Below are 288358 nucleotides of genomic sequence, written 5' to 3' on the forward strand. Positions count from 1 at the left end.
CCCTGACGAAAACGCAGGAACTGTGTCTAGTAATACGCAGATATTCGAAAAACTAACTACTGAAGCACTCAGGTGAAACTAAATAATTTGCCCCTGATTAGGAACTTGTAATATGTCACAAAATCGGTTTACTTTCCGACACAAACGAAAACGCGAGAACTGTGGCTATTAGATATTAAATTTACACACAGAAACTCGAGAAACTAAACTATTAAAGCACACAGATGATATAATAAAATTCCCTCCTGGTTAGCAACTCGTAATTGTCATACAAACGGTTACTTCCCTGTTGCTGCGTATGTCTCGGTCGGCTACTACTTATATCATTAATATCCGTATTCATTAAAAAAAATACATGTGGAATTATCAGTTTCCTGTATTTTCAAATTTTCAAGTAAAAATCCTCACGGACGAGATAAGTTTCTAGCTACTCAATGTTTTATAGCATGTCCCATGCTACAGTTTCGGCTCCTTAAAGACATAATCACCACTCTTTATCTTCAGAATTATACTGCGCAGGCGATCGGTAGAATATTGCTATGCGTTGATATTGAGAACAGACGCGTAAATGGTATGATAGCCCGGCATACCATGTGAAAATACATGAATTTCTGGAATTTTTCATATGCTACTCGATGATTTCAGCATAAAAGTGTAGCAAACATCATCGTTTTTTGGGGTGTAATATCGGATATTACTACTGATATCGGTAAATTAATTCGCGACTGTCGAGGTATTTCTCATCGACAGAGCTCAGAAAGTAAATGTTCTTGTAATCACTGAGTCTCGAGATGGTTGAAACTTGTTGCAGAAACAATGGCTGCAAACGGGCGTGGCCGGAAACAATACTGTTAGTAGACGCCTTTGTGCTGGAGGAACGAGCCCAGACCTTGTACACCAATTCGGAGAGTGGCTGCTGTCTGTGGAGGGCACCCCGATCGCCCTTCAGACCAGCGCATGTAGGGGGGGGGGGGGGGGGGGGCAGTTTCCTTGTGACCGTTGGCTGCGGTGGATCACAGACTGACCTCACGAGCAATATCTGGCACGGTGACTATATATGGCCATTTGGTTCTGTTTTTGGGATAGTGAGTCTTTGCGATACGTGTAGGAGTGCCTGGCAGTCCATAGCTTTTTGCAGGAAGCGGAAGTGATGAATTTGTATGGTGCAGCATATGAACTGCATTTACGACAGTGACAATGCAATATGGCATTGTGGTAGAATCGTTTGTGGCTATAGTTCTTGTAATTTGTCCAAGTGTAGAAACTGGTGGACCGCACTCCCACAGCAGTAGAAGCATTTTAGCGGGTAAATTCAGTAAAAACCATTCTGGGTGCTCCATCCACAGCAACTCGTAAATTGTCAAAATAGCGCGTGAATAACGCTCTGCAAATAAGCTCAGTAATTGCAAACTATCGAAATAACGCAATGCACAGCCTACAGACCTGCAAACTACTCGTAAAATCACCGAAATGATGCAGTACACTGATGCACAGACAAGCAAACAACTCGTAAATCGTCAAAATAATGCATGTATAACGCTCTGCAAACACCCTCACAAATTTTAAACTGTAGAAATAGTGCACTACACAGTCTACACACCTGTTCACAAAATAATTTAGTACACTGACGTTCAGACACGGAAAAAACTCGTAAATTGTCAAAATAATGCCTGTAAAACGCTCTGCAAACACACTGGCTAGTTATAAACTGTCGAAATAATGCATTGCACAGCCTACAGACATGTTCACGAAATAATGCAACAGACACTTTACTACACATAAAATTGGCAAAAAATAATGCTTGTATGATTCTATGCAAAGACACAACGCTTAAACAGCCGACAATAATGCTGGGCACAAACACTCATTGCACATAAAAAATGCTTTCGATCTATCGGTTAAGAAATTCGACAACAACGTATCAGCAAACTGTTCCCTACAGAGGCCCCAAGGCGCGAACGCCAGGACGGTGCAAGCACTTTGGTCCAGCCTGCGAGATGCCTCCAGCTGCAGACGTAACCACCATTGCTGGTGCGATGATGCATAGCCTTTGCACTTGTGGTCCAGTGAAGATCCAATTGCCGATTGACTCACCATCGCAAGTGCAGCGAAAAGGTCGTCAGTCGTATACTGGCGTCACACGTCTATGTAAATAACAGCCAAGTCTCCCTCTGGACGTGCTATAGGAATCTGTTGGCATGCTTCCCACAATAACACAGGCTGCGTTGTTCCCAGCGATCCTAACAGGACAAACTGTCTCACATGTGAGACACCTCTGCCTGTGCATACCTGCCAGTCCAGCACAGGTGTAGTTGCCAAGCGAGAGATCTCTGCGTAGTGACTCACCCCTCAAGTGCAGCTAAAGTTTGTCAGTGTTATACTGATGTCTCGTGGCTATGTAAATAACAGCCAAGTCTCCCTCTGGGTACTATAGAAATGTTTTGCAATACTTCCAGAAACTGTTAACGAGAATAGAATAACACCAAGTTCATTCTTCCTGATGCTCCTAACAGCAGAGCTCATCCATCACATATCACCCCATTGGGCCGTGCGCATGCGTTTACCTGCCCAGTGTGGCTAACACATAGACATGAGATGTTTGCATAGAGTGCTTGGAATTTTCGGTGTCCTACACCTACTGGTCTGGAAATGTCCTAATGCCACAATGGCGGATGAGGGACAGCATCGAGCCAAATATGGATGGTCTGCTTCAATTTGTCTTTGAATACTTGAACAAAGAATACATCACCTTACTCTCAAAACTTTCCACACATACCTTGTCCCCATTTTGTTCGAACCAGTCTGTAGAGGCTCCTATGTCCCAGCACAAAGGATGTCTTGTGAATGAAAGGCGCATTCTGATTTTCTCTTACTGAATTTACCCGCCTAACTGCTGCTGCTACCGGTGTGGGGGTACTGTCCGCCATTTTTTCAGCAGTAAAACTACTTTGTACAGATCTCCATATTTCACTGACAGTTAAACCCTGCAAAAGTGATCTACAGATCGTCTGATATGGAAGACACTTCCTCAATTACACTGCTCTGCCACTGGCGACTTGCAGCTTGAATATTTCGGGGTGAAACCGAACTCTACGTACCATATCGATGTAGTAAACACACAATTCATATCCTGCGCCATACAAAATCGCCACTTCTGCATCCTGCATGTTGCTAGCGACCACCAGACACTCGTACATAGACCATAAAGACAGATAGCATAAGCACCTGCACTGTATGTACTCCTCACAGCACTAGATCTTTCCTGTGAGGACGGGTGGTCATCCTTCACGGCCAACGGTCACAGTCGTTTGCCCCTGCACATACACCGGCCAGATGCATGACCAGAGGGCCCTCAGTGGACCAAGCTCACTCTCCAAACTGTTGTACAAATGCTGGGTTGGTTCCCCTCGGCACAAAGGCGTTTCTGTTTCCAGCGCCTGCCTACTTGTTCGCTTACTTTCTACACACATCTCCAGATTTTGCGATTACAAGAACGTATGTATTTCCTCTTGGTTTGCCAGAATATCATACCATCATCACGATACTTGTCGATATCAAGCACTTACGGAGAACACACGCGATCACGAAGGCTGCCCAACACATACTGAGTACCAGTTCGTTATTCGGCCATCTACAGAATGACACAGTTACGTCAGATACATTCCTGTATCCCATCAGGCCTTTCGATTCAGATAGCTCCTGCTGTCAGCCAGAAACGTGAATTTCCCGCCAAAGGCCACCGCCGCTGCGCGCCACGCATCCCCAGACAGAATCGTCCTAGGAAACCGGCCACATACATATTTGATCACTACACTTGCAATTAAATATTACGATTGCAGTCTCAATTGGACGATATTCGACAATGAGCGGAGTATTGGAAATACCCCTTGCTGACAGCTGTCGCTCTAGAAATAGAAATATCTCTACCATTCTTGTGACTTGACATACTTTTCAAACTAAAAAAAGTCTTTCGTTCCTTTTGTGGCTATCGTAGTATTCCACGTCAAATCCATACCTTCCCACACGATAGGACATAATCATTTTCTTTGCACATTTCAGAACACACACACACACACACACACACGTATAATTTATAATCCTGATGCTCACGGCGAACCTATCACGCACCCCCGACTACTAATTATAATACGTCTCCAATAACTGATTGCTGGCGATACGAAAAAATACTGAGCGAAAATGAGCGACGGATAGACACGTCTCATAAGTTTTTCTTGCAAGTGGTACCACAGTGTCTTAGAAAGAGAGACATAATAGTCCTACAAGCCAGCAGATGTTAAAAACCCGATCTCAACGACTATGTTACTGCCACAAGCGGTCTTGGTTCTACGGGTGCTCACAAGTATCGCTAACGATATCCATGTTACAAAACTGTACAAGTCTTATAAATTGTGGTATATGTTCCCTCCAAATGAAGTGCCTTTTTCCACACAAATACGCCAACACTGAATATAGACGGTGATCGCCAGAGTGTATATTATCAGGTGTTCTCTCTTACTAACGATCATTTTATAAAGTACTGATGCGATCATAGTATAATTTCTGAACCGTGATCGGATGTGAACAGTGGACGCTATAAAGCTCTGGAAAGCTATATTGTGCATGTATCACACATCATCGATATTTTAAGGAAGTAGTTTTTTTTTCATTGTACAGTTTGTTACCATAGTTTATCGTAGACAAACCTGCAAGGCGGATGTATGTCATGCATTGGAAATATGTTTCTTACATTGTTATACTAACAGCGTTGAATTCTGCACAACTTATAGGTCGGAAACTGCAGTGATATAACATTATAGCCTGTTTTAAGTGCAGAAACGGGTAGCTTTAGGAGTGCATGTGTTTATGCTCTCTCTTACAAATACAGGGCTATTACAAATGATTGAAGCGATTTCATAAATTCACTGTAGCTCCATTCATTGACATATGGTCACGACACACTACAGATACGTAGAAAAACTCATAAAGTTTCGGTCGGCTGAAGCCGCACTTCAGGTTTCTGCCGCCAGAGCGCTCGAGAGCGCAGTGAGACAAAATGGCGACAAGAGCCGAGAAAGCGTATGTCGTGCTTGAAATGCACTCACATCAGTCAGTCATAACAGTGCAACGATACTTCAGGACGAAGTTCAACAAAGATCCACCAACTGCTAACTCCATTCGGCGATGGTATGCGCAGTTTAAAGCTTCTGGATGCCTCTGTAAGGGGAAATCAACGGGTCGGCCTGCAGTGAGCGAAGAAACAGTTGAACGCGTGCGGGCAAGTTTCACGCGTAGCCCGCGGAAGTCGACGAATAAAGCAAGCAGGGAGCTAAACGTACCACAGCCGACGGTTTGGAAAATCTTACGGAAAAGACTAAAGCAGAAGCCTTACCGTTTACAATTGCTACAAGCCCTGACACACGATGACAAAGTCAAACGCTTTGAATTTTCGGCGTGGTTGCAACAGCTCATGGAAGAGGATGCGTTCAGTGCGAAACTTGTTTTCAATGATGAAGCAACATTTTTTCTTAATGGTGAAGTGAACAGACACAATGTGCGAATCTGGGCGGCAGAGAATCCTCATGCATTCGTGCAGCAAATTCGCAATTCACCAAAAGTTAACGTATTTTGTGCACTCTCACAGTTTAAAGTTTACAGCCCCTTTTTCTTCTGCGAAAAAAACGTTACAGGACACGTGTATCTGGACATGCTGGGAAATTGGCTCATGCCACAACTGGAGACCGACAGCGCCGACTTCATCTTTCAACAGGATGGTGCTCCATCGCACTTCCATCATGATGTTCAGCGTTTCTTAAACAGGAGAGTGGAAAACCGATGGATCAGTCGTGGTGGAGATCATGATCAGCAATTCATGTCATGGCCTCCACGCTCTCCCGACTTAACCCCATGTGATTTCTTTCTGTGGGGTTATGTGAAAAAAATGGTTCAAATGGCTCTGAGCACTATGGGACTTAACTACTGTGGTCATCAGTCCCCTAGAACTTAGAGCTACTTAAACCTAACTAACCTAAGGACATCACACACATCCATGCCTGAGGCAGGATTCGAACCTGCGACCGCAGCAGTCGCGCGGTTCCGGACTGCGCGCCTAGAACCGCTAGACCACCGCGGCCGGCTGGTTATGTGAAAGATTCAGTGTTTAAACCTCCTCTACCAAGAAACGTGCCAGAACTGCGAGCTCGCATCAACGATGCTTTCGAACTCATTGATGGGGACATGCTGCGCCGAGTGTGGGAGGAACTTGATTATCGGCTTGATGTCTGCCGAATCACTAAAGGGGCACATATCGAACATTTGTGAATGCCTAAAAAAAAACTTTTTGAGTTTTTGTATGTGTGTGCTAAGCATTGTGAAAATATCTCAAATAATAAAGTTATTGTAGAGCTGTGAAATCGCTTCAATCATTTGTAATAACCCTGTACTTCCTAGTACTGATGTCAGACACTAGAACAATACTTTAGAGTTGATAGCATAGTTGATTTACGTAAAATGCTTCGAACTCCATCTTTCTGGAGCTCCATCGTGCATAAAACCACCCTTATCTCGTTCTTCTTAACCATCTGCTATTACATCACAACACTTTCAAATCTACTGCTATACACCAGCAAGGGGTGCTAACCTCCTCAACATGCGCGCATCTGGAGGAATCTTGTGTACTTGGATGGATGCGGAAAGCTCCATTCATTCACGAGATGCAGAATGTAGTGGTCTGCTCCGTTCGGCTGCAGATTAAATCTGTAACGGTGCTGCAGGGCAGGTTGGTCAAGGACAGTCTCTATCCTAAGAATACGAGACTGCCCTGTGACTCCCACCTACGTAGAGAAAGATCATAAATTATGCACTGTGCTCGAAGTGCTAGAAATATGCAGAGCGCTGTCTGGTGTACTTTGATGATGTATATGTTCGAGAATTAACAATGAATGGACGTACTGCACAGTCATTTATCTATAGTCGCGATGGTACTCGCGAAGTAGAGGAGGGGTGGTTTAGTGATGATACTGAAACTGAGAAGCAGGCTGTTGCATCATTGGTTGCTGTTGAAATTACTGTAAAATTGCTAAAATGGATCACACTATCAACTGTGGTTCTTATTATTGCAGTACATCGACGGTGTTTTTTCCATCCCATCCATCCACTGGTATGCTGTTGATTACCACATAATGATTGACTGGCATCGCTTGTTTGAGATGGACAAAGAGTCTTGGTGGAGGGTAACACCTTCTGGGGATAGCTAGCACCGAAACTGTGATCGTGTACATGACTGCAATATGAGGAATCAGTCGAAATGGCACACTGAGCCATCAGCTGTCCTGTCACTGTGACAGATGAGTTGAAGTGTAGAGGCTGTCAATCACCTTCAGACAGCAGTTTGTAAACGCTCCACCATGCCGCAAAACTCTTCCAGTTTCCTTATGTTGTGACTATCTTTTATTTAAAATCATCGTGTGTGTGTATGTGTGTGTGTGTGTGTGTGTGTGTGTGTGTTACGGTAGCAGCAGCGACAACATGATTTACACCGTGTGACATCTAGCTTTCTGTGAGAGGCAATGGATCAGAACGTGTTAATATCAGTTTGCAACCTGACACAAACCTCGAAGTCGTGGCGGAAAAGAAACAAAATGTGTGGCAGTTATAACGATATGTTTACGTAATGTGTATACATAAACATACAGTTATAAATGTCCCCGTTCGTAGTCTCTAATTATAACAATATGTTACTTTTGTGCTGTAACATATAGCTATAATCAACGGTGGAAACATATTTGCGAACGCCGACCGTGTGCGGCAGTTTCTTGTTGGATCGTTTGATCAGTCGGAAGTTGCATTGCATAGGAGAGTAAATGCCTATTCAAAATATAATTATTTTGGATAGCTCAACATGAATTTCCTAAGAGACCGTAGTTTATCATGCATTTACCAGTAGAATATGGCGCGGAGAAAATATTTCGCCGCATGCAACTTCCGTCCTAACTCGACGAAAGAATTCGTGACTGTGAACTCTCTATTTGGCAGAAACATATAGAAAATTAAATAATTTCATGAAGAAGTGCGACATAGATTCTATAGTAAATGAATAGTCCATACACCAGTTCCATTTAACTCTGAATTTATGGCAAGTAATAGACAAACTTACATTGCAGTGACGGATTTAACATGGATGCCGTTTTGACTGGCACTTCTCTTAATGAAAACAATTCCTTTGACGTTTTCACACACACGTCGCACAATAAATCTACTGCTAGGCACTTTTAGTATTACACATTTACTTTACACTAGAACAATATTAATTTTAACAATAATAATACGGCGGCAAGACATGCGCGTCCGACACAAGTTACAGGAGACAAGAGAAGAATGAGTAACTGTTCATCGAGAATATCTCGTACCTCAAAAAAAAAAAAAAATGTGTAAAAGTGTTCTTCTTCTGTCCGTGTTTCGCGCCGCGGTTTTCAAAGTCAATAACTCACTGCATCTCTGACGGCGCTTCGACAATAAACAAGTTACGTCACAGGTCGTTCACCTTTTACATTCTCGCAACATTATTTGCTAACTGTAGCTGTTGCCGAGCGAATGCTCGATTAGTGAATGATTTAAAATGATAAGACAATCACATAATGTTACACAGTGTACAACGCATGTTACAGCAGAAAAAGAAACAATGACAGAGGGTCACAGGGAGCCTCTCTTGCGACTGGTAGTATAATCTGTGGGATACAGTCATTCACCTACGGTACAGGTGATGAAACTTTACAATGGTCTGTGCACTGGATCAATACCTGTATATTTAATAGGATCGACACATGCGCTCGATGCCAGTATGCAGACAGTTATTTGTTTTCGATATATGGGAAGAGGGAGATGTGGTAAGAATCTTATTGAGTCCTCTATTGGATGAAGTTGGCAGAGCTTTTATAATTCGTAATTTTTCTCTGATGGATGGTACAGAATAATGGCCGTAGAATGTTGGAATGATAGACATGCATGGAGCCTGAGGGACGCGGATCGGCTTTGGACTGCAATACCTCTATGATGTTGAGTCTTCCTAATTTTCCCGATAAGAAACACCACCATAACTGTTCGTACTGTCAATATAGTACCTCGTGTTGCAGGAGCAGGCTTCGTTTGTCGCCAACCTTACACATCGTGCATCATTGGTGGAGCTACGACAATATGTTCCTATTTCCATCGAATGGTCAAAACACGGTCCTGTTGCACTAACTCAGGTTAGACAGACTGCATATTGTGGTAGATATAGCTTTCTCCGACTTCTACTCAGTTCTGACTGAAACTGGAACAATCACATGTGCAAAGCTCCAGGGATGATAGCGCACCGTCTGAGGGGCAGTTGCAAGATGCATAGGGACTACCTAAAACGACGTTGGAACTTCGAAAAAGGGACTCGTTTCGAGATATGAGAGTGCCAGAAACATGATTTATTAATAGATGTAATCATTAAAAGACTTCTCCATAGGATCCAGTGCAGGCTGTGGTTGAATGGAAAGACTTGATTCTACCAGAAAGCGTAGCACTAGTGATCTGAAAAGCCTGTGTACATTTGTTGCTCTTCAATTAGCACAAAATCTGCTGCTTGTGATCATTCTCAATCAGCCTTCACCTATAACCCAGAGGATATATCGCAGAATCTCTGACGTGGCATTGACACAGAATGCATTACAAATGCTGGAAGAACATCTAGCGGTGGCATGAGGGAGCTTCAAACACCCACTTCATAACACGTTCCTTAGCCGAATCACTTTCTAAATTTGGTGATTTTATTACGAGCTTACACCATCGGCGACGTGTAACCGCACTTTTGGTCTCTTAATATACACTCCGGCGACCACCATCTATATTCAGTGTTGTGGTATATGTGTGGAAAAACCACTTTGTTCAGAAGTAATATCATACCACGATTTATAAGGCTTGTACAGTTTATAACATGGATATCATTAGCAATACTTGTAAGCACCTGTAGAACCAAGACCAGTTGTGACAGTAACATATTCGGTGCTATCGTGTTTTTAACATCTGGTGGCTTGTAAAAAGATTACGTCTCCCTTTCTAAGACACTGTGGTACCACTTGCAAGAGAAACTTATGAGATATGACCACCTGTCGCTGATCTTCGCACAGTATTTTTTCGTATCGGCAACCATCAGTTATTGGCGACGTATTATAAATACTAGTTAGGGGTGCGTAATAGGTTCGCCATGAGCATCAGGATTATAAAGTTTGTATGTGTGTGTGTGTGTGTGTATGTGTGTGTGTGTGTGTGTGTGTGTGTGTCTTCTGACATGTGCAAAGAAAATGATTATGTCCTGTCATAAGGGAAGGTATGGATTTGATGTGGAATGCTGCGATGGCCGCAGAAGGAGTGAAAGACTTTTTTTTTCACTTTGAAAAGTATGTCAAGTCATAAGAATGGGAGAGATTTTCTATTTCCAGAGCCACAGCTGCCAGCAAGGGGTATTTCCAATACTCCTCTCGTTGTCGAATGTCATCCAATTGAGACCATAATAGTAATATTTAATTGTAAGTGTAGTGATCAAATATGTAAGTGGCTGGTTTCCTAGGACGATTCTGTCTGGGGTTGTATGGCGTGCAGCGACAGTGGTCTGTGCCAGGAATGATTCACGTTTCTGGCTAAAGGCAGCAGGTATTTGAATGTAAAGACTTGATGGGGTACAGGAAGGTACTGGACCTAACTAGACGGCTGAATAACGAACTAATACTCAGTATGTGTTGGGCAGCCTTTGTCACTGATATCGAGAAGTATGGCAAAAGGGATTTAATATTCTGGCGAACCTTGTGAAAATATATACACTCCTGGAAATGGAAAAAAGAACACATTGACACCGGTGTGTCAGACGCACCATATTTGCTCCGGACACTGCGAGAGGGCTGTACAAGCAATGATCACACGCACGGCACAGCGGACACACCAGGAACCGCGGTGTTGGCCGTCGAATGGCGCTAGCTGCGCAGCATTTGTGCACCGCCGCCGTCAGTGTCAGCCAGTTTGCCGTGGCATACGGAGCTCCATCGCAGTCTTTAACACTGGTAGCATGCCGCGACAGCGTGGACGTGAACCGTATGTGCAGTTGACGGACTTTGAGCGAGGGCGTATAGTGGGCATGCGGGAGGCAGGGTGGACGTACCGCCGAATTGCTCAACACGTGGGGCGTGAGGTCTCCACAGTACATCGATGTTGTCGCCAGTGGTCGGCGGAAGGTGCACGTGCCCGTCGACCTGGGACCGGACCGCAGCGACGCACGGATGCACGCCAAGACCGTAGGATCCTACGCAGTGCCGTAGGGGACCGCACCGCCACTTCCCAGCAAATCAGGGACACTGTTGCTCCTGGGGTATCGGCGAGGACCATTCGCAACCGTCTCCATGAAGCTGGGCTACGGTCCCGCACACCGTTAGGCCGTCTTCCGCTCACGCCCCAACATCGTGCAGCCCGCCTCCAGTGGTGTCGCGACAGGCGTGAATGGAGGGACGAATGGAGACGTGTCGTCTCCAGCGATGAGAGTCGCTTCTGCCTTGGTGCCAATGATGGTCGTATGCGTGTTTGGCGCCGTGCAGGTGAGCGCCACAATCAGGACTGCATACGACCGAGGCACACAGGGCCAACACCCGGCATCATGGTGTGGGGAGCGATCTCCTACACTGGCCGTACACCACTGGTGATCGTCGAGGGGACACTGAATAGTGCACGGTACATCCAAACCGTCATCGAACCCATCGTTCTACCATTCCTAGACCGGCAAGGGAACTTGCTGTTCCAACAGGACAATGCACGTCCGCATGTATCCCGTGCCACCCAACGTGCTCTAGAAGGTGTAAGTCAACTACCCTGGCCAGCAAGATCTCCGGATCTGTCCCCCATTGAGCATGTTTGGGACTGGATGAAGCGTCGTCTCACGCGGTCTGCACGTCCAGCACGAACCCTGGTCCAACTGAGGCGCCAGGTGGAAATGGCATGGCAAGCCGTTCCACAGGACTACATCCAGCATCTCTACGATCGTCTCCATGGGAGAATAGCAGCCTGCATTGCTGCGAAAGGTGGATATACACTGTACTAGTGCCGACATTGTGCATGCTCTGTTGCCTGTGTCTATGTGCCTGTGGTTCTGTCAGTGTGATCATGTGATGTATCTGACCCCAGGAATGTGTCAATAAAGTTTCCCCTTCCTGGGACAATGAATTCACGGTGTTCTTATTTCAATTTCCAGGAGTGTATGTTCTTGTAATCCCAAAATCTGGAGATGGGTGTAGCAAGCAGGCAAGAGCCAGAAACAGTAAAGCCTTTTTGACGAGGGGAACCGACCCAGACTTTCTACAACAGTTTGGAAAGTGACTTAGGTCCAGTGATGGCCCTCTGGTCATGTATCTGGCAAGTGTATGTGCAGGGGTAAATGACTAGCGACCGTTGGCTGTGTAGGATGACCACCCGCCCTCACGAGAAAAATCTAGTGCTGTGAGGAGTATATATGGTGCAGGTGCTTATGCTATCGGTCTTCTCAGTATATATACGAGTGGCTGGTGGTCGATATCTATATTCAGGACGCAGAAGTGGCGATTTTGTATAGCGTAGAATACAAATTGCGTGTTTACTACATCGATATGATACGTGGAGATCTGTTTCACGCTTAAATATTGATGCTTTCATTGTCAGTTGCTGAACAGTGTAATTGAGGAAGCGTCTTTCCGTACTTGGCGATCTGTAGAACACTTTTGCATGGTTTAATTGTCAGTGCAATATTGCGATCTATACCAAATAGTTCAGCTGCTGAAAGTCTCATCTGCAGAAAAAAATGGTAGACATGCTCCCACAGCGGCAGCAGCAGCAGTTTGGCAGGTAAATTCAGTAAGAGCCAATCAGAATGCACCATTCATTCACAAGACATCCTTTGCGCTGGAACATAGGAATCTCTGCAGACTGGTCTGAACAAGATGGGGGCAAGGTATGTATGGAAAGTTTTGAAAGAATGAAACTGGAAATTTGTGATAAGGTCTTATGGAACCAAACAGCTGAGGTCATTGGTCCCTAAGCTTACGCACTACTTAATCTAACTTAAACTAAGTTACACTCAGGACAAGACACACACCCATGCCCGAGGGAGGACTCAGACCTCCGACGGGGAAGCCACAAGGATCATGACAATATGCCTCAGACCGTGTGACTACCCTGTGCAGCTCTCAGAGTTAGGTGATGTATTCTGTTCTCAAGTGTTCAAAGACTATTTGCAGCAGACCATCCACCTCTGGCATTCTGCTGTCCCTCATCTGCCATTGTGGCATTAGAACATCTCGAGACCAGTAGCGGTAGAACACCAAAACTTCCAGCCACACTGCGCAAACATCTCATGTCTATGTGTCTGCCACACTGCACAGGTAACCATGAGTGCGGGGCCAGACAGGCTGATATGTGATGGTTGGTCTCTGCCATTAGGAGAATCAGGAGGAATATAGTTGGTGTTATTCTATTTTCGTTAACAGTCTCTGAAAGCATTGCAAAACATTTCTGTAGCGCAGCCAGAGGGAGACTTGGCTATTATTTACATAGACATGAGACATCAGTATAACATTGATAACCTTTTAGCTGCACTTGGAGGCTGAGTGGCTATGCACACATCTCTCGCTTGTCAATTAGGCCTGTGCTGGACCAGCAGGTACATGTGGGTATAGGCATCTCACATGTGGGATAGGCTGTCCTGTTAGGATCGCTAGGAACAATACAGCCTGTGTTATTCTGGGAAGCATTGCAATAGATTTCTGTAGTGCATCCAGAGGGAGACTTGGTTGTTATTTACCTAAACATGTGATGTCATTATACCACTGACAACCTTTTAGCTGCGCTTGCGATGGTGAGTCACTCGGCAATTAGGTCTTTGCTGGACAACAGGTACAAAGGCTATGCATCATTGTGTCAGCAATGGTGGTTAGGTAAACTTGTGCATGGCTGGAGGCATCTCACAGGCTGGACTGACGTGCTTCACCTGCCCCAGCATGTGCACCTTTGGGCCTCTGTAGGGATTTCACTGATATGTTATAGCCGTTTCTTACCGATAGTTCGAAAGCTTTTTCTATGTGCAATGAGTGTGTGTTCTGCATTATTTTCATGTTTTACCATTGTGAGTGTGTTTGCATAGTGTCATACAAGCATTTTTTTCCCCAGTTTTACGTATAGTGAACATGTCTGTAGGCTGTGCAGTGCACTACTTCTACAGTTTACAATTAGTGAGCATGTTTGGAGAGCATTATGCATGCATTATTTTGACGATTTACGAGTTGTTTGCCTGTCTGTACATCAGTGTACTGTATTATTTCGGTGATTTGCGAGTAGTTTGCAGGTCTGTAGGCTGTTCAATGCGTTATTTCGAGAGTTTACAATTAATGAGCTTGTTTACAGAGAATTATACAAGCATTATTTTGACATTTACGAGTTGTTTTCTTGTCTGCACATCAGTGTACTGCATTATTTCGGTGATTTACGAGTAGTTCGTAGGTCTGTAGGTTATGGGGGTAGTGCGACCCCAGGCACAACAAGGCAAGTGTAATAAACAAATAAACTACGTGAAATCTATCCCTAAACAAATTGTTCCAAAATAAATAAAGTACACTCCTTCCTCTCACCAGCAGCTGGACACAGATTGAGTCCTTTACTCGCCATTTTTCCCCAGACCACCATGGGACGATAGTGCCCTCTAGTGGTGGTACTGTGTACTAGGCCAGTTGGACTCCATACCTCATGGTGAACACACTGGATGGAACCAGTGCCTATGGCAACTCAAATTGTTTAAATAAACAATGCATACAAAATAAAGACTTACGTCCATCCTATCCGGCACAGATAGAGTGCTTTTCCTGCCAATTCCAAGGAAGAGGTGGTGGTCAGATGACTTAGGTAAGTGGAGGTAGCCCAGTTGACCTATTTTCCCGCCAAAATTTTCCTGCTATTTTCTTAGGTTAGTGGAGGTACCCCAAGTGCCTTTTTTTCCACCAAAATTTGTACTTCCCACAATTTTCTTTGGGAGGGGAGGGGAGGGGTGGGGAGGGGGGATGGGAGGGCATTAGATTAGTGGAGATATACCAACTGAGTTATTTTCCTGCCAAAATTTGAACTTACCACCATATCATTGCGACGTTGCCTCATCTAGCATCGCTGTCTTGGATCCGCCATCTTGAATAAATTTGGCAACAATGCAATGTGGATTGACGCCAGCCTTGTCTCCCTACTCATGTAGAGAATGTTGTGGGGAAGGCTAACCAGAGATTCCATTTTATTACCAGGACACTTAGAAAACGTAACAAATCTTGGCTACACTACACTTGTCTGTCCTCTTTTATGTAGAATACTGCTGTGCAGTGTGGGATCCTTACCAGATAGGATAGATGGAGTACATAAAGGAAGTTCAAAGATGGTCTGCAGGTTTTGTATTATCTCGAAATAGGTGAGAGATTCTCACTGAAATGATACAGGATTTTGGGTGGACATTATTAAAACAAAGGCTTTTCTGACTGTGGCGGAATCTTCTCACAAAATTTCAATCACCAACTTTCTCTTCTGAATGCGAATATGTTTGGTTGACGTCGGCCTACATATGGAGAAACGATCATCATAATAAAATAAGGGAAATCAGAGCTCGCACAGAAAGAAATATGTGTTCGTTTTTTCCACATGCTGTTCCAAATTGGAATAATAGACAATTATTGTGAAGGTGGTTCGATGAACCCTCTGCCAGGCATTTAAATGTGATTTGCAGAGTATCCATGTAGATGTTAATATAGAGGCCTGGTTCACATACTTACTTAAGTTTGGGGGCCACCTTGTTGCTTCATTCCTAGGGCATATAGTAAACTATAGCATCTGTAAAGTTAATGATTATGGAGTGTAGCATCCATATGAATTGCACCCTTTTTCCGAAACGACACGCCAATAAATTATTACCAAAACACACGTTTTTTAGAGTACGTTCATTTTGCGTACACTCCATCATGTTTACATCTATTTATGCATCATCATCATTGTTTTGTTACTTATCACATTTCAATATAACTGCCTTAAAAACTTCAGTTTTAAAATACTGCACCACAGTTAGTAAAGAAACAATGTTCCTTTTAATGGCTGTAATGCTAGTAAATCTTCTATTATCTTGAACTCCACATCTACACAATGAACAAAAATTGCTGACTGTCCTGTGTCTGACAAATCAGTGCTTCGTCTTAAGTTATCACTAATGCTTTGAGTGTGGCAACACATTTACGCAAACTGTCTTTAACGTCATCAGCCATCATAAAAATTCGGCGAACAACTGGTCGACTCGATAAACTTATTTGCTCGAAGTTGCTTTTTGTAGGGACATCTACACTGACAAAAAGTCATGCCTTTACCAATTCGCCTTCAGCAAAGGACTTTAACGATCTAGCAAGTTTTCTGCTCGCTATAAAACTAGCTTTGAACTAGTTGTTGCATTGTGACCTCGCATTGGCAAACATATTCTCTGGCTTGTCCAAATGGGAAAGTAATATTTTTGGCTGTGCGGTTCTAGGCGCTACAGTCTGGAGCCGAGAGCCCGCTACGGTCGCAGGTTCGAATCCTGCCTCGGGCATTGATATTTGTGATGTCCTTAGGTTAGTTAGGTTTAATTACTTCTACGTTCTAGGCGACTGATGACCTCAGAAGTTAAGTCGCATAGTGCTCAGAGCCATTTGAACCACCAAATTAATATTTTAATTTTGTCTTGCCCTGTAAGTTGTTGTTGGTCAATGTGTTCCATACGAAAATAGCCTTTCATGTTATATTCTTTTGCAGCAGCTAGCGAGTTACTACACAAAAAGCAGATGGTAATAAAATAATCCTCAAACCATTTCTCCTGGAATTGGCCATATCCAGCATCTACTTTTCTGTTCTTAATGCCAGACTTTTCGTAAATAAAATTACTAGAGACCAAGGGAACACTTGCATGAAATTAACAAAATAATTAGCACAGATCCATACGCGTGAACCGACAATCGTAAACTACTTTGTTCACCAAGTTAATGCTCATGGTGTCGCTGTTGAAATCGGCTCGTTTCGCGAATAGTCCGTAATGTTCACGACATTGTCGCCTACTAAAAACATTTGCGATTGATCAATGTGTAGTACAAATATAAGCAGTAAGCAACAAAAACCGTGTGTTTGTGTTTACGCTGATGCACAGGCGAAAATACTTCAACCCGCATCCCTTCAAGGTGGTCAACTGTTTTCCCTCACCCTCGGCACGCACATGACCACATAGGCCATGCTTCATACTCAGGAAACGTGTCTCTCTTCTTTCTTCAAATCCGGTGGCGGTGAAATGGCACTGCCGATGCGCAGATTGAGCAAAACTTTCAACGCCTATATCATGAGCCGCAAGCCTGAGGCGACCCAAGCGTTGTCGGACATATCGGAAAATGTGTCTTAGGCGAAGTGTCTCACGAATTTCTTCCATGGGCCACATTGAAATCGATCGCGAGTCGGATCCAGGCTGTGGACCACCAGTTGCCAACTCGTAGTCTATACTATAATACACTCCTGGAAATGGAAAAAAGAACACATTGACACCGGTGTGTCAGACCCACCATACTTGCTCCGGACACTGCGAGAGGGCTGTACAAGCAATGATCACACCCACGGCACAGCGGACACACCAGGAACCGCGGTGTTGGCCGTCGAATGGCGCTAGCTGCGCAGCATTTGTGCACCGCCGCCGTCAGTGTCAGCCAGTTTGCCGTGGCATACGGAGCTCCATCGCAGTCTTTAACACTGGTAGCATGCCGCGACAGCGTGGACGTGAACCGTATGTGCAGTTGACGGACTTTGAGCGAGGGCGCATAGTGGGCATGCGGGAGGCCGGGTGGACGTACCGCCGAATTGCTCAACACGTGGGGCGTGAGGTCTCCACAGTACAGCGATGTTGTCGCCAGTGGTCGGCGGAAGGTGCACGTGCCCGTCGACCTGGGACCGGACCGCAGCGACGCACGGATGCACGCCAAGACCGTAGGATCCTACGCAGTGCCGTAGGGGACCGCACCGCCACTTCCCAGCAAATTAGGGACACTGTTGCTCCTGGGGTATCGGCGAGGACCATTCGCAACCGTCTCCATGAAGCTGGGCTACGGTCCCGCACACCGTTAGGCCGTCTTCCGCTCACGCCCCAACATCGTGCAGCCCGCCTCCAGTGGTGTCGCGACAGGCGTGAATGGAGGGACGAATGGAGACGTGTCGTCTTCAGCGATGAGAGTCGCTTCTGCCTTGGTGCCAATGATGGTCGTATGCGTGTTTGGCGCCGTGCAGGTGAGCGCCACAATCAGGACTGCATACGACCGAGGCACACAGGGCCAACACCCGGCATCATGGTGTGGGGAGCGATCTCCTACACTGGCCGTACACCACTGGTGATCGTCGAGGGGACACTGAATAGTGCACGGTACATCCAAACCGTAATCGAACCCATCGCTCTACCATTCCTAGACCGGCAAGGGAACTTGCTGTTCCAACAGTACAATGCACGTCCGCATGTATCCCGTGCCACCCAACGTGCTCTAGAAGGTGTAAGTCAACTACCCTGGCCAGCAAGATCTCCGGATCTGTCCCCCATTGAGCATGTTTGGGACTGGATGAAGCGTCGTCTCACGCGGTCTGCACGTCCAGCACGAACGCTGGTCCAACTGAGGCGCCAGGTGGAAATGGCATGGCAAGCCGTTCCACAGGACTACATCCAGCATCTCTACGATCGTCTCCATGGGAGAATAGCAGCCTGCATTGCTGCGAAAGGTGGATATACACTGTACTAGTGCCGACATTGTGCATGCTCTGTAGCCTGTGTCTATGTGCCTGTGGTTCTGTCAGTGTGATCATGTGATGTATCTGACCCCAGGAATGTGTCAATAAAGTTTCCCCTTCCTGGGACAATGAATTCACGGTGTTCTTATTTCAATTTCCAGGAGTGTATTTTACAATCTTCTACTATAACATTATATTTGAATAATTCCATACTGTCTTATTGCAGTCTCCTTGCTTAACTTCTTACCTATATAACAGAGAACGTGACATTGACCTAACAGGTGTATCCATTAAAAATATTTTCAGGTTGGAATAATGTTAAATATTTACACCTCCTTAAGTCCGTGCCCACTAGTTATCTTCTTTCATATTACTAACTTGTTAATGTCGGTCTAAAACAAAGAAAAAAGCAATACATGCTAATGATAGAATTCCCTTGATGAAGGGCACAATTTGGGCGCTGATGACTTTGCATGAAATCAACAAAAAAAAATAGCACATATCCATGCGTGTGAACTGACAATCGTTAACTACTGTTAAGTGCCCTATATACAGGGTGGTGCTGTAATAGTCACAAACGTATAAGTACGCGATGCCACGTAACATTCCTCCGGTGCGGACGGTATTTGCTTCCTGATACATTACCTGTGTGAAAATGGATCGTTTACCATTTGCGGAAAAGATCGATATCGTGTTGATGTATGGCTATTGTGATCAAAATGCCCAACGGGCGTGTGCTATGTATGCTGCTCGATATCCTGGACGACATCATCCGAGTGTCCGGACCGTTCGCCCGATAGTTACGTTATTTAAGGTAAAAGGAAGTGTTCAGCCACATGTGAAACGTCAACCACGGCCTGCAACAAATGATGATGCCCAAGTAGGTGTTTCAGCTGCAGTCGCGGCTAATCCGCACACCAGTCGCAGACACATTTCGCGAGAATCGGGAATCCCAAAAACGTCGGTGTTGAGAATGCTACATCAACATCGATTGCACCCGTACCATATTTCTATGCACCAGAAATTGCATGGCGACGACTTTGAACGTCATGTACAGTTCTGCCACTGGGCACAAGAGAAATTACGGGACGATGCCAGACTTTTTGCACGCGTTCTATTTAGCGACGAAGCGTCATTCACCAACAGCGGTAACGTAAACCGGCATATATGCACTATGGGGCAAAGGAATATCCACGATAGCTGCGACAAGTGGAACATCAGCGACCTTGGCGGGTCAATGTATGATGTGGCATTATGGGAGGAAGGATAATTGGCCCCCATTTTACCGATGGCAATCTAAATGGTTCAAATGGCTCTGAGCACTATGGGACTTAACTTCTGAGGTCATCAGTCCCCCAGAACTTCGAAATACTTAAACCTAACTAACCTAAGGACATCACACACATCCATGACCGAGACAAGATTCGAACCTGCGACCGTAGCGGTCGCGCGGTTCCAGACTGTAGCGCCTAGAACCGCTTGGCCACCGCGGCCGGCAATCTAAATGGTGCAAGGTATGCGGATTTCGTATGTAATGTTCTACCGATGTTACTACAAGATGTTTCACTGCATGACAGAATGGCGATGTACTTCCAGCAATGATGGATGTCCGGCACATAGCTCACGTGCGGTTGAAGCGGTATTGAATAGCATATTTTATGACAGGTGGATTGGTCGTCGAAGCACCATACCATTGCCCGCACGTTCACCGGATCTGACGTCCCCGGACTTCTTTCTGTGGGGAAAGTTGAAGGATATTTGCTAGCGTGATCCACCGAGAACGCCTGACAACATGCGTCAGCACATTGTCAATGCATGTGCGACATTCCTCTCAGCAGTGAGTAGTTCACCTTCCGTAATCCAACAAACAAGCATTGTTGCCACATTGATGCAAATTACACAGAATATATTTTGTAGCCAATAGTAAATAGCCCTCAATACTTTGGGAAGTGGGGCAGCTGTGCGGAGAAAACTGAGGTTGTTAGAAAAAAACTGATATCATTTTTATGTTGAGAGGTGCCAAACTAGTATAGCAGGTCACTTACTTTCCAAGCCTCAGAACCCATGTCGACCTGAGTTGTGATTTGTTTCCTTTTTCTGCTAGATGTCATAATTATGTCTCAAGTATTTGTAAGAATATGTGAAAGTTTCCTAGTGGAGATGTATATTCTGTGACAATTACAAATGACATTTCCAGTGGCAGCAGTTCACAAGCATGGGCTTCCAGTTGCTGATCTAAGTAAAACTACTGATGTGGATATATATGAAGTTGATTTTATTTTTTATGTACAATGTAATCCCCCTTTCTTCATTTTTCCCTGCAGAGATTATGCATTCTTATAGTTTGTTACTGCATTTTAATATTTTCATATGTTTTATAATATGTGTGTTGATTGGTAGGAGAAAATATTTAGTTTGTTCTAACTCTGCCATTGCCAATCCCAAGTTCAGGTCTCATATTAGAAGTAATGAAGAAGGAGGGGAGAGAGGAACAACAATTTCATTTTAAAAAACCTGACATCATCTGTCTCTGGATGGTAGCACTCTGTGAGGACCCATGCCTAGTGTTACAGGTGAAACTCCCAAATCCAGATATGTCTGTGTGGTGGCCAACAGTACTCTGGTCAACGCCTGTTGGCTCCATGTGCTCAGCTGTGATAGACTATTCTGGAACTCAAGACTCTAGTCGAAATTACATGAGAACCTTTGTGATTTCACCATCAAAACCTCAACAGAAACTAATAATCACGACAGAACAACTGGAAAGAATCCACTATCCTGGGCCACAGTCAGTAAGTCTGGGTAATACACCTGCTGATCATTGGATTCCAGGGGATCGGGCATGTCATGACAGTTGAAGCTTCCCAAAATCCTTTAAGAGTAAGAGAATATTTTACGTGAGAACACTCGACAGGAACACACTACTGAAACTAGGTAAATTGAAACAACTGACAAACACCATGGAGAAATTCAATATCAAAATTCTGGCAATAAAAGAAACACTATTCTCAGATGACAACCACTTTGATTCGGAAAACTACAGAATATACAAGGGTAAACCAGCCATAACCATTCCAAGAAGAAATCTTAAACTCTACAGAATGGGATTTGTAGTACACAAATCGATACTGGATTCTTTAGTAGATTTCGCTTCGAAATCAGAGGAAATTTAAACACTCGCGATACCATCTGGAAACAAAATCAATGCACATACCCCACAAATAACTACAATAAGAAAAACCCCTAGATGACAGATTCCTGGGAAGATCTGGAAGAAACCACCAACAAAATCCCCACGAAGCACATGAAAATGTTACTAGGAGATTTTAATGCGTAATTAGGCAGGGAAAGGAAATTAACAGACACAACAAAAAACACACAGCCTACAAGCTGACAAGCAAGAATGGAAGAACTTGATAAACTTCTACAGCAATTTCGGCATTCAGATCATATCTAAGCAATTCCAGAAACCACGCGAGAAACTACAAACTTGTAAATCACCCAGCAAAGCCATAGGAGAAATTCGGATAGCCCACATAGCGATATCGACGAAAACCACTGGATAAATTACGAATGTAAGAACGAAGAAAGGATCCTTCAAATCCGATCGTCACTTACTCCAAATTAAAGCGAACTTTATGCCTAACAGACAAATCAAGAGAACCAATAAAACTTTCAAAACAGACCCAGTATACCTACAATTAAACAAAGAAGAAATAACAGAAAGTATTAAGAAAATCGACAGTAATGACTGGACCGAACTGTCAGACAAAAGAAGGAGCTCATAAAACAGGGGCAACCACCGAGAAAAAAGGAAACACTGATGGGCAAACATGACATGCAATAGAGCTACAGAAGACAGAACACAAGCCTGAAAAAATTTAACAATCACAGAACATCTGAAAAACGGAAATAATCCAACAGGATACAGAAGGTCACTTCAAAAATAATTCTCAGGAAAAAAGAGGTTACGAAAACAGCAGATTGAAAGAGACAAGACTTCAACAAAAACAACACTCGAAATTTTTAAGAATATTCAGAGGAAAATTGACAGGATATCAACCAACGAGCTTATTCTTCAAAAAGCAAGATGGAACACTGTGGATAAATCCGAAAAAGTACTGTGAAATATTAGTGCAATACCTCAACACACTACCAGTACTGATCTGTGATAAACTGATGCATATTCTGCAGTTCGAGAAGCCAGAACCTAACCTCGATTCCAAACCACCAACACCAGAAGAGATGGAGAAAATGATAAAATCATTGAAAAATAACAGAGCACCTGAAGAAGATGGACTGATTGTGGAAATGTGGAAATCAGACCACTAAAACATCACACCCAAAATACACAGAATCATGAAAAACCTCTGGGAAACAAAAAAGACACTAGAAGAATTGAAATCAGTGTTAATGCACTCCCTCTACGATAAAGGAGACACGACAGACACTAACTATAGAGGAACTTCACTTCTGCCTGTGACATACAAACTTCTATCCAACGTCCTGTTAAATCGACTAGAGCCTGAAATAGAACCACCGCTTGGAAAATACGAAAGAGGGTTTAGAAAGGAACAAACGTGCAGTGAGTAGATCTGGTGCCTGAGAACCATATTAACAGCCAGGAGTTCCAGGAACATCATAGTAACATTCGTCGGAATCAAAACTACAACTGCAAAGATAAAGAAACACTCTTCAACACACTGGAAGAAATGAAGGTGGACAACAAGATCAGAAAGCTAATCCAGGAACAATTAACAAATACAATATCCAGAGTGTAGTTTATGGGCGTGATCTAGGAACCATTCAAAATCAAAACAGGAGTGAGTCAGGCAAATGGCCTGTCACCCATTCTACACTCCTGGAAATGGAAAAAAGAACACATTGACACCGGTGTGTCAGACCCACCATACTTGCTCCGGACACTGCGAGAGGGCTGTACAAGCAATGATCACACGCACGGCACAGCGGACACACCAGGAACTGCGGTGTTGGCCGTCGAATGGCGCTAGCTGCGCAGCATTTGTGCACCGCCGCCGTCAGTGTCAGCCAGTTTGCCGTGGCATACGGAGCTCCATCGCAGTCTTTAACACTGGTAGCATGCCGCGACAGCGTGGACGTGAACCGTATGTGCAGTTGACGGACTTTGAGCGAGGGCGTATAGTGGGCATGCGGGAGGCCGGGTGGACGTACCGCCGAATTGCTCAACACGTGGGGCGTGAGATCTCCACAGTACATCGATGTTGTCGCCAGTGGTCGGCGGAAGGTGCACGTGCCCGTCGACCTGGGACCGGACCGCAGCGACGCACGGATGCACGCCAAGACCGTAGGATCCTACGAGGTGACGTAGGGGACCGCACCGCCACTTCCCAGCAAATTAGGGACACTGTTGCTCCTGGGGTATCGGCGAGGACCATTCGCAACCGTCTCCATGAAGCTGGGCTACGGTCCCGCACATCGTTAGGCCGTCTTCCGCTCACGCCCCAACATCGTGCAGCCCGCCTCCAGTGGTGTCGCGACAGGCGTGAATGGAGGGACGAATGGAGACGTGTCGTCTTCAGCGATGAGAGTCGCTTCTGCCTTGGTGCCAATGATGGTCGTATGCGTGTTTGTCGCCGTGCAGGTGAGCGCCACAATCAGGACTGCATACGACCGAGGCACACAGGGCCAACACCCGGCATCATGGTGTGGGGAGCGATCTCCTACACTGGCCGTACACCACTGGTGATCGTCGAGGGGACACTGAATAGTGCACGGTACATCCAAACCGTCATCGAACCCATCGTTCTACCATTCCTAGACCGGCAAGGGAACTTGCTGTTCCAACAGGACAATGCACGTCCGCATGTATCCCGTGCCACCCAACGTGCTCTAGAAGGTGTAAGTCAACTACCCTGGCCAGCAAGATCTCCGGATCTGTCCCCCATTGAGCATGTTTGGGACTGGATGAAGCGTCGTCTCACGCGGTCTGCACGTCCAGCACGAACGCTGGTCCAACTGAGGCGCCAGGTGGAAATGGCATGGCAAGCCGTTCCACAGGACTACATCCAGCATCTCTACGATCGTCTGCATGGGAGAATAGCAGCCTGCATTGCTGCGAAAGGTGGATATACACTGTACTAGTGCCGACATTGTGCATGCTCTGTTGCCTGTGTCTATGTGCCTGTGGTTCTGTCAGTGTGATCATGTGATGTATCTGACCCCAGGAATGTGTCAATAAAGTTTCCCCTTCCTGGGACAATGAATTCACGGTGTTCTTATTTCAATTTCCAGGAGTGTATTTAACTCGGTTTTGGAGAGAATGATCAAGACAAGCGACAAAGGTGTCAAGAGGATAAAGATGGGGTGACTCAAGAATAGTACCGTGTACATAAAAGTCCGGTCTTTGTTGTTGATATAGCTATCATAACAAATAACGGAAAAGAAGCCAAAGAAGCTCAAGGGACACTACACGAAATCTCAGTCGAGAGAAGACTACAAATCGCATACGAAAAAATGAAATACATGGACATAATATCCAGACAGACACCTACTGGTAACGAATTATAGAAAGATAACACAAGTGGAAAGTTTCAGCTATCTGAGAGAGACTGTACAGAAAACAGGACTGAACTCGACATTCAATGAAGAAAGGATCAGAAAACTACAAAAAGCATATACAATCATTACAGCCAAAGAAGTATTTTCGTCAGTGCCAAATTAAGACACTATAGCACAGTAGTCTTACCAGAGGCCTTGTATGCCTCAGAAACAACAGTAATCAACGGAAGAACGAAAATCAAGGAGAAGGAAAAACAAGAGAGGAAAATACTGAGAAAGATCTACAAACCAGTTCAGAAAGAGGCCGACAAAAGAAGTGTGTGAACTAACAGAGACGATTACAAACAACAGCAAGAAAAGAAGGGCTGTGTTTTATGGACACATACATAGGATGAACGAAAATAGATTGACAAAAAAGATTTTTAACATAGTGACAAATAATGAAGTGAAAACCACTTTGGTAAAGGAAACCGTGGAAGACCTCAAGAAACTGAATGTCTCCGCAGAAGATATGACAGACAGGGAAAACTACAGAGAAAAATCGGGAACTGAAAGTTCAGCAGATATCAAAAGAGAACAAAACACGAAAGAAATAGAGAGAAGAGAGGAAGGAGAAACGGAGTGCCGGTGAAAGTATGAGAGATTTTTGGGAGGAAGAAAGAAAGAGACAGGGAAAATTCCATTAAAATTGATTGAGTTTCAGCACGTATGGGGGAAATAACGATTGTTATTATTACTATTATGTGCGGTTAGATCCTGCTGGATCACAAAAAGCTTCTTGGGTCTTTTTCTTTTTTTCCACACTGCTCTCATTTTTTCTACATGGGTCCTCTTCCTTTCCTCTGTCCATTTTGTTCCTGCTTTCTTCAGAGCTTCTTTCTCTGACTTAACTTCCCATCTGTCAACTTTCTTCTTCAATACCTCTATGTCCAAAATATCTGAATAATTTATCTGAGATTTTTGTAGTCCCTTTTGGACCTCTTGTATCCAGGGTACAGTTTTAAGTCCTTTTATGTATTTAAGAATTTTGTGCATAAGTCTTGTTTTGGGAAGCCTAGAGACGCGCCAATAAAATTTTAATCGCCTTTTCTAATGTCTGCTGCAAGATTGGACAATTTCTGTTGTTTGACGAGACTGTAGTCTACAGCCCTCTTCTGTTTTCTTTGTCTCTAGTATCTTTCTGATGATTGTACATTCTTCTTCTAGGTTAACTTTTATGTGGGCTGTCAGGGTTTCGCTGGCATACTGTATATAGTCTTTAATACTGCATTATAGTGCCTAATTTTAGTGTTTTTGGACAAGCATTTCTTATTGTACACCTTGTAAGTTCTTGCATAGGCTCTCTTTACTTTTTGGGGGCGAATATTTTGTTCTCTTTTCTCTCGCCCCGTTGGTTCGAGGACTTCACCTAAGCATTTAAAATATGGGAATCTATTGATATGACCCCATTTTGTAGTCAAGTTTTGGGTGTCAGTTTTTGTGGCGGTGAACTCAGACTTTAGGAAAGATATTTGCAGACCAACTTTCTCTGCACATTCTTTAAGGGGTTCAACCTGTTTGATTGCTGATATCTCATCATCTGCTAGTCAGGCTAAGTCGTCAGCAAAAGCTAAACATGAAATTTTTATGTCATCCTTGACTTGCCCCATTGTATAGGTTTGCAGCAGTTTTTATTCTTCAATTACTATTTACATTCGCAGATGACCTTGTCCAACACAAGGTTGAATTGACAGACCATCATATACATATACATATACATATACATATATATATATATATATATAACGCCACATCATACATTAACCCACCAAGGTCACTGATGTTCCACTTGTTGCAGCCATCGTGGATTTTCCGTTGACCAATAGTGCTTATTATGCCGGCTTACGTTACCACTGTTGGTGAATGATGCTTTGGCACTAAATATGCAAAAAAATCTGTCATCATCCCGTAATTTCTCTTGTGCCCAGTGGCAGAACTGTACACGACGTTCAAAGTTGTCGCCATGCAATTCCTGGAGCATAGAAATATGGTACGGGTGCAATCGATGTTGATGTAGCATTCTCAACACCGACGTTTCTGAGACTCCCGATTCTCGCGCAATTTGTCTGCGACTGATGTGCGGATTAGCCGCGACAGCAGCTAAAACACCTATTTGGGCATCATCATTTGTTGCAGGTCGTGGTTGACGTTTCACATGTGGCTGAACACTTCCTTTTACCTTAAATAACGTAACTATCCGGCGAACGGTCTGGACACTTAGATGATGTCGTCCAGGATACCGAGCAGCATACATAGCACATGCCCGTTGGGAATTTTGATCACAATAGCTATACATCAACACGACATCGACCTTTTCCGCAGATGGTAAACGGTCCATTTTAACACGGGTATTGTATCACGAAGCAAATACCGTCAGCACTGGCGGAATGTTACGTGATACCACATACTTATACGTTTGTGACTATTACAGCGCCATCTATCACAAAAAGAAAAAAGTGGTCCAACTAAAACATTCATATTTCTTTACACACTACACGAATATGTAATAAAAAATGGGCGTTCCTATTTAAAAAAAACGCAGTTTATAGCCGCTTGACTTATGGCAGCGCCATCTAGCAGACCAACCATAGTGCCATCTGGTATCCCCCTTCAAGCTAGGCGAGTTTCGTTCTTTGTAGTTCTTTATTTTGATGCTTATTTCTTGAGATATTTGGCCCACTCACTATCAATGGACCGCCCTAGATATATATATATATATAATATGTGAATTCATTCTACATTAAGTTATGGTACAATTTTGTGGGGAAGTACTTCCAAAACAAATACTAAGAGATTACTCAAAATGCAGAAATGAGCAATGAGAATGATAGCCATCATTAAATGGAAGGAATCATGTAGGCTAGCACTTAAAGCACTTAAGACTTTAAAACTACCAAGAACATATCTAAATGAACTTCTATGCAGGACAAAGTTCAAATATACTCTAAATATAATGTGTATAATAAAAAGATATGGTGAGAATTTCGGTGAAACAGTCCTCACATGAAGAGGGATAAAAGGTGTTGTATGACAAAGGTCTGGAAACACTTTATTTCTGTATTAGAACTCATTTTATATGTCTCTTCATCATCACATTAGTCATAGGAAACACAACAGATTTGAATCATACTTCACAAACAGAATGCAAAAAATTTTGCCGCATAATTCAAACAACACTGGAAGGAGAAAAACATCTTGTAATGGAGAAATCACAAAGAGAGTTCCACAAGGTTCAATGCTGGAACCACTCCTACCCCTTATTATGGGCTGTTGAGAATCGCCACAAAACTGCACAATCACATCATCAACAAAGAATTTCTGTCAATATCTGGGTCAGCATTGTTGGTGACTGTTTGTTAGGGTGTCATGTTCTTCCATTTGACATTCTATCTTAGAGAATACTCTGCTTGTTATGCTAGAACATTGACCTTTACAAATGCGTACTTCATGACCAACAGAGATACTGCTCATTTCACCACACGTAGTGGCCCCATGGTTTGAGGCGTCATGTTACAGATTGCGGGGCCCCTCCCACTGGTGGTTTGAGTCTTCCCTCAGGCATGGGTGTGTGTGTTGTTCTTAGCATAAATTAGTGTAAATAGTGTGTAAGTCTAGGCATCGATGATCTCAGCAGTTTGGTCCCTTAAGAATTCACACACACCCACATCACTGTTCCAGGGCAATGCAAAATATAGTCTAAGAATGCAATGCGGGAGGGTAGACGGTGTCAGATTATTGAATTTTGCCATTTAATGATGGCTATCATTCTTACTGCTCATCTCTGCATTTCGAGTAATCTCTTAGTATTTGTTTTGGAAGTACTTCCCCACAAAATTGTATCATAACTTAATGTAGAATGAATTCATACATAATATGCCATTTTCACAATATTTGTGCCTTTTTGGTAGCTGAGTTTGTGTATGCCATATAGGTTACAGTGGAGTTTTCCACTTATATATTCTATGCACTTATCTCAAGTTACATTTTCATCAATTATCAATCATGAATTTTGTGTATATGGAGTTTTCTACTTTGCACTGTTGTCGTCTTCATTGTGTTGGTTTTTTTTTTTTTTTTGCCTGAAATTCAAATGAAGTGTTTAGGCACTGTCATTATGCTAATTCATTTCAACAACCATTGAGATATCAGTATTTACCTCCAAATCGGTTTTTATTTCCAGACTTTCTGTTTCGTTATCCTTGTAGAGTGAAATTGCATCAACTGTGTTACAAACTATATTGCCATAATTGACACAATTTTAGATGTGATTTTCTTGTTGTCAGGCAGAGCTGTGTAGAATGCTTGGTTTACATTTTATTCTCTTTTGTGAAATTTTTGTGCTTTCTTTATTTGGTCCCTGCTTTTCAGATATGATAGGATCGAAACTCCTGCCTTCCCTCTTATACAATATGTGCCTAATATTTATACTTGATTACCCCATATTTCATCATAGATACAACAAGACTCATGTATAAACTGGTTCAAATATTTATTATATGACTCGTAGAAGAGTTACATGTCTATTATTTTCTGGTTCATATTCATTTGCTTTTTTATGTGCTGTTTTCATCAGTGTTGCTTTCAAATAATTTGGAAACATTTCTTCCAAGAACTTTGCATTGATTACTTATGTAAGATGTTTTTTGAGCTCTATAATACAATATTTAATTCGTACAGATGATATTATTTCAGTTCCACATGTTGATATTTGTTTTAGGTTTTTTGTTATATGTAGCATTTTTTCTTCTGTCACTAAGAGTAGAGCCCTTGTTTTTTCATAAGGACTAATATATCATTTCTGTGTATTATTTTATTTTTAATTTTTTTCTCCTAGTTCTTGGTCTACTATGACAAAATAGTCGTTTAAGAGATGTATTATATTATTGGGTTCTGTGACACTTATCTTGCTGATCATAAACTGTATTTTGCTATGTTCCTGTAGGTCTGATGCTGTAAAATTTGCTTTTATAATAGGTCATCAAGCACTTTGCAATTCATTTAGTATTGTAAAACTTAATTCATTTCTTTATTTATGTGGAAATGGATATTTTGCTGGTTGGCTTTTTACATAAAAAATATAATTTTCTTAATTATTACTGGACATGTCTACAGTACCATTACTTTAAATGTTGAAGATCCTAAGACGTCATTTCTTCATAGTGGAACAGTTCATATTGATAACAGTTTGTCCTCATGGATATGTCTTTGCCTCATCACTTAGCCCTTTAGGCTAAGGGTAGGACCATATAACAGAAAATCAAGAAAACCATTTTGAATGAAAGAAATGTAGAAAATTTGAAGAAAAAAAATCGAACATAGCATAAGGAGTTCTTCTAGAAGAGATTTTTGCTGTCATTAATGGACTGCACATAAACTATGAGCAGTTCCTCTCTATTACTATCGCTAAGACTAATCTAACTCCATTGCTGTATCCAACAGAAAATGAATGGACGAACACTCGATATATCTGTCAATTTATTTGAGAAACTTCATTGTTTGATTACACAGCTGCATTTATCCTTCATTTTAACGACCGAGTTTTGTCAGTGAAAAACAGTTATTCTGATATAGAGGTAGCCCCCCAATAACACATGGAATGAAAATTCTTATTTTAATAATTTTTTTCATCAAAGACGAAACCCCAGTTCACACTGGCCATCACGTCATGGCACCATCACCTCAGGGCATACTCACCATGTCCATCACATCACGTTACATCACTTCCTTTACTCCAGTATCGAACAGTGAAACTGAGGATACGAGTTACCAACTGTGATACAAAAATTTGGAGTATAGTATCAAAATTGAGGAACATGTTATCATAGTGAGGCATGTGGTGCTAAAGATAAATAACGATTACATTGCTGATATTACTTGTGTTCATAGAAAACGTGTTACATAACACATAGACAAAAAGGATCTATTACACAAAGACAGACCACACCTTGTAGGTGGCAGTGGCAAAGATGAAACAAGGCACCAGGTTACCTAAACAACAACACCACCAATTAAGCTGGCAATAGTATTAACTTATGAACAAGATAAATGTGTTGGTCTCTAGCAAGTGGTTTACTTAATACACCAGCAGACATTTCTTTTGAATGCAAGTACTTAACAGCAGTCTCATTTCTTTTTACACATTGTCTAATAAAATTTCCTTTAGCACAAACATGCAAACATCTTTCAATGAATGCAACACAAGCACAAGATTTTGTGACAATCTAAGAGAACTCCAATTGTCAGGGAAAGTGATTACAGGATTTGGATTCTAATAATTTAACAATTCTTCTATCTGCTGTCTTGGATAAACTGTCTATTTGGCTTCAGAATTTAAAACTGCGTTTGCGTCAGTAATTGCGTTTGCAACATCCTTTATTTTACAGAAAGAAAATTTCTTTCTGAAAAATTTCATCCTTTATTTTCTCGCTCTCCCAGCCAACATAAAAACATTTCCATATTGTGACAACCCTGTAGTTAAATCACCTACAAAATCTGATTAAAAAACAGTTATATGCAGATCTCTGAGATCTCCTAGGTCACTTCTGAATGATGTCTGTAGACCAAGGAGTGCAGTAGGTACTGCCCCCACCCAATTCTGTGTCGTATAGCATCGTAGAGCTGCTTTTAGTTGTCGATGCAGCCACTCGACTACGCCGTTTTACGCAGGATGATAGGCTACTACGCTACATGCCTTATAACACAGCTAAATTGCCACCTCTGGTCAGTGGTTATTCACAGTGGTACGCCGAATTGGGCGACCCAACCACGAAGAACTGTTTGTGCTACTGTTTCAGCTGTGATATCTTTAGTGGAGAATGCTTCAGGCCACCTGGAAAATCGGTCCATAACCTTGAGACAGTAACTATAGCCTTCTGAGACTGTGAGTGGGCCTACGATATTGGAATACACGTGTTCGAAACGTCGATTTTGCAGTGGAAAATCCGTAACAAGCTGTGTGATCTCGTTCCTCTGACACGTTATGCCTTGCTTTACAAATGTTTTTCAATCTGCACGCATTCCAGGCCAGATGAAACTTTGCTTGACCAATCTAAGAGTACCTCATAGTCCTGGATGCGCCAGATTGTATACTAATGCAATTGCTTGGCTTCGAAATTGTTGTGGCCCAAATGGATGCGCTTTCACTCCGGATAGGTCACAATGTAATTCAATTCTCGCTTCTGGTGTCGAGATATGTTGCGACTTTAGTCCTCCAGTTGTTTCAAGAAACCACATGACTCCTCATCACGTTGTTGCGCCTGTACGAGGGCATCAAAATCAATGTCAGTTGTTATAGCTTCGACATGGACCATGGTCCTGCTGCCATGTACACAAACTCTACACACGAGAGTGTGTCCGCTGGCTCATTTAGCTTCCCTTGTACATAGACAATACAGGTAATGGATTGGTTAATGTAATCTAATCGGCGTAGTTGCTTGAGCAATGCTTTCCCTGGTTTTACAGTAAAAGCATAAGTTGACATCTTGTGATCTGTGTAAATAGGGAACCAGCGGCCCTCTAGTGAATGCCTAACTTTCTTGATTGCAACATAGGTGGCATATAATTCGCGACTATCTGTTGCCCAACGTTGCTGTGAAGGTGACAACTTATGACTGAAGAAAGCAATGAGCTGCCAACATGCTCGACCCATTGTTGCAGTACAGTATCAACCATAAACTGTAAGTGGAGCCTGTGCCACTGATGCCAAATGTGCAATCTCTGCATTTTCTGGTTTTACAGCTTGAAAAACATCGTCTTCCTCGTTTTTCCAATGTACCCTATCGTTTGTCTTTGGTGTGCCCCTAAGAAGTTCGCTCAGGGGAGCAGTTACCAATGCATGATTATTTATGAATATTTGATAAAAATGTACGACACCTAGAAAACAACTTAGATCTCTGATTCTAACGGTGCGAGGGTACTTGCTTATGGCTTCTTCTTTACCCTGTCCTGATAGAATACCATGCGTGTCTACAATGTATCCAAGAAATTTTACCTCTCTCGCTCCAAAAGTACACTTTGAAGGATTAATTACCTAACCTTGCTCGCATAAGCGATGAAATAGCTGGGCCAGATACTGTAAATGTTCTCCTTCTGATGCAGCCATGACCAATATCTCGTCTCTGTAGACATAACAGAAGTCAAAGTCACGAATGATCTCAACTATGAAACGAAGAACGTCTGTGGTGCCTTGCACATATTGAAGGCATTAGTGAACTCGAATAGGCCGAATGGGGTTGTAACCGCTGTTTTGGCTATCTTCTGTAACAACAGGGATCTGATAGTACACCTGGACTAGATCGTTGGTGGAAAATCTAGTCTTACCAGGAACAAATGGTTCAAATGGCTCTGAGCACTATGGGACTTAACTTCTGAGGTCATGAGTCCCCTAGAACTTAGAACTACTTAAACCTAACTAATCTAATGGAATCACACACATCCAGGCCCGAGGCAGGATTCGAACCTGCGACCGTAGCGGTCGCGTGGTTCCAGACTGTTGCGCCCAGAACCACTCGGCCACTCCAGCCGGCTACCATGAACACTGAAAGAAAAGTTTTCTCTGTGTGGCACAGCATACGGATCCTGTATGGTCCTAGCATTTAACTAATGGTAATCGTCACATGAGTGCCAATTGTTCTTCTTCTTCTTAGGTACCACATGGATCGGGGCTGCCTAGCTGCTACTCGAAACTCTACAAATGCCCTGTAACGCATGCTGCAGAATTCCTGCTTTACAACTTTCAACTTCTATTGTGTAAAACATCTAGGCAGAGCGTGAGTTTTTGTGCCTGGGGTGGTCAAGTGTGATTCAACATTGTGCATTTAACTGGTGAGAGAATAGGTGACTGCTGCATGATTTTAAGAAATGCTTTTAGTAGTCGAGTGTACAGCATATTTCCTGTGACAGTACATACCATCATCAGGTTGACACAACACACCTTCCAAAGAGTATTTAGATTTGTAGTCGAATCGACCACCTGCTAGCATCGAAGGTCAAGTATCAAATCATAAAATGATAAGAAATCGGCCTATGATACGTTGCGATCCATCAGCAACTGCAAACTGCCACTCAGAAGGATGGCATAGTTAAGCAACAATGTGACCCGACCGAATGGTATAGTTTTAGAGTTGTTAGCGGCAAATAGATAACAGTCGTTGTAGATCCAACATGGTAGACTAGTTGCCAGGTATACTGGCACTTCTGCCCCCATGTCCACTAGTTATTATAATTTCGTGTTGTGGTCTATGACACAAAGCAATATCTGTGAGTCAGCAACTTCTGTTAATTAGTACTATGAAAAACCAGTCCAAAACTGCAAATTTCATTTTTTTTATTCGCCCATTGACTAGGTCTTGACTCGAAACTAGTCATCGAGTGAACAAAAAAAAGTGAAATATGCAGCTTTTGACTGGTTGTGCTGGAAAAAGTATTTACCATATAGGTGACATAACATGAGTACTCCTTGGGTTTGAGTACACAGACTGACTTTCTGACTGGCTGGTCCTCTTCTGGAGCATCCGTGTCTGTCAGGTGCATCTCAGTCTCTTCTATGTCTACCACTGACTGAGCATCTGGGATGTAGTGTAGGTCTTGATCAGTGTTGGCTCTGTTCTTGATTGCTGTCAGCTTGTCACTCTCAGCATTGCTGATTTCCACTACTTCCTCTTCCTCTCCCCATTCAGCACACTGTTTATTTCGTCAGAACATACAGTAATCTTCATTATTTACAACTGGCGTCCTGTTATTGTCAGTCATGCACTCATAATCCAGAAAATAAACACCCCGTCTTTCACAATTTTCTTGGGGTTCAGTGGCTCCGTTAGTCTTTAACCATTGCACAGTTCATTGTAACTTACAAAAACAAGTTAGATTCGGCATACCACTTTCTTCTATTTTTGTCTGGTATGTAGAGAAGGGTTTGGCAACCACACATTTAAATGATTAATACAAGATTCTTTTCACTTCCATAACTCCTGTGGAGTCTTACCATTAAGTGCTCTGTGAGGAAAATGTTTCTTTATGTAAATAGCTGTACTGCATGTCTCTGCCTGATATTGCTTAGGCAGACCAAATCCATATAACATCCAATGTGCCATCTCACAAATTGATCTCTTAGTCCCCTCCACTACACCATTTCCTCCCGGACTATAGGGAACACTAATCTGATGCTCTATTCTACTCTCTCTGAGAAGTGAATCAAACTCAGGGTTCATAAATTCACTGCCATTGTCTGGTCTAAGTGCTTTGATCTTTGCACCAACTATATTTTCTGCCCAAGTTTTAAACTCATGAACAAACTCAAATGTTTGATCTTTACTCTCGAGAAGATAACAGAATGTCCTTCTGCAACAACCATCCACTAGTATATACATGTAGCCTGCTTACCATACCATGTGACATTTGCTCCATGGGGCTACATAGATCCATATGCTCAAGGTCAAGCAACCTGCAGTTGCATGTTGTCCTCCAGCCTTAGGAAATGGGTAGTTAGACATCCTACCAAATATACAAAATTTACACTTGTCAACAGGTTCAGATTCACAACATTCCAACATGATGTAAAGACTCTGCAAATATAACTTAAGTCCAGTGTCAGCTTAACATGACCAACTCAATGGTGTCATTAGTCTTCCTTATAACTAAATTTTTTGATAATGAGAACATGCTCTGACTGACAATAAATGTTCAACATTTTTTAATTTATAAATGTTATTTGACTCTGATCCATAACAAGATGGCTCACCACTTTTGAGCATCTTACATCCAGGTATTTCAAAAACATTTATGCCTTTGTTAACCAAAGCAGAAACTGACAAAAAATTAGTGGACAAGCCAGGGACAAGAGCAACATTCCTGATTGAGGATTTATCTGATGAATTGACAATAACATCTCTTTTCCCTTTACTTACTAAATCGACATTATCAGCACATGTTACAATTTTTTGTTTGCAGTTTTCTGGTACAAAATCTTAAAGCCATTCCTTTCTTGAAATCATGTTTGGGGATGTTCCATCATCAATAATCCACTCATTCTGGTTATAATGGTACATTCTAAAATGCACAAAACAATGAACTGTCTGGTCCCTTGGAACCCATATTTGGCGATTCTTGCTTCTGAGGACACTTGGACTTAAAGTGACCATACTTCCAGCAACTGAAACATTTTCTTTTCTTTTTTTCTTGGTTATCTTTGGAGAAACCCTGCTGTGATTTCTTACAATGCCTTGTGAATAAGGCACTGTCACCTCATTCGTCTGATATGAGCTATTCTACCACACTTTCATTTAGTAACTTTGCTTGGATATATTCTGATGTGAAATTTGTACTGAACTCTATACCCATCTTGTAAGGCAGACAAGATTTTGGTAAATCTTTAAGCATATGAGTACAATTAGTCCATCATCTACTTGTTTCCCATATTCTGTAGTTTGTTCACTACATTCAGAATATGATTACACAATTCAATTTTTTTGTCGAATCTGGATAATGCAGTGTTCAACACAGCAGCCCAGAGGTTCAGGCAACTAATTTTATTCTTACCAGCAAACAGGTTTTCCAGGGTTCCCAAGCCTCCTTTGCCTTTGTTGTGATTTCCATATGTGCATACAAATACTTACTCACATGCAAAACAATAAGTGTCCACACTACTGTAACACTCTATGTATTCATAGCAATACTCGCACCTATGGCATAAGGTTAAATTTTCTGTGCATTAGAATGAGTTTCATTCAAAACTTCCAGGTGCTGTAGTAATCCTTGTTTCTCATTTGTCTACCACTGGAGTGGTGGTTTTGATCAAACTTACGTTTGAAAATATTTTGCAAACCAGAATTTACAGGCACTAAATCATGTAATCGATTTATTTCTAAAATGGAGAGCAAACATTGCTGAATTTGACGAAACACAGATCGAAACAACTATTTAGAATGTGGTCACATATTCTAATAGACTGTTCAATTATTTATCTTCCTGCCTGCACAACATACACAGTTCACTGCACATATTTACAATTCTGGGAACATAACCTGTTAGCAAGGGATTTGTAGTAGTAAAGGTAAATAACGATTACATTGTTCACAACACTTATATTCACAAAAAATGTGTTACATGGTACACACACAAAAAGGAACTACTACACAAAGATAGTTCACACCTCATAGACAGCATTGACAAACTTGAAACAAGGAGCCAGATTACCAATATAACAACAGAATTAAGGACGATAAAGTTTATTTAAGGCCAAAGCAAACCTCACAACGTATGTTCTAGATCAGTTTTATGTGGTAAAGTGCTGAGAAGTGAAACAACATTTCAAATCATCGACATTTATCTTCTAGCAAATATATGTACATACAAAGACATCAAACAATACTTGTAAAGAAATAAAGCCTGTTCACCTTAAAAATTAGGATTTTTTCTTGCATAACTAATAATGTCATAAACAACTGTATTTTCCTTCTTTTTTTTTTTTTTTGACCTGACTTTTCACTTAAAATGTTATTTGATGAATATTACTTCATCAGCTAATGATCTTATATATATAAGCCATGTCATTCAAAAAGAAAGAACAGATTTCAATTATATATTACAGACTAAGTACAAAAATAAAAACACATGTTGCATGCCACTCGATAGAGGAAGGTTCAAAGTTTTGACACAGTTGCGCTGTTGATGTTTGTAGCTACATGGCGACTACACCACAAGAGAAAATATTTGCGTGAAGTCAGTCTATTGTTGAAGTACAACATGCATTCCGCCATTGGTTCATCAAGAAGCTACCTCTGCACAAGCAGATTTATGACTGGCATACAAAATCGTTGGAAGTTAGTTGCATATGTAAGAGTAAGAGCACTGTTTGGCTACACAGGTCTGATAAAAAGTCGAACATATCAGAGATAAGTCCACACAGAGCCCTCAGAAGCCCACAAGATGGACAAGCCAGGAACTGCAACTTTCTCAAACAATGATGTGGTTTGTTCTGAAATGACAACTGCATATGAAGCCTTACAACTTGCAGTTACTGCAGTGATTGGCTCCCAGTGATGATAACAGAAGGTCTAAATTTTACCTTTCAATTCTCTGGGATACGGCAGAGGACACATTTTCCAAATGACTCATCTGTTCAGACGAATCGACGTTTCATCTATGGGGTAAAATAAACAACCATAATGTAAGAATTTAGGGGTCAAAAATAGTCGTCGAACATGAAGGAGACTCGCCGAAACTGAATGCGTTTTGTGCGATTTCTGTTCACAAAGTGAGTGTACCTTTCTTTTTTGTGGAGTAAACTGTGACAGGAGTGTTACACCTCGACATACAGCAAAATCAGTTATTTTCTCAACTTCACGAAGATTCCAATGATTTCATTTTTATGCGTGATGGTACCCTGCCTCACTTTCACCTTGAGGTGTGACGTTACCTAAACAGCAGCATCCCACAACGTTGGTTTGGAAGATTTGGACAACAAGAGCTTGTTCATTACTATTGGCCTCCCAGATCCACAGACCTCACATATTGCCATTTCTTTTCTGTGGGGGGGTTCATAAAAGGCAGAGTCTTTGTCTCACCTATGGTAGCTACTCTTCAAGAGCTAAGAAATCGAACTGTTGAAGCTGTCGATTCAAAAAACAGGGGCATCTTGATTCGTGTTTGGAATGAAGTGGACCACCATTTTGATGTTTTTCGATCAATGCATGGTGCTCAGTTTGAGTGTGTGGTATAGAGTCTTCGTGAATATAAAACTTTGAACCTTTCTCAATCCAGTGACATATGCACTGTGTTTCTATATTTCATAATTTCTCTGCAATGAACAACTGAAGTCTGTTTTTTCTTTCTTTTTGGATTACATTGTGCAATTTGGTCGCTTGCTTTTAGATATCTGTCTTTGCTTATGAAAGAACATTCGATGGCAAAAACATCCAAGTCATCATGGAGCATTTTCAATTTGCCACGAATATAAATCACTATCCTAAGATGCAGATTAAGAAGAAACGAAAGCACAAAAACCACTATTACACTACCAGTGAGAGTGGCGAAAATAGGTTAACTTCCGATGTTACCAGAAAACGACGCCATCAAAACTTCCTCCCCAAGAAGCCTTGATGTGACGGTCCATTGACTGTCTGCGTGAATGCAGCCATTCAAAATGCACTGTGAAATGTTTTCATGTGGTGTAATAGCCAGTGTGAACTGACCTTGATTCTGCAACCTGTATTTACATAACATTAGCGTAGTAATTGTTTGAAAATGGAATATTGCATTATTTACATTGCTGTGATTTTTCTATGTCAGGCTAGTGAAACTTTGACACAGTCCAGTCACTTTAATGTGACCACCTGTCAATACACTGAATAACCAGTTCTGCAGCATGGATCACTGTGAGATATTGGAAGGTACTGATAAAGTTATTGAGCCATGCTGTCTCCAGTGCCATGGCTAGCTGTGCTAGATTTCCCTGTTGAGGATACAAGGCACGAGTAACCCAGTCAGGTCGGTCACACAAATTCTCAATTTATTTTAAATCTGGGAAGTTTAGTTGCCAGGGGAATACAGTAAACTCATCCAGGTGTTTTTAGAACCGCACAAGTACTTTGTGAGCTGTGTGACACATTGCATTGTCCTGCTGGTAGACGACGTTGTGCGAAGGAAAAACAAATATTTCCCAGAATATAACACTCCTCCTCAAGCCTGGACACTTCCAATGAATGTTCCACAATGTCAGCCATCTGTCTGATGAGCAAAAAACGTGATTCATCTGAAATGGTCACTTGTCACTCAGTGGATGTGAAGTTGCTGGATTTGTGTGCAAATTCCAGCCTTTGTTGCTGTTGAACAGCAGTCAGCGTGGGTGCATGAAACAGGCCTGTGCTACAGGGGCCCATACCAGGAACATTCGCTGAACGATTGTTGAGGAGACACTATCTTTAGCCATATGGTTCGTCTCTGTGGTCAGTTGCTCAACAGTTGCACATCTGTTCGTCTGTGGACATCTCTGCTGACATCGTTCACTCCTGTTATGTATGGCCTGTTGTGCACCACAGTTTCCTCAGAGCTGGTTTTAGATAGCGCCATCTTGCCATGCACAGTATGCTTTAGCCGCGGCGCCACACAAACTGTTTACAAACTTAGCGATTTTGGAAACGCTTCCACCCTTGGCTCAAAGACCAATGATCATGCTGTTTTCGGCGGCCGATAAATCGCTCCGTTTCCACATTACAACAATGATTGCGCTGTATTCCGCTTTCTACGGACATGCTTTGTATTCCCTCCACAACTAGCGCTGCCACCTGCGTCTTTGAGTGGTTGTTGCATATTGACGTCAAACACAGGCGGTTGTTACATTAAATATAACTGGACTTGGTAACACCATGGTGTAAGGGGTTAGTTGATGCAATGCACATACAGAGGAAGAAAAACTTCCTGGCAAATTAAAAGTATGTGTCAGACCAGGAATAGTTTTGGATAACAGTGTGTTTCATGCTGGCAAATACTTTTCATCTGCCAGGAAGTCACAAAACCGCTCACTCTCCACTACAGAGTAAAATATTTATTCTGGAAGATATATCTATTTAGTACTTTATTTTTAATGGATCTAAATGACTGACATCATAGTGGCAAATGAAGAGCCTTTGAAAGTACGTTTCAAGAATGTAACACGAAATGTGACCTGTTTCGCATGGAAGTCTATTCACACGGACGTCATGAAGTGAAACGGAACGTCCAAACAATCCATAATACATTTTAAATGCCACTGGTTACAGACACCATCAATGGATCTGACGGAACGTCAACAATTCTAGGGAAGGAAGTTTTGACGTTTATTTTATTTTAATTATTCGTCCTTAGAATATTTATTCTAATAATATCGGAGATGTCAGAAAAATTACAGAAATAATACATACATTAACAAGATAGGGTAGGATCAGGTGAGGATGGGGCGGGATGTTGATGTAGAGAGATTACCATTGTCTGCTAAGATTGGCAGTTATACTGCACTCACTCATATTGTATCGGTAGCTTTGTGGTGCTGTACCTTTTTAATTTTTATTTTGTTTTCATGAAATTGGATTCCAAGAGGATTTGGATATTTGTTCTATGAGTGGTCTATTTACAGTGGACGTCAACAGAACGGAATTCCTCGGCAGGCGACGTCAGCGTGGTATGTTTACGCCAGCCAGAACTTAACGAAACGTCACTACGCTTAGCCTAGTGCTGAAGGATGGAATTAAAGTTCTACATATGCCATCTGGAATCACTGTGTATTATTGCAATGAAGGAACTAGCTACAATGTAGTATATTAATGGCCAAAGCCGATTTTGTAACGTATATTCTCTATAAATTTTTATGGTAAACTACAAATTAGTGAAGAATAGGGAAACTGCCTTAGAAATATTTCTGAACATTTACATTATTTATTGTAGAATGCAATACATACAGCCTTTTTACGTTATCCATTTTTGAAGTACCAAATAACGTCAAAACTACTGTATTTTTCTTTTCCAATAAAGCTTACTTTTTCATTGATAGAAAAAGGTTATTTAATAAAAACTACTATCTCAATCTACGTTCATATTTATATACAAGATGGTCACCAATAATCTCACTTTCTCCGTTCGGTGTTAGGCTAAAGCGAAGTGGCATTATGACGAAGGTCCATCTCCATTAGTGAGAACAGACCCCCTTTTGACGGCGACGTTATTTCCGTTCCGTTCCGTTGACGTCCTGGATAATGATAGAGTGTATACCAACGGAACAGTAACTAAAGTACATGCTCTTATTACAGTTTATTTATTCCGTTATATTGTCAAGTGTGAACGAATGTATTGCGGCGATACAATCTCTTTAGCCATCAGCTTGCGCTGCCACCGGAGATTCTGTCATCTTACTTTGATCATCTTTGGAACGCGAAGTGTAGATTAGGGTTTCTGTTTCCCCCGGAAATTTGAACCAAGTAATGTAACTAACGACTTGTGATTATGTTCTTTGTAGTGTTAGCTTATGAGTGATCTTTCAGTGATGAGTCTCCTCGGAAAACTGAATTCATCAACAGAAATTATTCCTATCGAGGGTCCAAGTGAAGGAAGGAAAGATATGAAAATGAAGAAGCAAGGACTGAATCCATACTTTTCTGATCCACACATAATTGGACGTGTAAAACAGGTAAATGTTCATATTTAATGATTTGTATGCTCTTATTCCACCCATTGTTCATATTAGTAGAACAGTAGGAACACATAGATAAGTTTCAGGTATGTGTCTTCCCTTGCCCTGCATGCCTCAGTGTTTGTTTATTTACCATTGTATGTAGACTGATTATTGGTCTCACAGAATAAAGATCATTGTTTTCACTGGTTACATTCGTTGTGGTAATTGCCTCAGGCGTTATTGTTTATTTATAAAGTTGCTTAAAAGTTCATAGCTGGAGCTGTTTGAGGAAATATGGTCGTAAACGATTCTGTGAAGTAATTAAACTGTAAACATGTTCCATTTTACTTAAAAGATGTATAGTCCACACCTATTTCAGTCGTGTTGATCCTAGGCTTGTGTTTGTAAATATTGTTCCCTTATTGTAAGAGCTGTCGTTGTTTGAGATCAAATCAGTAGTGCTTATGAGACAGTAAAATAAGCTTACAGAGGTTTATGTGGTCGTGTAAGAGTTTCACATTAAGTCATATTCCGGATCCTGCTACGTGTGGTCTCTCAGATTTGAGAAGACTTCAAAGATATCATTAAGTGCAATAAATTACAATAAAATGGCTTCGTATTGCAGAGGACTAAAGTATTACGGTGCTAATTATAAAGTTGTCTGAAACAAATTTTAAGATCTTAAGTGCAGACACTCTTCAGTGTTGTAGGAGCTGCACTACAAATTTATTGGGTCTTTATTGCTTGTACTTTATCTATATGACAGTTAGTTGCAAGGCCTCTGAAAGATGTTAATTCGGTAACGTGTTTCTGTTTTCTGAAAATATTATTTTAATTTGTAGAGGACTAGTTTCTTCATTTTTGGATCATATACAGCAATAATGATGCATACTGCCAATGAAGCTGTGCCAAGGCACTTCGTTAATTCTAGGCCATAGGTGTTTCATCAGTTATGGCTATGTTCTATCTCTACTTCTAAAATCTTCGTTGTTTCTACTTTTTGTATCTCATTGTTTGAGTAGATAATTTTTAGACCTTGTGGTGTTCTAAGAGATACTGAATTATATGTGTATGTTCTGCATTTTGCCAAAATTAAATGATAATCTGTTTATCTTGAACCTTCTCATAATCCCGTCTCCTTAAATATTTTGTTACCTACCTGTTCAGTATAGTAAGAGCATTCATACAGCTTGTTGTTCCTGTAGTACTTGTATTGTCTCCAAGAACAACAAAATTTTAATCTTCTGAAGTACTGCTCATAAGTCTGAGATAACCTATCAGGTGAGACTGATAGAAGAGGAAAGCCGCATACTTTGTCCTGGGATTGTTTAGTTCATCCAAGAATTTTACTGAGATGGTTAACAAATTCCTGTGGCAGATGCTACCAGAGAAGCGTTATGCGTTACAGAGAGGTTTGATATTAAAATTTCAAGATAATACTTTCCAGCAAGAGTCAGCCAACATATTACTTCCTCCACATAGGCCTAGTGGGATAACCACAAGAAGAAAATTCAAGTAATTACAGATAATACAGTCACTTACTGACAGCCATTCTTCCCACATGCAATTCATGGCTGGAACAGGGAAGGGGGATCAGTTAGTGGTAACAGAAGAACCCTCCGCCACATACCCTCTGGTGGCTTGTGGAGTATTGATGCAGATGTTATAGGATGTTAAGTAACTGAGTTATTATTATTTACTAAAACATTTGTTCACTTTATACTTTGGTAAAGAATGCAATTTAACATTATCTCAGTCTATGCTGGGACAGCAAACAACTTTCATTGAAAAATATTTAGTGGCCTAACATTTTTCTAACTCGGTGACATCAACATATTGTATAAATGTTTATCATGTAAAATAGTCAGTTATTATTGATCACATAAATGGCTAAAAGGTTCGTCACAATTTCTTGTTGGACACATTTTGTCAATTGATCTGTCTACACTAAAAATTATCACCAGAGTGGACAAGTATGGAAACGGTCACAGAGTAGTGAGAAATGATGAACAGTTTGAAGACTGGGCTGTATTTTTTCCACCTTGGCCATTATGAAGCAAGAAGTTACGGAACACCCCAATAAGAGGATTAAAAATGCAAGTCCAGATGATCAGTAACCGCAGGGTTAAAAAGACCAAGAAGATCCTTTACTGCCATGGGAGAGGAATGCCAGAACTAGGGCAAAATTTAAGATTGTGGTACCACCCATCACCATTGAACTGTGACATAATGATTTCAAGCTATACAGTGTGACAAGTGACATTGCTCATTACACACATGAATACAAAAACTGAAGGGACATGCACGAGTTTAGGGCTAGGACCAACAGTATATTTAAAAGAGCTAATTATAAAGACATATCAGAACAAAGACAAACGCTAAAAAGCAGCAAATGAAATCCTCTGCAGGTGACAAAACCACAATCAAAACCAGAAACAAATGTGGTATCAGGAATTTCACTTTATCTTTATGCCCAGGAAGTCCATGATACCACTAACTCACACACAGATCCAAACCCCAGAACTGCAAATTTCACATGAGCAATACAGGATGTCCCAGGAGGAATGGTCAGTTCGAGGATATGAAAGGGACAGTTATTTGAAGCAAAAAATAGTAAATATTAGTTCTAAAACGCATACTTTAAGAGCTACAAGCACTTGTTAATCTTCTCTATTATATAACATTTATTCTGATAAAGTGCTCATAACTCTTAAGGTATGCATTTTAGAACCCATGTGTACTGTAAATTTTGGCTTCGATTGATCTTTCGTGTCATAGCCCTGAATATTGACCATTCCTCCTGGGACACCCTGTATAGCTCAAACACAGTCCACACTATCACAAAACCCAACTCTCCCATGTAACTAATATTGAAAACCTAACCTCATGAATGAAGGTAACACAAACCCACACTTCCTACCAGTCACAAAACAGTATAATTATCAGCACCTCACAACAACAGAAGTTTATAAGAATTTGCAGTTACACTACTTTCGACTCATAGGAAACATGCATACCATACATACTGAAATAAAAACAGGCTTACCCCATCCTAGTCAGCTGACACACAAGTGTAGCTATAGCAGAAATGTCATCAACATTCTCTCTAATGGCCAGCTTAGACTTCTCACACCAAGAAACCCTCAGGATAGAAAGCCATGAGGCGTCCTGCAGCTAGCACCACATATACCGGTCTGTGTTACAAGATGCAGCAACTTTGATCACTCTCATACCTTCTCTACAAACCCAACACCTCGCAAACTTCAACATGATATCCTTATTGTGCCATGCAGGCACCTGCACTTGAACTTCACTGTAATATCCATAAGCAACAATAAATTGAACATAGAATTAAATCTCCAGCTATAAACAACACATCACACTAATAAATTCCAAATCCAAAAATAAATCTATTGTCCATAACTGCCAACGTCAAAATAATTCACTAAAAATCTGTCACAAGCTCTTCCAAAATATTTCTCACAAATATTTACATCCACATTTGTACTCTGCAAACCACGGTGAGGTTCAGGGCAGAGGGCACATAACATTGTTCCAGTTATTATGGTTTCTTCCTTTTCCATTCACGTGTGGAGTGTGGGAAGAATGATTGATTGAATGCCACTGTGCATGCAGTAATCATTCTAATCTTATTCCCATGATCCCTCTGTGAGTGATATGTGGGAGGTTGTTGTATGTCCCTAAAATAATCATTTAAAGCTTGTTTTTTTGAAACTTTGACTTTCTCGGGATAGTTTACTACTGTCTTCAAGAGTCTGCCAGTTCAGTTCCTTCAATATCTCTGACACTCTCTTACGGATTAAACAAAACTGTGACCATTCATGCTGCCCTTCTCTGTATATCTTCAATATCTCATGTTAGTCCTATCGAGTACGGGTCCCACAGACTTGAGCAGTATTCTAGGATGGGTCGCATGACTGACTTGTAAGCAATCTCTCTTGTAGATTGTTTGCACTTCCCCAGTACTCTACCAATAAACTGAAGTATGCAATCTGCTTTATCCACGACGGAACGTACGTGATAATTCTATTTCATATCCATACAAAGTGCTACACCCAGGTATTTGATTTGGCCAATTCCAACAGTGGGTGGTTGATATAATAGTCACAGAATACTATGTTTTTTTCATTTAGTGAAGTGCAAAATTTTACATTTCTGAACTTTTAAAGCAAGTTGCCAATCTCTACACCATGTTGAAATCTTATCAAGATGTGACTGAATATTTGTGCAGCTTCCCTCAGATAGTACTTCATTATAGATAACTGCATCATCTGCAAAAAGCCCAATTTTACTATTAATATTGTCTGCAAGGTCATTAATATATAATATGAACAGCAAGGGTCCCAACATTCTTCCCTGGGGCACACCTGAAGTTACTTCTACATCTGACGATGACTCTCCTCCAAGATAACATGCTGAGTCCTCCCCAAACAGGCTATGCGGAAGCCGCTGCTGGAGATGGAGTATATCTAAAACTGACCAGCATTGTGTCTTAAGCCGCAAGGTTTTTCAGCTTTGGGAGACGGAGTGGTGTAACAGTATGCACAACAAAGTGTGTGTCATTCAGGAGACTGCAAATGTGTGGAAGTCTTCACTGTGGGCGTCTCGCAGGGAATTAGTTGTCCTTTGTTGGCTCTGCATTGGCCATACGTGGTTCACACATGGTTACGTCCTCCATTGTGAGGACCCACCTCAGTGTCACTATGGCTTTCAAATGACAGTTGTCCACCTCTTGCTGGACTGCCCACTTTTAGCCACTTTGTGGTGGACTTTTAACTTTCCCAGCACCCTACCTTCGGTGTGGGTGACAATGCCTCAGCAGCAGCTTTAGTTTTATTTGTGAGGGTGGGTTTTCTCATTTGATCTGAGTTTTAGAACATTTCCTTTGTCCCTTTGCGTTGTCCACCCTAGGGCTTTCAGGGTGGAGGTTTTAATGTGGATGGCTTTTCCTTTTTTATTCTCATGGTCAGCCAGTCATTGTAATCTTTCATGTTTTTAGTTTCTTCTCATTGTTTCTTGCGTGTGTCTGTGGTTTTCTTGTCCTGTTTTGTCCACTGTAGTGTTTGTTGTCCTTCTGTCGTTCTTCTGGTTCTTCCTTACTCCTGTTATTGTGCTGTACATCGTCTTTGTTTTCTTCTTTCTACTGGAAACAAGGGACCGATGACCTCACAGTTTGGTCCCTTACCCCTCCTCCTCCCCACCACCAACCAACCAACCAACATGTTGTGTCCTCCCTACCACAAATTTCTCTTGATACCCCCTTGTGATTGTACTTTTTCAGTGTTTTCGAAATCCCTTCTTGTTGGCATTGAGGTCATTCTGTTCACAATACCTCATTGTGTTTCAGCTCAGAATATGTTCTAAGATTCTACAACAAATCGATGTCAAGGGTATTGGACAGTAGTTTTGTGGGTCACTTTCACTACCTTTCTTGTGGATGGATGCAGCCTAAGGCTTTCTCTAAGAACTGGGCACGATGTTTTGTTAGAGGAATCTACAAAAGTTTATAGTTAGAAGAGGGCCTAACTCAGTCGCAGATTTGTATGGAATCTGACTGGGATTCCATCAGGGCCTGGAGCTTTATTCAGTTTTAATGATTTCAGTTGTTTCGCAACACCACTGACCTGGAATACTTATTTCATTCATCTTTTCAGTGGTACGAGGATTAAGTTGGTACAGTTCTCCAAGGTTTTGCTTTGTAAAGGAACATTTGAAAATGGAGTTAAGCATTTTAGATTTTGCTGAGGATGTCTAATGAAACACTAACAGCACTCACTATCTAGTTAAAAAGATAAACGTAACACACTAGTGGCCCGTAACACACTAGGGGGTGCCACTGTGTACTCCAACACACCCACTGCAAACATGGTCCACTTCAAACACACATTGTCACCATGGCATCACACAACACAACATACTTACATTATAGGTCAAAGCAGACAGGTGGTACATCAAACCTTGATTGACTGCCATATCAGGGAATACTGGGTAACTAGCATTTTTAAGCCAAGTGCAGGACTCTGCAAGTTCACTTATGCCTTAGAATCTGTATGGAAAGAGCTTGGTAAAGAAGACTCTAAAGAAAACTTAGTAGTCATCATTAGGGGTACTGGCGATAGCTTTGGACCATAACCTCAACCACACAATTGAGAATGACTGGGATCCACCCTAACACTTAAAGTAATAGTCTGGTAAAAAGAAACTTCTTCCCTAATTAATCAATTGGTCTCAAATTTTAAACATACAATTTCAGCATGTTGCTAAATATAACTATAAAGTTACAATTTGATCCATCCAAAAGTGTTTTAGAAATTATTATTTGCTTTTATTCTGAAGGTTTTTTGAAAATTGTTTTTATAGGCTATAGTAAATTTACTATAATGTGATTGAAAGATTGAAGACTGTATTTAATAATATAGACAAACAGTTCTGTGTAAGGTTATTTGGATATCTTTTACAGTGACCTTAGAATTAATTTTCAAATTTCTGAATCTTTTTATTGAAATATCAGAACAGTCATGTATCTATATTTTCTTTTTTCCCCAAAAATTATACTCTATACTGTTAGTTTTGACAGTAAGAGTTTTTTTTGTAAAAACACATCAAATGTAGGGAATATTTACTATGAAAAAATTATATTTGAAGTTCAGTTTCACAAAATAGAGATAATTGCTGACAAAAGTTACACAACAGTCACTCCCCAGTCCTTGTCCTAAAATCAACCTGGGTGGTAAGTTGTTCTTCCTGTTCTCTTCTGAGCTTCCTCAGCTTGTGTGGCTGTTGGTCTGGATGCATGTTGTCTTCTCTCTCTCTCTCTCTCTCTCTTCAGGCACTGTTTGGCCTTTTGCTTCCTTCTGGGCTCATCTTTAACTTTTCTCCTTTGCATCCTCATTGCTGGCAGTGGAGTGGTCTTTGTTCTTGTTGCTTCTCGTAGATAGCACCCTTGATTGAACTGTGAAATGACTTCTGTCACTGCTATTTCTACTTTTCTTTTGGATACAGATACATTCTTTGGGCACTTTGATCATGTTATACTATTTAACACTCATTTGCATTTTGAATCTTTCCAGCAGTGCATCTGGAGAGAATTGTATCAGGTGCTAGCCTCTGATAAATAGATATTCTAACAACAGATGGTCGCAGAGCAGCATGGATAGAAGTTTTATATGGTTCTGCATATTCTTCTTTGGTCAGGGCACGATTAAAGAAATGCCAAAAATTCTCACATGTTGGACACTTCATGTGTTGTGCTTTCTCATCAGTGTTCATGCAGTGGTACAGTGGTGCATAGATTGCACTCTTCAATGCCGTAGTATCTGCAGTTTCGTAAACCATGGCTGTTCTGTAATAATGAGTCAGCTTTACAATTACTTATTCTTTCAAACTTCCATGCGCTTTCCCGCTGAGTGTCACGTTTTGTGCCCGACTTTTCTTCGCCACATTTCTCAATCCTGTTCTACGTTGTTTTGGAATACGATTCACACACTCTTCCTTTGCAATTTCAGTTGAACTAATTATACTTTTTTTCCCACATTTCTCTTTCGAATTTCACAAAATCCTTTTGTATTATAACAGTACTCATACAAATGAAAATATTTAAGGAAAAAAATTTTTACGAAAAATTCCGTATTTTCTTAACAGTCTATACCCTTAAATGAAGATTGTGTCACTGTTTGGTGATCTGATATGTCCTGGATGAAACATTGTGTCAGACATGTAAATGTAGAGCTTCAGCATTTGCTCATAAAAATACACACACACACACACACACACACACACACACGGCATGACAGTGTGCTCTAAATCGGAATTGTTCTGATATGTACTTGCATAGCTAATTTCCAGGAGAAGTGCAATTAGACCATTGTCTGACTGGCCCCTATGATTTCCAGTATTTTTATTTGGCCTTTGTTAGTGTAATTTATTCTGAAGGAACTAAAGACTTGCAACAATCTCTGGAGAAACAAAAAAACTGCAGCTTGGACAGCACAGTTGTAATGCATTTGGACTTTACCATCAGAGGATAAGGAGCTTGTTAAATAACAGTGATGAATTGATATATCACTACAGGAAAAATATATAACAAAACTATAACGATGTAGAAAAAGATAGATTGCTACTTACTATAAAGAAGACACATTAAGTTGCAGATGGGCCCAACTAAGGACTTACACAAAACTTTTGGCCACAGCCTTCATCAGCAAAAGAGAAACAAAGAAACACACACCATTCATACATGCAAGCAAGCACACCTCATGCACACATAACTGCTAGCCCCAATAGCTCAGGCCTCTCAACTCCACACTTACCATTCCGTACCCAACTCCACACTTACCATGATAGTTGCATTCTGGCCTGAGTTGCCAGAGTTAGCCGTCAAGTGTGTGGGTGTGTGTGGGGTGTGATTGCTTGTGTGTATGAATGCCGTGTATTTCTCTTTTCCTGATGAAGGCTGTGGCCAAAAGCTTTGTGTAAGTGTGTTTTAATTGTGTCTGTCCACAAGTTAACATGTCTTCTTAATGGTAAGTAGCAGTCTATCTTTTCGTACATTGTTGATATTCCAGTGTGGAGTTTCCATTGTTTGATAACAAACTTTTCCCTTGTTTGATAACAAAACTCCAGTTGGTAGTCACAGAAACTGAACAGGTGCACCAAGATGGAGACAAGTTAGTAACCCATTACAGTACACACAGTTATTGGAAAGTCAAGTGATGTTCAACTCTATAATGACAGTAGCAGTGAGATGGACGTTAAATTCAACAAATTCTTCCTAACAGTAGCTGAAGACACAAGGGAAAATAATAGGCACTTTTCAGCAGATCCGTTAGTTACTGAAAAAGGCATTGCATATGCCATCGACACATCTAATTTGTCAAATCAGCTGCTTGAGAGATTATAAAAATTATAAGGTAACTTGAAAGCAGTAACTCTTCTATGACATTATTTGCTCCAAAGTATAAAAATATTCTATTAACCTCTCAGTGCCCCACTTGAGTTACCTTTGTAACCAGCTGATAAACCAAGGTTTATTTCCTGAAATACTGAAGTATACAGTTCTAACACCCATTTAGAATGTAAAAGTAGAGAATCAAGAGACCTATAGTTGTAAATCCAGCTTCCTCCTTCCCGTGTTTTAAAAACCATTTGAGAGGATAGCTTACAACATAGTATTGAATAATCTTCGTGAGAATAACCTTTTAAGAGCAGCTCAGTTCAGCTGTCATAAAGACTTCCCTAATGAGAAAGCAGTAAATGTCATGTTGAAAACACACTTCTGGTAGAACTAAACAAGAAATTGGCATTTTATCATTTTGCGACTGCTTCCAGTTGTGTAATCCATAAAACTCCTCTAGGAAAACTTTGAAGTCAGGTTCATGGTTTTAAAGGCATTCCACTTGCATAGGTGGGATTGTATCTTAACAATAGAAAACACGATGTCAGTAACAAAAGATACAATAGGAATAAGACAGAATTTGGGATGATGGAAAATTAAAAACGGGAGTCCCACAACTCACATGGGGCATTGGAGGACTCTTCAGAAACTTGCAGATATTCATTTTATGCGGTTCCAAACAAATAAAAAGTATTTTTAAGTACCAGAAATAGGTATCATTGGGAATGCACTGGTTGAACATCTTTGTGAGAGTTCCTGGGCTTCTAGAAGATAGTGGACTGAGGCATCGGCCACACAAATCTTTAACTAAAAAAGGCATTCAAAAAGTTTGGTACAGTCGCCTCTCTTCTTTTATTTTTTGCAGGAGGAGAACGAAAATTTTTGTGAACATACTTGGAACGTTTAGCTATTCTTTGTAGCCTCCATCAGCTGTGATGCAGCTGGCCCTACGTTCTTTCCATGACATAAATGCACTTTGGTAAAATTCTGGGGATTGACTTTTAAACCAGTGCTTGTCACAGGAAATAAGGTCTTTCTCACTATCAAATGTTTTACCGCACAGGTGGGCCTTCAGATGACCAAAGAGGTAAAAATCAGACAGAGCCAAGTCCGGACTGTTGGGAGGGTGAGGAACAATTTTTCCAACCCATTTTCCTGATTTTCTCCTGCGTCGTAAGGGCTGTATGGGGTTTAGCATTGTCATGGTGTAGTCTGATGAGCTGATCCTGAAACTGTGGTTTGTGGGTCTTGATGGCATGTCGCACCTTGTCCAATGACAAACAGTAATGGTCCCGGTTGATTGTGGAGCCAGGTTCCAAAAAGTCAACGAAAGTGACACCACACTGATCCCAGAAGGAGGCCATCACCTTTTGGCCTGCTGTTTTTGAGTCTTGGTTTCTTCTTCCAAGGGGAAACCGGATGCCACCATTCCATGGATTGGGTTTTGCTCTCAGGTTCGGACAAAAACAACCATGTTTCATCCTGGGTGATGATGGCATCAAAACACTGTTTCCACTCTTCAGTAAAGGTCTTCACAAGACCCTCACACACGTTCTTCCTCATCGTTTTCATTTCTCTTGTTAGTGATCTAGACACCCAACATGCACAGATTTTTCTGTACCCTAGTGACTGTACCAGTGATACAACACTACCCAATGACAAACGAATCATTTCAGCAAGCTGTCATGTCGTTACACATTGTCATTTTGGACGATTTGATCAATGGTCTCCTTATTCACATCACTCAATGTCCTCGATGGTTTACCGCATCGTGGATTGTCCAGTAGACAGAAATAAATCACCTTCCTTAAACCTCCTGCAAAAAATAAAAAAAAATAGAGACAACTGTGCAAAACTTTTTGAATGCCCTTTGTGCTTACCCAGTAATCTAACGGCTGTTTTCTTCCCATCAGTCTTAAGGCAAATTGATGTGGCCCACCACAATTTCCTCTTCTGTACCAATCTCTTTATCCCAGAAACACGTGCCCCGATATCCTCTGCTGTTTCTCACCGGACCCTCAGACACCATGGATACAGACTGCTCAGGAAATAAATCGGTGGCAGCAGGTGATCCTGAGGCTTAAACTGCCTCATTGAATGTTCCATGCCTTCCCAGCCTCACGATCATGTCATCTTCCAGTGGAATTGCGGCAGTTTTTTCCACCACCTGGCTGAACTACAGCTACTTTTAAGCTTTACACCTGCTTTCCGCATTGCCCTCCAGGAAACCTGGTTTCCGGCAATGCAGAACCCTGCCCTCCTAGGCCATAAGGGATATTACAGGAACAGTTTGTGTCTATGTCCTGAACTCAAAACCCCTCTTGAAGCTGTGACTGTCAGAATAAAGAAATAACTGTCTGCGACGTATATCTTCCTCCAGATGGTGCAGTACCTCTGAACGCACTGATTGATCAACTCCCTAAACCTTTCCTACTTGTGGGATGGCACCATGCTTACTGGCCAAGGCAGAGATGTCGAAAATTTACTGTCACAACTCTTCTTAAATACAGGTGCCCCCACACATTTCAGTGTGGCACATGGCACATATTTGGCCATTGATCTCTCTGTTTGCAGTCCTGGCCTCCTCCCATCTATCCACCGGAGAGCACATGATAACCTGTGTGGTAGTGACCACTTCCCCACCTTCCTGTCACTGCCAGACATCAAGCCCATGGACGCCTGCCCAGATGAGCTTTAAACACGGCGGACTGGGAAACTTTCACCTATGCTGTCACCATTGAATCTCCCCCATATGGTAACATCGATGTGATGATTGAGCAGATGACTACAACTATCATTTCTGTGGCATAAAAGACGATCTCTCGCTCTTTAGCGTGCGCGGTGAAAGGCGGTACCTTGGTGGTCGCCAGAAGCCGCTGAAGCAATTAAGGAGTGTCAGCAAGCTGTACAGTGGCATAAGCAGCACCCTTCCCTGGAGCACCTCATAGCCTTTAAACGGCTCTGTGCCTGCATTCGCCATCTTATCAAACGACGGAAGCAGGAGTGTTGAGAGAGATACGCCTCAACCATTGGGTACCATACATCACTTTCCCAAGTCTGGGCAAAGATCAAATGTGTTTTCGGGTACCAGTCCCCAAAAGGTGTTCCCGGTGTTAACGTAAATGGCATGATATTGCTGAGCACTATGCTCAAGGCTCTGCGTCCGGAGAATTACCCTCAGCCTTTCGCACTTTCAAACGGTGGCTGGAAGGGAAAGTGATTTCATTCACGACACGCCACTGTGAAGCCTATAACACCCCATTTGCAGAGTGGGAGCTCCTCAGTGCCCTGGCACATTGCCCTGACACAGCTCCTGGACCACATCAGATCCACAATCAGATGATTAAACATCTCACATCTGACTACAAGCAACATCTCCTCGTCATCCTCAACTGGATCAGGTGCGATGGCATCTTTACATCATGATGGCAGGAGAGTACCATCATTCCTATGCTCAAACCCAGTAAAAACCCAATTGATGTGGATAGCTATCGGCCCATCAGCCTCGCCAATGTTCTCTGTAAGCTGCTGGAATGTATGGTGTCTTGGTAGTTGGGTTGGGTTGGGTCGGGTCGGGTCCTGGGTTCACATGGCCGCCAGGTTCGCTCTACCACTGATAATAATCTTGTGTCCCTCGAGTGTTCCATCCACACAGCCTTTTCCAGACGCCAACACCTGGTTTCCGTCTTTTTTGATTTACGTAAAGCGTTTAATACATTTATGTAAAGCGATTAATATGACCTGGCTACATCAGGCTCTCTCCTGATTTTTATCCAAAATTTCCTGTCACTTTGTATTTTCCATGTGCAAGTTGGTGCCTCCCACAGTTCCATCTATATCCCGGAGAATGGAGTCCTGCAGGGCTCTGTATTGAGTGTCTGTCTACTTTTAGTGACCATTAATGGTCTAACGGCAGCTGTAGGGCCATCCGTCTCACCTTCTCTGTATGTGGATGATTTCTGCATTTCTTACTGCTCCTCCAGTACTGGTGTTGCTGAGCGGTGCTTACTGAGAGCCATTCACAAGGCTAGAGTCATGGGCTCTAGCTCACAGCTTCCAGTTTTCAGCCACAAAGTTGTGTGTCACTCACTTCTGTCAGCGTCATACCGTTCATCAAGAACAAGAACTTTATCTTACTGACGAGACACTCACTGTAGTGGAGGCATATCGATTCTTAGGACTGGTTTTCGTTGCCCGATTGACTTGGCTATATCACCTTCGTCAGCTTAAACCGGAAATGCTGGCAGCACCTCAATGCCCTCCGCTGCGTGAGCAACAGCACCTAGGGTGCAGATCACTCTACGCTGCAGCAGCTCTACGGAGCCCTTGTTCAATCCTGCCTTGACTGGAATGTGGTTTGTGGTTTGGCGGTGCCCTCAGCTTTGCATTTACCCAACCCAGTGCACCACTGTGGCGTTCGCCTAGTGACAGGTTTATCCAACCCAGCGCACCACTGTAGCGTTTGCCTGGTGACAGGTTTGTTTGGAACGAGTCTGGTGACCAGTGTCCTGGTGGAGGCCGGAGTCCCTCCATTGGAGGTTAGGCATGCACAACTGTTCGCCAATTATGTTGCGCATGGTTGTAGTTCTCCTGCACATCCAAATTACCGTCTCTTTTTCCCACTCGCAGCAGCCCGTCTCTCACATCGGCGGCCCAGATCAAGCCTAACAATTGCATTTCGCGTGGGATCCCTTCTGTCTGAACTGGAGTCCTTCCCTTTACCACCTATACTTGAAGTCCATTCATGTACCCCTCCATGGCGTACACCTAGGCCGCGGCTTCGCCTGGACCTTTCACATGGCCCTAAGGACTCGGTTAACCCTGCGACTCTCCACTGACACTTCCTCTCGATTCTCAACATGTACCAGAGCCTTGAAATGGTTTACACTGGTGGCTTGATGGCTGATGGTTGGCTTTGCCTACGTTCATGGAGGAAATAATAGAACAGCACTCCTTGCCTGATGGCTGCAGTGTTTTCACTGCACAGCTGGCGGCCATATTTCGTGCTCTTGAGCCCATCTGCTCATGCCCAGATGAGCAATTCCTCCTGTGTACTGTGACTCCTTGAGCAGCGTACAAGCTATCGACCAGTGCCACCCTTGACATCCTTTGGTAGCGACCATTCAGGAGTCCATCTATGCCCTCGAGCGGTCTAGCTGTTCAATGGTGTTTGTCTGGACCCCAGGTCACATCGAAATCCCAGGCAGTAAACTTGCCGACAGGCTGGCCAAACAGGCTATGCGGAAACCACTTCTATAGATGGCTCTCCCTCCTCTCCCCCCCTCATTTACCCCCTCATCTACCCCCTTCCTCCTCTCCCGCCCTCTCCCCCCCCCCCCCCCCCCCCTACACACAGACAGACAGAGATTCACACTGTGTCAAATGGCTCTGAGCATTATGGGACTTAACTTCTGAGGTCATCAGTCCCCTAGAACTTAGAACTACTTAAACCTTACTAACCTAAGGATATCACACAGATCCATGCCCGGGGGAGCATGAACCGCTCGGCCACCAGTGGCCAGCACATTGTGTCAAGATGTGGGTTGAACAAAGTGCTGTCCCATCACTAAGTAGTGACAGGATAAAAAGTTGCATTATATCTTGATTTTACTCATAAGAAATGTATTAGCATCTCAACCTGAACAAATCCTTACACATTCTAACTACCTAAACTTATGTTGTAAGAGATGACCAGAGTCATGACCTTCAGACATTCTAACGAACAGTGCTTTTACACACTGCCAGGCAAAGGTCCCCAAGTAGGAGCAGAAATGGACAGATAGTATGTTCTGGCTACCTGTAAGAACTTATACACACTAGACTCTCGCTAATCTGGCCCTCAGTAGTCCAGCCTTTCAGTAATCCAGCGCACATCCAAAAACACGTGCACAATGAATTATCGTGTGCAACAGTGCTTAGTTAAACAATACTTTACGCACTGTATTTGAAATTGTAGCTTTCTTTACAGTTTTGAATCGCGTCTTCTAAAAAGAAACACATTACGCTAGACCTGAAGCGCAAACTAGAAATTTTAGAGAAGTTAGAACAAAGTTCTTTGCATAAAGCCATTGCTACTGAGTTCAATGTTGGACAAGCAACTATTTATGACATCAAAAAGAAGGATGATGTTATTCGACAGTACTCAACACAAATGGATAGTGTGTTGGGAAATCGGAAGTTTATGCGAAAGAATGAGAATGAAGCACTGGACATATCTGTTTATAGATGGTTCACACAACAATGCAACAAAGGAATTCCAGTCAGTGGCCTGATTATAAAGGAAAAAGCAGCTGCATTTAAAACAACTTGGCGATAGTAACTTGTCTGCAGCAAGCGAAGGTTGGCTATCAACCTGGAAAAAACGACATGGTATTCGGCAGCTGGGAGTCATCAGGGAAAGTTGCTCAGCTAATGATAAGGATGCTGAGGAGTTATGAGCAACGGAAACAATGCGTAATATTAATGGTGTGTTGTGATGCAAATGGGAGTCTTAAACTACTGCTTATGGTGATTGGAAAATCCCAACATCCATGTTGTTTTCAACACACTGACATAAATACTCTACCAGTGCAGTATTGCGCTCAGAAGAAAGTGTGGATGGACAGACAGATACTCTCTCAGTGGTTTCATGAAAAGTTTATATCAGCAGTGGGGAAAGAGTTAAAGAAGATAAAGCTTCCATTGAAAGCTGTCCTTATTATTGACAATGCTCCAGCCATCCTTCTGATGTTTCTCTAAAGTCCGATGTTGTACATGTACAAGCACTCTATCTCCCACCCAGTGTGACAGCCCTAATTCAGCCCATGGACCAGGAAATTTTTGAATCTATTAAATGTCATTATCTACATTCACTTCTCGTCTCCTTGCTAAACAAGAGTGATAACGATTCTATCGAGACTGTGCTGAAGGCATGGAAAGCAGTCAACATACATGGTTTTCCAAGCAGCTGAAGCAAGGGATAAATAAGGTGGAGAGCACTACCATAATGAAGAGCTGGAGAAAATTGTGGTCATCCATTGATGCCAAGTTGGATCCAGTAGTGACTGATAGCGATGAACCAGTCAGTTCAGAATTATCAGTTACTTTGTATACTGATATGCTCCACAACCTTCCAGGAGGAGAAGAAATTGATTATGAAGATGTTACTAAGTGGCTGAATGAGGAAAATTGTGATATGGACCAAGCTGTAACAGACGAAGAAATAATAAAAGCGTGCAAGAAAGTAATGATGGAAGTGATGAAGAAGAGGACACAGGAGGAGAGAGTATGAAGATTTCTCACACTGCTGGTGTTGAAGCTGCAGAGGTCTCCCTGGGGTACGTATGCTACAACCAGGTACATGCAGTACCGATGTAATGCCTGTAAAGCAGTTGCATGATAAAGCACGCCACCATCGAGTATCATCATTGCAACAGTTAAATTAGGGACATGTTTCATAGTGCATCATATGACTATAATTATGTACAGTATACACTCAAGGACTAAATTTTTTTTTAATTAATGTATTTTTTGGACTTAATAAAGTATATCCTCTGTTTTAAAATTGTGTCCTTCACTTTAATAAGGTACAGTAAATATATCCCCTGCGTTTTCAAAACAAATAAAAAACAAAATAAATGAATAAAATAAATTTCAGACACTCAATCTGGCACCCACATATGCCAGGAATGGCCAGATTAGTGAGAGTCTAGTGTAACAGCTGCCAACCAGTCTCCCCTAAAGTCTCTTTGGCCTAGCAGAAGCTACTTTGTCTCTACACAACAGTTGGCTAAACTGCCAGTACACTCAAAGAATCCCTGCCAAAGATCCAAAGTACGTGCAAGTACCTCTCTCTCTCTCTCTCTCTCTCTCTCTCTCTCTCTCTCTCTCTCTCTCTCTCTAACAGCAGATGCGACAAAGAATGGAAACGCAGGACTACAATATACCCTTCATATACCTATAGATGTATGAAGATACAGTTCATCACTAATTTGTATTACTGTTTGGGTGTGCCATCAACACAAGGTTGCACAGCACTGCGGCAAGCGTGTGCGGCAGTGTAATTGGTGGCAGCACTGGTGCCTGCGGACAGCCATTCACACTGTCAGTCTTCAAAAACCTTTGAAGAAAAACTGTAAGTAAAATGACAGCGGCCAACAGAGTAAATACCGTACAGTCTTATCTTTGATAGGAATGCAGTTAGACCGTCACCAATTGAAATTCGTGAGTGGCTCTTTAAAGAACTTGGAATTGTAGAGTATGATATATTAGGTATTCAGTTGGATTTCATTCAGAATTCTGTGTTCATCAAATTTAAAAATGCTGAAAATTGTGACAAACTCATGACCGCAGGAGGCAACTCCAAGAAATTCAAGCATCTTGGTGGATCTATTAGTAATGTCGCTGTAGTACGTGCAGGCTATGGAATCCGGAAAATAAAGGTTTATAATGTATGTTTTGAATGTCAAAATGAGGTGATAGCATGGTATCTTAAATGGTACGGCACTGTTTTGAAAATTGAAAATGTCAATTGGTCTGGCAAGTTCCAATATCAAATAGACAGTGGTATACGAAATGTTCAGACGGAATTAAATACATACATTTAGTCTTGCGCATTAATTGAGCATTTATAACATATAGTGGGCAACGGTAGGCATGTTCCATTTGTCATTCTACTGACCACGTACATGCTAATTGTACTAAAAGAGTACTGGTGTAACTCCCCTTGGAAAGAAATGATACTCAGGTCCTCCCAATGCCCAAAAAAAGGGAGGGGGGAGGCTATACAGCAAGCGATACACTGGATTATACAGAGGGGTGAAATTGTAAGGTTTCTCTGCCAACCTGCACCCTCAGCGTAAATGAGGATGGACTGGGACTAATGGTTTTGCACATAAAATGTGTAGGACTACTCGTCAACGGAACTAAGCGTGTAATAGAAAAGGGACCGCACTCTCCATCTGCTGAATTGTTTCACAGATATCGCCCAACATCAGAGCTAGTGCTACTTTACATTGTCAGTACCCCACACTTCTTAAATGTTATCCTAAATTATTATCTCAAAAAGTTATGTACCAACAGACATCCTAAAAAAAGGAAAAGTTCATAACACGGCCATAGCTCTCAAAGGAATACTAATTCGTAATAAATGGGAGCTGTGGCTACCCCAGCAAAATAGGAAAATCATATGGGGAAAATTTAGCAATGAAAATAATACCAGAAGGCGCCAAATCAACTTGGTACAAAGTGATAAACAAGACAGTAGTGACCAACTCCAAGCTGTACTCCATCCAGTTAAAACTGAGAGCTGCATGTAGAAATTGTAAGTCAGAGGACACAATCGAACATCATTTTGAGTGCCTGAAATTTGTCAAGATATGGCACACTGCAAGGGACATGAGACTCCTCAACAGAACGAACATGCACTATATACAGGTTTCTAACGTCATGATACCCAAATGGAAACCTTTTCCCAAAGCAGTGACATGCAACAATGTAGATCAAGGCACACAGTTCATATAATTTTTTAACTTAAATTAATGGACAACTTATAGTACCTGGCATATTTATGGGATGAATACAAGAAAGTAACTCGTCATACTAAATACAGAGTTACATACACAAATTTTCTTAAGATTCCGATATGTAAAGTTTGTGACAGTATTTTGACATGAAGCCTCTCAGAAGAAAAAAGGAAGTGTAGGGTATATTCTACAAAAGCTTCATCTAAGATATAACTCAACGGATAATTTCCTGCAGATTTCTGCACAAGACTGAAATGTGAAAGTGTCATAATTTATGTAATTACTTTTCAGATGAGTTTGTTTTCTATTATTGTTTGAAATTGTCAAATGCTGAATAAATACTATGTTAAAAAAAGTGAAGCAAATATTTTATTTTAAAATTTTTATAGAAAGGACTGATCATTATTTTTATTCAGTTAATTGGTTTAATTGTAATTTTTATTTACATATTGGAATCTTAAGAAAATTCGTGTATAAGCCTATATTTAGAATGAAGAGTTACTTTCCTGTATTGATCCCATAAGTATGCCAGGTACTATAAGTTGTCCATTAATTTAAGTCCAAAATTTTTTATTTCCTTTGTCACATTATTTTGATCACCATGTGAACTTTTTTCTTTTGTTTCATTCTTTCTTTATATAATTATTTTTCCATTGGTATTTTTGTGAATATGGACTTAATTATATTTAACTATTATAATATTCAATTATTTGAAAAATTCTAATCTTCCAGTTAAAAATACAAAGAATCAAATCAATTTATAATGACTATGCAGTTGTGTTAAAAATGTATTTTTTGTTACCAAATGTGCAAACTAACATTTAAAACAGAACCTAAACACCAATTGCACTACGGACAAAATAATGGGCTTATAAGTATAATGAAATTCAAACAAAATGAGAAATCAATATAATGAACGCAGTAATGTAGACGAAAAAACGAGTCGATAAAACAAAAGAAATTAGATTGAAATAATACATAAAATTATTTAAAAACGCATGAACAGAGATTTCAAGTGGAAAAAGAATGATAGGAAGAAAAATAAGAACAAATTAAGAAGATATGATTAAAATGATGACAAAGGAATGGAAATAAAAAATTACATGTAACTCAGTTAATTGAATAAAAATTGGTGATCAAAGTCATTTTGATAAACATTGAAATAAATAAATAAAAATTACTGCACCTGACAAGAATTGAATCCACAACCTCCTGCGTATAAAGCTACTACCCTAACCATTATAATTCAGACCAGACTATTTAATGTAACTTGTTTAATGTTGTAAAGTGCCAGTTACTTGCAAATGAGGCCCGTCTAGAAGATTTTAAAAATTGGATCCCACTGCTGGGGGCCCCTCTGTGCTAGAATTTATTAATTTTTTTGATTGGATTTCATTTCAGTGTCTCAATGTGAACACTGTTTCAGAGAAGGTAGACAGAAAGATTTCGATATGCCCCTAAGTAAAGGGGAGAAAAATACCAGTTTGCTGCTTGTGACTTTGTTATTTGAATGTGTAAAGAAAACAGTCGATGAAAGGGGGGAGGGGATTCTAGAGTGGTTATAAAGTTGCAGAAACAAGTACTATTCTCCTGTTAACTGCTGACAGTACATCTGTAACTAGAGGGAAGTAATACTTGATATGAATGTTAGCCGCTGTATATATAATGTGCACAAAGAAAGAGAATTTCGCTGTGTAAAATGCAAGCTCATAAAAAGTATATGAAAGAAGGAAAACTGGTAACCATTAATAAAATTTGCTTGAATGAGAGAGATGTTAGCCTACTAGCTGAGAAACCTGGCATTGCCTGGACTGTGCCCAAGAGTTCATATGTGTGCAATTTATTTTTTGATAATTGTTAAGCTTCTTTGTATACAACAGTTGAAATAGTATGATTAGGGACATGAACAAAGAGTTTTATTTGCTTCACAAACTGGGAGAGAGCTGGCCATGCGAAAAGTATCTGGCGCTAAGGTCCACAACCGCAACACGCAGTGTCTGGACTTTTGCTTTGTTTATGGTCATAACACAACTTGAGCTCCGCAGGAATTGTACATATTTCGAGCAAAGTGGGAAATTGTTAGGAATAAATGGGATTTGGGGTGCAATAACGTGCTCATCTGTGCCACTTTCTGTCTAAATTTTCGCTGCTGTGATTTGAGTTGGATTGAAGTAACTTTAAGCCTCGTAACACACAGATTTGGTGAGCTTTCATTTTGCAACAGAATAATTGGGATGCCATTTTTCAAATTTAATTTTGTGTGATCTAAAACTTAAGAGTTCAGAATTAGGCTTGATAATTGGTAGTTGTCTTGCTCCGTAACTCTGTTAAAAGAGATGCAATCTACATTTTCTCCGTCAACATGAGTAATTATGTGAGAGTTAATTTTTGCAGTTTGATCATTGTGAGGTGTCAATCTAGCCCTTTCACAAAACCAATAGTTTTCATGGATGGTGGTTGTTGTTGTTGTTGTTGTTGTTGTTGTTGTTTGCATTTGATCACCATAAATGGAAGAAATGAAGTCCTGAAGTGAAAGTACTGTACAGCACAAATTGCCAGGCACCAATATATCTCAAGAGACTTGGGCTCATTTTCAGGCAGCAAAGCACTGAAAAGGCGCTGAACCTTAAATGTAGTCTTGAATTGTCCTTCCGTTCTTTGTCCATGCCAAAAGATATCATTTGAAACATATTATACGCATAAACATTATCAAAAAAGTGTTTAGATCCTCGATGGTCAACATTCAGCAGATTTTAAAATCTCAGGTGTTCCTGAAAAATTTTAGCTCAAGCAACACATTCCAGCTGTTTCTCTTTGCCATTTCAGAGCCTCACAAAATGTACAGCTTATGACCTTTCCACTGGTTGCAGCAAATGTGGCTACTAGCCACAGGATTATATGTAAATACACTTTTGTCTTTATCGACCCAAGGAGATTTGGCATGCTCTGCAACAATTTCCTTAGATTCTTATGAATCCAAAGACAAAATTGGCGTTCTACTTACGGAATGCCGAAATCGATCAGTGTCTAGGCGAGCTTTGCACTGTTCTTCAGTCTGCGCTTGCCATATTCCATCTATTCTTTACCTTTCACTCACTATAAAATTCTCATGATCTTGATGCATGCATTTGTAATTCTTTGCATGTATCTAATTCCTCCCCGTGGCTGAGGAGTTCTAGGCGCTTCAGTCCTCTCTCGTAGGTTGGCCAGTACAGTGACTTGTCCAAAGTTGTACTCTCCATTTCTTAACCTCGTGCCACTGCAGTATCTATTCACAACCTGTCCACTTGCTTTCATAGACAGCTTTATGCATTAAAACTGCCTAAAAATTCTTTAACATGCCAAAATAAGATATAATGGCTCCAACAAACAGTAATTCAGGTACCGTGGGTGGACAAACATACTACTCGAAGTGTCTTGATACATTTATCTGTTCATATCTATTTCTTAAAAACTTTGGTATAAGAATATCATATCACAAAATCACACAATGATGTGTACACACTTGACATCAACATTTTAGATTACACAATGTTGCTTTCAGTATTCAAGACTATTTACTATACAAACTCCTGGTATTTATAAACTGAAGAGCAGTTCATCAGTTTTAAAAATTCAAAGAATCAGAAATAAAAATATTTTTCTTGAAGTCGGTTTGCTATATTTTTGTTTCTTGTAAGAAAAGATCTTACCTTCACAGTCTCGGATCTCATTGAATTTAACATACATTTAATTTCATGACAGTAATTAAAGAGTAATTGACTCCTTTAAAGAAAAAGTCATGGCCCGAGATATGCGCTGCCTAAAAGTGGCTGCTCAGGCAACTTTGGTAACACACAAAATATTGAAGCAATGTGTTTCTGGAATATTTATATATTTTGTTCCTTTTGTTAGTAATTATGTTACGATTAGAGTGAAAACCTCATTTTGTAAAGGCATGAAGATTCTTTTGTTGTAGGTCTGATGGTGACTTTCTCTCCCTCCCCCCTCCCCTCCCCCGCCACCCCCCCCCCCCCCCCCAAAAAAAAAAAAAAAAAAAAAAAAAAAAAAAAAAAAAAAAAACAGAAAAAAAAGGCATATCAGAAATGTTAGTTTCATGTTACTTAGGATCAGTATTACACAGTACAACATTCCCTGGAAAAGGAGAAAAACTGTTTTGTTTAACAGGTTTTATAGAGCTGAATTTTTTCCCTTTAACTAGGTTCCATTAACATATTGTCAAATATTAATCTCATAAATGAAAACAGCATTATTTAATATAGTACTTTAATTAATTTGAGTAATATATAATAGACGCAACTTTCTAACATTCTAAAAGATTGATTATGTAAATGCAAATACCAACCATACAGCTTAGAAACAGTAGCTCTCTTTTGCATGAAGCTTAACTGAAGACACCAGTTTAGTGAACTAAATGTGTGTTTACCTGAGTCAGTAACTTCCTTTTGATACTGGTAACGCTTTCGTGTTGAACCAATAGGAGCTGGGTTAGCCACAGTTCTCAAAACATTGTGAATTGGAAGTGATTACTTATAGTGATATTGCTGTCTTGCAGCTGGAAATTTATAACCAGCAGCCAGTTCATCTGGTAGCATAGCTTTCTTTAAAACTGTGAATCACCCAATGGAAAATCGACGATGGAATGTAACAGTATTATGAGAAGGAAAGTTACTACTCACCATATAGCGGAGATGCTGAATCACAGTTATGCACAACAAAAGACTCTCTTTTTGTTGTGATTATCTATGACTCAGCATCTCTGCTATTTGTTGTTTGTGACTGTGATTATTCTCCTGGGTTTTCTGAGATTGTGATTGGGTAAATTAAAATTCTACTTTCTAGCTCCTTAAAGTTTGCACAGTAAAATTACTTTGTATCCAGATATATCTTCTGTTTTCTGCTGACAATTCTTGAAATTCCTCTTTGGGCAATAGGGTGGGACTGTTGATGTATGTGACATCACCACTCTTGTAAAATCCTGAGCAATCTGAATTGTTGGGTACAGTGGCTGGTGGATAAATTGTTTTATAGAGTGGTTCTCAAGTACGTCTCCTACCCCACCACAAGGCCCCTCTATCCATGATCAGTAGCACTGTATACCCACAACACTGGCAGAAAATACTTTGTAAACTTAAACAGTTTGAGGCGATTTTTAAAGTGGCTGTGAGCACCGTCACTAACATTCTTTTCTGCCCATGAATCCATCTGCTAAGAACTGCTGTGCAGTGACAACAGTAAATGTGCTGAGACATTTCCTGTGATGACATAATAGCAGCACTTGTGGTCTTGGCTTGAAAATTCAGTACTGTAGAAATTGAAATTTGGTCATTACTCCAATGGTACACTTCCAATTCTTGTGGCAGAAAAACATACCAGCTCTCAGCAAAATTGCTGTAAAGCAATTAACACAATGGTCCAGCTCTACACACCCCATTGCTTCTGCATTATGTTGTTGCAATTTCTGCGGTGTTGGTGTGTAACTATTTTCACTGCTGGTTTTTTTTTCCCCACGTTAATTAGTGAAGGTATATTAATGGCAACAGTTTTCTTAATGCATTCACTCTCCTGCTATGTTGTACATGAAACATCAGAAGAGTTATCTGTTAGATTTTCCAGAGCAAGTATCAGTGAGGTGACCCATCATCTCCCCCCCCCCTCCCCCCTCTGTGCCACAGTCCCCCCCCCCCCCCCCCCACACACACACACACATACACCAAAAACTCATCAGAATTTTCACAAAAAACTTGGTCTGTTGTTGACAATTCAATTGCCAAGTTGATGTGAAGTATACCTAATTGGAAAAAAACTGGCATCTCTTCATATTGTGTTAGTTTATAAATATACCGTAGTTTTGAATGCATGAGTAGGTTAGGCCAGGAAAACTGACAGCCATATTCATAGTTTGGTAATTTCATCATGGCAAAATGTTCGTGATGATGTCAAATGTGTCAATTCACTAGCATGATTACAAAAAAAATTTCAGGCTGTGTAATGTTTGAACAATGCAGTAATCAAGTCCAGAATGTAAAATGTTGAAATTGCATAGTCAACACCTGCGTAACCAAAATGTCTTATCCGCAGCTCCAGTATTTTTCATTTTCAACATGATCATTGTACAGCCAAAACTGTATGAAGTTACTTGGTAATTGTATTGATAACTAGTCATCACAACAGTTCCCATTATAATTTTGTTGTAGTTTGCACAATAAATGTTTAGCTTTTTAGGTAGATACATATAAAAAGTACTAGCTTCTAGGGCTTTCTTATCAAACTTCACTGAAATAAATGTATGTATTTTGTGTTAGAGAGGTTTAATTGTGTCCTAAAAACAAAGTAAATTAGCATGTTTCTATTGCAGAATATATTGAAGTAATTACCCATTTTTCCTTCTAGTACCTGGATGAACACAATGATACAAGCTATATTGATATTGAAACAATGGCAGATGCTCTGCAGAAGCGGTACCGTGAATATGGAAAAAGAAAGAGATCAGCTTTTAGAGGATTGGTTGAAAAAGGTATTGGTTTTATTTTCTTAATTTTATCAGCTTTTACTGAAGCTAAAATGCAAGTTAGAACTGTAAATTTTAGTTCGCAGGAAAGTGTAAATTGTGCCTTTTTCCATATTACCAACTTGTCATTGCGTATTGTAACTTTATCTTCAAATTTGTAAAATAGTTATATAAGGGCCTTCAGGGTTTCAGATGATGACTGCACGAAAACTGGCGTGTAGAAAAACCAGAGAAGTGCAAGGACAACTCGCACTCTTGAGGGTTCTGTACGAACTTTACAAACTTAATTATGTACATACATTATTATTATCTTTTTTCCTTTCTCAGACCTTAGGTCTGGTTAAAAACGGATAGTGACGCGGACCTTGATCAAGCGTGACTTCCTTTTAACTGTATGGTATATGTTACATTGGATTTAGGAACTTTCGAGTAATTGAACATGTATCAATTATTACATATTTCTGTAGTTGTGTATATACCTTTGGATGTAGCTGTATTGCGTTGATGTACTGGTGGATATTGTGTGGTATGACTCCTGTAGTTGATAGTATAATTGGTATAATGTCAACTTTATCCTGATGCCACATGTCCTTGACTTCCTCAGCCAGTTGGATGTATTTTTCATTTTTTTCTCCTTTTTTCTTCTGTATATTTGTTGTATTGGGTATGGATATTTCGATTAGTTGTGTTAATTTCTTCTTTTTATTGGTGAGTATGATGTCAGGTTTGTTATTTGGTGGTGTTTTATCTGTTATAATGGTTCTGTTCCAGTATAATTTGTATTCATCATTCTCCAGTACATTTTGTGGTGCATTCTTGCATGTGGGAACGTGTTGTTTTATTAGTTTATGTTGTATGGCAAGTTGTTGATATATTATTTTTTGCTACATTGTCATGTACTCTGGGGTATTCTGTGTTTGCTAGTATTGTACATCCACTTGTGATGTGATCTACTGTTTCTATTTGTTGTTTGCAAAGTCTGCATTTATCTATGTGGTATTGGGATCTTTAATAATATGCTTGCTGTAATATCTGGTGTTTATTGTTTGATCCTGTATTGCAATCATGAATCCTTCCATCTCACTGTATATATTGCCTTTTTTCATCCATGTGTTAGATGCGTCTTGATCGATGTGTGGCTGTGTTAGATGATACGGGTGCTTGCCATGTAGTGTTTTCCCCTTCCAATTCACTTTCTTCGTATCTGTTGATGTTATGTGATCTAAAGGGTTGTAGAAGTGGTTATGAAATTGCAATGGTGTAGCCTATGTATTTATAAGAGTGATTGCTTTGTGTATTTTCCTAGTTTCTGCTCGTTCTATAAAGAATTTTCTTAAATTGTCTACCTGTCCATAATGTAGGTTTTTTATGTCAATAAATCCCCTTCCTCCTTCCTTTCTGCTTAATGTGAATCTTTCTGTTGCTGAATGTATGTGATGTATTCTATGTTTGTGGCATTGTGATCGTGTAAGTGTATTGAGTGCTTCTAGGTCTGTGTTACTCCATTTCACTACTCCAAATAAGTAGGTCAATATTGGTATAGCATAAGTATTTATAGCTTTTGTCTTGTTTCTTGCTGTCAATTCTGTTTTCAGTATTTTTGTTAGTCTTTGTCTATATTTTTCTTTTAGTTCTTCTTTAATATTTGTATTATCTATTCCTATTTTTTGTCTGTATCCAAGATATTTATAGGCATCTGTTTTTTTCCATCGCTTCTGTGGAGCTGCTGTGGTTATCCAATATGTAATCTTCTTGTTTAGTGTGTTTTCCCTTGACAATGCTATTTTTCTTACATTTGTCTGTTCCAAAAGCCATATTTATATCATTGCTGAATACTTCTGTTATCTTTAGTAATTGGTTGAGTTGTTGATTTGTTGCTGCCAGTAGTTTTAGATCATCCATGTACAGCAGATGTGTGATTTTGTGTGGGTATGTTCCAGTAATATTGTATCCATAATTTGTATTATTTAGCATGTTGGATAGTGGGTTTAGAGCAAGACAGAACCAGAAAGGACTAAATGAGTCTCCTTGGTATATTCCACGCTTAATCTGTATTGGCTGTGATGTGATATTATTTGAATTTGTTTGGATATTAAGTGTGGTTTTCCAATTTTTCATTACTATGTTTAGGAACTGTATCAATTTAGGATCTACTTTGTATATTTCCAATATTTGTAGTAACCATGAGTGGAGTACACTATCAAAAGCTTTTTGGTAATCAATGTATGCGTAGTGTAGTGACCTTTGTTTGGTTTTAGCTTGATATGTAACCTCTGCATCTATTATCAGTTGCTCTTTACATCCTCGTGTTCCTTTGCAACAGCCTTTTTGTTCATATTTAGCTGGGTTTGCTGTGTCTGCTTGATCTTTAGGTTTCAGATAAGTTATTCCATGTGTAAGTGTATCAGGAAATGTGTATGGGTCTGCAATGTAACTGTTAACTTCCTCAAATCCTGCCCTGAAATGAGATCCATCCCTCATGAAATCCTCCCCACTCCACCTAGAGTGGCTTTCCGCCGTCCACCTAACCTTCGTAACCTCTTAGTTCATCCCTATGAAATCCCCAAACCACCTTCCCTACCCTCTGGCTCCTACCCTTGTAACCGCCCCCGGTGTAAAACGTGTCCCATGCACCCTCCCACCACCACCTATTCCAGTCCTGTAACCCGGAAGGTGTACATGATCAAAGGCAGAGCCACGTGTGAAAGCACCCACGTGATTTACCAACTGACCTGCCTACACTGTGAAGCGTTCTATGTGGGAATGACCAGCAACAAACTGTCCATTCGCATGAATGGACACAGCCAGACAGTGTTTGTTGGTAATGAGGATCACCCTGTGGCTAAACATGCCTTGGTGCACGGCCAGCACATCTTGGCACAGTGTTAAACCATCCGGGTTATCTGGATACTTCCCACTAACACCAACCTGTCAGAACTCCAGAGATGGGAACTTGCCCTTCAGCATATCCTCTCTTCTCGCTATCCGCCAGGCCTCAATCTCCGCTAATTTCTAATTTCAATTTGCCGCTGCTCATACCTCACCTGTCTTTCAACAACATCTTTGCTTCTGTACTTCCACCTCGACTGACATCTCTGCCCAAACTCTTTGCCTTTACAAATGTCTGCTTGTGTCTGTGTATATGCGGATGGATATGTGTGTGTGTGTGTGTGTGTGTGTGTGTGTGTGTGTGTGTGTGTGTGCGTGCGCGCGTGGGGGTGCGGGTGCGCGTGCGGGTGCATGTGCGAGTATATGCCTGTCCTTTTTTCCCCCTAAGGTAAGTCTTTCCGCTCCCGGGATTGGAATGACTCCTTACCCTCTCCCTTAAAACCCAAATCCTTTCGTCTTTCCCTCTCCTTCCCTCTTTCCTGACGAGGCAACCGTTGGTTGTGAAAGCTAGAATTTTGCGTGTATGTTTGTGCTTGTTTGTGTGTCTATCGACCTGCCAACGCTTTTGTTTGGTAAGTCTCATCATCTTTCTTTTAGATATGTTAAATAATTTAGTTAGATGTGAATGTGTTGAGGTGAACTTCTTTAGCCAGAAATTTGCTGTTTTATCATTTCCAGGGGCTTCCCAATTGTGCGTAGAATTAATTGCTCGGGTGACTTCATTTTGTACAATAATAATAATAATTGTTATTGTTATTATTATTGTTATTGTTATTATTTCATATGGGTCAGTGGCCTAGTGCAAGTATTTCTATTGAATGTCATTTCAGTGACTTGCATGTTCATAACCTATTCCAGTTGTCCAACTGGATTAAGGGGACCCAAGTTTAATGTGGAATCTGACCCACTCATTGTTTCTGGCAACTCCTCGCATCATTGAGAGATGAAAGCTAAGTGTGGTGTGCGTACTGTAAGACCTTCAGTACACACACCATCAGATTATTTGACTTGTCGCTCTAACGAAGTAGGCGAGTATCAGCAGTATGTCTCGTGGTCTTATCGTGGCGTATTTATCTTCTGCCTTTAGGTCAGACGATAGAAATGCCACTTGCACGCTTAGAGTAGCAGATTGATGGTGACCAACTTTAAACAGAACTTGATTAATTTTCACACACATTTATTAAAATAATAACTAGCATAGAATTACTTAACTTGATTCTGGATGCTATTTACAATTGACAATCTGAAGTTCCTTTGGTCTTGGTACGTTAATCTTATTCTCACATATCTCGGATACTTGACAGTGTCTATACATTTCTCTTCATGGCTATGTACAGGACAAGACTGAAACTTGACTATAGACAAATGCAGACTGACTAATCGGAGGTCTGTACACTCGTTATAATACCTCGCGCGTTCAGGTATCACTGCACGAGTGTGATCTGCAAGGAGAAAAGGTTCTACGTTAGCAGCAATCTCATTGGCTGCATTACATATTAATACGCGGATCGGCGGAAGCAGAATTTGGTCCATCTCGTAGTGCGAAGACAGACGAGCACTGCGCCTGCGCTATTGTTCTTAGCGGCGCACGGTCTAGTGGGAAAGTTGTGTACGCGCTGACTATGCGGAACTATGTACACAACACTAAGTTAAAATGAATAAATCTGTGGTCTGACCGACATTCGAACCTTCAATCTCTCTGTTTCCAAGAATGTGCTGTATGTTAGACCACCAGTTCACCCATAGGTTTTGATGAGTGAGTTTGTAAGTATTAAAATGTGTGACATAAATGGCCATATGTTTTCACTACGTGTACTTAGATACTTAACTTTTTTAGACTGCTCTGAGAGAATGTGGACCTTAGTACATGACATAAATTTCAGCTTGATAGCTATATCTGATCCTGAGACATAGGGGTCATAATAGCGGGTGGATTTCCTTCTCATTCCATCTGGTAACACTCTCCTGACGCAGGGTCTGGATGTCTTTTCTGAAGTGTACCACTTTCCCTAAACCCCTCCAGTCCTTTACCTTCATCCCACTTCCTTCCCCTTTAACTCTTCTGCCAGAAGCAGGAGCCACTGGCTCCGAAAGCTTGTAAAAGTTAAACAACTTTGTGTCTGTATTCTCCTGCCACTGCTTGGTGAGTACATTTTTTTATCTATCCATTACAAATGAACAATTTTCAGATGCAACTAAAGCTGTTGTACCCAGAAAATAGGTATGGAAACAGTAACACAATTCGACAAACAGCATATAAGAAGATTGATATTGTCATTTAATTTTAACTACAAAACAATTATTTTAGTGGATATCTGCATTTGTGCAAACCTCTGTTATGGACTTTCATGAATGTGAGGAGGCTTCTGGTTGCTTTAAAAAAAAGATGCTGAAGTGTTGGCACTGGATGATTAACAGCTACCACAGTTGTTGTTGCAAAAACCACTCACTACTTTTGATGTGTCCATTTCTAATCTAATTCCCTCATTGCTCGATTCACTTTTTGCGGTGATCATCTTACTTACTGCATTCAACTGCACTTCAGTTCTGTTCTGTCTGAGACAGAATTACAAAGTCATCAGCAAATCTCATAGTTTTTATTTCTTCTCCCTGATGAGAATTTTAATCCCTTTTCCAAACTTCTCCTTTGTTTCCGTGCCAGCTTGCTCAGTTTACATGTAGAATAATGTGATGGATAGGCTACAACCCAGTATCGCTTCCTTCTCAATTACTGCTTCCCTTTCACATCCTAAGATACCTGTAACAGCAGTCTGGTTTCTGTGTAAGTTGTGAATAGCTTTTGACTCCCTCTATTTAAACCCTGCTACCTTTGGAATTTTGAAGAGTGTGGTTGAGTCAGTATTGTCAAACATTTCTGTAAGTCTACAAATGTTGTAAACATATGTTTCCCTTTCTTAAACCAGTTTACTAAATAAGCTGTCGGCATTGCCTTGCATATTTCTACGTTATCTCAGAGATCTTCCTTGAGGTCAGCTTCTACCAGTCTTTCCATTCTCCTGTAAATAATTTGTGTCAGTACTTAGCATCACTGATTTATTAAACTGATGGCCATGCCTGCTTACCTTTTCTTTTCCCCTCTGCACTTCGCCAATTCACTAATATTGTATACTCATCCAATTCCATTTTTTAATTTCCTAGCAAATAAATAATGGTGAGGGGAGTGTGATTTTGAGGGTTCTGTTATGAGGATGTATTTACTAGTAATGCTGTGGATTTTTTCAGTAGTGATGTTAAAGTCAGTGACTGGTATACTAGTTGGTGGTTGTGGTGAAACATACATGTGCTACCTGATATAACTAAAACCTGTCTCACACAGCAAGGTTCTCAGCAAGTTTGCTAGATGTCACACTAGCAGGTGGGGGTGACGACTACCTCACGTGATGAAACTCTCACACAGTATATGATTGTGTGGAAGATAGCTGACTAGCTTGACTCAATGAATAGCAGGGCACATGAGCCAGTTGAAGTGCAGTCATTCTCAAATCATTGGGTAAAGAAACTATTAAGTAAAAAAATTTTGTTTTCACTTGTCTGACAGCTTCATTTGTCAGCTTCATGGTGAACTGCATATCATTTCGTTAACTGTCATATTTACAGTGATATTTTAGGGTTAGGTAAACTTTGGTTAGAATTTTGGAAAGTTTGCAGTGAAAATTAGAGGTTGCTGTGGATTTGCGTATGGTACTTGTTAGGTCAATTGTAACTGCTTATGAAATGTAACTACCATACAGAATTTTCCTTTAAACCTTGAAGGATATTAATATTGTTCCCAGTCTCAAGAAAATGGATTGTAAATAAAGCGCACCAGTGAAAGAGCCAGAATGAATTATTCATAGAATTCCTTGTATCTCCTCAACGGTTTCAGATATCGTAACAAGATTTTGGCAAATGGCAATACACAAAGAAGAGAGTATTTCGCCATATGATTTATATGCGAAACTTTCATATCTAGCATACTATTCAAGCGACTACAGGTCTTTCCAGTGAAATTATGTAATATTTAAGTGCCGTCAATAGGTGGTGAAACGAGAATTAATGTGGGTTTGGAACAACATGTGTGAGAATATTTGACTATATTTCTTTTTTTATGATTCTGTTACAATTTCAACTGCATGAGAATGTTAGTGACATTAAATTTTTACAAACTCTGCTGTGTTTTGCTGAAAGAAGCAGATTTGAAAATAGCAACAAGAGAATTTAATGTGTTACTGAAAACTAGCCACTTATAACAGGGTCGCCGCAGGTTCTGGAAGTCAGGGAATTTCAAACACAACAGGGAAATTAGGGGAATTTCAAAAAACACTGGAAAAACCTCGTTTTTGTCTCAGTAGATAAAATGGTTTGTTTACTGATGTGTCATGCATTGCCTCTGGCTGGGTGCAGCTGTGTACATGCACTACTTCCATACTCAGTCATTCGTACTGCCTCTCCCCTCAGCTTGCAGTCAGTGCTCCCACCTCTTCTTGTCACTAGGCTGTAAGCTGCCAACGAGAGGCTGGGAGGTGTAAGGACTGGTTTGTTTGGATATGATTCTGAGAGAGTGTAGACGCATTGGCTGGAAACAGCGGTCGTGTGTGCATGAGTTGTGTCTGAGGGTTGTGTGAATGTGTGTGTGTGTGTGTGTGTGTGTGTGTGTGTGTGTGTGTGCTTACATTTTCTGACAAAAGCTATGGTCGAAAATGTAATTGTGAGAGTGTGATTGTCTTTTCTACGTGCCTGTCTGTGGCTCAGCAATCATCTGTATGGTGAGTTGCTACCTATCCTCATTATAATTGATTCTCGAGAGTATTTGAACAAGTTATCTGTTGCATGGATTGATCACTGTGGTCTCATTTCATCAACATGCTGTCTTTGACATGTGAATGGTTGACCACATGGGTGGATTTCCATGACTGGCCAAAACCAGAGGCTGTTTCTGCGGGTACCTATGATGGATCAGGCCTGCCAGTGTGAAGCCATTCAGTTCCCACTAACATGCACCAATCTTCCCATAGGTCAGGTCTGTTTTGTGACGTAATGCAGTGGATTTTCATGGTTTGCCTATGGACCCAGGACTGCGGTGCTCCTCAGCAGGCCAGAGACCATGGGCAGTGGACTTCAGGAATTGTTACTGTCTCACTACAAGTACATTGTACAGTGTGGTGTTTTATAGACATTTTATTTGCTCTAGTACAATTTGGTGCTTCAAAAGTAGTTTATATTTTAGAAAGTATGGGCGATAAGAAGAAGAAAATTGTGTCAGTTGCTGGCGGTTTGTACACTATGTACTTGTATATTTTTCAAAGAAAAATCACACATTAGTTGTAAAATAGATATAACATAGTGATTAATAACAGACAATAACGAACATAGAACCAGCATTTTATTGGCGGTCACCTACAGTGTTGGTTAACAAAATTCTTCTCTACCTTATACACTTTTTTCAAGAGGCCTACTTTTTTTTCTAAGGTTGTTTCTGAAGTCAGTGAAGGTGTTTCAAATCCGTCTTGCAACTCCAAGAAAATGTGTATTTCTGCTACCAAATGTGTTTCGTTTTATTGAAATAAAATAACATCAGTGGTTGAAATGGAACACACATACCACTTGGCTTGCTTTCTCCATCTAAAAACAGTTCATTACAAAAGATGTTGATGTTAGTACTTGCAAGCTTTTTTAGCTATTTCCACATTTGCACTATTTTTTCTGGTACCATAGCTGCAAAGACAGATTGTCAACTTACATCTTAACTTGCCCTTGCGCTCTCAAAACTTGTCAGGGAAAAATGCTAAAACTTGTCTGGATATCAGGGAAATATGGGGAAATTTTCCTACCCCCATGAACCATGGACCTTGCCGTTGGTGGGGAGGCTTGCGTGCCTCAGCGATACAGATGGTCGTGCCAAAGGTGCAACCACAACGGAGGGGTATCTGTTGAGAGGCCAGACAAATGTGTGGTTCCTGAAGAGGGGCAGCAGCCTTTTCAGTAGTTGCAGGGGCAGTCTGGATGATTGACTGATCTGGCCTTACAACATTAACCAAAACGGCCTTGCTGTGCTGGTACTGCGAACGGCTGAAAGCAAGGGGAAACTACAGCCGTAATTTATCCCGAGAGCATGCAGCTTTACTGTATGGTTAAATGATGATGGCGTCCTCTTGGGTAAAATATTCCGGAGGTAAAATAGTCCCCCATTGGGATCTCCGGGCGGGTACTACTCAGGAGGACGTCGTTACCAGGAGAAAGAAAACTGGCATTCTACGGATTGGAGCATGGAATGTCAGATCCCGCAATCAGGCAGGTAGGTTAGAAAATTTAAGAAGGGAAATGGATAGGTTAAAGTTAGATATAGTGGGAATTACTGAAGTTCGGTGGCAGGGGCAACAAGACTTTTGGTCAGGTGAATACAGGGTTATAAATACAAAATCGAATAGGGATAATGCAGGAGTAGGTTTAATAATGAATAAAAAAAATAGGAGTGCGGGTAAGCTAGTACAAACTGCATAGTGGACGCATTATTGTGGCCAAGATAGACACGAAGCCCATGCCTACTACAGTAGTACAAGTTTATATGCCTACTGGCTCTGCAGATGATTAAGAAATTGATGAAATGTATGATCAGATAAAAGAAATTATTCAGGTAGTGAAGGGAGATGAAAATTTAATAGTCATGGGTGACTGGAATTCAAGAGTAGGAAAAGGGAGAGAAGGAAACATAGTGGGTGAATATGGATTGGGGGAGAGAAATGAAAGAGCAAGCCGTCTGAACCAGGTTTTAAATTGTAAGACAATTCCAGGGGCAGATGTGGACTCTGACCACAATCTATTGGTTATGAACTGTAGATTAAAACTGAAGAAACTGCAAAAAGGTGGGAATTTAAGGAGATGGGACCTGGATAAACTGACTAAACCAGAGGTTGTACAGAGTTTCAGGGAGAGCATAAGGGAACAATTGACAGGAATGGGGGAAAGAAATACAGTACAAGAAGAATGGGTAGCTCTGAGGGATGAAGTAGTGAAGGCGGCAGAGGATCAAGTAGGTAAAAAGACAAGGGCTAGTAGAAATCCTTAGGTAACAGAAGAAATATTGAATTTCATTGATGAAAGGAGAAAATATAAAAATGCAGTAAATGAAGCAGGCAAAAAGGAATACAAACGTCTCAAAAATGAGATTTACAGGAAATGCAAAATGGCTAAGCAGGGATGGCTAGAGGACAAATGTAAGGATGTAGAGGCTTATCTCACTAGGGGTAAGATAGATACTGCCTACAGGAAAATTAAAGAGACCTTTGGAGATAAGAGAACCACTTGTATGAACATCAAGAGCTCAGATGGAAACCCAGTTCTAAGCAAAGAAGGGAAAGCAGAAAGGTGGAAGGAGTATATAGAGGGTCTATACAAGGACGATGTACTTGAGGACAATATTATGGAAATTGAAGAGGATGTAGATGAAGAAGAAATGGGAGATACGATATTGCGTGAAGAGTTTGACAGAGCACTGAAAGACCTGAGTCGAAACAAGGCCCCAGGAGTAGACAACATTCCATTGGAACTACTGACGGCCTTGGGAGAGCCAGTCCTGACAAAACTCTACCATCTGGTGAGCAAGATGTATGAGGCAGGTGAAATACCCTCAGACTTCTAGAAGAATATAATAATTCCAATCCCAAAGAAAGCAGGTGTTGACAGATGTGAAAATTGCCGAACTATCAGTTTAATAAGTCACTGCTGCAAAATACTAACGCGAATTCTTTACAGACGAATGGAAAAACTGGTAGAAGCCGACCTCGGGGAAGATCAGTTTGGATTCTGCAGAAATGTTGGAACACGTAAGGCAATACTGACCCTATGACTTATCTTAGAAAATAGATTAAGGAAAGGCAAGCCTACGTTTCTAGCATTTGTAGACTTAGAGAAAGGTTTTGACAATGTTGACTGGAGTACTCGCTTTCAAATTCTAAAGATGGCAGGGGTAAAATACAGGGAGCGAAAGGCTATTTACTATTTGTACAGAAACCAGATGGCAGTTATAAGAGTCAAGGGGCATGAAAGGGAAGCAGCGGTTGGGAAGGGAGTGAGACAGGGTTGTAGCTTGTCCCCGATGTTATTCAATCTGTATATTGAGCAAGCAGTAAAGGAAACAAAAGAAAAATTCGGAGTAGGTATTAAAATCCATGGAGAAGAAATAAAAATGTTGAGGTTCGCCGATGACATTGTAATTCTGTCAGAGACAGCAAAGGACTTGGAAGAGCAGCTGAACGGAATGGACAGTGTCTTGAAAGGAGGGTATAAGATGAACATCAACAAAAGCAAAACGAGGATAATGGAATGTAGGTGAATTAAGTCGGGTGATGCTGAGGGAATTAGATTAGGAAACGAGTCACTTAAAGTAGTAAAGGAGTTTTGCTATTTGGGGAGCAAAATAACTGATGATGGTCGAAGTAGAGGAGATATAAAATGTAGACTGGCAATGGCAAGGAAAGCGTTTCTGAAAAAGAGAAATTTGTTAACATGGAGTATAGATTTAAGTGTCAGGAAGTCGTTTCTGAAAGTATTTGTATGGAGTGTAGCCATGTATGGAAGTGAAACATGGATGATAAATAATTTGGACAAGAAGAGAATAGAAGCTTTTGAAATGTGGTGCTACAGAAGAATGCTGAAGATTAGATGGGTAGATCACGTAACTAATGAGGAAGTATTGAATAGAATTGGGGAGAAGAGTAAGTTTGTGGCACAACTTGACTAGAAGAAGGGACTGGTTGGTAGGACATGTTCTGAGGCATCAAGGGATCACAAATTTAGCATTGGAGGGCAGCGTGGTGGGTAAAAATTGTAGAGGGAGACCAAGAGATGAATACACTAAGCAGATTCAGAAGGATGTAGGTTGCAGTAAGTACTGGGAGATGAAGAAGCTTGCACAGGATAGAGTAGCATGGAGAGCTGCATCAAACCAGTCTCAGGACTGAAGACAACAACAACAACAACATAGGGAATTTCACGTGGTGAAACTTGTGGCAACCCTGTACAACATCTCTCTGACGATAGTTAAAGGGAATAAGAAGTCTGGCAAAAATAAATGTATACTTAACATTGAAATTTTAGTGGAATCCTGTATCCCAATGTGGTTCTAATAGTGAATAATGTGGACTGACGCTGGCCAAAGAATTTCATTTATTTATCTCATTGAGTTGAGATCTATGAAAACATATGAATTTTCAAAATCCAGTCAGCTTCCCATGAAGGCATAAAGAGGTAATCAGTAACTTGACACACTAAAATATGTTTGTAGTGAAAAAGTACAGTTCCTCTTTCTGTACAGGGATAGGAAAGAAAAGATAACATGCTGTGTACTGTTAGCTGTTTTCATATTTCTTAGATATTGCGATGTAGAAATAAAATCCATTGCCCAATTGCAGTCCATATCATTCATTATTAAAATATATAACTGGACTATAGGGTTTCACCAAAATTTCAACAGGAGTAACAATTCATTTCCCCCAGTCTTACCATCACATTTATTTTTCTTCAGAGGAGTGTTATCAGTGATGAATTTTGAGTAATATCTAAGACTACTTGTTGCTATATTGATTTCTTTTGACAAAATACAGCTGAGTTTATAAATATTCATCTCACTAACATTCAAATGCAGTTGAAATTGTGACAGAATCACAAAACAGCTTATCTGAAGACATACATTTATGTGATCAAAAGTACGTGTACACTGCCAAAAACATACATTTTTCATATTAGGTGCATTGTGCTGCCACCTACTGCTAGGTACTCCATGTCAGCGACCTCAGTAGTCATTAGACATCGGGACAGAGCAAAATGGGGTGCTTCGTGGAACTCACGGACTTCTAAAGTGGTCAAGTGATTGAGTGTCACTTGTGTCATACATCTGCATCCCAGATTTCCACACTACTAAACATCCCTAGGTCCGCTGTTTCTGATATGATAGTGAAGTGGAAATGTGAAGTGATACGTACAGCACAGAAGCGTACAGGCCAACCTCATCCGTTGATTGGCAGAGACCGCCGACAGCTGAAGAGGGTTGTAATGTGTAATAGGCAGACATCTATCCAGACCATCACACAGTAATTCCAAACTGCATCAGGTTCCACTGCAGTTACTATGACAGGTGGGAGGTGAGAGAACTTCGATTTCATGATCGAGCAGGTTCTCATAAGCCACACAATTACACTGGTAAATGCCAAACAACACCTCGCCTGGTGTAAGAAGCGTAAACACTGGACGATTGAACAGTGGAAAAATGTTGTGTGGAATGACGAATCATGGCACACAGTGTGGCGATCAGATGGCAGGGTGTGGGCATGGCGAATGCCCGGTGAGCATCATCTGCTAGCGTGTATAGTGCCAACAGTAAAATTTGGAGGCGATGGTGGTGTGGTGTGGTCGTGTTTTTCGTGGAGGGAGCTTGCACCCCCTTTTTGTTTTGCGTGGCACTATCACAGCTGAGGCGTACATTGATGTTTTAAGCACCTTCTTGCTTCCCACTGTTGAAGAGCAATTCAGGGATGACGGTTGCATCTTTCAGCACGATCAAGCACCTGTTCCTAATGCAAAGCCTGTGGCGGAGTGGTTACTTGACAATAATGTCCTGTAATGGACTGGCCTGCATGTAATCCTGACCTGAATCCTACAGAAAACCTTTGGGATGTTTTGGAATGCCGACTTCGTGCCAGGCCTCACTGACCAACATCAATACCTCTCCTCAGTGCAGCACTCCATGAAGAATGGGCTGCAAATCCCCAAGAAACCTTCCAGCATCTGATTGAACGTATGCCTGCGAGAGTGGAAGCTGCCATCAAGGCTAAGGGTGGGCCAGCACCATATTGAATTCCAGCATTACCGAAGGAGGGCTCCACGAATTTGTCATTTTCAGCCAGGTGTCCGGATAATTTTGATCACTTAGTGTGTCAATAGTTTATGAAAATGCCTATTCTTGATGTAAAAATAAACTAAGTTCTTCACCCACAGTAACACCCGTTTCACCAGCTATTGATGGCACTTCAGTATTACATCATTTCATTGAAAAAAAAAATCTGTAATTGCTTGAATATCATGGTAGATGTGGAAGTTTTGCCCGTCAATCATATAGCAAAATACTCTCCTCTCTGCGTACTGTAATTTGCCAAAATCTTGTTTCAATATCTGAAATCATTTATGAGATACAGGAATTTTGTGAATATTACAAACTGTCTTTTTCGTTGGCACGCGAGCTCGAGGCGAAGAGTTTAAATACAACCAATTTTCTCGAGATTGGTGATAGGTAGCAGTATCCCTCAAAGTTTAAAGAAAAGTTCAATATGTTAGTTACATTTCAAATTCATAGTGACCTCTATTTTTCATTGCAAACTTTCAAAATTCTTGCAGTAGTTTGCTTAATCCTAAATAACAGTAAATGTGACCATTAATGAAATGATAGGCAGTTTGTCATGAAGCTAGGAGATCTGTGAGTATCAAATTTTTTTTATAGAATAGTTTCTTTACAATAGTTTGAGAAGGATCGCAGGTGGGCTGGCTGATGCGTGATGTTCTGTTTGGTCTCAAGAGTTAACTGTTTTTCAGAGTTCCCTTCCTGTAGGCTGTGACGTCAGTCGCCAAACAGGACTCCTGAATCGCCAGTGCAAGTAGGGTGTGGGGAACCCAAGTAGGCCTCACAAGAAAAATAGTAGTGGATCTATCACAGGAAATGTCTAGAGCTCCTTGCAGGACAGCCAGCTATTAGATGACAGAGCCCTCAAGAGAGCCGTCGTATGAGGTGGCGAGTTAGATTGCAGCAAATCTTACATCATGTGAGATGAGCTTAAGAAATGCCTGAAGTAGCACGTGGATAGTGCATATAAATAATATAAACACACACAAATAAGCACTTAATCTGTGGCTGTGTGGTTGAACCATTCTGGGAAGTAAATGTATCATTGTGAGGTGCACTCTGGCGACGTGTGTGTGTGTGTGTGTGTGTGTGTGTGTGTGTGTGTGTGTGTGTCCACTGTTGCTGGATAAAGAGTTAGCGCTTGAAAGCAAGTGTGAATGTTATTGTCTGTTACTGTGCACGTGTCCCGCGCGCGCGCGCGCGCGCACACACACACACACACACACACACACACACACACACACACACACACACACACACAGTGTGCTCTGGTAGCACCTGTTTATTAACTAGGAAACCTTCTGCAAATTTATAGAAGCAGTTCCACAATTGTTTCTTCCTGTGTCCATCAAATGGTACATACTAACAACCATAGAGGAAAGAAAATTACATAGATGTTCCAAGTTTGATAGTTGCAAATTATTTGACAGGTCCCTACAACCTTGAGCGTTAGATGAAACTGGTAATCTGTCATGTTGTAAGAAATTGTTAGACAACTCTTTTTTAAAAAAAGAAAGTTGGGTTTCATTTTTGTTACTCAGGCCTCAGCATGATGTACCCTCCTGCAAGCTAAATGTCAAAAGTTTATTTGGTATGCCTTTAGAGCCATGTAATTCTTTTTAGTTTTTGCAGTAAATGTAGCAGTCACATTAAAAACTGACTTGACAGTAGACTTTAATAAAAGAAATTTTTTTTAAAAAATCACTTTGCCCATATATGTAACCCAGCACCTCTGCATCACAGGCACACACTGACACTTAGCTGTAGAGATGGCCTTAAAAGTCTGTACTTTAAAAAACACTGACCTTTTTTAAACCTTTGAAATGGTGCTACAGAAATATCCAATGAATCAGTATTTTTTCGAGAAAGAAAATGATGATATGCTTCCTCAAGAAACTTTGCAGATGCTTAGTTCTGTTTATTGTCCAGTCCCTAAATGTATTTTTATAGTTAGTTTTTTTCTTTTGTGAAAATGATGCTGATAATTCAGAAAATATAAATTGTTTTACACTGATCATATAACTGTAAGTACTGTACTGTGAAATCTTTAATAAAAATTTGTCGTAAACTCAAATAAAAGGAAATGCAACTTTGTGAAATCACACGGCTGTGGGAAGTTGAAGAACCACAAATTTTTTATTGTCATTCATGACAGGATCTTATATGTAACTTTTAATTCAAATTATGTTGAAAATTGTTTCACACTTGTGTAATATTTGTTTTACTGAGTGTCAAGCAGGTTTCAAAATAGGCCAATGGCAGAAGTGAGGACAGACAATTTTAGTGTTAAAATTTCATTTCGGCAACATAATCTGTACTATTTTCTTCCAGCTTTTGCTCACATCCTAAGAAGTTACAATATAAGTCCAAGCAATCAGATGATGACTTCAAGTGAAGAAGAATTTGATTTTGGTGAAGATGAGGAACCGGTGAGAATCTAATTTTATGAGTCAGTTTCCACTTACATTGTTCTTCTGTGGTGTGAGATATAATTTTGTCTTTCTTTTCCTCAAAATTCAGGATGTTAACAGAGTAAATGAAAGATTGTTGTCACTATACATGCGGCCTGATCTTCTCAAGTAAGTTTTGGTCTTAATGACTAAATTTATTCTTAGCAGTAAATTTTTGAAATATTTGTGGACATATTGCACTGTTGTGTGCAACTCTCTGATAACAGCTTTTTGTGTATGCTTTGTCATAGGATTAAGTATTTGATAACTAGTGATGAATATTTCATGTCTATAATGAATGCAAAGTACAGTTCTGTTGAAGCAGCACCCTTATAGAGGATGATCCAAAGCTATTCATTCAAATTAATATGGGAGGTAGAGGACACAAAAAAAACATATTTAGTTACTGTACAGATGGTCCCTGGTGGCAATTTCTAATGCTAGGAACAGTTTGCACAGAAAGTAGTTTAGAATGTAAAATAGAACATGGACATTCACACGGACTGCTAGAATGCGTGACCATTGGCCTGTATATGCTCAGTATGTCAGACCATGGACTGCTTGTCCATTTGGAGATTTCTAGCATTGACTGGGGTTCTCTGATGGTTCCTCACAGCAGTGCTGGAATGAGCTGGTGCCCCATGGTGCTGGAAGTACATCCTTCGTCTAAAATTCAGAGGTACACCCTCCAGCAATTCTGCCAACACACATTCCATGAAGATGCGATATCTCTGCCAGTTGAGATGGAAAGGAAGACAGTATGGTCCAGTGAGCCTATCACTGAGAATGCTGCCCCACATGTTAACGCCGAATTGCAATTGATGGCACAGGGTTGAGTACCTTGTGGATCCATATGTGCCCAAACCAGCAAATTATGGGTATTAAACAGCTTTCATAAGTAAGAAAAACCTCGTCGATGTGCAGGACTTCGACCAGAAATAAGGGATGCAGGACAGTCTGTTGTAAAAACCATTAGGCAAACTTCATGCATTGAGAGAAAATATTAAGGTGCTAGTGCTGCCACATCTTGAATATGGAAAGGATGGAGCTGCTAGTCTTGAAACACAATGCACTGAAGTCTGTCTGACACCAAGGATGTATGCAATAAAGGGAGTACTTCAGTATGTCACAGAATATAGTCTTCCATTTTGGGAGTTTGCACTGTAGAGTCCAACCTATATCATGCATACTCAACCTACATCATGCATACTTGCATGGAAAATGCTTGTTTCATGTAACAGGCAATGCAGACTTCTGAATGTTTCTTGTTGTGGAACCTGTCAGTTTGGAAAAGACTTTCGGTGCTCTCTCCATTCACAAACCGATATACCAGATGTATGTTGGCCATTTCTACACACATAAAACACTCCATGTTCACTGTTGTCACAGGTCAGTAACAGTTGCTACTGAATCAGTATATTCCAAAGGAGTCACCTTTGTTGTCAAAATACGGTGATACTAGTGAATGAATCAGTGTGTTTCCAAACAGACCTTGGAGCCAACTGTCCATACACAGAGTAGTTTTGAATGTACACATTCCCAGTCAGCTTACTTCAGCTCCACTAACTAAATGATTACAAGTTGACTTGGAGACCATATGTTCCTTATGAAAAGGTATTTGTTTAGTTGTTCTCTACCTCCAATATTAAGTCGGATGACTAGTTATGGAACACCCTTTACTTATTCATAAGATGTGCGCTGTTGAGTATTTATAGAATCAAGTATCCGACCTCTTTTCTTCAGATGCTGAAGGATATGGTTTTATATAGACTAGTTTTAGAGCCTAGTGGGAACACACTGACTGTCCTGAAATAAATTCTTTTTTAGTATTTTTCGGCATTGAGTTACCCAAATATTATCATTATGGTAAAGTATTCATATCATTTGATTAAAACTTGGTAAGGAGTCAAAACTGGTAATAATACAATTTGTGCGGCCTTAGACTGAAAAGACTATAAATGAATATACGTAGTTGTATTGTTACAGAAAATATCAGCTAAAATCAGTACAGATACTTCCTCCTCCATATTCCAGTTTAACTGTTTGGCATTGAGAAACTTTGCATTGTACTTGCATTACATGCACCATAGAAAAATGTTTGTTGAGAATCCACCTGAGGAGCAGACTCGTAAAACCATGGAGATGATGATGCCGTGTGCATATTAGTGACATATCCCTTTCTCCTTTGGAAAGCATGATTATGGCTTCATATGCAATAATTGCGACATCACACATCCAAACAGTTCATGACATGATGGGAACATCACATCATGATGCAAAGTTTCTGTTTCTCTGGCATCTGTGGCACTTATAGTTGTGGCATTGACAACATAATTCTTCCCAAATGTGCTCTGACACTGATGGAACACATGCTATGAATACATACTATTCACTTAACACTTCCAGTCAGCTTGGTCATTGTACACAGTCACAAGAAATAGTGTCGAAAAAGTACTGCTAACAGCATGTGGTGGTCAGGCTTGAGTGTGTGGGTGCTTCAGATATTAGAGGTTATCCATCTTTCATTGTCTGTATTCTGCAAACTCACACCTCTTCCTTAAAACTGAACTTGCTTATTAGTGAACTTGAGGATGTAGAAGTAAATGCACAATCAGTTTTTATAAATTTTAGACCTTTTTGTCTAGATGTGATTGTACATTGTTGCAAAGTAGCTATAATAGATTGTAAAGTTGACCGCAGAATGTGAACTGCATTAATTTATCAAATTATGGTGTGAGTGACTGTGAATGACTATTACTTGACAACTGGGGCTAAACTTGAACTCGATTTTTTTTATTAATCAAGCACTTACGTATTATAGCTATGTTACCTGACCACAATATTATTTCACTTGGCCTCCTGTGGCTATTATCAGAAATATGTGGTGATGTTACCGTAAACAAGTACAGTGGCATGTAAGAAAAATGCACCACATTGTGAGTGATTTCAAAACACTTTTGCATATACTATCAAGCAGTTCACTGTGTCATCGTGAAACGAAGTTGATTGAAGTGCACTCACTCCTAGGAGCAAAATTGTGGTTGACTAATACAGAAGAAGAAGAGAGTGCGCACACACACACACACACACACACTTGTACTGACATGTTGACATTACTCCTCCACCACCAAAATTCAAATTTTTGTCATACCGCGACACCAGCATCTTTACACCTTCATTAAAAAATGGTGCATCAGCCAGTTTTTGGCAGTGTCCTTGAGCTCATCGTCAGTTGTGAATGCTGAGTTGCTGAGCTGGCCTTCATCTTGTAGTAAAGAGGAAAGTTGGTTGATGCTAAGTCTGGACTGTAGGGATTGTCTTGAAAAATCTCCCAGCCAAAAGCCTTGAGTTTTTTCTTCGTTTAATTTGCAGTGTGGGGTCAAACATTGTCATGAAGGAGAATGATCGAAGGAAAATCACTTGCCATTTGTTTTGAATTGACCTTTGGAATTTTGTAAGTCTCACAATAAAACCTGTGATGTCGCAGTGTTCTCACACATTAGTTTCATGAAATCTGTCGTCAAAATTCTTTTGCAATCACAAAAAATTGTGATTCATTTAGTAGTTTGCCAGTATTTACTGGAATTTTTTGAGCTTATTGAGACAATGAATGTTAATCCATGTACGTCTCATCCCTGGTCATGATTCTGTTTAGAAATTCCTCCTGCTCTTCATGATAGTCCTGAACGAATGTCAAAGCCGAACACATTGTTTCAGTTTCGTGAACATGAGTTAAGCACTTCGGTACCAACCATGTGCTAAACTCAGGATGACCTAAACTCTCTGTGACAGTTTTAATATGGGTTGTCCTCAAAATCTGAACCAGGTATCAGAAATTGAGAATGGATATCTCACGTGTACAATTTCGTCAACATGTTACACAAGTTCATAAGTCACATCTGAATGTCTTCCTCGCGCTTTCATTGTGCACATCCGTGCATCCATCCTTGAATTTTCTACAACCCTCCATCACACCTTCACTTCTAACCCCATATCACACAGTGACACAATCAATGATGAATCTCAGCAGTAGTGACTCCTGCTAGCAGGAAGTGAATGACAGAACATATAATACACAATAGCAGGAGGCACAATAACACCATATATTTCAATCCCATGATGTTGACTCACTGACGAATACAACAGTGTTGATTGATGCAACGTGACCTTCAAAGACTCCTTGCCTCTTTCAGTGGTCCAGACATGTAGCAATCACTTGTATTGAGGTCTGTGAAGTATGGCTGATGTGGTGGAGTATCAAAGTGCAGGTCATTGATGGTTGCAAGTGTTGCACTAACATTATGTCATGTTGCAAAGTGACACCTGTTGTCAGAAGTCCACATTGCTTTAATCTTACTGCAGCCTGAAGCTGATTGTTTAACATACTGGAATATGGCACACTGGTGAGTGTTTCCCCTAGTCGTGTAGTAAGCCTATACAACACTTCATTCATCCTGAAAGTGTGTCAGCCAAACCTTCCCTGCAGATGGCTGCATCCAGAATGTCTTGGGTTATGGCACCATGACTTGCTTGTTCTCTTTGTTTTGGGTTTGTGGTAGTGTACCCAGGTTTTGTCTCCTGTAATGACTTGTGAAGAAGCCATCACCTCCTGCCTCAAAGCGCCTCAAAAGTTGTTCTCAGAAATCAGTATGTCGCTCCTGCAATTCTTTAGTTAGCTGCTGTGGCACCCATGTTGCATACACGTTGCAAAATCATGACTGCAAATCATGAATGATGTAATGTGCTGAGCTATGACTAGTGTTAAGATTTGCAGCTGTTTCATTCCCTGTCACATGACAATTTTCGATCACAATGGCTTCAACTGCTGCTAGTTCACAATGTGGTTTGCCTGACCTGGACACTAAATGTTTGTCACAGAAGTCACATAATTTCCAAACTTTCTACTCCACTGATACAATTGCTGCAGTGATAGATATGCATCACCATACTGGACTTTCATTTGCCCAATGATTTCAATACGTATCATAGCTTCACTGCTCAGAAAGTGTATGAAGGAACGCTGTTCTAACTTGGTCCATGTAGCAGGTGTGGTTGTCATTGTGAATTGGTATTGTAGCTACATTTCGCTTGTCAGTAGTATGTTGCTGCATGTAGGACATTCCTACATCATTCGTAACAATTCTGCCAATGCACAGAACAATTGTGCAAAGTGTCAGTTTTTAATTACAATTTTAAGATTTTCATTTGACTTCCTCTTGTATCTAGTGGCGAATAGATAGTGAGTTTTTGCATGCATGCACGACCAATATCTCTGGCTGCTGATGCTGGACTGCAGACTGCAGTTGCACCTGATGGGAGAAGCTACCTGAAATGTGTGGTGGTGGTAATGATGAGGCTGTGGCAGGGAAGAGGAGGGATAGCAGGGTAGGGGTGGGGGAAGGTGGTGTGCTGCTGGAAGTGCACAGGGACATGGTGGAGACTTGGTAGAGCTGTTAGGTGGTTTGCAGTTTGGGGGGGGGGGGGGGGGAAGGAGGGAGGGGGGGGGGGAGAGAAGCTGAGAAGGGAGAAAAAAATTTGTTGGGTGTGTTGGTGGAATAGAAGGCTGTGTAGTGATAGAGTGGGGGCAAGAAAAGGGATATGTAGTTGAAGGTCAGGGACTACTGAAGGTTGAGGCCAGGAGGGGCTACAGGAATATTGTATTTATTCCAGGAAGAGTTCCCACCTGTGCAACTCAGAACAGTTACTTTTGGTAGGAAAGACCCAGATGGTGCAGGCTGTGAAGCAGTCTTTGAAGTGAAACACATTGTGTTGGGCAGTCCAGCTGCCTCTTGGCCATACGTTATTGGTGGCCATATGTGCAGACAGACAGCTTATTAGTTGTCATGCCCACGCAGAAAGCTGCACAGTGGTTGTAGCTTAGTTTTGTAGATCAGACAACAGATTTCACTGGTACCTCTACCCCTGATGGGATAGGAGATACCTGTGATCAGACTGGGAGGTTGTATGGTACAGTTTTTGCATCTAGGTCTGAGCCATGAGCCAAAAGAGGTTGAGAGCAGGTGTGGATTAGGGATGGTCAAGGATGTTGCGGAGGTTTGGTGGGCTGCAAAATGCCACTGTTGAAGGTGTGGGAAGCATGGTATGGTGGGTAATGTATTCCTCATTTCGGGGCATGATGAGAGGTAGACTGAACCCTGGCGGAGAATGTTATTCAGTTGCTCCAGTCGTGGGTGATACTGAGTCACTAGCGGAGTGCCGTTTTGTGGCTGGATGGTGGGTTTGTGGGCGTGGTAGGTGTCTGGATAGGTATGTTTCTTTACAAGGTTGGGGGGAGGTTAATTTCGGTCTTCCAAACTTCATTATCTACTGTATTATTCCAGTAACTACAGAATTTGTCAAGAAAAGAATGTAATTTTTAGGGAACATCAATAGTTGGAACACTATAAGTGAGACATTACATATTTATTTTCGTACATAGGTGCACTTTTTCGTAAGCTGTTGACTTAACTTTTCCTTGGTATATTTGGAGAAGGACTGCTCATCACCTCAGTGGGAGTATGCTGATGGTTGGTGAGCTTGATATGAACAGAGCTAAAGTCCACACAGAATATGGGGCCAATATGCAATGACCCTTTTTTTTTCCAAAGTTCTGGGCCTATTAAATCCTTTGTTTGGGAGGGGAAGCGTACACGGCTTGCCTGCTTTCGCCCAGTTGGCAGAGGCAGAATTGAGGCACATTTCCTGCTGTCTTTCTCAAAACAATGTTACAGAAACTATTCAATAAAAGAGATTCATTTCTGTATTACTTATAGCTTCATATGTCAGCTTCTCAATGACATGCCCATCATTTCATTAATAGTCACAGGCATTGTGATATTTGTATTTAAGTAATACACTAAGCGAAATTCAAAAAAGTTTACAGTGAAAATCGATATCGCTAAGATTTTAAGTTTTATGCATATTGCATAATATGTTGCTGAGTGTGAAATTTAGCTAATATATTAAATTTTTCTTTAGACTTGGGTGGAGGTATCTGTCACCAGTCTCAAGAAAATTGATCTGATATAGCACACTTGTTTGCGATCGCCTGTGCCAGCAATAAAGTCAGAATGGAATATTCCCAACATTGCTCATATTTCATAAATGGTTTGAAGTATTGAAATGAGTTTTTGGCAAATGGTAGCATGCAAAGAGGAGAGTATTTTGCCATATGGTTATTATTCCAAACTTCATTATCTACAGTATTATTCCAGTAACTACAGAATTTGTCAAGAAAAGAATGTAATTTTTAGGGGCCATCAATAGTTGGAACAGTATAAGTGAAGACATTACATATTTATTTCCGCACATAGGTTGCACTTTTTCATAAGCTGTTGACTTAACTTTTCCTCAATTCCTCACTTAATAAACAAATGTTTCAGAATTCTCTTGTAAATGCATCTGCACAAAATAAGTGAAGTGACATTGTGTAAGCTGCCCTGCATTATAAATCATCACTTCTGTTGCATTTTTCAGTGGAATTGTCTTTAGATACTAATCAAAGCAGAGGTGACAATAGATCCTTTCAATGGTCACCTTGCAAGTGTAGCTGTGCAGAGGCTCCACTTAATATTTATGAAAAATGTGAGCATAGGCTTTAGCTTAGAACAGCACTTTCTCTCCAGCACTCGGCATTCCGTCTGCAGCACCTGTCTGCAACTCCCACCATTACTGCTTTCCCCCCACGCATGCCTTGCCAAGTGTGCATCTACTGGCCATATTATTCTTCCATATCCTACCAATTTAGCCATTCTTGAGGCAAAGGTCAACATAAAGGAGGGTTCCTTGTTGTGTTGTAGAGGACCAGATGAAACGAATGGGAGGAGAGGTGTTGGGGTTCTTGAGGAATGCAGATATGGTGTCCTTGTCTTTGGTCCAGAACATATGTCATCAGTGCATCTGAACCAGGGGCCCTTTCTGTATCATACATACCAATCAGTGCAATATGTTAGCCTCAATAGTGAAGTCATTTTCGGCTCTTTATGCGAATTTGTTATTCTGTAAGCTTCTGAAACCTGTTACTGATCAATCCTTCCGCCAATTTGCTGACAACTGTACAGAGAGGTGGTTAGGTTTTGCTATGACCACTTGTTCAATTCATTGTGATTTGTTTACAGCCAGAATTTGTTAGTTTAGAATTATTGAGTGGTTTTAGTTTCGGATTTAGTGATTGTTTCACTGAAGAATCACCAGGATGCATCTGAGTGGAAAGTGAGTTCATAATAGACTGTTTTTCTGTGTTAGAATTATGGTTTGTGTTGTTACACTGAGTGATTATAACATATTATCACATAATACCTGTTATTTTTATGTAATTAAGAGTTTAAAAATTGTTAAATTTAAAGACATTGGCTCTGCTTATGTATATTACATGAGCCTTAGCTGAATTTACTAGTGACTTTGCATACTTTCCCGCAAATGGTTTAGTTATGCATTATGGAAACACATTCATAACTTTCAAGTAACAACAGAAAGATATTTTGTGAAGCATGATAGTGGAAATCATCCAAAATTTCATGCGTTTATGGCTTGCACTTGCATCATTCAGCAACAAAGTTAAGCCTGCAGCCCTGTCCATTAGAATGACCAGGAATAAAGTGCTTTGTATGTACTAGTTGTAGCAGTCAAGTGGTTAAGGCAACAAACTGCAGTGTCGAAAGTCATTGTTTTGCACCCCACTGGGTATGAAAGATTTTTTTTTCCCTCCTGTTCATGTTTGTTACACGTTCTTAGACTTTGTTATTAGTGAAAGTTAAGTATTTTTTCTGCAGTATTCATTGTTGTTTACTTGTAAGAGCATGCATTCTCCATAGTGAGTATCTTCGATTTCATGACTTCCATATGTTTAAGAAATGAAAGATGAAATTGCTGTGCGTGAAACAACATTTATATTTTTTCTTGTCACAAGTAATTCACTGTTTCTTCCCCAATACGTAGTTATCTTCAAGTGTGTGGTAACACAGGAGTCCAAGAGCACGACTTAAATTACTGCAAATGAAACTAGCAGCGATCATCTTTATACTCTGTGATAGAATCCGTAACAACAGGAGACAGAGATGAAAGATCCTCGCCATAATATTTTTAGAATACACCACCATATATGAAAGAATTTTGATTGATCAGTTGCATGTTATAAACTATGACGAACTTCAATAGCTGCACTCGCCACATGCTCTCAAAAAGGCGTTTCTTAAATTTTGTTTTAAGCCCCAAATCATTGATGTATCATATAGCAGGCTGCTTCATCATTGGATCTCTAGGAGTGAGTTACAACCACATTCTATGGATCATCTCATTCTTTGATACACAGTTAAACAATTTTTTTGGTGTTTTTATAGATGTATTTGTATGGTGTGGTACTACACACCATTCCTAACTGATACTCTGAAATGTTAAATCCAAAACAAGATGTCAGTCTAATGAGAATAATATAACATAATATGGCATCTGTGACAATTTCGAGAACGTAGTAAAATACCCTATAGTTATTATGCTGGCATAATGTAGTCAGCGAAATTTTAGCAGTACTGTGTACTCCGTACACACTTTTCGGTATTGTGTTGGCTACTAGCTGCTTCATGTTTTTTGGCACTATGCACATTGCAGTGTTCACGTATAGCTTTCGGCCGATTGCTTTTGGTTGGTTGGCATTTGGAGAACTGACAAAGTGCCTCGGTTCATTATAACCATGCAGTATCAGTTCCAAATGACTTAAGGAATGGAATAATGTGGGGCTCTTTGGAAACAAGGCCACTCGGTGCACCTACCTACCAATCAGATTGCAGTATGGCTGAAAGATATAGAATAGGCCCCCAGATGAGGGGTTTGGGATTCTGGTTGGTCAGAAAGGATTCTTCTGGATGACCCATGAATAAGTTGGCATAGTACTGCGCCATGTGGCTGTCCATTCCTGTACTATGGAATTGTCTGTAGGTGATGTCTTCAAAGGAAATGCAATTGTGAGTGTGAATATAGGTTCTCATGGTACCAGAAAGGAGGTTATAGAATTGGGAGTCTGTTGGGCATTAGGGAAAGTAACACTCAGTGAGGGCAAGGTCACGGGCATTTGGAACGTAAGTGTAGAGGGAGGTGACACTAATAGTGATGACAACAGTGCTGTGTAATAAAGGAATAGGAACTCTGGAGAGTCAGTGTCTTTTATATGGGAGGGTAAATTACCTATATTAGGCTGAAGGTGTCAGTCCACAAGAGCAGAGATTCTCTCACCTTTTTTTTTTCCCCCTAAGGATTTGAGGAGTGACTGAAGAACATTTATGATTTCTGGAATTGTGTCACTGTAGTAGGATGGTAAATGGAAGCTGGTGGAGCCCCTGTGGCAGGTAAACCCTGCGATTCAAAACCAGTGTTGGAAACTTAGGTGGGAGGTAGGATTAAATTTGTCATGATCAGTTTTTAGGTGATAGATTGCGATTCTGCTGTGTATGTAAGGTTGGTTTCCATGTTGAGGGATTTGGGGAATGATGGTGAGGCAAGGTTTGAGGTTGAGAAATTCTGGAATGTTAACAGAGTGATTTGGTGGGATCACATTTGGATGGAGAAGTTAAGAATCAAGCAGTGTTCAGTACTGGTTTTAGATTGAGTCCGACTGGTAGGGTTGATGGCGAAAAAGTGTTTTTCACTGTTGGGACCAGGAGGAGGAGGAGGAGAGGAGAGGTCTTTGACAAGTCCAGCACAGTTGAATTTGGGAGCAGGGCAAAAGGTAAGGCCTTTGGTAAGAATTGATACTTTCTGTAGACTAAGGCTTTTGCTGAGAAATTTAATGATGGTGTCTTAGACTTGTTTAAGTTCTAGATTCTGCAAAGTGGTGAGAGGGAGTTTCAGAGGGTGTGATAAATGTACAAGGCCCGACAGGCAGAGGTATGGTTTGTTGGCTATGAGGGAGTTGCGTGATGCAGAAAGGGGGGGGGGGGTTGGAGGCTCTTGTAGAAGTGGTGGATAGTGGGAGTCCAATGTATGAGTAGGAGGTGAACAGGTTGGGGACTTTTTTGAGATGGTGGTGTGCATGGAAGGCAAAAGTTTCAATGTGAGAGATGGGTTTGCAGGTATTTGAGATTGCAGAGCAAGATAATTTTACAGATGGAGAGTGATTGCAAGGTGGTTTGGGCCTGTTTTGCAGCATTAGGTTGGTGAGGGCTACATACTGGCGAAATTTGGACAGATAGAGGTCACTGTGGAAGATTGGGTTGTAGTCAGAGATGGGCAGTTCGATGGTCAGGCCATTGGGGTGGGGGTTTCCATGAGCTATGTAAGAACACAGGAACAGTATGTGGGATTGGGATCTGGATAGGGATAGGGAAACTTCTCTAAACTGGCGCAAGTGGAGGGAGCAAGAATCCATGGTTGAGGATAAAAATAGGTGGGAAAAAATCATGGAGGATGGGATGTATGATGCGTGGAGAAAAAAGAAATCCTCAAAACCTAGCCCAATCACAAAACCTCTCCCCTGGGCCTGTTTCTTTCTTCGCCTCTTTCACTCCCTGCACTCTCTCCTTCTGAAAGTTTCCTAAAGTCTGTAAACCCAACCACCAGGCACACACCCTTGTGGCTGGTTACTGTGTCCCCACTGATAGAAGATCTTCTCTTGTGAATCAACACCTTCAGCCTATTACCCCCAACCTACCCTTCTATATAAAAGACACCGTCTACTTCCTTTACAGACTCTACAGATTCTGTTCCTGTACCACTTTCTGCCCTGCTTGTCACTGTTGATGCCACGTCCACATATACTACCATCCCCATTGCTCATGGCCTTGGTGTTATTGAACACTACCTTTCGCAATGTCTGACTTACTCCAGACTTATTGTCTCCTTCCTGGTCACCATGACCAACTGTAGCCTCACCCACAATTACTGCTCCTTTGAAGTCATCACCTACAAACAAATCGATGGTACAGCAATGGGCACCACCGTGAGACTGTCCTATGTCAACATATTCAGGCCCATCTAGAGGAATCCTTCCTAACCACACAGAATCCCAAATGCCTCTCCTAGTTCAGATTCACTAATGTTATATCCTGGACTGAAGGTGAGGACACCCTATCTGCATTCCTCTAGATCTTCAACACCTATTCCCCATTCACTTCACCTGGTCCTCCTCATTACAACAAGCAAACGTCCTTGATGTTGACATCCACCCCAAGGATGGCTACATCAGTACCTCCGTCTGTATCAAACCTGCCAACCACCAACAATACCTCCACTTCGACAGCTGCCACACATTCCATACTAAGGAGCCCCTTCCATATACTCTAGCCACCCTCGGTTGTCGCATCTGTAGTGACGAACAGTCCCTCTCCAAATATCCAAGGGTTACACTGATGCATTTAGAGACTGAATGACCCTTCCAACATTGTACAGAAACAGACTGCCCTTGCCTTCTCACCAATCACCTGCCACTTCTCACATACCCACCATCCGGCTACAGAGGGGCACTCGCTTGTGACTCAGTACCACCAAAGACTGAAGCAACTGAATAACATTTGTTACCAGGGTTTTAACTACCTCTCACCACACCCTGAAATGAGGAATATCCTACCCACTATCCTTCACACACCTTCCACAGTGGTATTCTGCCATCCACTGAACTTACACAATATTCTTTCTAACCCTGCTCTCAACCCCTTGCCTCACGGCTCATACCTCGTCAGTAGACCTAGATGCAAGAACTGTACCATACATCCTCCCAATCTGATCACAGGCATCTCCTATCACATCAGAGCTAGGGCTACCAGTGAAGGCTATCTGTTATCTACAAACTAAGGTGCAGCCATTGTGCTACTTTCTATGTGGGAATGACAACTAATAAGCTGTCCATCTGCACAAACGGCCACTAACAAGGTACGCCTAAGAGGCAGCTGGGACACCCAGTAGCTGAACATGCTGTCCAACACAATGAGCTTCACCTCAGTTACTGCTTCACAGCCTGAGCCATCTGGATCCTTTCTACCAACATCAGCTTTTCTGAATTGTGTGGATGGGAACTCTCCCTGCAATATGTTCTATGTAACTATAATCCCTCTGATCTCAACCTTCATTAGTCTCTGTCCTTCAGCTACATGTTCCTTTCTCTGCTCCCACTCCACACTACTCGCCTTCTATTCCACCAACGCACCCACTAATATTTTTCCCCTTCTCAGCTTCTCTCCTTTCTCACTCTTCACCCCCTCCTGCTTTTTAACCTCCTAGACTGCACCTAGCATCCCTATCCCATCCTCACCACGTCCCTGGGTACTCCCACAAGCAGCACTACTACTCCCCCCCCCCCCCATACCCTATTATCCCTCCTCCTCCCTGCTGCAGCCTCCTCATTACTGCCACCACCCATGCCGGATAGCTTCTCCCATTATGTGCAGTTGCAGTGTGCAGTCCAGCTTCAGTAGCCAGAGGCAGTTGTTTTGTGTGTGTGTGTGTGTGTGTGTGTGTGTGTGTGTGTGTGTGTGTGTGTTGTGAATTTCCCTTTCTCACTGCTGCAAAGTGCATATGAAATGCCTTGAAAAATGTTCACGTGAATTAGGTCCTCTCCAAGTATTCTTACAAGAACAATCATTATCTGCACCCATTCCTTACATTGTCAGTGATTTTCTTAACCTAAGCATACACACAAAATTATTTGAACTTCAGCAGGGTGGAAATAGTACAATGCAGTAAAGCAAACTGCTTACCTTGCCAAGTCAGTACTCATACTAGTGGAGCCCTGCCTGCTGCGTGTCTGCAGGCACCATTGAGTGAAGTGCTGCTCACAATTCTTTGCCGGTAGTATCCATAAAAGTATCTTTCCCAATAATATCGCTATCTTACAGAGTTGTCTCTCTTCATTCATTACCTGCTGTTTGTCACATATTATAACACAGATTCTTTGTTTGAGTCAATGCCCACTGATTTTATTGTATTATCAGTTTCTTAACCTGTCAAAGTATGTCTTCCAGTAGTCATCACACACTTTTTTGCATGATACACTAATGGAAAGCCGAATGTGTGTTCCAGTGATTATCAACTTTTGGCTCGGAATGCCGAGGTACCAGGTTCGATTCCTGGACACTACCTCACATTTTTCTCTGGCAGAAAGGTTGAATAGGAGATCCATTCAGTGTTTTAAGGCCAACTGAAAGCAGCTTGGATATTAAAACAGTGAAATGATGTACAGGTCGGCAGAGTAGAATTGCCTTGAAAGGCTTGCGGAAGGTAAAGTCACACATCACGTTTGTCTATTGACAGCGAAATCATCACCCAGTATTTTTTCAGGTTAGACAATGAGATGCTTAGCATACAGCTCTTCAGGCTCTGCATGATCAGTTATGTATTGGGGGTCTTGCTCACTTTATTTCTTTGTGATTCACACTATGGAGTTCAGGCCAGCACTGCATAATCATGGTTGGTGCGTATATAAGTTTGGATTAGAACTGTTACATGGCATAAATCTACTTTAAATATATTGTCTTATGTAAATAACTCATAAACTGTTTGTTTATTTGAGAAACAATGAATTGTGCATGTTGGGCCTAATGTCAGATTTTTAAGACAATGGTATGTTGACAAAGTGTTGATATCTACATTTGTTTCAATGTCTGTAGCTATCATTTCTAACAGCCAGGTAATTTTATACGCTCCTGTGACATTATTTTATCATTCGTTTGAAAAGATCGCGCTGATATTATAAATCAAAAAGAAAATTAAATTATTGGTGCAGTTTCAGCATCTTTGAGTGATTCTGTGATCGCTGCTTTGGTAAAATGTCAGATGTAGAGGATTTAAGCAGTGATAATGATACCTTGATTGTACTTGGCTCCCAGCTCCAGAGAGTAATGCTGGAAAGTTCATCTGGGCCATCCTCTTTGGAAGAATCATCCACTTCATAGGACAATTAAGGTCACATGTAACAGTACTAGAATGAACACTCGGACAATGTAAACCAACAGAAACACAAGCAACAATGCTGCAGCAAAAGGAACATAACATACTTGTTCTGGCTACAACTGTACCAGCAAATGGTGAAAAATCTAGTTGTAGATACATTTGAAGGAAGAGGCCTTTTCCTAAGTGGCACCACCTTCTGAAGCTCAGATACAACAGCACCTTATTTATATTAAAGCAGGGATTTTATTTGTATAGAATGTTTTCAAGAAAAGTTTCATTTCTTTTGTTTCAGGATATTGTCAAAAAACTCCAGCAACTTACTTGCTAAATTATTTCAATGAGAAATTCTTCCAAGAAGTTGAAGCATGTGCAAACATTTATTACATGACTAAAATAGGACACAACTTGCAACAAGCTCATGGGCAATAAATAAATTATTCGGTGTGCATATTATAAAGGAATGTGTAAAGTACTCTTTAGCAAAAATGTATTGGCAATGTGCTTTTCAGAGTCCATTTGTGGCTAATTCTGTGGCAAGAAATTATTTATTTTTTCATGTTGCAAAAGGGTCTTAATCTTATTGATATAAATAATGTTTCTGAAGAACAAAGTAAAAAACTGTGAAAGTTCAATGAGCTGTTGATGCTGTAAAGAGCCATGTGCTTCATGCTGCTGCGAGCTTATGAGCATAACTTTCGCATTGACGAACAGATAATACCATTTTGTGGTTGCTCACTGAAGGAGTACGTTCCAAACAAGCCAGACCAATGGGACATAAAATTTGTCAAGGCGAGTCTACTCCTTTGCCATAAATAGCTCTAGCACATAAATGTTTTGCGGGTAGCAGAAATACTTCCAAAAGGAGCACACATTTATTTTGATTGGTATTTCACCACATTGGTTTTCCTGGATATACTGAAATCAAAAGAGCAATAAGATGAGACGTAAAGATGAAGATCAGAGCAACAGAATAGAACACACTGAAGCAAAACTGTTTGCATATGGAACAAAACTGATTGAAAGTATTTCATGGCCCATCGATTATACGCAAATACAGTGGAAGGAGCTGACTTTTGTGATCAGCAGATGGAGGCATATTGTACACACCTGAAACAAAAAAGTGGACCCTGAAGATAATATTACATCTGATGGACATGGTATGTGTGAATTCATGACTTCAGTACAGGAAAGACAATAAGTTCCACAAAAAGACATACATGCTCCTCTTGTATTCTGGATGGCTGTGTGATGATTACCTCATCACACCACCAAGTGGAATGACGTACAGGGATGCTGATCATGATGAAAAAGGAGGCACATGATATTTTGTTGAATGGTTCGCACACTGATACTTGATGGTCCAGCATTGAAATCTGCAACAATTTGCAGAATGGTTGCACTTCTGTTACGTTGAGTGATGCTCTCCTGTCGTTGTTGGTCCCTTTCTTGCAGGATCTTCTTTCAGCCGTAGCAATGTGAGACATTTGATGTTTTACTGGATTCCTGATATTCGTGATACACTTGTGAAATGGTCAAACGTGATAATCCCCACTTCACCGCTGTCTCCAATCGCTCATGCACCGACTATAACACCACATTCAAACTCAAACCTTGATAACCTCCCATTGTAGCAACAGTAACCAATCTAACAACTGTGCCGGACACTTGTTGGTGACCAAAGCGCTGTATTCTGCCTGTTTACATATCTTTGTATTTGAATGTGGATGCCTGTACCAGTTTCTTTGGTGTTTCAGTGTAGATTAAGAAATAGTAAATGGAAATCATTTGGCTGTCACAATGTAAATTCGAGAAGTCTTCACAGACTACCGTAACAGAATTGCATCAAAAGTAGGATATGATATTGCAGTGCCTGCATTATTCCGAATTACGATGCAATGTTCCTTTGGATGCACATGCATGCTCGAAGGAACAGGCAGTGCGACAACTGTAGCCATTGTGAAATACATGAAATGTATTTGCAATTGTGAATATGGTCAACCATCAGCTGTATAATGGAACGACGACAGTGAAAATCTGTGCTGGACAGGGACTGGAACTCGGATTTCCCGCTTACTGTGAGCAGTTGCCTTACCATTAGGCTATCCGAGCACAACTTTCATCCAGACCCAGGCTTCTGTATGTCGTCAACCAATGTGCCTGAAACCAGTACTCATACATCCATTTGTATATTCCCGTATAGGCAAGACATTTTACTTGAATGTTGCTCGCCCAGTGTCGATGGATAAGTACGATATTGCAGTGCCTGTGTTATTCCAAATTACGATGTGATGTTCCTTTGGAAATGTGTGCATGCCCAAAGGAACATTGCACCATAATTTGGAGTAACACAGGCTCTGCAATACCATATTTATCCACTGACACTGGGCAAGTGACTTTTAAGTAAAATCTCTCTCCTGTACGGGCGTAGACATAATGGATGTAGCTTATCGAAAGAGCTGTCACAAAATGCAAAGAATAGGCTGTTACCGACACCAAATTAGTTCCCATACAGTCATGAATGACACACGAACTGAAAGTGAGGGTTGAAACGTCAATGCAGGAATACTGAACTCTGGTTTCAAATGTTCGTTTACAAAGGAAAATCCAAGAAAACTGCCCCATTTTAAATCTCAGTGGCATCGAGGAATATCTGAAATTACTAAAATATAACAAACCTCGAGGACCCGATTGAATTCCCATAAGATTATCTACAGAAAAACCATCATACATTGTGAATCCCTCTAACTAAAACCTTTCCCCAGTAGTTGGGAGAAAGCACAGGTAGTCCACAAAACAACTAGGAATGTGCTTTGCCTCCGATTGATGGCCTTCAGTAGCTAGTCATTGATCATCCGTCATCTTACTCTAATTTGGTTTTGTAACAAGTCTCTAAATGATGGACGCAACACTGCTTTTAGTTAATTTGACACTCTTCCATATTTATTAACACTCATAATTTTGTTTACAACCAGCTTGTTTATAAGAATTCATACATAGTGTAGGTGCCCCGGTGGTTCTAGTCGCCCACGGTGGACTGGATGGCCGAGCGGGGACCTCTCCAGTTGTCAGGATGCTAGGAAATGGCTGTAGAAGCGTCAGAGACACCAAAGAAACATTATTAATTCATAACACCTTTATTCCTGCCGAGTACAATGTGGCTTGGTGATATCAACGACCTTCCCCGAGTCCTCGCTGACTCGTAGCAATGACACCAGATCCGCGCCGCACAGTCTTGCTAGCGCAGCGCCGCGTGCTGTGACTGACGTAGCGGAGGAATGTCCTTATTTCGGCCATGCGTGGCTGGCGGCGCCTGGTTGAGCGGCGGCTCGGCTGCGGACAGCAAGCTGCTGCACGTGGAGGTTCTTGGTTGGAGTCCCGACGCTGTCGGCACGAGAGGCGTTCTCGTAGTACGGAGTGTACTCTACCCCACCCCGTCTTCTTCCCTGCTCCTCCTGGTGGCTCGTCCGCCGTGGACAGGCGGAACGGGCTGCATTCCCCCAGCGTCGTCGGCTCACCCGGTTGTGACGGCGGATGCACAGGGCCTAGGCCCCGCACGATCTGGACGGCGGCTCACTGATGTGGTCAGCATTGACAGCGAGCGAGTCTGCCGCGATGTCTGCTAATCCTGGGTTGATGATTGACAGCGGCAGCCGAGAGGACCAGAGCTGGTACTGTCCCCTCACGTCTGCTGCTGGATGGGCCGTCCTTACTGCAACATCTCCTTAATAAAGATTAACATGTCAATCGCCGAGCTGAGCGCTACGCAGCGTCCCAGTACACATCTAACTGCAAGTATAAGTGCGAGTGCCTTGTTGCTATCAAAGCTGGCGTATTTAAAGGAGGCACGAGCGATGTCCTGACGTCATGCTCGTTTGTAATGACCACATCCGTTCCACTTATACTGCTGATTCATCTGTCATACTTGCCACTTAGGTGTTCTTGTGACTGAGTTATGTGTTGTTGCGGCAGACTTACGCGAAGTTGTGAAATGCAGTACAGCTGACGCTGTACCTCTCTCTTGCACTCTGCGAAAGTCTCCGTCTAACACAAACCCGCGGGCTAAGCAATTCTCTCTCGCCTGTTGTGTGTAACCAGGCCATTGCCCCTGCGTGACGACACATTCCGATATATGCGCAATCCTCTTAGCTCTTGGCTAACCTACTGCCTCTGGCTCTCGGCATAGGCAACGAAACTTTGAGAATATTCCACATTTCCAGCTCTTTACTATTCCACGACACTACAATAGGATTAATTGCAGGTTAGTAATTCTGCCATGCCACAGATAATCTTGACAGTGGCCATGTGTTTTTGGTACAGTTTCATTCTCCATTTCTGTTTAATAAAGGACATAACATTATGTATGTTTAAACAGTCATGCCATATATGAAGAGCCCACTTTCTATCATTACTACTGTGCAGTGTCTGAGACATTGTGTTGAAGATCAACAGATGCATTTAATTAAGAATGAACTTGCAATTTACAATTATGGTTTCACATCAGCTGTAGAATATTTCAGATCAAATGAAAATTTCTCCTGGACCGGGATGCTAACTCGTATTTCCCACTTCTCGTGAACAGTTGTCTTACTCACTTGGCTGTCCGAGCACACTTCCAGGAGCAGCCCATATCTTTCACTCGTCATTGTTTCTGAAATATTCTACAGCTGATGTGGAACCATAATCACAACTTGCGAGTTTATTCTTCATTGAATGCAGCTATTGATCATCAACGCAGTGTCATAGACACAGCACTGCATTATTTCATGCCATAGCTAGGCAGTGATGAGAGAAAACAGTGTCTCAAACTGTGTGGAAATCATGGTAATATAGTGTGAGAGTAAAAACCAAATCATGATTTGGGCTGCACCGGGAAGTGTACTTGGACAGCCGAAGTGGTTAAGGCGACTGCTAGCGATCGGAGGGAAAATTGGGTTCAAGTCACAGTCTGGCACAAATTTTCATTTGTTCTGAAATATTCTATAGCCGATCGCAATTTGCGAGGTCTTTCTTTTTCATCGTTAGTCAGTTGTAGTTGTACACTATTAATAAAATAGCTGAAGCGTTGCTCTTCATTTTCTTGTAGAGACATAATAAGACACACAGATGTTTGTAAGTTGGTGACTAAATTAAGGGTGACTCAAAGAAATTTCACAAAGATTATGCACACTGGCACTGGCAGGCGTATAGGTGTTAACAATTTAGCTGGTAGGTTCTGACTTTGATAGAGGTATATTGTGACCATAATGTTTACTTCCACAGGTAACTACCAAGCGTCATGTAAATTTCAAGGGTTTTTAAGTCTTGTAATTGCTTAATTTCTTAATTAACACATTCTGGTAATCAAAGGTATTTCCTAGTTCAGAAAAATTTTGATGACAGAATTGTGACATTGGTTCTTGGAATCAAGGAAGAGTCGAAACAAAGAAGTATTTTCTGGTAGATGGTAACTTTAATTATGAATAACTTCTTAAATAGGAAGTTTTGGGGGGGGGGGGGGGGGGGGAGAACAAAGATACTTACTGATAGAGGACCATGAGGTTCCTTGTTTCATAAACAACTAGCTATTTGCTCATTGAAAATATCAGTTCTACATGTTCTGTAGGTATTTAAAATTCTAAATATCTCTTCAAATAAATTGTTTTCAGATAAACCAATTATTATGTTGTCAAAAATCATAAAGTTAGCGAACAATAAGGTTTTATGAATAAGAAATGGAATGAGAAATTAGTCCTCTCCATACAGATGGAATATGTATTATGTACATTATGAGGGGAAAAAATTTCATTTTTTGAGGTACAGATATTGACAAAATCTGACAGAACTTAAAGGCATCAATTTCACAGAAAGCACTCTTCCACAGGAAGATATCTTAACAGAAGTTGCAGTTGCCATCCCAGCCAAAAAAAGATTAGCTCTCAAAACATTGGTAGACCACACTAAAAGAATCTCTAAGTTACAGTACTTGAAGGACGAGCTCGGTCATTTAAGAATTGACTTTAAAAAAAGGCTACTCTGACATAGATAAATACAGCACTGCACCCTGAAAGGTCTAAGAGATTTTAATGAAAAAGCACCAACTAAAGGGAAATTTTTCCTTCCATTTGTAAAAGCCCTCACAGATTGCATCAGCTGAGTATTCAAAAAATGTGGTATTAATAAAGTGTTTAAACCAAATAGAAAGGTCCGTGAGTATCGGAGAACTGCTTGCCACAGCAGTAGTTTATAAAATCCCTTGCACGTACAGTCATGTATACATACGAACTTCGAAAAGAAGCATTAACAGCCACCATAAGCAACACAAGAGCAGTTGTCACCTGGGCATGATTGATAAATCAGCAGCAGCAGATGATGCCCTGGGGCCAGGGAACCATAAAATTCATTTCTCTGACTACGGATTTAGTAAGATCTAAAATTACTTCACTAGGATGTACCATGTGGTGTAGAAATTCAAATGCACAAAACAGCATTAACAGAAAAGAAGAAAGATCGAAATTAGGCAGGTAGTGTGCCTTAGTGCTAAATAAAACAAACAGTGCCAACTCTTCCCTACTAAAACTTCTGTAACTTATGTTGGAAGAACTCCGCACTCTCAAGCAGCTGTCAGATGGTGTCACAAACTGACTGTTGTATGGATACATATAAACAGCTCAGCTTGTTGAGCTTGTTTGAGACGGTAACTGCTTTGAGTCATTAAACCCTTTGATGGTATCTCCAGCACTGGAAAATGAAACATTATGCAGAGAATTATGCTTTGGACCACAGTATTACGCCCATAAAACAAATAGCAGAAAAAAGAATATGTATTTATGGAGTACAATTGTAGCAAATGGACCCATCCCCACCTCACTACATCTTGTGTAATATTTGTCCATCTTTTGCTTAACATATTCTGAGGCATCTTGAATGGAATGGCCTCCTTATAGCAATCGATGTGGGTTCCACATGTCAGTCGCGCGAAAACCAACATGCCTTTTTTTCATATGATATCCTTAAAGCAGTGTATCAAGACAGTAAAGATTTCTGAAAAGTATTTGACTCAATACCTCACCACAGCTTATTAATAAAAGTAAATTTATGGGTGTAGCAAACAAAATTTGTGTTGCAGATTTCATTGTAGGAGGATACAGCATGATTTTGTGGATGGGTATACTATCTGTAAAAAAAACTGCACAAATATTCAAGCTGATCTTGATGAGATTTCAAAGTGGTGGAAAATTGCCACTTGTTTTAAATGTAACGAAAGGGAAAAGTATGCTCTTCACAAAAGATATGTTTTATGACTACAATATCAGTGTGTCACAACTGGAATCAGTCAGCTGGATATAACAATTTGTAGAGGTATAAAATGGAACTATCACATAGACTGTCATAGGTAGGCAGACTTTAGTTCTTTAACAGGGTTCAGGGTAAACACAGTCAATCTGTAAAAGAGACTACTTAGAAAACAATACCATGTCCCACCTTAACATATTGTTAAATTGTGTATGATCCGTACCCGGTAGGACTGACAAGAATATAGACAAAGAAGGGCAGCACACATGGTCACCAGTGTGTGACTTGGGGAAGAGTGCCACAGTAATGTTGAGAAAGTCTGAATTTGCATCCACTTGAAGATAGTGCCAACTTACAAACCAGTAAGTACTGCAAGAACCACTATTAAATAAAGAATCCAGATATGTATTTCAAGCAAGCTACCTGTCGCCCCTGTAGTGATCACACGGACAGGTACACTATGCACAGAAGCATTTAAGCAGCCTCTTCCCATGTGCCGTATGTGATTGGAATGGAAAGAAATCCTAACGTGCAGTGCAGTAACCGCCATCTGCCATCCACTGCGTTGGTGTGCCACTATGTATGTGGATGCTTTTGTGGTGCCACCTCCTTTGTTTATCTAGCGTCTATTACCAGGAGTATGTAGTCACTATTTAAGGCACTGGATGATATTATCTTGATACTGTTGACACTGTACCATATTATGTTGTCTCTCTCTCTCTCTCTCTCTCTCTCTCTCTCTCTCTCTCTCTCTCTCTCTCTCTCTCTCTCTTCTTAAACAAGGAATTGCCAATAAGCAGTCTATTTTGCTCACATAAATGTGATATCTCCTTTCCTTCCTTGTTTTTAATTTCCCGTCCATAGTGTCCCAATATCTTGTCACACCTCAACCTACTTGTACCAACATGGACTCCATTCCTCTGCCCTGGTAAATTCCCAATCTAATAAAGATTAAAATCTTTTTTCGACACTTCCCTCTCCTTTCCACTGCATTTCTGCCAGTTCGAGGACATGAAGTTACCTCTTTCTCAGTCATATCAACAATCGGCTTCACCTTTCATATCAGTGTCTTAATATTCAGGGTCTCAAACTATAATCTATTTTTGTCAGCTCTCTTTCAATTTCTTCCTCCATTCCAAGGCTTGTTCCAGTTTTGAAAGCAGACACTGTATCCACCATTGACTTGGTGGGCTGTCATAGTTACACCAGATCCCCAGTACATGTTTTTTCAGGCCTCTTGATAGACCCCCACAGAAACAGTATCATTCATAGGATACACTCAGACCCCCAATGTACATTACTCGTGCAAACATCCACCTATTTTGTACTGTTGACTGTCTCCCACAAACTAAGATGATGAGTTGGACACACATCTAAGAGACTGCTGTATAGAATCAAACGCAGGTTTATTGTTAAAGAAGGCTTCATGGATGAATTTTTTAATTAAATAATTGGGTTTCTGGAAAAGAAATTATAGGAAGACAGTTCATGAGTTGGCTGAGCTATTACATCTATATCTGTATCCATACTCTCATAACCACTGTGAAGTGCATGGCAGAGGGTACGTTCCATGGTACTATTTATTAGTGTTTCATTCTGTTCACATATGGAGTGCAGGAAGAATGATTTTTTGAATGCCTCTGTGTATGCTGTAATTATTCTAATTTTGTCCTCACAATTCCTATGTGAGCGGTAAGTAGAGAGTTGTAGTATATTCCCAGAGTCATCATTTAAAGCCAGTTCTGGGAACTTTGTTAGTAGGTTTTCTCGGAATAGTTTACGTATGACTTCGAGTCTGCCAGTTCAGTTTCTGAAGTATCATTGCAATACTGTCCCACAGGCCAAACAAACCTGTAACCATTTGTACTGCCCTCTGTATATGTCCAGTATCCCCTGTTAGTCCTGTTTGGTACTGGTCCCACACACTTGAGCAATATTCTAGAATGGGTTGCACAAGTGATTTGTGATTGAATCTCCTTTGTAGACTCATTGCACTTTCCCAGTATTTTAACAACAAATCAAAGTCTGCCGTGTGCTTTACCCACAACTGAGCCTAAGTGATCATTCAATTTCATATCCCTACAAAGTGTTACACCCAGGTATTTCTGTGAATTGTCTGATTCCAACTATGACTCACTGATATTGTAGACATAGGGTACTAGCACAATTTTACACTTCTGAACATTTAAAGCAGGTTGCAAATCTTTGCACCATTTTGAAATCTTAAATATTTATGCAGCTTCTTTCAGACTGCACGTAATCCCCCAGAAGTAAATCACACTTCAAAGTGTTCTCCAAAGGTCATTCAGCTGTTGTCTTGATTCTGCTGGGGATGGCTGCATATATCATAACTACAAAGTGTACAGTGTCCAAACTGGCTTATGTCACTAAAATTGATTGTATTTCAGTTTAGCAAAGTTATGTTGTACTTTGTGAGGTAACCATCACCATAATCATGAATGCAGCTTTAGTGATCAATTGTAAACTGCTCTTCTTATTGGCAAGGAAACACTCAGACTTGTCATTTTGAAACCTGCCGTAATTTTTTTGCCACTTGTAGTTAACACCACTTGAAATACATGCCAAATTTCAGATGTGCATACACATTTAAAAGCCTGATATTTTAGGGCTGGTGCTTGTGACTAAGAGAAGGGTACCACTGGATCTCGCTAGTTGTAGTTATGGCGCACATAGTGCACGTAATAGGGAATTGGTGTCCATCACATTATTAGTGCAGTGCTCATTGGAGGCTTTATTAAAAACAAGCTCGTATTTGGTTTTTTTCCCCTGTATATTATTATTAGTGGTGGTTTGGAATCATGTCATTCTAATCATAGTTCAAACTAAAAAAAAAAATTATACAATGAACCTTGTTGTGCAGGTGAAGGCAAGCCCGTGAGTGTTTTATTACTTGCTATGGAGATCACCATGTGTGACTAGGTGGTCAAACTTTGAGACAGGCGTTTAATTAGTGCAGTCATTGGTTATTAATGACTGAAGCCCTCAACATTACAGGCTGCAAATTCACTTGCTACATTTGATTGGAAGTATCACTAAAAGTAAAATTACCTCATTAGACAAAGAGAAAGTGGTGGTGTATTTTATGATACAAGATATCTTTTGTGTACCTTGCTGCTCTAATTTTGGAAATGAACTGCAGGTTAAAAAATGTTTTCATTGTGAGTTGAAAAATGTACAAAAGCGACTGCAAAGTCCATGTCTGTGCCTATACATTCATACAAAGTAATATCTCGGCTCTCTCTAAATGGTTCATTGTTTGCCTATATTATTTGTTTGTCTTCTAGAATTTACAGAAAACTTAAGACAACATGTGTGAAAAGAGCAGTATTCTGCACAGAAGGTCTTCTGGTTCTGGTGTGACACGTCAGTCTGGAAAAATGGAAAAAGAAAAAGTTACATTTTTTCAAGCATTAGCTTTTTTTTCTTTTTGGCAAAACATATCTTCTCTTTCATTCTTGATCAGTTCATGAAATTCGTATCAGTTAAGGGCTGGAGCTAAAGAACTAGCGAACAGTGGAGGTTGCATAGTTTCAAAGCCTTTTTTAACTTCACTATAGGGTATGCATCTCATAACTTTCAACTCTTGATTTTTCCTTTCATCAGTATAAACCCCAAACTTCCTGCTCCATACTGGGTGATCCCCAGAGCAATTTATACATTCTGAAGGAAGTGTACAAGAATCGCATGATTCATGAGGTGGACCTCCATCATTTTCACGCGAAGCCTTCCCGTTACATGCCTTTGTGGTATGACCAAATCTTTGACGTTTGAAGCATCACATTGAGTTGGGAACAAGTGGTGGACCATATCTTCAGTGAGATTCAATGAGCTCCTGCAAATGCCCTTCCTCAGTCTAGTAACCACCTCAAATGATGATCTGTGGCTTAATGGAATGACGAGTGTCACTAGGCATGCAGAGCCAAGTGCATAGTTTGAGGAAATTCAAACATTATCCAGTTACCAAAAACCTTTGTGCCTTCAGAACTGTGAGAGCACAAGCGAGGCATGCAAGAATCATACTGACCCTAACAGTTATCGGAGTGTAACCCTTACCTGTTGTATAGGTAAAACTCTCAAACACGTGGTCAGCTGCCACCTTGTGCGGCTCTGTGAATCCAGAGGCCACCTGTGCCATTCCCAGTGAGGTTTCAGGCACTAGTGTTCTGCCCTTTACAACTTAATTCTGATGGAGACAGCAATACAGGAATTCTTCGTATACCGAAACCACCTGGTTGGTGTGTGTTTTGATCTATATAAAGCATATGCCAACACTTGAAAGTACAACATCCATCACCAACTTCAGGAATGGGGACTAGGTGGATGTCTGCCACTACTTATCCAATCTTTTTTTAAAGATCAGTGCTTTTGATATCCCGTCGGCGATGCCATGTCTGATATGTTCAGGAGAAGGGGGTCACCCAAGGCAGTGTACTCAGTGTCACATTGTTTGTAATCACTATCAGTGGCATCTCCTCCACATTCAGCAGCCCTGTTAAATGCTCTTTTGTTTGCGGATGACTTTGCAGTCAACTACTCTTCCTTCAATCTTACATTGACAATGCAGCAACTACAGCTGACCATCAGGAGATTGGAAGCTTGGGCCAATAAAACTGGATTTAGGTTTTCACCAGAGGAGACTACAGTGTCAATTTTTAACCATGCTCATTGAAGTTTTAACCTGAAAGACCAGCAGAAAAGGGGCTTCAAATTGTTGAATATCTTAAAATGCTTAAGCGGAAAGGTGTGGAGAGGTGACAGGTCCTGCCTTCAGCAGTTTTATGTGGTGTTTGTGAGATCATGATCAGATTACAGCAGTGTGGTTTATGTATGAGGCCATATTTCCTACCTCGAGATATTACATTGACTACCATGAGGGTATTTGGATATTAACTGGATCTTGTTGGACCAGCCTAATTCAGAGCCTGTGTGCAGAGGCTGGTGAACCACCACTCTGGCTTTGACAGCACCTCATTCTGGCTCAATCTCAGCGTTGCCTCAGTCATTGGCATTTAGTACGGTGGTTCATCCCAACTTTGAGCAGTTGTTCGGGAACTGACCACACGCGACCAAGCCATTCCAGATATGTGCTACTGACTGTCTCAATGATCTGGATAGACCAGACCTCTGATACACAGCCAGGGGTGGAACAAACTGCTGCCTTGGCATCTTCAGAAGTCCAAAGTGATTTTAAGCTTGACACAGTGCAAGAATTCAGACTACATTTTTACAACTCTTATTTTCTTCAGTTTTAAGTGCGTACCATAGTTTCTTATGCAGATGGATCCCAGCAAGCGAATGCACTTGGTTATTCAGTGGTTTTTTTTTATTTTTATTTTTTTTATGGGTTTTCAAAGTATGTTTTCGAGAAAAATTTAAAATTTCTGGTGTGAAGTCATAAGGAGTTAAGACAGCACTGGAGTGGATCCATAGGCATCACTACAAGGTTTGTCATCTGTTCTGATTCCCTCAGTACTCTCCAAGCAGTCCACAAAACGTATTCTGTAGACCAGTTGATTCAGCTCATCCATGACCTTTTACAGTGGCTCCAACACCGTGGCTAGGATGTGATCTTTTCCTGGCTGCCTGGACACATCGGGATACAGGGAAACAACATATCCGACAGGTCAATCAAAGAAGCCTGTCGGGATGGTGTTCTATGTTGATGTGCCGTTCCCTTGCACACTATCATCTGACAGATGAGTTCTGCGTCAGTGAGAAACTGAATGGTTGGAGATGAATCGGCCACACAGGCATGATGGACTTCACGCCAACCACATTGATGAAAGGAAGTGCTGCTTGCCAGTCTGCATGTAGGATGTAGCCCTCAACATATGGTTTCTTCCAACAGTCTGTGAAGTTTTTGGTGTGCCTCTTTCGGTGCAGCCTGTTTTGACTGTGTCTGTCTTGTATACTGACATCAGGGCAGCCAGAGGTCTGCCCAGCATCCTTGACAATACTGACACCAGTGTTAACGGGTTCTGCAATTTTGTGAACTGTCAGGTGTCATCTCATAAAGTGCTGGGAGGGGAAGCATTTGTTAATCAGTTCTCATCCCTAAAGTGCTGGGGAGGGATCATGTACTTAAATATGTTATAAACTACTCTGCATGTGGGGCAGCCTTCGTCTGCCCTTGCACAAGAATGACATGCTGACTATTCCTCGGGCACTGACAACCACATTGTAGAGTGATGTACATCCAAACTCATCATCAGGAATGTGTGTCAAGCCCTGTGTTTATGGCTGTCATCATCCTGGAAAATGGGAGTGCACAAAGCATAGACATTGTGAAGATGTAGAAGAAAAAAAGACTTTTTTTCACTGATGTGTTAAAATGCATTGTGGTTCATGTTCACAGTAGCCTAAATGAATGGGCCCTAGTCATAGTATGGAGAACACCCTGGAATTACCTTCAGTGTGAATTTTACCCACCTGAAAACATCCAGAACCAACTTCAGCCTGACTTTCAGACTCCGCACACTGCGGGTGAAACACATTGTGCTGTTGGTGTACTTGTAACATGAACTCTGCAAAAGAAAACGTACGTTTCAGCAAGTTGCTATATTTCATTTTGACACTACTCTTGCTATCAACCTTTGTTTATTCTCAAAATTGGCACTAATTTCTACAAATGATTTATAGCTCATTATAGTTACTGTTATTTGCAAAATGATTGTCTTTAATACTGTTTGAGTAATTGTTTCTTAATGATATTTTTCCTTTTAAATTTTACCTTGACAGTTTTATAAGGATGACGAGGGTGGTTTGAAAAGTTCTTGGAATCACCAAGAGAGGTCAGTGCTAGTGCAACAAGTTGTTCAAGTGATATTCATGGGACTTGTTGCCTGTAATCACGTGCCACATCAGTGCTCTTGGAATAGAGCTGTGGTGGTGACGTGGCTCTGTTGTTCCTGTGTAATGATTTGCGAAGATGGAAAAAATAGAGATTCGAGCAGTAATTAAGTACTTGTAAAGAAAGGTACGAAAGCAAAGGACATTTGTGTCGTTTTCCAGAATACACTGGGGGACTATGCTGCTTCATATTCAGCTGTTGCCAAGTGGACAAATGAATTTAAATTTGGTCGGGAGAGCTTAGACGATGATCTGCACAGTGATCGGCCAAGATGTGTCACTACTCCAGAAATCAGTGGCAAAGTGCACAAAAAGGTCATGGAGGATCGCCAATTGAAAGTGCGTGAAATTGCTCATGCTTTCCCGATGCCATCTGAAAGGGTACATCACATTTTAACTGAAGAATTAGAAATGAAAAAATTATCTGCAAGATGGGTCCACGACTCTTGATGCGCGCCTGCACACATGTGCCATCACCATGAAAAAATTGCACGAACTAGGGTATGAATTGTTGCCACACCCACCTTATTCACCTGATATGGCTCTGTCAGACTTCCATCTCTTCCCAAAACTGAAAATTTTTCTTGGTGGACGAAGATTTACTTCAAACAAAGAATTGATAGCCAGAGTTGACAACATTTTGCAGGCCTGGAGGAAACTCATTTTCGAGATGGGATCAAGGCACTGGAACATTGTTGGACCAAGAGCATTAATCTACAAGGAGACTACATTGAAAAATAAAAAAAGTTTCAGTGATGTAAGTACTTTTTCTCTCTTCCGTTCTCAGAACTTTTCAAGCCACTCTTGTATTTGTTGACTTTACAGTTTTAGTATCTTTACCCAAAATTTCAGTCATTATCTTTCTCCAAGAGAGAGAGAGAGAGGGGGGGGGGGGGGTGAGAGGGAGAGGGAGAGGAATCAGAATTACAGAATCAGAATACGTACTGAAGGATAGTAAAAGAGAGTTGCTTGCATGTACTTATCAACTAGTGCTTACTAACTAGACAGGATAGTAGAAGAAGAAAAGTGTACCAGGAAATCAAAATTGTGACACCCAACTGGGGAGGCATCACTCACCATTTGGTGTATCCATCACAGAGAGATGGACCCTGTAGCTACTGGTAGGTTCCTGATGACCCTGACCCTATCATATGCAACTCATATTGCATCAGTCTATGAATATATATCATTACTTTTGAAAACAGGTATGATTCCATTGCAGGACACAATAAAACCTTTAAACATTTCACTTCCCACAAATACATTTCTCTTGAATATGAGCTAAATGTTAAAGATACCGTTTCACATAATTAAGTCTATCTTCACCCACAGCAGATGTATCTTACACACTTTTATCTTCAGACAGGTAATTTCATTATCAATTTCCAATAATTTATACATAACAGCAGTTGGTAACTTTAACCTAGGTTTCTTTGCCTTTCTCAGAAATAAATCTTCCACTAAAATATTATTTGCTTTACTATTAAGAAATAGTGTTGAAGGCAACTTATTTACATCATCATCCCTTATCAACACGTTACAATCTTTGTGAACCTGGCTTTCAGCACTATTGTTCAGTTTATCAGGCTTCTCATTCGTTAACTGCACACAGTTTACTTCAGCATTGTATAAAGTATCCCCATCATTAGTTACTACTTCCAAGTCTTCAACTACTTGGCTGAAGAAACTTTTACATTAAAGAACACCACTCAGTTCAGTGTGTTCTTCCTGACATTACATGACTATGTTCTCCAATCTTTCTTCACAATTTTTACACTTACTTTACTCTGGGTGCGTTCAGTCCTCACGCCATATGTGCTGTCGTTGATTACTGTCGATGAAATCGGGTGGCATCTGCTACTGCCATTTCAACCTGGCAACCCATTCTGCCGTAATGTTTAGCCCCGAATGCTCCGGCTGGATTGGTTAATGTCTGAAGAAATTGATAGTGCTATCATGCTGTTGCATTGGTCTCCAGCTCTCGCAATGCACTGCCAGTCCAGTATCCAAGATCCCACTGCGCTGCTCTTTCCTGCTCTACTTCTCTCCTGCTGCCTGCCTTCAGCTATCCACAATGCAACCACAACGTTCGTAGGTTCTAGTCACTGTTTATATCACCTCACCACATAGGCAAATGATTATGATTTGCTCTGTATAACACTTTTAAGAGTCTTACACAGTTCCAAATATCTGCATTTGTAAACTCAGTACACTTCAAAATGTCAGTACGTCTTCTCACACACATGTTTGCCACTTGTTAATTCCTAAGTTCGCACACTGTGCTAAATAGGAAGGTGTCCACATCAAGTCATGTGAACTAGTCCTACCTGTTATGGAATTAGCCTTGGTAGCTAGTCATTTTCACTGGGTCACCATCTAAAATTGCTGATGTAGTAACTATCCTTAAAGTCAATAGCCAAAAGCTGCTTCTTAGTTCAAAATTGGAAGTTTAGACATTGGTAATTACATTTCTAAGGACCTCCAGTCTCCTTCATTAAGACCTCTCGCCGCTATTGCTTCAAAGATGTCGTCTTTCCAGCATCTCGCAGGTCTACAGCACTTTCTTCTTTGATGTGGAATGTACTGCTATACACGTTTTGGCCATCTTGTGTCAGGCGTACGTTGTAAGTGACCATACCAGAGTAGGCACTTCCTCTCTCTGTAGTCTAGGATTGTGCTTTTGGCATTCTTAACCTCTCTGATCCTATCATTTATAATTTGATGAAGACTGGAATATCCACAACTCCGTCTGCAGAAATCCATCACGACAGGCGATCTTTCTGCCTCTGAGTTAGTTCCCACAACTCTGCACCATATGTTGTGATACTTTCAATAATTTTGTGATAGATGGTATGTTTTGTCCTGCGTGTTATGTTTTTGTTTCAGAGAATACCGTTTAGTTGTTTTATGGCTCGTGTGCCCTGGCCAATTTTATTGTTTATATCATCCGTACTTTTACCATTAGACGACAGTGTGACTCCCAGGTAATTAAAATTATGGCACCCTTTGACAGTATCAGCACTGAGTTGTAAGTCGTTAAAAGCATTTTCTCCCACTTTCAGATATTCTGTTTTAGATACATTTATGACAAGACCCCTTTTTCATATTCTTCTTTTAATTTGTGGAACATGTAATTTGCATCTTCCTCATCTCCTGCTGTCAACACTTGGTCGTTAGCAAAAAGTAAAGTGAATAAGAGCTCATCGTCTATGGTGATACCCATTCCTCCACATTTCCTTTTCCAGAATTTTAGTGCCTCCTATATGTAGATCTTAGAGTGTAGCGGCGAATGTGCATCCCTGGTGTAGTCCCTTTGTGACCTCAGACTCTTGAGATAGTTGATTCCTCACTTCTACCATTGCCGTGCAACCTTGGTAGAGGAGTCTGACAGCTTTCGCATAGCTCGGTGACACGCCATTATCAATTAGACTTGTCCATAGCCTGTTCCGTGGAACTGTGTTATGGAGGTCTACAAAGACAAGGTGGGTCATAAGGCCCCTTGCTGTCCTTTTCTCCACTAGGTTTTTGAGGGTAAATACTCCATCAGTACAGAAGCAACCAGCTCTGAATCCATTTTGTTCTTCAGATTCAGTTACTTCTTCTATTCTCTTTTTTTAGGATGTGGACATAGACTCTCGCCATGAATGGTATCACACTAATACCACGATAGTTTGCACAATTTCTCCTGTTGCCCTTCTCAAATATTGATGTAGTTATTCCTTTTTCCACTCCTTTGGGGCTTCGTCCCCTCTAAGTCATTTGTCAAAAATCACTGCCGATATCTGAGTTTTGACGGTGCTGCTTTAACCAGTTCTATATTAATTAATCCTGGACCTGGCGACTTTCTGTTTTTCATGGCATTAATTTGGTTATGACCTGTAGATTAAAACTGAAGAAACTGCAAAAAGGTGGGAATTTAAGGAGATAGGACCTGGATAAATTGAAAGAACCAGAGGTTGTACAGAGTTTTAGGCAGAGCATAAGGGAACAATTGACAGGAATGGGGGAAAGAAATACAGTAGAAGAAGAATGGGTAGCTTTGAGGGATGAAGTAGTGAAGGCAGCAGAGGATCAAGTAGGTAAAAAGACCAGGGCTCTTAGAAATCCTTGGGTAACAGAAGAAATATTGAATTTAATTGATGAAAGGAGAAAATATAAAAATGCAGTTAATGAAGCAGGCAAAAAGGAATACAAACGTCTCAAAAATGAGATCGACAGGAAGTGCAAAATGGCTAAGCAGGGATGGCTAGAGGACAAATGTAAGGATGTAGAGGCTTATCTCACTAGGGGTAAGATAGATACTGCCTACAGGGAAATTAAAGAGACCTTTGGAGATAAGAGAACCACTTGTATGAACATCAAGAGCTCAGATGGAAACCCAGTTCTAAGCAAAGAAGGGAAAGCAGAAAGGTGGAAGGAGTATATAGAGGGTCTATACAAGGGCGATGTACTTGAGGACAATATTATGGAAATGGAAGAGGATGTAGATGAAGATGAAATGGGAGATACGATACTGCGTGAAGAGTTTGACAGAGCACTGAAAGACCTGAGTCGAAACAAGGCCCCCGGAGTAGACAACATTCCATTGGAACTACTGACGGCCTTGGGAGAGCCAGTCCTGACAAAACTCTACCATCTGGTGAGCAAGATGTATGAAACAGGCGAAATACCCTCAGACTTCAAGAAGAATATAATAATTCCAATCCCAAAGAAAGCAGGTGTTGACAGATGTGAAAATTATCGAACAATCAGTTTAATAAGCCACAGCTGCAAAATACTAACACGAATTCTTTACAGACGAATGGAAAAACTAGTAGAAGCCGACCTCGGGGAAGATCAGTTTGGATTCCGTAGAAATACTGGAACACGTGAGGCAATACTGACCTTACGACTTATCTTGGAAGAAAGATTAAGGAAAGGCAAACCTACGTTTCTAGCATTTGTAGACTTAGAGAAAGCTTTTGACAATGTTGACTGGAATACTCCCTTTCAAATTCTAAAGGTGGCAGGGGTAAAATACAGGGAGCGAAAGGCTATTTACAATTTGTACAGAAACCAGATGGCAGTTATAAGAGTCGAGGGGCATGAAAAGGAAGCAGTGGCTGGGAAGGGAGTGAGACAGGGTTGTAGCCTCTCCCCGATGTTATTCAATCTGTATATTGAGCAAGCAGTAAAGGAAACAAAAGAAAAATTCGGAGTAGGTATTAAAATCCATGGAGAAGAAATAAAAGCCTTGAGGTTTGCCGATGACATTGTAATTCTGTCAGAGACAGCAAAGGACCTGGAAGAGCAGTTGAATGGAATGGACAGTGTCTTGAAAGGAGGATATAAGATGAACATCAACAAAAGCAAAACGAGGATAATGGAATGTAGTCGAATTAAGTCGAGTGATGCTGAGGGAATTAGATTAGGAAATGAGTCACTTAAAGTAGTAAAGGAGTTTTGCTATTTGGGGAGCAAAATAACTGATGATGGTCGAAGTAGAGAGGATATAAAATGTAGACTGGCAGTGGCAAGGAAAGCGTTTATGAAGAAGAGAAATTTGTTAACATAGAGTATAGATTTAAGTGTCAGGAAGTCATTTCTGAAACTATTTGTATGGAGTGTAGCCATGTATGGACGTGAAACATGGACGGTAAATAGTTTGGACAAGAAGAGAATAGAAGCTTTCGAAATGTGGTGCTACAGAAGAATGCTGAAGATTAGATGGGTAGATCACATAACTAATGAGGAAGTATTGGATAGGATTGGGGAGAAGAGAAGTTTGTGGCACAACTGGACCAGAAGAAGGGATCGGTTGGTAGGACATGTTCTGAGGCATCAAGGGATCACCAATTTAATATTGGAGGGCAGCGTGGAGGGTAAAAATCGTAGGGGGAGACCAAGAGATGAATACACTAAGCAGATTCAGAAGGATGTAGGTTGCAGTAGGTACTGGGAGATGAAGAAGCTTGCACAGGATAGGTTAGAATGGAGAGCTGCATCAAACCAGTCTCAGGACTGAAGACCACAACAACAAACATGGCATTAATTGCGTTTTGGACTTCCTTCGAAGTTATCAGGGGTATATTATCATTACTGATTTCAGTGTCTGGTCGGTTCTTAGTGAATGCCACTCTGTTCTCAGTTAGTAATCCTTGGTAGTGCTGTACCCAGTGTTGCATGCTAATGAGGTTTATATCTGATTTATCTTTAATCTGTGTTCTTATTGTTTTTAATACCTTCCAGGCTTTATTTGCTCATGTATTCCCCATGCTTTTTTCTAACACTTCACCGGTTTTCTGCCAGGCTTCGGTGCTCTTCACACACACCCCCCCTTAATTATTGTTCTCTGTGCATCTTTTCTCCACATTCTGTATTCCTGCCAATCGTTGTCTGATACCGAGTTCAGGCATTTATTATAAGTTTAATATATACAGAGCAAAATAGCTCTTACTTCATCAAAAAGTAAAACTTCACACAGTACAGTACAGAAGCAGTGAACAACAGGTTCTTCACGCACAATTAAGTACCAAAAGTCACAGAACTGTTATTAGGCACTAACATTGTTCAAATAATCCAAGACATCTTTTGATTGTCTGATGCTTATTACCTAAATGATTAATGGAAAATCTCATAAAGATGTGAAACAAACACTAACAAAGAGATAGAGGGGCTGGCCAGCACTTACCTCAGCTCAGTGCAGCCGATAGATACACAAAACAGAACAGAATATTTACGTTCCTAGCTTTCGGAACTTTGTTCCTTCATCAGGGAGGAGGGAGGGGAAAGAAAGGGAAGAAGGGAAAGTGGGTTCAGTTACTCACAACCCAGGCTATGAAGCAACAGGGAAAGGAAAACAGGGAGGGTAGCAAGGATGGAGGAATGGTTGTCAGAGGGAAGCCAAAGATATTCTACTGTAAGTACTGTGCCAGCTTCAAACCAAAGAGGATGCATACAGAAGTAAAGAGGTATATGGTATAAAGATAAACACAACTGTGTATGATAAAAGATGCATGAATGGCTAAAGAGGAAAGGGAAAGAGGAGAAGACTGAAGAGTAAATGGGAGTGAGTTGGTTTAACGTAGGGTCAGTCCTGGGGGATGGCGGGATGAAAGGATGTGTTGGAATGCGAGTTCCCATCTCTGCAGTTCCGAGGGACCGGTGTTGGGTGGAAGAAGCCAAATGGCACATACGGTGTAGCAGGTTCCTAGGTCCCTAGAATTATGCTAGAGGGCACGCTCTACTACTGGGTATTGGGCATCTCCTAGGCGGACAGTTTGTCTGTGTCCGTTCATGCGCTCAGCCAGTTTAGTTGTTGTCATACCAATGTAAAAGGCTGTGCAGTGCAGGCCTGTCTGCTTATAAATGACATGTGTTGTTTCACATGTGTATGTTCCTTATCGCACTTACCAACTTCATCCTCACCCATAATTACTTCACTTTGAAGGCCAGACCTACAAACAAATCAGGGGAACGGCCATGGGAACCAGGATGGCTCTGTCCTATGCCAACCTCTTCATGGGCCGCATGGAGGAGGCTTTCCTAAAGACCCAACAGCTGCTTCCCCGTGGCCTGGTATAGGTTTGTAGATGACATCTTTGTGGTCTGGTCTCATGGTGAAGAAACACTCCTTAATTTCCTCCATAACCTCAACTCCTTTTTGAATCTGAATTTCACCTGGTCCTTCTCCAAAACCCAAGCCACCTTCCTGGATGTTGATCTTCATCTTGTTGAAGCTCACATCCACACCTCTGTCCATATCAAACCCACAAACAAACAACAGTACCTTCACTTTGATAGCTGCCATCCATTCCACATCAAACGCTCGCTTCCGTACAGCCTAGGTGTTCGTGGCAAAGGTATCTGCTCCATTGACGAATCCCTCAACAATTACACCAATAGCCTGACGAGTGCTTTCCTCTCCCGCAACTATCCTGCAGACCTTGTCCACAAACAGATCTCTCGAGCAATACATTCCTCCCCGTCCAACAACAATGTTCCTACCTCCAGACCACACAGAAGCATCCCCCTTGTCACCCAATATTATCCTGGCCTCGAATACATCAACAAATTACTCTGCCAGGGATATGACTTTCTCAAGTCAACCCCTGAAATGAGATTATCCCTTGACAAAATTCTCCCCACACCACCCAGAGTTGCCTTTCGTCCCCCCCCCCCCCCCCCCCCCCTCCCCCAAACCTCCGTAACATCCTTGTCAAACCCTACAATATTCCCAGACTACCTTCTCTACCCAGCGGTTCCTACCCCTGTAACCGACCCCGCTGCAAAACCTGCCCCGTGCATCCCCCCCACAACCACCTACTCCAGCCACGCTACTGGTAAAACATACACAATTCAAGGCAGGGCCACATGTGAAACAACACATGTCATTTATCAGCTGACATGCCTGCACTGCACAGCCTTTTACATTGGTATGACAACAACTAAACTGGCTGAGCGCATGAACGGGCACAGACGAACTATCCGCCTAGGAGATGTCCAATACCCAGTAGCAGAGCATGCCCTCCAGCATAATTCTAGGGACCTAAGAATCTGCTACACCGTATGTGCCATTTGGCTTCTCCCACCCAACACCAGTCCCTCGGAACTGCAGAGATGGGAACTTGCACTCCAACACATCCTCTCATCCCGCCATCCCCCTGGACTGAACCTACGTTAAACCACCTCACTCCCATTTACTCTTCAGTCTTCTCCTCTTTCCCTTTCCTCTTGAGCCATTCACACATCTTTTCATCCTACATAGTTGTGTTTATCTTTATACTATACAGGGTGGTCCCGAATTCATGGTACAAACTTTAATGGTAGGTACAGGACATTGTAACAAGGATTTATTGTATAGGAATGTATAGTCGCAGGTGACGCGGTGAGGCGTAAACAGGGGAAAGAGAAATGGAGTGATCGGTTGGTGTCACTGCCGGTAGAGGGCAGTAGATGAACATGATGTATCGCAGTAGGGACAAGCGCCATTCACAATTGTGCTGCCGTAGACGATGGGTGACTTTACGTATGCAGAAAAAGCAGACATGCATTACATGTACGGCCGTGCAAATGGTAACGCCAGAGCTGCGTTACGAATGTATCGCGCGGAGTATCCTAATCGACGAATGCCGGATCATAGAATTTTTCAACGGTTACATCGTCAACTTTGTGAAACAGGTACGTTCGACGTCAACAGACATGACGCTGGTCGATTAAGAGCTGTACGCACTCCAAGACTGGAAGAACGCATCTTGAACATAGTGGCTGATAGACCCGAGTCAAGCACAAGAACTGTTGCGCGTGACGTACATGTGAGTCATCAGACTGTATGCAGAGTGTTAAATGAAAATCGCTTACACCCCTTCCATTTTCAAAAAGTACAAGCATTGAATCCGGCAGATTATCCTCTTCGCGTGAACTTCTGCCAGTGGTTGTTGCAGCAATGTGCGTTGCAGCCGGATTTCGTAGGTCATGTGCTATTTACAGATGAAGCGATATTTCACGCGAGGGTGTCTTTAATGCGCACAATTCCCATGTGTGGGCAACAGATAACCCACATGCAACGCGTCCACATGCGTATCAACAACGTTTCGGTATTAATGTGTGGGCTGGTATTGTGAACGACTTTTTGATTGGGCCATACTTACTACCCACGCGACTCTGTGGCGAAAGCTATCGTATTTTTCTGCAAGAAGTGTTACCAGAACTGCTGCAAGATGTTCCGCTCGCCATTCGTAACCGCATGTGGTTTCAGCACGATGGAGCGCCAGCACACTTCAGCACTGCTGTACGGAATTACCTGAATGCCACGTTTGGTGCTAGATGGATTGGGCGTGGTGGACCAGTCCCTTGGCCACCCCGATCTCCTGATTTCTCTTGCCTCGATTACTTTTTATGGGGACATCTTAAGAGTCTTGTTTATGAGACTCCAGTTGACTCAGATGAGGATCTCGTTGCTCGCATATCTGTAGCTGCTGCAGGTGTGCGTGAAATACCAGGCATCTTTGAACGTGTACGCCAATCGCTGCACCGACGCTGTCAAGCATGTATCGCTCATGGTGGACGCAATTTTGAACACTTACTGTAAACATGACACTTGTCAACAACGATTTCAATAAAATCTTTCGTTTTCCTTTCGGCCGTTATTTCCCCTGTTTACGCCTCACCGCGTCACCTGGGACTATACATTCCTATACAATATATCCTTGTTACAATGTCCTGCACCTACCATTAAAGTTTGTACCATGAATTCGGGACCACCCTGTATACTTCTGTATGCATCCTCTTTGGTTTGAAGCTGGCACAGTACTTACAGTAGAATATCTTTGGCTTCCCTCTGACAACCATTCCACCATCCTTGCTACCCTCCCTGTTTTCCTTTCTCTGTTGCTTCATAACCTGGGTTGTGAGTAACTGAACCCACTTTCCCTTCTTCCCTTTCTTTCACCTCCCTCCTCCCTGATGAAGGAACAAAGTTCCGAAAGCTAGGAACGTAAATATTCTGTTCTGTTTTGTGTATCTATCGACTGTACTGAGCTGAGCTGAGGTAAGTACTGGCCAGCCCCTCTATCTCTTTGTTAGTATTTAATGCTTATTATCGTAAAGCAAATGCTCTTCGCCAGTTTAACAGAATTCCTGAAAATTACCCAAGTTTGCGCCTTATAAAGACTCGCTCTGGGATATTTTTAAAACAGTTTACAAATTTTATTGGTCAGAAAGTTCATCTTTTATAGGTCATTGATTTTGTTATTATAAGCAGTATCTATTAAAGTGTGCAGTACTAATTTGTGTGTACAACATGAGAATCCTGGGTTATTGACCACAGGCTGAATATTGTGTGTTAAAATTTAGTTATTGAAAATTTAATTATTTTTAATTATGGATGCTTGCCCATTAATGTGGATGTCAATAGATTCAGAAAAATCAGGCAGTTAGAAGTATATCAACAGATCACGGAAATTTACAGTAGTTTAGGTATAATTGGCACAGAAAGTTTCGACCAGGTGTAATTTTAATTAATATCTTTTAAACTAATTATGTTTGGGTTAATGTAAACGCTTTACTCAAGAGAGGAAAAATAGCACTTTAATCCAGAAGACGTGTTTCCTTCTGAATTTACCTATTAGCTCATGAGATTTTTCCTACACGTCAGTGTACAAAATTTTATAATTGCAATAACTTTTGATTGCTGTCATTTCTGACAAAACTGTTTAGCTCATTGCAACCAGGACAACAAACTGAATGATCTGAATAATAAAGTTTTGTTGTGGAATTTGTTTCTTCACTTAAGATAATGTGTGTACTATATAGTTAATGTAAGAACTTCAACGTGGGAATTCTGAAAGAAAGTTGGCAAAAATTTTATATACACGTTAATACATGAAATATAAGGGTGTACAAAGTGGGTTGGCAGGGGTCAGCCTTCTGTCACACACCTTCCCTCATTTAAAAAAGGCAAAATACAATTTGTCGGACTGCAATACATGCTTCCAGTTAGCTACTGTGTAGTTTCTTTGTTGTTTTGCCCATTGACAGGGTGGAGCTTTATATGCTCATGTGAGTAATGGTCTTTTCCGAGGCACTAGACTCCAAATATCCATTGCATACAGTTCCGTTCACACTTTTGCTCAAAAACTAATTGAGATGGATCTGAATTTAGTGATAACTTCGATTACTGTCTGGTTTGAAACCAGTTAACATTGACAAGGTGTGACTTTGCTTTCCAGCTATTGACAGTCTGTTAGGATCTTTTTATGATCACTATTTCTATGCTTGGCTGTGAGTGATACACTGTCTCATGTAAACATATTGTACAGTCTTGTGTTGTTGCAGTGACAAATTGAGCAACTTCATTCACTTGGGGTGACGGGTACGTCCCCAAGAACGATAGTTCCTTTTTACCAATCTGTCATGTCACCCACCTTAATATGCTGTTTTCATACAACTGACTGCCTGGTACATGTCCTACACTGATGGCAGCTCTCCAGAGTGAGCAGCGTGCTCTTTCAAGGGGGGACCAGTGTTCTGTCGGATGAGCTTAGTTTCATGGAATAGGTAGCTGACTAATCACAATCATGTGATTTAAATTCCTGGTTCCCCGTACCGTGCATGACACATTCAAACAAACAGTAACTTATGTTTTTAAGCGTTCTAAAAAAATTTGTAGGATTTTAGATTAGCTTCATATTGTAAATGCCTGTTGTATTTAGTACTAAATGTCACACAAAAGTAAAAAAATGAAAAACTGTAGCATAATAGTGAACTCATCCGTGCTTTTTGTCATAAAGGTATCAAAAGTACACAGCTAACAAAACTGTTCAAATTGTTTGGGCCACAAAACTACTTACAGGAATGGGGATATGTCATTCTGCTTGGTCTCAGGGCAAGTTGAACTCCTGATGTGGTGTAACAGATAACTACATCCAGTATAGCCTTTGGGCTAAACACTATATGCTGTAACACTGATGGAGAGCTGCATGCTAGTGACTAGATACATAGCTGTAACAATAGTACAATTCAGAACAGCTTACATTCTTAAAGTATAGCTGTTAGATAATGAGAAAGAGCTCATTTTCCTATTATTCCTTTCATTATTATTTTTAGTAATAATTTTTGTTTGCACAAGTTGTAATATTGATAGAAAATATTTATTTTTCACAGAAAGAGTATGTCGTCAAAGAGTGAAGACAACGAACTTATTAATATCAGCAGTGATGAAGATGAAAATAAAGTGGTAAAGAAAGAAAAAGTTCAAGCTAAAATTAAACAGCATGCTCCAATTACTGGTATAACTTTATCAGCAGTTCCAAAACCCCTTCTGTCTGATTCTCAGCTGGTAAGTTTTGTTATGTGCAGTTATTGTCTGTTTTATTTTTGTTTAAATCTTATTATTATGTATGAAGGTCTCCATTTTACTTACAGCAAACTGTGTCAAACATTTTTAAGTCAACAGAAATTTCAGTTTCACGAAGTGCACAACCTTTGAAGAAAAATCAAACGTCAGCTGAATCAAAAAATGTCCGTATTCAAAAGAATCAGTCACTTTCTACCAATCCACAAAATTCACACAGTATAGATAATACAAGGAAACGTAAGAATGAAGAGGAATTAAAAGCGGGGACACCACAGAGGAGAAAACGAGAATTCACCGTTCATGATTCCCAATACAACTTCTCGAGTTTAGGAGGTATCGGTAAGGTTCTGGAGGTAGGTGTTTGAATTAATTATGTTAAATTTTTATCAATTACATGTATATAGTGTCAATGTTTCTGCCTTTGATAACTTTAGACTAATAGAAAGAAATGGCTGAGAGGAAGTAACTATTAGCTGCTAATATTGTGGTCAATATAACCAATCATTAGGCCATATTTTCAGGAGCATATCAATTGTAATTGAAATATGTCAACAAATCGTAAATGGCCAGGCCAGTTTTATTTCATTCAGTTGCAATGAAAATTGTCACAAGTTCCCAGTTAGCATCTCTACAGCTCAAATTAAATAATTCTGTAATTGGCAGGAGGTAATGTTGCCCACGCACATGTGCAAAACACACAAGAAAAAACTAGGATTGGCTAATGGCTTGCCCCTACCATTGGACTGGACATGTCAGTTGCAAACTTAACTTTAATCGGAATATAACCACAAATTTTATAACAGTGAATTTGTTCAAACTTTCAGGCAAGAAGCCAGAAACATACTTCCAAATGGACCAATACTTGGAGTGGAGGAAAAGAATATTAATAACAAGACATTATAATCCCATTGATGGCCCACAACATTAATTTCACAGTTAGTTTACAGGATACTGCTCATAGCGGTTAGTTACCTCTGGGTGTTGTAAATATCTCTCAAGGTGTGAGGTTAGGACATGTATTATTGCCTGATGACATCCAATAAGCATAAAGTGGTACATTCATTTCGCGAATATTTTGCTGCTGATCTGAATTGTGTAGGGCGCTCCCAGTTTCTAAACTATACAGTTTTTATCTGGTACAGATCAGACGATCCTGTGGGTGAGAGGATTGGGTCAGTACTCAGTGGTTTGCAGGTGGTCAGTTGATATCGCAACTATAATGTTCCAGGTATATTTTAAAGTGGAGTATTTTGCTGATATTTCTGACATTGTCATTCAGTCCAAGCATTTCCCTTTCGTTTATCAGTTTTGGAGAGAACTAGTTGCCACTGTGACTTCAGCAGCATAAAATTGTCCACTCCGTTACTCTTCACAGTCTATCTTTTACCTTGCTCTCCTTCACAATCAGTGCACATTTTAAATTCTGAGATTTATGCATATGGATTTACACAGACCTTCGAAAAAATAAAAATCGCTTGTATCCATTCCACCAATGATAGTTTTGTGTTCGGCCACTAGAGAGCATCTGGGCCCTACATTTGTAGTTTGGCTATTGTGTTTTGACATGGTTGTCACTAGATATCATCTTTATTGTGTGCAGCTTTCGGTACCCAACAGAAAAACATGTGCTTTGAGTCTCTATCCTGCACTGCTGTTGCAGCAATGCTTTCAAAAAAGGATGGCTATGGTGATCCTGAGTTTGATGTTGAATTCAGAAGCTTAGAAAGTGAAGAAGAATGTGATGTTACTTCATTAGAGACTAAAAGTGACAACATTTTGTCAGTTGAATGACATGGGCTTGCCAGTGGTACAAGATAATTACACCCACTGTGCTTCAGCCAGCTCCTCGAAGATTTATGTTCACAGGAAATTGATGTGAAATGCATTGGTAGACTTCATAGCCATACAGGATGTAAAAAATGACTTCAAGTTGCGGGAGATTTTTGTCAGTCAAGTGCACCAGTGTACTCAGGAGTTTATTATAGATGACCTTCAAATTTTTGTAACTCATTATTTTGAGCTATAAAAACTATATTTATATGTCTGTCTGTAATGTCATTCATTATAGGATGTTTGCATTAATAAAAAAATATTGTTGTTTGGAACATAATTTTGAATAAAATTATGTTAGGGGGTTAAGATGTTACACTCAATCATGTGGCCATTCTGTGAGCTGCATCACAGTAGAAAACAAACACTAGCTAGTCAATTGTCAGTAATCATCAGTGTGCAGTTTCTGGGGAGTGTGTGTAGGAGCTTTATATGCATGGTAGTTCTTCTATATTACAACTTGATGCTTCTCCCTCATTGAAATTTCTCTCTGATATTAACAAGGATTGATGCCACCACTGTCAGTTTGTACAAACCACAATCTTGCAAAATGAGATTGGGTTATTGGCAATGATTTTGTTGGACTCTAAGGAAAACAAGTACTTCAGTTCATATATTTTTATTCACTGCTTATGTAAAGATTGTCATTTCTTTGCTTTAAGTTAATGTCTTTTAAGGAAGTGAATATCCTCACCTGCTCAATCATTTCCTGTCACTTTGTTTTAAAGATTCTTTTCCTTCTTCCGAAGTGATGAAAAAGTCCTTTTTAGAGGGTGGTTGTCAGTTTGTGATTGATGTAGTAAGTAAAATGTGTTTCCATTTTGTCGGACCATATCGGCTGTATGGCGAAATGGCTTCTCCATTTGTTTAGAGAGAAGCTCCCTTGATATTAAAGAAGTGAAAAGAGCATTCATTTAAGTCTGGCTGTTCCAACTGTGCCCCATGGGGGCAAGGGCCTTATTGCTCACCCCCACCATTGCACTCGCAAGAAGGCACAGCTAGACTACTGGCCAGCCAGCCTTATAGCACGTATTCTGCTCATGTGCGGGTCACTTTTTCAAGTACATATTCGGCTGTCACTTCGACAAATTCCATGTACAAGGGTGTGACACAGAGTTCCTAAAACATTTCAGATGTGACTAAATAAAATGAAATTATCGTGATTCTGTTACAGTTTTAATTTTCCAAATATTTTGCAGGAGGTGTGCAAGTTGCTGGTCCATATTCAACATCCTGAAATATACAAACGGATTGGAGTGACACCACCTCGAGGATTTCTTCTTCATGGGCCCCCAGGATGCGGAAAAACATTGCTGGCTCAAGCTATTGCTGGTGTAAGTGTTCTAATGTTTCTTTTTACTGATAATATTGATATGGTTTTTCACTGAACTATTTAATGTAAGAAACATGTCCTTCCTTATTTATTCCATGTGAAAATAAAAAGTTAACATTAAACTTATGAACAGCAGAAGAGAAGTATACATTTAGCTGTCACTGAATTGGAATAAATTAGAACATGGCTAACAGGCATTCAGATGTGCAAACATTTTTTAATTGCTGGCATTTTAAATATAGAGGAAAATTTGAAGGAGTTACTTCTGCTTAAGGGCGTATAAGCTATTATTTTGCTATTGCGTTTTAGGTGTTATGCCCCTGTCAATCACAAATATTCAGTCTCGTGCCACAGCTCCAATATAAGTAATTGTTCCCTTGTAGGGATCAGTTTGAAGCAATGCAGGAGGACAACTGTGATCATGGACAACATTAACTGTGGTGTTCAGTGCAGCTTGAAGTAAAGAGCTGTATTTCTCAGACACCTCTGTCATCATCTCCATCTTTCGTATCCTTATTGTAGGTGGATTGCTCTCTATCTGGGGGCTGAGTGACCTTCCCCTCTTCCCGAACCTACTCCTTTCTTCATGAAGAAGGAACCAACAGTACTGGAAACATTTAAAGGAGTCTGTTGGCAGTATTGTATTTAAAAAATCAACCCCTAAAGGTGAATACAGGTCAGCCAATCTGATTATTTCTAATAAACTATTTTCCTATCTTAAAAATATGGTTCGGGTTGTTGTTGTTATGATTGCTTATAAAATTAAATAGCATTTATGGTCAATATTCTCACAAAATATTGTTATTTTTTATATAATTAAAGCTTAAAAATCATTAAATATCAAGATTTGGTTGCGTAATCGAGAATACTCTGTAACTGGGTGATGCTCTCATGACATCACAGGCTAGGAAGAAAGACAAAGCTATACACGTGGTACATGAGTATAAGCCGAAGTTACGTACTTTTTCGGCAAACAGTTTAGTTATTTAGTGATAGAAAACGCACTTACAACCTAAGTAACAATTGAAAGGAATTTCGTGAATGCTGATAGTGCAAAACTAGCAAAAGCTGAAGCATTAATGCACCACCCATTTAGAGTGGCAATGTGTGCAACAATGGACATTCTTCTCCCTGCAACATTGTTAAACTCCCTCAAAACTAAGGAATTGTAGAACATTTGTAAAGGGGGACCGTACATTATAACTAGATTGTTGACTATCAGCCATGAACTACAAACAAAAACAAAGTGAAATTATTCTGGACAAACTGTAGTGCTGATTTGCTAGTAGAAGACACTTACCAGAGAGACTGTGGTCAGTAGGTGCTCGGTGGTACAATGGATAGTGCAGCTGACGAGAAGTTATGAGGTCATGTGTTAGAGTCCTGGTAGGGTCATATATTTTTGACAGTTGTATGCAAAATATGAGAATAGCAGTAGCAATAACTGAGTCTAGTAGTTCTTTCGATATTGGGATATTTTATATACAGCATCAAATTAATCTTGGTCTGAGTAATGGACAACAGAGGATAAATACATTATTTTACTTTATGAACAAACAATTCTCTTTATTGGAGAGCATTGCTAGTGGTGACAATATCACCATAATCCCATAGTACAACAAGGTGTAGAACGATTAGGTTTTATTTACAGAGAGATATAAAGCATCTACAGCATGCGGATAACATAAATGTAAGGGCTGTTATGTTTGTGAGTGTGAACTAACATCAATGTCCAAAGCAGATTTACTTCATCTTTATGTAAAATGATGAAACTTTGTTTCTAATAAGGTTAAAACTGTGTGGTCACATTAACCAGAAAATATCTTTTTGAAAGCGGTGTGTGTGTGTGTGTGTGTGTGTGTGTGTGTGTGTGTGTGTGTGTGTGTGTGTGAAGTGAAGTGAAGTGAAGTGAAGTGATTGCAAATGTAAACGCATGTAAACACCAAGGATTAATATTCTGTTTCTGATTGGTGTGATGAAGTTTCGTAATCGTGATTTGGTTTCCATTTGAGAGGACTGTAAAGTCGTTTTACAAGCAAGTTAGAATATTCATTCAGACTGGATTCAAACCAGCAATCTGTAATCATCATCTTATAAAATTCAATGATCTACCACTGTAACAGGTAAGCTACCAGACAATTTAGGTAGATTCGGCTAAAACAACAATTTTCACTAAGTGTTTAATTTTGTTTAGTGACATTATCCTTCCTTGTAACAGTGGGAAAACATGTCTTGTAAATTAATGTCCACTTCACAATGCAACACATTTTTTATTAAGTTCACGAGCTTGTGTATTGACATAATGGCAATTTTTGGGCACCTTATACACATCTTCTCTTTCTCTGGAACACTCAAAAACAACTTTTCAGAAGTTTTTATAGATATATTTGTACAGTATGGTACTGGATACCATTTGTAATCCAATTTCTGAAACATTAATTCCAAAACAAGACATCACTGTGATTAAGCTTTATGACAGCAGGAACAGCACACTAGCCAGTGATGCCACAGGTATCACATGACTCGAATGGAGCGTTTTAGCGGGTTTTCAAATTATTTGAATTTCATTTCAATTTTATAAAAGAATACCGAAATTAAAGAGGAAAAAAAAAAGCCTGTTAAGAGCATAAAATGACATAATTAACCATTTAAGACAATTTCCAGAAAACAGTAAAATACCCTATTTTGTCCTTCTGATAGAACTAAAATGTTATTCTGTCTGGTGTGACAGTGTGAAACATTCATGGTATTTCCAAAACAACAAGGAGGGTTTGGCCAGAAGTGTACGGATATGTTAATGTGAGAAGTGTCACATTTCATTTTTTTAATTGTCTGTCAGAATAATAATTATATGCAATAGGAAAAAGGGGAAAAATAATGTGTTCTGCAGTGAATACTTCTGGTTTAGGAGTATTTGTGCCTTAGAAGCAATGATAAATTTATTATTGTGGAAACAAAAACACAAAAAACTTGTTAGACGTACAAACAATGGTAAAGTGGATTAATGCATCAAATCTTGTGAAAAACAAAGTTTTAGTGCTGAGGCAAGTAATTTGTGATGCATACATGATCTTTAGGCGCTTTAAAAGTGGAAAAAAAAAATAATCAACTTCAAATAGGTGTCTGGTTCGTCACCACTGCTACTTCACTAAGGCTTCAAACAGCCAAGAGGAAATATTTAGACCCTGGCCAAAACTCAAGATTTGAAAATGGATTCCAGAACAAAAGTTTCAAAGTTTCCTAAAAGAGCTATTAAGTAAGCCAGTTGTCTTCCATAAATTTCCATATAAATGGAAAATAATCTGGTTTCATATTTGAAGACAGCTGTTCATTTATTATAATAGTTTATAACAAACTCTATCTGCAGTAATTCTGGCAGAATTGAATAGCCAAGTATGTGCTGCTGCCAATTCAATTTTGTATAAAAAGTGATCATGCTCAGCGAGAGAGAAGTTAAAAGGAGTAACTATTGCCAGTCACTGTCAAAGTAATTCGTGTATAATATTTGGCCTTCGAAGATCTAGCGGTTCTCTCGAACCATAAAAAAGATCCGATTCACTCTCTATAAAAACTCCAAGAAGCTGCAGCCAAAACTTGATCAGGTGATTCGATGTCAAGTGTGTCATATGTCTGTACGCAAGATTTCCACACTCCTAAACATCCCTGGGTCCACTGTTTTCGATGTGATAGTGAAGTGGAATCGTGAAGGGACACTTACAGCACAAAAGCGTACACGCTGACCTCGTCTGTTGACTTACAGAGACTGCCGACAGTTGAAGAGGGTCGTAATGTGTAATAGGTGGACATCTAGCCTAACCATCACACAGGAATTCCAAACTGCATCAGGATCCGCTGCAAGTACTATGACTATTAGGCAGGAATTGAGAAAACTTGGATTTTGTGGTCAAGCGACTGCTCATAAGCCACACATCACGCCGGTAATTGCCAAATGACACCTCCCTTAGTGTAAGGAGCATAAACATTGGACGATTGAACAGTTAAAAAACATTGTGTGCAGCTACGAATCACGGTACACAATGTGGCGATCCAATGGCAGGCTGTGGTATGGTAAACGCTCAGTGAACATCTGCCAGCGTGTGATGTGCCAACAGTAAAATTCTGAGGCAGTGGTGTTATGGATTTGGTCGTGTTTTTCATGGAGGGGGCTGGCACCCCTTGTTGTTTTGCATGGCACTATCACAGCACAGGCCTACATCGATGTTTTAAGCACCTTCTTGCTTCCAACTGTTGAAGAGCAATTCAGGGATGGTGATTGCATCTTTCAACATCATCGAGCTCCTGTTCATAATGCACGGCCTGTGGCGGAGTGGTTACATGACAATAACAGCCCTATAATGGACTGGTCTGCACAGAGTCCTGACCTGAATCCTATAGAACACTTTCGGGATGTTTTGGAACACTGACTTCGTGCCAGGCCTCACCAACAGATATCGATGTCTGCTCAGTGCAGCACTCCATGAAGGATGGGCTGCCATTCCCTAAGAAATCTTCCAGCACCTGGTTGATCATATGCCTGCGAGAGTGGAAGCTGTCATCAAGGCTAAGAGTCGGCCTACACGATGTTGAATTCCAGCATTACCGGTGAAGGGTGCCACGAACTTGTAAGTCAGTCAGCCAGGTGTCTGGATACTTTTGATCACATAGTGTAGCTAGAGGGATTCATAAACCTTCGGAAGATTAAATTGTGAAGCAGAAATAGAATCTCTAAATTACAAAAAGCCTACAGAATCTCTTGGAACAGACTGATTATCTCTGAATGCAAAACAAAAACACTAAAATACAGTAATAAAACTATAAGCATCACAGACATAGAAAACCTAACTAATTGGTAGCAAACCACCATTTCATTACACCAAAAAGCAAAAAAGAAAATTTCTGAGAACATTTTTTGCCCCTGTCTGTGTAAGTGGAATTTGTGTGGAAAGTAAATCTCAGGAATTACAGCACCATGCTGAGCAAGTCTGCACTTTCAGGAAGAGAAAAGTGAAATTAATGGTTATATTTCACAATGAGTGATGACAGGCTGGTTGTCTAACTCATTAGCTAAATCAAGTTCAGAGAGGTGCTTAAAACTGAAAGAGATAATTAGGGAACCAACATCATAGGTGGTGTTGTACAGGATATCGCCTCCACAATTGTACAGAGTAATCAAATTGTAGGCAGACCAAGAACTGGATCCAAAAGAACCTGGACAGAACATCAGAAGAGAGAATTTCAGTGAGAAAATGAAGAGTTAACCGTTAATAATAATAATAATAATAATAATAATAATAAGTTGGTTCAGGACAGAACTACAGAAGCCTCGGACAAGCGCCATCATGGTCGGGGACGACGCTTGAACCCTATGCCCGCCCACAATGGTAACGACACTGCTAGCCAACTGGAAAATGATTTAAATCCAAATAGAGGTGTTTTGCAGGATATGCTTCCTGGTCAGATGAAGTTAACCGACACCTCATGTTCTGTTATTACCAAGCAACAAACCTAGGAGCCAACACAACTGGATACAGATCACAAGTATACACAACATTTATTATCAGATACCCAGAATTAAAATTTTTAACAGAACAACGACTAGCTGATCAGATCCGTGTAATAATCAAAAATAACAGGATACCCCAGTCAGAATTAGAAAACATCAAACAACAAGTACAACAATTACTGGAACAAAATAATGTGCAATCAGAAGAAGACGAAAATACAGTAATGGACTCAAACATCCCAGAGCAAACAAACAAAGGACAACACGTATCAATTAAACAATCAGAGGAAAACGAAATCTTAAGACAGCCACCAGAACAAGCACAAATAGAACACGAAGTGACACACATGTTAGATATAGAAGAAAAATTTCAGCTGACATATATAGAATACAAAGACACAAATACAGACATTAGACCATTCTTGCATAGATCGCCAAATAACCCACAAGTCTAAACAACAATAAAAACTATCAACACAATCATACACAACAAAATAAATGAAAACACAACTATGGAAGAGTTACAACTACTGGTTTATATAGGAGTGCTCACTACACTAAATATACACACTAGGCAGAGATCAGAACCAACCAACACACAGAAGAAACCCACAAAACCAGCATGGCAACACAGGCTACAGATCATAACAGAAAAACTGAGAAAAGACATCGGACAGCTAACACAGTTCATAAGAAATGAAATGTCAGAAGAAAAAAAACGAAAAAGGTTAGGTAAAATCTCACAACAAGAAGCGATAGAGCAATTAGATGAAAAGAAGCAGAAATTACAAGCATTGGCCAAATGACTTAGAAGATACAAAAAAAAAGTGAAAATACACTCCTGGAAATGGAAAAAAGAACGCATTGACACCGGTGTGTCAGACCCACCATACTTGCTCCGGACACTACGAGAGGGCTGTACAAGCAATGATCACGCGCACGGCACAGCGGACACACCAGGAACCGCGGTGTTGGCCGTCGAATGGCGCTAGCTGCGCAGCATTTGTGCACCGCCGCCGTCAGTGTCAGCCAGTTTGCCGTGGCATACGGAGCTCCATCGCAGTCTTTAACACTGGTAGCATGCCGCGACAGCGTGGACGTGAACCGTATGTGCAGTTGACGGACTTTGAGCGAGGGCGTATAGTGGGCATGCGGGAGGCCGGGTGGACGTACCGCCGAATTGCTCAACACGTGGGGCGTGAGGTCTCCACAGTACATCGATGTTGTCGCCAGTGGTCGGCGGAAGGTGCACGTGCCCGTTGACCTGGGACCGGACCGCAGCGACGCACGGATGCACGCCAAGACCGTAGGATCCTACGCAGTGCCGTAGGGGACCGCACCGCCACTTCCCAGCAAATTAGGGACACTGTTGCTCCTGGGGTATCGGCGAGGACCATTCGCAACCGTCTCCATGAAGCTGGGCTACGGTCCCGCACACCGTTAGGCCGTCATCCGCTCACGCCCCAACATCGTGCAGCCCGCCTCCAGTGGTGTCGCGACAGGCGTGAATGGAGGGACGAATGGAGACGTTTCATCTTCAGCGATGAGAGTCGCTTCTGCCTTGGTGCCAATGATGGTCGTATGCGTGTTTGGCGCCGTGCAGGTGAGCGCCACAATCAGGACTGCATACGACCGAGGCACACGGGGCCAACACCCGGCATCATGGTGTGGGGAGCGATCTCCTACACTGCCCGTACACCACTGGTGATCGTCGAGGGGACACTGAATAGTGCACGGTACATCCAAACCGTCATCGAACCCATCGTTCTACCATTCCTAGACCGGCAAGGGAACTTGCTGTTCCAACAGGACAATGCACGTCCGCATGTATTCCGTGCCACCCAACGTGCTCTAGAAGGTGTAAGTCAACTACCCTGGCCAGCAAGATCTCCGGATCTGTCCCCCATTGAGCATGTTTGGGACTGGATGAAGCGTCGTCTCACGCGGTCTGCACGTCCAGCACGAACGCTGGTCCAACTGAGGCGCCAGGTGGAAATGGCATGGCAAGCCGTTCCACAGGACTACATCCAGCATCTCTACGATCGTCTCCATGGGAGAATAGCAGCCTGCATTGCTGCGAAAGGTGGATATACACTGTACTAGTGCCGACATTGTGCATGCTCTGTTGCCTGTGTCTATGTGCCTGTGGTTCTGTCAGTGTGATCATGTGATGTATCTGACCCCAGGAATGTGTCAATAAAGTTTCCCCTTCCTGGGACAATGAATTCACGGTGTTCTTATTTCAATTTCCAGGAGTGTAGAAGGAAACAAAACCAAACATTCAACACAAACCAAAAGAAATTTTACCAGACAATAGATAACACACACATTAAAATAGACAATCCACCAAACATAACAGACATGGAACACTTCTGGAGCAATATATGGTCAAACCCAGTACAACATAACAGGCATGCACGGTGGATACAAGCAGAAACAGACACATACAAGATGATACCACAAATGCCTGAAGTGATAATTTTGCAACATGAAGTCACCCAAGCAATTAATTCTACTCACAATTGGAAAGCCCCTGGAAAAGTTAAAATTGCAAATTTCTGGCTAAAGAAGTTCACCTCAACACATTCACATCTAACTAAATTATTTAACATATATTTAAAAAGAAAGATGATGAGACTTACCAAACAAAAGCGCTGGCAGGTCGATAGACACACAAACAAACACAAACATACACACAAAATTCTAGCTTTCGCAACCAACGGTTGCCTCGTCAGGAAAGAGGGAAGGAGAAGGAAAGACAAAAGGATATGGGTTTTAAGGGAGAGGGTAAGGAGTCATTCCAATCCCGGGAGCGGAAAGACTTACCTTAGGGAGGAAAAAAGGACAGGTATACACGCGCGCGCGCGCGCGCGCACACATATCCATCCGCATATACACAGACACAAGCAGACATTTGTCGGGTCGTTGTGGAGGTGTTGTGAGGGTGACATGGTACTAGAAGGTGGAAAGTGGAACACGAGGCTGAAATGAAAATGAAAATAAATATAAAAATATATGGGGAGAGATAAAGGTAAAACTAGAAAACAAATGGAGATCTGGTGTGAAAAAAGGCGAAAAAGGGTTGGTTAGAGCTGGGCTATGTTGATCCTGTGGTGAACTTGTGTAGGTAGATAATTATGTGCATAAAGGTTAGGTGGTTGTGTTGCCGCCAAAACACGTTAAAGGGTGGAGAAATACAGGAAAATTTCGAAAAAACTACGTGAGGATGTATTAAAAGGGTGGTTTGGTGGTGGCAGATTATGGAAATGAAGCTAACAATTGTCTGATGAAGAAATAATGACATTAAAACCTGTGGGAAGCGGCTAAAAATGATCGATGATGTGAGAAAAACGGAAATGGAAATAAAGCAAAAGATATTAAAACTAGCCAAAAAGGTTGTTTAATAGCTGAAAGGAACTGTTTGTGAACTGGAAACGGTGGGTTTTAGGGGGGAAAAAGGACAGGTATACACTCGCGCGCGCGCGCGCACACACACACACACACACACACACACACACACATACATATCCATCCGCATATACACAGTACAAGCAGACATTTGTGTGTGTGTGTGCGCGAGTGTATACCTGTCCTTTTTTCCCCCTAAGGTAAGTCTTTCCGCTCCCGGGATTGGAATGACTCCTTACCCTCTCCCTTAAAACCCATATCCTTTTGTCTTTCCTTCTCCTTCCCTCTTTCCTGACGAGGCAACCGTTGGTTGCGAAACCTAGAATTTTGTGTGTATGTTTGTGTTTGTTTGTGTGTCTATCGACCTGCCAGCGCTTTTGTTTGGTAAGTCTCATCATCTTTCTTTTTAAATATATTTTTCCCACGTGTAATGTTTCCCTCTATTATATTCATAAATTATTTAACAGTTACATTGCAGACCCATACACATTCCCTGATACACTTACACATGGAATAACTTATCTGAAACCTAAAGATCAAGCAGACACAGCAAACCCAGCTAAATATCGCCCCATAACATGCCTACCAACAATATTCAAAATATTAACTTCAGTCATTACACAGAAATTAATGACACATACAACACGGAACAAAATTATAAATGAAGAACAAAAAGGCTGTTGCAAAGGAGCACGAGGATGTAAAGAGCAACTGATAATAGATGCAGAGATGACATATCAAGCTAAAACTAAACAAAGGTCACTACACTACGCATACATTGATTACCAAAAAGCTTTTGATAGTGTACTCCACTCATGGTTACTACAAATATTGGAAATATACAAAGTAGATCCTAAATTGATACAGTTCCTAAACATAGTAATGAAAAATTGGAAAACCACACTTAATATCCAAACAAATTCAAATAATATCACATCACAGCCAATACAGATTAAGTGTGGAATATACCAAGGAGACTCATTAAGTCCTTTCTGGTTCTGTCATGCTCTGAACCCACTATCCAACATGCTAAATAATACAAATTATGGAACATACCCACACAAAATCACACATCTGCTATACATGGATGATCTAAAACTACTGGCAGCAACAAATCAACAACTCAACCAATTACTAAAGATAACAGAAGTATTCAGCAATGATATAAATATGGCTTTTGGAACAGACAAATGTAAGAAAAATTGCATTGTCAAGGGAAAACACACTAAACAAGAAGATTACATATTGGACAACCACAGCAGCTCCACAGAAACGATGGAAATAAACAGATGCCTATAAATATCTTGGATACAGACAAAAAATAGGAATAGATAATACAAATATTAAAGAAGAACTAAAAGAAAAATATAGACAAAGACTAACAAAAATACTGAAAACAGAATTGACAGCACGAAACAAGACAAAAGCTATAAATACTTATGCTATACCAATATTGACCTACTCATTTGGAGTAGTGAAATGGAGTAACACAGACCTAGAAGCACTCAATACACTTACACGATCACAATGCCACAAACATAGAATACATCACATACATTCAGCAACAGAAAGATTCACATTAAGCAGAAAGGAAGGGGATTTATTGAATAAAAAAATCTTACATTATGGACAGGGAGACAATTTAAGAAAATTCTTTCTAGAACATGCAGAAACTAGCAAAATACACAAAGCAATCACTCATATAAATACATCGGCTACACCATTGCAATTTCATAACCACTTCTACAACCCTTTAGATCACATAACATCAATAGATACGAAGAAAGTGAATTGGAAGGGGAAAACACTACATGGCAAGCACCCGTATCATCTAACACAGCCACACATTGATCAAGACACATCTAACACATAGATGAAAAAAGGCAATATATACAGTGAGACGGAAGAATTCATGATTGCAATACAGGATCAAACAATAAACACCAGATATTACAGCAAGCATATTATTAAAGCTCCCAATACCACATAGATAAATGCAGACTTTGCAAACAACAAATAGAAACAGTAGATCACATCACAAGCGGATGTACAATACTAGCAAATACAGAATACCCCAGAGTACATGACAATGTAGCAAAGAATAATATATCAACAACTTGCCATACAACATAAACTAATAAAACAACACGTTCCCACATACAAGTATGCACCACAAAATGTACTGGAGAATGATGAATACAAATTATACTGGAACAGAACCATTATAACAGATAAAACACCACCACATAACAAACCTGACATCATACTCACCAATAAAAAGAAGAAATTAACACAACTAATCGAAATATCCATACCCAATACAACAAATATACAGAAGAGAACAGGAGAAAAAAATGAAAAATACATCCAACTGGCTGAGGAAGTCAAGGACATGTGGCATCAGGATAAAGTTGACATTATACCAATTATACTATCAACTACAGGAGTCATACCACACAATATCCACCAGTACATCAATGCAATACAGCTACATCCAAACTTATATATACAAGTACAGAAATCCCTAATTATTGATACATGTTCAATTACCCGAAAGTTCCTAAATGCAATATAACATATACCGTACAGTTAAAAGGAAGTGACGCTTGATCAAGGTCCGCGTCACTTTCCATTTTTAACCAGACCTAAGGTCTGAGAAAAATGGAAATAATAATAAGTCCAGGCGACTTTCATCAAATTAATTAAATTGTCATCTCGAGCTATGTGAGGCTGGTTTTCGGACTTAATTTTAACTGTAACTGTGTCATTCGTGAACTTGTAGAACCTCTGTTGAAACTATTTACAGAACAATTTTGTGTGTGTGTGTGTGTGTGTGTGTGTGTGTGTGTGTGTGTGTGTGTGTGTGTGTGTGTGTGTAAATAACTCGCATAATGTTTTACGCATACTGTGATGAAATTTGTTTCTCTTATCAATGGCAGCAAAGGCTAGAGTTTATTTTCAGATGTATATTCACTGTCCATTAATTTTTGAATTTTAGAAAGCCATTTTTTGTTAATTGCAAGTTATTATTCTTTGTGAACTTTAAAAGTTTTGTAGAAGATTTGTATTAGACATAGCCTGCAAAATTCAAATGTGTTTGGTCATGTTTCGCATTGTAACTTACTGCTTCCTCAGTCTGTCGTTGATAGGTGGATGAGCATTCACTTTGGTCTGTCAGGATGGCATAATTGCTTTGCTACTCAGGAGATGTGAATTCAACTTGAGAGTAATGGACACAGGATCATGTTGAAGACGTGGAGGTGGTCGTGGGTGAAGCTCTTGTACAGTGCGAGGTGCTGACAACAAGCTGCAGTAGCAACTAGGTCATGCAAATGCAACATGCTTGAAAGCAGGCATGGCTGTATTTAGTACAGCTGGTGGAAACTCTGACACTAGCCTGTCACAAGCATCGGACTCTAAGGAGTGTGTCCGGAGGCCACCTGTCACCGGGTTTCTGTCACCAAACTCTTCACTGCTGATGTATCATCGAGCCTGCCCATCTAACTATGAATGCAGGCACAGAGGATGCTGCTAGTTACAGGAGTCTTGGCACATGTTGGTGTGACGCCGAGGGTGGTTGACAGTTTGAACATGTCGTCAGCCATGTGTTTTCAGGGGTGGTAAGTGGATTGTTGTGCCCCAACATTCCTCTCTGTTCCAGTAGTCCAACTGCACCACCCCATGTCAGAGTAATACAGTCATTGAATTTAGTCTGGTACTGCTCTGGCAAAGGTAGTTGTATATATTGCTGTATCAGTGTTGGCAGCGTAATTTTCTTCCAATAGCTTATGCTCTCTGACCGCAGCCTCACTTTCTCCTCTTACACTTTGAAGTGACAGATCATGATATTTTTTAAAATGATCTAACTAGCTCTTCAGTGCACTGAGATTTTCAATGCCGATCTTCAGGGCGATTTCACGGGCTTTCATTTCAGTATGTTTCTGACTATAGGAATGCTATCACTTCTCATTGCGTGAAATTACATTAAAATGATGTTTTCACATCTTTGAATGCAGACATGTGAATATTTTTCCTTTTGTATCCCCAGGAATTGTTATCATCAGCATTTAAGAACTGTTCCTTATTTTTTATTATGCCTCACACATGGACAGTGCTTCATCGTATTTCTTCGCAATGTCAAAAAGTTTTATGTTAAGAGTATCATTGACATAACAGATTGTCTGCTTTTGCTGAACTGTGAGCTTTCTAAAATCCCAGGCCATACCTCCACAACTTCAACACTATTAACTCCAAAATATAAGAAATGCAAGGCCTGTGTTACAAAATGGAAACAGTGAATGATGGTACCACTCAGAGCGGCTTGGCTATGAACTTTGAATAGGAGAAAATATGATCCATTAATTTGTATTTTTAATTTGAAAAACATGATTTAGATGCCAATTTTTTCATTTATTTTTTGTGGGTGGGCATTATAGTCTAGTAAAATATGTGCTTGTAAACCAAAAGGTTTTTGTGACTTTGTAAAGTAACACATTTGAGAAATCTCGATCAAAAACAAAGATTAAAGTATTGTAGCTGGATTTCATAGTTGAGTGAAATTTTGTAAAAGACATCGTGATCACCTTTGTAAAATTATTTCTAAAACTCAGTATTGCAGTTTTGACCATATGGCTGTTATCAAGTGGAAACAATTGCACTTTAGTATGTGTCAGAATCTAAAAGTCATTGGGCATACCATAATAAGAAAGATGGTTTCATCGCATTGTGTTCCTGATACTACTTCATGTGCGGAGATTGTGGATTTGCACCACACAGGTTGGCCATCCGTCCCTCAACTTCACATTTACATTGTTAGTGGTCTCATTTCCGTAGACCATCTATGGACCATCTGGGAATTATTCGTAGAGGTTGGTCTGTCATCAAATGGTGTGGCACATACTGACGAGATGTCTTAACATTCCTTGCATCCCTTTGGGTTCCACATCGACTGAATGACGTGCAGAAGTGGCACTGGTATGTACTGGCTGCTGTCCACCTGGACACACATCACAATGAGGGAAACATTTCTACAGCATATTGTCATCATTTTTGAGATGTGGGTACAAGTCTGAGTTACAGCATTACTCAGAAGGATGGCATCACCCAGATTGCAATGCCCACAGAAATTTCAACAAGAACATAGTCAAGTAAAGCTAAAGCTAAGCTATGCCTTGTCAGCTGTCACCAGCGGCTTCTTGATATTTGACAAAACTTGGTAGGCTTTTTGGGTGACTGTACTGAAGGAATGTAATGCAAATGTATTTTTAGTTAATTAAATATTGTGTTCTATTAATATTACCACTACTTTATTTACAGCTCTCATATTGTACACATTAAATTCTTAATAACACACATTGAACAATTAAGAAATTGTGCTGGTATGACTCTTGGAAACATTATTCATCAGCAGTCAATGTTAGTGTCAAGTAAAGTGTTTCATTAATCTAAACAGTCTTTCATGCTAATCTTCCACCATGGTCATGCACAGTGCTGCAACCCCTTTTTTTGCCAGACCACTTGTTGGTTTGTCTGCATATAAACTTAACCTGCCATATTTCAGCTGAATACAAGATATTGTGCTCTTCTCACACAAGTTATATAAATACTTCAGGATTAAAGGAGACCACACAATGTAAAGCAGAAGCACTGAGTGGCTGATAACCACACATAAGAGAAAGAAAACTTGCTATTTTCTGAGTTATTATTCAATGAGGTAGACTAAAACAAACACACGCACACTATAGTGCTATTCTCAGCAGGTGGACTGGTTGTTATGAGGGTAGTGTCAGAAGTGGTGAGTAAAGGGAGATGCAGGTGGGAGGCAGGGAGGAGGACTAGGGGTGGGTGGCTCTTGGCTTAGAGGGTGGCAGTGGGTTTGCCAGCTAGGAAAGCGGGAGGGAGGAGTGGCAGGTATATAGGCTGGTGTGATTTTAGCAGCCAGTGGAAAGCGGTTCATGCTGAAGGGGATGTGAATTGGGAGAGGGTGACAGAGAAAGGGGACCTTGGGTGGAAGTTGTGGGGACAGTGGGTTACTAGAGATTGAGGCTAGGACAACTACGGGAGTGAGGGATATGTTGTAAGGATAACTGCAATCCACGTAGTTCAGGGAAGCTGGTCGTGGAGGAAATGATCCAGATGGCTCAAGTTGTGAAGCAGCCATTGAAATTGAGACTGTTATGCTCAGCTGCATGTCAGGCCACTAGGTGGTAAACTTTGTTCTTGACAATAATTTGGCAGTGACCATTCATCCTGGCAGACAGCTGGTTGGAAGTCATACCAACGCAAAAGCCTGTGAATTGTTTGTAGCAGAGTTCCTACGTAACACGCCTGCTTTCACAGGAGGCCCGACTTATGATGAGGTGGGATAAGCTCCCGACAGGATTGGAGTAGGAGGTGCTGGGTGGGTAGATGGGCATGCCTTGCACCTTGGTCTGCCGCAGGGATATGATCCCTACGGGAAGGGATTGGTAGTCTAGAGTGGCATTGGGATGGACTAGTATGTTGTATAGGTTGGGTGGATGATCATAGTACTTGAGAAAAATGTGGAAGTGAAAGGTTAAACCCAAACCATTTGAAAATTTTAGAAGGTGCTACAAAAGAAACATTGGCAGTCAAGGAACAAATAAAGGCTTTTAAAAAATTGGATAATTTCATTGCGACAGTGTATCCATTTCATAAATTGTGAAATTACATGAAAAATTGAAAATTTTGTACCTGTGTCTTAAGATCTAAATGACATTTTGCGAGTTTAGAGTTGCGACTTGTGTGTTTCAAGAAATCATTGAGACTTTCACGTTTCTAGAAATAATTGGAATTCACATAAATGAAATCTTTAAAAATACTGTAAATGTATAATGTAAGTACACATTACTTGCAATTGAAAATAATGGATACAGTGTTTGATTTTTTGGCAGTAAAGTGTATTATGTTGTAGAAGTCTGCTTGATTTTAAATAGATTTTTGTCATTGCAGTAATTTTGGTTTTGTTGTCAGTGGCCTTAATTTGCTATTTTTCACTACTTCATTATAAACCTCATATGTTAATATTGCTTTCCACTAAACTATAGTTACACACAGCATTTTAAATTTTTTATGAGAGTTCCATCTGCTTGTAGGTGAGGACCATAAAGTTGTTACTTATTGATTGTGTTAGTTATGATATGCGAGAAACAAATGTATATATTCACCTGAAAGTTTGTAATACCTGGAAAACACAGAATTCTCAGGGGATGTCTTCTAAGCCACCCTAGGGTGGCAGTGAAGCCATATGCAGGCAATTGCTGCTGTGCTGGATCAGTGCCTAGTTACAAGGCTTCTTCCCACATGTTAACATAACATATGGCTATCAGTCGTGTAATGCATGGAATTTCCAAAGTTTGTTCTGAGCATAGAGGACAGAGTATGCCAATGGCCACAGTCAGCAGCAACCCATCGGACATGAGAGTTGCTTATTTCCACTATCCAAGGCATTGCCTACTAGCAATGTGGTCAGTGTTGCATTTATGATCACGATTCAGGCACATAAGTTATACAGTGTACCAATTATGCAACATGAACAGCCAATGCCAGTCTTAGACACTTCACACAAAGATGTCTGGCATGTGTCAAGGTGAAATAATGAAATATTATGTGTGATAGAAAAAGACAACTGGCTACACTTCAGAATCGTCATCAGTATTCAAAATGCTGGGAAAATTTTAAGATTTACATAAGAAATGAATAGTTTGATGGTTAATGCAAAGTAGCAAGAAAAATTTCAAGAGCTGGAACTAAAGGATTAATATGAAATAATAAAATTCTGTTGTGTGGTAGTACAGTCAGAAAAAAATTCAGCCAACATTAAATGCATATAAAAATAGAAATAGTATGATATTTATGGGGAAAGAAGTATTGCAAAGATCAAAAGAATATTTTGATAACATGCTGAATATCAACTCAGACCAAGTATCAGGAGATCCACAAGTACAGTGGAAAAGTACATGGACAAGCAAAGAAGAAAGGGAAAGTGGAGCCACACAGGTTGAAAAATACTTGCACACCTTGCAAAGATAATATAGTGCCAGAACTTGTGAAACATGGTGGTTAACTCCTAGTACATGAAAGGTATGCATTAATAAATAAACTTGGGAAAAAAGCCAGAGGACTAGAAAGCTGGAGCAAGACTGAATACTGCAACCTTCAAATTCTCCAAAAGTAAGTGAAAAATATACCTATTCTGAAGAGCAGATAAAAATTCGCTTGACACCTTCGTGAGAGACAATTTCCTCTCCTTCCAAATTAACAGTGTAAGTGTAGGCCAGATGTGGCTTCAGTTCAGACATAGTATCAGCAGCATTAGAGAGATTTATACCAAGTGAATTACCAAAACTGTGGAATTGATCCCCCTCGGTACACAAAATTGGCAAGAACACTGTTGCAGAAACGTCAAAAAAGCATCCCAAATTTAAAAGAATGCAAAATTCCCAAGGTTGGTGACCTTTTACAGAAGCTCGGAATTTAGTGTGGAGTTCAATGCAAGATATTATAATAGTTTCCACAGTGAAGCTTTGTCTTGAAACGTGGCAGAAAAGCCATAGAGATTCTGTTTGTATGTAAAGTATGCTAGTAGCAAGATACAACCAATGCCTTCTCTGCGTGATAGCAGTGGAAGTACTATCAGTGACAGTGCTGCTGAAGCAGAGTTAGAAAAGATTTTTCTTGTGAAATATATCTATCTCTTTGCTTGCACAAAGTGTTGGTTGCTAACATGTTTCTGGATTTCCAGAAGGCTTTTGACTCCGTACCTCACAAGCGGCTTGTAATGTAATTGCTTACTTACGGAATATTGTCTCAGTTATGGAACTGGATTTGTGATTTCCTGTCCGAGAGGTCACAGCTCATGGTAGTTGACGGGAAGTTATAGAGTAAAACAGTAGTGATTTCTGGCATTCCCCAAGGTAGCATTATAGGATCTCTGCTATTTCTTATCTATATAAATGATTTAGAAGACAATCTGAACAGCCATCTTAGGTTGTTTGCAGATGAAAATGTCATTTATCCTCTAGTAAAGTCATCAGAAGATAAAAACAAATTGGAAAACAGATTTAGAAAAAATATCTTTATGATGCAAAAATTGACAGTTGTTCCTAAATACTGAGAAGTGTGCAATCATCCACATGAGTGCTAAAAGGAATCTGTTAAACTTTGGTTACACAATAAATCAATCAAATCTAATGGCCATAAATGCAACTAAATACTTATGAATTACAATTATGAACACCTTAAATTGGAAATAACACACAGAGAATGGTGTGGGAAAGATGAACCAAAAACTGCGATTTGTTAGAACACTTAGAAGATGCAATAGATCTACTAAAGAGACTGCCTACACCACGCTTGTCGTTTGCAGCTCGTGGTCTAGTGGCTAGCATTGCGGCCTCTGGATCACGGGATCCCTGGTGCGATTCACGGCTGGGTTGGGGATTTTCTCTGTCTGGGGACTGGATGTTTGTGTTGACCTCCTCATTTCATCATCATTTGTGACTGTGGCTAAATTGGACTGTGTAAAAATTGGGACTTTGTACAGGTGCTGATGACTGTGCAGTTGAGTGCCCCACAAACCAATCACCACCACCACCACCACCACCATGCTTGTCTGTCCTCTTTTTGAGTACTGCTGCGCAGTGTTAGGATTCTTACCTGGTAGGGTTAACTGAGTATGTCAAGAAAGTTCAAAGAAGAGCAGCACATTTTGTATTATCAATAAATAGGAGAGAGAGAGTGTCTGGGACATGATACAGGATTTGTGGTGGACATAATTAAAACAAAGGCATTTCTCATTGCAGTGGTATCTTCTCACAAAATTTCAGTCACGAACTTCCTCCTCAGAATGCAAAAATATTTTGTTGACACTGACCTGCATAGGGAGAAACAATCATCATAATAAAAGAGGGAAATCAGAGCTCGCACGGAAGGAAATAGGTGTTCATTTTTTTCCGCACACTGTTGTAGAGTGGAATAATAGAGAATTATTGTGAATCCCCTGCCAGGAACTTAAGTGTGATTCACTGAGTATCTGTGGAGATGTAAGTGTCCTATAAATAAGAAAGCAGAAAAGGGCATTGCCCTCTTCCTCTGATGCCTGCGATATATATTATCAGTGTAAATGTTTTGTTGCAGGAACTGCAGTTGCCGATGCTGAAAATATCTGCTCCAGAGCTTGTTGGTGGAGTCTCTGGAGAGTCGGAAGGACGAATAAGAGATTTATTTGCTCAGGCAGTCAGCCTGTCACCATGTATTTTGTTTCTTGATGAAATAGATGCTATAACTCCACATCGTCTGACAGCTCAGAGGGAAATGGAAAGGAGAATTGTTGCACAGCTCTTGACCTGCCTTGATGGTAAAAGGAAAAATGTTTGTTGATATGTATATCATTAAATTAATTTTAAACTAGTGGTAAGTTTGTTTAAAGTTCTATATTATGTTACATCAAAAGAATAATAATCAGCATTTTTATTCGAATAAGACAGCTTCCTATCTAGTGTGAGAAGGCATTTTATATAAAAATTAAGTTAGCAGTGCAGAACTATGTGTGAAGCAATTTCACGTGGTCAGTGGACATTTATCTATCTATCTTCAGTGGTAATGGAGAGTTTGTCATATTTTGTCTCCTCACTGGTACTGGACAGTTTGTCACGTTTCATCTTCCTTTGTCCCCACTTTAAATCTGTGGTCTGAGTGACCTGCCCTCTTTCCAACCTTCGTCAGGCATAATACCCCTTTTGTCCTTGAGTAAGGAACATATTGGTTCTGTAAGTTAGGGATGTTATTGTTCACTTTAGAATTTGTTTGTAGTAGTTGGAACTTCAGCTCTTGTAGCTAAGTACTGTGCAGCCATTGTCTCCCCTCATAATTCAAAAATTTGTAAAATTCCTTCTCTCCTCATTAAGAAACAAATATTTGCTAGAGTCATATGCATACACACACATTCACTGTCTGACCCAGTTAAAATTCAGCACTGTTGATAAAGGGAATGTAAATTGGTAGAACCAAATCAACCATCTTCACTCCTTGGCAAGATAAAATTAGCAGCCACAACTCTTGACACCCCTATTGTGAATGAAGTTTTAATCAAATGGACTTAGGTTGATTTCAAGATCCTGCCACTGTATTGGAAACAAAAGTTCGGAATCATCTCCCTTAAACCTCCAGGTGAGGCACCTGCAGTACTGCAATCTTTTGTCATACACATCCCTGTTAGTCATGCATGTTCAGGGTGTGTATGACCCGGGGCAACTGGGAGATCCGGGAAAAACCCGGGAATTTTTTCATCCGGGAGAAAACCGGGAAAAACCCAGGATATTTTTAGAATTCTGGGCATTTTTCGTTGTTTTATTTTTCAGTTAAATTTTTGTAATGTTGACTGGTAAGAACCGGTACTCTAACAAAGGATATTACTGTATCCCGCTACTGCAGAACAATACTTCAACAATAAAACATAATCGAGAGAAAAAAATGAAAATAACTTAAATTGCAAAGGAAATGCGCCATATACGACGACACCCAGTGCTCACGCAATCTACCAATTGAAAATGTGTCAAAGGCTTTAGCTATGCAGTGCTTCATAACAACAAATTGTCTCCAATGAGCGTGAACTTGCAATTGTTTACATTCGATTTGTTTTAGCAGTTACGTGCGGGCTCATGTGCATGCGCAGTTGAGTGACGTTTGAGTAGTAGATTCTCCTGCTTCTGGCTGCAGGAATGTGGCTGTTGGCTGTGCAAATAGTCGCAGCAAGCAGCTGGATGCTACCGGGAAAAGGGGGTGCCAAACCCATATTCATCAGGAAAGAAACTTGTTTCACAAAGCACCTAGCATCCAGCGCACATTGGTCTATCGATTAATCATACGATTTTGAAAAGCTTCCCTGTTGGTTTTTGAACACATTTTAAGTTGATTTCTGAATGAATCATAAGTTGACTTTTGAATGTATGCATAGTGTACGTGATGTCTCTGTCAGGAGAATCCTCGTCGCATCTAGAAATAAACTTTCTGCAGACAAAAAGGGGACAGGGCTATACGAGCTGAGAAAGTAAATCCGAAAGCGAATGCCAATCGCTGTCTGATTATGTGGTTGATTGGGTTTGCGAATGATCAGAATTGTTAGAATTACTAGCGAAATCCATAGATTCAGACTACCAGAATGGAAATAAACGACTGACAGTAATAACAGGTGAGAAAGATTACGCATTATCTTCTCGGTGTATCCAAGAAAGTGAAATTTTGATAGAAAATTTTTGGCCAGATCGCTACACTAGTAAGGGCCAGTAGTACAGACCCCGGCTAGCAGCCGCGTAAGTTCTATTCTGGCAGTAACGCGGAAAACGTGTAGTTCGAACAAGTAATAACGCCTAACCGGAAAATAATCGCGGGATTACTAAACCCGTGATTCTGGCAGGGTTAGTGAAGTTAATCGGTGAACAAATTTTGACAGTGACAGCAATAGCTACAGAATTGATGACAAGATTGTTTGTTAGAACGAGGAAGGAGAAGATGCGGGGACATCACACAAATTATGGAAGAATAAGAGGATTCCAAATTTATATAAAAATTTCGTAATACTACTTTTCGATCTCGTGCTTGAGAAGCTGGTGCGTATGAATGAAATGTGAAACTATTACCTAACATAAAGCTTTTTCTTGTAGTAGGCCTAATAGGCATTTAATATTGGTACTTTGTGAATTATATCCTATCGTTATAAAAATGGCCATTTGTGCCAAAACAGTCTCGTTTATTTGGTATGTTTCAAAATTGCTGCCATATTAGAAGGCCTATTTTGTTTTATCTAGCAGACAGTGACAAAATAGTCATAATCAGATTGAGAAACCACACCAGTCTTGGGTATTATTTGTATTAACAGCTTTTTCAGTATTAGATAACGACATTTTGATTTTTCATGTAGCAAAACGTTTGACGAACTTTGATGAGGTAATAGATTCTTTCGCAGAAAGGAAAGCAGGCCATGTAAAGCTGTAGCAAGATAAGAGGGGAAAAAATGCTAGGAGCTAAGGTTTGAAGAAATGTATAATTTCTTGCTTGTCTCTTGTCAGTATTGGTTTTATATATCCTATATTTAATTTTATGTCACACAAAACAGCCAGTTATTAACTAATAGGCAATAAAGAGTCCAGATTTTCTGAAGAGTTCTTGTTGTCTGAATTACAAATAATCCAATCCACTATTAATTGCGAGATTTTTTTAAAGAGTGGCAGGCAATCAGACATTTACGTCATTATTAAAAATTTTAATGGCACATTTGTGTGTTATAACTTAAAGTGTAACACTCGCAAAAAAGATCAACAGCACGTCCAAAAGCTTAGCTTCTCTTGCAGCTTGAGACCAATATTATATGTGAAAGCTTTGCTTTTCTTGTAGCAACACTATGTATATTAATTTAAGCTATTAACTTTCCCTGTTTGTGTGTTCGTGCTACTTAACAGTGATGTTGCTGTTGGCTGACTACATCACGTCCTATGCTCTGAATATCCGCTGCCATCGGCTGGCGAGATCACGTGACATGAGCTGGCTTACAAAAGCGAGATTTCAATGATTCGGAAAGTAACATGCGGTGTTTGGTGGAATCCCAATATATGCTTTCGTAAAACAAAAATACACAGCGTACATGTTGCTGCACATCAAAGATATTTCCACAACGTGTCTTTTTCCCTGAGTTTCATTTTCTAAAGTGCTGGGAAATTGTACGCCAGTGTATAAAACCATAATCATTCAAATGATTGATACGGGAAAATATACTGTCATCCAGGAGAAAGTGTCTTTTTAACGGGAAAATCCGGGAATTTTTTTTCCTTGTCCACATATACACCATGTTGTTTCCTGATGTCATATGTTAGGTAACTGTATTGATCTTTTTTTATTCTTGGAAAACAGTAAAGTACTTCCTCGTACTGTTACCTCGTTTTGTTCATCTGACTATGTGCCCTGCCCACCTCCACTTCATTTTCATGTCAGTTATGTTTACATTTCCCACCTCAGTTTGTTCCCTGATTTGTTTGTTTTCCCATGTCTCCTAATAATTATCAACATACACATCTCCATTATTTGCTGAGCAGCTTTCAGCAATAAATGTCCATGTACAGCTGCCAAACCGATATTTGTCAACTAATTCTTTGACTTCATTATTATTTTGTGCTAGTTTTGATATGTTGGTTATTCATTGCTTTAATCTTCGTAATTTTTCAGTTGTTCTTCCGAACTTCCTGTATTGAGTATTGCCATTTTTGTGGATGTTTTTGTGCAATAAAGGCAAACACGTTATTACTTCATTTTACCTTTTAAGGGATGTGGAGACTTCTCATATGATTGCCTAGAATATTTTGCTAAAGCAGAATATTTGCCTGACTCATTCAAATTTGAATTCCCCCCATGATTTTAGTGTGTGGTTGAAACTGTGTGTGTGTGTGTGTGTGTGTGTGTGTTGAGCAGGGGGAGGGGGTGTGTTCATTATACTAACCTGGCTAAATTATTACTTTGTTTCTTAGTACAGATTTTGTCAAAATCAAATCATACTTACTGCTCTTTTCTGTAATATGACTAATTACATGTAAATGTTCAATTTTTGGTTAATATCTTCAACATTATGGACATTAGACAGATTGGTCTACAGGGTCTGAATGAATTTTCACTCTGTAGCAGATTGTGCACTCATTTGGGACTTTCAGGCTGATTAAAACTGCGTGCCAGACCAAGACTTTAACATGGAAGTTTACATGGTAGAAGAGAGGCACTGGCAGAAGAAAAACTGTGGGGGCGAGTTAAGCTTGATTAGCTCAGTTGTTACAGCTCTTGCCCACGAAGCCAAAGATCCCCAATTAGATTCCAGGTCCAGCATACAGGTTTAATTTGCCAGGAAGTTTCTTGTAATGTTGAATAATTATGGTATTGTTTGTTTAAAGAAATGATCATCTTCCACAGAAATAGTGTAAATAATTTTGGCAGGCCCCCTCCACTTAGTGACGATACTACCTTCATCAAATCTCAAATAACTTCATACACATACTGTGGCATTCTCTTCCATAATATCATTGTTTTCATGAAGAACAATTTGTGTTCCTGATGCATTTGTTAGGCTACACAATAATTTAAAGCAATTATCTAGTGCTTGTAAAACTTTATCTCTGATGGTAGGTACTGTTCCTCATTGTTGGAAACTTTCCCTTTTTCCGTTTGACATTTTCTTTTGCTTTTTCCATATCTGCAGCATATTTTAGTGTTTATGTTAGTACCTTTGTTAAAGAATTCTACTCTTATCTATGTCTGTATGACTGTCCAAAATTACTTAATTTAATCATATATATTTCCCTGTTTTTTAAATAAATTCTGAAAATCAATATTATATGCTTAATATTATTTGCTGGCTTCTTTCCGACCTCGTACATATTTTCACTTGCCTTCTTTCTCAGTCTGTGTTCACATCAATCTCTAGAGCAGTTTAGGATTTCAATCTGGAAAGCTGGCACAATATGCAGTTTTGGTTTGCAAAAGAGATCTGTTTGAATGATTAAACTAGAGAGTGTTAAAACTTCAGAGCAGAGAATTTTCAAGTTGTTCCTTCACAATGTAGGTTTTTTTCCTCCATGGTAGGCTTAAAATGTAAGGAAACACAGTAGAAACTTTTTAATTCATTATAGAATAATATTGCTGTTTTAGTTTTAGAAAATCTAAATTTCTCTTGTTTTCTTCCATGTATTCAAATGCAGAATTGAATCAGAGAGATGGTGGTTCAGGTGTTCTCGTTATTGGAGCAACCAACCGACCAGACTCCTTGGACCCTGCTCTTAGACGTGCAGGTAGATTTGACCGTGAAGTTTGCCTGGGAATTCCAAATCAGGAGGCAAGAGCAGAAATTCTTAAAGTATTATGCACAAATTTGCGCCTTGCGCCAGACTTCAACTTTGAAGAGGTTGCTCGAAACACTCCAGGCTTTGTGGGTGCTGATTTGATGGCACTGATGAGGGAAGCTGCAATGGTAGCTGTGAACAGGTATGCGTGATGTAAAATTGTCTTCATCTCACTTCAGATACCTTTTATGTAACTTCAGAAATGTTTTACCAGTTATTTCAATAGTAGACAGTAAAATGTATTTATACTTATTAAGAAATAAATATTACTACTTATTAATTGTTGATTTTTTGCTTAAATGTTTTCAAATCAAGTCAGTGCTGTGCATTTTGAGTGGCCAGTTTAACACACAGTGTGTCTAATTGTAAAGTGTATATTGCTGTAAGCCAATGATAGTAATCAGTGAACTGGATATTTTTATAATATGGATAAAGTTTACTTAAGATGTAAGATTAGGGGGAAAGAACTTGTGAGGCTTAAGGATAATGGAAAAGTCACTCAGGGCATCAGGTTAAGGGAGAGACAGTGTCCAGAATGAGAAGTGGAAAACAATTGTTTGCATCAAACAATATTTGAAAATATGAGAAGTAGCAGAAACGATAGTAGGTAGTTGAGAGATCAGTGGAAATATGTCATAAAGAAGTACTACTTTTTTTCTAAAAAGTAGTCTGTTATCTCCAAAGTATACAAACTCGGTTAGGAGGACACCAGTAAACATCCTATTCTTTAAAGAATTGAACTCCCACTTATAAAACAGCTTCAAATGTCTGATTACTTTACAAATGAGTTTGTGTTAAATTTTGTGTGTTAAGCATGTAATTAAGAAAAGGTTTGGAATTATGGTTAAAGTTTATTGGAAGTCACAAAGTGCTCTCATGCATTACAGGCGAGTGTAGTCTGGGTAATCTGTGTGCCATTTTAAGCAGAAGTCAAACATCTAAGTGTCTATGACACCATAGCTCGCGAACTGTGTATCACACAGTGATATAATTTTGCAGGTATTTTCAGTAGTATGTGTAGATACTGTCTGCAAAATGGGTTGCATGTAGTTAATAGGAAACAATAATAAATTAAATTGTCATGTCCGTTGTTGAAGTTTTACTGTATGAACAGCAAAAATGTAATGAGTGATAAATGTTTTGTCTTTCATCATTTTGTGGGTGGTGTCAGTGAGAAAAAGTTTCGTGAAGGTTTGAAATTATATGTGGAGTTTGTTGGAAGCCTCTGTGCTCTCATTCTCAAATACTCCATGAATAAAATATGGGTATTCGCCTGCCGTCAATTGCGCTGTCTCAAGATAAATGCGTAGTTTCTAACTGTAATACTTGTTCTGTTGTGTTAAACATTTAACATAAGATCACAATTCTTAATGACAGGGTGTATATGTCTGGGAAATCTGGGAAAAGCCCAAGAATTTGGCTTCTGGGAGAAAACTGTGAAAAATATGGGAATTCATATTATTGAGTAAAAAGACCTTGTTTCACAAAGCGCTTAGCATCCAGCGCACATTGGTCTATTGATTACTCATATGATTTTGAACGCATCCCTATTGGTTTTTGAACATTTATGATCAAATTCTATATTGATTTCTGAATGAATCGGAAGTTGATTTTTGAATGCATGCATAGTGTACGTGATGTCTCTGCCAGGGGAATCCCCATCGCATCTAGAAGTAAACTTTCCTGAAAAAAAAAAAAAAAAAAAAAAAAAGAGGGGGGAGAGAGAGAGAGAGAGAGAGAGAGAGAGAGAGAGAGAGAGAGAGAGAGAGAGAGACGGGTCTAGTTGCAATACATGCTGCCGACTTGTTTGACATTGCAATGCAATTTCGTTCACACGTAAGGGTGAATGACAATTGCTGTTTATGTGGTTGACTGGGTTTGCAAATGATCTGCGTTGTTATAATTACTAGTGAATTCCATAGATTCAGACTACCACAGTACAAATAAATGACTAACAGGCAACAAAGATTACGTATTGTCTTATCAGTGATGCAAGAAAATGAAATGTTGACAAAAAATTTTTGGCCAGACTGCAACACCACTAAGGGCCAGTTATACAGTCTCCGGCTAGCAGCCGCTAAAGTTCTATTCTGGAAGTAGCGTGGAAAACACGTTGTACGAACACATAATAACGCCTAACAGGAGAATAAATGCGGGATAACTAAACGGGTGATTGTGGCAGGATTTGTGAAGTTAACCAGAGAATAAATTTTGACACAGGCAGGAATAGTTACGGAATTAGTGGTGACAAGATTGTTTGTTAGAACGAGGAAGGAGAAGAAATGGGGACTCCCACAAATTATGGAAGAATATGAAGATTTCAAATTTATATAAAAATTTCGTACTACTACTTTTTGATCTTGTGCTTCAGAAGCTAGAGAGTATGAATGAAATGTGAAACTATTTCCTAACATAAAACTTTTTGCTTGTAGTTGGCCTAATAGGCATTTGATATTGGTACTTCGTGAATTATATTCTGCTGTGTTATAATAATGACCATTTGTGCCAAAACAGTCTCGTTTATTTGGTGTGTGTAACGGTTGCTGGAATATTAGGCAGGCCTATTTCGTTTTATCTAGTAGACAGTGACAAAATACATGTAATCAGATCGAGAAGCCACACCAGTCTTGGGTACTATTTGTCTTAACAGCTTTTCTAATATTAGACGACAACATTTTGTTTTTTCATGTAGCAAAACATTGACGAACTCTGATGAGGTAATAGATTCTTTCCTATAAAGGAAAGCACACCATGTAAAGTTGTAGCAAGATAGGGAGAAAAAATGCTAGGACTTAAGGATTGAAGAAATGCGTACTGTCTTGTTTGTCTCCTATCTTTACTGGTTTTATGTATCCTATATTTAACTTTATATCACACAAAACAGCAAGTTATTAGCTAATGGGCAATAAAGAGTGCAAATTTTCTAAAGAATTCGTGTTCTTCGGGTTACAAATAATCCCATCCAGTATTAATTGTGAGTTTATTATTTTAAGAGGGCAGGAGGATCCACAACCAATTGACGCATGGTGCAGGGAACGACAATTGAATCACAATGTAGACAAGTGAATGTGCTGCGAATACATAGGAAGAAAGATCCTTTATTATTTAGCTACAATATAGCAGGTCAGCAACTGGAAGCAGTTAATTCCATAAATTATCTGGGAGCAGGCATTAGGTGTGATTTAAAATGGAATGACCATATAAAATTAATCGTCGGTAAAGCAGATGCCAGACTGAGATTCATTGGAAGAATCCTAAGGAAATGCAGTCCGAAAACAAAGGAAGTAGGTTACAGTACACTTGTTCACCCACTGCTTGAATACTGCTCACCAGTGTGGGATCTGTACCAGATAGGGTTGATAGAAGAGATAGAGAAGATCCAATGGAGAGCGGCGCGCTTCGTTACAGGATCATTTAATAATCGCGAAAGCGTTACGGAGATGATAGATAAACTCCAGTGGAAGACTCTGCAAGAGAGAGGCTCAGTAACTCGGTACGGGCTTTTGTTAAAGTTTCGAGAACATACCTTCATCGAGGAGTCGAACAGTATATTGCTCCCTCCTACATAAATCTCGCGAAGAGACCATGAGGATAAAATCAGAGAGATTAGAGCCCACACAGAGACATACCGACAATCTTTCTTTCCACGAACAATAAGAGACGAATAGAAGGGAGAACCGATAGAGGTGCTCAAGGTACCCTCCGCCACACACCATCAGGTGGCTTGCGGAGTATGGATGTAGATGTAGATGTCAAACCGGTTGACTGGGGGCAGGAGAGGCACCACAGGACATTTTAATTTCCACTGGCCTGAATGTAGTTTGATGGCACCCCTTGTAAAATATTACACGTTTGAATTCCACAGAGCGAAACACAGAGACGTGTGATGGAAGAATGCTGTGTGACAAGGTGTGGCGCTGCACTTTGGCACACTTAAGACCAAATAACATGTGCTACGTTCCCTCAAACATATATGTTTCATGTATCAGACGCTTCAGAAAGATGTGCGCTACAAAATGCAGATTCTTTGAAAAGCCGATTGTTAAAATTTTTGGAGTCCTGCCGCAAACGCTTGAGGGACGGGGAGCGCCACTATCTAATATTGTCCCGGTTCGGAAATATCGTAGAGCCAGACCTCATGCACAGAGCAGTCTGAGTTGTAGTGAGCAGGTTGTAGTCTCCACGTGAACTGTTTTTCCGTTTATTGATTTTTTTTGTTTCCTCTTCGTTTATTGCTCTCAAGTCAGATGAAAACAAAACTGATTTCTGTGGCTGGAAACTATCAAGTGAATTAAAATTCATTCACATAATTACGGAAGGCTAAAATATATTATTAGTTTCAGATTTTGTTTCCACCTTTATGACAGGAAGCGTTAATCGCCTTGCAGAACAATGAAGTTTTTTTTTGGCGGTTTGTTAAAGAAATTTGACTTTCATTAATCTTTTCTGCTGAGACGGTCAATTTATTTGAAACGAAGTGTTTAATTCCACACTACTGGCTAGTTTCAACTGTTCGCTACATTTCAAATTCACGTTTCCATCTTCTAGCAAGTATGGCATTATGCCATAATAAAGAACCAAACATGAGATAATACAGCACTGGTATTCCAAGAAAATTTACATCTGAATGTGGACATATGAATGTGCACTTTAAGCCGAATTACTTTTTAATATGGTTTACAAAATTCCCATACTCTTGGAATCTCCACTAATGTCTTGTTTCTTTTATGAGATAATGTAAGATCTTTTAATGTTTAACACGTACGAACATACGGGCTTCCTGCGTCATTGTTGCTGCGCAAGTGCAGCGACACCTGTCATCTGGTGCAACTGCTGAAACGAATTTATTTCTAACAGATCGCGGGAAAATTTTCTGAATGGTTGTTTAAAAAGCGTTATTTTCAAGTAACGTAAATTTTCTTTTACACAAGATGAACTCTGTGTGCGAATGTCCGATGAATTTCTTAAATCACAGAGTGTTTGACTCTCCTTCAAAAATCAAATCTTTGAGGACGACCATTTAGAATATTTACGAGCCCAGAAGATCAGACATTTATGCCAGTTTTTAAAAATTTTCCTGGCACATTTGTGTGATGTATCTTAAAGTGTAACACGCACAAAAAAGATAAACATTATGTGTGAAAGCCTAACTTCCCTTGCAGCTTATTAATCCAACCTTATATGTGAAAGCTTTTCTTTTCTTGTAGCAACGCTATATATATTAATTTAAACCATTAACTTTTCCTATTTGTGTGTTCGCGCTGCTTAACAGTGATGTTGCTATTGGCTGACTACATCACGTGTCCTATGCTCCGAATATCCGCGGTCATTGGCTGGTGAGATGGCTTGACATGAGCTACAACTTCCTTACAAAAGCGCATCACGATCTCGATTACAATCCCTTGGAAAGTAACATGCGGTGTTTGGTGGAATTCGTGTTAATACTTTCGTAATAGGAAAATATGCAGTGTACATGTTGCTGCACATCAGACATCTTTCCAGAACGTGTTTCTTCCCATGAGTTTAGTTAGAAAAAGTGCCGGGAAATTCTACGCCAGTATATAAAATCACAACCATTGAAAGGATTAATAAATTTTAATGTTCTGAGGAAAGGTATATTGTTACTTAACACGGAAAAAGTATATTTTCATCCGGGAGAAAGTGTATTTTTTTAACTGGGAAATCTGGGGAAAATCCGGGAATTTTTTTCCTCATCCACATATACACTGTCATACCATAGGAACCATTTAAAATGTATAAACATGCAGCATCACGTGAACTTTTGACAATTAATTAATTATTCGTTGCTGCTGTCTGTTCTCTACCACAGCGGCCAGCTGCTGCACGTCGCTCATGCAGCATTTCTGGACCGAGCGATGGCATGTTGTTGGATCATTAAAGTCGCGCGTGCTCACCACCTGGATTTCTCGGTTCGCAGGAGAGCTTCTGTAAAGTTTGGAAGGTAGGAGACGAGGTACTGGCAGAAGTAAAGCTGTGAGGACGGGCGTGAGTCGTGCTTGGGTAGTTCAGTTGGTAGAGCAGTTGCCCACGAAAGGCAAAGGTCCCGAGTTCAAGTTTTGGTCCGGCACACAGTTTTAATCTGCCAGTAAGTTTCAGCTCATTAGTTGTTATGCCCACTTAAAAAGTGGCACAGTGGTTATTGCTCAGGTTTTTTATCACATGGCGGCTTTCACAGGTAGCTGTGTCTTGGGCATTGGGTTGGGATTAGGATTGGAGTAGGGATGGACAACAATATTGCATAACTTGAGTGAGTGGCGGAATACCAATATAGGATAGTGGAGAGGAGGTTCCTCATTTCAGGTCATGCTTAGAGACAGTTGGAACTCCGATGGAAAATGTGATTCAGTCACTCCAGTCCTGGGTGGCACTGAAACATCAATGAAGTGGCTTACTGTACTGAAGAGCTGCAGGTGAAGTTGGTGGTGGAGAAGATGTTGAAATCCTGAAGGAATGTAGATAGGATGTCCTCATTGTAGGTCCACATCATGAAGAGGTCATCAGTGAAGCAGAGCCATGTGAGGGGTTCAGGATTTGGGGTGGTTGGAAAGCACTCCTCTGGATGAGGCATGAATAGATTGGCAGAGGGTGGTGCCATGTTTGGATGCCAATTATTGCACCAAGAAATTGTTTGTAGGTGAAGGCTTCGAAGAAGTAGTAATTATGGGTATGGATATAGTTGATCATAGTAACCAGGAAGAAGGTTGTAGATTTAGTGTCAGTCAGACATTGGGAAAGATAGTGTTTAATAGTGGTAAGGCCATGGGCATTGGGAATGTTAGAGTATACTGTAGAGGCAAGTGAATTTGACAGTGATGAGCAGGGTTGTGGGTGGTAAAGGAACAGGAACTGTGAGGAGTCAGCAGAGGAAATGGTTGGTGTCTTTTTATACAGGAGGATGGGTTACAGGTAATAGGCTGAATAAGTTGGCCCACAAGAGCAGAGATTCTCTCTGCAGGGGCACAGTAACCAGCCATAAGGGGTTTCCTAGGTGGTTGGATTTATGAACTTAAGGAAGCAAGTGGGAGGTGGTGGGGGTGAGGTGAGAGGAAGATTCAGGGGAAAGTTTCAGGATGGATCAAAGAATTTAAGGAGGGACTGGAGCTCTTCCTGTCTTGACACTGTTGCAGGTCTGTTTAGTTTCTGGATTCTGGATGGTGGTGAGAGTGAGCTCCTTCGGTAGTGGTAAAAGTAAAGTCTGCAAGGCAGGGTTTAACAGCTATGAAGGGATGTGGGAGAGCTGTGATGGAGGCCCTTGTAGGAGTGGTGGATTGTTGTTGTCCAAGACAGGAGTATGAGGTGAACATGTTGGAGTGTGTTTTGAGATAGCATTGCACGTGCTACTCTAGTTCCTATAAGGTGGGATGTATAACTTTGGAATTGCAGAGCAAGAGAATTTTGTTGGTGGCGAGGAAGTATTGCAGGAGGTTTGGGCTTGGTTTGTATGGTTTTGCAGGACTTGGTTGGTGAGAGCAATGGATTCAAAGAATGTGAACAGAAAAGATACCATTGTGAAAGGAGAGGCCTGCAGTGAAAGATTGGTAAATTGATGGCCAGGCCTTTTGGTGGATTCCGTGAGCTGACAACAATTCAGGAACAGTGTGTTGGGCTGGGTTCTGGCTAGGGGTAGGGTAAAGTTTTTTTACTGGCACAGTTGGAAGGAGGTAGGATCCATAGTGGAGGATAAAAAAATAAAAAAATTGAAAATTATGGAAAAATCAGTTGAACAGTGTGAATTACATTTAATAATTGATGGGATTGCAATAATGAGGAGCTTCTACTTTGAAGTTGAGAAAGGAAATATTTCTGTTTTGGTGGGTTTGATCTCTGTTGACCTCTTGAGTTCGTTCCTTTCTTTCTTTGTAGATTGGCTTTTGTCTTCTCATAATGTGGAAGAAAATTTCTTCATTTAATGACATGAAGTCAGCAAGAACATGCAGTTGTAAATGATGATGATGAAGGACCTTTTAGAAACAAATGTTGTCAGTACCTAAAGACCTTGGAGAGGAAAGTAGCATGCTAAAGCCTAAAATTACTAATGCTAGTGTCGGGTGAAAAAGTGTTCGTGCGTGTGTGTGTGTGTGTGTGTGTGTGTGTGTGTGTGTGTGTGTGTGTGTGTGTTGATTATTTACTTAATTAACTTTCAGTATGCTATTAAAACACTACCCAGTAATAAAGAAGAAAAGCTTGCACATTTGTCCCAGTAAATAATTACTCATCTTTTTTTATATGCTCAACAAATCCCTTATACTTGATAACACCAACTCTGCTTTACAGAAATGTTTTTCTGAATGAAAATAAAATCCTTAACTTTTCTTCTCTTATTCCAGAGTATTCAGCGAGTTGAAAACAAAAGCACAAATTAAAAAAGACAAGGAACTTGTCACCATAGACAGTCCGACAAAAGTGGTGGAAAATGGAAAATATGATTTGAAAACAAAAACACAAACTAAACAGGAGAAGGAGGTTGTCACCATAGACAGTCCATCAAAAGCAACGGAAAATGGAAAACAAAGAAAGAAAGAAACAGTCAGTGTTAAAGCTAAAGATAGTGATAGCTCTAGCAGTGAAGTCAGTGAAAAAGAAATTGGCAATGGGGTGGAAGGTGATAAAGCTGTAGATCCTGACAGCAAAATACATGATATGGTGGCATTAAATGCCAGTAAGGAAGGTATTAGCTCCACAGAGGATAATATAAATACAAAGAATAATTTGCCTTCAGCAGATAGTTGTCAGAAGACATCTGCACCTGTGACAGAAACAGTCCTTCAAAATGTTACACTTTCAGACCTAGTAGATTGGCTGCACAACCAGCCTCCACTAACAGGTGAACAACTGAGTGAATTGTACATACAGCAGTCAGACTTCAAAGAAGCTCTCCGTACAGTGCAACCATCAGCTAAACGTGAAGGCTTTGCTACTGTTCCTGATGTAACCTGGGATGACATTGGTTCATTGAAAGACGTCAGAGAAGAGTTACAACTAGCAATATTGGTAAGTTCGAGGAAACAGAATGTGAAAATTCTTTTGGTTGTTCATGATAACAAAGTAGTGCCATTTTATGTCAAATGCTCTAATTTCGGAAAAAGTTTCCCCATGACAATCGTGGATTTTGATATAATTTTGTGTGAACATTCATACTAATTTCTAATATAATACTTGGAGAGATACAGCCATTTGTTTGACTGCCTAGCACAGCTTTCAGCAGTGTACCCTGAGCAGACCTAGGTCATGTTGTACAACTTTTTTGCGTTGTCTTAAGTGAAATAATAAAGATTTATAAACAGTTTTCATATAGATAATTTGAGGCACAGTCAACAAAAAATGCTTGGAAAAATGTATAGTTTAGCTTTTTGTGTCTCCTGGAGTAAGTGCATGATAATACCGAAACTTTGCATGTGGTAACATGTACAAATATCAAACAACATTCCCCCTGCTGCTTTCCAGCAGTTTGCAAATAGAGGGCAAAGTTTACAATTTTTGTAAAAATACCTGAAATGTATATTTTCAGCCCACTTTTACAAAAAAGTATTTTCTGCAAACTCTTTTAAACATTTTCCATTGGATAGACCCTGTCCTAAACCACCTAAACATCTAGATTTCGTTTTACGGTGATGCATATAATGCCATAACAAAATAATGACACAGTGAAAATGCATTAAAAATACACCCATATTCCACTGGTATTCAAATTGACACATTTCTTGTTGTGTTTTACAATTTTTTAATACCCGTTAAGATAGTATTAAAATCCAGAGCACTATGAAGTGAGCATCAAAAAACTTGAAAATCTGCAAAAGGAAGTAATCTTTCTTGATTTTTAAACATCTCTAACACATTATTCAGATCTACAAAATTCTTTTTATAAAAAATGAAAGGGTATAAAGAGTCCAGTAATGAGGATAGCTTTTTTTTTTTTTTTTTTTTTTTTTTTTTTTTTTTTTTTTTTTTTTTTTTTTTTTTCCTCAACATAGGTGTTTGCAGTCTGCGATTTAAAGAAATCATGGTACGTCATGTTACGTAGAGCAGAAGCTATAGCATCTGAATTTGTTAGCTATTTCATACAACATGATCCACAGGAAATTATTTTATACAAGAAATGGATTCACACTACTCATAGGGGCAACCTGGATGCAAAGCATTTCACAGAGGATGAATTTATTGAAAAAGTTGGAACAAAAATTTGGTGTCCATCATGTCGTCATTAGATTTCCAAAAATCAGAGTGTGCATCTAAAAGCCCTTAAGTTTTATATAAAGGAAGATGCACTTATTATCCTAATGGGTTTTGCCAAAATTGTTCATTTAGAAAATAATGCAAGGTTTCCAAGAGAAAAATAGTTAAGCATCAGTCTATCTTTCTGTCATCTTTTTCCACAAAATCAGAAGGTAAAATTTGAGTTTTTATGTTGTCAGTGACTGACCGACATGATGCAATAATTCTTTTTGTCTTTATCAATGAGTTGATGGAATATGTAAAACACAATTTGCTCTGATTTTTATTTATTATTTGAGTGGTGGCCCCAGCACCCAATACAAAACTTATAAAAAATTTCTCAGTTTGTGAAAGTAATCAGTAGTAAGAGCAAGCTTATAAGGACCAGTTAGTAGTCAGATTCTTGGACCTATAAATCTGTTTTGCTTCTGCACTAAAAGCGTTAATGACATTAAATTTGTTTCGTCGGCAAAGAAGAATTTGAAGAAAATATTTTTAAGGGTCAGAAGACAAAGAGGTTTAAACATGGATCTTCTCTAACAGGAACCAGAGAAAATAATTATTACAGTATATTGATAATTTTTATTTATGGACCGTCTGCCAGCAACTGAATAAAACACAATTTTAATGCCATACACGTTTCGCCTTTATTTTCTGCAAGGCATCATCAGTGGCTGGTTGCGTGGACAATTTCTTACATATTATGCTCCTGTTGCATTTTTGGTGTTGTTCTCCTTCTTATGATCGCCAATTTGCGGTTAATTATTTTTTTCCCCCAACGGAAGAAACAATTCAGATCAGCAGAGTTTAAAATTGTGCATCCTCCTTTCTGTTAACGATTTGTGACAGTGAATGAAGTACACTAGGTGATAAAAAGTATCCGGACACCCCCCAAAACATACATTTTTCATATTCGGTGCATTGTGTGCCACCTACTGCCAGGTACTCCATATCAGCAACCTCATTAGTCATTAGACATTGTGAGAGAGCAGAATGGGGCACTCCACGGTACTCACTGACTTTGAATGTGGTCAGCTGATTGGGTGTCACTTGTCGTATGTCTGTATGCAAGACTTCCACATTCCTAAACATCCCTAGGTCCACTGTGTCCAATGTGATAGTGAAGTGGAATCGTGAAGGGACACACACAGCACAAAAGCGTACAGGCCGACCTCGTCTGTTGACCGACACAGACCGCCAACAGTGGAAGGAGGTCATAATGTGTAATAGGCAGACATCTATCCAAACCACCACACAGGCATTGCACTCTGCATCAGGATGCACTGCAAGCACTATGACTGTTAGGTGGGAGGTGAGAAAACTTGGATTTCGTGGTCGATCGGCTGCTCATAAGCCACACATCATGCCGGTAAATGGCAAATAATGCCTCGCTTGGTGTAAGGAGCGTAATCATTGCACGATTGAACAGTGGAAAAACGTTGTGTGAAGTGATGAATCACGGTACGCAGTGTGGTGATCCGATGGCAGGGTGTGGGTTTGACGAACGCCCGGTGAACCCATTGTTGAAGAGGAATTCTGGGATGGTGATTGCATCTTTCAACATGATCAAGCACTTGTTCATAATGCATGGCCTGTGGTGGAGTGGTTACAGGACAAAAACATCCCTGTAATGGACTGACCTGAATCCTATAGAACAACTTTGCGATGTTTTGGAACGCTGACTTTGTGCCAGGCCTCATCGACCGATATCGATACCTCTCCTCAGTGCAGCACTCCGTGTTAATGGGCTGCCATTCCCCAAGAAACCTTGCAGCACCTGATTGAACGTATGCCTGCGAGAGTGGAAACTGTCATCAAGGCTAAGGATGGGCCAACACCATGTTGAATTCGAGCATTACCGATGGAGGGTGCCACGAACTTGTAAGTCATTTTCAGGCAGGTGTCCAGATACTCTTGATTCCATAGTGTATATTAACATCAGACCTCCAGCAAGGACAATATTGCTGTCTATTTGTGAGAAAGAGTGCTGGATTGGAAACTTCTGTAAGACTTCCACTGAGCTAAAGGATACTTTAAAAAGCGTCTACATCTACATACATACTACACGAGCCACTGTATGATGTGTGGCAGAGAGGGTACCTTGTACCACTATTAGTCATTTCCTTTCCTATTCCTCACGCAAATGGAGAGAGGGAAAAATGGCTGTTCATATGCCTCCTTACGAGCCCTAATTTCTCTTACCTTTGCGGTCCTTAAGCAAAAGGTATGTTAATAGCGTTCCTCTGAAAAGAATGCCACATTCCCATTTGAGTTCCCAAGGTATACCTGCAATACTTGTATGTTGATTGAACCTACTGATAACAAATTTCGCAGCACACCCCGGAACTGCTTCAGCATCTTGCTTTAATTCAACACTCAAGAACAGATCGCATTGGTGTTCTATACGTGATTTCCTGTACTACTGGTGAATGACACCATCCTGAAACTCTCCCAATAAATGAAGCTGACCATTTCGCTACTAAAATTCGTATATGCTTGTTCCATCCCCATCGCTTTGCTATATTGTGTCTAGATCAGGGGTGTCCAATCCTTTAGCTTAAGTGAGCCACACTGGGAGATGAGTAATTTTGGGCGACTTGCAATACACGTAGCACTAACAATAACTGCTGCCAGAAGAGGGGAAAATGAAGATATTCATCATAACATTACATAAACAAAATTTTATAGAATTTTTTTCCTGGTCATGTCATAGATGCTCGCTTTTTGGACCACAGGTTGGGCAGCCCTGGCCTAGATATTGAATCAACCCCGCAGGGGCCAGCAAATTCATTTTATTGCTCATCAAAATGTGAAAGTTGCTGGCTTCCAGAGTAGCACATTGTTTCAATTATTCCATCACCATCAGTGACATTGTTTGGCAGGCAGTATGGTTTTTGTTGCGATGTTCAAAAGCAAATTGAGATCTCTAAAAATTCAAGTATCTTGGAGTAAATATAAGCTTAAGATTCTAAAAGGAACCTCTCCTAGCTTTGGCCTGGGACACTTATAAAAGTGTATTATCGGGCTTGAGAAACAAGCAAGTACCAGGTTTGGGGTCCTGTGGTAAAGAAACACATCCATGGTTGCTGTTGCACAGTTTTGACACCCCCCACCTCACTCCAATGGTAAGAGTATGCTGGTTCCTCACTTCAAAAGAAGCCAGCTGTGAGCAAAGTACATGGACTATAGGAACACATTTATACAGTTCTTCATTAGTACACTTTTATTCCACGCAAACTACAAACTGTGTGAAAGTAAAATATGCTATACTTTAGACTGAAATCAAACTAGAACATCAATAGCATCACAAAATAAAAAGACAGATTCAAAATTCTCGTACACACAAATCCTTTTCTGGAAAAAAATCTTGGGCAGACTGCTATGAACTTCAACAAAATTTACATATGAAAGAATACTGTAAAACTTGAAGGCAGTATATAAGATGTGTGCTGTGGTGGTGGTGGTTAGTGTTTAACGTCCCGTCGACAACGAGGTCATTAGAGACGCAGCGCAAGCTCGGGTTAGGGAATGATTGGGAAGGAAATCGGCCGTGCCCTTTCAAAGGAACCATCCCGGCATTTGCCTGAAACGATTTAGGGAAATCACGGAAAACCTACATCAGGATGGCCGGAGACGGGATTGAACCGTCGTCCTCCCGAATGCGAGTCCAGTGTGCTCACCACTGCGCCACCTCGCTCGGTATGTGCGTTGTAGCTGTCCTACAACAGTTGTTGTGATTTCCATTCCCTTGGTAATGCACAGTTAAATTTTGAAGTTTAGAACTAGTGTGATTCTGCAGTTATTGCAGCAGAAAATCTACCTGAAATATGTCACAGTGAGTCGTGATAAGTGGTGCCCTTCTTTTCTGTACTTCGAGTTGTTCTGACTCGAGCTCATGTCCTGTTCATTAGAATTTTCAATATTACCAATTATTAAACAATTGTAAAACATCACAAAAATGTCAGATTTGAGCCATTGAAAAATGGTTTAAAAGAGTTTGTGGAAAATACTTTTTTGTAAAAATGTGCCAAAAATACCCATGTTTTGTCATTTTTACAAAAATCATCAACTTTGACCTCAATTTGTAAACCATTGGAAAGAAGTAGGGAAATGAAATTTTATACTCGAAGATCTTCTGTTGATAAGTTATCATATGCAAAGTTTTAGGTTTACTATGCACTTATAGAGATATTTTATTATTGTTGTTATTATTATTATATTATTTCAATTCAGAGATTGCAAAAAGTTGTACAAGATTTCCTAGTTTTGTTTCTTTCAAGAAAATATTGCTGGACATATTATGTCCCAAAATTGCTGAAAACTTAGGGTTTGTTGTTGAAAGCTGCACTAGGGGTCAAACAAATGACTTCATCTCTGCAGGTATTTAACTGGTGATTGTTGGAACTTTACCAATTGTTATTAGGGCATGTGTGAATGTCCACAAAAAATTTCAGCAAAATACAAGATGGTTACCTTGGAACCTCTAGACCATCTGGCATAGAATAGCAAAAACAACACTATCAGGCAGTAGGATGGACTGGCAGAGAAATAAACAGAAAAAACACACACAGTTCTTTTTAAGGACTTAAATATGTGGTTTTATTCCTCCTCCCCTTTTTATTTGTTGCAAAATAGTTCCAGTGATATGACCACCACTAAACTCTTTGAGTATGGGCAGATGGTAACAGGCAAACTGTTTAGAACATGTTACTTGCTTTTTCTGTTAGCTCTTCCTTTGTACTTTCCTCTCAGTGATAGAACTAGATTTAAATCCTAGTTCTGAAAGCTGCAGACAAGGTGTACATGGGCCAATGTGGAAGATTTTTTATTTCATTTTATTATTTGCCCTTTACCTGGGGCCTATTTCATTGTGATACTTTGAGGTACGCATAAAGTAAAGAACTTTAAAAAGTCTGTAAGTATATTCTCTCAGTGTACTCACCACAAATGTTTGTGTGTCAAGCATTCTTGTAAGCCAGTTTTGGAAATACATTCTCTACCAACTTTCTTGAAGACCTACTAGTTCAAAGGCATTAACAGCTTTTCCATAATTGGTGAACCTCCCTCCACATGTGTGATTTTTCATTGTAGGAACAGGAAATAATAGCATGGGGCCATATTGAGTTGCAGGGAGTATGGGATGCAAATCTCACTTCTACACACTCCTAGAACTGAATGGTGTAGTTAGTTGCCTGTTTGGATGCATTGTTGTGGTGCAAATTTACCCATTGCAGTGCTACTGTTGGCCACTGTTAGCCTAGGCTCTCAAAAGGTTTTGGTGTGCTTATTATTAACTACCACAGTAGAAGACAGGCAGACAATGACACTTTCTAGTTATGCAGTCCCTGCAAAATCACCCACATTCAGGCTTGTGGTCCCTGGCTTCATTATTTTACTATATTCAAATGTAATCATGAGTATATTCATAAACATAAGCGCTTGCGCGCGCACACACGCAAGCTCTCTTTTTTTTAAGTATTGCAGGCAAATGAAATTACATTAGTCCTCTTAATGCAAAATTTATAAAACTTGGTCATCTATAGACCACCTGTGTGATCCATTTTAACATTGCTTCACAGAATTTGACACACTCTTGAGATACTTGTTTTTGCAAACCTCCATGTCTCATGCTATCATAGTGCTGCCCGTGGAGTGGACAAAACTATATAGTTCACGTTAAGGAAACTGCTGGTTGTAGTGTTTGATTAAATCAAAAATGTGTTTTTACATATCTGTACTCAACATTTCGTTGTTTGTTGTCCAGGGCCCAGTCCAGTACGCAAAGGAATTTGCTGACCTCGGTCTGTCGACACCAACTGGAGTGCTCCTTTGTGGACCACCTGGCTGTGGGAAAACTCTTTTGGCTAAAGCAGTAGCAAATGAAGCAGGAATAAATTTCATTTCTGTAAAAGGTCCTGAATTGCTCAATATGGTATGTTGTAACTGTTGTCTTCATTTCTAAACTTGATGCACATATGTTTATTCACAGAAATTTATTCTGAATTGAGATGAAGCAGCTGTGAAATATCTAATACAGTGTGTGTGTGTGTGTGTGTGTGTGTGTGTGTGTGTGTGTGTGTGTGTGTGTGTGTAAAAGATTTTGCTTCTTTAGTATAGATGGTATGATGATAATATAGTTAAACTTTTGTTATTGCGTTTCAGTATGTTGGTGAAAGTGAGAGGGCTGTTCGCCAATGCTTTCAGAGAGCAGCAAATTCTGCACCATGTGTCATATTCTTCGATGAATTAGATGCATTGTGCCCCAAAAGAAGTGATGCGGGTGAAGTAAGTAATACACATGAAAGCCACTAATGATAATATGCTATGTTATTTGCATGAAACTTTTAAGGATGGTGAAGAAGCCTCAGTGGATCAATTTAATATAGCGAACCTCAACCAGAGGTGACTGACTGAAAAGTTGCAAAGCCAAACATGTTCCGTGATAGCTCTGCCAGTGAAATGTGATAACTCCGCATTAAGTGCACTAGTGTGGTTCTGAGATACATATTCCTCACGTTGTCGTACAATATTTGTCTTGATTGTGTGCGCTTGTAAATCCAAGTTGATGGTGCCCCAGCTCACTTTGAACATCATATGAACACTTGCATCAGATGTTCTCTGAAAAGAACATAGACAGATGATGTCCTATTTTGTTGCTAACTTGTTCATCTGATATGATCCTATTTGTTTCCTGCTTGTAGCATTATGAGGAAAGCCGGGTGGAGTAGACAGAAAATGTTCTTCTGGCATTGTTTGCACACCACCAGGCATCACGGAGCTTTGTGTGACAAGTCATGACTGCATAGAAAACGGGAACATCATTTTGAACAACTAATGGAAATGTAGCATGTAGCACCTTGTGCAAACAAATATAATTATTTAAAAATGTGAGTACTGTGTTTATTTTATCAGTTTAAACTCACAAGGGAGCAGGCCAATCTGACATGTCGAAACCCTGCCAGGAGATTTTTTTATACAGGAAGAACAAACTGAGAGAAGCACAATGTCAAAATCTTAGCTGCTAAGACACACTGCAAGTATTAAAAAAGTTGAAAATCAGCAAATTCATAGATCATCAAGTGGCTGGAAAAATACGCCCCTACCATAGCTGTAGCAAACGGGCCTACATATGTAAACTTTACAAAAAAATTGAGTACAGTATTAAAAGAAAAAATATTATTTGGTTCCACTTCAGAGAGATCAGATATTGTTTTATAATTTGACACTTTGCACTGTACAAACAACAGAGATGCAGTATTAAAGAGAAAAAACATTATTTAAAACTTGATCTGCTTAAAGAAGTCACATAATTCAACTTATTTCACTTTTTGTGCATTAAGTGTGTACACCTTCTTTTTCAAACATATTAATGAATTCAGAGCTTTCTATTATTATTATTTTGAGCTTTTCCTCATTACAGAGGCTTATCTCCAACATAATTTACTTGGAAATTACAGTACAAACAATAAACGTTCTTAAACTATATACTCAAAATATTCCTCCAGGTGTTTCGATCTTGTGTGTCTTCTTCCTCTGCGCCCATTCTCCTCATTGTGTGCTGTACATTTTGGAGCCAGGTGGTCATAGGTCGTCGTCTTCTTCTTCTTCTTCTTCTTCTTCTCCCCTCCGGTTCCCACTCCAGTATCAATTTTGGTATTCTGGTTTTCTCCATTCGTCGTACATGCCCGTACCACTGTAATTTCTTCCTATCCATTACGTCATATATTCTTTCTTTTATTTCCATTCTCCTTATTACTTCGGTGTTCCTTATCTTTCCTTTCCTGGAGATTCTTGCCGATCTTCTCCAAAAGTCCATCTCTAGAGCTTGTAATTTTTTAATGTGCTTCATGTTAATTGTCCAGATCTCCGTTCCATACAGAACCACTCTCTCTAATATGGATTTGTATATTAATTTTTTAGTTCTACTCATTACATTCCTGCTCCATAAGACTGAGTTAAGCATCCCAATGACCCTCCGTCCGCTAGTAATTCTTTTATTGATTTTTTACTCTGATTTTCCCTCGATTTCTAAAATAGATCCCAAATAACAGAAAGTGTTTATCTTTCTGATTTTCTTTCCTTCAATGTATAGCTCATCTGAATCATTAGTCAAATATTATGTTTTTTGGTAATTAATCTTCAAACCCCAAGTTTTGTATGCTACTGCTAGTTGATTGCACATATAGTTAGCATCCTCCCCATCTTGTGCTACGACTACTTGATCATCAGCAAATAATAAATGATATAGGTAAACTCCATCTCTTATTTCTAATCTCATACTATGAATATAATAGAGGGAAACGTTCCACGTGGGAAAAATATATTTAAAAAGAAAGATGATGAGACTTACCAAACAAAAGCGCTGGCAGGTCGATAGACACACAGACAAACACAAACATACACACAAAATCTAGCTTTCGCAACCAATGGTTGCCTCGTCAGGAAAGAGGGAAGGAGAGGGAAAGACAAAAGGATTTGGGTTTTAAGGGAGAGGGTAAGGAGTCATTCCAATCCCGGGAGCGGAAAGACTTACCTTAGGGGGAAAAAAGGAGGGAAAAAAGGACAGGTATACACTCGCACACACACACATATCCATCCTCATATACACAGACACAAGCAGACATTTGTAAAGGCAATGTCTGCTTGTGTCTGTGTATATGAGGATGGATATGTGTGTGTGTGCGAGTGTATACCTGTCCTTTTTTCCCTCCTTTTTTCCCCCTAAGGTAAGTCTTTCCGCTCCCGGGATTGGAATGACTCCTTACCCTCTCCCTTAAAACCCAAATCCTTTTGTCTTTCCCTCTCCTTCCCTCTTTCCTGACGAGGCAACCATTGGTTGCGAAAGCTAGATTTTGTGTGTATGTTTGTGTTTGTCTGTGTGTCTATCGACCTGCCAGCGCTTTTGTTTGGTAAGTCTCATCATCTTTCTTTTTAAATATAATCTCATACTATTACATTTACGAGACCATGTTCTAAGGCTAATATCTATATACCGTATTTACTAGAATCTAAGCCACACCTGAAAAATGAGACTCGAAATTCAAGGGGAGAGAAAAGTTTTAGGCCGCATCTCCAAATCGAAACAAAGTTGGTCCATTGTAATATGAGACATAATTTAGGTCAAATGAATGACGATACAGCTACAGTAGTTTGGTTCGAGTCATAAGCTTAGCAGTTAAGCTTTACCAGGTAGCCATTGCTATGCGTCAGGTGCTCCGTCCGTATTTATACGGGTACCCTTCCTTTTTCACGTGCTTCGTCTGGTTAGAATTGATTGCTTATTTTTCTTTGATCAGATAAGTGCCGTTCTCTTTGTTATAGGTGTTTACATCACTCTAAGCTGAAAATGCATTGCTGTACTGTGTCATACATTGTTTGTCGCATTCCGATAATGAGTGTTTACGACCTGTCGCCGCTCGCGGCATGGCTTGCTTTTGTGCGTGCTACCGCTGCTTACAATTAAAAAAAAAAAATTAAAAAAAAAAAGGAATAGTCTTATTAGCGAAACAATGGCAAGAGACTGCTATTTGTTGTTAGTCACACTGCTGCTTTCTTTGATAATGATCATCAAGAACCAAATAACAGATTGCGTATGATAGATGTTCTGAACGAGAGTTTAGCGAAAATTTTTCTCCGTTTGAAAATCTTTGCAGACGCCTCTTTAGTACATTACATTCTGCACAGAAATTAGTCATCTTAGATTTAAAAATGTAGTCAATTGCCGTGCTTCATTTCTGACTGTATCACTATTAGGCATAAGAATAATATGAATACAAACATGACATGATATGTGTATTCTTCCACGTTTGCTGTTGTCTCACTCTAGTTTCGTAGTTTATTAGGCAGACAGGATTTAAATGAGATAGCAGCAAACACAAAAGAATACATGACAAAATGTTTATATTCGTATAATTCTTATGGGGAAGAGAATCGTAGAGTTGGCCATATTAACAAACATCCCAAACAGTCTTGCCAGTCGGATTTTCGTAGTACATTGAAATGCTGCTACATTAGATGATGAACAATACGGAATTTGTATTTACTTTGTTGGATAATGTATGAAAATGCAGTGGTCGAAACTCGGGGCGGAGAAAAAAGCTCGTCTTCCACCTTTTTTTTTAAATTTATTTACTGAAGCAGAGGTTTTGGCGCCAGTATTTATCTTAGTGCCTGCAAAGTATGCCTGTGTAGCGCTACATATATTTGACGGCAGAAGTTAGTTGTGGCAGCACCTACCAACATTTTTCAGAACTTCCGCGTACTTTGCACTCGATTCTAAGCCACAGGCGGTTTTTTGGATTACAAAAACCGGAAAAAAAGTGCGGCTTAGATTCGAGTAAATACGGTAGATTTTAAATAATGATGGTGAAATGGGACAGCCCTGTAAAAGGCCTTTGCTTGTTCTAAATTTCTGTGAAAGTTTATTACCAACTTTCACTCGGCAAATGTTATCTTTATACATTTGTTGTATTATTTTAATCAAGGAAGGGTTTATGTTTGCCATATGTAGCGCTCTCCAAAGTAATTTTCTTGGAACAGTATCATACGCTTTTTCATAATCTATGAAGATTAATCCTATATTTTTTGATTTTTCCCTGTGTTTCTCCAAAATCTGCCGTAATGTGAAAATATGGTCTACACATGATCTCCCAGCTGTGAATCCACATTGTTCTTCTTGGGTTCTAAATTTTTTTTCCAGTTTGTTTTTAATTACTTTCGCAAAAATTCTCATTAATGTGTTTGTAACACAAATTCCTCAATAGTTTAAACAAATTTTGCGATCCCCTTTCTTAAATATTGTATTAATGTAACCTAGCTTCATCTCGTTAGGTATTGAATCTCCATGTATCATTTTGTTGAAGAGCTGTGTTATCAGTTTCACAATTTTGTCACCACCATATTTCAGACACTCCAGATTAATATTGCCTGGTCCCGGTGATTTACCATTCTTTCCTGTTCTCAACGCCTGAAGTACTTCACTTTCTAAAATCTAGATCTCATCATCTTCATGTCCTTTGTCTTCCCCTGTTCCTTCTTCTAGATATTCTTCTCTGTCCTCATTTAATAATTTTTGGAAATACTCTTCCCATTTCTTTTGTGTTATCAGTTGGAGATTAGTTTTGCTTTTTGTATCCTGTCGAAGCCCTTTCAATACTGACCATGCTTCTTTTGCTCTCCCAAATCCTAATTTGCTATTCATCTTGGCACATGTTCTTTCCCATGCTTCATTTTTTGCCATCCTTATTTTTTTTCATCACTTCATTCTTCTTTTCCTTGTATATTGAGCTTGTTTCTTCTGATATATCATTCAACCACTGAAGGAACGCATTTCGTTTTTCTCTAATGAGGACCTCTAGTTCCTCTGACCACCACTCTGCTGCACGGTTGTGGTTGCTATCTTGTTTACCCAAGATTTTCACATTAGCTTTTATATAGTCATATATTTCCTCTGTACTTCCTTCAAATGATTCAACCAGTTTCCTTTCCCTCTTGGCCGCAAAGAGTGTTCTGATACTTTCGTCTTGTAGGCTGTCAATATTAAAAGGTAAACTTTCATCTTTCTCAGTCTGGTTCGTTTTATTTATGTTACTTGTATCACTCCTTGCATTCTTCCATGGCCAGAAAGACTTCATTTTAACTAGATAGTGGTTTGATCCACACTGGGCTCCTCTATAAGATCGCCGTCTACTGCTTTGAAACTACTTGTTTGCCTAATGATAATATAATCTATTATAGAACGAAGTTCTTTGGTGTTCTGTTGCCAAGTATATTTATGAATGTCCTTATGTTTGAAAAATGTGTTGGTAATTTTTAGATCAAATTGTTCTCAAATTGCAATCAGTTGTTCCCCATTGTCATTATATTCGTCCTCTCCATGTTTTCCTACTATTCTACAAGATTCTCTAATTCCTACCCTTCAATTCAGATCTCCCATGATAATCAGTTCCTTTCTTCTTGGGATTTTTTCAATAGTCTCTCTGAGGGTTGCCCAGAATGTATCTTTCTCCTTATCTTTTGTGTCGTTCGTAGGTGCATATACGCCAATAATCACAACTTCCCTAGCAAATAATGTCATTTCAACAGTTATAATACGTTGATTGATGAATGTCCAGTTTGTGATTCTTTCTTTCCATAATTTCTTTATCATAATGGAGACTCCTGCTTTGGCTCTTACTGCTTTTGATACCCCACTCCAGATATGTACATAATTATCCAGTTCTTCTTCTCCTTGGCCTTTCTTCTTTGTTTCAGAGAGTACGACAACATCTATGTTGAACATGTCAAGTTCTGCAGGTAGTAAATTTATTTTAGTGGAAATACCTTGCACATTCCAGCATCCAAACATAATTTTCCATTTCTCATTGCCAGTTTGTCGTCCAAAGTTCCAATTTTTCTGAGGCATATTATTAGGTTTTTTAGCATTTTTATGTGAGTGAGGAGCTGGCCCACTGCTCAACCCCCAACCCGGAGGACCAGGTAATTTTTACTCAAGGTTTTTTTCCTTTAGCCTTTGATAAGCCAATATCATACTACAAGGCAGCAGTTGCTAGTTTTGGTCCACCCCGGGTACTTTATTTCCCCAGTACCCACCATATCTGGTGAGCATTCCCCTATCCGCCACCTGGGGAGGTGCCCAATGGAAGACCAGCAAACTCCACTTTCTACAACTACTTTTCACACTGATATAGTGCCTGCACAAAACAGTTGTGCTTACCATTTTACACAATTTAAGTGCTTCAAGATTAAAGTTGTCATCGCCATCACTGTCACTTGAAGGTGGTCCACCTTCTTGATCATCACCGTGTTGTTGGCACATATCAGCAATAATCTCGTCATCCCGTAGTTCCACACACAAGAAGATTATCATCAAAATGTACAAAACTGTTGAAATCTGCACTCTTCAATAGAGCTAGCTCATTACTAGGCACAATTTTGCCACCACCACCACCAGTGAGAGTCTCTTTCACGAAGGCACCGGGTTTCAATGAGTCTTTTTCAGTAAGGCACCAGTTTACGGAAGTGGTGTGTAGGATGGTGCCAGGCAGCCGAAATAAATTCCATGGCTCTTAGGAAATTAATGGAGTCAGTCCTACCAAATGTTGAACCGGTTTTTTCCATAATTTACTTTGAAATTTGCAACAGTGCCCAAATCAATTGGCTGTAGAACACTGATGCAGTTTGGAGGGAAAAATTCCACTCATACATTTTCCAAAGTTACTTTGGGTGGGTGTGATGCAATGCTGCACTCTGCTCCATAAGAAGAGAAGAAATCTTATTGCATTTGTTTTCCGTAGGCTTTGTACTTACACCCTTGAAATGCCTCGGATTCTTAGATTTTCCTATCAAAAGTAAAGATGTTTGTACACGAATTTTACTTTTCTTCCCTGTGTTGCATTGAGTCGCCCTCTTCAGCTAAGGTTTTACTGGGAAGCAGACTATAGAATGGATCATTTCGTCACAGATGGGGATGTTCTTCAAGTTGATAATCCCTTAAGATACCCAGCCAAAACTCATCAATCCAATGTTGCCCCATGACATCATCCATAGTGTTTGATTCGCCGGAAAATGTTCTCCCTGTGATTCCATTATGATCGTCAAATACTTGTAACCATCCTGATGAAGCCTTGAAATCAGCAATGTTGTTCATACTTCTAGCTTAATCTATCTCCTTTGCTTTCAGCATGGTGTCACTGCACAGTAGAGCTGCAGCCCGTTTTTGCTGGAATGACGTAATAAATGATTTTCCCAAATCTCTGTATCTCCATTCTTGCTGACAGTTGTGTTATGTTGATTTTGCACTCAATTTTAAAAAACTGATTCAAAATATTGTTTCTTTTGCTGGTGATTGTACATAGTCTGGTGTAAGCAATTCCTAAGTGTGAAGCAGTTTCAGATTTTGTTTTGTGCAGATTAGTAACCACCTCTTGTATGAATTTTACTTTCTTACCAGGTGTGTAACATTTCCTTTTTCTGTTCTCCATGGCTGATCGAAAGCGACTGAATGATAGAACCATCATGGGGATCAGATTCAACTGTTTCAACACCTCATTGAGCGGAATCATAGTAAATAGCAATACCAAATCAAAACTAATAAGTGTGTCCTCCAGCTGGACCACTGTGCTGTTTAATTTTCTTATGTATGCCAAATTCATACAGTCACAATGATGATGTCAAGAAATTGGCAATTGAATTGATCGGTGAGCCAATGGCACTTTAGGAACATGCTCTTTGTGCATCTTCAGCAACTTATTTGTGCTACCAATAAGACTTCAATCAACAAACCCTCACAGAAGATGGAGGATCACCTACAATTAACCAAGAATTCTCGCAAACTGCTGGAAAAAAATGGGAAATTACAGGATTCCATGCAGTTGTGGGAAGATTTAAGTGGGTATCCAAAAAAAAAAAAGTCAAAACGCGACTAGAAGAGCACGAGGGCAACTGTAAAAGTTGAGAGATTAACAGATCAGCATGTTTCGGACCATGCTTTGCAGCCAGGAGACCACCACTTTCATTTTGATAGGACACAAGTACTGGCAGCCTCAGGTGGACACCAGAGCCCATACATGTTGTTAAACACCCTAGGAATTTCGATAGGAAGGAGAGTGGCATGAAATTAAATGACATGGATCCCGGTGCTCAAGAAGAGATGTAGGAGTCTTCTATCATGGGGTGATAGCAATGGCGTATGACTACAACTGACAACTGATGCTTGGGTATTAAAAGCAAGTGACGTCTTGCCACTGCACAGGAGCGGGCATGGAATTTCTGCAGTTAGTAGCAAACCAGTGTGTGAACTAGACACTCAAAAAAGCTATGATCCTCCTTAAAAATGTCGTAGATGCGGACAAATGTTTCGTTTTAATGTGAAATCTATCTGACCACAGCACGGTAATCTGGAATATTTTATTAATTGTATAGTGAAACCTCTAGTTTAGGTTTTCCTGCGGTCCAGACTTAAAAAAAGACAAAATTGGGGAAAATGTAGAATCAGGGAAAACATTAAAACCCCCAAAATATGAGCAAAAACATTTGTAACTGGCATATGTGATTAAAAATCATAATCCTCACCATTACATTACATAACATCTGTGTAGGCGAAGGAAATTAAATGTAGAATACAAAGTTTATACAGTAATTTGTGGTAATGAATTTCATCAGTTCTTAAAAAACACAAAACTGTAACAGCAAGTAAAAACCTGTCAAAAAATTGAAATTACTATCTGGGTACAAGTTAATCGAACTATTTTCTGACATGTTATGATCTCAAATTATACATCAAAACAATCATTTTTGAGACATGAGGCACCCAGGAAACTGAACAAACATAGAGTATTAAACTGAAAACACTGAAGTACAGTTTAAGGTGTCAGAATCTAATGTGGGGTGTGTGTTTTCCATCTGTAGCCAGTGGCAGTTTAATCTGATCAAGTAGACTTAACAGTACTTGTCGCAGTGATGACGTCACTAGTGGGCGTTTGACTGTCAACTTTCGGGAGTGCTTGTGAACGAACCCTGTGTGAACAGTGTGCATTACGATTATTCATTTCCTTTGTAGTATGTGACTTACATGCACAGTGCGCCATTTCAAAGCAATGGTGCATTGAAAGTACATCACAAATACACCACGCTTATCATTAAAAAAATGTCAATTAATAAAGCATCACTCACTGTATGGTTGAGATGTTCAGCAGTCAACAGGGCCACAAAGAAGATTGAAAATGTAGTTGGACTTTTCACAGTGTCCTCCTTCACAGCTGAAAGAAGATCTAATTAATACAAAAAACAGAAGTGAATGGCTGCAGTTTTCCAGTACGTAGCTGTAGTGAAGGATATTGTCCAAAAGGTCAGGATGTTTCCAGTCATGTTTATTTGTCTGTTGATTGCTCAACACACCATCCAGTTGACCCGCAGTGCTGGCAATGTTACTTTCAATCACTCCAATATATGGCAAATGGCTACCTTTACTCCAAGCATTACAAATATTATTATGACAAAAAATACTAAATTGAGTATGAAAATGATAAAATGAAGGACTCTCTTAAGCTATCAAGTTGGTATCAAACAGCAAACATTACATAAAAATGTTGATTATTGTGTGACTTAGCCAAATTGGCATTTTCTCTCATGACACTGTCAGGCTGGAATGTTGAATGAGCAGGCTCATAGGGAAAAAAAAACTTTTGCCCTGTATTATATGATTAAAATGACTTGCAACTTTGGACAGTTTCTGTGGGATCGAAAGGAGGGGAGAAGTATACAGTGATGAACAAAGTATATGGAAGGAAATTATGCAGGGCAGACAATATCCTCAGTGAAACGGATCAAACTAACCGAAAGCAGTGGTTGTGATAATACAGCCATCAGAGCGGATAGAAAGCAAGATTCTAATGCAGATGCTAACAACCCTATGGCATCTCTCTCTCTCTCTCTCTCTCTCCTCCTCCTCCTCCTCCTCCTCCTCCTTCTTTTGGAGGGGGGGATGAGAGTCAGTCAAGGAGAAACGATGGGGGAGTGTTCACTTGGTTCCTGGTGTGCTCAAGAAGTGGCGAAGATACTTTTGCAACAACAAAGCCAATGTTTTTCATTGAAAATATTGAGGATTCAAAACATTGAATCCTTACCAATCACAGGCACTTCAGGCCTGCTCGGGTATGTACTAGTTACCGTGTCTCCTCCTAATAAACTCAACAGGATTCAGGGTGTCGTCTTCCATCAGGACCTAACACTACAAATTGATAAAGATCTGCATCCTAACCTAGAACAGCGTGGAGTCCATGTTGTTCATCATGTCCAGAGACGACATAAGGATAATACAGTGGACAAAGAATCTTTAGTCCTAGCATTCAATGTAAATGTTTTACCTGAGAAAGTTAAAGTCATAGTTTACTGATGTGATTTCGAGCCCTATTTTCCTCCTCCTATGTGATGTTTTCAGTGCCAGAGGTGTTGAAATATGCCCTTCCTCTGTACTAATGAGGCAACTTGTGAGGGCAGCCTCTGCAACAACCCCTTATATGTGTAAACTGTCCAGAACACCATCCCTATCATTCGCTGATGTGTTTCATTTTCAAGAAGAGAAGAAAGTCCAGGAGTATAAAACACCTGACTGTCTTATCAAGAGGCTACGAAAAAGTTTGAAGGATACTGCCCAACCGATATGACATCAAACTTTGCAAACATTGTGTCAGAATTCACACCTAATCTGATGACAAGGTCTCAAACTGCATCCCCTGGCCATTGCCATATGTTGGTGCCTGTTTTTCAGTTCGACCAACACGCCCAAAGTACCATAAAGAAAGAGGACACCTGCCAAGGTGCCCTCCTCCCAGCATGAAATAGGCCAATAGTCTACCACCAACCAGACCAATAAGAACCACATGCTGCAGGCCGTAGAAAAGAACAATGCTCTCCTATCCTAGAAATAAAGACACAAAAATTCTCACAGAAACTGAAACCTCACAGGGACGAGATCGATAAATTGAAAGTTAAACTGAATTCTACTGCTCCAGTCGATTCGGACCCCATCCTCCCACCCCTCCAGGTCAAACCTCTAAATCCTGATAAAGGACCACACATTCAGGTGAAGCGCGTCTTAGCAGGAAAGTAATTCATACTCCCATTTCCCCTTTGCTGCTTTCTTAGATCCCAGTCTGATGGAACCATAATGGCTACCATTACCGTCTGGCTGAACTCCATCAGCTAATGGCTACTTATTCTACAGTTGGTGTGGCACTTCAGGAGACAGGTTCTCAGAAAACCAACTCTCTCATATTAAAAACCACAAATCCTACTGTGTTAAGTTTCATTAAAGCTGAGAGGGCATCTGAAGGAATCGTCATGCTCATTCGATCTGACACTTTCAGTGAGCTGGTGTCACTAACCACAACATTAGAAGCTGTGGCTGTTTGTGTCTACCTCTCAATTAGGGTAACAGTATGTAAGAACACTAAGATTTTAACTAATCTCTCAAATGAATGGGCTGTTCAGATTATTCTAAAAAGTCGCCAACCAATGATTGTGCTGGTGTCTGGAAGCCAGAGGACATGGATCACAATTTCAAAGTGGCTTTTGGGCATTCCAATCCAACACAGACACAACTGATTTGTCTGGAATCTGCATTGAACAATTCTTTTGTGCATCACCAACATGATTGCTGTTTTGGGGGCAGTTTTCCCAGTTTAGCCTGAATTTTCTATTCCTCTGACAATCCTGGATTGAGATAGGTTCAATCCTCAGCAACCAATATGTACCAGAAGCAGGGATTGCTTCTGAGCATAACCCTCTTTGCCATTTTAATCAATGATATTGTTACTGCATTTTGACCCAAGGTCTCACCATCAGTGTGTGTGGATGACCTTTGTATCACAGATCATTGTGCACTGCAGAGCACGAAGTTAAGGGATACTCACAGAAAGTACATAGTTGGGGTCCTGAATCATGGATACAAATTTTTTCCTCTGAAAGCTCATGTTATGCACTTTTGTCAACTCAGGACTGTTATCTGTTCCCAGAACTTTACCTCAGTAACCAGTTACTTGACATCATTGAAACTTTTAAAATGTTAGGCCTTCTATTTGATAGTAAGCCAGCATGGTTACCACAAGTGTCAGCTCACAGCAAATTGCCTTAAGTTTCTCAGCAGTAGCATCTGGGGTGCAGACCATACAGTTCGTCTGCAATTTTATAAAATCTTGATTTTATCCCAAATGGGCCATTGGTTTGTTGCCTTTGGGTTGGGAGCACCTTCAGTACTGAACTTCTTAGACCTGGTCCAACACGTTGGTGTGCCGTTGGCTACTGGACCCTTCCGTACAAACACTGCAGACAGCCTCCTGATGGAAGCTGGTGTCCCTCCAGTGAGGGTCAGACCACCAGCAACTCTTAGTGAACAATATTGTCACAATCTGTCAGATGCCTACTCATACATGCTGATCCCATCATTCTCAGATGCCTGTTCTTCTTCTTCTTCTTTTTTGATTGCCCAGATTCAACATGCATCTATACTCATGGTAACATCCAAGACCTATTGGTGATCTCCACAGCTCTGGAATGACAGTAACATTCATATGGACACAGAGCCATGTGGGTATTCTGGGAAAGGAACATACTGACTTATTAGCCAAAGAAGCAACTGCAGGAAAAGAACTTGGGAGTACCAAACACAAGATTTGTGATTACAGCTGTGATATTCCTTTTGAAAACCTGGGATACAGAAAGGCAGGCTGCTACAATTTTCAAGCCAAGAGGAATCGGGGACACCACCAACGCGTGGCATACTTTCCTCCAGGTGTCTCAGAAAGATTACGTCGAACTCTACTGACTGCATATCCCATCAGTGCAGCTGTGGCAATCCTCTCATGATTCCCCATATTCTTGAAGAGTACCCGTGCTGGGTGATAAGAAATAAACAGTCAACCTGTCTACCTCAGATATTTGCAGATGATGGGTTAGGAGTTACCAAAATTGTAAGTTTCGTAGGGAAAGTTAATTTTATAGTAAAATTTAATGTGGACTTTCACATTCAGTATCAGCAGTGGTGGATGTGCCCCAGGGGGGTGGGGGGCTGATTATCTCGCTGCATGTGCCCCAAGTGGACTCAGGCTACCTTCTCCCTCAACTCTGTTTTGGATTTTTAAACTTTTCTGTATATATGTTATTTAACTGTTTAAACTAATTAGCTCTTTAGTCTAGACAGTCTGCATTTTCTCACCTCATCTTAGTGTCTTGCACAAATCCCACCAACATTCTGCAATTCTCTGCTTTTGACCACGTGACATCAAGCTTGTTTCCTCCTCGTACAAAGCCATTCACTCATCCTCCATACTTTGTTTCGTCGTACTTTCTGTGGTTGATATAAGTTGTTAGAAGTCTTTGTTACTCACTACTTTTGCTATTTGTTGTCAGTTTTTTTTTTTTTTTTTTTTTTTTTTTTTTTTTTTTTTTTTTTTTTTTTCGGTCATCAGTCCAGTGACTGATTTGATGCAGCTCTCCATGCTACTCTATCCTGTGCAAGCCTCTTCATCTCCGAATAATTACTGCAACCTACAACCTTATGAATCTGCTTTGTGTATTCATATCTTGGTCTCCCTCTGAATTTCTTACGCTCCACGCTTCCCTCCAGTACTCAATTGGTGATCCCTTGATGCCTCGGAATGTGTCCTACCAACCGATCCCTTCTTCTACGCAAGTTGTGCCACAAATTCCTCTTCTCCCCAATTCTATTCAGTACCTCTTCATTAGTTACATGATCTACCTATCTAATCTTCAGCATTCTTCTGTAGCACCACGTTTCAAAAGCTTCTATTATCTTCTTGTTTATTGTTCATGTTTTACTTCCATACATGGCTACACCCCATACAAATACTTTCAGAAAAGAATTCCCGAGACTTAAATCTATACTCGATGTTAACAAATTTCTCTTCTTCAGAAACACTTTCCTGCCATAGCCAGTCTACATTTTATATCCTCTCTACCTCGACCATCATCAGTTATTTTGCTCCCCAAATAGCAAAACTCATTTACTACTTTAAATGTCTCATTTCTGAATCTAAATCCCTTAGCATCCTGATTTAATTAGACTACATGCCATTATACTCATTTTGCTTGTGTTGATGTTCATCTTATATCCTCCTTTCAAGACACTGTCCATTCCATTGAGCTGCTCTTCCAGGTCCTTTGATGTCTCTGGCAGAATTACAGTGTCATTGACTAACCTCAAAGTTATTATTTCTTCTCTGTGGATTTTAGTTCCTAGTCCAAATTTTTCTTTAGTTTCCTTTACTCCTTGCACAATATACAGATTGAATAACGTCGGGGATAGGCAACGACCCTGTCTCACTCCCTTCTCAACCATTGTGTCCCTTTTGTTCCCCTCAACTCTTATGACTGTCATCTGGTTTCTGTGCAAATTGTAAATAGCCGTTTGCTCCCTATATTTTACACTTGCCAACATCAGAGAGTATTCCAGTCAACATTGCCAAAAGCTTTCTTTTGGTCTAAAAATGCTAGAAATGGAGGTTTGCCTTTCCTTAACCTATCTTCTAAGATAAGTCGTAGGGTCAGTATTGCCTCGCATGTTGTAACATTGCTACGGAATCCAAACTGATCTTCCCCGAGGTCGACTTCTACCTGTTTTTTTATTCGTTTGTAACTAATTCATGTAAGTACTTTGCAGCCATGACTTACTAAACTGATAGTTCAGTAATTTTCACATCTGTCAACGCCTGCTTTCTTTGAGATTGGAATTATTATATTCTTCTTGAAGTCTCAAGATATTCCACCTGTCTCATACATCTTTCTCACCAGGTGGAAGAGTTTAGTCAGGGCTGGCTCTCCCAAGGCTATCAATAGTTCCAGTGGAATGTTATCTACTCTCAGCGCCTTGTTTTGACTTGGGTGTTTCAGTGCTCTGTCAAATTCTTCACGCAGTATCATATCTCCCATTTCATCTTCATCTATGTCCTCTTCCATTTCCATAATATTGCCTCAAGTACATTGCCCTTACATATAGACCCTCTGTATACTCTTTCCACTTTCTGGTTTCCCTTCTTTGCTTAGGACTGGTTTTCAATCTGAGCTTGTGCTCTTCATACAGGTAGTTCTCTTCTCCAAAGGTCACTTTAATTTTCCTGTGGGGAGTATCTATCTTACCTCCTAGTGATACACTCTTCTATATCCTTACATTTGTCTTCTAGCCATCTGTGCTTAGCTTTTTGCTCTTCCTGTTAACCTCATTTTTTGAGACATTTGTATTTCTTTTTGCCTGCTTCATTTAGTGCATTTTTGTATTTTCTCCTTTCATCAATTAAATTCAATATCTCTTCTGTTACCCAAGGATTTCTACTAGCCCTCATCTTTTTACCTACTTGATCCTCTGCTGCCTTCACTATTTCGTGTCTCAAAACTACCCATTCTTCTTCTTCTTCTTCTGTATTTCTTTCCCCTGTTCTTGTCAACCTTTCCCTAATGTTCTCTCCGAAACTCTCTACAACCTCTGGTTCGTTCAGTTGATCCAGGTTCCACTTCCTTAAATTCCTACATTTTTGCAGTTTCTTCAGTTTTAATCTACAGTTCATAACAATAAATTGTGGCCAGAGACCACATCAGCCCCTGGAAATGTCTTAAAATTTAAAACCTGGTTCTTAAATCTCTGTCTTACTGTTAAATAAACTGTCTGAAACCTTCCAGTGTCTCCAGGCCTCTCCATGTGTACAATGTTAAAATTTATAATTTCATAATAAATGACAGAGTAATTGAAGTAGTGAGGCACCAGTCTGAATTTTACAACATGAGCAATAGGAGGTACTCAAACTCTGTTTGGGAGGAAGCATTGTGGAACAAATAAATAATGTGTGAGGTCTGATACCTACATATCTTAAATCTTCTCACATTTGTGTTGTAATTTTTATGTGCCAGAAGTTGATTTTTAATAGTGCATCTAAACTGCATACCTTCTACTATATTTATAAAGCGGATTTTTATACATACGGGTATTTAACATTTTACAATGAAATGGAATGAAATATGGCTGGAACTTTGAATGAGAAAAGTATTGTGGATAGATTCAGATTGATTAGTAAGTGTAATTTATTTGTATGTGATCAAGTGTTCAAAGAAAAATGGACTGAAACGTTTAGGCACTGCAATGGTGGCAAAATGCTTTTCTTTTCTTCTTTGAGATATGTATCAAGTATCATATTAGAATTGTTTGTCTAAATATGTATTTGCAGCAGGTTTATTTATTGTTAGGCCACTGGCCTTGCCACAGAGGTAACACTGGTTCCTATTGGATCACCAAAGTTTAGCACTGTCAGGCTTGGATAGTGCTTGGCTGGGTCACCATCCAGGCCTGCAGAATGCTGTTGGCAGGCCGGGTGCACTCAGTCAATTGAGGAGATACTTGATTGAGAAGTAGCAGCACTGGTCGTGAAAATTGACAACAGCCAGGAGAGCTGTGTGCTGGCCACATATACGTCCGTATCTGCATCTGGTGACACTTAAAGATTGAGGATGAAATGGTGACCGGTCAGGGTCAGTACTGTTGGCCCTTCAAGGTCTGTTCAGATGGTGGTTTTTTATTGTTAAGTCGCTCTGTGGATTGTGTATGAAACAGTTTTGCAAACATCGGTGGTCAATATTTATGTGGTTTCACTAATCATCCCCAGTACAAATAAGGCACTTGTCCTATAAAAAGCCAAATAGAAAATGTGAGGAAAACCTATAAATGTTGAAGGAAAAGATACTGGGGGGAGGTATGATTGCTGCTGCTGTTGTCTTCAGTCCTGAGACTGGTTTGATGCAGCTCTCCATGCTACTCTATCCTGTGCAAGCTTCTTCATCTCCCAGTACTTACTGCAACCTACATCCTTCTGAATCTGCTTAGTGTATTCATCCCTTGGTCTGCCTCTACGATTTTTACCCTCCACGCTGCCCTCCAATGCTAAATTTGTGATCCCTTGATGCCTCAGAACATGTCCTACCAACCAGTCCCTTCTTCTTGTCAAGTTGTGCCACAAACTCCTCTTCTCCCCAGTTCTATTCAAAACCTCCTCATTAGTTACGTGATCTACCCATCTAATCTTCAGCATTCTTCTGTAGCACCACATTTCAAAAGCTTCTATTCTCTTCTTGTCCAAGCTATTTATCGTCCGTGTTTCACTTCCATACATGGCTACACTCCATACAAATACTTTCAGAAACGGCTTCCTGACACTTAAATCTATACTCGATGTTAACAAATTTCTCTTCTTCAGAAACGCTTTGCTTCCTACTGCCAGTCTACATTTTATATCCTCTCTACTTCGACCATCATCAGTTATTTTGCTCCCCAAATAGCAAAACTCCTTTACTACTTTAAAAGTCTCATTTCCTAATCTAATTCCCTCAGCATCACCCGACTTAATTCGACTACATTCCATTATCCTCGTTTTGCTTTTGTTGATGTTCATTTTATATCCTCCTTTCAAGACACTGTCCATTCCGTTCAACTGCTCTTCCAAGTCCTTTGCTGTCTCTGACAGAATTACAATGTCATCGGCAAACCTCGAAGTTTTTATTTCTTCTCCATGGATTTTAATACCTACTCCGAATTTTTCTTTTGTTTCCTTCACTGCTTGCTCAAGATACAAATTGAATAACATAGGGGAGAGGCTACAACCCTGTCTCACTCCCTTCCCAACCACTGCTTCCCTTTCATGTCCCTTGACACTTATAACTGCCATCTGGTTTCTGTACAAATTGTAAATAGCCTTTCGGTCCCTGTATTTTACCCCTGCCACCTTCAGAATTTGAAAGAGCGTATTCCAGTAAACATTGTCAAAAGCTTTCTCTAAGTCTACAAATGCTAGAAACGTAGGTTTGCCTTTTCTTAATCTTTCTTCTAAGATAAGTCGTAAGATCAGTATTGCCTCACGTGTTCAAACATTTCTGCGGAATCCAAACTGATCTTCCCCGAGGTCAGCTTCTACCAGTTTTTCCATTCGTCTGTAAAGAATTCGCGTTAGTATTTTGCAGCTGTGACTTACCAAACTGATAGTTTGGTAATTTTCACATCTGTCAACACCTGCTTTCTTTGGGGTTGGAATTATTATATTCTTCTTGAAGTCTGAGGGTATTTCGCCTGTCTCATACATCTTGCTCACTAGATGGTAGAGTTTTGTCAGGACTGGCTCTCCCAAGGCCGTCAGTAGTTCCAGTGGAATGTTACCTACTCCCGGGGCCTTGTTTCGACTCAGGTCTTTCAGTGCTCTGTCAAACTCTTCACGCAGTATTGTATCTCCCATTTCTTCTTCATCTACATCCTCTTCCATTTCCATAATATTGTCCTCAAGTACATCGCCCTTGTATAGACCCTCTATATACTCCTTCCACCTTTCTGCTTTCCCTTCTTTGTTTAGAACTGGGTTTCCATCTGAGCTCTTGATATGCACACAAGTGGCTCTCTTTTCTCCAAATGTCTCTTTAATTTTCCTGTAGGCAGTATCTATCTTACCCCTAGTGAGATAAGCCTCTACATTCTTACATTTGTCCTCTAGTCATTCTTGCTTAGCCATTTTGCACTTCCTGTGGATCTCTTTTTTTTGCCTGCTTCATTTACTGCATTTTTATATTTTCTCCTTTCGTCAATGAAATTCAATATTTATTCTGTTACCCAAGGATTTCTACTAGCCTTTGTCTTTTTACCTACTTGATCATCTGCTGCCTTCACTACTTCATCCCTCAGAGCTACCCATTCTTCTTCTACTGTATTTCTTTCCCCCATTCCTGTCAATTGTTCCCTTATGCTCTCCCTGAAACTCTGTACAACCTCTGGTTTAGTCAGTTTATCCAGGTCCCATCTCCTTAAATTCCCACCTTTTTGCAGTTGCTTCAGTTTTAATCTACAGTTCATAACCATTAGATTGTGGTCAGACTCCACATCTGCCCCTGGAAATGTCTTACAATTTAAAACCTGGTTCCTAAATCTCTGTCTTACCATTATATAATCTATCTGATACCTTCTAGTATCTCCAGGATTCTTCCATGTATACAACCTTCTTTCATGATTCTTGAACCAAGCGTTAGCTATGATTAAGTTATGCTCTGCACAAAATTCTACCAGGTGGCTTCCTGTTTCATTTCTTAGCCCCAATCCATATTCACCTACTGTGTTTCCTTCTCTCCCTTTTTCTACTCTCGAATTCCAGTCACCCATGACTATTAAATTTTCGTCTCCCTTCACTATCTGAATAATTTCTTTTATCTCGTCATACATTTCATCAATTTCTTCATCTGCAGAGCCAGTTGGCGTATAGACTTGTACTACTGTAGTGGGCATGGGCTTCGTGTCTATCTTGGCCACAAGGTATGATCATTGCACAAAAAATTTGCACTGGACTGGAAACTAAACTTAACATTAAATGAACTAATTTTCCATGGATTGTGACGGCAGCTCATAATACAGGGTTCCCTTAAGTAATTCTGGTTGCAGTTTGACATAACAAACGAAAAAAAATTGCTGCTTCAATATTTCAAAATATTTATAAAATGTAGATCCTCTTGCCAGAGCTCCTTGTAGTGTGTGAAATTCCCCTTCTGTAGCATGTAATGATATCACTCTTTGGACCCACACTCTTTTTTGCTGTTTCCCACTTCTGTCTTCCTCGCATCCACATACATAAACTGTCACATTGTGTGTGAGCACTTCCCACATACAAACAGTTAATAATCATCTTGCAGGCCACAATTATCATAGAAAAACAATTTGATGTCACATGATTTGTATTGAACTGAACAGACTTGATGTGACAGACAGTGAATACACCCTGACATGACGGTGCAGTGATGTGAGTGTGCCGTGACGTGGAAGTGCCATGACTGCCATTGTGAATTGACCTAAAAGCTGTTATTACTTACTTTTTCAACCACAGAGACATGGTCACAGACTCTTGAGCTGACGATGCTCCTTTTTTCTTTTCAGTCTTGTTACATCTTTTTTCCATTAATTGAGGGAGTGATAAGCAATTAGTTTAGTGATAAGCAATTAGTTTAAACCTGTAATGATGGTCACCATACTGTTCCACCCATGAACTGTTTTGGATGGTTTATTGGTAACAGGTTCATCCAGAGTTGGTATAGATTTATAAGTAGTCTGATACTTCATTTCTACTAATAAGAAACAGTTGCCTTCAAACTTGATTGCACTTCATTTTTAAAAATGATCCACATTAAGTAGATCCCAGAACTGCAAAGTTATATTAAAACAAGCAGCAAGTGTATATTGTGGTTAAGTATTAGTCGAGATTATAGACTTGGTTTTTATGCCATATGTATATTGGAAGAAAGAGTACGATCAATTTTATGCAAAGAATTGACTATGAGGAAAGTTCCTGCAAAGTGGTTCGTTTGTTGTATGCATGCCAGAAACAGATCGAAAAGCTAATTTTGCAGCAACATTTTGACAAAAAAAAAATCAAAATGATTTTGTGCACCTCCTTGCTACTTCGAGAGACTTGGGCACACTAGTTCTAGGCGCGCAGTCCGGAGCCGCGCGACTGCTACGGTCGCAGGTTCGAATCCTGCCTCAGGCATGGATGTGTGTGCTGTCCTTAGGTTAGTTAGGTTTAACTAGTTCTAAGTTCTAGGGGACTGATGACCACAGCTGTTAAGTCCCATAGTCCTCAGAGCCATTTGAACCATTTTTTGGGCACACTATGTCATGCGATAAATAAAACAGCACTCACAGCAGTGGGTGGTACTCAGCGGCCTTGCATCAGTAAATGCAAAGCAGATTTGATCTGCCAAAAAAAGGTTTTGGCAACTGTTTCCTTGTCTGCAAATGGTAAGGCAATGAGTAAATACTATATGAGTTATCTGAACAAACTGGATGAAAAATACATAAGAAGAGTTTCATTTTGCATGAAAAACAAGTCACATTTTGTGAAGACAGTATGCCTTCTCGTGAAGATGTTTTTGCCAGCAGAAAAACTGAAAACATGGAAATGTCAATTGATGACATGTTTAATCTAGTCATTAAATATAGCACCAACTGACCTCCACCTATTGTAGCATCTAAAGAAATTAGTGTCTGGAAAATGTTTTGATTCCTTCTTCAGGTCTAGAATCTTGTCCCTGGGATAAAATGCATTGACCTAAAATAGGGGAACTGTCAGAATGTAAAACAAATTTTTATCTTAAAGCATAAACTTTCATTGCTCAGCCAAATAATTTTTTACTTGTTCTTATTCGTTTGGTAGAGAGAGAAACTCGGGTATGTACAAGTTTTCTTGTAGGGTACGTTTCCTGCTAATTAGCTGCTGGGAACAAACCTGTCATTGTGATACTGTTCAGACTCAGGGCTTCAAGGTCTCATCACATAATAATGGTGCACTTACAGTATGTGATACTGTCATTGTCATTGTCTAATCAGTTGTGTTACATTTGATATTTTAATTGTGTTTGCTTCTTGCAGGGACCACAGCTGTAAAAAGATTTCTGAAATTACATTTCTGCTATGGACTGTAGTTACTGTTCATTTTCCACTATAGGTCAATTTCGGCTATAATACTGTTTTCTATGGCGTACAAATTTTATTGGAATAATATGTGAAAACTTAAAGTAAATTCATAAAGAACTTTCCCATAATTTTGGTTACAACCTTAAACTATGACTTGTCTTGGTTTATACTTGGTGACAAAAGTTACGGGATATCTTAATATTGTGTTGAACATCCTGTTATGCAGTGAAGCGCAGTAACTTATCGTCGGAAGACCCCTGCAGAAATATTTAGCTACGCTCCTGTATAATTGTCCATAATTGCATAAGTGTTGTCAGTGCAGGACTTTGTGCACAAACTGACCTCTCGATTATGTCCCATAGATGTTCAATGTGATATATGTTGGGTGATCTAGATAGCCAAATCATTCCCCTGAATAGCCCGGAGTGTTCTTCAAATCAATTGTGGCCTGATGGTATAGCGTGTTGTCACCCAGAAAAATTCCGTCGTTGTTTGGGAACATAAAGTCTATGACTAGCTGCAAATGGTCTTCAAGTAGCGAACAAAACTATTTCCAGTCAATGATAAGTTCTGTTGGACCAGAGGACCCAGTCCTGTCCACGTAAACATAGCCCACACCATTATGGAGCAACCACCAGCTTGCACTGTGCCTTGTTGACAGTTTGGGTCCTTGGCTTCATAGGGTCGCCACCATATTTGAAACCTACAATCAGCTTTTACCAACTGAACTTGGGACTCATTTGATCAGGCTAGTTTTCCGGTCATCTAGGATCCAACCAATATGGTCATTAGCCCAGGAGAGACGCTGCAGACAGTGTCATGCTGTTAGCAAATGCACTCGCACCCATAAATATGGCACCATACCCAATTAACACCAAATTTTTCTGCGCTATCCCAATGAATCAATTTGTCGTACTCCCCACATTGATTTCTGTGGTTATTTCATACATTGTTGCTCATCTGTTAACACTGACAACTCCACACAAATGCTGCTGCTGCTGTCAGTCATTAAGTGAAGGTCGTCAGCCACTGCGTTGCCTGTGGTGAGAGGAAATGCCTGAAATTTGGTTTTCTTGACACGCACCTAGCTTCAATTACTATGTCACGTTCAAAGTCTGTTAGTTCCCATCATGCAACCGTAATCACGTCAGCAACCTTTTCACATTAATCATCTGAACCCAAATGACAGCTTTGTCAATGCCCTGCCGTTTTATACCTTGTGTATGCAATACTACCGCCATCTGTATATGTGCATATCATTATCCCATGAATTTTGTCACCTCAGTGTAGTAGTGTAGATGGCTGTATTTTTTTCTGAATCGAACATATCCCACTAATTAATTCAGACAGTAATTAAAATTTAGAATAATTAGAATCATAAAATGTTTATTTCAGGTGTATGACATACTCATAAATAGGGTATTCCAGACAACACACAATAATAATATTCAGTATATTTCTGTGAATTACTAACCTGAAATGTTTCTCATAAACCAAACAGTAGTGAAGTCTTAGAGTCCACGCAAAATAGTAAAATGTAACCTAGCCAAATTTCGAAGCATTGAGTAGCTTCGGAAGTCACATCATATTGTTAGGCCTGTCATTAGTCACCCCTTCCTCAAGATTGGCAGTCTGCAACTTGCAAACACACGAGTAACATTTTTGTGTCGGATCACATTAGAGTCCACGATAGGCAAGCTTTCGGATAACATCATAATTTTGGTTCGATTGAAAGTCAGTGTCCACCTGTGTGTTGGTTAAAGTGAAATTCTGAGTAATATTTTTGTATCTTAAATCTTGGGCAAGCTAGTTGATGCCTAACCTGTGGTTTGCGTATCGATACCACCCAGCGAGTGTCGAAGTTGGCAATAGAACTGCTATTTACCGTCACTTGTTGACAGCGGTCGCATGGGATCTGGTGCACCCAGTGGAGCACACCCACTGATACGTGCCTCAGCTGCCCTGGACTACGAGCAACACTTGCTGCTGCATTGGAAGATGGCTGGTGGCAGCCACGCAGCTCACTCACATTCAGAGCCACTTTGCAATGTGCCACTATGCAGACGCCACTTATTCGTGGCTCCGACAGCATAGTTCATGCTTTAGTACAGAGAGCCTCATTCTTATTGACATTGATAGCTGGTCTCTTGTTTCTCGCTGAATTATTTGTAATGAGTCTTTGTACACTTTGAGAAATACAAGTAAAGTAAATCTTCTGTTTCTTGTGATAACTTGTTTGCTAATCATTACTGCTTCTGTACAGCTTTCCTACAACAGTTGCCACACCACTCTGTAGCCAACCTCTCTTTACCATTCGTTGTGTATGAAGTTGTACACTCACAGCCTAAAAGCACCAATGATCTACAAACTCTAGTTACCCGACAGTGACATTAATGTTGTTTATTGTACTGCAATTCACTAAGTTCATGTACCTGTCACTGTACATTATGCCACTGTGAAATTTAACAGAAACTGGGACTGTGATTAATGATCAGGTAATCTTTCTTCCATGTGTGTTTGGAAAGAAAGAGATGCATTTCTCTCTACCTGTTTAAGATGTTTACTACAATTGGCCATCAACAGTGTTATATTGCAAATGAGGTAGGAGGAGCCACTTCTCAAAATTTATTACTTGTTTGGTCTGTGTCATTTGGTACTGTCCTTCATAATATCTGTTTCTAGAACATGTTTTAAGTACATGAACATCCAAGACTTAAAAAAATAAGTAAAGCAGAGGGCAACAATAACAACATGTGAGGGGGTTGTTGCAGGTGGTCGCACGTCCCCGTCCCCCCCCCCCCCCCCCCCCCCCCCCCCCAAGCACAAAAATGTTTTGTTCTTAACAGTGCAGAATAAAATTAATTTGATGTAAACATAAATATTAGAAGTAAGTTTAAGGGTAGCATTGAGGTAATGAAATTAGGTGACAGTCTGTTATCTTGTAGACAACTGCGTCATTGTGGGGTTCTGCTGCTAGCTCGGAATCTGGTCATTATCTTTAAGGATCATAAATTTTTTCTTACCTAGCTCACTATTTATTTTATATTACTGCAGCTCAATTGGACATATGGCAACAAAACTTATCAGTATGTTAGCTTAAGCCAATAAGGAATGAGTAGATACTGGCTCACTATTGTAAAACCACAATTGATCAATATAAGGCAACGTTATTTATGGTTAACACGCTTTATACATAGGCACACCTGCTCAAGGGTTAATCAACAGTTATCTTCAGAAAAATAGTTTAGAATAATGGTTCTTTATAGGCTCGCTGTCAGTTTCAAGCAAATCATTCACGATGGTTGCTATTTTAATTGCACTGATTGCAGGGGTATACTGCCACATGTTCCAGGCTCACAAATTTACTCTACACATGGAAACAAAATCTTATTGGTCTGTTTTTCTTCCTATTACAGAAGTAACATCTCTCTCAACTAGTTCCTTGTGGTGCTCTAGGAGGAAATTCAGCTTTCAGTAATCCCAAAATTTCTATGATATGGTTCTTGATGTTTGCGGGCGTATTTAGCTGATTGACCCTTGGTGCCAAATAATCATGCAACTATTTTTTGGCAAGAACTTCCTGATAGGCTTTTCTGGGAATGGATGAGTTTGAATTACTCTTGTAGATTACAGATAGATTGATTCCAGCAATATTCAGAAGAGAGGAAAACAACATAAATGGTTGTCTTCTGGTAATTCTTGTCAGAGAGTACGTACATTTCATTTCATCAATTTTATCCATACTGGATTTGATACCATTATTAAAAGTTACAATTTCTGGCTTAGACTTCTCCGAATCATTGCCAATAGTATCATCATCATTTAAAGGAGACAGTACCAGAACAACCTTGTTTCCCCTCAGGTATGTATGAAACAACTGTCATATTCTTCCTAAATTAGAAAATGCTGGATTCCAAAGGATGATTTTTTGCTACTGTCATAAAAGGAGAAATTTCACATTTATGTTCACGAATTATTCCAACCACCATCAGTTTGTCATTTTTCAACAAGTCATCTGCAAGTGGAATTGATGTGACCCAATTATCACATTATATTTCTACTGGATTTGGATGTGCATTTTGCCATTCTTTTGACAATAGCATGTGGTGTGTTGTCACAGAGATGTGGTCCATCCACCAGTTTCCCGCGGTATATTTCTGAATTACTAGTATAAAACATCTACGAATCTGTAAGTGCAAAAATTTTTATACCATATCTTGCCAGTTTTGATGGAAGGTATTGTACAAATCCACATCTTCCCCTTAATGGATCCAGCATTTTGTCCACTGTAACTAGTTCTGATAAACTGTAATGTTTCTAGCAGTTCTCATCGAACTGATCAATCTAGAATCAAACAGCGACTAATTTGTATGTTTCTTTTCAATGACCTCTGTTTCTGACATCATTAAATCTGTCAACAAGAAACAAAATCCATTTATGCCCATTGAAAGTCTGAAGCACACCACCCCTGTACCATCTGCAGCCCAGAGATCTTGTAAATTTGTGTGTGATGTTCGTAGAGCACCTGCCAAGAAAACAAATTCTGAATATGACTTGATCATGTAATGTTAAATGTCTGCAGCATCCCTTTCTCGGGAATATTTAAGATGAATGGTAGATATGTAAATATTAGTAAAGCAAACAATTTCTTCTAAACTTTCATCTATGAAAAAAAGCTGTAAACAACCAGTTGAACACTTGACATTTTTTGCTTCACCTATGACTCACAGTAATTGCTTGACAGATTTATGTTCAGCTCTTTTTTACTCTCCTGTTTTGAATTGAGAGGGTGATGGCTCCATTGCCTGCCATCTTTCATAATATACAAGTCAAAGTTATCAACAATCATAGTTTCATCCAAACACAACTCACTTTCAGAATTGTGATCACTTTCAAAGATTGTACCAATCTAGAGTCAATCTTCATTAGCAAGCTCTTTGTCCAATCATTTCAACAGTTGGCTCGTCATCCACCTTTTTTTAAAAAAAAAAAAAAAAAAAAGATAAAAAATAAAAAAATAAAATAAAAAAAACTTCATTCAGTAATTAACTTTGGTCAGTGATAAAGGCTTCTAATTGTATGACAATTACTATAAATAAATTTTCTAACTAAAAATAGGTGGACAACATTTCTATGTTGTTACTTACATTTTGTAATATTACCAGCAATACAGCGTAAAAGAAGTTAACAACAGAGTGGACTCATAAGAATGCACACACATCTGACATTCTGTACCTCACCAGTCAGTCTCCTGACTAGTTTGATGTAGGCCACCACTGTCAATTGTTGAATGAAAGATTGTCTCAAATTTCAGCTTTGATTGGCATAAGTTGTTTGTTTTCATTACTTCCATATGGTACATCACCTTCTGTAAAAGCTGAGAGCTGCTACCTGTACAGTTTTGAACAACACGTTCAGTAGCCAGTTATGATACCTTAAAGCTGGTGTTGTAAACCTCATTTCTTGTCATATTAAATAGTACTTTGGAAATCAGTTCTTGTGAAATCCGAATTCATGCATACTTACTTTAAGCTAGCTATAAATTCATATACTATCTTTACAGTACATTTACTGTTTCATAGATCATTATTAATATCTTACCAATATTCTTAATTATTGTTGGAAACGATTTCTTGTACAGTGATGCAATGGCATCCTCTCCTATAGTATATTGTTCATTATATTTTGCTTCATTTGTACATAATCTTGTCTTCTGACTTGGTGAAATAAAATCATTTCTATACACTTTTTTCTGTCTACCACCTTGTTGCTGTCTGAAGTTCTTAAATTTGTGTCATACAAACTTATAAATAATGTCCGCAGCTCATGGTCTTGCAGTAGCGTTCTCACTTCCCGCGCACATGGTCCCAGGTTTGATTCCCGGGGGGTCAGGGATTTTCTCTGTCTCGAGATGACTGGGTGTTGTGTGTCCATCATCATTTCATCATCATTGACTCTGAAGTTACTGAAGTGGTGTCAACTAAAAAGGACTTGCAATACGGCGGCCCGAACTCCCTCGCATGGGGCCTTCTGGCCAACAATGCCATACAATCATTTCATTTCATTTATATGTAATTTTTAGTTTTTAATTTAATAAAAAATTGCCTTGCAAATATCACATTGTAATGATTAATTTTTACTCATTTTACTGTGCCATACAAATACTGTTATGCATGAATACTATATTGTTATTGGTGTTACCATGAGACTTATCAAATTCTAGGGTGGCGCTAGTATGAGGGTTGTTAATCAGATGCTCACAGAAATGGATGGTGTGGAAAGTCGACGAGGAGTTTTCTTACTGGCAGCTACAAATAGGCCAGACATCATAGATCCAGCAGTCCTAAGACCTGGCCGTCTTGACAAAATTGTGTATGTAGGACTACCAGGTCCACAGGACCGAACAGATATACTACGTGCTCTCACCAAGGTATGAACAGCATATCTCTTTTCTCCATTATCAAGAAATATTTTCTAATTTTTTAAATGTATTGCTGTGTCATTATTTATCATTACATTACTTGTTGCTCCATACTTAGCTTGAGATTTTGATTTTATTGTTGCATTTATTCTGATATCTGTTTCTAGTTATCACCAAAATTGTCGAAGATGACCTTCTTTAATTTCTGCAATCCATTTAACATTGCTCTGACTATTCCACAATTTTCCTGTTTTTTGTTAAATCCTGTTTTCTGATGTTCTGCTGAGATGACCAAGAATGAGATGTATTTCTTGCTGATCATGCTCATTACCAGTTCTATTTCCTTGTACAGTGTTTCATCTGAAGCTGTTATCTGGTGTCCATCTAGTTAATGTTGTTTATTTATACATGTCCTAAGTATTATTTTTCATTTTAAGTATTCTGGCAATTTCTACTGTCTTAGTTTTTTAAAGATGGTTTAAGCTGCGTATTTTTCTGGTTGTGTAACTGTTTTATAATGTTAAAGCTCCAGTTAGGAATATCAACAATGTGGGAATAGATAGATTGCTACTTACCGCAAAGATGACATGCTGAGTTGCAGGCAGGCACAGTTAAAAGACAATTACACATAAGCTTTTAGCCACAGCCTTCATCAGAGAAAGACAAATACACACCATTCATTCACACAAGCAAGCACACCTTACAAATACACTATATGATCAAAAGTATCTGGACACTTCGCTGAAAATGACTTAAAAGTTCATAGCGCCCTCCATCAGTAATGCTGGAATTCAATATGGTGTTGGCCCACCCTTAGCCTTGATAACAGCTTCCACTCTGGCAGGCATACGTTCAATAAGGTGCTGGAAGGTTTCATGGGGAATGACAGCACATTCCTCACAGAGTGCTGCACTGAGTATACCTAGGTCTCAGTGTTGGTCAGTGAGGCCTGGCATGAAGTCAGCATTCCAAAACATTCCAATGGTGTTCTATAGTATTCAGGTCAGGACTCTGTGCAGGCCAGTCCATTACAGGGATGTTATTGTCGAGTAACCACTCTGCCCCAGGCCATGCATTATGAACAGGTGCTCGATCATGTTGAAAGATGCAGTTGCCATCCCCAAATTCCTCTTTCAACAGTGGGAAGCAAGAAGGTGCTTAAAACATCAAGGTAGGCCTGTGCTGTGATAGTGCCATGCAAAACAACAGGGGGTGCAAGCCCCTCCATGAAAAACACAACCACACCATATCACCACCGCCTCCAAATTTTACTGTTGGCGCTACACACGCTGGCAGACGACGTTCACCGGGCATTCGCCATACCCACACCCTGCCATCGGATCACCACATTGTATACCATGATTCGTCACTCCACACAACGTTTTTCCATTGTTCAATCGTCCAATGTTTACACTCAACACCAAGTGAGGTGTCATTTGGCATTTACCGGCAGCCACTCGACCCACATTACGACCCTCTTCTACTGTTGGCGGTCTCTGTCAGTCAACAGACGAAGTCGGCCTATACGCTTTTGTGGTGTACGTGTCCCTTCACGTTTCCACTTCACTATCACATCGGAAACAGTGGGCCTAGGGATGTTTAGGAGTGTGGAAATCTCGATAAAGAAATATGACACAAGTGACATCCAATCACCTGACCACGTTCAAAGTCCATGAGTTCTGTGGAGCACACCATTCTGCTCTCTCACGATGTCTAATGGCTACTGAGATCACTGATGTGGAGTACTTGGCAGTAGGTGGCAGCACAATGCACTTAATATGAAAAATGTATGTTTTGGGGGTGTTGGGATACTTTTGATGACATAGTGCAATGACCGCCATTTCCGGCAGCTCAGGCCAGAATGCCAATGGTACTATTCTGGCCAGAGTTAATGATTATGTGTGCATGAGATATGCTTGCTTGTGTGAACGAATGGTGTGTGTTTCTCTTTTTCTGACAAAGGCTGTGCCCGAAAGCTTATATGCAAGTGTACCTGTCTGCATGTTATCTTTATGGTAAGTAGCAACCTATCTAATCTTACATTATTTTATAATGTTTCAATTTTTCAATTATCAATAGACATTCTTGAGTATGTAATTTGCTTTGTTCCATTTTATTTTATGTTTTACCATGTCTGCTTCTCATTTGGGTTGTAAGTTATTGTTTTACATAAATATTTATCAACGATTTTGATTTCCTTTTTTCTGTTGTAATTCTGTGTGCAATTGGTGGACGAATTAACACAATTTCTGTTTTTTCAAACTGTATTTGAAGGCCAATTTTCTCTGTCATTTCTTGTTGCAATTTAACTTGTCAGATTCTTTTCAACATTGCAGGCAAGGGGTGAGAGTGCCCGAATAAATCCCAAACAGTTTAAACTTATATCATTTTTTGGAACTTCGAGTTGTTATGTTGTTTGGCTTGTGCTTGTACCACACATTCCAGTACATAGTGAAATAGTAATGCTGATTGGCAATCACCCACTCTTAAGGCTGTTTGTATGAGGAACACTTCAGAAATTTCTCCTGTAAACTTAACTTTTGATTTGGTGTTGGTTACAGTAATTTCTGTTAGTTTAGTTAGTTTTGGATGAAGTCTTAGATTCTTTATAATTTTTAGTACTGAAGGTATGTGGTGACAATGTTATACTTTCTTAAAGTCTGCAAATGTTGTTGCCAGAGCTTTGTTCCATTTCCTGTAATACACTGCAATTAATTTTAATCTAATTATGTACTCTGTACAGCTTGTCCATGGTCTGAAACCTCCTTGATATTTCCATAACTGTTATTCTTCCTTGAATCTTCCTCATAGGCTCTTGGATAAAATTAGGCTCTTGGATAAAATCTTGTAGGTGCATTGTAGGAGAGAATTCCTCTATAGTTGTCCATATTACTCTTATCACTCTTCTTGTGTAATGGATGTATAGTGGCCATGGTCCATAATTCAGGGAGTTGTTTGGTTATAAACTTCTTTTGTTGAAGGCATATGTAGGAAGATCGTGACTTTCTCACTTCAGTACTTCCACCTTCAATAAAAACCTGGTCTTCTGCACATGCCTAATAATTTTTTGTCCTTAGAATGTGTGTTTTTTACTTCTTGGAAGGTGGCGGGTTTAATATGTTCAGTTTGCTTTTCATTGGTGTTGTTTTTGTCTTCAGTCCTGAGACTGGTTTGATGCAGCTCTCCATGCTACTCTATCCTGTGCAAGCTTCTTCATCTCCCAGTACTTACTGCAACCTACATCCTTCTAAATCTGCTTAATGTATTCATCTCTTGGTCTCCCTCTATGATTTTTACCCTCCACGCTGCCCTCCAATGCTAAATTTGTGATCTCTTGATGCCTCAGAACATGTCCTACCAACCGGTCACTTCTTCTTGTCAAGTTGTGCCACAAACTCCTCTTCTCCCCAATTCTATTCAATACCTCCTCATTAGTTGTGTGATCTACCCATCTAATCTTCAGCATTCTTCTGTAGCACCACATTTTGAAAGCTTCTATTCTCTTCTTGTGCAAACTATTTATCGTCCTAATGTATTTACGTTAATTTATAAGAGTGCTTTGGGTTCTTCACAGTAACACTGGCTTATCATTTTCATTTTTCTTAAAATATTGGTTTGGCGTGTAGCACAAAAAGGTCCAACACAAAACCCAATGACTTAAATATATTCTAAACATTTTACAGAATGGAACGAAACCTCGTCTTGCTGATAATGTGGATCTGGAATCTTTGGGAAAAAGTGACAGATGTCACAGCTACACCGGTGCAGATCTTGCTGCCCTTGTCAGAGAGGCTGCAGTTCAGTCTCTCAAGGAACATTTGAAACAGGCTGATGCAGAAGGCAATCTAGCTGTCACTGCAGAGCATTTTGCTGTGGCACTTGCAAAAATACGTCCTTCCATCTCAGAAAAGGTAATTCTGTATACACGATAGCCCATTCTCATTTTTATTCTTTATTTTGCAAAATATTAAGTAGAATGGTATGTACTGTTATCAGCAATCAGTTTGATGTAGAAATCACCTGATTTAAGTATTACAGTGAGCAGATAAGGTCACAGGTATATTTAATTTGCCTATATGAAGTAAATCCAGGTTGGGGATAAAGGCCACAAGTTTGCATCAAATGCAGCTCTCATGTTTACAGCAAAATAACCATAACAGTAGTTGATGTATTAATCATTTTCTATTTTATTCACTCACTAGTTTAAAGGATACCATTTTCCCTGACAGTAGGATCAGATATCTCTGTTGATGTTGACCCTTGTTTATGCTTGGAAAGTACAAGTAGGCAGCGTTTTCTTGGACAGCATCTGCAAGATATATCTGATAATGTCCTGATTTGTGTGAATGAACTGACCAGTGAAGAACAAGAACTTCTTATGGCGAAGCATCAGTCATTCATACTGTGATTTAAGTGTTTCATGTGTGTGTGTTAAACACAAAAACAATCTGTGCAGATTCTCTCTACATAAGAAAATTTTCTGTGATCCCTTCAAGTGCCATAAATGATCTGTTTCATCTGGAATGCGTGAAATTAGTTCAGAAGAGGCAAAGACCCTCAAAATGAGAGGCTTTAGCGTTTTTCCTGAGGAGAAAATGTGCCCAACCTGTGTCAAACTTATTAATGAAAAACAAGAAATTGATGGCTCACCACCAGACTATATAAATGACAGTAATGTGAAGGTGCAGACTCCTGAAAAATCTGTGCTCCATACTGGCTTAACGAGCTTAGGAGTATATCCTGCAAAGCTGCATCCAGTTGCTTACATATTTCGTATGCAGCAGCCAAACGAAAATTGGAATCAGCAGCTGGGGCTCTGAAAACTAAAATTTCACATACATATCAAGTTGAGCTGGCTGCTGGTGCAAGCACTATCCCTGACAGTGATTTGATAGAACTGGAAGAAAAGGAAATAACATCATGATGATCTGGTGGACAAAATCAAACAGAAAATTGAAAATGCAAATAATTGTGAAAAAAAAATCAGTTACTTACTCTTGTGCCACCAACTTGATCTCAACAGAAAGTCAGTTCCAAATTGTGGGTTTCTGAATATTTGGTACGACAAGCAAGAGCTCCTTAATGGAGGAGGGTATTTTATTGATTGACGAGCAGAAAAAAGGAACTGACCAAGATAAATTAAAATAATATGTGATATAAGTAAACGAGCCTGTATGCTTAGTCTGGGTGTTCAAACCACTTCTGTATCAGAATTCTGTGACACACTAATTGAGAAAATTGAAAAATTTACGCCACACTCTTTTATTTCTCAATCACAATCTGATTATTTGAAAATGAAGAAGGAGAAGCTTGCTGAAGGATCAGTGTTAATTTTAATGGATTTCAGTGAAAATCTCAATTTTGTTGTTCAAGGTGAAGTGCAGGGGTACCATTGGAACAATGGCAGCTGCACTCTTCACTCTTTCCATATATATTACAAAAAGGACAAACAGTTGCAAACAAAACGTATTTGTATTGTTTCTGATTATCTAGAACATGATGTTGCCTTGTGGTACCAGATTCATAAGACTGTATTGAATTTTTTTAAGTGCAAATTTCCAGAAATTCATATTGCGTATGTAGAATGTTTCGCTGATGGTTGTGCTGCACAATATAAAAATAGTAAGAATTTCAGAAATATCTGCTACCATGAACACGACTTCAACATAAAGTGCAGCTGGTCCTTTTTTGCTACCAGCCATGGCAAATCTTTCTGTGGGGGTATTGGTGGCACTGTTAAAAGACTTGTCACAAAAACAAGTTTGCAAAGAGTTTATAAAGATCAAATAATTACAGCTTTACAAGTTCTTGAATTCTGTTGCGAGAACCTGCAAGGCATTTCTGTTCTCTTTATTTCAAAAGATGAATGGGTACAAGTCGGACATTATCTTTCTCAGCTCTTCACAAGTGCAAAACCAATTCCTGGAACATGATCTATGCATCACATTGTACAAATATTACCAGCCAAGATCGGAGCAAAAAGGCTGAGCTGTGATACCGATTTTAGTACCATGCATGATTTCTCAGATGCATTTCTGCCACTAATGCCAGAATGCACTGTGCAGCCCAACTGCTATGTTGCATGTGCGTATGACTCTTCTTGGTATTTGGGAATTGTTGCGAAAGTGAATTGTGAAGGAGGAGATGTAGTAGTAAGCTTCATGCAACCTCTTGGACCACCCCCGCCCTTCTATTCGCCTGATAATGATGTTTGTGATGTTTCTTTCTCTGATATTCTGTGTGAAGTTCATATCACCACAGCAACAGGCAGTACTTATTCTCTGAGCAAAGAGTCATCTAAGGTGGTGGAAGAAAAGTGGTTCTCACACAAAAAAAATATTATCTAAGCATCAGTGTCTCAGCACCAGCATTTTGTGCAGTGTTGACAATATTGGCTTTTGACGAAATGCTTAAATATAGTAAACAAAATGTGATGTAGTTTTACATTGATTTAATTTGGATATGGCAGTGGTAAGGAAGTGTTCACATGTCATGTGATGTACACCTTACTCTATATTTAATGTGTAATTTTGTTTCATATATTGCAATTTGTGTTGAGTTTGTATATTGTAATGTGTACCTATGTTGTTAATGCCTCTTATAAAAAATTTGTTTCCCCCAGTGCCATTCATTTCTCAAAACTGATTTTTTGTGTGATGAAACTTTATTATTTGTAGATCACTTTGTAATTTTTTCAGTGTTTTTCAGAATGGTGCAATTTTCCAAAATATTTTTTTTCAATTTAACAGTAAAATTAAATTAATTTACAAAAATTTAATTGGACAATTCTAACATGTATTCAGAAACTACGTGTCCGAAAGCATATTCGGGGGGAAAGCTGTCAGAATACCATTTTTTGTTTAAAAATTGCAGCCAATTTTCAAATTTTTACAGTTTGCTTTGAAATAACCCATTGCATCAAACTTTCAGCAATTGCTACCAACTGAATATGTGTGTTGTTGTTGTGGTCTTCAGACCAGAGACTGGTTTGATGCAGCTCTCCATGCTACTCTATCCTGTGCAAGCTTCATCATCTCCTAGTACGTACTGCAACTTCCAGATCTTTCTGCATCTGCTTAGTGTATTCATCTCTCGGTCTCCCTCTACGATTTGTACCCTCCACACTGCCCTCCAGTACTAAATTGGTGATCCCTTGATGCCTCACAACATGTCCTACCAACCGATCCCTTCTTCTAGTCAAGTTGTTCCACAAATTTCTCTTCTCCCCAATTCTATTCAATACTTCCTCATAGGTTATGTGATCTACCCATCTAATCGTCAGGATTCTTCCATTGCACAACATTTTGAAAGCTTCTATTCTCTTCTTGTTTAAACTATTTATCATCCATATTTCACTTTCATACATGGCTTCTCTCTACACAAATACTTTCTGAAACGACTTCCTGACATTTAAATCTATACTCAATGCTAACAAATTTCTCTTCTTCAGAAACGCTTTCCTTGCCATTTCCAGTCCACATTTTATATCCCCTCTACTTCGACCATCAGCAGTTATTTTGCTCCCCAAATAGCAAAATTCATCTATAACTTTAAGTGTCTCATTTCCTAATCTAATTCCCTCAGCATCACCTGAGTTTTAATTCGACTACATTCTATTATCCTCGTTGTGCTTTTGTTGATATTCACCTTATATCCTCCTTTCTAGTCACTGTCCATTCCGTTCAACTGCTCTTCCAAGTCCTTTGCTCTGTCTGGTAGAATTACAATGTCATCGGCGAAACTCGGTTTTTATTTCTTCTCTGTGGATTTTAATTCCTGCTCAGAATTTTTCTTTTGTTTTCTTTACTGCTTGCTCAATATACAGATTGAATAACATAAGGGATAGGCTGCAACCCTGTCTCACTCCCTTCCCAACCACTGCTTCCCTTTCATGCCCCTCAACTCTTATAACTGCCATCTTTATACACAGAATGTATATAAAGCAATAAAATTTGGCAAAAGTTGGCATGATATTGTCGCAGAAGAAACTGAGTAGCACCGTGGTGTAGTGGATACGGTACTAAACTGTTGCATCGTAGGTCGTGAGTTCAAAACTCACGTGGACTGTACAATTTTAATTTCTATATTCGGTTCGAGTTCATTCTAGAAGTATCCACAATTGGTAAAAATCATTGTACTGGAATGTTCTGTATATATACAATATGTGCTCTGGCCGGAGGCAGTTTGCTCCACACTCGCATATGTGCAAGTGCTGAATAAACCTTCATGGAAGTGCACTTAGTGTTCGTTATTCTTCTACTTACACCTTTATCTATGTGACATTATTCTGGTGGAGGCGCTGGATATTGGAACTTGTGATACCGCACATTATCGACGACACAGTCTCTCCTGTCAGGCCACAACAGAGCTGCCGTTTAAGTGGCGAGAAACCCGAGTTCGAGCCATATTCAACAGATTGCAATCTCTTAGAGGCAGAAGAAGAAGTAGTAGACATCACGATGACAGCAGCTGTGTGCCACCACATCAGATATCCTTCTGGGTTCTCTGGTGACGATGGCCAAGATCCAAACAAGCGGCTGAAGGTATATAAGCATATAGCCAAATTTAACAAATGGGATGACACCGTGTGTTTGGCTAACGTATTTTGATACTTGGAGTTCACTGCCAAGCAATGGTATGAGAACAACGAGGAGAAGTTCACAAGCTGGGAAGTATTCCAGGCGGAACTGCACAAGTATTTCGGCAACACACGGCGACAGAAGTGCAAGGCTGAAGATAAATTAAAGTGCAGGGCACAGCGTCCAGGAGAAACTACCGCATCCTACATTCAAGACGTCTTGGAGCTCTGTAAAATAGTGGATCCTAGAATGAAGGAGGAAGACAAGGTTGCACATCTCATGAAGGGTGTTGCTGAGGACATGTATCAAGCCCTACTCCTGAAGGAGGTTTCGACAGCAGACGACTTTATAAAATGGTGCCAGTATATCGAGACAATGCATAAAAAAGAATTACATGTAAGAACTATGAATGACTTCCAAATGTTGTATCGAAGTCTGTGATAGAGGAAGAAACTGATTTCACAAGTGTTCTTTGTCAGAAAGTGAGAGAGGAAGTTCAAAAGGCACTTGGATTGCATGGTGAGCAAAAAACGGAGACGCTTTAAGAGGTCATAAGGGAGGAAGTGGAACAGACATTGAACCCAATCTCTCGTCCTTCATTTCCCTTTAAAACGGTAAAAAATTCGAGACCCAGGTACAGTTACGTTCCTACAATGTCGCATGAGGAACCTGTTTATATGCCATGGAAGACCCAGGATAACCAACGCAGTATGTTTCCACTGCGGACGACCGGGACATGTGGTGCGCTGTTGTCGAGAAAGGCGGTGGATATTTGATGATGCCCGTGCCAAAAGACAGCAGACCGATCTTAGCCGACGCCAATTCCGGGTCGATGAAGATGAACAAGAAGATGTGGGTGCACGAGGACGTAGGTCACCATCGCCACAAACTAGCCGCTGGAGAGGATGCTTGCCAACAAGGTCTCCATCATTGTTTAGAATCTCCAGCCAATCACCTAGCTGCTGCAACCTGGAAAACTAAAGGGTGCGACCTTCCTTGGAGGTGAGGCCGCCGAAGAGAAAAATCGTCCGCCGTCGATCACTACAAAAATGATCGGAAACTACGTTAATATCCTCATGGATGGCCGACCAGCCCAAGCTCATGTGGACTCTGTTGTTGAGGAGCACCATATTCAGTCATGTCAGAGAAGTACCGTCACCAGTTGCAAAAAACCGTATTCGTCAACAACAAAACATCTCTGCTGAAGGTGGCTAATGGGAAATACATAAAACCTACTGGAAGATGTCATTCGTGTGAGTATAAGTGGCCATACACAGCCCTTAGAATTCATCGTCTTACAAGAATGTAGTCATGAGGTCCTTCTCAGATGGGACTTTTTGAAAGCTTCTCAAGCAATTATAGGTTGTGGTCGCTCGGAGATTATGCTGGATGAGATGAGATACTGTGGACAGGAAGATGCGCATCCGAGTGTGTGGAGATTGTGTGCTGGATGAAGTGATCATTCCTGCAGTCAGCGCTAGAAAGGTAGCTGCCATGTGTGATGCCATGCATCAACCCATGGATCTTGTAGTGGAATGTAAAAGAAGCATACCACTGAAGAATAACATGGTCATCCCAGCCTCTGTAAAGCTCAAGAAAACGATCGCCAAAGGTATGATGTGTGCCACCACCCTGTTGTCTACCAGCCTGGTGACCTCCTCTGGATCTTCACTCCTATTGGAAGGTTGGTCTCTTTGAGGAGCTCCTCAGGCACTACTTTGCTCCTTATAAGGTTGTAAGACAGCTGTCTAATGTTACTTATGAAGTTGAAGATTTCGACCCTGACACAAGACGACGAAAGATCAAAGATACAGTCCACATCCTTAGAATGAAGCCGTATAAGGATCCTGCGACCCAGTGTAAATTTGAAGCTCTAGCGACAGGCAACAAGTGGAAAGGTAACAAAGAACGTAGCAGCAGGGGAAGTTCTAAGAAGATCACTGCCAGGGCGAACATCAGCCATCAGGAGTCATAGTATGCAGCACCGATGACTCCTTCCCGGACTAGGAGGACGTAACACTGAGATGCTGTTAAGGAGGGAGCAATGCAATGTCGCAGGAGAAGCTGAGAGAGAGAGAGAGAGAGAGAGAGAGAGAGAGAGAGCACACACTTAATGCATCTGATCTCAAAATTAATACAGGGTAACTTCACTGATTAATTATGAAGGGCACATTTTCCATTTTTTCCATTCTTGGTAGACCAAAAACTCGTTTTGCAGGTTCATTACTTGTAAGTACATATTACATATATTTGGTGTTTAGCATTAGAAGTGCATTTTACTTTATTATGGTATTGTGTGAGATAATTTCAAATATTGTTACTTTCGTTTTAATTTTTCCAGGATCACAAGCATTATGAAAAACTAAGGCGGATGTACACATCAGTACCGTCAAGTAGAATAAAAGAAGTGGAAAGTGGGGATGACACAGTAAAACATAGTACCTAATGTTCTACCACATTATGAAAGTAAAACCTACAGGCTACCACTTACATTTTAAGTGGATGAAATGTACCTTCTTACTCTTCACCTGCACTGGATGCTGCATAGCAGAAATATCAACCTCAAGCGATTGGAACCCAGCTTTCTGTCACTGTGGACTCAAATAAATCCAGATAACAGAAGTGTCAGAAAACAAGAAGCACGCACACTTCCACAGATTATGATAAATACCAAAGTGTTGCATGAGAAAGTTCAGACTGATGTACTGCAGCAGGCCAGATGTTTACTGCGCAGACATCCATAGCAACTGAGTCTGTCACGTGCAGTACTGTGATCAACCACAGAAGACAAGTCTTAAGATGTGCTTTGAAATATTAAAGGAATTGAAAAGAGGTTAAAATTTCATGTCCGCATAACTGAACAACAATATATCTAAAAAGAAAGATGATGAGACTTACCAAACAAAAGCGCTGGCAGGTCGATAGACACACAAACAAACACACAAAATTCAAGCTTTCGCAACCAACGGTTGCCTCATCAGGAAAGAGGGAAGGAGAGGGAAAGATGAAAGGATTTGGGTTTTAAGGGAGAGGGTAAGGAGTCATTCCAATCCCGGGAGCGGAAAGACTTACCTTAGGGGGGAAAAAAGGACAGGTATACACTCGCGCGCGCACACACACATATCCATCCGCATATACCATATATATATTCGGATGGATATGTGTGTGTGTGTGTGTGTGTGTGTGTGTGTGTGTGTGTGTGTGTGTGTGTGTGTGTGCGCGCGAGTGTATACCTGTCCTTTTTTTCCCCCTAAGGTAAGTCTTTCCGCTCCCGGGATTGGAATGACTCCTTACCCTCTCCCTTAAAACCCAAATCCTTTCATCTTTCCCTCTCCTTCCCTCTTTCCTGATGAGGCAACCGTTGGTTGCGAAAGCTTGAATTTTGTGTGTATGTTTGTGTTTGTTTGTGTATCTATCGACCTGCCAGCGCTTTTGTTTGGTAAGTCTCATCATCTTTCTTTTTAGATATATTTTTCCCACGAGGAATGTTTCCCTCTATTATATTCATAACTGAAGAACAAGTTTTATAAGGAGCAGTTGTGAATGGTACATGTAATTTCATACCATTAATTTTCTTTTTATTTGTGTGCTTTTGGGGGAAGGGGGGGGGGGTGAATGATGTAAATGGCTACATAAGCACGTGTGAGAGAGAACTGCATATCATTGTCCATTGCATATACATAATATATTCAGAGAGTGTTCTTGTGACCATGAATTAGAAGGAAAGTATATCAACCTCGGTCAAAAACAAGTCTCTACAGAGAGTTAATAGCACCTGGCTTGTTTGTACAATCCTGTCACCATAATTCTTCCACGTGAGCAGATTTGAAGCATCTTTATTAAATGAAGCCCATTCATTTTAATACCCTCGAGCATTCTACATACATGACCAACACTGTCAAATACATGACGAACATTTTTATGATACTCCAGTTTTCAGTGGAGTGCCATAAATCAAATGCAGGAACAATTTTCCAAACAAGGAGAAATTTAGTGGGTTGAAATGAGTAGAGAGAAGTGTCTCTGCCACAGGCATGGTAAACACAATCTAAAAATCATCACACATTACGAACAAAGTGTATGAACTACATCAACATTATTAAAATTTTGTGTTACAGTATTTTCATGAACAGGCCACATGAAACTCGTCTCATAAAACTGTGTACCCATGGATGCATTAACATGGCTGATTTTGCTTCAGACTGTAACATCAGTTGTGTGCAAACTGTCATCAGTTTGACTTCCTCAGATAAACATCTCATGGGTTGGCATCTGAGCAAACATTTCATGGCAAGGGTTCATGTATATCAACACTGCGTTACAAGAATTTGAAGGCTGTGTGATTATATAGAAGTTTCTTTTCCTCTTGGTCACAGAAAAACTCTCTTTTTGTTTGTATAATTGTATAGCTTTTGTTACTTGTGTGTGTGTGTGTGTGTGTGTGTGTGTGTGTGTGTGTTGTGGGGGATTTGTCCTCTGCAGTGACTGCATATGTGGAAAGTAGTTATGTTAAGAGGACAGGGCAGAATTTCTAAATACATTTGATGTATTGGTTAAGAGAATGTGTTTAAAAGTATTATGATGAGGCCATATCAGTACTGTATTGGGTGGCTGCTATGGAAAAAGTAAATATGTTTAAGTTTAGAAATGCAAAGTAGGTATTTTCTTTTGAATATTTTCATTTTTTCACATATCCCAGATTCAGCTTTCTTATTCCATTGTGTATTCAATGTACTTTTAAAGAATTTGTGTGTGTGTGTGTGTGTGTGTGTGTGTGTGTGTGCGTGCGTGCGTGCGTGCGTGCGTGCGTGCACTCGTGCACTCGTGCATTACTCCTATCCTCTGCCACTCTTGTTCACATTAAAAGCATGCTCTGGTGCTCAGAGAGAAAATGTGTTCTTTCTTTCTGTAATGTTGGTATTGTCATCACCCTTCTCTCTGCCCTGGTTACTCATCAACAATAGTATAAAAGTAGATACTTTCAGTGTATGAAAATGTTTAATATCTCATATGATATAATATTGTTTGTCTTGAGCACCCATGTTAATCATTCTTTAAATTTATCTATGCATTTCATCGGCACTTGAGTGTTTGGCATCTGCCCTGGATTTTCATGCATTTATTTTAATTGTTAATTTGTATTTGTAAGTTCAATTTTATATGAGACAAATAAATTGTACTACATTTTCTAATATATTTATTTTTCTAAATATGTTCCCCACACCGTATGAGAAGTATCTGTTAGGAACCTGATGTAATAAATAAAAAGGATACATGATGATACTCAGAAACTTGTCTTGGAGAATCTAGTCGTACATTTATCTGTCACTTTTGTTAGTGGTGTCCATTTAATTAATGTGGCAGTTCTGGCAGTGGGAAATTTTTCCTCTTGGTTGTGGAGCTGAATTCGTTGCTCACCTTACTAGCACAGAAATCCACTTAGACTATGAAAGCACACGAGTCAATAGAAGTAGATTAGTAAGGTAGGGTACATCAAATGAACAAAATACAGACACGGGTGATTTTGTAGTAATCAGTAATTGTTTGCAGCATTTTATCAGAAAAAGTAAAACATCTACTTTAACATGTAAGCCGTTTACATTATTAGGCCACATATAACTTTACACATATAAAAATACCACAACATTTGAGACAGATAAGTATCTACTTATCTGCCAAAATAAGGGGTCATCTGCAGTTCAGCTGACAAATACAAGTTAAAATATAAGAATGAATATCTAATACTTTCATTGCTGATGGTCACTCCAAATCCAGATAAGTTGAACCCATTCCCAGATATACTACCCTCATAGGACAAGCAGCATGTAAAAGAAACACATATGCATGCATTTGGGTGTAAACTCATTTAATTATCTTGTGTCTCTTGTATAATCTGAATTGAAATGTTATTGTTACCAGTTACAAAATAATTTGTACAATGATTCCATTAACAGTATTGTTTGCCAATTAAGGTTGGAAATGACTGGAAAAAATTAAATATGTGACTACGTTTACTGACAGTTGCAGTTCCTGAGAAAAATAAGACAGTATATTTCATCTGCATCTACATGACACCCTGCAATTCACACTTATGAGCTTGGCAGATAGTTAGTAAAATCACTTTCAGATTATTTCTCAACTGTTCCCTTCTCCAGTAGCATATGAGAAAAACATTCTAGTGACACTTTCTTCCCTAACCTGCAATAATACAAAATGAGCCAACTTTCTTTGAACTTCTTCAATGTCCTCTGCCAATCCAATCTAGTAAGGATCACACAGCTGTATTCCAGAAGACGAAGGACAAGTGTAGCGTAAGCAGTCCCTGTTATAGATTTGTTGTATCTTCTGAATGTTCTGTCAATAGAATGCAGTTATTGGTTTGCCTTCCTCAACATTTTTTATGTGATATTTCCAAGTTGAACCGACAACGTTTAAATTTGTAATTTATCATGTAACCAAAATTTCAGATTCCTTTTTTTATTTTTTTATTTAGTAGTCACGTGGAGGACTTCACACTTTATAACGTTTAGGGTCAACTACCACAGTTTGCGCAACTATAAATCATTGTGCAGTCTGTTTTAATCTACTGATGACTTTACTAGATGGTAAATGGCAGTATCACTGCAGATAATGGAACAGGGATGCTCAGATTGTCTCCCAAATTGTTTATGCAGATTAGGATCAGCAGAGGGCCTACACGATATTTCCATCAGGAACTCCTAGATTTCACTTTTGTTTCGATCAGTAACTTCCCGTCAGTTACTATGAACTGTGACTTTCCTGACATGAAATCAAAAATCCAGTCACACCACTTAGCCAATACTCCATATGCACGCAATTTGATTGGAAACGACTTGTGAGGAAAGGTTTCAGAAGCCACCAATTAGTGTGTGGTTTGAGTGATGGTTTCACAGGCCTGCAAGATAGTTACTCCAATGCTTTCAGTGTCTCTAAGTTCTTATTTACACATGCTGCACTCATCAGAGTGAAGTACATACTTTACAATATTAGGAGCACATTATATGGGAATACAGAGGAACTCTGATTTTATGTTCTTCAGTTTTACATTTTTTGCGATTCTACACCATAAATTTGTGGCCTCTGTGAAAAAACCATAAGATCAATGCTAAAGATTTCCTGATTTGCGTTTCTTCCTAGTAATGTTTATAATATTCTATGATTTTACTCAACGTCTCTCATGACTTCATCCCATTTTTTTCCAATTGACTTTTGACGTGCTTGAATGAGTTATAAGTGGCACGGTTCACACCGTGGGTGGTGGCTGAGATAAGGCAATATTTAAGGCCAATCTGGAGAGGGGAGATGTGAGAGAAAATGCTGATGTAATCCACGATCAGCATTGCTAACACAACTTTGAACGTTTAGCTTCACTGCACAATGGCGATGGGTCAGGTAGGTTTCACACTACTTTTTGCAGGAACTTTGTAATCGTGATGTGGTGACGCTGTGAAGGCTATTTATTTGTCAATGACTATAGCACGAAGTTGACGTTTGTGGATGTGTTAGTGGTGGGAGAATCTCAGTTGTAGCAAGAACTCTGTAGGGGAATACATTTTTGGTTGATAAATTCTTCTCGGGTTATCAGCCGAGTAGTGGCGCCGTCTTGTCGGGACGTTTCAATGAGTTACGAAACTCGTTGAAACGTTGCGACAAGACAACGCCACCTCTCGGCTGATAACCCGAGAAGAATTCATCAGTGGAATACGCCAAGAAAGACTGCAATCGCATATACGTTTGTGGTTGTGCAATGTGTGAAATATTTGTGACAATGAAGAAATGAATGTTATTGTTCATCTTAGGTTTCTGCCTAACCACACACTCGGAAATCGCCATATATTCAGAAATAAACAGCGAAGTATTTGTAACAAGGAACAGTATGAATTTTATTTCTGCTCATTTTCCTTGCAGGAATGTATGCTGTCCTCTTACTTTTCTGTTTAATAACACACTTGGAAATCACCACACATTCATAAATAAACAGGCAAATATTTATTTCATCCTTCGTTCTCTTAATCATACAGAAAAAATATTGCAGAACATACTGTGTTACAATCATAACAAAGCTCTCAATGTAATAACAGTTGTAAGTGGAGAAAAACATATTAGCACTCAGCTAACCATGATGTTATCCTACAGCTTACACATCTGAATTTTGTGTTATGCATTAGTTGTCATACAATCTCTTGAAGCCATGCATCATTGATGTGTTATTGACTGACATTTAGTAATAAGTGTGATATATTTGTAATACACTCTCAATGCACCATTGCTTTGAAACCACCTACTGTGCACATATGTCACACTACGACAGTAAAGAATAATCGAAATGCACACAGTTTACATGGGTGGTTCACAAGTGCTCACAAAAGTCGATAGTCTACTAAAGTCACCACTGCAAAAAGTAGTGTGAAATCTACTTGACACAAAACTGCCATTGGCTACAGAAGGGAACACACCTCAGCATGTTAGATTCCAAGGTTTTTCTCCGTATTTCACAGTTTTCAGTTTAATTCGCCATGTTCATAAATTTTTACTTTTTCTGGGTGAACACAAAGGAAAGATGCTTCAAAAAAAGTGTGTTTTGACATATAATTTGTGGTCATAGCCATGTAGAAAAATAGCTGGCTAACCTTGTACCCAGTAGCAATTTCAATTTTTTTAGGAGTGTTTATTTGCTGTTACACAACCGTGATTTTTTAAGAACTGATGAAATTTATTACCACAAATTACTGGTATAAACATTGTATTGTACATGTAATTTCCTTCACTCATACAGATTTTGTACAATGTATTGACGAGGATTGCGATTTTTAATCGTATATGTCACTGTTTTTGCACGTATTCTGGAGGTTGTAACATTTTCCTCGACTTTTGCAGTTGTCAAGTCTGCACTGCACAAAAACTTAAAAGAGGGGTTTCACTGTACATTGTTGTTTGTCCATGGATCACTTGTACAAGGATATGAGACATGTCGTGTTATTACAGTTTGAGAATAAACAAATAAAGATTTAATTCATATACACAGCATGCACATACAGTGTGCCCATAATTAAAGTTTAAAAACACTGTAAAAAAGAGAACCACTACACAGAATGACGTCAAATTTGAACAACGTGTCATTTCAGGGTGATAGAATGTGGAACAAAAAACAATTTTACCAACAGACTGCGCAGTAAGCTTTGTAACATAAAATGGGGTCGGCTACAAATGACCAGTGAATCATAAAACGATAGCTATTGTTTGAGTTGCACATTACACCATGTGTACAGTTAAATATGCATGACTGCACAAGTTCAGCAGTCAATAATTGTGGCACTGTTAGCTAGGAAGCCAGTCCAACACAGAAATGTCATACCACATTGGATGGGAAAAATCTGTTTTTAAGTATCCTGAGACCAAAAATAAAATGGCATTGGTTTCTAATTGTCATGAGACTGAAGCAAGACTTGTTCAATATGATGACCACCATTTTCTGCCACAAACTGAAATCGAGAAATGGCATGTTCCACAGTGGATCGAAGTGTCTTGGGGGTCATGCATGGAATGTGTTTTTCAGTGTGTGCCTTCAATTGAACTACATTTGTAACTGTAACACTGAACACATCATCTTTCAGATAACCCCACAGCCAGAAGTCCTACGCAGGTGATCTGGTTGGCCAGTCTGTAGAGAAATTATGGCTTATAGTTCATAGCGTTTACCAGTGACAGTACAGCTGACATGACCTGCAGGACTCATCTCCTCGAAAAAATACAGCCCTATGATAAACAATGCCAACAACCTGACCACAGAGTCACCTTTGCAGAATTAAATGCTACTGGTTGATGTCCATGCAAATTTTCTGTTGCCCATGCAAATTTTCTGTTGCCCATGCAACAAAAAATTCCAGAGTTAACATTTGTTTTGGCTGACAGGTTAGCTGGAAGCAACTCCTGAAAAAGGGTGATTTTGTATGGAAAGCAGTGGAGGATGTTTCATAGGATTTTATGCACTGTGCTCACAGGCACATCCAGCATTCGGGCAATTTCCTGGGTACTGCATGTTTGCACGTCACAGCTCAATCGCTTCTGCACTGATGTGGCCACATTTCGGATGGATGTCAGATCACTGTTTTTCACCCTCTGCCACATTGCACTTCGAAAGAACCTGTCTTTTCAAATTTTGTAATCATTTTCTGCACACCCTTTGCAGCCATAGGAATAATGCCTTTTTTCGTACCCTTGAGTGTCCAGATTTCTGCAGGGCTATTGGCACACAGTCACCATTCTTGTAAAACAGCTTACCAGCAGCAAGCAATCCTTCATGGAGACAGGCATGTTGGGCATCTTGAATGCAAACTGAGGAACAGCCGTGTGCTGTGTGTCTGTTGGTGTGCACATTCTGATGCTTACAGTGCTATCTACTGCTCAAATTTTTTCCACATATGTCATTTTCCCCTGTATCGATAACATGCTGTTAAAATTTGATCTCATTCTGAGCAGTGGTTCTCTTTATATATTGTTTTGAAATTGGAAGTTTCAATATGGATAGTCTGTACTTAGATGTCTAGTTTGACAAGGATAAGCAGTAGGAACTTTTCCAGACTTTCCCTGGAATAATTTAAGGAAACCAGAGAAAGCCTAAATCGGAATAACAATATGGAGGTAAGATCTGTACTCCCAAATGCCAGGTCAATCTGTTTAAAACAACACAACCTCAACCAGTGTATCTATAGTGTACAATACAGTTTTGCAATGAAGTTATTTAGTAATGTAAAACACTGGTGCTCGCTGTCCATTACCATACTTTCACACTACACACTTCCAGCTAACTCCAGGATCAAAACGACTGTGTATGGTTTACATATTTGGCAAAACCCCTTTTGGTTGTCTGAAAAACCGAGTTGACATCTGTGCATTATGACTGAACGTGTTGAGCTCAGAGAAAGAGCCTGACGCCTTGGCCTGGCCTGCTGGTGAAACTTCCATCACAGCTTGTGGATGTCAGTGTGTTCACAAGCTTTTTAAATAAGTTTGTTTTAGTAATCTCCTTAGGCAAATTATTCAGCAATTTTATTCCTTGGTACAAAATGTTTTATGTTCATTCTTTCTTGCTAATTGTAAGTTTACAGTCTGTATCTTGTTCCATGGTCACAGTGAGAGTTGTTTGTGCAGTAGTTACCAAGGTTATATTTTATGTGCATAATAGATTGGTAAACATATTAACTACACCTTGTGAAGTTTGAAAAATAGTTTCATATTTTGTGTATTTGTTTCCCAGAAAAGAATTCCATGGTTAATCATTGAGTGTACATATGAGCAGTATGTAATAAAGCCATTGCTGACAGGCCTCTTAGGGCATAATATGCTGATGACCTTCTGTTGGAAAGTACAAAGAGTACCAGGAAAGTTTTGCAATATAGATTTATTTATTTAATTTTTTCTAAGTAATTTCCGCCGCATTGAATAGATCTTTCCATCCTCTGAAACAAATCCCTAGACCAGTTCTCCCAAGTTTCTGTAGGGAGTAAGGCACACTCGTTTTCTCAAGCCCTCAGTAAGTCCTCATAACTTTTAAAACTGCACTCCTTTCAGCTTCATTTTCACATGCGGGAACAGTGAAAAGTCACAAGGAGCAAGATCTGGACTCAAGAAGTTTCAGTCCTGTACTGTGTATATATTTGATGCATGCTTCGGCTCTGTGAACTGGAACATAGTCGCGATGAAGGAACCAAATGTCCAGTCTTGATTTCAATCACAGTTTCTTCAGAGATTGGATGACATTGGGCAGGCACTGCTCAGTGTACCACTTAGGCCACGTCCTATGTAAGCGACAGAGGCAACCGAGAGCGCACGGCAGCTTCAGGCGACAAAACACAACTGCAGGTATAGTTACGGAAGTGTCCTATGTGAGCGACATCTGTGTCGCTGCCTGTCTTGCGCTGCAGCGAGCGTGACAGAACAACAGTCATGCGTCTTCTCGGCAAAGCAGTGGTGTGGACACAACAGCAGCTATTAAATACTTATCACCCGATTTGGAGAAAAGTATTTGGTGAAAAAATTTGATTCTTCTGCATCTTACAGCTTGATATCTTTGCTCGATAAAGATCTGAATTTATTTTAGTTATTCGTCATAGTTACTGTGCTGCATGAAATTGAGTATATGGCTACATGAAATTTTTAAAGAATTTGCAGAGGCAAAATCACATTGCGTAGACTTTCCGTATTAAATTATTGCCAAATATAACCACATATCTAAATTGTATGTAAAGTTTAGACCGGAATGATATCTCTTTCCATTCTTGAGATATTGGTTGTTACATCCGTGGATGGGTCATTCGCGGCTCATCTGAACCTTTCCTGCGCTTCTGCAATCAAGTGGTTGTAAAAATTGTTGTATCACATAAATGGTTCAAGATATTGAACAACGATTTTTGGATATTGACAGTACACAGAAAGGGCTGTTTTATAGTATGATTAACACTTGATACGTTTTTGTAAACACATGAGCAGAGTGAAAACAAGACTCCCTATAACTTGCACCATGAGGTTTTGTCCGATTTTTCACAGCCAATCACAGAGAGAGAAACAGGTAAATAGGGTATCAAAGTGACCAGCATGAGGTCTAGTTTTGCATGAAAATATTTAACTGCTTGAAAGTAATCAGGGTACTTAACAAAAACTTAACTAATGAGTTGAGGAAAAACAGAAATATTTCAACAAATAAAGCTGCTGCCAAGCTATGTAAATGAAGTGTCAAAAATTTCATCTGTTCAAGGCCTAGGTATTTTGCACACAAAAAGATACATTGGTGCAGTATTTAAATGTCAAAAAGGCTTCCTTCAAATCAAGTACCAAAGTTAGGATTTTTGAGAACAGAAAACGTTAGGAAGGCAAACAAGGAGTCAGTAAGACATGCTTTCTGAATAAAACTTGAAAAAAAAAATTAAAGAAACCAGTCAAATATTTTATGAAATGATTTGTGTAAAAGAAATAAATAGCTCAGAGAAATGTTCTACGTGCCTTTGAATGATGCTCGGAATCATGAACAGAAAATAAGGTGCACCAAACATTTCCCTAATATTTTTTATTTCACACTTTTAGACAAATCATTTCATGAAACGTTTGGCTTTCTTTTCAAAAATTTTGTATGCTTCACTTTTATAGACTATTTAGGTTAATTGAAATGCTTGGCCTTAACACTGATTGCTGATGAATTACTTTTGCAACATCAAATATCTGTAAAATTTCATGGTTCGTTAAAATTTATTAGGAATTTAATGTGTGTGATATACTGGGATTTGTGTGTGTACACTTAAAGATCAAGTTCTTTGGCAAGACCTTAAAAATACACTTAGCAATGCCATGTAAACAGTATACATAAAACTTTGTATACAGAGTTGTAACTGAGTCAGTTAAAATGTAAGAACAACCTGGGATTGATCCCAAGATCTTTTTGAAGCCGTAATTAGAAACTTTAGCTGTGACTGTCTTCTGTGTGTCCAAAACAACACGCTCTACAATTCCACATGATTTGAAAAAAGAACAGTATCATTTTCTTCTTTACTGATAGGGATTTTCTGACGGTCATGGGTGTGTCATCTTCAAAGACCCAAACTTTGTTTTGAGTCTTACTCAGCACATCATAATAATACAGCCAAGTCGCATCGCCTGTCGCGATGCTATTCACATACTGAGATTGTTCCTTAGAAAACTTTTTTAACGTCTCCCGGCAGCAAGTTACATGTCATGTAATCTGCTCTTCCGTCAGTCTATGCAGCACCCAAAGACAATAAAGTTTCTTTACTCTGCAAATGATCGTGCAGAATTGAACAATTGCTGGTGCATTTAGCTCCAAGGTATCCTCTATCGGCTTATATGTTGCTCGCCTGTCTTTGTCTAGCATTTTCCTCACAGCATTAGTGTTTTCCTTTATAACTGATGATAGTGGCCTCCCATCCTCTGAGTCCTCCAGAGTGAAATTTCCTGTTTGGAATTCTCTGCACCACCTGAATATAGTTGTATGATGTGGGCACACATCACCAAGAGCAAGTGTCATTTTTTCAAAGCACTGGTCTCTGTTTAAATGATGCACGAAGTTGCACCTCAGAACTGCCCGAATCTCACTTTATGACCATGATGCCATAGCAAGCTCTCCAAACTAACCCTGCTAGTGAATGACTGCACCCACAGACTTGGCACACTACAATGCAGACTGAAGTATTCTCAGAACACAGCAACAATCAGCCTCCTCTGACTTTTGCTGTGTTGTATTGCAAAACTTTCCTGGAACCCTTTGTATCTTAGTATATTTGTTAAACAGTTGGTACGAGGTCTTATGGCGGCATGGTTCCTTTTGTCCTTTTTACCCACATCTACCTGCGAACTCGTTGCAGTATATCGCCAGTAGGAAAGCTGAGCAGAAACCTACCATATTGCAACCCGTACCAGGCTGCATACAACATAATTATTCTAAGAATCAGGAAAAGGTCTTAATTTTGAATGAAAGGTAAAAATACTGGCAAAATTTCGGTATATTCTGAAGTTGAGAATTATACGTTCACTGCCAAGCCTGTGCTAATCCTAACAGTCATGCACAAACCCTTTCATTCACGTTAGCAAGTTTATGGTAATGTATTTGCCAAAATCTGAACAGCTATTAAGCACGGATTGTTCTTAGATGAAAATGCTCACCACACTATTAAGTTTATCGGTGTCTAATGCACTCAAGTTTTTAGTCACCGATCTGTTCAATATAACATGCAGAATTACTGTCTTTTCTCATACACAAGATTACTTACAAAAATTCATACTTTCTAAAAAAAAAAACCACACTACGATAAATATGCCTTCACTTTAAAGCACATTTGAGGCATGTAACACAACTAAAACATAACTTCCTTCGGAGCTCATACTACACACGACTGTACCATTGAAAGGCTAGGCTTCGACTCCTGTAAGCATTCTCTATCTTAGTGAGAAAAGCACGAAGAATGCTCTGTTCTGATTGGTCAATTTTTATTAAGGCCAATAGATAAACATTACTCTCCCACGTTAGTCTGTGCTTTTCATGACTAACCAATCAAAAAAATAACACACTTTCAGACTAATTGTTCCCGAAATAAGTATCTAATATTTTGATATTTTGTTTATACTTTACCTTATTAACTATTTTCATTTGCACTCAAATTAGCTTTCCTTTTACCATAAACTTACTTAACATATTATGAAACAAATGAAACAAAATTCCCCATCGTCTGCATTCAGACTGTCTTAAAAATTTCTCACGCTAGTTCATACAGCGTTTAGCACTAGAACAATGATCTACATATTTACTTTAGACCACATTCACGCATCATTCTCACTACTAAAACCATATACAAAACTGTACAGACATAAATAAACAAGAAAGCCTTCAAGAAATAAACAGAATCATTTACGAAAACATTCTTGACGTGTTTCTTGAATGTGTCTCTGTGCACTACTGGACTCTGGTGGATGAAAATTAGAACTACGTACTCAACTGAACCCGCTTCATACCATTAGTTGCTATGCATGCACGAGTCATTCTCCTGATACACAGGCTCTAGACGGGGGCGATATAAGGTGCCACGCCTCAGTCTGTGAGAATCTCTTAAGACATTGGCCTGAGCACGTAATCACAGCAGTATTTGGAATCAAATAAGCCATAAAATTTGTTTCACATGTAAAACTGAAACAAGTTATTACAGTTGCAAGACACTGGCAGTGAAGCATCTGAAATTCATTTCTGTGTGCTGAACTTCAATGTGGTCCAGTTTACATTTACTGTGTTATCTCGGTCAACCCTGATTTTGACAGCAGAAATCTTTGTGATGTGGCTTCTTTTACAGTAGGACCCCCTGCAACTAAATGGCTGCATGTTGATTTTTTTTTTATCTGTGTAGCCATAAGAATGTACTTGAGATTGCTAAAAATGTTGATTTTTACTTTTATAAGTGGGGCATTATTCTGCAGACAATTACATGTTAAAGATGTGAGCAGTTTTGTGGAAAAAATTATATTTAATGAATGGTATCTCTTCAGGTGAGCAACTTACCACCATTTATAATTAAATATAAGCCAATGGAATGCAGCACATAAGCACTATACTTCATTCCTCCGCCTTCCAACACTCGTTAATTTCATGCATATTGTCAAGGAAGAAACAATACCTTATAACTGACCTCCACCGTTTTCAGTCAATTGGCATGCTGGACTCAGTGCACCTGCTGTTACCATAGGAATGAGAAATTTTCAATAATTTACAATAAAAATGAAGCAGAAATAACACCACGTAAGTCAAATAGAGAAAAAGGAGTATTTTCCAAATAACCAGTGTCGGAAGCACCGTGAAGTTTGTTTGTTGTCTATAGGAATGTTGCTGTGCCAGAAGGCTGTAGTAAAACATAGGAAGACCTACAGAGGATAAATTATTGGTGCAGTGGCTAGCAGCTGATGAATCACTCACAAAAACAAATCTCCATTTCAATATACTACTTTCAAGTGAACAACAATTTCTTTCTCAGTGGAAAGATTGTCTTAGTGAAGGGTTGTCCATTTTCATCAACTGAAGCAATCACTCAATAACTGGTTCTCCAAGCAGGAGATTATATTTAATGAATGGTATCTCTTCAGGTGAGCAGCTTACCACCATTTATAATTAAATATAAGCCAATGGAATGCAGCACATAAGCACTATACTTCATTCCTCCGCCTTCCAACACTCGTTGATTTCATGCATATTGTCAAGGAAGAAACAATACCTTATAACTGACCTCCACCGTTTTCAGTCAATTGGCATACCGGACTCAGTGCACCTGCTGTTACCATAGGAATGAGAAATTTTCAATAATTTACAATAAAAATGAAGCAGAAATAATACCGTGTAAGTCAAATAAAGAAAAAAAAGTAACGACAATGTGCTATGGTTCCATGCACTGTTGCATTTACACAGAAAACTGACAGCCAGTTATGCATTTTCAGTAACAATGTAATTGCAATACAATAAGGTGATTCTCAGGAAACAGTTGTCAGTGTATAAATGCTTCTCTCCCCACAGCTCAGCACCCAAAATAATAACCATGATGTCATTTTAATTGGCTTGCATGACAGAATTGGAATTAAGTCGTGGTATGGAGGTGTGTGGGACAGATGTTGCACAGTATAGGTTTTCTACTTTGCATAAGGAATGGCTCTGGGAGCTGACAATTATGTGAGCAAGGCTGTTATGTATGTTGGCCAAGCAGCATACTGGGCTGTGAAGGAAGGCTGTAGCACACCCCATTAAGCAACTGTTTAAAAAATTATAATCTTCTTAATTCTTCAATTGTAGCTTCTGTTTTTGTTCTTTGGAGGTAGGCTTTTTTATGTTTGTTGATTTTCTGCACCCCACAAGGAAAAATTATTCCAATATCTGGTAAGAAACTGTGTTATCACTCTAGCAATCCTCTATAAAACTGGGAAATATCAGAGGTAAATTTTGCAATACAAACTGTGTTGTGCAATCTTTTTAAAAATTAGGTCACTGCAGTAATTCAAGTTTCAATAAAGTATAAAAAAAGAGCATTTGGTCTCTTGAGGATTGAACACAAAATACGCATAATTGTTTAATTTCACATTCTGTACACATCCAATTGATATAATATTTTATTCTTGTGTTGTATACTTATTCCTTGCATGGCATATGCTTACTCAACAGTTTGCTAACAAAGGATACCCTTGTTCTCATATGCTCAGTAATTCTCAGGTTGATTTCCCTAAAGCACTTAAGACAAATGTTTGGATGGTTCCTTTGAAAGGGCATGGCCAATTGCCTTCCCTACCCTACCACAATATGAGCTTGTGCTCCATCTCTGTTTGACCTTGTAATCAAGGAGGGTTAAACTCAAATTGTCCTTCCTTTCGCATGTGCAATGCTGCTACAGTGGGACATATAATGTCATCAGCCTCTTGGCTTGCTCAGATGATGACCAGAAAATACACAGCTGAAATACACAGATAAAAAAAGGTTTTGCATCAACCTGGTTCCCAGAACTCCTGAAGGTAGACGTTGACTGTGGATATTGTATCACAGACAGTCCCTTTGACTGTCCATAGGTGTCACTACACCCACCCAAAGATGTAAACAACCACGCATGAGCAGCACCTATTAGACGAAGGGGATCCGACAGCCGATCAGTTCCAGTCATTCCCCCAGAAAGGAGGTACATGGCTCGTGTTGTCTGTAGTTCATCCATGCCTAGACGGTCAATACAGCAGTCCGATCACGTCCACCTTGTTACTTTGTTCCACGAAAGGCTCTCAACAAAAGGAACTGTCCAGGTGTCTCGGAGTGAACCAAAGCGATGTTGTTCGGATATGGAGAAGATAGAGAGAGGGACAGGAACTGTCGATGACATGCCTCGCTCAGGCCACCCAAGGGCTACGACTGCAGTGGATGACCACTATCTACAGATTATAGCTTTAAGGAACCCTAACAACAATGCCATGATGTTGAATAATGCTTTTCGTGCAGCCACAGGACTGCGTGTTATGACTCAATCTGTGCGCAATAGGCTACATGATGTGCAACTTCACTCCCGACGTCCATGGATAGGTCCATCTTTGCAACCAGAACACCATGCAGCGCAGTTCAGATGGGCCCAACAACATATCAAATGGACCGTTCAGGATTGGCATCACGTTCTCTTCATCAATGAGTGTCACATATGCCTTCAACCAAACAATCATTGGAGACATATTTGGAGGCAACACGGTCAGGCTGAATGCCTTACACACACTGTCCAGCAAGTGCAGCAAGGTGGAGGTTCCCTGCTGTTTTGGGGTGGCATTATGTGGGGCTGACGTACACATGCCATTTTCCAACAGATAGTGCAACCATATCGGCAGCATATTAGCCAGGCATTCGTCTTCATGGATGGCAATTCGTTCCCCCATCATGCAGATCTTGTGAATGACTTCCTTCAGGATAACGACACTGATTGACTAGAGGGGCCAGCATGTTCTCCAAACATGAAACCTATCGAACATGCCTGAGATAGACTGTAAAGGACTGTTTATGGATGACGTGACCCACCAACCACTCGAGGGATCTATGCCGAATCGCCATTGAGGAGTGAAACAATCTGGACCAACAGTGCCTTGAGGAAATTGTGGATAGTATGCCACGACAGATACAGGCATGCATCAATGCAAGAGGACGTGCTGCTGGGTATTAGAGGTACCGGTGTGTACAGCAATCTGGACCACCACCTCTGAAGGTCTCACTGTATTGTGGTACAACATGCAATGTGTGGTTTTCATGAGCAATAAAAAGGGCGGATATGATGTTTAGGTTGATGTCTATTTCAATTTTCTGTACAGGTTCCAGAACTCTTGGAACCGAGGTGACGCAAATTTTTTTTTGATGTGTGTATTAGTGGAAACATAAGTTATCCACTGCAGGACATGTCAAGAAATTATCATATTTGAGTTTGTTCCTCAGGAATCAGAAGTGAAGAGAAGGAAAACTTGTTCAAAAATCCCTATTGTTTGAATGCATAAGAATAAAAGAACAAATTCATAATAATGCATTTTGTATAAGATTGGCTTTGTGTTGGATAGGATATAAGCAGATTTTATTTTCTAAGAGGATGAAACTGTTGCAAGGGTATGGGAAGTTTGAAGACTGAATGTAAAGTCACGAGAATTTTATTATTTTTGAGATGAAATGCAGAGAAAAAAATTAAACAATGAAATTCATATTCTTCTATGTTGCAAGGAAGAAAAGTTCTTGGCTATCATCAATTATATTGAAAGAAAATATTTTACTAGCATTAAAGTTAAATAATCTTCACTTCCACACAGACAAAAAAGTTCGCTTCATTTTTTTTCTCCACTTTTTAAAGCAACTGTAACACATCTTGCTTCTATTTTTCATCTAATGAACATGACCATTTTTATGCCTGTAAATTCACATTTGTCAGACTATGACCCTATCAAATGTCGAACTATGCTGTTTGCTCCAACCAGCCTCTGACTTGGTCACCACCACTACAATTGTTGTTAGAGATAACCGGAGGGAGCACACTTCTCAGAAACTGCAACTTCATGGTTAATAGGACCTGCTGACAAACAACTATAAGAGTTGTTTCAAAAAAGAGGTGGTAGTTCAGGACTTGATGAGCCTCTAGAAAACTCGGTTAACACGTTTGTTGCCACACATGATGGCCAGCGGCCACAGCAGAGCCTCATACCTGACACTATGGGCTCACCAGGTGGTGAAATGTCCTTCTCTATGATTGTGGCAGTGAAAGTGTTAATAACTTTGTTTAAATTAACAGGTGTTATAGACTGCCATATATACAGTGTTTATAGGCTACACATATCTTAGAAGGTAAATGGAAATGCCGTGTGGCTAGGGCCTCCTGCCAGGTAGACCAGTCGCCTGACGCAAGTCTTTCGAGTTGACACCACTGTGTCGACTTGCATGTCGATGGGGATGAAATGATAATGATAAGGACAACACAGCGCCCAGTCCCTGAGCAGAGAAAATCTCCGACCCAGCCAGGAATCAAACCGGGACTGTTAGGTATGACATTCCATCGCGCTGACCACTCAGCTGCCAGTGGCAGACACCTTATAAGGTAACGCCAAATGATGGACTTCTCAAGGAACTCCACTGCTAGCTGTGTGCCAGTTTAGTGAACCTAGAATTCATGAGCTGGAGGCTGGTGAGAAGCCTATCCTGTGGATACTTCAGTGACCATTTTATGGCACAGCAATAGAGTGTTGTGTGTCACAGGGGAGTGCTGAACTGTCCAGATTGTGAAGGCTAAAAATCTATTTAAACATCCTCAACTGCTTAGATGTGTTACCTGTGGATAGAGTGGCTCACCGTTGGGGCGAAAAATCATTATCAGACAACCACTAAGGTAGGTTTTGCAATGCACATTGTGTAATATTTGTCCAGTTAGCAGGGCTCTGACTAGATTGACCTTTATTTATTTAGCATTTCTATAAACACTTTCAAATGGTTGGCTTCCATCTGGAGCAATAATACCCACACAACATAAAAGACTGCAGATAACCCACTAGGAACTTCAGCCTAGAAAGGATGTAGGGAAATGATACGATACTTGTCAAAGAATTTGTTCTTGATTACATTTAAAGAGAAGGGAAAACCTGCTATATACAGTGGCTATGCTAAAATATATCATTCTTGATAAATAGCACACTTTTGGTGGAAGCGCCCACATCACATTGTGACAAGCTGAATAGGTACAGAAAGGAAAATAGCTATATGAATACACAATTGTGACACACCCAACTTAAACAAACATGTTGCGTCATGAAGAAATATAATGTATATGGAAATACAGGAGTTGAAGGTGCTGTGGTAAGACTTTGGAGTGATAGAAGAAGGAAAAAGATTAGTGCTCTGGAGACTGTGGAAGAAGTCTACAGACTACCCAAGACGTTCAGGAACAGTCTGACCTGAGAAGAACAAAAAAATGCAAGTCAAGGCTAATAGTAATTGTAAAATAAAAAAAGAACATCTGCTAAAAAGCAATTAATATGGGGTATGTGAGGACTATCACACACTCCTCTGAGTGGTAAATACCAAGCAACTACAACTTTTGTCCAGAAAGTATATCACCAGTACTATTCTAACAGTCCTATTGGTCGAAGTGTGGTCTACTCACCCAGGCTAGTTGGTGGAGGTTGTTTTCTTCCCAATGCGCCAAACCACAGGAACCACAGTTTCCTCCAATCTCCTGTGAGGCAGGATGTGTCTGTACATGAACCTCTGTTTGGTGATCTGGTTCTAGCCATGATGTAGCCTTCCCTTAAACCATGCTATACAATCAAATTCTTGCATGAAACTTGGGAAGTCCACTGCCGAAATGTTTGTGACAGCAGATCTTTGGGAATGAGTGCCTGTCAAAGTGGCAGGTATTTTTGTGTTGCAAATCATTCCTGGAAGGCCAGGTTGACACCCACAGCAAAACCCACTCTGGATGCCCTTAGATGAAGACAACATGAGTTGGCTGTGCAAACTTTCGAACAAGGTCTACAGAATAATGTTCGTCTGATAGCTCAGCCTCTGGATATTTCCAGGACTGTTATCCACAACACTTTAACAGAACAATTACAGGTGAAGAAATACAGGAGGTGTCTGTCAGTGCAATTAAATGAAAGGCTATATTTATTTTGTGCCACACACAATTCACTTATTTTTATTTGTGAAGCATCTTCACTAGCTTGTAATATATGTTTGCTTTAGTAACAACTTTTTGTAGCACAAGTTTTGCAAGGTTAAATTACTATTTGGTTCTGCTTACATGCATGGAATTATACTGTTTTCATACAAAGGGCTGTCTCATTTCTAGTGCGTCAGAGAGAGATATTTAAGTTGTTATTCAATCCGTTTGTTACTGTTTTAATGGCTAAAATGATGAATGAGTTGTTACTTATATTGATTCGGTCATTTATTATATTCTTATATGTTGCAAGGTCTCTCTCTCTGATATAATGATAAGAGTTTTCTGTCATCATTGTTTATTCTAACAATTTTCCTATGCTGTCCCATATTAGATGTTTCACACCCATGCTTTATTACGCTAGATGTTCAGCAAAGGTAGAATGGCTCCTGGCAATGACAAATAGAAATTTCAAAACTAGATATAAAGAACCCATAAGAAGCTGACAACGAATATCTGATATCCTGATATATGTAGATCAACTAAGTACAAATCCACAATGTCACATATGGATAAGTAAGATCACAAACTGTTAAGTAGAACCAAACAGTAATTTAACCTCACGAAACGTGCCCTACAAGACATTGTTTCTCATCTGATAACAACAAAAAACTGTAATGTAGTATCTTGTCTGTAAGTATAATAATGTTATTATTTTATACATAAAATGACACGTAAACAAGATGCTTCATCACAAATAAAAAGAAGCGAATATGGGACAAAACAAACAGCCTTTCATTTAGTGGCAACTAAGGAACAACAGAAAGCATAAAAAAAAGAAGAAATAATTTTTGCCACACTGGTATCAAAGATTTTGACCAATGATGGCAAGTCAAACCAAGTGCTTGTTTGTGAAGAAATTCTGGAATTGTGTAGAAATCATTGTACTTTGCTTGCACACTATTATAATGGGTGATGAATCATGGGTTTCTGTATGAGAGCCTGAGACAGAGCTCCAGGTGGCACACCTCACAGTCACTACTCTCCAAGATGGCATGATGAGGAGATCCAAAGCAAAGGCAATGCTCATTGCCTTTTTTGATGTATGTGCCAAACAGGCCAACAATGCTGTCTTTTATGTGGTAGTGCACAAAAGGCTGCAAAAAGGTTCACGTGATCAGACCACATATTGCCAGGTCGTGGCAGTTCCTCCATGACAATGTGTCTAGCCACGGCACCTTGTTAATGGGGGATTAATTGGTTAAAAACAATATTTACTTATTTCTTTAATGATATTCCAACTCAGGCCTTCCTAGATGCCTGAAACTAAGAAATCTCATTGGCAAAAATGTATTGACAGGTGGGGTTCTATTTTGAAGAATTTTGGTGTAATGTACTGTTCTCATCAATAAGTTAATTTTTATAGACTTTGGGCTTTACTTTCAGGACAAACCTTGCAGCACTTTTAAATCAATTGTAGGGCTCAGTAATGCCACACCTGATACCTGCTTTCTGTGAAGAAGTCTTGTAGTGGTTACACAAGGGAGGAGGGGGAGCAACAGCTACACTGTTAACAATAACATTGTGCATATTTCTGAGAAAGTTCCTCACACTAATATGAAGATTGTCGCACTCTGAGTAATGTTACATTGTAACCACACTCAAATCTAAATCCAAAAGCAGGCTCTTCAATAAAGTATGACACTTACCACTGAAAGCATGTTTATTATGAATGCCAATGTATAGCTAGAACAGAACTAAACTGCTGGACAGTGTGCTGTTATTTATACAAACTTCAAATATTCGAGAATCTCCCAGAAATGACAATTAATTTCTGATCTTTTGACCTGCACGTCAGGACTGTAGTAGTGGTTTCATACAGAGTATATGGACAACACTGGTACACTTCTGTCTACTCAATGGAGGGCCACAATCCTCTACAGTTTATGTGACTTCGACAAGTGACAAAGGATAAAATATGGCTCAATGTAGTGCTTCAGTAATTCTCCCAGCAGTCCCACTTCCTGCACAAGCATGAAAATCCATACCAAGTGTCCCAGACTGTATGTCAAAGGCTGGTACTCGGGGTTACAGTCCTGTCAGCCTTCCAGAGTTGTACGCAAGCCAGCTGTCTTGTTGCTTTGGTTGTGGTGATGAAGTGTTTCACATAGTAATTCTCAGTATCGTCTGGTTGAAACAGGAACACTTTTCTGACAATGTTAGCTGATTAGCAAAGACATAATTTCCATTTAAGGTGTCAAAGCAAACTGTCCATCATATGATCGAAGGTGACTGGAGCGTTGCACAGTCCAGACAGGATAGCTCTGAACACTTAGTGTCAGGTGTTATGAAGACAGTCTTTTTTCCTGTCATCAATCAATGCACGGAAATGGGTAGATATCTTTTTTGGTGGTTTTGTTTAGTTGTTGGTAGTCGATACAGGAACACCATCCTCACTCTTCACAAGGCTCACAGAAGAGGGCCAAGGACTCCATTAAGGTTCAGTGATATCATCTTGCAACATATTTTCCACTATCAGATTATCCATCTTTCAACCAGTGATTACCCTGTACAAGCACTGGCTAACTGGTGGATGATCCCCAGTGTTGATAAGGTGTTTTCCCATGGGTCACTTTGTCTGTCCTTTCTCTATCTGGATCTGAACGCACCTGAAAATTGACATAGAATTCTAACACTCAATGACGTTGTTCCTCAGTTGGGCCAGATCCTACTGGCAGTTCAATAGTAGCTTTCCCTCACCCACATTGTCTTTAGTGGTAGCAGAGCACAACTCTTCATCGATGGCAGTAAGTTGCTCTTCCTGGGCTTAGTTTGGCTGCTGCTTTAGGGATGAATTGTAGCTGCTCACGGCAATTAGTGGGCCAAAGTTCTCCTTGACTATCTATAACACTTATGATTATCACTGGCATGCAGATTTCTTTTATGAGCCTGAATTGATTTTAACAGTTGACAAAAGCTCCACAGTTTAACTCAATATCTTAATCCATGACTGGAACTCATTGATGACAACAGGAGAATGATTCTTCTTTAGTTGATTACAATAAGCATTCAGCATTACAGCAAAGGAAGCCCTCTGAGATGACTGCTGCTTGGACAAGTTGGCCTTCAACGAAGACATTGTGTGATTTCCTGACATATTGGTGACTGCCATCCATGGAGGATTTTCATATATGGCAGCCTCACCTCTGCAGATGGTACCCTCATTTAGCTTTCCTAAATTTGGCAACTAGGCATGCAGCTGGTATTGTTGTACAGTGATGGTGAATACCTCCAATGTATTGGGGAGTGAACTCGTCTAAGGTGTGGCAATGGCCTTTGTCCCAAAGGTCAATTATAATTTTCTGCAGTTGATTGGCGTGAAGAGAACTATTGTGATGGGTGATGTCAGGCGACAAAGTAGTTGTCAAAAACTCCTTCTTTCTGTTCAGTGATATACATGTCCAGGGTGTTGACAGTGGAAATGCACCAGCTCATTATCCTCTGCTCTTCTGTGGGGCATTTTACAGGGTGGAGCAAATAAATGTGGTCCAGAAAACAGTTCCAGGGTACAAAGAAACACAGCAGATGAAAGCAAATACAGTATTAACCTGAATATAGCAGTTGTTGAAAGTGACCACCATTTGTCTCTTAGCACTTTTGGACTCTGGTCAGCAAATTGCTGAAGGCAGATCAAAGCTGGACAGCTGGAATTGCTGCAGTCTCATCCAAAATGTTCTGCTGCAGTTCTTGAAGACTGTGAGGGTTGTTGTGATACACCTTCGACTTGAGGGATCCCCAAACAAAGTAATCACATACTGGCAGGTCAGGTGACCCAGGGTAGCCAGCTAAGGCTGCGACCAGGTGGAGTATTTGTCTGCATGATTGGAGTGATATGCTGGTCTCTCTCGACAGGCATCGGGTTGATATGGTAGGACTCTGAAGCATTTTCTAGTAAATTACAGCCACATTTTCTGGTGTGTGGGCATACTTCAGAATGTTTTTTTCACTTGTCCAAAACAGATCCTGTCTGACGCCATTTTTACACTGTGTTGAATGGCACTCTTTGCTGGCACTTTGACAATTAAAGTTTTCAGCAAAGAACGACCACACAGTTTCCACGACTTTGTTGTCATGTAACTTTCCACAACGAACACCAACTGCTCCATTGTGAGTGCAGTTATCCTCCTTGCACTGCTCCACTCACAATGACACAGCCCTCACTATGCTCTGAACAGGTGTGGATCCTGTGGCAGGTGTACACTTGGTGCATGCGTCATGGGCTCTGAGTATAAGCACACATTCATGCCCAATCATATCATCCGTGCAACTTTTATTTTCCCACCCTGTACTTGCTGGATGAGTTGGGTGTACCTGTGTTGACCAGGTGCCAAGTTGTCATTTGACAGCACTCACATAGGTCCAAATTAGCCCAGTCCACTCTTCCTGGCAGATTCCTCTTGTGTCAGAGATTGGTGGTGCTAAAGATCAAGTCTTCTTCAACATCCTCTATTACCTTCTGACATAAGGGGCCATTTTGACAGTCATGAATATTCTCTCTTGTTTACTGGGTCTGACAGTTCTGGTTTCCATAAAATTCTGTATCTCTTCTCTCACTACTTAACATACGAGAGGGGAAAGGTTGCGATGGACTTCTGGAAAAGCCATAGAGACCACATTTGGAGGCTGGTTGTACTTCCCATTGCATTTCTTCGATGTGCTGGCACCATTTTATGAATTCCTTGGTTGCTTGACATCCTTTACCAGAACTTGGTACATGTCTTCTGCGACCCCTTTTGTCAAGTGTGATATTTTGTCAGCTTGTAACATAGGGCCAAAACATTCTGTATGTAGGACTGTGTCATTTCCCCATGATCTTGAGTCTTGCCCTTCAATTGTTCTTTTGCTAAGTGAACTTGCTGCTGATTGTTGCCATACATTTTCTTCAATTCAGCCTGGAATTTATCCCAGATATTTAGCTTCTCTCCATTGTTCTCAAACCACTGCTCAGCTGTGCAGCTTAAGTAAAAGTACACACCTATTGTATTTGCTGACTGTCGAATCCTTTCAGCCATTTTCTCAGAGTGTTACCGGCATCTTCAGAAAACATTGAGTTCTCGATGTATTGTGGACTTGTTAGTGCTTAAAATTCCATTGGTATCCTGAATATATGAGCCTTCAGAAACAATGTACTGCTTGTATTCCTGTTCCTATCTTTGTAGGTGATGGCTTTTGCATAGCCTAATTGGAACCATGATGATACAGATATTTTAAAGTAGCCGGCACCTTCGCCAAATAACATCATGTCATAACTACACTCAAGTTCAAATCTGAAAGCATGGTTTTCCATGAATTGCAATATTTAACACTGAGTATGTTTATCACAAACTCCAATGTATAACCAGAACAAGGTGGTAGGGTTTAAACTGGCGACCTGCAGCATGCCATACTGCATACACCATCACTCGGGCAATGTGACAAACTCTGGATGATGTGATCTGTTGAATGCATAGATGCAGAGCTTTAAGAGGGGGTGATCACACACTTGGTGTGCTCCATATCTGAAAGTAAGAAGGCACTTCCACAGATAATGTCCAGAATAATTCAGTGTAACCAGAGCGTTGTTTCTCCACCCTCTGTGATTTCCAATGTTTTCAGGGTAAATCTTTTCAAAAGACAGAACTACCACATAGCTATAGGCAACACATTGCAATTAGTGGAAAAACAGAAACAGTAGCTTGGATAACACACTGGGTAAACATCAAAATACATTTAGATTTTTAGTCAGGACAAAATATGTCTGTTAAAAAACAAAGGCAAGCCTTTACTACAGGAAACAAACTAATCACAAGGTATGTCTGCCAAAGTGCTACACATAACATAACATGATCTGTAAGTCACAAAAATTGAGCAGATACAAATGGAGAAATATATTTTTACTATATAACTTCATCTCTGATATAAATAAATGAAGACACTATAAATACCAAAAATGGAGTAAAGTCTACACCGTACTCTTAAATGAATACTGTATTGAACAACAATAAGAATTGGGATAGACTGCTACTCTCCACACAAGCAAAGCATTGGACAGGAGACTTTTCAATGTTTCTACAGCCTGAGTAGTGATGTATCATAATGTTATTCAATCCCAAATATTCCATTGTTTACTATACTGAATAGCTCGGAAGCAGTGCTTCAGTAATAGACTTGAAAACATGCAGTGACAGTCAGCAAGCCCCAACAGTAAACATTTAAAATACAGTGAAACCCCACTTTTACACTTTTAAAGGGACTTTAAAAAATTGGTGTAAAATGCTGAAAAATTTTAAATGTGGGAAATAACATTTTAAGTGCTAAAAGTTACATATGAGATCCCCCTTTGCATTTTTGTACTATATGTATGATATATGGCATAACAGGTATCAATGTACATCATGGACATGTATATTATCTAATAAAGGTTTATTATCTAATAAAAACTGTCGATGTAGTTGGAACTGGTAATTGTCTGAAAAGTAGAAACATTTTACTTAATTTCATACATCATAAGTGATGTTTTTAGAAATCCTACAGCTCTCTTTCACTATTTCAATAATGAAACACTGCACCAGTTACGTATTCTTTCATGCTTAGCATGATCCATCTTGAGAATTTATTCTCATTGTCAGTACAAATATTTACATATGTATTTTGTGTGGTGTTACGTAGTGCATCTCTTGCAGTGTAATCGCCTTTTTGAGGTTATCAGATACTGTGCCTCCTCAGTTACGATAAAAACCATACACACACAAATTGTCATTCATATTGTTTGTTTGTGAAACATCACAAAAGATACTTATGCAAATATTGCACTTGGCAACGAGAATAAACACGTCTTGCTTAGCATGAAAAAAGTGTGTAACTAGTGCTGTTTTTGAACCAAAAATATTTGAGGCTCTGAGCAACGCAAACTGTGCAAAGGTGTCAACTAGCACTAATAGTGGCGAAACAATGAAACATGATAAATATGGTTTGAAAAAGGTGTCACGACAATCACAACAATCAAGAAGCTGCTCATGTGCAGTAGACAGTTTGCAAATGTTTGTCACTGGTCATGATACCATTATTCAAATGAACCTCGTTACTCCCCTCAGCCATCAAGCCGAGTATAGCTTGATAGAGGCAGGAGATACGGCTGGAATTGTTACCCATTTACCAGTTCAGATGTGCTGTGTAGAACGCCCCAGTGTCAAGAAACTGAACCAAAATCAGTATGTAAATGCTACGATAGCCAACACTGAGCCAGCATCATTATATGTCAATTATTTCAGTTTGTCCATGAATATTCTTTCATAAAGTGTAAATCGTGGGGAAATTATGAATATGTTAATGCAGAATTGGATGCAAATTAACATTGTGAACATAGGAAATTTGACAGGAATGATAAAAAAATGTTGTGAACAGTGGGAAAATGTTAATTCTGAGAATGTAAAAGCGGGGTTATATGGTATATTGGACAAGTGGAGGGATTCTTTTAGCATGTGGTAGAAATAACTGCCAGAGCTTAATTTCATAGTTATTAACATATATAGAGCACCAAGTGGAAACCTGCCAGTCTTCATGAATAAACTGAGGTTCTGCTGAACAGGATCAGTACACTAAATATGAAAATAGTGCTTTGTGACGATTTCAGTATTGGTTTTTCAAAAGACAGCAGCACCAGAGATGCTCTGATAAATATTACCAACACATTCAATATGATCCCCACAATACACTGCCCAGCAAGATTAACAGAATGCACAAATTCCATTATTGACCAAATATTCATATCAGAAACAAATTACAGTTTCACCAGCAGAGTACTGAGCATGGGTTATAGTGATCTTGAGGCACAGCTGCTGTGTATAGAAATGCCAACAGGTAGTAGTAGTTCCGAAAAATTAGTTGAAAAAAGAACGTTTTCTGAAGATAATATTAGAATTTTTGATCTCTTACTGGCGAAGGAAACCTGGGAAAGCATCACCACTCAGAACAATGTTGATAGCATGTACATGAGTTTTCAGAGCATCTTTCTTCTCTATTTTAATGTAGCATTTCCAAAAGTAGTAAAAACAGTAAAATTTAACAATAATAAGCAATGGGTAACTAAAGGCATAAAAATTTCCAGTGAGAGAAACAGATTTCTGCAGTACTGTTGTAAGAGATATAGAGTAACTCAAGAATTCACAGATTATTCAAAAGCCTACAAAAGAACCTATGGTAGAGTAGTCAAAGAGGCAAAAATTATGTGTAATGACAATTTGATAAGAAACTCATCTAACAAAATGAGATCCATGTGGAGAGTTATAAAGAAAGAAACTTGTAGTTCAGCTCCAAAGAAAAAGAATGTATCATTAACACTAGAAGGCTCAAAAGTCACAGACCCAAATTCAGTTGTGGAAAAATTCAATGAATACTTCACTTCACTAGCTGAAGACCTCATTCAAGCACACTGTCAAGGACCAGTCCCAAGTTTCTCCATCAAGTCAGTGATCTCGTCTGCTTCTATGTATGTTTATGAAACAAACCCTAATGAAATTATAAGTAAAATTAAATCATGAAGCAATAAAATGTCAAGTGGTCTTGATGAAGTACCTGATTTCATATTAAAAGCATGTGGTCACCACATAGCAAACCCCTTGGTAAAAATTTTCAACCTCTCTTTAAAAACTGGTGTATTTCCAGATATTTTTAAAATAGCCAAAGTTTCACCACTGCTAAAAAAAGGTTTTTCTGAAAAAATATCAGACTACCGACCCATGTTACAGTTAAGTTTCTTCTCAAAAATTCTCGAAAAACTCTTCTATGACAGGCTTTTAAGTTTCATAAATAAATAGGCACCTCTTACAGTACAACAACATGGTTTTAGAAAGTCTAAATCTACACAGACAGCAATTTTCGAATTCTTAGACTGCATTTTCAAATCCCTTGATCAACAGAAATTAGCTGCAGGCATTTTTCTAGATCTATCAAAAGCCTTTGATGTCCTGGACCATAACATTCTGCTCGAAAAATTAAAAAGACGAGGAGTTAGAGGTGTAGCACATAGCTGGTTCTGTTCATATCTAAAAAACCACAGGCAGAAAGTATCACTTCAGTATGAATTCAACAAAATAAGTAAAACAAGAAACAACTCCTTTCTTTCTAGTGAATTACCAATCAAATATGGTGTACTGCAGGGCTCAATCTTAGGTCTACTACTCTTCTTGATTTATGTGGATGACTTACAAGGGTACCTCCCCATCGCACCCCCCCTCAGATTTATTTATAAGTTGGCACAGTGGATAGGCCTTGAAAAACTGAACACAGATCAATCGAGAAAACAGGAAGAAGTTGTGTGGAACTATGAAAAAAATAAGCAAAATATACAAACCGAGTAGTGCATGCGCAAGGTATGTAACGTCAAGGATAATGTCAAGTCGGGAGCGCCCTGATCCCGTGGTTAGCGTGAGTACCTGCGGAACGAGAGGTCTTTGGTTCAAATCCTCCCTCGAGTGAAAATTTTAAATTCTTTATTTTCGCAAAGTTATGATCTGTCCGTTCGTTCATTGACGTCTGTTCACTGTAATAAGTTAAGTGTCTGTGTTTTGCGACCGCACCGCAAAACTGTGGGATTAGTAGACGAAAGGACGTGCCTCTCCAATGGGAACCGAAAACATTTGATCGCAAGGTCATAGGTCAAGCGATTCCTCCATAGGAAAACACGTCTGATATATTCTATACGACACTGGTGATGGCATATGCTTCACATGACAGGAATATGTTGTCGACCCACCTAACTTGTACACTTGGCAAATGGGTAAAAAGATTCTTCTACCTTGCCCGATTTAGGTTTTCTTGTGGATGTGATAATCACTCCCAAAAAAGTGATGAAAACATAAGAGTTTGTCACATAAACTGCAACAAATGAATGCAACAGTTTCACAGTCGTACAGTTTTTCCTGTGCTCTGTCAAAACATATGCTTTTAACGTTTTAAAATTTTTCCGTGTGTAGACCGTCAAATCCTGCATATGTCCAAGCAAATCTGAACATGTCCTGGAATTTTGGAGAGTGAAGTTGATTATGTGTGAGTGCCTGAACTTTGATAATTGTTTGAAAACAAAAAATTAAACTTTTCACTCGAGGGTAGACTTGAACCATGGACCTCTCGTTTCGCAGGTGCTCACGCTAACCACGGGACCAGGGCGCTCCCGACCTGACATTATCCTTGATGTTACATACCTTGCGCATGCACTACTCAGTTTGTATATTTTGCTTATTTTTTTCATAGTTCCACACAACTTCTTCCTGTTTTCTTGATTGATCTGTGTTCAGTTTTTCAAGGCCTATCCACTGTGCCAACTTGTAACTAAATCTGAGGGGGGTGCGATGGGGAGGTTCCCTTGTTAGTTGAATATATGAGTCCCACAAAAACTATCTTGTTTGCCGATGACACCAGCATGTTGCTCACTGGATCCAGTCAAGAAACTTTGCAGTCCACAGCAGAAAGTTCTACGAAAAGACTTTCTGAGTTGTTCACAAAAAACAAACTCATTATAAATACTGAAAAAACTGTGAGTGTCGATTTTCATTTAATTCCTCCAACTAATCAAATGTCTATTCAAGAACAATTAAAAAATGGTCCCCTAGAAAATGTAAGCATCACAAAATTTTTGAGCCTATAGGTTCCGCAAGACTTAAAGTGGGACACACATATAAATAACTTGTCTAGAAAACTATCATCTGTGTGCTATGGCCTAAGAATTTTAAAGGCTACAACAAGCAGAACAACAGTACTGCAGGCATACTATGCACAGTTCCACTCACTAGTCCAATATGGGATCATTTTCTGGGGGTACTCAACTCACAGTGTACAGGTTTTTAGAATGCAAAAAAGAGCTCTAAGAATAATTTTTGGCCTTAAAAAGATGGGGTCCTGTAAATCCCATTTTACTGAGCTTGGTGTTCTAAATGTTCCAAGTTTATTCATTTATGAAACTATCTTGTTCACTAGGGACTACCTCCTGAAAACAGGCAAACTGCTACAGAACAAAAATGTACACAACTGTAGTACCAGAAGGAAATCAAATATACATCAAAAATATCACAGAACAACCACCTATCAGAGGAGCATAATTAACATTGGTGTAATACTACACAATAAGATACCAGAGGAAATAAAAAATGCTACTCATCCAATATATAAAGCTACATCTACATCTACATCTACATCTACATTTATACTCCACAAGCCACCCAACGGTGTGTGGCGGAGGGCACTTTACGTGCCATTGTCATTACCTCCCTTCCCTGTTCCAGTCGCGTATGGTTCGCGGGAAGAACGACTGTCTGAAAGCCTCGGTGCGCGCTCTAATCTCTCTAATTTTACATTCGTGATCTCCTCGGGAGGTATAAGTAGGGGGAAGCAATATATTTGATACCTCATCCAGAAACGCACCCTCTCGAAACCTGGCGAGCAAGCTACACCGCGATGCAGAGCGCCTCTCTTGCAGAGTCTGCCACTTGAGTTTGTTAAACATCTCCGTAACGCTATCACGGTTACCAAATAACCCTGTGACGAAATGTGCCACTCTTCTTTGGATCTTCTGTATCTCCTCCGTCAACCCGATCTGGTACGGATCCCACACTGATGCGCAATACTCAAGTATAGGTCGAACAAGTGTTTTGTAAGCCAACTCCTTTGTTGATGGACTACATTTTCTAAGTACTCTCCCAATGAATCTCAACCTGGTACCCGCCTTACCAACAATTAATTTTATATGATCATTCCACTTCAAATCGTTCCGCACGCATACTCCCAGATATTTTACAGAAGTAACTGCTACCAGTGTTTGTTCTGCTATCATATAATCATACAATAAAGGATTCTCCTTCCTATGTATTCGCAATACATTACATTTGTCTATGTTAAGGGTCAGTTGCCACTCCCTGCACCAAGTGCTTATCCGCTGCAGATCTTCCTGCATTTCACTACAATTTTCTAATGCTGCAACTTCTCTGTATATTACAGCATCATCTGCGAAAAGCCGCATGGAACTTCCGACACTATCTACTAGGTCATTTATATATATTGTGAAAAGCAATGGTCCCATAACACTCCCCTGTGGCACGCCAGAGGTTAGTTTAACGTCTGTAGACATCTCTCCAAAGGCATTTCTATTAAAGCACTGTTTCTATTCTGTCAGAGAATTTCTGAATACATAACAAAATTGATTGTAATAGGTACCTATTTTTAATTTGCCTACTATTTTGCTAATACTATTTATTATTGTAACTTATCTTTGACCTGTCCAATATCAATTGTACAATTTGTGCTATATGATAAAACTGGACCAATAAAAAATCAAATCATATCAAGTCAAATTGAAAGTCATTCAATGTAATGATGTCGGTATCAATTACATCTCACAGAAAATAAAAATTTATTTTCAGATCCAACTGTCTCTCATGAAATTGATCTGAGACCATAATAAATAGGTTGTCTGACCACAATGGTCAAATGTCAGCAATAAAGATTCCCTGCCAGTCAGGGAAAGTACAGTTTCACAGTTGTGACTCAAACTATTTAGAGAGCACTAACAACAAAAAGAAGTTTAAGACACACAGGGCTTGGATAATTTAATCCTCTTATGAAAATATTCTTACAGTGCAATGAATCCAGTTTCCCTTTAAACTGGATCAGAAATAATTTCTGTGGAACCCAAAAAAAGAATGGCCGTTGCCAGACATTAAAGTATCTTACACCAATAACAGAGCACTTTATCTGATGCAATTTACTACCTCCAACCAAGATTTAAAGATACTCTACTCAGTGGCAACAACAAAAAATACACTATGCGCTAAAAATCCCGAACTCGGCACAACATATGATGTTCAATGGCTAACAACAATAGCTTCAAGACAGTTGTTCTTCAAATGATTTGCCACATAATTCAATGGATTTTTGCAAAGAGTAGCTGTAAACACAGAGGTCATCAAAACTAGAACAATTACATTTACTATTTGGGACAGCATCAGCACAGTCAATTTTGTCAACTCATTTGTTAGTTACTCAAATGTTCCATGGATCACAACTGATGCACTCTCTATGGTGTGAAACGAGTCATATTTACAATTACAGGGCACTTTTTAACAACAAATATGGCTGTATATAAGTAACCATAGAAATTATTAGGTCACCGAAAATAAGTAACTCTTACAGGTATGATTGTTGTTTACCGAAAGTGCATAAATCTTATGCTGACTTGATGGCATCTCCTAAAGTTATCACTGTAATCTGTTAATGACTGATGATGCATTTCTACAAAAGTATTTAGACTATAATAGAGGGAAACATTCCAAGTGGGAAAATTATATCTAAAAAGAAAGATGATGAGACTTACCAAACAAAAGCGCTGGCAGGTCGATAGACACACAAACAAGCACAAACATACACACAAAATTCTAGCTTTCGCAACCAACAGTTGCCTCATCAGGAAAGAGGGAAGGAGAGGGAAAGACGAAATGATTTGGGTTTTAAGGGAGAGGATAAGGAGTCATTCCAATCCCGGGAGCGGAAAGACTTACCTTAGGGGGAAAAAAGGACAGGTATACACTTGCACACACACACATATCCATCTACACGTATACAGGCACAAGCAGACATTTGTAAAGGCAAAGAGTTTGGGCAGGGATGTCAGTCGAGGCGGAAGTGCAGAGGCAAAGATGTTGTTGAAAGACAGGTGAGGTATGAGCGGCGGCAAATTGAAATTAGCAGAGATTGAGGCCTGGCAGATAGCGAGAAGAGAGGATATACTGAAGGGCAAGTTCCCATCTCCGGAGTTCTGACAGGTTTGTGTTAGTAGGAAGTATCCAAATAACCCGGACAGTGTAACACTGTGCCAAGATGTGCTGGCCGTGCACCAAGGCATGTTTAGCCACAGGGTGATCCTCATTACCAACAAACACTGTCTGCCTGTGTCCATTTATGCGAATGGACAGTTTGTTGCTGGTCATTCCCACATAGAAGGCTTCACAGTGCAGGCAGGTCAGCTGGTAAATCACGTGGGTGCTTTCACACGTGGCTCTGCCCTTGATCGTGTACACCTTCCGGGTTACAGGACTGGAGTAGGTGGTGGTGGGAGGGTGCATGGGACAGGTTTTACACCGGGGGATGTTACAAGGGTAGGAGCCAGACGGTAGGGAAGGTGTTTTGGGGATTTCATAGGGATGAACTAAGAGGTTACGAAGGTTAGGTGGACAGCGGAAAGACGCTCTTGGTGGAGTGAGGAGGATTTCATGAAGGATGGATCTCATTTCAGGGCAGGATTTGAGGAAGTTGTATCCCTGCTGGAGAGCCACATTCAGAATTTGATTCAGTCCCGGAAAGTATCCTGTCACAAGTGGGGCACTTTTGGGGTTCTTCTGTGGGAGGTTCTGGGTTTGAGGAGATGAGGAAGTGGCTCTGGTTATTTGCTTCTGTACCAGGTCGAGAGGGTAGTTACGGGATGCGAAAGCTGTTTTCAGGTTGTTGGTGTAATGGTTCAAGGATTCAGGACAGGAGCAGATTCGTTTGCCACGAAGACCTAGGCTGTAGGGAAGGGACCGTTTGATGTGGAATGGGTGGCAGCTGTCATAATGGAGGTACTGTTGCTTCTTGGTGGGTTTGATGTGGACGGACATGTGAAGCTGGCCATTGGACAGGTGGAAGTCAACGTCAAGGAAAGTGGCATGGGATTTAGAGTAGGGCTGGGTGAATCTGATGGAACCAGAGGAGTTGAGGTTGGAGAGGAAATTCTGGAGTTCTTCTTCACTGTGAGTCCAGATCATGAAAATGTCATCAATAAATCTGTACCAAACTTTGGGTTGGCAGGCCTGAGTAACCAAGAAGGCTTCCTTTAAGCGACCCATGAATAGGTTGGCGTACGAGGGGGCCATCCTGGTACCCATGGCTGTTCCCTTTAATTGTTGGTATGTCTGGCCTTCAAAAGTGAAGAAGTTGTGGGTCAGGATGAAGCTGGCTAAGGTAATGAGGAAAGAGGTTTTAGGTAGGGTGGCAGGTGATCGGCATGAAAGGAAGTGCTCCATCGCAGCGAGGCCCTGGACATGCGGAATATTTGTGTATAAGGAAGTGGCATCAATGGTTACAAGGATGGTTTCCGGGGGTAACAGACTGGGTAAGGATTCCAGGTGTTCGAGAAAGTGGTTGGTGTCTTTGATGAAGGATGGGAGACTGCATGTAATGGGTTGAAGGTGTTGATCTACGTAGGCAGAGATGCGTTCTTAAAAATTTCCTTTCTATACTCGGTACTGTTTTCTAGTATAACCATGGCTTGTTTAATTTTGTCTTGTAGTGTCATTTCTGTAGTGGGTACCTTTGGTATGGGCGACTCCTGCTCATTCATTTGTTTTGTATGGAACATCAATTCGTTAGGTGTGAAACCTGTTGAAGAATGTGAAAGGTTATTGACAACTTGCATGAAAGGAGTTACGTATTGTTTGTGAGGGGTGTATGTCCCAATAAACTGGTTAAGTTATTTAAAGACTTGCTCTTCTGGGCTTGATTCTGGGTAAAAAAAAGCTTACTGATATAAGCTTTATGCCCTGTGGGGTCATAAATTGTTTCCACTCTTTCCCAATTAAATATGAAGCATTATCAGTTAATAGTACCTTTGGTTCGCCTACTCTTCTCAAATAGTCTCCCTCAATTCTTTTGCAGATATTTGTGGCTGTTGCCTTTTTAATGGTATACATTTTGATATGTTTCGAGAAAATATTGAATAGCGCTGCTACGTATTTTGCTCCTCCTTTACTTCTTACATATGGACCAGCTACACTATCAAAAGTATCTGGACATACCCAAAATCATATGTTTTTCATATTAGGTGCATTGTGCTGCCATCTACTGCCAGATACTCCATATCAGCGACCTCAGTAGTCATTAGACATCATGAGAAAGCAGAATGGGGTGCTCCACGGAGCCCATGGACTTCGAACGTGGTCATGTGATTGGGTGTCACTTGTCATATGTCTGTATGTCAGATTTCTACACTCCTAAATATCGTTAGGCCCACTGTTTCTGATGTGATAGTGAAGTGGAAATGTGAATGGACATGTACAGCACAAAAGCATACAGGCTGACCTCATCTGTTGACTGACAGAGACCACCGACAGATGAAGAGGGTCGCAGTGTGTAATGGACAGACATCCATCCAGACCATCACACAGGAATTCCAAACTGCACCAAGACCTGCCATAAGTACTATGACAGTTAAGCGGGAGGTGAAAAAACTTGGATTTCATGGTTGAGCGGCTGCTCATAAGCTACACGTCACACTGGCAAATGCCAAACAATGCCTTGCTTGGTGTAAGGAGCATAAACAGCTACAATGGGATGGCCGGGATGATTGTGTTTGTGAATTTTAGGAAGAAGGTAGAAGGTAGGGGTGCAGGGTGTTGGTGGGGTCAGGAGGTTGATGGATCAGGTGAAAGGTTTAGTAGGGGGCCTAAGGTTCTGAGGATTCCTTGAAGCTCCGCCTGGACATCAGGAATGGGATTACCTTGGCAAACTTTGTATGTGGTGTTTTCTGAAAGCTGACACAGTCCCTCAGCCACATACTCCGGACGATCAAGTACCACAGTCGTGGAACCCTTGTCCGCCGGAAGAATGACGATGGATTGGTCAGTCTTCAGATCATGGATAGCCTGGGCTTCAGCAGTGGTGATAGGAGTAGGATTAAGGTTTTTTAAGAAGGATTGAGAGGCAAGGCTGTAAGACAGAAATTCCTGGAAGATTAGGAGAGGGTGATTTTGAGGAAGAGGAGGTGGGTCCCGCTGTGACGGAGGACGGAACTGTTCCAGGCAGGGTTCAATTTGGATAGTGTCTTGGGGAGTTGGATCATTAGGAGTAGGATTAGGATCATTTTTCTTCGTGGCAAAGTGCTATTTCCAGCAGAGAGTACGGGTGTAGGACAGTAAATCTTTGACGAGGGCTGTTTGGTTAAATCTGGGAGTGGGACTGAAGGTGAGGCCTTTGGATAGGACAGAGGTTTCGGATTGGGAGAGAGGTTTGGAGGAAAGGTTAACTACTGAATTGGGGTATTGTGGTTCCAGATTGTGTTGATTGGAATTTTTAGGTTTTGGAGGGAGTGGAGCTGGAAGTGGGAGATTGAGTAGATGGGAGAGACTGGGTTTGTGTGCAATGAGAGGAGGTTGAGGTCTGCTGGAAAGGTTGTGAAGGGTGAGTGAGTTGCCTTTCCGGAGGTGGGAAACCAGGAGATTGGATAGTTTTTTAAGGTGAAGGGTGGCATGCTGTTCTAATTTGCGGTTGGCCTGTAGGAGGATGCTCTGAACAGCCGGTGTGGATGTGAGAGAGGAAAGATTGAGGACTTTTATTAAGGATAGGAGTTGACAGGTGTGTTGATTGGCTGAGTGGATGTGTAGGTGAAGGAATAGGTGGGTGAGGGCAATGGATTGTTCAGTTTGGAACTGGTATAGGGACTGATGGAAAGAAGGGTTGCAGCCAGAGATGGGAACTTTAAGTGTGAGGCCTTTGGGGGTGATGCCAACATCTTGGCACAGTGTTACACCGTCCGGGTTATCTGGATACTTCCCACTAACACCAACCTTTCAGAACTCCGGAGATGGGAACTTGCCCTTCAGCATATCCTCTCTTCTCGCTATCCGCCAGGCCTCAATCTCCGCTAATTTCTAATTTCAATTTGCCGCCGCTCATACCTCACCTGTCTTTCAACAACATCTTTGCCTCTGTACTTCCGCCTTGACTGACATCCCTGCCCAAACTCTTTGCCTTTACAAATGTCTGCTTGTGCCTGTATACGTGTGGATGGATATGTGTGTGTGTGCGAGTGTATACCTGTCCTTTTTTCCCCCTAAGGTAAGTCTTTCCGCTCCCGGGATTGGAATGACTCCTTACCCGCTCCCTTAAAACCCAAAACCTTTCGTCTTTCCCTCTCCTTCCCTCTTTCCTGACGAGGCAACTGTTGGTTGCGAAAGCTAGAATTTTGTGTGTATGTTTGTGCTTGTTTGTGTGTCTACCGACCTGCCAGCACTTTTGTTTGATAAGTCTCATCATCTTTCTTTTTAGATATAAAGTATTTAGACTCCTATACATAATGCGGAATTAGCCACTAGAAGTGAGAGAGGCAGATCCGCCAGTAGAAAAGAAGGAAGGGGTATTGAGTTATCAGTAGAAAACCAGTAATAGCAGAATTGGTAAGCAGGAGAGCTCAGTGACTTCAAACGTGGACTAGTCATTGGATGTCACCTGAGTAACAAACATGTCAGGAAAATTCAGTCGTTCTAAAATTGTCCAAGTCAGCTGTGATTGTGAAGTGGAAACACAAAGGAACAATCGTATCTTAAAAAGCATCATGCAGATGTCATGTATTAACAATCAGGGACTATCGAGCATTGCAGAGGGTGGTTGCAGAAATTCGCATGATATCCAGATCACTAAGTGTGCACCAGTCAACTTGTGCCAATGGACAGTGGATGGCAGGAAATAAGTAATTTGAATTGGTTTGGCAGTCTGATGGAGAACATTACCTGCCATCATGTGTAGACAAACAGTTCAGTAAAGAGGAGGTGGTTGTCTTACAGTATGGGGGTGTTTTTTGCACTTAAGAAAATGCTAAATGGAGAAGGATATGAACACACATTACAGCATTATGTACTGCATACAGTAAGGAAATCAGTTTGGAGACAATGCGTGTTTATGTCAGCAGGGTGGAGCGTCCTATCGTAAAGCAATATTTGCGAGGCAAAGGTCTGTGGACATTAAACATTTTTGAAATGGACTGGCCTGCCCAGAGACCTGATGTGAACCCAATACCACACCTTTGGATTGTCTTAGAATGTAGACTTCGCTCCAGACCACAGCATTGAACATTACTACCTTCTCTAGTATTGGCTCTTTGAGGAAGAATGGACTGCCATTCCTTCATAGACATTCTTCCATCTCACTGAAAGTGTCCCCAGCAGAATTCAGGTCACTATAAAAGTGAAGGGTGGAAACACCCCATATTACTATCCATTAATGTGTCCAGTCATTTTTTATTACACAGTTTATGTCAAGGTATATGGTCTATACAGCACAAAAGTATTCCTACACTAGCAATCAGAGGAAGTGGAAGGAAATTGCTGAAAAATTTGAATAAAGAGTTAGTTTCCCTCAGTGCATTGTAGCTATCAATGGAAAACATATTTCGATGCTCCATCTGAATAGTTCATTCCACATGGTCCAATCACATTAATGTGATCACTACCTATGCTTGATGTTAACATGAAATAACAGCTCATGGATGGTAGGTAGCAGCACTAGTAATGGAGGGTATATAAAGCATGTTGAGAGACACGGAAAACAGTGCAGTCATTGTCATAATGCAGAAATGGATTTTCCGACATCCAAAAGGTCATACCATTGGCTTTCATGCCTTCCTTCCAAAAAGGCTATATTTGTGAACTGTTTGCATGTCACCAAGGCTGAAGTATACCACGCATGGCAAAATGGTGCTATCCAACTGTGGTGCACGACGGGTCATAGATGACAGGTGAATGACACTTGCGGAGATGTGTATGGGCAAATAGGTATGCAACTGTTGAGTAACTGATCACCCAACTACCAACAGTGTCTCCTAAAAGACCGTTCAGTGAATGTTTTTGCATATGAGCCTCCACAGCTGGCATCTGTGTAAAGCACCCACACTGACTACTGTTCACTGGCAAAGAAAGCGGAAACTGGTTTACTAATACTGCAACTGGGCATCCACTGAGTGGCAACAGGTGGCCTTTTCAGATGAACCATCTTTTACACTCCATCACATCTATGGCCCTACAACAATCATTGGAAGAGCTGAAGCTGGAGGAGGGAGCATTATAATCTGAGGAATGGTTTCATGACATTCTCTGGGACATCTGATCATTCTGGAAGACACCATAGATCAACAAAAGTATACATCTATTCTTGGGTACCATGTCCACTCCTTGGCACAATGGCATCTACCAGTAGGACAATACAATGTGTCACACAGGGTGCAATGTACGTGCATGGATTGAAAAGCACCAGGGTGAGTTACCATATTCCCCTCACCACCAAACTCTCCATATTTAAATCCAATCGAGGATCTAGGGAACCACCTCGATTAGGCTGTTGATGCTACCGATCCTCAACCGAGAAACTTAGCACAGCTGGCCATAGCACTGGAGTGGACATGGCTCCACATCCATGTTGGTACCTTTCAGAACCTCACTGACATTCTTCCTGCACATCTGCACTGTAAAAGGCTTTTGACATGTGGTCACATTAATGTGACTGGCCCATGTATTACAGGTGCATTTAATTTGGATCTGTAGTATGTTTATCTACAGTGAAGCACCAAAGAAACTGGTATAGGCATGTGTACTCAAATACAGAAATATGTAAACAGGCAGAAAACAGCACTGTGGTCACCAATGCCTATATAAGACAAGTGTCTGGCACAGCTGTTATATTGGTTACTGCTGCTACAATGGCAGGTTATCAAGATTTAAGTGAGTTTGACCATGGTGTTATAGTCAGCACATGAGTGATGGGCTGCAGCACCTCTGAGATAGTGATGAAATGCGGATTTTCCCATATGACCATTTCTTGAGTGTACTGTGAATATCAGGGATCCAAAAAAAAAATCAAATCTCCGACATCGCTGAGGCCAGAAAAAGATCCTGCAACTATGACTGAAGGGAATTGTTCACTGTGACACAAGTGCAACCCTGCAGATTTCAATGCTGGGCCATCAACAAGTGTCATCGCACAAACCATTCAACGAAACATCATCGATAGGGCTTTCGGAGCCAAAGGCCGACTCACATAGCCTTGAAGACTGCACGACGCAAAACTTGACACTTTGCCTGGACCTGTCAACACTGACATTGAACTGTTGATGACTGGAAAAATGTTGTCTGGTCAGACTAGTCTCATTTCAAATTCTATCCATTGGATGGACGTGTATGGTTATGGAGAAAACCTCATGAATCCATGGACCCTGCATGTCAGCAGGGGACTGTTCAAGCTAGTGGAGGCTATGTAATGGTGTGGGGCATGTGTAGTTGGAGTGACATGGGACCCCTGATACATCTAGATACGACTCTGAGAGGTGACTCGTACATAAACATCCTGTCCTATCACCTGCATCCATTCATGTCCATTGTGCATTCCGACGAACTTTGGCAATTCCAGCAGGACAATGCGACACCCCACACATCCAGAATTGCTACAGAGTGGCTCCAGGAACACTCTTCTGAGTTTAAACATTTCTGCTGGCTATCAAACTCCCCAAATATGAAAATTATTAAGTATATCTGGGATGCCTAGCAACGTTCAAAAGAGATCTCCACTGCCTCATATTCTTACAGATTTATGGACAGCACTGCAGGATTCATGGTGTCAATTCCCTCCAGCACTACTTCAGACATTAGTTGAGTCCATGCCATGTCATGTTGCGCACTTCTGTGTGCTCGGGGGGGCCCTACACGATATTAAGCAGGTGTACTAGTTTCTTTGGCTCTTCATTGCATATTGATGTCAGCAGTTATGGCACAGAGAGTAATTTGGTCACATTTCAAGAATGTTCATTGTTTAAATCATAGATGAATAATGAACTTGAGCTTCCTGAAAATATATGTCTCCTGGTACAAAAAATCCCAAGGTATCACATTGTTTCGTTACTGATGAAGCTTTCACACTGCACAAACACCTTCTCCACCTGTTTGCTGGATATCAGCTGATGATTGCAAAAAGTAATCTGTACCTATCGCTACGCAAGGGCTTGGAAGTGAAAAGAATGCTCTTTTGAAATAATGGGCAATAAATTATTGCTCCACAGTGATGAACTTTTGCTTTGATATGAGGGTAATCCCAAAAGTAAGGTCTCCTATTTTTTTTATAAGTACATAGACCTGTTTATTCCTAGAATGGTTGACATCAGTTTACAGTTTGAACATTTTGCTATTTTTTGACATAATCACCATTTCTGTCAATGCATTTTTGTAAACGCTGTGGCAGTTTTTGTATGCCTATGTCATACCAGCTCGCCGCCATGCTGTTCAGAAAGTTTCACCTCGTTGTCGGAGCTTAATCACTTTCCGGCCAAATGTTCTTTTAACCTAGGGAACAAGTCAGGACTGTAGGGTGGGTGGGTGATTATATTCCACTGAAACTGTTGCAGGAGAGCAACAGTTTGCCGAGCTATGTGTGCACGAGTGTTGTCATGGAGAATGTGTACACCCTTGCTCAGCATTCCTCTTCTCCAGTCCTGAATTGCCCATTTGAGTTTTTTCAGAGTCTCACAGTACCTGTCAGCATTAATTGTGGTCCCAGCGATTCAGCTCTGATGACAAGGTGAAAGAAGAGGTTCATAACTTTCTGAATGGTGGCAAGCTCGTATGACATGAGCATACAAAAACTGCCACAGAATCTATAAAAATGCATCAGCAGAAATGGTGATTATGTCAGAAAATAGCTAAATGTTCAAGCTGTAAACTGATGTAAATCACTGTAGAAATAAACAGGTCTACGTACTTATAAAAAAAATAGGAGACCTTACTTTCGGGATTACCATCGTATTATTCAAGCCTGTGTTGTTTTACATATCTTTACTGAAAGAGACCCTGACAACACAGAGGATATTCTGTCGATAACTGTGTTTCAAAGTATGACAGGACATGAAAAGGTGCGTGAGGAAATTCCAGAAAACATCCAAAAAATGATGCTGCACCATTTTCTAACACCATCAGGTTCAATTAGACGGCATTTTTACAAGATTTAATGTGTCAACAAAGCATGGGCGTATGGGGATTTTGCTGTATTGCAATTAACATAATTAATATAGTAATGTACTTACCATAATGGTATCTTTTGTTTTCATCTGTCTTCAACCCCATTGTTTAATTCTTTGAATACTTCTATCCAAGCATTTCTTGTAAGTATTCTGGTCTTGTAAATTGAGATTTGTTGCATAAAATGGATCAATTAAGTACTAATGAAATCAGGTAAGACCTGTCTGAATACCTATAATTTCCCACATGAAAGTACGCACAAGTAGTGCAGATTAGAATGACAGGCATCGAATAGTGCCAGTCGTGGATGCCAACAATGCCTTGTGTATTGCAATAAAAAATGAATAATATAAAAAATATATGCGTATGAAAAACATTTAAGAGGATAATACAATTGTGTTATTAGAAATGTTCTGTGCTTGTACGAATTTTAGGCTATTGGACTTCTTCACTTACATTTCAATTGTAGATGCAAGCAGCAGACTCCAAGTACACCAGTGCATGTCATAATTAAGAAAATCCTCCTTACTTGGTTTTACTTAATTTGAATAAAAAATATTTAATACTGGTATCAAATTTTTTCTTATTTTGAAACATGTATGATACAAAACACTCATAGTCCGTCATTCTCTGAACAACACTTCTTAACAGAACCTCTACTTACCAGAGAGCGAGAAACAAAATCATGTACAAAAAAAAAAAAAAAAAAAAAAGAATGGTGATTTTTTCATTTGTCTTCGCCTTACCACAAATTCATAATTAACATCTTTGCCAGTGCTTATGGTTGATCAGTGTTTCATTTTTTGTTCTTAATAAATTTTAATTTTACGATATCCTGGGGGTCTTTCATCACTTACCTACACAATTGCCCCCACACTGTACGTTGACATGTTATGGAGACGTACTGTGTTTTATTGCTTGAACATGTTTATATTTGCTGATAGGGGTCGATACCCTTTATTTGTCGGCTTCTCTTTTATTTAATGGAATGGATATGTCAGCTTATCCTATATATGTTAGAGTTTCTACAAGAAATTAAAAGATTATGTACATAATATGATAGTCCATTAGAGCGCTAACAATAATGTTCAATTTGCTTCATTCTCACTACCAAGGTTTCACACTTGCCTTATGACCTTCGTATAAATATCCTTATAACTAAACTGTTTACTCAAGGTGCCTTTGTTTGGTATCTGCTACTCTCAATGTAATTCTCTTCTTCCGCACTGTGATGATGCACTGGTCGCTGAAAGAAAAAACTTAAAACTAATTGCATTACATAGCTCGGTGGCTACTGATACATTTGGTCATCGCATTCGTCCACAGATAGTTCCATACTTTGTTTAAATTCATAGACGTTCATTTATTCTGCAAAGAAAATTATTTGACATTTCTTACGGTATTTTGTCATTTCTCCTTAGCTTACACATCTTGTATAATTTTACATAATGTTTCCGTTTGCTGGTAAATATGTTGTATATAGCTTAGTACTTAATTAAATCCCTGTGTACATATATCATATGTTCCTTAGTTCTTAGGCAGTAGATGTATTTGCTTATATTTCCATTTAATTTGTACTTGTACATATTGCATATTTAGTTGTGCCTTCTGCCAATACTGATGTCAATACGTATTGTTGAACATGGACATCTGAGCCATAATCTAATTTTGTTTATAGCTTTGGTTTGCATCAAGCAGTGTATTACTTCTCATTGCTGTTAATTTTATGCCTACATGTACAAATCGAAGGAAATACTTATGCCTACACACACTACTTTATCTTAAAATACACTCCAGAAGAAAAATTACACTTAGAGTTATGTACACTATGTACGATTATCTTGTGACAGAAAGAAAAAATGCTATCTAGCTTCATCTTCTATAAAAGCTTTTATATCTTTGTGAGGGTGGAGACCCTCGTCTCTCCCTGTTTTCTCATCAACTAATCTGTACGTCAAAGGATAAGGTATTTTGGAAATTGTATATGGCCCTGAATAGAGTAATTGCCACTTCCTATTCAGTTTTCCAAATTTTGTCAATTTAGAGTGCATCCTTAAGAAGAGTCATTGCCGTTCAAAAAACCTGCGTAACACGTTCCAGTTTCTTATTATAAATTTCCTTTCTATACTCAGTACTGTTTTCTAGTATAACCATGGCTTGTTTAATTTTGTCTTGTAGTGTCATTTCTGTAGAGGGTACCTTTGGTATGGGCAACTCCTGCTCATTCATTTGTTTTGTATGGAACATCAATTCGTTAGGTGTGAAACCTGTTGAAGAATGTGAAAGGTTATTGACAACTTGCATGAAAGGAGTTACGTATTGTTTGTGAGGGGTGTATGTTCCAATAAACTGGTTAAATTATTTAAAGACTTTCTCTTCTGGGCTTGATTCTGGGTAAAAAAAAGCTTACTGATATAAGCTTTATGCCCTGTGGGGTCGTAAATTGTTTCCACTCTTTCCCAATTAAATATGAAGCATTATCAGTTAATAGTACCTTTGGTTCGCCTACTCTTCTCAAATAGTCTCCCTCAATTCTTTTGCAGATATTTGTGGCTGTTGCCTTTTTAATGGTATACGTTTTTTTTAATGGTATACGTTTTGATATGTTTCGAGAAAATATTGAATAGCGCTGCTACATATTTTGCTCCTCCTTTACTTCTTACATATGGACCAGCTACACTATCAAAAGTATCTGGACATACCCAAAATCATATGTTTTTCATATTAGGTGCATTGTGCTGCCATCTACTGCCAGATACTCCATATCAGCGACCTCAGTAGTCATTAGACATCATGAGAAAGCAGAATGGGGTGCTCCACGGAACCCATGGACTTCGAACGTGGTCCGGTGATTGGGTGTCACTTGCCATATGTCTGTATGTCAGATTTCTACACTCCTAAATATCGTTAGGCCCACTGTTTCTGATGTGATAGTGAAGTGGAAATGTGAATGGACAGGTACAGCACAAAAGCATACAGGCTGACCTCATCTGTTGACTGACAGAGACCACCGACAGTTGAAGAGGGTCGCAGTGTGTAATGGACAGACATCCATCCAGACCATCACACAGGAATTCCAAACTGCATCAAGACCTGCCATAAGTACTATGACAGTTAAGCGGGAGGTCAAAAAACTTGGATTTCATGGTTGAGCGGCTGCTCATAAGTTACACGTCACACTGGCAAATGCCAAACAATGCCTTGCTTGGTGTAAGGAGCATAAACATTGGATGAGTGAACAGTGGAAAAACGTTGCGTGGAGTGATGAATCATGGTACACAACGTGGCGATCCGATGGCACGGTGTGGGTATGGCGAATGACCGATGAACCTCATCTGCCAGCATGTGTAGTGCCAACAGTAAAATTCAGAGGCAGTGGTGTTATGGTGTGGTCATGTTTTTCATGGAGGGGGGCTTGCATCCCTTGTTTTTTGCATGGCACTATCACAGCACAGGCCCACATTGATGTTTTAAGCACCTTCTTGATCCCACTATTAAAGAGCTATTCAGGGATGGCAACTGCATGTTTCAGCATGATCGATCACCTTTTCATAATGCACAGCCTGTGGCGAAGTGATTACACAACAAAAAGACCCCTGTTGGACTGGCCTACACATAGTCCTGACCTCAATCCTATATCGGGATGTTTTGGAACACCAACTTCGTGCCAGGTCTCACTGAGCAACATTGATACGTCTTCTCAGTGCAGCACTCCATGAAGAATGGGCTGCCACTCCCCAAGAAACCTTCCAGCACCTGACTGAACGTATGCCTGCAAGAGTGGAAGCTGTCATCAACGCTAAGGGTGGGCCAACACCATACTGAATTCCAGAATTACCGATGGAGGGTGCCACAAACTTGTAAGCCATTTTCAGTCAAGTGTCCAGATACTGCTAATCACATAGTGTATGTCCAGGGATACTATATCTACATGATTTTTTGAGAGTATTGGGTGTAGCTCAGTATATTTTGACACATTGGACTGTTTTGATTTTGGACATATTGCACATTTTCTTAATATTTGTAGGACTCGCATTCTGAAATTTGGAAAGTAAGAAAGTGTTGCAACTTTTTTAGTACATTTGTCTACTCCATAATGTCCCCATACTTCATGTGTATGCCTTATAAATTCGTCGATATAATCTTTAGGAACACACACACAAACACACCACTTATCTGATTTTTCATGTTTCCTATTAAACAAAACGTCCTTGTACTCCTGATACCATTTACTTACCTTTCCACCTTCATCTTGCTTAAGGTTTTGCATGACTTTCTCCATCTGCGATCTTGCTGTTGTATAATTTTCGTTTGCTTACAAAAATTATGGTAATCAGACTGTTGTGTTGTACCTTGCATTAATAACGTTCTGCATCTTGCTCTGTTAATACACCAAATTCCTCTAAACCTTGTGGTAACCTAGACATCTGCAATGACATTCTGACTTCCTTTAATATAAATGATCTCAAAATTGAATTCTTGTAAATATGGACACCACCTAACTAATCTACAGTGCAAAAGTTTACATCTTAAAAGAGGTGACAGTGACTGATGGTCACAGTACACTTTGGTATTGTTGCCCCACAAAAAATATTCAGACTTTTTAAATGCCCATATTACAGCTGAACTTTCCAATTCTGACACAGAGTAAGTTCTTTCTTCTTCTGATAATGTGCGACTAGCAAAACTGATGACCTTGGGTACTTCCTTACCTCCTTCTTCTTGCATCTGGAAAAAGGGTGCCCCCAGCCCCTGAGATGAGACATCTGTGCACAGACAAAAATCCTTGGACATGTCAGGGTGGCTAAGAATGTTTGCATTGACTGATGCCTGCTTAATGTTATCAAAGTCCTCTTGACACTTATCATCCCATAACCAAGGCCTATTTTTTCGTAACAAGTTGAGCAATGCATCACTGTTCATTGGTTGCTGTGGTATGAATTTACGAAAAAAAGATGTTAGCCCTAAAAAAGCCTTTAGTTGATTTTTATTCCTTGGAGCTGGACAACTGCGTATAACATCAAGTTTTTTCAGATCAGGTAATGTACCATGTTCTGACACAACATGTCCTAAAAATCTGACTTGCTCCCTACCAAAACTAGACATTTTTAAATTGCCTGTTACTTCATAATGTGAAAATCCTTGAAGCACCTGTTCAATGAGCCTGATATGTTCTAACCAAGTGGATGTGGCTATAAGCATGTCGTCTACATAAACAGTGACTTTGCTAAGCAATTCTGGTCCTGAAACCTTGTCCAATGCAGATATATGCCTGCGCTAATGTTCTGTCCAAATTTGTAAATGCTTTATATTTTCGACTTTCTTCATGGAGCTTTATTTGCCAGTAGGACTCTTGAGATCAAGTATACTGAAATATTTTGTACTGTAAAACTTTAGAAGCTGTTCGGCCAAGTTGTCTGGTCTTACGGGTACTGGTACTATAATCTTATTAACACCTCTAGCATCGAGAACTAATCTTATGTAACAGTCCAGTTTACTTACTGGTAATATAGAACGACAATAGAGTGAAAATGAAGGTTATATTATTTTCCATTTAATCATATGACTGATCTCTTCTCTTACTGCCTCTCGTTTTGCCCATGGAATAGGATATGACATCACACAAAATGTTTCATGTAGACAGGCTTCAAATTTATATTCATAGTCTTTGATTACTCCTGGCTCCATACTGAAAACATTGGCATACTTATATAACAAGTTAGAAAGTTCTTGTCGTTGCACATCATTTAGTATCTGTGACTCCCTTAGTTTCTGCTCTACCATTTCAAAACTAATCTCAGTGTTTGCTTCTTATCAGTATCAAATTTGTTTGGGAAATATACAGCTAGAAAGGCATATTGTGCTATTACATTTGACTCTGGTTTGTTTTTCTTTTACTTTTATCAGGTGTTTTAACTAAGTCAATAGAAAAATCTGATCCTTTCCATTAAAGTGGCATTTACCATTACCTATGTCAGTCTGTGTTTTGTATGTCCTAAACATGTCCATGCCAATAAGACAATTAACTATAAGTTTGTCAATTATAAGAAAATTGCACTTTACTGTAAACTGTTCAGTTTGTAATGGGACAAATGCCTGATGTTTAACCAATTTAGTCTTACTACCTGTAACAGTTTGGATCTTGAAATTTTGGACAGGAAGTGTTGAAAATTTGCCTCTCTTCTTCAATTTACGGAAAAAAGCATCTGACATTAGGTTGACAGTTGAACCTGTATCTAAAATTAACTGTGTGTCTATATTAAATATTTTCACCTTAATGATTGCCTGTATTTGTTCTTCCCAGATTTTATCTATTGTATCTAACTCATGCTGATGCAAATCATCCTTGATGTCACGTTGTTTGTCAAACCTTATGCTTTGCCCCCCACTCCCAGAGAGGTCAATAGCCTAGGGCTTAACTACAACCAGTTGGTGTTTTCTGATGGCGTAATGTGATTTAATTCATTACTTAGAGTAATTTCCATTAGTTGCACTGTGTGGGTACTTCACCAATTTGTGTCATTAGCTGCTGTGCTGTTATTTTGCTAACCAAAGGTTGGCTGCAGTACAATGTATGGCATGACATTGTTGCTGTCTGTCGGCCATTGCTGCAGCTGACTGTTTCTGTTTACGTTCGGCACAGGGCCTTATGATGGTGCATTGTAATTCACTCGTGCATTGAAATTACTCCTGTTGTTTTGAAAATTTCTTTTAAATCATTTGTTTTTTCTGTTTCCATTACCTTACTCGTTACCTCTGGGTATGTAACCTCGTTGTTGTGTTATAATCCTTGCTGTGTGCATGGATCACGTTTTATTGACTGATTTACACAACTATATTGTTGTTGTGCCTGATTTACTGTTGGTCTATTGGCTACAGGTCTTTCCTCGTAGATTAAGTTGATAGAATCAAGCACTGACAGAAAATATTCTGTGTCATGCTCTGGCATTGTGACTAATTTTTCTCTAATGTGCAATGGTAAACTACTTTTCAAAATTTTTAACACATCTACCTGTTGTATTGGGTTCATCCAGTAGTGTCTTGTTCAGGTATTTTTCAAAGTATCCACGTATGCTATCATATTTGCCATTGAATGAAGCGGGGTTGAAAACCTCGTGCCTGAGTCTTTCTTGCACTACCTCAGACTATTTGTCGAGGAAAGCTGACTGATTTACACAACTACGTTGTTGTGCCTGATTTTCTGTTACTCTATTGGCTACAGGTCTTTCCTCATACAAGTGCTGCAACGTTCAGCCACTTCAGTTGCCAATAAAAGAATGTCAGCTTGCGTATATGCCACAACAACTCTGATTTTCTGTGCTTCTGTCCAGTTGCGTGGAAATACATGACAAAAAAGCCCTGATAAATATTACTGGATTCATTCTCTTACCTTCGGTAGTGAATGTAGAAAACTCAATGTCTCAGCAAACCTTGGTCTGCAAAAATAGTTGACAGACACATGGCAGTTTCAGTCATATTTATGTTCTTATTACAGTTACCTGTAATTCCGGTTGGTAATTGTTCAGGTGTTGGAGTTGTGGGTATGTTTACATTTTGCACTCTACAACTGTCACTGGTACCTGCTGTGGGACTCGTTGTACTACTGTGGTTGCTGTCAGCTGTACTTTCCAAGTTAATGTTTGTGTTGTGACCAAGTGGTGTTTGTAATGTGTTGCCAAAATTCATAATGGAATTGTTCTCCAATGTTTCATTCATGAGCGGTATGTTGCTCTGGGAGACGCATGAAATTGTCTCGTTAATTGTGAACATTGTGTTGCCAAGGTTATTCTGCTGTGGAGCATCACTATCATTTGTCACACCTGCAACACTCATCTCTGACCTACTTTAAACCTTCTGCAGTAGGCATGCATGGTGCCTGAACTTCAATTGTTCAATCACGCAATTCTATGCCATCTTGGCTGATTGCGTTTTCGCTATTGCTATCAACAATGGGCATATATTTTTAGCCATGTTATATGAATATGCAAAAAATAAAATTTTAACAAAAATGTTAAATTTTCATAAGCTAATTATTACACTTGACAGTTGTAACTTACGTGATGTCAAGGCCTGTTTTACGTCTATTATGATGTGTTGAAATTCTTTATGTTTTACTGACAATGTGTATCTCACTGAAAAATTCCTGTAAGGTTCTCGCAAATAAAATTCCAGGAAGGGAATAATGAGGAAAAGGTTTCTATCTACATCAAAAGAGGCACTACCAAGCATAACCATGCAAGCACCTTGCTTAGTCGTGCTACCTTTGCTGTGCCGAACAAAACAGTTTACTATGGAAAATTTTACGTAACCTGCATCCAATTCTTATTCCTTTCCAGAATTTTCTGCTCAATTTTTGCGTTTTTGCATTACTTGCTCCCTGTAATGATTCATGCAAACAGAACCTTAGTTTTTATGATTCATAACAATGTCACAGAAATTTCCTACTATAACAAGAGTTGGCAAACACTACTCACAACCGGTGCCCTGTAGTCCTCGCACACAGGTTGACAGTTGCGTTGTAATAAAAAAAAAAATAATATAAAAAATACATGCATATGAAAAACATTTAAAAGGATAATACAACTTATTAAAAATTTTCTGTGTTTGTACGAATTTTAGGCTATCAGACTACTATAGGCTATCAGACTACTACTCTTACATTTCAATTGTAGATGCAGGCAGCGGACTCCAAGTACACCAGTCCGTGTCATAATTAAGAAAATCCTCCTTACATGGTTTTACTTAATTTGAATAAAAAATAATTAATACTGGTATCAAATTTTTTCTTATTTCAAAACATGTGCGATACAAAACACTCGTAGCCCATCATTCTCTGAACAGCACTTCTTAACAGAACTTCTACATACCAGAGAGTGAGAAACAAAATCATGTACAAAAAAAATGAATGGCCTGGCGGTCTTTCATCATGTACCTACACACGTGTCAATTTGCTGGTAATTTGTGTTATGATAATGACGATAAATCAACAACAAACAATTTCTTTACAGATGAGGACATGGGTCTTCATCTGGATTAGTTACAAGCACAGGCATGTTACATAGGAGATTGTTATGAAGAGAAGAAGCAACAACGTGAATTCCTCACCAAACTCTGTGATAGCCGTTGCTCACCAATGAGTGAGCCAGTTGCTGCTGCAAGTTTAAAGCCTGAATCACCCTTTATATTAATACTAGTCTTTTTCCCATGGCTTTCCCCATCTCTGCCCAAACTCTTTGCCTCTACAAATGTCTGTTTGTGTCTGTGTATATGCGGATGGATATGTGTGTGTGTGCGAGTGTATACCTGTCCTTTTTCCCCCCTAAGGTAAGTCTTTCCGTTCCCGGGATTGGAATGACTCCTTACCCTCTCCCTTAAAACCCACATCCTTTCGTCTTTCCCTCTCCTTCCCTCTTTCCTGACGAAGCAACCGTTTGTTGCGAAAGCTTGAATTTTGTGTGTATGTTTGTGTATATATCTACCTGCCAGCACTTTTGTTTGGTAAGTCTCATCATCTTTCTTTTTATATATATATTTTGAACACATGTCCTCCTTCCCCTCTCTGTGTCCCTTCATCTCTGCCTCCCCTTCTTTCTTTGTCCATCTCCTGTACCCCTTCCCTCTGATCATATCCTCCTCCCCTCTCTTTCCATCTCTGCCTCCCCTCTTCCTTTCCCACTTCCCCATTGCCCTTCTACATCTACCACCTGCCTCATGCATCTCCCACTCCTTCCCTCTCACAGCCCATTTCCTCCACCCCCTTGCTCTGTCCATATCCTCCTCTACCCATCTCAAACCGTCGCAAGCCCAGCTCACTGGCATGTGCTGCAGTACAGTCCAATAATGCAAGCCAAGTCTATTCCCACAACACACCTGTCATGTAGGTCAGGCTGCCATGCAAAGCAAGCCAATAATATTCCAACAACACTCTCCTGTCATGCAGGGCAACCTAAATGTCGGGATCTGGAAAACAAATGCTTCTCCCTGACATGTAGACTGCCCTGCACAGCAAGTTGGTTTGGAAGGCTGGTACTGTTCCCACACAACATGCCTGTTGTGCAGGGTGGGCTATACACCAGGGGCTGGAAGAAACACATGTTTGCCCATATCTACACTCCTATCAGAGGTGGGAGATTATAAACCCCACAGTACTAGTACTCATGAGGCCTGCTGTTTCTGTGCGAAATTCAGTTGACATCAATCCTGAACACACACTATATATATATATATATATATATATAACAGAGGGAAACATTCCACATGGGAAAAATATATCTAAAAACAGAGATGATGTGACTTACCAAACGAAAGTGCTGGCAGGTTGATAGACACACAAACAAACGCAAACATACACACAAAATTCAAGCTTTCGCAACCAACGGTTGCTTCATCAGGAAAGAGGGAAGGAGAGGGAAAGGAGTCATTCCAATCCCGGGAGCGGAAAGACTTACCTTAGGGGGAAAAAAGGGACAGGTATACACTCGCGCACACACACACACATATCCATCCGCACATACACAGACACAAGGAGGCATTATATATATATATATAAAAACAAAGATGATGTGATTTACCAAACAAAAGTGCTGGCAGGTTGATAGACACACAACCATACACACAAAATTCAAGCTTTCGCAACCAACGGTTGCTTCATCATGAAAGAGGGAAGGAGAGGGAAAGACGAAAGGATGTGGGTTTTAAGGGAGAGGGTAAGGAGCCATTCCAATCCCGGGTGCGGAAAATTATATCTATATATATAAACAAAGATGATGTGACTTACCAAACGAAAGTGCTGGCAGGGCGATAGATACACAAACAAACACAAACATACACACAAAATTCAAGCTTTCGCAACCAACGGTTGCTTCATCATGAAAGAGGGAAGAAGAGGGAAAGACGAAAGGATGTGGGTTTTAAGGGAGAGGGTAAGGAGTCATTCCAATCCCGGGAGCGGAAAGACTTACCTTAGGGGGAAAAAGGACAGGTATACACTCGCACACACACCCATATCCAACTGCACATACACAGACACAAGCAGACATTTGTAAAGGCAAAGAGTTTCGGCAGAGATGTCAGTCGAGGCAGAAGTACAGAGGCAAAGATGTTGTTGAAAGACAGGTGAGGTATGAGCGGCGGCAACTTGAAATTAGCAGAGGTTGAGGCCTGGCGGATAACGAGAAGAGAGTATATACTGAAGGGCAAGTTCCCATCTCCGGAGTTCTGACAGGTTGGTGTTAGTGGGAAGTATCCAAATAACCCAGACAGTGTAACACTGTGCCAAGATGTGCTGGCCGTGCACCAAGGCATGTTTAGCCACAGGGTGATCCTCATTACCAACAAACACTGTCTGCCTGTGTCCATTCATGCGAATGGACAGTTTGTTGCTGGTCATTCCCACATAGAAGGCTTCACAGTGCAGGCAGGTCAGCTGGTAAATCACGTGGGTGCTTTCACACGTGGCTCTGCCTTTGATCGTGTACACCTTTCCGGGTTACAGGACTGGAGTAGGTGGTGGTGGGAGGGTGCATGGGACAGGTTTTACACCGGGGGATGTTACAAGGGTAGGAGCCAGATGGTAGGGAAGGGGTTTTGGGGATTTCATAGGGATGAACTAAGAGGTTACGAAGGTTAGGTGGACGGCGGAAAGACACTCTTGGTGGAGAGGGGAGGATTTCATGAAGGATGGATCTCATTTCAGGGCAGGATTTGAGGAAGTTGTATCCCTGCTGGAGAGCCACATTCAGAGTCTGATCCAGTCCCGGAAAGTATCCTGTCACAAGTGGGGCACTTTTGTGGTTCTTCTGTGGGAGGTTCTGGGCTTGAGGGGATGAGGAAGTGGCTCTGGTTATTTGCTTCTGTACCAGGTCGGGAGGGTAGTTGCGGGATGCGAAAGCTGTTTTCAGATTGTTGATGTAATGGTTCAGGGATTCCGGACTGGAGCAGATTCGTTTGCCACGAAGACGTAGGCTGTAGGGAAGGGACCGTTTGATGTGGAATGGGTGGCAGCTGTCATAATGGAGGTACTGTTGCTTCTTGGTGGGTTTGATGTGGACGGACGTGTGAAGCTGGCCATTGGACAGATGGAGGTCAACATCAAGGAAAGTGGCATGGGATTTGGAGTAGGGCAAGGTGAATCTGATGGAACCAAAGGAGTTGAGGTTGGAGAGGAAATTCTGGAGTTCTTCTTCACTGTGAGTCCAGATCATGAATATGTCATCAATTAATCTGTACCAAACTTTGGGTTGGCAGGCCTGGGTAACAAAGAAGGCTTCCTCTAAGCGACCCATGAATAGGTTGGCGTACGAGGGGGCCACCCTGGTACCCATGGCTGTTCCCTTTAATTGTTGGTATGTCTGGCCTTCAAAAGTGAAGAAGTTATGGGTCAGGATGAAACTGGCTAAGGTAATGAGGAAAGAGGTTTTAAGTAGGGTGGCAGGTGATCGGCGTGAAAGGAAGTGCTCCATCGCAGCGAGGCCCTGGACGTGCGGAATATTTGTGTATAAGGAAGTGGCATCAATTGTTACATGGATGGTTTCCAGGGGTAACAGATTGGGTAAGGATTCCAGGCGTTCGAGAAAGTGGTTGGTGTCTTTGATGAAGGATGGGAGACTGCATGTAATGGGTTGAAGGTGTTGATCTACGTAGGCAGAGATACGTTCTGTGGGGGCTTGGTAACCAGCTACAATGGGGTGGCCGGGATGATTGGGTTTGTGAATTCTAGGAAGAAGGTAGAAGGTAGGGGTGCGGGGTGTCGGTGGGGTCAGGAGGTTGATGGAGTCAGGTGAAAGGTTTTGTAGGGGGCCTAAGGTTCTGAGGATTCCTTGAAGCTCCGCCTGGACATCAGGGATGGGATTACCTTGGCAAACTTTGTATGTGGTGTTGTCTGAAAGCTGACGCAGTCCCTCAGCCACATACTCCAGACGATCAAGTACCACGGTCGTGGAACCCTTGTCCGCCGGAAGAATGACGATGGATCGGTCAGCCTTCAGATCACGGATAGCCTGGGTTTCAGCAGTGGTGATGTTGGGAGGAGGATTAAGGTTTTTTAAGAAAGATTGAGAGGCAAGGCTGGAAGTCAGAAATTCCTGGAAGGTTTGGAGGGGGTGATTTTGACGAAGAGGAGGTGGGTCCCGCTGTGACAGAGGACGGAACTGTTCCGGGCAGGGTTCAATTTGGATAGTGTCTTTGGGATTTGGATCATTAGTAGTAGGATTAGGATCATTTTTCTTCATGGCAAAGTGATATTTCCAGCAGAGAGTACGAGTGTAGGACAGTAAATCTTTGACAAGGGCTGTTTGGTTGAATCTGGGAGTGGGGCTGAAGGTGAGGTCTTTGGATAGGACAGAGGTTTCGGATTGGGAGAGAGGTTTGGAGGAAAGGTTAACTACTGAATTAGGGTGTTGTGGTTCCAGATTGTGTTGATTGGAATTTTGAGGTTTTGGAGGGAGTGGAGCTGGAAGTGGGAGATTGAGTAGATGGGAGAGACTGGGTTTGTGTGCAATGAGAGGAGGTTGAGGTTTGTTGGAAAGGTTGTGAAGGGTGAGTGAGTTGCCTTTCTGGAGGTGGGAAACCAGGAGATTGGATAGTTTTTTGAGGTGGAGGGTGGCATGCTGTTCTAATTTGTGGTTGGCCTGTAGGAGGATGCTCTGAACAGCCGGTGTGGATGTGGGAGAGGAAAGACTGAGGACTTTTATTAACGATAGGAGTTGACGGGTGTGTTCGTTGGCTGAGTTGATGTGTAGGTGAAGGATTAGGTGGGTGAAGGCAATGGATTGTTCAGTTTGGAATTGGTATAGCGACTGATATATATATATATGTGTGTGTGTGTGTGTGTGTGTGTGTGTGTGTGTGTGTGTGTGTGTGTGTGTGTGCACAAGACAAATTCATTTTAAGGTATATATACTCAGACATTAGAAACAGCTGATAACAAAATGTTTAAATGGCCTGTCAGTCACAGTAAGTTACTACCATTCTATCACTTTATTGTACACAGGAGAATGAAACACATTGTTTTAAATTTATGCTCATTTAGCTGAAAAATCGTAGCTCTTGAGACACAGGCTACTATTCAACTACAATGTTGGACAAAAATATGGAAACATTGTAAGAAATGCATATTTGAACATAAATGCAAATGCTAGCCAAGCCTGCACGTTATACTGTTGTACCAGATCACAAACGGCACCTGTGCAATGACCTCAACACTTTGTAAGCATCAGTTGTGATCAGAACATTGTTCTGTGTAGTTATCAGTGCATTATGTCAGAGCTAAGTGAATTCCAATGTGGCCAAATTATTGCTGCACAAATGGTGGGTGCTCCTGTAGCCAAGGTAGCCAATATGTTTTGGGTTTCAAGAGGCACCATATTGAAGATTTATACTGCATACAGGCAAAGTGGAAAACATCATCTGCTAAGTCACAATGTGGACAAAAGTGTGTGTTGTGTGATCATGACAGACAGTCACTGAAGAGGACTGTGGCAAAAGAAAAGAGGACACCAGCTGCAAAATTGAATGATTCATCCACGAACACTGTCAGCACCAAAGAAACATGAAAGGAGCTCCATAAGCAGGGAACTGAAGGGTGAGCTGGAATTGCAAAACCACTCTTAAGTGGTGCAAATGCCCATAACAGGAAGACATGCTGCTGAAGCCATAAAACCTGAACTATGGGGCAATGGAAGAAATCATACCGTCGTATTCTATGAGCTATGTGGATACTCTGCACGATCACATTACTGCCAAGGACTTTGAGACCACTTTGACTGATCCAGTCCATCCCACGGTACAATGTTTGTTCCCCAATGGTGACGCTGTGTTCCAAGACAACAAGGCTCCTGTTCACACAGCTTAATCATCCAGGACTGGTTTTGTGATCATGAGGATAAATTGTCATGTCTCCCATGGCCATGACAGCCACCAGATCTCAAGATTATTGAGCCTCTGTAGTCTTTGGAGAGAAGGATACGTTATCACTATCCACCTCCATCATTGTTACCTGAACTTCCCACTATTTTGCAGGAAGAATGACATAAGTTTCCTTGAAAACCACACAGAACCTATGTTTATCTACTCCAAGATGTTTGAAAGCTATTCAAATGCCAACAGTTTCTGTACTCCGTATCAGGTACAGTAATGTGTTGTATTTTTTTGTGTTTCCACATCTTTGTCCACTGCGTGTCTGGTGTCGGAAGGTGTGGAAGCTGAATGCATGCCGGAGGGTATGGACCTGAATACCCACTAGGCGTCTCTGTTCTCCGGCACGCACCTGCGTTGTGAGCCTCAACTTGTGAGTGTGCCACTTTCCATACCATGTGAAGTCCGTGGCCAATCGCATTTCCCGCAGTCAGGTACACAGGCGGCTGCGCGGCGCTACTCCAGCAGTCTGTTACTTGCCGTAGTTCACATCTGCATCTTGACCGTACTGCGTTCCAGTTCCATGGGTTGAGATACCTACTGTCATTCTTTAGAGCATTCCTGCATTGTTGTTGTTGTCTCACCATGGTTATCACCCCAGTTTTTGCTTGCTTGCCTCGTGTTGTGTCCTGGTTGGTCGTAGTGTCTGTTGTCCCCTACTTGTTCATCTATCCTGTCTGTTCGTAGTTAGCGATACCACCAGCAGCTTCCCTGCCTGGCAGCTTTGCCTCTCCATTCTCTGCTGCGCATCGCTCGCTGGTTGACCGCAGTTATAACAGCCTCTATGCCTTTCACATGTACTTTAAGTTTAAAAAATAGATGTATGAAAGAACACCCTTTACATTACTAAATGAAAAAAAGAAAAGAAACAGACTTATCTAGCACACAAAGTCATTTCAAGGTGTTTTTTATTCTATCAAAACTATGTTTATTTCAACAACAATGTTATAGAAAATGTGAATAACCTAATATACATGTTTACTGAGTAGGCCTATATCAATATCTTTTACATAAAAAGTCATCACATGGCTAGAAGTGACAACCTGATTGCACAAGAACCATAATACATTATGATAAGAACAATCATTCACCCACAATTAGGTTTCTCACATTCCAAAACTGTTGAACTTGATAAGAGCTTCGTAGTTCATGCTGCGGGGAATGACCCCTCTTCATGTTATAGTACAAGTGGTGGAATAACTTACCATCAAAATAATTAGACGGTAAACCATCTTGAGGTGGGAATGGAAAGCCACATGCTCCATTTACATCAAACACATGTACCAGTAATCTAAGATACAATGTTGTGAGTCTAATGGCTCTGGCATCTGGCCATCTTACTACAATCTTAGAAAGCCAAGATGTGTCACACTGCTCCATAATTACTGAAACAACTATAAACAGGTCCAGTTCTTCAGGAGTGAGAAAGACTGGATGAACTTCATGAATCATGTAAAATAATGCTGCCGCTGGGGCAACAAGATGGGTTTGAAGATGTCTCAGTCTTAGTGCTGGAAGTTTTGGTGATATTATCCATGACAGCAAAGTCCATCTTTCATTCATAACTGGTTCATCTTTCTTCCGATGATCCCATAATGTGAGTAAACCTGAGTGCTTTATCCTGCCTGGCAAAGGTTTCAGAATAGGTACTGCATATGGCCTCTCTAAACTTTCTCTTCCTGTCACACACCATTCTTCCATTGAATCTGCGTGAGGGCACTCAGACAATATAACAGAGTAAAGTCTCTGTCTAATCCTTCGAGTTATAATTCCTGAACTAGGAATATCGATTTTCCTAAAGTCTTCCATGTATGTACTAGCTTCATATGGCATTTGCATAACTGTTGCATATATGCTTGATGGAATGTCATTTCTTTTGTGTTTTGATGTTGCTTCAAGTATTATTTGTTCCCAGCTTGTTTGAGCATTACTTCTTTGAGCAATACTCTCTCCCTCATTTTCACCTGGTATATAACTCAAAATGCTCTGATGAAGGCTGTCACACATAGAAATATCATTAAACACAACCCTGCATATTTCTTCAACGTAGTCATGCAAACCACTGCCCACTGGAGGGAAATTTCTTATGTAATCAGCTACACCAAGGGCAATATCTTCAAATTTATTTCCAGTTTTTCTTTGACAATATGTGGTGTGAAAGTTTTTCAGTTTTTCTGCAGGTATAATATCATTTCCCATCAGAGAGGCAAAAAGAGGCAGATGCAGTACACTTAATTTCAAACAGTCCGCAAGTGCTTTCGTGTTAAAATTAACTGTTTCTAATGTCACTAAATCCAAGTTCTCAGCAGAGAAATAATACGGTGCTGAATTGTAAATGATAAAATCGCTGTCTTGGCCCATGACTGCAAAACAAGAATTATTTCTTGCATACTCTGCAATTTCAAAATCACACTCTTGCACTGAGGTGTGGACCTCACAGTGACATAAATGTTTAAAAATACATCTTGCAAAATGATTAAGTCCAGCAGGCTGCTGATAAGGAAACCTTTCTTCCCAAAAATGTCTTTGTGATAAAGAATCAAATATTCTCTCAATATCCCTAATGCTTCTTTTCCTTCTTTGAATCCATGTCTCCCTCTTCTCATTTACAGTTGGACCATCAAAAAAGAACACCAACTTTATTCCGACATTCCGGAATCTATCAACAAAGCTACAGCAATTTTCCACAAACTGTTTGAACTGCCCTCCACAAACCCAGCTGTTGTTACCATATATCCTACGAAGACAGGATGGACCATCTACAACTATTGTAGGACTTCTGCCAGTGGTGTTTTGGTACTGCTGTGACAGATGTTCAATATTTACACGCTCACACACATCCGAACAATTATCAGTGCAATAAGTTTGCAGTCCTTTTACACCCATGGTGTTACCATGCTTTGTTTATGGGTACTTGGATTTTAACCTGTAAGAAATTAAAAATTATATTAGTACAAAGCAATGCTTAGCTTGACTTACATAATAAAACATTCCTTGTTACAAAATGACAACTGACTAGTGCAAGTGAAGAAAGAAAGGATGAGACATGAAATGGTCGATTAGGATTCACTAACTTCCTAAAGCACTAATTCTGCAGATGCCGTTACTTTGCATGCTCAATAAAGTTGAACTTTACAGTAAAAATCATAGTTCATTTCAATTTTAAATAATTAATGAAATGCTCATGGCAAACCTAATGTGTGAAATTTTAATATTTTACATAACATCTATGGCATCAATCATAGCAAAGGCATGAAACATATAGTCCATCCATAATAATCATAAATTTATTGACCTCCTTTTAATTAAACTGGCTGAGGATCAAATATACATTCAGTGACAACCTGAAAATGAAAAATCATCTTTTGTTTGTGTGTACACTGAATAATTTCCTTCAGTGTCAACTTGAATAGAGAGTTATGCAAATGCTGCCATGCGATGTCTCACTTTGAAACAATACACAATTATCAAATCTGCACTAATTTCAATGTCAAGCACTACATCAAACAAAATGCTGTGAAAAAAAAAAGAAATTTATTACTCTCAATATAGCCATATACACCTTTGTATAAGATTCCAAATATGGCAAGTATTTTCATGGGAGCTGAAAAAGTATCCTTCTGGGGATTGACAACAGAGATTTATGACTTGGGAAGTTCATATAGAAAAAGCTGCTCAGAAAAAAGCAGCAGTGTATTTTTAATGAAGAAAATAGCCACTCAGTTGATGTAGATACACTGTAAAGATTTACTATGGGCTAATTCATCCACATTTACTGCAGTATAACAATATGAGGTGTGGCGGGGAAAGTGCATATGAACAGACTGCCAAAGAGAGAGAGAGAGAGAGAGAGAGAGAGAGAGAGAGAGAGAGAGAGTGTGTACACTATCAACACGAGAGTCCTGTAAAAGCATATTCAAGGAATTTGAAATTTTAACAGTCTTCTCTATGTATGTATTTGAAACCATCATGTATATCCAGTGAAAATAAACATCAATGCTAAACAACGAATTACATGATTACAGCACAAGAGTTAAAGATGATTATCGCATCTGCAACACCCTCCTACAACTGGCTGATGGAGAGCAGACTAAAGCTGTGTGCTTATAATACAACAGACTACCAGGTACAAATGGTTCAAATGGCTCTGAGCACTATGGGACTTAACTTCTGAGGTCATCAGTCCCCTAGATTTAGAACTACTTAAATCTAACTAACCTAAGTACATCACACACATCCATGCCCGAGGCAGGATTCGAACCTGCGACCGGAGTGGTCGCGCAGTTCCAGACTGAAGCACCTAGAACTGCTCAGCCACACCGGCCAGCACTACCAGGTACTGTAGTCTAAAAAATACAAAAACACTGCCAAACTTCAAAACAAAATGAAATAAGCATTTCAAAACAACATGTTTGTACAGTGTTAAAATTAGTATTAAAGTTTTCATCGATATTTCATTAATTATTGTACACAAATTTTTATGTAAGAGTACTGTAAAATAACATATGTGCTCAAATTGTAATTTACCCTGTAACTGTAGTTGTAAATGGATATTGGCATATCCAATATCCTTCTGACAGTAACCTAAGGATGAATATATAAGTAAATAGATAAATAAATATATATATGAAGTCAGTCTATGGGGGTGGAGGTAGACACTGTCTCTCATTTGCACCTAACATACAAAATCTGATACAAGTATCCACAAGAATTACCAGTTGCATCAAGTAACCAAGATGTGTGATTGAGAGAGCAACTCTGCATAAAGATCTGGAATCAATAATATTTCTATGTATCTTGCAAGTATAGATGACAACCTAAGATTCAAGCAAACAAAGAGCACATATCAAAGAGTATCATAGGGAAAGGATGTATGAAAGATAATGCTAATATCAGTATACATTTAATGTTTCAGCATTTAACTTAAGATTTTATTACACTGTGAATTGGAAAATAAGGATTAATATGTTACATACATGGTACTAAAACCAGGTTACATTTAACATGAGAGAGGTACAACTGCTCCATTATATCTAGTTCAATATGAAAAATGCAGCTGAAACATACACATATGTACACTTTCTTTTATGTCTGCATTACGTACTATAGCTAACATGAATGTGATGCAGAGATGTGCAGAAGCAAAATACAAGTTGTAGCACAGAGGCTGAGGCCGTAATTCTGCTACATTTGTCTGTCACAACTGCTTATGAGTGTGAACTGAACATTTAGAACTGATCTTGCATTGGTACAAACTTGCATGAACATTTTGCCATTCTAACTGACACAAAGGAAATGTAATTCATAACACAAACAATTGAGAAATCCCTACATATAACAATTTTTGAAAGGAAGTCCCCATCTGGCCCAAACACCAGGTTGCCAGGAGTGAGAAAGAGCAAGTGGTGTGGGAAAAATATAGAAAGCAGCCTGGTGACACCACACAATACTCTCTGCCTCCCCAGTGCAGAATTCACTGTACACCTGTTATGTTATGTGCTCACTGCTCTGGCTCCAGGATTTTTTTTTTAAATGTACTAACTACAGTGACATCAGAGCTATAAAGGATTATCACTGTATAGCCAGGAGACACACTGGTTCCCATAAGGCACTGTTTTTTGTATTACATAATCAAACGCTAAACCGTTATAACAATAACTACTAAGGCCATTTACACACATAAAAGTACCGTATTTACTCGAATCTAAGCCGCACTCGAATCTAAGCCGCACCTGAAAAATGAGACTCGGGGGGGAAAAAAAAAAAAAAACAACCGAACCTAAGCCGAACCGGAAATTTGAGACTCGAAATTCAAGGGGAGAGTAAAGTTTTAGGCCGCACCTCCAAATCGAAACAAAGTTGGTCCATTGTAATATGAGACACAATTTAGGTCGAATGAATGACAATACAGCTACAGTAGTTTGGTTCGAGTCGTAAGCTTAGCAGTTAAGCTTTACCAGGTAGCCACTGCTATGCGTCAGGCGCTCCGTCCGTATTTATACGGGTACCCTTCCTTTTTCACGTGCTTCGTCTGGTTTAAATCGATTGCTTATTTTGCTTTGATCTGATAATTGCTGTTTTCTTTGTTATAAGTGTTTGCGTCACTATAAGCTGAAAATGCATTACTGTACTGTGTCGTGCATTGTTTGTCGCATTCTGATAGTGCGTGTTTACGGCCTGTCGCCGCTCGCGGCATGGCTTGCTGTTGTGCGCGCTACCGCCGCTTACTATTAAAAAAAAAAAAAGAGAGAGTAATCGTCTCATTAGCGAAACAATGGCAAGAGACTGCTATTTGTTGTTACTTACACTGCTGGTTTCTTTGATAATGATCAACAAGAACCAAATAATAGACTGCGTATGATAGAACATGTTCTGAACGAGAGTTAGGCGAAAATGTTTCTCCGTTTGAAAATCTTTGCGGCCGCTTCTTTAGTACATCAAATTCTGCACAGAAATTAGAGTCATCTTATAATTAAAAATCTAGTCAGTTGCCGTGCTTCATTTCTGACTGTATCATTATTAGGCATAAGAATAATATGAATATAAACATGACACGATATGTATATTCTTCCGCGTTTGCTGTTGTCTCACTCTAGTTTCGTAGTTTATTAGGCAGGCAGGATTTAAATGAGATAGCATCAAACACGAAAGAATACATGACAAAATGTTGATATTCGTATTATTCTTATGGTGAAGAGAATACTGCATGTGATTCACATTTCATCAGTTTCCTATTAGGAACCATCTCTTCTCACAGGTAGGAAAAAATTCAGAAAGTAGAGTTGGCCATATTGACAAACATCCCAAACAGTCTTGCATGTCGGATTTTTTTTTTTTTTTTTTTTTTACTGACGCGGAGGTTTTGGCGCCAGTATTTATCTTTGTGCCTACAAAGCATGCCTGTGTAGCGCTACATATATTCGACGGCAGAAGTTAGTTGTGGCGGCACCTACCAACATTTTTCAGAACTTCCACTTGCTTTGCACTTGATTATAAGCCGCAGGCGGCTTTTTGGATTACAAAAACCGGAAAAAAAGTGCGGCTTGGATTCGAGTAAATACGGTAATCCTCAAGGAGTATGCCTGCAGGTTAGACCTTGAGAATTCCCTCAGTTTCACTGAGACTGTCAGTTGATTGTATATGGCGTGCATCACAGCTTACAGGAAATTGCACAAAATAAAATGTGCATTGTGCAAGATGTGGCTACTGAAGAGAACAAAGTTGGTTCACATAAATTTCTTTCAAAATTGAAAATTTCTCCCAAAGAACTTCAGATTTAGTTGACAATGGATCTGAGACTCATTTGACTGCTGAAAGCAAAGGGGTTATCCATTACTGACTCGCTGGGCCTATCGTAGCTACACCAGAGCCCCATTAGCTGTCACTTTTTGGGGTTCCTGTTGGGTCTTCACAGCCACTGTATAACAGTCTTGGGGCACAAACAGTTCCCACTGTACCTGCCTCTAAGAATGTGGATGAGGGTTTTGGCTTTTTACAAGGGATCCTTGGTAAGATGAGAAGGAACAACATGATAATGAATGAAATAATACAAAACAGCCTGCAAATCAATCCCATACAAGAAACCATGGCTTGAATGATGATGTGAACTGAAGAGGAGGCAATGGAAGGAGATGCTAAATGATAGACTACGGTAGGAAGGAGAAGCTTGGAAGAGGCTCTGCATAAGCAGAAATGTCTCAGGAAGGAGAAGAAGAAGAAGAAGAAGAAGAAGAAGAAGAAGAAGAATTTGACAATGAGCATCAGCACATGTTTTCAAATGTTATTCAGTCACTTCATTAATTAAGGAAAGAAGTACCATTTATTTATTTTTGCTAACTTTAATTCCTAATGTTGTTAATTTTCTTGAATACACCACCTTTGATGACATTCAGCTCTATCTTCATTGTCTCATTCTCCTTGGTGCTTCAAAGTAAGTAATGTTGTGAACCATATGGAAGTTTGGGTCGGTCCAGGAAGCATGCAAAGATTGATAAAAGTTCTTTCAAGAAGTCATGGAACATTATGAAGTTCACAGACAATATACATATACGGATGGAGCTTGATGAAATTTCTAAGCATTTGCATACAGCAGGTTTGGACTGCACAACAACAGACTACAGGCATTAGAAAAATAATTTCAGGTGCTACTCTTGTAGCCTCTGGCTTGAATGCTTCTGCACAAGCATTCAGTAACTATTCAAATCTATATTCTTCAGTCCAAACTTCAAGAATTACCTGTATGTGTATAGCATGTCCATCATTTGTGCAATTTCTAACAGCTACTTCAATTTATTTTTATGTACCTTGCCCATTTCCATACTCCTGTGGGGGGGGGGGGGGGGTCTCCTTCATGATAGGGTTTACAAGACATAATGGATGAACGAATAATAAAACATGAGAACATGAGATTTAAATTTCAGACTAATTAACAATACATAATGTCTACACAGTTATCAGTTCACTTGCCATGTCAAATTTGGATAAAATTCTGAACTTTCGATGGACAGCTTCCACCATTGTCATCAGGGACTAAAACTGACTGCTGTGAAATGGCAAGGTTCCCTCTTTTAATACCACAGGATGGAGTCTGATTGGCTAGATTATATCATGATGGTACAAGCAGAGGTGGTGCCCTCTAAATCCACAGATTTTGCTTGCACTAGCTAGCACAGCAATTCACCATCCATCGCATCAAGTGGTGAATTGCGAGAGGTATTCCTCTGTATCTTTTCCTTGTCAAGTGTATGCTTCCATAAATTGCTAAGTGCTTAGCTGATGTGTCTATTCAAGTTGTTTTCACAAAATCTGATTTTACTGCTTCTCTGATCACAGAGTCCCAATAGGTCAATGCATGAGCAAGTATTCTTGTCTGTTCAAACAAAATCTTGAGCTTAGTTTACAGGCTGTGCTCTGCCATCACTGATTTATCCAAATGCCTGTATTTATGGTGATGCTGATGCTTGAGGCAATAATTAACGACCACCTGTATAGACTGGCTGACGTAACTCTTGCTATGCTTGCTAGGAATGTTATAAATCTGCGGAATTCTCAAGCTGTGATTATTTTTAACCGGTCACAATATTTCTTTAATTTTTCTAGGTGGCCAAAAGATTTATCTAATTTCTAGCCTGTTTAGGACTCTACCAGTCTTGCTAGTTGTTGCACTGCATAACAGAAGTTGCACTATGCGTTGGTCCTCTTGGCTTGTTTGAATGGTGTCACATCCTTCTGAATACCATCTTCAAATGCTTAATCTTGGAACTGAGGTGCTCCCTATCTGAAACATTTCTGGCTCTGTGCACTTGGGCATTCAGTATAGCTCTCTTCTGAGCTGGATGGTGAAAGCTACACCCATTGGGATACAGATCTGTATGGGTCAGTTTTCTGTACACAGACTGGTTGATTTGTCCCTCTGATTTCCATTCAACCAACATGTAACTTCCCCTCCTTCTCCAACTTCCCTGTAAATCATATTTTGGGATGTATATCACTCAAATAATCAACGAACTGCTGCAGCGCCTCACTACCACGCAACCGGATTAAAAATGTATCACCAACATATCTGAAAAAACAAGATGGCTGGACGGGAGCACTGTTCAGTGGTCGTTCTTCAAAATCTCCCATGAAAAAATTATCTATGGCTGGTGACAGTGGCGAACCCATGGCTGTTCCAGAAATCATTTTATAATGATTTCCACCATACAAGAAGTCTATGGTTTACAATCTCAAGGCTATCCATGACTTCATTCAGGCCTATCCTCATCTGCTTTATGATATCAACAAACAGTTGTGAGTTTTTAATATGACGTCTACCATGACCATCATTATCTAGGAGAGCTGATAGCACTAGTAATTTGTCTCAATTGAAAACTGGCAAAGTGTTTAACTAAACTATTGGCACCTATAGTCGCTCGCTGTAGAGATCATATGAAAAACTCACAAAAGTTTGTTGATATTATAAAAACAGATGAGGGTAGGCCTGAATGAAGTCATGGTCAGCCTTGATGTGGTCTCCCGGTTTATGAAGATACCAGTGGAAGATACATAAAACTGTCAGCTGCTCATTCCTCACCAGAAATTTTGAAATTATTTTGACACACTTTAATGACTCTTTATTTCTTGTATGGTGGAAATTATTATGAAATGGCTGATGAAACAGCCACTACTTTGCCATTGTCACCAGCCTCAGCTAATTTTTTCAGGGAAGATTTTGAAGGACGAACACTGAACAGTGCTCCCTTCTAGCCATTTTGTTTCTCCAGATATGCTGACAATACAGTTCTAATCTGGCTGCATGGCAGTGAGGTGCTGCAGCAGTTCACTGATCATTTGAATGTTATAGATCCCAACATAAGATTTACAGTGGAGGTGGAGGACATGAAGTTACCTTTCTTAGATGTGTTGTCCAAACGGAAATCAGATGGATGACCTGGCTATTCTGTGTAAAGAAAATCAATGCACACAAATCTGTATCTCGATGGGTGTAGCTTTCACCATCCAACTTAGAAGAGAGCTAGGCTGAATACCTTAGCATGCAGGGCCAGAAATATTTTGAACATGGACTACCTCGGTTCCAAGATTAAACATCTGAATATAGTGTTCAGAAAGAACGGATATCCAGACCACGACATTAGACCAACGCTGTTGAGAAAACCTACGCCATTAAACCAACCCAAAGAGGACCTACACACAGCATGGCTTCGATTCTGCAGCACAGCAACTAGCAAGATTGGTAGAGTCCTAAACAGCCAAGGAATCAGGCCAGTCTTCCCGCCACCCAGAAAAATTAAAGAAATGTTGTGACCAGTTAAAGATAATCTCAGTCTGAGAATACTGGAAATTTATAACATTCCTCGTGAGTGTTTCAAGAGTTACATGGGCCAGTCTATATGGACAGTTGCCAATTGTTGTGACGACCATCAACATAACCTTAAATACAAGTCTGTGGATAAATCACTGGTGGCAGAGCAAAGCCTGTTAAATAAGCACAAGATTTTATTTGAACAAATGAGAATACTTGCTTGGGACTTTGTGGTCAGACAAGCAGCTGAAATTAGACTTTGTGAAAACAACTTGAACAAAGACACCAGTTATGCACTTAGCAACGTATGAAAGAAGAAAAAACCACAGAGGAATACTTCTCACAGTTCAGTTCCTGTTGCAAAAGATGTTGCTGCAAGCAACACTAGAAAGCGGAAGTAAAATCTATACACACAGAGGCCGCCATCCCTGTATGCACAATCATCATGTAATCCAGTCAATCAGGTGCAGTCCTGTTAGTATTAAAGAGAGAACCTTGCCAGTTCATGACAGTCAATTTTTGGTCTCTGACAACAATGATGGAGGCTATAATTGAAAGCTTGGAATTTTATCCAAATTTGATGTGGCAATTGAACCGAACACATTTTATGCAGGGAATCTGTCATGAAAAACTTCGTAGCCATATACACACAATGCAGACATCAACTGATATGCTGATTAGTGCAAAGTAAAAATTTCCCCACAGCTATCACATTTATATAAATGATAATTACTGTAATTCAGTATTAGATTATGATTTATTTATCCATTTGCATCCAAGATGATAAACAAATTTAACAGTTTACATACAATTACTTCACATACAAATTAACAGCACAACAGCAGATTTACTATGTACATATTCATAAGTTATGCATGTACAGCCAACATGAGAAAAGTAAAAGCACAGTGTTTTACTGAGTGCCATGATTCAGTTCTGGGTCATATAGACACTTAGCTACTAGGCACTTATTGAGGTCTTTCTTAAATTGTTTGCCCTCTAATTTACAGTTTTGAACATGGCAATCCTTCAGCAACGGATAAATAACATAGCCAACTGCTTGCAAATAATTGTTTAGTACATTGATCTATGTTACAACACCTCTAAGGATGTCTTCATCAGAATGCAATTTTAAAAATCGTAAAGTTACATTGTGAGAAGGCAACAGTCAAGATTTAGAGCAGGTAAGGTCACACCAAAAATTAAGAACGTTGGTACATTTTTAATTTTTCACTTGAGCTTGTCTGCTCTAAACCTTGACTATTGCCTTCTCACAATCTAACTTTACAGCTTTTAAATTTCATTCTGATGAAGACATCCTTAGAGGTGTTGAAACCTATGTCAATGTACTAAACAATTATTTGCAACTGGCTGGCTGTGTTATTTCTCCATTGGCCTCTAACTTCTTGTATTCACTGACTCCTTTCATATATAGGCCTTTTTTTTATTTGTCTGAGTCTTTTACAGTTTAAGTGAAAATCTCATTTATTGTTTGTATTATGACCATGAAATTCCATGTTTCTGCTAATAATCTTTCTTTCCTCTAATGGTTTTGAATATATATATTGCATATACAGTCATAACGGTAAAATTTAAAACTAAATCTTTACATAAGAGTCTCTCCTTGACTTTAGCCACTATACTCAGAATTTTCTCCTGTAATATTGAGACTGTTCCTGTAGGTAAGATATGTTCCTCCCAACACTATAATATCATAAGACGGAAAAGGATACGCAAGTCCAAAATATATTGTTCTTAATGTGTCTCACTTTAAATATGGGGCTAGCTTCTTTAAGACATATAGACTAAATGTTATACTATTACTTATATGATCAACTAAAGTACTACATTTACATCTACATCTACATTTATACTCCGCAAGCCACCCAACAATGTGTGGCGGAGGGCACTTTATGTGCCACTGTCATTACCTCCCTTTCTTGTTCCAGTCGCGTATGGTTCGCGGGAAGAACGACTGTCTGAAAGCCTCCGTGCGCGCTCTAATCTCTCTAATTTAACATTCGTGATCTGCTCGGGAGGTATAAGTAGGGGGAAGCAATATATTCGATACCTCATCCAGAAACGCACCCTCTCGAAACCTGGCGAGCAAGCTACACCGCGATGCAGAGCGCCTCTCTTGCAGAGTCTGCCGCTTGAGTTTGTTAAACATCTCCGTAACGCTATCACGGTTACCAAATAACCCTGTGACGAAACGTGCCGCTCTTCTTTGGATCTTCTCAATCTCCTCTGTCAACCCGATCTGGTACATCCCACACTGATGAGCAATACTCAAGTATTGGTCGAACGAGTGTTTTGTAAGCCACCTCCTTTGTTGATGGACTACATTTTCTAAGGACTCTCCCAATGAATCTCAACCTGGTACCCGCCTTACCAACAATTAATTTTATATGACCATTCCACTTCAAATCGTTCCGCACGCATACTCCCAGATATTTTACAGACGTGACTGCTACCAGTGTTTGTTCCGCTATCATATAATCATACAATAAAGGATCCTTCTTTCTATGTATTCGCAATACATTACATTTGTCTATGTTAAGGGTCAGTTACCACTCCCTGCACCAAGTGCCTATCCGCTGCAGATCTTCCTGCATTTCGCTACAATTTTCTAATGCTGCAACTTCTCTGTATACTACAGCATCATCCGCGAAAAGCCGCATGGAACTTCCGACACTATCGACTAGGTCATTTATATATATTGTGAAAAGCAATGGTCCCATAACACTCCCCTGTGGCACGCCAGAAGTTACTTTAACGTCTGTAGACATCTCTCCATTGAGAACAACATGCTGTGTTCTGTTTGCTAAAAACTCTTCAATCCAGTCACACAGCTGGTCTGATATTCCATAGGCTCTTACTTTGTTTATCAGGCGACAGTGTGGAACTGTATCGAACGCCTTCCGGAAGTCAAGAAAAATAGCATCTATCTGGGAGCCTGTATCTAATATTTTCTGGGTCTCATGAACAAATAAAGCGAGTTGGGTCTCACACGATCGCTGTTTCCGGAATCCATGTTGATTCCTACATAGTAGATTCTGGGTTTCAAAAAACGACATGATACTCGAGCAAAAAACATGTTCTAAAATCCTACAACTGATCGACGTCAGAGATATAGGTCTATAGTTTTGTGCATCTGCTCGACGACCCTTCTTGAAGCTTGGGACTACCTGTGCTCTTTTCCAATCATTTGGAACCTTCCGTTCCTCTAGAGACTTGCGGTACACGGCTGTTAGAAGGGGGGCAAGTTCTTTCGCGTACTCTGTGTAGAATCGAATTGGTATCCCGTTAGGTCCAGTGGACTTTCCTCTGTTGAGTGATTCCAGTTGCTTTTCTATTCCTTGGACACTTATTTCGGTGTCAGCCATTTTTTCGTTTGTGCGAGGATCTAGAGAAGGAATTGCAGTGCGGTCTTCCTCTGTGAAACAGCTTTGGAAAAAGGTGTTTAGTATTTCAGCTTTACGTGTGTCATCCTCTGTTTCAATGCCTTCATCATCCCGGAGTGTCTGGATATGCTGTTTCGAGCCACTTACTGATTTAACGTAAGACCAGAACTTCCTAGGATTTTCTGTCAAGTCGGTACATAGAATTTTACTTTCGAATTCACTGAACACTTCCCGCATAGCCCTCCTTACGCTAATTTTGACATCGTTCAGCTTCTGTTTTGTCTGAGAGGTTTTGGCTGCGTTTAAACTTGGAGTGAAGCTCTCTTTGCTTTCGCAGTAGTTTCCTAACTTTGTTGTTGTACCACGGTGGGTTTTTCCCGTCCCTCACAGTTTTACTTGGCACGTACCTGTCTAAAACGCATTTTATGATTGCCTTGAACTTTTTCCATAAACACTCAACATTGTCAGTGTCGGAACAGAAATTTTCATTTTGATCTGTTAGGTAGTCTGAAATCTGCCTTCTATTACTCTTGCTAAACAGATAAACCTTCCTCCCTTTTTTTATATTCCTATTAACTTCCATATTCAGGGATGCTGCAACGGCCTTACGATCACTGATTCCCTGTTCTGCACATACAGAGTCGAAAAGTTCGGGTCTGTTTGTTATCAGTAGGTCCAAGATGTTATCTCCACAAGTCGGTTCTCTGTTTAATTGCTCGAGGTAATTTTCGGATAGTGCACTCAGTATAATGTAACTTGATGGTCTGTCCCTACCACCCGTCCTAAACATCTGAGTGTCCCAGTCTATATCTGGTAAATCAAAATCTCCACCTAAGACTATAATATGCTGAGAAAATTTGTGTGAGATGTATTCCAAATTTTCTCTCAGTTGTTCTGCCACTAATGCTGCTGAGTCGGGGGGTCGGTAAAAGGAGCCAATTATTAACCTAGCTCGGTTGTTGAGTGTGACCTCCACCCATAATAATTCACAGGAACTATCCACTTCTACTTCACTACAGGATAAACTACTACTAACAGCGACGAACACTCCACCACCAGTTGCATGCAATCTATCCTTTCTAAACACCATCTGTACCTTTGTAAAATTTTCAGCAGAATTTATCTCTGGCTTCAGCCAGCTTTCTGTACCTATAACGATTTCAGCTTCGGTGCTTTCTATCAGCGCTTGAAGTTCCAGTACTTTACCAACGCAGCTTCGACAGTTTACAATTACAATACCGATTGCTGCTTGGTCCCCGCATGTCCTGACTTTGCCCCGCACCCGTTGAGGCTGTTGCCCTTTCTGTACTTGGCCAAGGCCATCTAACCTAAAAAACCGCCCAGCCCACGCCACACAACCCCTGCTACCCGTGTAGCCGCTTGTTGCGTGTAGTGGACTCCTGACCTATCCAGCGGAACCCGAAACCCCATCACCCTATGGCGCAAGTCGAGGAATCTGCAGCCCACATGGTCGCAGAACCGTCTCAGCCTCTGATTCAGACCTCCACTCGTCTCTGTACCAAATGTCCGCAGTCAGTCCTGTCGACGATGCTGCAGATGGTGAGCTCTGCTTTCATCCCGCTAGCGAGACTGGCAGTCTTCACCAAATCAGATAGCCGCCGGAAGCCAGAGAGGATTTCCTCCGATCCATAGCGACACACATCATTGGTGCCGACATGAGCGACCACCTGCAGATGGGTGCACCCTGTACCCTTCATGGCATCCGGAAGGACCCTTTCCACATCTGGAATGACTCCCCCTGGTATGCACACGGAGTGCACCTTGGTTTTCTTCCCCTCTCTTGCTGCCATATCCCTAAGGGGCCCCATTACGCGCCTATCTCATATTTATATATATCCTTAAAAACTTGCAAACAGAACTTGTGTTGGCTAGCAGACGTTCATTTCTTGCAATTTGTTCATTTGATCCATCAAGCCAAAAGTACACTGTGTTGGTTTTACAAGGCATAAATCTTACATTTTCACACTTAAAATAATTTTGTGTTTTTTAATTTTCTTTTGTACATTATTTGGATCTTCCACCCAGCAAAGACCAGATGTATCATCAGCATACATTTTGATGAATGACTCACTATTTTGAGTACTTGGAAGATCATTTCCATATCTTAAAAAAAGAAATGTTTCCAACATTGAAATCTGTGGCATACCAAATTTTATGATTCGAAAACTAACAAAGAAATAGAGGGGCTGGTCAGTACTTACCTCAGCTCAGTACAGCCAGTAGATGCACAAAACAGAACAGAAAATTTATGTATCCTAGCTTTCGGAACTTTGTTCCTTCGTCAGGGAGGAGAGAGGGAAAAAAAGGGAAAGTGGATTCAGTTACTCACAACCCAGGTTATGAAGCAACAGGGGAAAGGTAAACAGGGAGGGTAGCAAAGATGGAGGCATGGGTGTCAGAGGGAAGCCAAAGATATTCTACTGTAAGTACTGTGTCAGCTTCAAACTAAAGAGGATGCATACAGAAGTAAAGAGGTATATAGTATAAAGATAAACACAACTATGTAGGATGAAAAGATGCGTGAATGGCTAAAGAGGAAAGGGAAAGAGGAGAAGACTGAAGAGTAAATGGGAGTGAGGTTGGTTAATGTAGGTTCAGTCCAGGGGGTCTGGACTCATGGTGAAGAAACACTCCTTAATTTCCTCCATAACCTCAGCACCTTTTCGAATCTGAATTTCACCTGGTCCTTCTCCAAAACCCAAGCCGCCTTCCTGGATGTTGACCTTCATCTTGTTGAAGCTCACATCCACACCTCTGTCCACATCAAACCCACAAACAAACAACAGTACCTTCACTTTGATAGCTGCCATCCATTCCACATCAAATGCTCCCTTCCCTACAGCCTAGGTATTCGTGGCAAACGTATCTGCTCCATTGACGAATCCCTCAACAATTACACCAATAGCCTGACCAGTGCTTTCCTCTCCCGCAACTATCCTGCAGACCTTGTCCGCAAACAGATCTCCCGAGCAATACATTCCTCCCCGTCCAACAACAATGTTCCTACCCGCAGACCACACAGAAGCATCCCCCTTGTTACCCAATATTATCCTGGCCTCGAATACATCAACAAATTACTCCGCCACGGATATGACTTTCTCAAGTCAAGCCCTGAAATGAGATCATCCCTTGACAATATTCTCCCCACACCACCAGCGTTGTCTTTCGTCACTCCCCTAACCTCTGTAACATCCTTGTCAAACCCTACAATATTCCCAGACCACCTTCTCTACCCAGCAGTTCCTATGCCTGTAACCGACCCTGCTGCAAAACCTGCCCCATGCAACCTCCACAACCACCTACTCCAGCCCCACTACTGGTAAAACATACACTATTCAAGGCAGGGCCACATGTGAAACAACACATGTCATTTATCAGCTGACATGCCTGCACTGCACAGCCTTTTACATTGGCATGATGACAACTAAACTGACTGAGCGCATGAATGGGTACAGACGAACTGTCCGCCTAGGAGATGTCCAATACCCAGTAGCAGAGCATGCCCTCCAGCATAATTCTAGGGGCCTAAGAACCTGCTACACCGTACATGCCATTTGGCTTCTCCCACCCAACACCAGTCCCTCGGAACTGCGGAGATGGGAACTTGCACTTCAACACATCCTTTCATCCCGCCATCCCCTGGACTGAACCTATGTTAACCAACCTTACTCCCATTTAATCTTCAGTCTTCTCCTCTTTCCCTTTCCTCTTTAGCCACTCACACATCTTTTCATCCTACATAATTGTGTTTATCTTTATACTATATACCTCTTTATATCTGTATGCATCCTCTTTGGTTTGAAGCTGGCACAGTACTTACAGTAGAATATCTTTGGCTTCCCTCTGACACCCATACCTCCTTCTTTGCTACCCTACCTGTTTACCTTTCCCCTGTTACTTCATAACCTGGGTTGTGAGTAACTGAATCCACTTTCCCTTCAAGCCCTTTTTTCCCCTCTCCCCTCCCTGATGAAGGAACAAAGTTCCGAAAGCTAGGATACGTAAATTTTCTGTTCTGTTTTGTGTATCTGTCAGCTGTACTGAGCTGAGGTAAGTACTGGCCAGCCCCTTTTAACTCTTTGTTAGTATTTGTTCCATGTCTTTATAACAGATTTTCCATTAATCATTCAAATTTTATGATTCTAATTCTGGACCTTTTCCTGTCATGATTTCAGTGCCCTGTTGTCTATTTGTCAAATATGACTGTAGTAAAGTTATAAGATTTCCATCGAGAGTATCATTTGCAACAGTGTACCATGGTGAAACCTTTCAAAAGCTTTGAAAAGATCTAAGAAGACTCCTGCAACTTCCTTACTTCACAGGGTTTTTTGTAGAGCCTTATGTATAAAGTGCATTGTTGTTGACATTGTACTCAATTTTCTTCTGAAAAACATGTCACGAGTTATTAAGTAAACCAGTGCTATAACTTAGGCTATTTACCAGCTGAAGTACATCTTTTATATATCTGCCTTTGGAATCTCACACAGTCTCTGTAGTTGATGAGTCAATGGTACACTAGTTTTCTAGTAATCTGTGTTCTACAACATCCCCTAATGTATCCTTACTGTTATAATTATCCACAATGTGTTGTACTTTTTTCCAATAGTTCACTGAAGCCAGAAATTAGGACAATAGGTCTGTAGTTTTGTAGACATTTACTGTCTTCAGATCTAAGCAAAAGATCAACAAACTGTCAACTTCAAGTTACTGAGAAACATATTTTCCTGAAAAACATGTCACAAGTTATTAAGTAAACCAGTGCTATAACTTAGGCTATTTACCAGCTGAAGTACATCTTTTATATATCTGCCTTTGGAATCTCACAGTGTCTCTGTAGTTGATGAGTCAATGGTACACTAGTTTTCTAGTAATCTGTGTTCTACAACATTCAAGTTTTCTGATTATGATTGGATCACTTACACATTTAGTCTGAACAGTTATTTCTATATCATTAATTTTATTTCTAGATGGACCTGATTGCTGAGATTTAGAGTTTAGTTTAGTTCAAATCGACTGCCTCTTAATCTAGTGACTATAGACCAGTAGTATCCCACAACACAATCTGAGCTCTGTATCTGTACAAAGTAAAGCACAAGTATTTTGATATGCAAACACTCAGTTTGGGTCTACTTGACTCAAAACTACGCTATAAGTGCAGATGATAGCACAAGAGACTGCTCACCCTTTGGCTTGGGTTTAATCATCAGCACCATCCCACGTCCCATTTTTGCATTGTTCTCTGGTTCAATTTTAGGAAATCAAATTGAAAACACATTTGAAAACACCATCTCTGACAAGCTGCTTGAATTTATGTGTGCAACAGTCTGATTGGCTAACCTCAATGATAATTAATTTGGAAACACCACAATGTATCGAATTTCTTCTTAACAATTATTTCTCAGCCAACCTACCATGCAACACACTCACAAGCTTTTCAGACAGTTTCTAATCACCCTGAACATTTGGAACTAATCACACATACTGCAGTATGCTTACATCACTTGCAGTGTGGGGGGGGGGGGGGGGGGGGGGACCTTCACCTCTTGTTAGGCAGTGGCAGGTGGTCCCATTCTTCACATCCTCGTGTGCTGACACCAGCTCCTCTCTCTCCTAGACAAAGCTTTATTTTTTGTGATGGATTTCAATATGTATAATATCTGTTCATCCTTCTGACAAAATAGTCAATTAGTAAGTTGTTAGCCATATTCTCCAGAAATTCATGTTTTGTAACTTTATCACCAGAGCTACGTTTGTACAGAATTTATAATTCAGAGCAGGCATGTTTGCCACATGAAGAAACACTGCTAATGGCCATCTTATCATTCTTTTGCCATCACTGCAATTACTACATAACTGATCACAAGCCTCTACCTCACTTTTTGTATGGTTGTACTACATTGTAATTTCTGGGTTTTTCTAAGAGCATCGTTATGCATCATGGAGATGAGTACAACAGATCATGATTTGGTTGAACGTACGACATCTTTGTCACATCATCTGTAAAACTGAACAGGCTTGAAGCTACAGTTCTCTGCTGATTGTGCAAAATTTTTCTGTGGAATATCTGGGCTGCTCTTTCATATTTCAATGAACACCAACCTGTTTCCCAATATAATTCTTGCAAGAGGCACACAGGTGCACCCGTTGTTAGTAATTACATTTCTGCCAGTGCCTGCTACAGGAATAACAAGATGTACCACTACTTCAGAAGGGTCGTTTAGTTTGTTGAAAGGACTACCGAGCTGTGTACTTACTTATATTTCAAAGTTCATAGGATAAAATGTTTAGAGTCTACCAATGCAAAAAACTTTATGCTGTATTTATTTGGCTTTATTGGAAGATACTGGCAGGAGAAACATTGTCCTCAAAATGGAATGAATTTCTCGTAAACTGTCATATATTCCCCAGCAGTATACAACTTCTTATATCTTGCTATAGTGTGATAAGTTCACACAGCATCTGACTTGTCAGTCTTTTTCTTCTAATCTCTAATGTTTTATCATCAAAGCGGGTCGACAGAAGCGTCCGATCCCACGCGTCGGCTTTGACCCGTGACGTAAGGGTGTTGTCGTGTGTGACGTCATGACGGCGCAGAGTTTGGTTTGAGTGTGGCTGTCTCCAGTTCTGTTTTATATTATTTTATTTACTTTTCTGATCTGTTCGTTCTATCTCGTGTGATTTTTTTTTTTAATTTCAAAACACTTATTACTTATTTTAATTATCTGTTTCCTCGAATTTCTGTTTTAGTTTATTATATTTATATTTCTGATCTGCTCGTTCTATCCCGTGAGTTTTTTTTTTTTAAAAAAAAGACAAAAAACACTAATCAGCTACTGAAGCATCTTTATCTTCTATGGGTTGCAGGGGTTACGACCCCTGGAGAGGTGGGTGGGTATTCATGCATGGCTGTCTTCACTTACACGTTGTAGCTACGCAAGGCGTCTAAATTTGTTTATATTTAGTTTGCCCCCCACCCAAAACACCCCATTTCCCGCGCTTTTCCCGTTAGTGTCATTAGGTTTCTTGTGGAAAGTGTGTGTGTTTGTTTTTGTTTCCGCCATATTTGTGACGTCATGGGTCAAAGCAGACGGGTGGGATCGGACGCTTCCATATTTCCATCAAAGCGAATGCAGCAAAAACCCATCTACAGCTCTCTGAAATACAGTTGGGAACCTTTGTAAGTTCCTGTGTACAGTAGAAGACACAGAAAGATATGCATCTTCACACGGTCTGTATCTTAAGCACTGTATGATCTGTCAAACTGTCCATGAATATTCATAACCAATTCATATTAATGTACATGACAATGTCATCCATTAATTAATGATCATAATAAATAAAGAAAATTTCACTGGAGTCTTTACTAACATAGCCAGCACTAAAATGAGTTACGAGAAATGGTGTTATTGTTTTTGGGACTGCCCCT

At 40.1% G+C, this 288358-nt stretch overlaps 2 protein-coding genes across 8 annotated transcripts in view; one reads left to right on the forward strand and one right to left on the reverse strand.

Moving 5' to 3' along the window:
* Window positions 1-42227: 42227 nt before the first annotated feature.
* LOC126187775 (nuclear valosin-containing protein-like) lies at window positions 42228-209746 on the forward strand. 2 transcript variants are annotated; one of them, XM_049929043.1, is made up of 15 exons: window positions 42228-42568; window positions 67364-67487; window positions 83593-83690; window positions 83782-83840; window positions 125370-125544; window positions 125655-125915; window positions 128592-128726; window positions 147795-148014; window positions 153392-153674; window positions 161881-162544; window positions 169530-169697; window positions 169928-170050; window positions 197986-198192; window positions 201867-202094; window positions 209104-209746. In XM_049929043.1, exons 1-15 carry the CDS (start codon window positions 42407-42409, stop codon window positions 209206-209208), a joined length of 3012 nt encoding a protein of 1003 aa, XP_049785000.1. In that variant the 5' UTR covers window positions 42228-42406; the 3' UTR covers window positions 209209-209746. The 2 variants fall into 2 exon arrangements, with proteins under 2 accessions (XP_049785000.1, XP_049784999.1); XM_049929042.1 differs by having other exon boundaries at window positions 42229-42568; window positions 125631-125915.
* Window positions 209747-267597: 57851 nt separating this feature from the next.
* The window catches only part of LOC126188184 (constitutive coactivator of peroxisome proliferator-activated receptor gamma-like), a 23474-nt gene continuing 2713 nt past the window's right edge, over window positions 267598-288358 (reverse strand). For 4 of the 6 annotated variants that reach the window (XM_049929712.1, XM_049929710.1, XM_049929715.1 and 1 more), the window contains exon 2: window positions 267598-269632. In XM_049929712.1, the coding sequence (XP_049785669.1) occupies window positions 267790-269592 (1803 nt within the window). In that variant the 5' untranslated portion in view covers window positions 269593-269632 and the 3' untranslated portion in view covers window positions 267598-267789. Of the gene's footprint in view, window positions 269633-270924; window positions 271900-274582; window positions 275013-288358 lie in introns of those variants that run through there. The other 2 variants (XM_049929713.1, XM_049929714.1) reach the window with 2 other exon arrangements.

Source organism: Schistocerca cancellata, chromosome 5 (assembly GCF_023864275.1).
Source record: "Schistocerca cancellata isolate TAMUIC-IGC-003103 chromosome 5, iqSchCanc2.1, whole genome shotgun sequence".
NCBI lineage: Eukaryota > Metazoa > Arthropoda > Insecta > Orthoptera > Acrididae > Schistocerca > Schistocerca cancellata.

Bases quoted from the DNA above. Each gene is read 5' to 3' on its own strand.
- LOC126187775 (XM_049929042.1), top strand. From the start codon at position 42,407: ATGAGTGATCTTTCAGTGATGAGTCTCCTCGGAAAACTGAATTCATCA. The intron at 67,488-83,592 runs GTATTGGTTTTA...ATTTTCTTCCAG, and splicing joins TAGAGGATTGGTTGAAAAAG to CTTTTGCTCACATCCTAAGA. The intron at 169,698-169,927 runs GTATGTTGTAAC...ATTGCGTTTCAG, and splicing joins GTCCTGAATTGCTCAATATG to TATGTTGGTGAAAGTGAGAG.